Consider the following 288,358-nt stretch of genomic DNA (forward strand, 5'->3'; position numbering starts at 1 on the left):
ATCCATTAAAGAGCTGGTCATAAAGGTGTTAAGAAAACGTTCTTGAAAGTCGAATACATCAAACATAATCTCATTTTCTTTCAGATTTAACAATACAAAATCTGGATCGAAAATAATAAACGTATTGATCTGGAATCCAACCTCACAGCATCAACGTATCTTGTCTGTCATATCTTGGGGTCTGTGTCGCTTTGTCTCTTCACTCGTTTCTCCTAAAAAACGGCTATTGCCATGATACCATTCACAATATCTTCAACCGGAAATACTTCTGTATAGAGAGCAGACAGTAAGGCAGAAGCCATTTCGAGAGCTCTGATACCCTCCGATTCAAATTTCAAATCCGCATTTGGAGCCCTACGCTATGGCTAAGCACCATCGTTTGGATGTCTTGCAAATATTTAAACGAACCGACAGCTGCTGCAATTGCATATGGGTTTGACACGATAATTTATGCATCAGGTGATGGTGAGAACGTCCTCATTTTCGATTTGGGCGGAGGGACTTTCGATGTTGCTGTGCTGAATATTACGAAACTGAAAATCGAGGTGAAGGCAGTTGGAAGGGACACCCATCAGACAAGGGAAGTGAGTCTTCTTCTGTATTCGGTGGTTATGAATGTCAACATTGCAGGTCACGCTCCTTTACTCAACCACTCGTCCCTGCTGCTTCTAAACGAGGGTTTCAACGTAATGGCAGCAAGGTATACGGTGTGGAGAGGCAGCGAAACGGATGCGCAGAGAATCAATGAGACGCAGGACAATCAATGAGACTCAGGACAATCAATGAGACGCGGGACAGAGGCAACGCTCAGGTATTCATGCGCAGAGAATCAATGAGAGGAGTTACGACTATTCTAAGGACTGGCTCTGATACCATGTCAGACCAGGAGTAACTCCAGATTAGGCAAAAATTAGATTCATATATTTCATTAGGTAGCTATTGTTTATATACATGAATGTGACTAATCCTTTCATCTTCTTGATGACTGTTCACATTCCGGGTTCACCCAACCGCTGAGGATTAGGTGTCAACAAACATGTCAATAACAGGTGGATTTGACCACATAAAAAAATTCAAATATTACAAGGAAATAACATAACAAGCAAAAATGAATATGGCTCAACCCACCATCACCATCCCCTTCAATGTCCTTGCCAAAAGAAGGTGGATATGAAGTGTGTTTGTAAATCACCTTCGCCACCCTAATCCCTACAAGTGTACTAGTGGGTAGTGGTGAAACAGATCATGTTCTTTTTAATTAATTTTAATCTTTAATTTTATCAATGCTTTAAAAAAAAAATCAACACGTTTGAAGAGTGGGTTTTAAGTACTACACATAGATTCAAAAACTCATTTATGCATTATTCAAACTATCATATTATATATTATGAATTTACATTTGGGTATCAATGTATCTTTTTATATTCTTAAACATTGCTTCAATATTACAATGCAATATGTAAATAAATTATTTTGTGTGTATATCTATGTTAGGATTTATTTTTATATCTATCTTTGTTGTTTTATTAAATATTAGTAACTACAGTAAATTATATAAGTTAAATTATTGGTAAATACGATAGACATCAATCAATTCATAATAAGCATTAAAATACTTACTTTATCATGCATATCAAGTTGCTAAAATTTAAATAATAATAATAGATAACTAAATTATATTTTTATTTAAAATAATTATACTTTTATTTAAAATAATTGTTATTATTATTAATGATAAAAAGAATTAATATATAAATTAAACATATATATATATATATATAACAAGATTCTTAACAATGGAGATTAGTGTGAAAATTCCTAGATCTAACAATCTCAGGAATCCTACTGCAACCAACTAAATCTACTTCACCTAGAACGTAAAATACATTACAAACTTATTTCAGGTTTCTTCTTGAAACATTGAAGTAAATTACTGAAGCAGCCTACACCAAATTAAATATGATTCTGAAACAAAGAAACTGAGCAAGGAAATAAAAACACATAGGACAATGTTATTTTTGGACAAATGTCCCGAGAAAAACCCAACTTGGGAAAACTGGTGCAACGATGAGGATTTTATTTTATTATGCAGCAGCGAAATTTGAGTACATCTATGGATGCCCAATTAGAAAACCAAACAGCAAGAAAAATTGGCAGAGATATTCCCTAAGCAACCTCGGCACTCGTGTTGTCTGCACTCGCGTTCTTGCTCTCGCGTTCCTTCACTCGCCAGTTCTCGCACTCGCGTGTTCCTGCACCGGGAATAACTCAACCTCTTGCTACTGTCTCTCTGGATCTAGAAATCTTCCTCTGGATCAATATCCCTACCCCTCTACTGCAAAATATTTTTTCGATCAGAATTTCCTCCTGAGAACTTATCACTTCATAAATTCGATCTCTTGATCTCTCGGCGTATTTTCCAAATGACCCTCAAGCCCCTTCTTATATCTTCCTATTGGACAACCAACAGCCTAGATTAACTCCTAATCAAAGGCTCATATCATTTTGACTTGATCTCCGTCTTTATCTAGAAGATTCACCCACAATTAGCTTAATACCCATTAATATTTTAATTTTCCCAAGTTTAGACTTAGGGACTCCATTAAAAATATTAATTATTTTAATATAATCATCTCTGGGTGGAATTTCTCAAAACGGTTTCTAGGTTCTTTGGAATGCATGTGCCCAATCCTCCCTACAAAATTTGAGGCTTAGAGCACATTTGATGTTATCCCAAATCAACACTCCCTCTTAGCGAGGAATGTGCTTTAGCAACATACTATTATTGCATACTTCTTTGACTCTAAAGCATCGTCCTCTGCGTTGTTGATGTCTGACATGTTGTCGACCAACTATTGCGTTGTTGCTACTACTATATTGTTGCCTTTGACACTGCCACTGCCAATTTTATTGTACTACAAGTCCCTCTCAAATGTTGCATCTGCTATTCTGCTAGCACTGCCACTACTAACACTGTGATTCAGTTGCTGAGAGAAGTAATTGAAAACACCCAAAACTGGATAAGTATTCTATGGATACACCTCAATGGTGAAAGCCTCACTGCTGCTAGTCCCACGTTGTCTTCTGAACCCACTGCGTTGTTGAAGCTCTGCATTGTGTCTCCATGCATTGTTGCCTCTCTGCTCCGCGTTGCTCAAGTTTTGGTGTTGCTAACTACTGCATCTTTCGCTCTAACACTCCATGGAACCAACTGAAAACTCCTCCATCCCGCTACTATGGCTCGTGGGCTCCCGTAGCTAGGTGATGATGTGAAAAAATTTGAATCTAACACATCAGAAACCCCTACTGCAATTACTGGTTTACAAACTCCTACTTGTTCTCTACATTAATAGGTTATTTAATTGCATAAACATCGAAGTAAACACTATTGCAGCCTTCACAAATATACAGATCATGCACTGAAATAAATTAAGACAATAACACAAGGGACACTGTTATTTTTGGACAATCATCCTCGAAAAAATCCAATTTGGGAGAATCAGTGCATCATATAGAGGGTTTGTATTATTAAGCAGATTCATTAATACAACTAGGGTGTAAGAAATGGCTCACCCAATAGAGAATATCCTCGGTAGTAGTACCTCTATCCAGAGACAAATATTCCAATAAATCAGCAACTGGATGATCAAACCCCACAGTGACTCTGGTTGTTCCCTATGTTGGACAGTGAAAGCTACTCCAAACACTACTCAGGGACTGCGTCACTCGTCTAGGAGGTATGCCACCCTATCTTGGCTTAGAATTTGTTGATCTTCTCCCAGTCTACCCCACAGAATCTCCCAGTGTTGCCTCTAAAGCCCTCCATGACTTCTGCGTCATCGCCTACGGCTTTTGCATTAGCCTCTACAGCCCTTTGTGTCCTCTGCGCCAGCGCTTCTAAGACCTGCGTTGTCTCTCCCGGCACTTCACTTCCTCTCTGCTATGTATTCTTCAACCTTGGATGGAAATCCCTTACTGAACTACCCCTCACTACAACTGATCACTAACTCGATTTCCTCAGCAAACATCGCCCCAGAAAATCAAATTCTTGATCTCTCTTGGTGTATCTCCAACTAACCTTCAATCCTCCTCTTATACTTTCCCTATTGACGAATCAATAGTCGAGATTAAGTCCCTAATCAACGACTAAGACTAGAACTAGCTTGATCCTCGTCACTTAGATCTTTCTCACCCATATTTTATTAATACACATTAATATTTTTATTTTCCTAAGTTTAGACTTAGGAACCCATTAAAAATATTAATTATTTTAATAACTCCTCATCCGGGTGGAATTGCTCCAAACGATTTGGGTCTTGGAGATCTCATGTGCCTTAGTCTCTCCACCAAATTTTATGGCTAGATCACATCTAATGCTACCCAAAATCAACACTCCCTCTTAACGAGGAATGTGCTCTAGCAATGCTTCACCATAGAAGCATCACACTAATCCTCCGCATTAGTCCTATGTGTTGATGCTTGGCCTGCTGCCCCACATCCACTGCACTGCTTCTTCTTGTACTGTTGTCCATGACACTGCCACTACCATTGCTACATCTATACTGCAGCTCCCTCTCAAATTGATGTCTCATGCTTCCAGTAGCATTGTCACTGCTAACTGTTGCACTGCAACTCAGTTACCAAGAAGTAAGTCACTGAATTCGCCCAATCACTAACAACCTGGTCAGTGTGGAAGCCTCGTGATGCTGAAGCTACCTCAACTGCTATCATGTGCTCCCTCTGTTACCATTGTGCTGCTGCAAACACCTCTGTGCCTCTTACACTATTGCAACCCCCTATTGCGTTGCCTCAAATTTCAACACTCTAGCTCTGCCATAGTTGCTCCATCACACCTTGCTCCACCCAACACCTGTCATCAAACTTTTGTCGTTAAGGGCTCCCATAGCCATATGTAATCCAAGAGTTTGGGCACCTCAAGGATCCTGCCCCCTTTCTGTAGTCCTCTCGACTACAACTCTATGTCTCCCCACCTCTTCTCTAGAGGCGCATGAGCACTCATGGCACAATCGTCATCAGTCTCGACATCCTTCTCTGCCTTTGCTGGAGTAGCCTTTGAATCGAAAGCTTCTCCCTTTGTTTTCTTCCTGGGGCACTGAGAAGCATAATGTCCCAACTCCCCACAGTTGAAGCATTTGACCTTGGAGATGTCTTTCTTCTTCCTCTTATGTACTCCTTGTTGTCCCGCTGATGCGAGAGTTACATCCTCCTCCTCCTCTTTCTTGATTCGAACTCCCTTACCGCTATTCCCCACCTTGGTCAATCTCCTGAGTTCTTCCTGTCAAAGAGTTGCCTACATCTCCTCCCAACTAGGGAGAGTCGCTCTACCCAAAATGCTATGGACAAATGTCTCCCACTCTTCGGACACTGCATTCAGGGCAGTCCTGACCATGAACTATAGATCCTGTGCAGACCCCACGAAAGTAAGCTGGAAGTGAATTCCTTGCAACCTTGAGAAGGAACGGATCTATCTCCTCTCCTTTCTGCATGTGATATGACCTCAGCTGATTCTTCAATAACATTTTTCACTACACGGAAGAGCCCTGGTATAAGGTGCTCAATGTTTGCCACATCTCCCTTGTTGTGTTCTTCTCAGCAATATGTGGTATGACATGATCCTTGACCCCATCTAGGATCATGCATTTCACCTTCGCCTCGGCCTCCTCATACTTCTCATTTGCATTAGGGTCAACTGGGACAGCCACTGTTTTTAAATAATAGTCCTTGATGGCGATGTTTATCCAGGATTGCCAGGACCCTGGCCTTCCAGATGACAAAATTGGAAGCCCCGTTCAATCTGTCATGATCCCTCAATTCGTTCACTTCCATCTCTGCTCCTCTTCTCTAGACTCCCTCTGAGTCCTAATTTCCCTCTCGGAAATCCTACGGCCAACTGTCAAATCACTCCTCTCCAATCCTCCTTTGTCGCTGCAACCTAGATCTAGATTTCTTGGCCATAAATTTGTCGAGGTAGTGCTTCCCTCTATCTTGGTTCAGTCTCCTTAGACATTGTTCTACACTGACAGACACAGCGTCCCACCAGCGCCACAAATAAAAATTCACAGCGCCCTTAGCCCCGACAACTCGAAGAATCTGATCACTTCAGACTCTGCGCAATCTCTACGTGGGCCCAATTTGCTCCTCCCAGCCAAATGCGTCAATACTTCTTGGCCCAGAAAGATGGCGTGGCTCTATGTGAGCCTAATCTTCCCTCCTCTGCCTTTGCACTGGCCCTAATGGTTGACGTAGCTACTGCGTGGGCTCCTCCCCGCTACTGCGTCTTCCTCTCCTGGCTCAAAATGTTGACGCGGGCACTGCGTGAGCCTCTGCGTCACACTCTTTGCACTGTGTCACTCCTCCTCTCGCCTAACAGCGTTGTCTATCGAGACAGTTGCTTCTCTGGTGCAAATTCTCAGATTTTCTTGGATGATGTCTTCAGTCGCCTATGATCTACAATCGCTCTGATACCATGTGAAAATTTCTGATTTAACACATCAGAAACCCCTACTGCAATTACTGGTTTACAATCTCCTACTTGTTCTCTACATGAACAAATTATTTAATTGCATAAACATTGAAGTAAACACTATTGCAGTCTTCACAGATATACAGATCATGCAATGAAATAAATTGAGACAATAATACAAGGGACATCGTTATTTTTGGACAATCGTCCTCGGCAAAACCCAATTCGGGAAAATCGGTGCAGCATATAGAGGGTTTCTATTATTAAGAAGATTCATGAATATAACTAGGGTGACATAAATGGCTCACCCAACAGAGAATATCCTTGACAGTAGTACCTCTATCCAGAGCTAGATATTCCGACAAATCAGAAACCGGATGATCAAACCCCACAGTGACTCCGGTTGTTCCCTAACGAAAGCTACTCCAAGCACTGCTTAGGAACTGTGTCACTCCTCCAAGAGTTGCGTCACCCTATCTCGGCTTAGAATCTGTTGATATACTCCCTGTCTGCCCCACAAAATCTCCCAGTGCTGCCTCTGAAGCCCTCCACAACTCCTACGTCAGCCCCAACAGCTTATGTGTCATCCTCTACGGCCTCTTGCATCCTCTGCGACATCTCCTACAGCCTCTGCATCAGCCCTTCTAGGACCTGCGATGTCTCCCCCAACACTTCACTACCTCTTTGTTATGTATTCTTCAACCTTGGATGGAAATCCTTTGTTGAACTACCCCTCACTGCAACTGATCACTAACTCAATTTCCTTAGCAAACCTCGCCCCAGAATATCGAATTCTTGATCTCTCTTGGTGTATCTCCAACTGACCCTCAAGTCTCCTCTTATATTTTTCCTATTGACGAATCAACAGCCGAGATTAAGTCCCTAATCAATAGCTAAGATTAGAGCTAGCTTGATCCTCGTCACTTAGAACTTTCTCGCCCATATTTTATTAATACACATTAATATTTTTATTTCCCAAGTTTAGACTTAGGAACCCATTAAAAATATTAATTATTTTAATAACCCCTCATCCGGGTGAAATTTCTCCAAATGATTTCTAGGTCTTGGAGATTTCATGTGCCTTAGCCTCGCCACCAAATTTCATGGCTAGATCACATCCGATGCTACCCAAAATCAACAGATGATCCAAGAGGTGGCTAGTGGGCTCCTCAAAGATCTTGACCATCTGTAGCTCTGTCGAACTACAGTTCTATATCATCCCACCTGAGGTATTTTGGCTGTCATGGCGAACTCTTCCCCCTGTTCAATATTTTTGGCTGTAACCTTAGGATCGTGCTTCTCATCCTTGTCCTTTTTCTTCAAGGGACACTGGGATGCACAGTGGCCCATCTCGCCACATTTGAAACACTTCACATTGGAGACGTCCTCCTTTCGTCTTTGTTGCCCCTGCCGCCCCTTCGATGCAAGGGTTGCATTATCCTCCTCCTCTACTTTGGGCTTCGACCCACTTCTGTTGTTGCTTCTGTCAAGTTTGACCTTAACCAGGTCTCTCCTCAGCGCTTCTTGTTTTAGAGTTGCCCACATCTCATCCCAATTAGGCAATGTTGCTTTGCCCATGATAGTTTCAACAAAGACTTGCCACCCATCCGAAAAAGAATTTAGGGCCAATCTCACAAACTCTGAATCCTGAGGTGTATGCCCCGCAGCCGACAACACATCACGGGTCTCCTTCAGCTTTGGGAGGAATGAATCCACATGTTCTCCCTTTTGCATCTGCGCAGATCTCAACTTTTGTTCCAAGTACATCTTTCACTGCTCATAAGATCATTGATACAATGTGGCCAAAGAATCCCACATCTCCTTAGCAGTTGCTCTGCTAGCAACGTGGCACACCACATGATCCTTGACTCCATCTAGGATCATCTGCTTGGCCTTTTCCATTTCAGCTTCGTACTTCTTCAACGAATCTGCATCTGCAAAGACAACTACCACACTATCAACATACGTCTTGAGGGCATGCTCATCTAGAAGGAAGGACATTCTAGCCTTCCAGATGACGTAGTTGGAAGCTTCATCCAACCTGTCATGATCCCTCAAGCCACTGGTTGCCATATCCTCTAAAAACTATCGAACAACTCCATCTGTCTCCTTATTGCGTAGCTTCTAGGCTAGCTTACGTAGTCCCTGATGCAGCTGGTAAGTCTATTGCTCCTTTGTTGCTCCGCAAATGAGAAATATTGATTTCCTCGGCAAGAAATCATTGACGATGTATTCCCCACTATGCGAGTTGCTTCCTTCTTCCGACGGATTTTCTGCCTAGCACTCATCTTGCAGGAAATTGTGTCCCTCTAGCTCTACGTTGATGCTCTGCATGGTTCCCTCTGCCTTGGAAAATTCTCGATCTGGCAGTCTTACCTCTCTGTCAACTCTTTCAGATAGAGACACCCACGAAAACATAGCCCTCCTGGCTAGAACTGTGCAATCCCTCAGGGGATTCAAACTGTTGCTTGTTGCAGCAAGTTGGCCCTTGCTTCAGTGCTAGATATGCTCTCTCTGTTTCATATCAACAACTCTGATACCATGTAAAAATTCCTAGATCTAACAATCTCAAGAATCCTACTGCAACCAACTGGCTCTACTTCACCTAGATCATAAATTACATTACAAACTTATTTCATATTTCTTCTTGAAATATTGAAGTAAATTACTGAAGCAGCATACACCAAATTAAATATGATTCTGAAACATAGAAACTAAGCAAGAAAATACAAACACATAGGACATCATTTTTTTAGACAAATGTCCCCAAAAAAATCCAACTTGGGAAAACTAATGCTGAGGGTTTTATTTTATTATGCAGCAGTGAAATCTGAGTACATCTATGGATACCGAACTAACAATCCAAACAGCAAGAAAATCTGGCAAAGATATTCCCTAAGTAACCTTGACACTCGTGTTGTCCACACTCGTGTTCCTACACGTGTTCTTGCACTTGCACATTCTTGCACTCGCACATTCTTGCACTCGCGAGTTCCTACACTGGGAATAACTCAATCTCTTGCTCCTACCTCTCCGACTATGGAAATCTTCCTCCAGATCACTATGCCTATCCCTCTACTACAAAAGATCTATTCGATCAGAATTTCCTCCTAAAAACTTCTCACTTCAGAAATTCGATCTCTTGATCTCTCAGTATATTTTCCAAATGACCCTCAAGCCACTTCTTATATGTTCCTGTTGGACAACCAACGGCCTAGATTAACTCATAATCAAAGGCTCAAATCATTTTGACTTTATCTCCGTCTTCATCTAGAAGATTCACTCACAATTAGATTAATACCCATTAATATTTTAATTTTCCTAAGTTTAAACTTAGGAACTCCATTAAAAATATTAATTATTTTAATATAATCGTCTCTAAGTGGAATTTCCCAAAACGATTTCTGAATTCTTTGGAATGCATGTACCCAAGGCTCCCTGCAAAATTTTTGGCTTAAAGCACATCCAATGCTATCCCAAATCAACAATTAAACCCTCCTTATCACGGAGATTCTTAATTTGTAAGCTTTGTTACAATACCATGGGTCAATACTATGGTTTGTCAATATCACATCCCCAAAAATAATGACTCATTTCATATGTAGTTGTCTATATGACCCTTTTTTAATTAATGAATTTAATTAAAAGGGAAAAAAATGCATAGTTTCTTTGCAAATATATTTCACCACTGATTTGTGTATGCTACTAAGGATATTCTATGCAAGTCAAATCTCTATAATCCACCTAATAATTAATGAAAATTAAATTGAAATTTTGGAAGGAAACCCCAATCCAAAATAGAAATGTATATCATCATAAAAACAATGTTTCTCTAGCACTATTTTCTCTATTACTTCATATTTGCTAGTGTTTTCTCATTTTTCATCACCTTTTTAATTTATGTGATTCTAATTTTATATTTTAATTTGTTCCATAAATGCAATGGTAGTTCTATTTTTTCAATATGGTTAATAGACGTTGAAGGCTAGTGATTGCTACATCCACAAAATATTTGTACCATGCAAATCCACCCGAAGAGAAAGATCACTTCATGTTAGCTCAACCATAGAGCCTGATCTCGAGGGTGTCGAGAATTGAACCAATGGCCCAACCACAGGACTCAACCCTCCGGGTGATCTCGAGGGTGTCAAGAGAATTGAACCCGTGACCCAACCCTTTGGGTGTTGAGAAAATTGAACTCATGACCTCTCAATAGCAAAAGTGCTTTAACAATGACAGCAAAGATGCTTTAATTATGAGAACTCAGCAAACACTATCAAATTTGTTTTTCCATAAACTTATAATAAAATAATGTAATTATTATAAAAAATTTGTTCACTCCAATAAAATTATAATATTGTTTATTGATGGTTTTTTTCTATTATTTTATTAAAATAGTACGGTCACAATTATTAATAATTGAAATTTTAAATAATGAAAAAAATTATCAATCAAATCAAATTTGAAATATAAATTAATTGGGAGGAAAAAGTTGAAATTGACCGGGTAATAAAAAGTTAAATATATATATATATGAAACATATAATAATAACAACCATTAAACATCATAAGTTGAAATTTAATATCTTTATATAAGTGAATAAAAATTGAATTTTAATATCTATGAATCAAAATTTTATATTATGAGTTTTAATTTATTTTATTTCTAGATTTCTCACGCATCAATGAAAAATAAACTATCGTAAATTTATCAAGCATAAAAAGAAATCAATTTCCTATAATATATATATATATATATATATATATATATATATATATAATTCCATATCCTACATTAATTTCTTCTTATTAAACCTTGTATATTAAAATTATAATTTTATGTGATAAATTGAAATTTAAATAGATCAAAACTGGTTTGATTTTTTCAAATATAGTCACATACCCATGCCTCCTTGAGTTACACCTTTGCTCAAATTCATCTGGTGCAGTTACAAAACAAAAGCGGCTGCGACTAAGAGATAAACAGTAAGCTATTGATGACTTCGCAATTGTTTTGGGAATCCATAACTTGTCTCGCTCTCTATGTTGTAGTATAGCTATTTTGAAAATGTCTATATTCGGGATCGGGATGGAGAGGGCCAGGAAAAAGCAATGCATCTAAACAAATTTGTCATACACAAAACCAAGTCAATGGAAGTGAGCACTGATATGACTAAAGTTTTTCTCATACTAGTTACCAGGTGATCAAGAATATACAGTCAGCGTGGATTAAATTAGTAAAATCTGCCTCTATGGATGAGCATTTGGAGCTAGAAGATATAGAAAGAATTCATATAATGAGCGTGGATTAAATTAGTAAAATCTGCCTATATGGATGAGCACTTGGAGCTAGAAGATATAAAAAAGAACTCAGATAATAAGCGTGGATTAATTTAGCAAAATATGCCTATATAGATGAGCATTATGTAGACTCGACTTAGGCCCGCCATACAGAATTCATATGAACCAAAGGAGCAACGTAAGTCTGAATAGAACTTTGTCAGATAAAGGTTTGTATATTTCCAATTTCAGTACAAGTATATAGAGACAAGATTCCTCAAGTAGAAGGTGAACATCTGTTCATGGGTGCATTATGGCCTAATCTATGTGTTACACCAAGAGTTGAAACAAGGAATTACACTGGAAATGGTGGAAGGAGCTCGATCTATTTCGTCAATATAGATGGTCTGTAAATATACACACAAGGCAATGGCAACTTCAAAATTACATCTAATGTACAGAAAACTAAGATGAATACTTTGTATAACAAACCAATTATATAGAGTAAATACTCTGTCAAGTTCTGAAGTAAAAACGAGTATCTGATCTTCACTTTCAATGTTATTTTTATCAGGCTATGCAAAACAGTGCTCAGTGGCATCTATCTACCTGATAGTTTGCGCGTTTATGTTTCCAAATTCTATAAATAAAAAACAATGAAGAGTTTGTGTTTTCTGCAGTTTTGTCGCTCTTCGACTGGTACTGAATAACTTATCCAATACCTTCCGCGCATGTATTATTGTAGCAATGGTATTTGTAAAAAGAATTACATGGAAAAAACAAAAAACGTCTATGCAAATACGATCCAAGCTGCAAACAATGTGAACAGTGGACCTGAACTTGCTCTGATTAGTAGCCATATGGCAAGCTCAACAGATTCGATGAAATGAACCAGAAACTACTCGTTCGTAGTAGAAGAAATATGGCTCTTATTTAAAATTAGTTAACAATATATCCTGAAAGGTACAATCACAAACTTCTTTGCTTGCTTCAGATTGCAGATAGGACACTTTCCTTTGTTCTTCTGCCAATGGTTTTTAGCACATGCCATACAGATATCCTTATGGCCACAGTCTTCATACAATGCTCTGGCTAACTTGGGACCAAAATCCCTATCGCAGTTCACACAACGTTTAGCCTGAAAAAGAATCAATTAATAGTTAGAAAATAACCTGTCATCTACAGAAAGTGCTGGCATTTTTATAAGATATTGTAGCAAAAGGATTATTAAAACATATAAAAAAGAAAATTAACAGTACAAATTAATTTAAAATAACAAAAACTACCTGTTCAGTCTCTGCTTTAGTGGCATTAGCTAATTTCTCCGTTTCAGCTTTGGCAGTTTCCACTTCTTTCTCAAGCTCTCTTTGTTCCATGAGCTTCTTTTGCAGCATCTCTTGCCGTTCTTTTTGACACTTCTCCTTGAACTAATAACAAAATAGCTGGAGCAAGCTAAGCATATATTTTCCAGTAGACAAACCTTAATTGAATTTACATAACAGATCCTCAACCTTCACAACAATGTCTATAACTAACCTGTAACATTTGCTGATGGTGTTTAGCTTGAAGCTCCAGTTTCTGTTTGTTTAACCTTTCCTCAAGTTCAGCAAACTTCTTCTCCATTTTAGCTGCTAATTCCTTGTCAAGCCTCACCTGTCTCATAGCTATGCTTCCTCTTATTTCAGCTAGTCTCAACCTGACAAAACCAAAGTTGTCAAACTAGTGAAACAAAGGAAAAACAAACAAGAAATACTTATGCTATTAACTAAGTACAAAATTTAAAACAATCACTGATTTAGGCGTACTCCTGTTCTTTCTTCTCTTTCTGGATTCCTTGTTCCAATTCATGTTCAGCCCTCATATATTCTTCAGTTTCCTTCTCAAACTGTTGTTCATTTGCAGAAATCTTAGCTCTGATCTCTGATTCTCTCTGCTGATACTGGTACCACTTAATTTGCTTTTCCATTTCATAATTCCTCTTGTTTTCCTCCATCTGAAATCATCTACATGTTATAAATCATGATTGTGTTCTCATGCTTTTCCCTCTTTTTCATACTACATGATTTCCAGCTATCTCATGCAATGAGAATATCTTAGTTCTATTCCTAAAACACTGGCTTGCTTTCTTCGACATCTAGAAAATCTTATGTCCTTGAATCGAATAAAGTAAAATGTAGAAAAGAACTGATTCCAAACAAAATACCTTGGCTTTATGAACTTGTTTTGCTTCCTCTTCCTGTTGCTTGTAAAGCTGGACTTCGTCATTTTTCTTCTGCAGTTCTTCAGCTACTTGATTAAACTCGAGTTTCTCAACCTCCAATGCTTGTGTCTTTTGTTCTGCTTCTTCCTCAAGCACTTGAATTTCTTTACACACTCTTTCATTTTCCTGTATTCAATTGCGATCAGAGAGAAAATTAGCTCTATGAAAAGAATATAATAAACCAGACAGATCACTGAAAAGAAAGAAGGTTGCACGTTAGCTACATATAACATCTGTACATGAAAAGCTAATGATCACTCTTGGCCACTTGCCCGCTACAATTCAGATGGAAACATGCAATAGCTGCACTAGGCTACCAAAAAGGCCACAACGCACCCAAAGTTCAGATCCAATAGATTACTATTAAGCACCTTTTAGCCACTAGAAAATAGATTTAATAGTGGAATCCCACTAAAATGGAGATGACTGATACAGATTAGAGATCAAGAATGAGTGTCAGAATACCAATATGTTTCATTTGTTGATGTGGACTATTAGACTACAGTTGCAAATAGCGTGATACCCTCCTTTACATTTCACGAGGTTATTCATCTTCAAATAGTGAAATACAAAAGCAACTAAAAGGTATTCAAGTTGTGAAGGGGGTAACTAATAAAGATTATATTCCTTAAATTTGTTTCTATATCCTGATACTCAAAACTGGATCTACTAGGTTTGGGACCCTTTTTCCGCTTCTTTATGGTCTCAATATGATATTATGACCTAGAAGTGACAATGATATTAGTTTCTGCTTCTTGTAGGGATCTCTTCTGGAGTTTTCAAGCCAGTGAATGAACACTTGTTAACCTATGTGTTGCCAGCCTTGGCATTAATTAAATGTCACCCTTTTAGCCCAGGTTTAAGTTTTTAACTCCTTGGCTTTGGTAGGTGAAGACTTAAAACATGCACAAGGAAAATTGAAACTGAACGTGTTAGAGTTACATCAGAGTTCTATCTGGCAGAGTCCAATTGACCATACTGATGCACAAGAAATAAGGATAGAAGGTACAGAGCATGAGAAAAGACCCAAGAGAGAAGCATCTCAGAATTGGGTGTTACCCTCTGCAATTTCCAGTGTTTTGATGCTAAAAAAGTCGTTATCTTATTCAGTTAGGTCCTCTTATTTCCTCCCTCATGCCTACCATGTTGTATTACTGTTCATAGCAGGTTTGCTTTCATAATTTTCCCAAGATTTTTCAGGTTGCCAATTTTTCCAATTCTGATCACTTCCAAAATTTGCTCCAGTATTTTCGAGAAGCTTCTTTCCAGACCTTTGTGATATACACCCAAACAATATTTACAACACTGGTCTGACATCCACTTTTGGTATGCAACACAAAATTGATAAGCTTGGCAGGTGGTGCAGCATGTAGATGGAGTTGTAAGAAATGTTCAAATACATACACAGATCCTATACAGTGGTCACGGCCCACTTTCTGCAAGAATTCAGGCATGGAATCGATGGGTGTAAGAAGACTTGGGATCCTGCCAATAGAAGAGTTTTTGCGGCGGAACAAGGGAAAGATAGTAGAGGCAATGCAAGAAATTGGAGGCAATGGGAATCCAGTCCGTTGCCAAACACAATACGTCACTAACCAAGAATTGTGACCGAAGCAAGAAACAGGCAGAATTTTGGTGGCACCTTAGAAAGGCTATTTGATGCTCATAGACACTCAAGTGGCGTGATGTTTATCTGCAGCATTCAGGAATGTATTTATGTGGGTCATTCACCAAACTTTTTTTCACTTATCCAAGTATTCTCATCTTCAGAGAGATCCTTAAATTTCACCAAAAAATCTATACTGTCCACATGACAGGTCACAATTATCTCAACCTCTTCTTTCTTCTTCTAGAGTAACTACTCTTGCTAATCAACCCCACTCTGCGTCTCCTCTTTAGTGACAGTCAAGAAAGATAACCCCACAAAAACTGAAGAAATCAGTTACACAGGAAAAACAAATTGATCTGCATTGTCATTTAACCTTTTCATTCAAAACAGCCTACTTTGTAATTGTTTCAATGTATTGCATGCACCTATGGAAACCTATCCTTCCTCAAGAACTCCATCACATTATCTTTCACCTTGCAAGCTTTCTAGCTTCTAAAATAATAAAATCTCTCTGTACTTTCATTCAACTTCTCAAGTGTATACATCACATATATGGACATCCCTGGACAATTCAATTCCCTATTGTAACCAATTTGAAAAAGACAACTCATGTGATTTTGCAATGAAACGAATTGGCCGAGGTAAGACCAAACCGCATTGCCTGGGGTGGTCACCATCTTTGCTTGATCGTCCTTTTAGGGGGCCATACCTTGTACTATATGATAAAGCTTGCTCCCCAACTTGCTTCATATAGTTTTCGAAAAGTGTCTTGATATTCCATGGTTTTAGTTTTGGTATCCCTTTGTTGGACCTCAGGGAGTGCGTAACAAACATAGGAATGGATTTCAGAGATCTGTGGTTTGAGCTTTTTGTATTTTTGACCGGAGAATCCACAGTTGAAGAATTTATACACCGACGTTTCGAATCCCAAATGGGATCCATCATCAGGGAATAGAGAAAGATGATCAGAGAAAGATGATAAAAAGAAGAGCCAGATGAAGGAAATAAATACTCATGAGGGATAAGACTGGATTGAGGTTACACCACTAGGAATATGAGCAAGCCATTTTTAATCTATCGAGATTTCAGTTATGACTCTGCACTCTAAGATTCCCTTAATGCTACCAATTGCTCCCCTAAAGTTTAGGTTTCTTTGGATAGGATAATAGAGGGTTATATATAGATTTTAATTTAAGTTCATGATGGCTAAGCTTCAAAAAATGATGCAGTCAGCATTGATATCGTTGGCATGATGACGCTGTCAAGAATGTTGTGTTGAGAAAAGAGATTAAAAAGAAAAACATGTGCACTAAGTCTATTTACAAACTTCAGTTAACATTGGTTGTTAATCTCTATCATACCGCTTTAATGGCCAATTTGTTAACTTTTCCACCAAGAACGTCACAAAATTTACAAATTCCTAAATAAAGTCTTCATAAATGTAACAGCTAGTTCATCCTATGAAGGACAATACTAAAGTTCAATTTCCATGTTTCATACTTTCTCCCAAATTAAGTGGTGAACTTCTATATGTTCTATGTTTAATGAAAAGCGGTGTTTCCCCCAGCTTGAATACTCCAGAATTATCACCAAAAAAAAGGTTGCTCCACTCTACTTAACACCTACATCATCATAAAATCTCCTAAGCCACAATGCTTTGCATGCACCATAGTTTTGTACTCCACCTCTATGAAAGATAAAGCAATCACATCTTACTCCTTGGTAGTCCACAAAATAGCACCTAAACCCAACTTCAATACATATCCTACAGTAAATTCCCCATCATCCAGTGGTCCTGCACAATTTGAAGCCATGAAGCCTATCAAATCAACCCTGTCACTTTAGGCAAACTCCACCGAAATAAAATGTGAAGCGAACAAAGTTCCTTCTACAAATTAATTACTCCAAAAGACTTGGAATGTCAAGATATCCATTTAGGATACAAATATATATTAAATAAAATGAATAAGAATAAGAATGATAATGGTTTACAAATGAGAACGAGAGGCTTGCTTATATACCAAGCGTCTCTTCATGAAGAGTCATGTCCTATAGGCTATTAGACATGCCTCTTCAACCTAATTACTAGCTTAACTAACTATTATTTATGATTATTATCTTTTACATTATATTTATATTATTTATATATTTTATTTGTTACATTGCCTTCTTCCTCAAAAAGCTTTGTCCTCAAAGCTTGTCGATGAAAAAGACTTGATCTCTTTTTCGACTTCGAAAGTCTTTCTGTCTCAGAATAGTCATCCTCGTCGATACAAGTTGATATGATCTTCTTAGTGACAAACAAAATTGTGAGAAGGGATCAGGCCATCCAAGATTAATCTTCTGTATAGTATTCTGATCACTGGAATTTTGTAACGACTTGTTAGCATAAGACTGGATTGAGGTTACATCACTATTATTTGGAACATCAGTTTGTTGTTTCGGTTCTGAATGGTTCAGATATGTAGCATGGTTGATTCGTCTATTCTCATGATTCAGATGCCGATATAAAGTTTTTAGATTTTCTTCTGGCGAAGATGTTGTTGAATTGGTTATGGAACATTCACTTGGGATGTCCATTGTCTGAACTGCAACATCTACGTGTGTCGTTTCTTCAACTGACTTGTCTTTTTGAGTTGTCATATTCACTGGATCGGTATTCGTTCCCTTATTTTCAACTTGAACTGTTGTGACTGGAGATTTCGATACTTCTTCTTGAGTGACTTGTTCCAACTTATCTTTTAATGCTTTCTTATCCTCCTTAAGTTTCTTAGTTTGATTGAGCACTTTGATTATGGTTTCTTAAACGTAAAAAGTTATTTGGTTTTTTATTCATCAACCTTATTTTCAGTGTTTTGAATTTTAAGTTTTTCATCTTTTAGATCTTTGATTTGTTCTAATAAATTTTTATTAAGGTTCTTTAAACGTAAATTTTCCTCTTCTTCTTCTAATAAATGCTACTTGAGTTCTTTCTTTGAGACTTTAGTCTTCTTCACTTGTGCTAGTAATTTTTTGACGTGGTCCTTGAGACAAGAAATTTCTTCGTTCTTTTCCATTATTTCTTTGTAATGTATATCCACAATATTTCTATGTTTGCATTCTAACACTTCCTTGCTTTGTTGAATTTTGGCTATTTTGTCATTCTCTTGATCTTTTAGCTGCATTTTCTCGATACACTAGATAACATCATTTTGTGGAAGTGATGATGGATGTAGAGAATCGAAGAAGGAATCCATTCTCTTTCTCTTCTCAATTTGTCGCTCAAATATTGTAATTAATTGTTCTATATCTCTTGTGAATGATTGTCTTTATTCCTTACTCATAGATTCCATATTTTTTCTTTTTCTTCACTTCTTTTATCTTCCTCTTTTTTTTCAACAATTTATTTTTTTCTTTTTTCTTTTTTTCTTTTTTTTAATATGATATATTCTCTCTCCTTTTTTTTTTACTCTTTTTATATAATTTCTCTTTTTTTTTTCTTTTTTTGTATATATTCTTTTAATCTATAAAATATATTTCCACTTCTCTTATATAAAAATCTAATATATATATATATATATATATATATATATATATATTTTCAAATATTCTCTTCTTCTTCTTCTTTTGTTCACTCTTTTAATAAAAAATTTATAATAAAAAAAAATTAATATATATAATTATAAATTATATATATTATATAATTTTAATTTATATATATTATAAAATTATAATTATATAAAATTTATATATACTTTTTTGAGACCCACTTTTCCTTTTATATGTAACTTATAAGGCTTATATAGTATCCTTTTTTATAATTATAATAATATTTTTTTTTCTCAGAAAATTTGGATGAGACGTGACTCTTGGTACAATGTACAATTGTGGTACGGTCACAATCTTTAGAATTGAACAATTAAAATTATTTAGATCACACCTTTTTTCTCCAATGTTATCAAAATATCTTTTACTTTTAAAATACCATGGGCAATTACCATGGGTTGTTTCTAAAACCTCGGTTAATGTTCTCCACGTAAAATGTAAAACTTACTACTGGTTTCTAAAACCACGGGCTTCTCCACGTAAAAAATTTTAAATATACTTGAAAAGATTCCCGCTTATCTTTATTATGCACTTTTATCAATAATGTAAAACCTTATATATATATATATATATATATATATATATATATATATATACATTTCACTTTTTTTTTTGTTCAAAATATATTATTTCCTTTCCTCTTTTTTTTATATACCCTTCTTCTTTATTCTTTATTTATTTTTTTTAAATTATGGCCAAATACCTAAAAAATGAAGAATCTCCCCCAGCAACGAGGTTGATGATAGGTTGATAGCCAAAGGCCTGGTGATCAGCCAACGTGACTCTGATACCAAATGAAGCAAACAAAGTTCCTTCTACAAATTAATTACTCCAAAAGACTTGGAATGTCAAGATATCCATTTAGGATACAAATATATATTAAATAAAATGAATAAGAATAAGAATGATAATGATTTACAAATGAGAACGAGAGGCTTGCTTATATACCAAGCAAGTGTCTCTTCATAGAGAGTCATGTCCTATTAGACATGCCTCTTCAACCTAATTACTAGCTTAACTAACTATTATTTATGATTATTATCTTTTACATTATATTTATATTATTTATATATTTTATTCGTTACAAAATGTTCTTCATATACCACAAATCACTGTCACATTATCACCAATAGATTTCTTCTCTTGCTCTAGCTTCCAACACTCCTCTCCCATAACTCTCCAGAGTCCAAACCCATGTGAGTCGTGGTTTTCTTCCCTACCATGTCCCCTACATTGAAACTCTCTCTCCACCCTAGCTTGCACCCTCGCTCCTATCGACCGCTTCCATGAAAATTGAATGCACTAACCCTGACTCCATGACCCCATCCTCCTCTCCCCATAGCCATACTACCCCATACCATGTCCACCTCTACCTTGAATCACCTCATTCCCTATGACCTCAACTACTCGCCCTTCATCACATGTTCTTGCGAAGTTGTGATCCCACACCCTACCGGTTTCTTATCCTCCCCAATCATCCTAACCTCCCCACTTCAATTCCTCACTCAATGTCCCTCATCAGAAGCTCACCCACATACACTACAAGTGTAAAACATGGCTAATGATTGTGACTATAATAGGCACAATTGAAACAATAGATACAACACATGGGATGTAAAGCAAACACAAGAAGCACAGTGAAAGTGAATTTTGATGGTGGAACCAGGTAGTAGCAGAATGGCAACACGACATATCAATAAACCCCACACAAACTTGGATTTCAAACTACAAAGGTGTAAAACATGGCTAATGACAATGACTATAATAGGCACAATTGAAACACTAGATACAACACATGGGATGTAAAGCAAACACAAGAAGCACAGTGAAAGCGAATTTTGATGGTGGAACCAGGTAGTAGCAGAATGGCAACATGACATATCATCAATAAACCCCACACAAACTTGGATTTCAAACTACAAAGACTTTTCAAGCATTTGGAGCATCCCAAACTTATAAATTACAAATTGGAAACAAAAGTCCATGTCCTCTTCAACAATATTTCGAAAGTAGTATCCAAAAATATTATCCTCAAACAACTATTCAATGACACTAAAACTCAAGAAAACCTCCAATCTCCGAGTGATTTTCTTCATGTCGAAATCCTATAATCTAAAATGGATCATTATATAATTTTTCATCCATTTTGGTATTTTCTAGGTGGAAAAAATCATAGGAATTAGCTTGCATAGTGTAATATCCTAGGGTAATTTTTTGTCCTAGGGTTTCCAATTCAAGTTAGGGCTCCTAACAGAATAGAAATAGAAATTCATGCATTCATACAATAGCAGATATTTCTATACATATTGCTAGTTAACAATAGATTTGTATGAATGACAGCAATCTGCTATCCTCAATTCCACCACAAAACAGTGCTGACTGTCCAATTACCAGGGCTGTTACAGTCAATACTTTAACACAACACAGTGGCGAGAGTACTAAACCAATTCCAATAGTTCAACTTAATTCAACTAACAGCTTCTTCTACCCTTCTAATCTACACAGAATCTGACAATAATCAGGCTTCCTGTAGCTTAGAAAGCTTTGTAATGGTTCATAGCCCTAGGAGGGCCAAATATAAACCCTGCTTCCAGAACAGACTTCAGGCACAGACTGGAACCTTCATTGCTAGTTTATGACTGTAACGGGCCTCCAATGTATCTCTGCTAACCCTCACATCCACCCTTCATACAACCGCACTTCAAACTTCCAATTCCACTTCAGACCGAGATGTTGGTGCTCAGAACAAGCCCTTTTTCTGCACATATGTCCTGCATCCCTGCAATCTTCAGAAAAAAATTGTTGCTGCTTCAGATCTAAGTCACATGGTTTGGGTTTGGGTTCGGGTTCGGCAATGATTAGGTTTGGTTCAACTTCGAATTTTTTGATGAGGTTCAGATAAGGTTCACCATTAGGTTCGTCCATATACTTTTCTATATATATACATATATTGAATTTAAAACGAAATATAGGATAAAATAGCAAGAAATCAACATCAATAAACATAAAAAAATGCTATCAAGGACATAGAAACTGCAAGGATAGATTAAAAGTTTGAGTTGCGACCTGAGGTTATGAGTTTTGATCTATGGACTTGGTCAATGGCTATGAGTTTCGATGAGGCTCACCAAACCTAAAAAAAAAAATTAAGTTTTGCCAAAATTCGAACCTCAAGGTTGATGTTCGACGAACCTTGTGACATAGCTTCAAATGATTATGGGGCCGAATTCCTTAATTAATTGATTGGAAGGTACCCGCTATTGCTGCACAGATTTTCTGCCTTGAATCCCTTCCCTGTGCAGAGAAAACAAAGGAAATCTGCCTTCAGACCAGACCTAATTAATCCAAGGAATATGCTGCACCAGGACAAGGTATATCCTTGAACCAAATCAGAACTGCTCCAATGACCTGTGCCAGAACAAGAAAAAATGGTGACTAGGTAAGGTGGGATCACCTCCACCAAAACTAGTCCAAGAGAGAAAATGGGGTCTAAAACCCTCAGACTCCAGAGCCTCAGGCTCAACAAAACAGAAAATAAAATGATCTAATCCAAGTGATGATCAAATGAATCCAACCCTCTTGTATTTATAGATTTCCTTGAGGGGGATTTTTCTCCTTAATTAATTGAGTGAGGTTCACACAAAACCCCAACTTTGGTGTCTTTTGCCCCAACTGCCCCAAAACTTGTCCTCTGGTTTTTTGCCCCAGCTGCCCCAAATATACACATTGGGTATTTTGGGGTTTTCCCCTTTATCAAGGACTATATCCTATTGGGATCGATAGGCTACTTCATCCCTTGGGCCAATTAATCTCTTGGGGACATAACAGTCCCCCCTTCCTGACATTGCTTGTCCTCAAGCAATTGCAAATGGGGATGCATGGCCTCTTCAACCTTGGAGACTAAAGTCTCTTCTTGACATATCAATGCTGTCGGGATTCTTGGAACTTTTAAATTGGCAGCTTTCTGTTGTAATATACTGATTACAAGTATTATTAGCATGGTTACCGATAGCTTCTCCTGCAACAGCACCACAAGACAGTTCAGTTCACCACTAGTAACTACATTTTGATATTGACACCATTGAACTTTCTTTTTCAGTGGAACTGCATTTAAAGGAAGCCTTTTTGTAACTTTCCTTGGGAAAGGACATGAGCATGATTAGCTGCCGAGATACCCAACACAAGTTGCTTTGCCTTCTAGTCATTTTCAAATAAGTCAGACCTGAGATTGTAGAAAGCATAGGGAAGCATTATTATAATCATGACCAATATCTAAGACGCCATCCTCCTTATCACAATGAAACAGGCGATGTACTAGTTGGAAACTTGGATATAAGCAGGAAATGCTTGCTGGAGTACAGCACAGCCCCAGATCTGTATGGTCTCAATCTTTTGAAATTTCCACATTGCCGCCATCACAATTTCAGCAATTGTATGCAATTCTCCAATTCCATCAAGAACATTACCTGTGAAATCCCAATATCTATTCCACTTAGCACTGAAAGGTCCCTTTTGGCAGTCTGTTGTCCTGATTGTGCTGCTCTTGAGTCAAACAAGGATTTTATATCCCCACTGTTACAAATAAAATCTGATGAAGATAAGAGATCAAAAGATGAACCTGACGGAACAGCTTCTGTGAACACCTTGAGCATGCAACCGAGTGCATTTGTTCCATAACTTTGAACAGATTCTGAGTTTCTGAAAATCTTCATTGCTCCTACCACTGCCCATAGGGCTGCCCACCAATCATCAACTCTGGCTGATGCTTTCATTTCATCATGTTGCACACCAACTTCCTTATTGTCCTTGTAAGCATTTCGAGCATTCACAGTACCATATCACCCACAACTTCATTGGAAGTAGCATCAACAACCAACGTCAGCCTGCTTATATGGTCAAGCTTGAAACCATTTTCAGAAAATGTCTTGGCCACAGTCCCAAGCACATTGCATCCTTCATTTGCACTACTTCATTTGTTCTGCAAATAGCCATCGCACCAACAACTGCCACAATAGCACCATAATTCACCATGGCTAAAACAATCTTTATTCCAGCACAATGAACAAAATTCCATATAGTGCTTCAAAGCATACCACTGGATTCTCACATCCTGAGGAAACACAAACATTGTTGAGATAAGTGCATATGCACCTCCCTATCTGAATCTTTGGAAGCCGTTATGACCGATTGTGGTCTTTGCACAAAGCACTTGAAGAGTGTTGCATCCTGTCCTGGCTCGTTCAGAACTTGCAAGACCCACTAAATGAAGCTTTGCACATACAAAATCTTCACACCAATCTTCTCAGTACCTGGATCACAACTTAATACCGCATCCCATTTCCACTTATTCACCATATTGATAGTAAAGATAGCATGGGGACGACTGGATTGACTATTTATGTTAGTGCTTCCAATAGCTCGAGACAACGACTATTGAGCTAAAATAGAAGCCATTTCTTCTGGAGTGGTGACATCTATCTCTGATACACTTTAAGAGTTATTCCACAATTAGTTGTTTCCCGAATTTGTATGGGTGCCTTTACATGGAGAGTTGGCTTTCCACCACCAGGACTGTCTAGCTTCGTTGCAGCTGGAGGATTTGGGTCAAGTAGATCATGCACTTCATCTTTATTGGTAATACAGTTACCTTCAGTGCTGATACCCCTAGCTATGGTTTCTTCTTTAGGATCTTCCTCCTCCTAAGATGTTGCAGCCCCTTTCCCCATCCTAAATTTTGCAAAAGCCTTTGTCTTCTGCGCTTTCAGTAGCTGCTTTGTATGTTGTGCCATTATTTCCCTTATCCTTGCATGCTTAAGAATTTTATATGGGGCATTAATTGAACCTGCTGGTGATGATGTTATAAGTGCCTGTGCCCTTGGAGCTATCAGTGGCGTTGCCCTTACTTGAACAGGTCTTGCATTGATGGGCAGACTAGATGTTTTATGTTGAGCCAGAGGACGAGATTCGTTTTCAGACCAATAGGTATTAGAGGCGTGGCCAAGAAATTGCCATACAGATTTGGTGCAGGTTGGGGTGTATTGGCCATAGCATTCTGTTGAGTTGTTGGGGTCCAACAACTGGCATTGGTATGCTATCAAAACCATCAGATTTAAGAGATTGTCTCTTATATCCCCCTTTGGATGATTTAGCTAACCAAAATTGTAAGGTGAAGGCTTGGATCTGTCCACAGGTTCTACGAATTGAGGTTTTTCCTTCCCTTTAGGAAAATACAGCCATTTCCACTTTTCCATGCATGCGTTTATCCTTGATTCAGCTTCTTCTGTACTTTGTTTTTCTGTCTCAGGCTCACCCTTAGTGTCACTCAATTTGTTTTTCTTGCAGCTAGCTCAAAATTTGTTCCATTTCTTTATACCTGCTTTCTGTTGTGTACTCTTATCATCAGGTTCAAGAGATTGATCCTCTTCATTCTCCTTAGATGCTTCAGCTTTTCTGTCCAACTCCTCTAATTTTATAAGAGCAATTCTGTTCCAATATTGCAATCTTTTAATAGTTTCCGCTCGCTACTCTTCCAGCTTACGTCGAGACTCTGTATAGTCCTTGCCAAAAATTGCTTTCAGCGGTTCCATCTTCAAACACCCTCCAAGCTAGCAGGAAAGCCAGCTCTGATACCACTGTAAAATACTAGGGTAATTTTTTTGCTAGGGTTTCCAATTCAAGTTAGGGCCCCTAACAGAATATAAATAGAAATTCATGAATTCATGCAGTAGCAGATATTTCTATACATATTGCTAGTTAACAATAGATCTGTAAGAATGATAGCAATCTGGTATTCTCAATTCCACCACAAAACAGTACTGACTGTCCAATTACCAGGGCTGTTACAGCCAATACTTTAACACAACACAGTGGCAAGAGTACTGAACCAATTCCAACAATTTAACTTAATTCAACTAACAGCTTATTTTACGCTTCTAATCTGCACAGAATCTGACAATAATCAGCATGCCTGTAGCTCAGAAAAGCCTGCAATGATTCATAGCCCTAGGAGGGCCAAATATAAACTCTGCTTCAAGAACAGGCTTCAGACGCAGACTGGAACCTTCGTTGCTAGTTTATGACTGGAACAGGCCTCCACTGTACCTCTGCTAACCCTCAAATCCGCCCTTCAAACAACTGCACTTCAAACTTCCCAATTCCATTTCAGACTGAGATGTTGGTGCTCAGAACAAACCCTTCTTCTGCATAGATGTCATGCGGCTGCTGCTGGGGCCTGGCCCTGCAGTTTTCAAGAAAAAAATCATTATTGCTTCAGCTGATTATGGGACCGAATTCCTTGATTAATTGCTTGGAAGGTACCTGCTATCGCAGCACAGATTTTCTGCCTCAAGCTCAACAAAACAGAGACAAAAGTGATTTAATCCAAGTGATGATCAAATGAATCCAAGCCCCTTGTATTTATAGATTTCCTTGAGGGGGAATTTTTCCTTAATTAATTGAGATTCACACCAAACCCCAACTTTGGGCTTTTTGCCCCAGCTGCCCTAAAACTCGCCCTTCGTTGTCCAAATGGGTCTTTTCAAGTTTTTCCCTTTATCAAGGACTATAGCCTACGAGGATGGATAGGCTACTTTGTTCCTTGGGCCAATTACTCCCTTCGGGCATTACACACAGCCCATTTTAGTGGCAAGTCCCAATGTGGAGATTTGGGGTTCAAAACCTTCTAGAGCCATTTAAGGCATCAAACAACACTTTTTGGGGTCAAAAAGTTGCAAACATAGCTTGTAGCTCCACGACATTAATCTTCACACTGACACCTTTCCAACAAGGTGAAAATCACCCCAATCAAGGTTCGTATACAAAATTCATCACTCCCACAAAATGACCTACCTAGTTGACCACAATGATATCAACTCAATCCCATGTCAACCCCCATTACTCACAAATGTGGGGCTTGTTATTTCTGAATTTTCAAGAAGATTCTAAAAGGTCCAAAACATAACACCAACTGAGGGTTGCGGCTAAAAAACCCTAACCCTAGACGACTATCAGGTTATGTTAAATATTGACCACTAGGAGGAGAGGGAGATCCAATCTTTAGCATTGTACTTGTTCTATAGCTGAGTAGAGGATCTATGAGTGGGATTTGAGAGCATAATAAAGGAGGAAAAATATTTTGTAGCAACCACTCAGGCTACAATGTCATAGGCAATTCCATAGTGAGTGCCCCTCTGTATTGAATTTTGGTAACTAAAGAAATTATTGTGGAGCATAGACCTCACCTTCTAGATTCTCTCATATCGGGTTTCCCAAGATACATCTTGTGTTTATTTGTGCAGATGGTGTGTTCATTTGCATGTTCTTTCATTTTCATTTTTCATTTATTTTTATAAATTTCAGCAATATACTAGTGGTAGTACACTTCAGATCCATGGAAATAAAACTGCAGAGTAAAAGATTTCAAAATATTACAAGGTCTATTGCCATGAAATGTTCCAATGGAATATCCCGACAATTTACAAATCATTTTGGTATTAGATTAGTATTCTTTTGGCTATTTGCGGGAAGTTACAAGATCCAGGAATTGGTTTAGGAAGTCGGTCACAGAACCCTAGCCATGGCAGATTGAGTCCAAGTCCAACTGTTATAACCCTCAAGATGCAACAAAAGGAAGAAGTCTGAGGATGGAAAAGCAAGTCATTGATATCTATTACAACATGGCCCTTTTCATTGTGGTTCTCACAAACAAGTTGGTAGCTCTAACTCAAAAGTTCTACCAAATAAGAAATTGGGAGATAGTGAAGACCAAGAAAAGAAGTCGAAGAAACAGCCCAACAAGAAGCAACCAAGTTCAACCTCTATTTAAAATGAACGTGAAAGTGGACATCAAGCCCTACCAAGGCATTCAAAACCCTCATCAAGTCCTACTTTTACCCTATTGGGTATGTGTTACCACTCAATCTAGCAGGTGTCCTAGGAGGGGTACCTAAGGGACAACTACTAGACCAAATGACAACAATGTCAGTCTTCCCTGCTCTTTACGGACTTTCATCGATGGGAGGAGTTCCAGTATAAGGGAAATCACTTGAATGATGGGATCAAGGGCAAGGTATGATGTGATTTCCAAGGCCCATTCAAAGGAGAGACTCAAATAATGGCTCAATGCTTCAAAAGAAGCTAATGGCTCTCCAAGAAAGGCTTATGAGGAGACCTAGACCTAGGAGGAAAGGTTATTCAATTATAAGGGATACTCCTAGACCTAAGGCTTCCTAAGGAGGCAAGACCTCTCCAAGGGCTTTGTAAGATGATTACCATATAAGGGTTTGACACCAATGGAGAGACCTAGGGGAAAATCCAAGCAAGGCCTAGGACTTGCTATGATTGCAAGAGGATGATCTTCAATGTGATTACTAGGTCAAGCAAGGATGAGAAAGGTCAAAAATGATTAACTTCCTTTGAGTTTTCAAGAGCAAATGACCTTTAGAATGCCACTAACCAAAGAAGTTTAAAGATAGAATCAATGTTGGAACTTGGATCTAGGGCTTGAGATTTTTCTCAAACTAGCCACAAGAATTGCCTCAAATTTGCACGGCTAATAGAGGACATTGTAACGTTGTAGCTTACCAATTCACTCTCCAAAAGACCCTTCCTAAAGCAATTTGCACTGGGCCCTAGTTGACCTTCTAGGCCTAGGGAAAAAATTTGTGAAAGGATGAAAGAAAATGGTTTTAGGTTGATCACCCAAGATTAAGACCAACGCCTTATCAATTGGGAGAAATGGAGTCAATATTTCCTTTGATGAAAAAACTTCGCTCTATCAAGGAGACCTTGCAACATTCCCTCACCCTACAATAAATGTTTATACTTTGTTTGGCAAAGGTTTATGGAGATTCGAAGGTCCAATATGAAAAACGAGCCTCTGGGAACATTCATTCACATTATCTATGAGTAACGCATGCAATACTTCAATAATCTTAGTATTGCCATGAAATTCTCATTAAATTAGGGCACATAAAAGATCATGACAAGATATTCGATACATTAGACATGTAATAATGTAAATATATAGCATCAAATAGCACTTACAAGATAATGTGAGTATATCCATCCATCAAATTTGAAAATAGAAGCTCCAAGACAACATAGCGAAAATCCCAAACATCAAAATGCATCAATAACATCCAATTCCATCCATCAATTGCAGTTCCGAATTCTTTTACAAGAGAAATCCCAATTCAAATGATGATGAGTTACAAGAGGAGGCTCTCTTTAATTTATATGAGCCTCTCATAAGTTCGAATGGTCTAATTAGCCTAATAAAGCTCCTAAAAATATTCTATTGTGCAAATAACAACCCTATTGGTGACAAGCCCACCAAATAGCACGATAAGTGTGAAATAAGCCTTCTAAATGAGGCCAAAATGAGTCCTCAATGTCCCATGACGAAGAGGAGGGCTCCCAAAATGATGAACAAGGGGCTCGCCCTAAGCATAACATCTTATGGTGCTCCCAAGTGGTTGTGGGGTACAATCAATGGTCTCATGGGTCTCCAGTGGCTCAATAACAAGCCGATGCTCCATCAGTGAAAGCTAGAAGATGAAACATGCCCACCCATGTCTCTCTGGAAGAGACGAAACCCTGTTTGGGCCTTGGATCAACTGCCAAGTGTCAAGTGCAAATGTGTGGCCAGCTAGGCAACGTGGTCCAAGTCCTCATTATCATCTCCGTATGACTGGGGCATGAACAAGCAATGTGTGGTGCTGAAGAAGCCCATGGTGTGGCAATCAATGCTCTGTTGTGGTGGAGGCCCATGGCTCTCAATGCTCACCCTACAAGTGCCATTATGACCCTCTAGAGGGCTTGGATCCCGTATAGGGAGACCAAGTCCAAGATGAAGACCCACCTGCAATCTTGTATAAGATCCAATGCCTCTCCTCACCCTTAGTACAACAATTCATTAGTGCAATTGAGTAAATAAGCTTACAAATCAAGGGAAAAAGTGGACACTTCATAGTGGCATGCCCTTCCAAATGGGCTTTAGAGTGTACAGGTGTCACCAAGCTCAACAAGAGAGGTTAATAAAGGACCCTATTAGGTGGTTTCAACCTCTAAGGGAGCAACAGGTCCATGGTACATCCATCAAATGGCGAGTATCATGTGAAATGACGATGGAACGATATGGGGCAATAGGGAAGGCTCCAAGCAACGTGTCATGGTACAAGGGTAGTTATAATGAGGGAAGCCCACACTTGGGTGTATAGATGTAGTAGGGAGAAATCGTGGTACATGAGCTACCTTGGCCTTTGTTTTTCCACCCTTCTTCATATGCCTTTTGCCTTTTATCGATTTTTCGTTCTTTCAACTACTCAGGGCTTGGATCACATATAGGGAGACCAAGTCCAAGATAAAGACCCACCTATAATCTTGAATAAGATCCAATGCCTCTCCTCACCTTTAGTACAACAATTCATTAGTGCAATTGAGTAAATAAACTTACAAATCAGGGGTAAAAATGGACACTTCATAGTGGCATGCCCTTCCAAATGGGCTTTAGAGTGTACAGGTGTCATCAAGCTAAACAAGAGAGGTTAATAAAGGATCCTGTTAGGTGGTTTCAACCTCTAAGGGAGCAACAAGTCCATGGTACATCCATCAAATTGCGGGTATCATGTGAAATGATGATGGAACGGAGTGGGGCAACAAGGAAGGCTCCAAGCCACATGTCAAGGTACAAGGGTAGCTATAATGAGAGAAGCCCACACATTGGGTGTATAGATGTAGGAGGGAGAAATAGTGGTACATGAGCTACCTTGGCCTTTGTTTTTCCACCCTGCTTCATATGCCTTGTGCCTTTTATTGATTTTTCGTTCTTTCAACTACTCGGGGCTTGGATCCCATATAGGGAGACCAAGTCCAAGAAAAAGACCCACCTGCAATCTTGTATAAGATCCAATGCCTCTCCTCACCTTTAGTACAAAAATTCATTAGTGAAATTGAGTAAATAAGCTTGCAAATCAAGGGTAACTATGGACACTTCATAGTGGCATGCCCTTCCAAATGGGATTTAGAGTGTACACGTGTCACCAAGCTCAACAAGAGAGGTTAATAAAGGACCCTATTAGGTGGTTTCAACCTCTAAGAGAGCAACAGGTCCATGGTACATCCATCAAATGGTGGGTATCATGTGAAATGATGATGGAACAGAGTGGGGCAACAGGGAAGGCTCCAAGCCACATGTCATGGTACAAGGGTAACTATAACGAGGGAAGCCCACACATTGGGTGTATAGATGTAAGAGGGACAAATCGTGGTACATGAGCTACCTTAGCCTTTATTTTTCCACCATTCTTCATATGCCCTTTGCCTTTTATTGATTTTTCGTTCTTTCAACTACTCGGGGCTCCAGGGGATGAAAGCATGATGTGTGGGATAAAGAATGATTACCCCCTTAAGGTTGGGTAGTTCATCACCCAACAGGGGTTGGGATAACCATGGGTTCCTAAATGAAGCAAGGGGCAGTCATAGGGGCCCTAGGAACAAGGGTAATGGCCATAATAATAGGGGGTATAGCTCATGTTTGGTTTTTGCCCACACAATAATTTTTTATGTCCTAACCATCTTTTGCATTTTGTGGTACATTTCTTGTTGTAAGTGGCCAAATTATGTTTTTAACTTTCCTTTTAGTTGCAACAACCTCTGGGGCATATTTCTAGGCCCGACCCAAAGTCTGGACAAGGGAAGGGAGAGGCTAACTCCTTATGGACCCAATGGACAAATGTGGACCCAAATGGGAAAACTATTAAAAGGGGTTATAATGAGCGAGGCAATGAGAGGAGATCCCACAAGACTAGTATACAAGATTAACCACCAAGTTGGGACAAGGGAACAAGAGTATAATCGAAGCCCATTCTTTCCACCGAACCCCCCCCCCCACTGTTATGTAAAAAAATTAGTTAATTTTAGGTTTATTATTTAATTTTAGGTTTAGTTAGACAAAAGGGCACAATCATAAGATCTTGCCCTTTCCCAAAGGGTGCCCATGGCGGTATATAAGCGAGGAACCCCACTGTAATCGATCATCATCTGTCTATCCATCTTTTTAATAAAATATTTATATATATAATTCTGTGTATCAGAAGTTTTATGCTTCATTGGTATCAGAGCGGTCGAATCCTCTCGCCTGTACTGGTTCATGCATCCATCCAATGTTGTCACTGTATGTATCACTTCTGTCCGCTGCCATATTCACTACTGACACCCTGTCCGCCCTCTCCGCACACCATCTGCCTTGTCTACCGCCCGCGACTCCACCATCGTGATCCCTACATCTGTTATTCCACTCCACGCATACATTTCCTCTACGGATACGTTAAAAACCCTCCGTCCAGCACTACAAACGCAACCCGCACACTGTGATAGAAACCACTCATGCACATTTCCATAACCTGCTCCGTCTTCCCACCACCCATCCGCTGTCCAACTGTTGTGCAGCCGCCCGGAAGACCTACCACTGCCATCGTGGTAATCTCTGCGGTGATATCCTCTTGAGGTTTGTTTTTCCTTTGAACGGTCAACGGAGGTGACCCCCCACCAGCAAACGTGACGGTCAGCGAAACTATCGAATATATACACAGCGTATAACATTTATTTGTATATATATAACATGAAACATATACATATAATGTTAATTTATATATAATATATAACATATATATATATATATATATATATATATATAATTATATTATATATTATATATAATACATATAATTTAATTAATTAAATTTATTTTAATTAATTAAAAGTTATATATATATATATAATTAAATAAAATAAAAAACAAACAAACAACAACAACAACAACAACTTATGTCATATATATAAAGAAAAAAAAAAATTAAGCTGGCAGATAAATACACGCCCCCGCAAACCCGCTCGATGTCGACAATGACAACGGCAGATTTTCAAAAAAAAATGTTGGATTCGGAGCATAAGATAAATAACAACCATGACGAGGTCAGTGAAAAATTAAATGAATTCCAGATCAAGCTTGGGGAGCAAGCTAACGAAATCAAAAATCTTCACGATACAACAAATCGAATAGAAATAAAGATGGAAAATCAACATGTCCAAACAGAAGTAAACATCAGAGAGGTCTTAACAATGCTGAAACCTCTGTGTAAAAAGATGAATTGTACACCCGAACAACTACTAAAAGAAAATGAAGAGAATCAAGAACACATCTCATCGGACTCAACAAAGTCAACAGACTCTCATGAAAAAGTTGAATCCCCAAGAAAATCAGCGACACCCCACCAAGAAGTGAGTAACACAATCCTTACAAACAAGCAACTCTAGGATACCTTTACCAATCAACACCCCTTTTTCACTCAACCATTAGCAACATACCAGCGAAGGGCAAAGGTCGAGATGCCTAAATTCGATGGAAACGAAAAAAACAATGTTGCATGGATAAATAAAGCAGAAGAATACTTTGAGATATATGACATCAATGACGATGACGAAAAGCTCAGGCATGCATCCATGAAAATGGAAGGAGAAGCATATAACTGGTATATGTGGTGGAAAAAAACAACACACGTCATTAGCTGGAGAAAATTTAAAGATGCTTTCTTTAAAAGATTCCAAGGTGTAAGAGAAGAAGAGTTTTTTTCAAAACTCATCAAGTTACGACAAAAAGGAAGTGTGGACGAATACACTCAAGAATGGGAGACCTTAGTAACACGAGTACCTGGGTTATCAGAATCTCGTCTGATTCAATCATACGTCTCAGGACTCAAAACCCATTTACAAGCAGAACTTGAGATGCATGACATTACATCAATAGAAGTAGCAAGACGGAAAGCAAAAACAGCCGAAAAGAAATTTGAACCAATATTTTGGTCAAAAGCAGAAAAAACATATTCAAGACGAAAGATACCCCAGTATGTGGACTCAAATAATACAAGATATGTTCCACCACATCGTCGTGAAGATGAAAAATCTAATGTGAAAATGAAAAGGATAAAAGAGGGTAAATGTAAACGCTGTGGTGAGAAGTGGGACCCCAAACATAGATGTGCTAAAGGAAAAGAACCAAAGAACCTATATAATTGTGAAGTAACCAATGATTCAAACAGTGAAGGTTCTGACATAGAAGAAATAGAAGATGCCCCATAATTCTCACCAAAATTAGATGACAGAAGATTCCGCAAGTGTCACTATCTGCTATGACAGGTATATCACAACCTCAGACCTTAAAGTTAAAAGGACACATAAAGAAGAACAACATAGTGGTTCTCATCGACTCTAGTAGCACACACAATTTTTTAAATGCAACCGTGGCAAAGAGACTCGATATTTTTTCATTTCCCTTACCAAATATGACAGTAATGGTAGCTAACGGTAAGAAGATTGAAAAGGTAGGGAAATGCCATAAGGTCAATTTGCAGATTCAAGACTTTAATCTAGAGTCTCCGTTCTTCACAGTACCGTTAGGAGGAGTAGATGTAGTCTTAGGTATCCAATGGCTACGAACTTCAGGTACTTATGCCGCCAACCATCAAGTACAATTTATAAAATTCAAATGAGGAGGTCAAAAGTACAAACTACACGGATTCCAAGCACCAGAAAATCAAGTTGTATCATCATCTCAGATGATGAAGTTGAGTCGAAAAGGAGCACCTGCTTATGTAGTACAATGTCACCAATTAGAAATGTTATCTGCAAATATGACCAGAGAAGAGTCACCAGAGATACAAGATCTAATTCGGAATCATGAAAAAGTAATTCAAGACCTACCTATGAAGATGCCACCTAATAGGGAAATTGAGCATACAATAAAAGTCAAGGCAAGATCAGACCCCGTCAACATCAAGCCATACCGATATCCACATCACCAAAAAACGAAAATTGCAAGATTAATCCAAGACCTTTTAAAATGTGGGAGCTTGATCATCTTGGAATATCTGATCAAGTGGAAGGACTTACCGAAGAAGACGCTTCTTGGGAGAATGAAACATTTTGTCAACAACATTCGTCGTTGCGTATGCTTTGAGGACAAAGCATTCTTTCGAGAGGAAGGCAATGTTATGTAACAAAAATTAGTTAATTTTAGGTTTATTATTTAATTTTAGGTTTAGTTAAACAAAAGGGAACGATCATAAGATCATGCCCTTTCGCAAAGGGTGCCCATGGCGGTATATAAGCGAGGAACCCCATTGTAGTCGATCATCATCTGTCTATCCATCTTTTTAATAAAATATTTATATATATAATTCTGCGTATCAGAGGTTTTATGCTTCACCCACTAATCCATGTCCAGATGTGTCCTGTTAGTATAGTTGTCATTGATGTCAATATACTGAAGAAGACAAGGACATCAAGGAAATGAAGCAGGCAAGGATATGATGATGATATGATTAAGGTAATCAATGAAGAAACCAAAACCATGAGGAAGCCCAAAGGCATTCTACAATGCCTCCGATTCTGCACTATTGAATTATTAGTCACGTGAAATAATATTTTTCTCTATCTTAGAAAAGAAATTTAATCATGAGACTTGGGCCATCTGAAAGGGCATAATTTTACCTTTCTAATGAGCTATTGTGTGTCCCGAAATTCCAAATAACAAGAGAGAACAAGAATTTACAAGTTCAAGACAAGTTCTTGCCAGTGAGTCGACCTATGTCTAACTAAACTCATGTAGGCTTAACCAAAAAGACATGACTTTTTGTTTCATGCGAAAATTATATATATATATGAGGTCTTCAACGTCAATATAGCTCAAGATCAATTCGGATTAGAGAAACAGGATCAGTAGTTCACATCTCGTGAACAGCAAGGACACATACCTTTGGATATATGCATTTTTTCTGTGAAGGGTTCCGGTTTAGGGCTCTCTATCAACTCGGAACTTTTTGTGCATCTTCAGACAGGGTGATTCATCTAGGTTGATTAAGGATACATCTGCAGTAAGGATCTCAGGCAACGCTTGTGTTAAACTTCGGACTGTTGGACTGCTACTGCGGACTGCGGATTAGGGCCTGAACTGTGTTCCAATTTGGACTATGGCAGGGTTTTCACCTCGGGTCTATGGCAGGTTCTATACCTCGAATCTATGCCTCTACACTTCAGACTGTGGCTCCTTTTCTCTCAAACTGTGGGCTCTTCACACCTTGATGCTCAGATTATCTACACAGTGCTCGGATTCTCTACACGGTGTTCGAATTGTCTAGACAGAGCTCAGATTGTCTCTACAGAGTTGCTTCATCACCGCAGTGCACAGAACAAGACTATTTCATCACTAACATTGTTACATCGTCTCCTTGGAATTGTAAGGGCTAGACTGTAGTGTCACTCGAACAGTGACATAGTAGACTTGCAACAAAAAAAACATTTGTATAGTTACATTGAAGAACAAAGTGAAGCATAGTAATGAAGAAAACACAGTGAAGCAACATGACCTTGAAATTGAAGTCAACATAGTAATGCAAAGAAATTGAACAGAGAAGTCAACATAAGCAATCTTGGAATTGATTGTATAGTGAAGAAGTATGTCAATGACATCCAAGTAAGTTCCATCTACATTCTTTATTAAAAAGGATTGGTGTCCTTGGAGTTGGTGCTCCTAAACTCAAGGTAGGTGCCTTGGATGAGATAGGGTCGAAGCCCTAGAGGTTGGAGCCTCATCAAAAACCAAGTTGGTGCTTGGGAATAATTACCATACATTGTATTTATTCTTTATACTCAATAAAATTACACTTATACATTTCTCTTATTAAATTGTGAAGAATCTAACTGGTAATAATAACAATTGAAAGAAAATATTGATTCACCCCTCTCGGTATTTCCAACAATTGGTATCAGAGCCAGCTTCTTCATAATTAGCCTAACAGCTAGAAGAAGGATTCTTAGTCACAATGAAAAATCAAGAAGTGTCAGGAAGGCTTCCTTTGTTCGATGGCACAAATTTTGGTTTTTGGAAAAAAAGAATGTCCTACTACTTAATGTCCCTTGGACCTGAAGTTTGGCATTTGGTTTTGAATGGGTACACTACTCCTTCCACTCTTCCAACTGATCAAGACGAAAGGAAAGCTTACATTGCAAATGCAAAAGCCTTAAATTCCATCACTAGTGGAATCACTGATTCTGAATTTACAAAAGTCATGAATTGTGACTCGGCCAAAGAAGTATGGGATAAGTTGGTTAGCTTATACGATGGGGACTCCAAAGTTAAGAAGGCAAAGCTTCAAACTCATAGAAGGCAATTCGAAATTCTGAAAATGGATGATGAAGAAGATATTGCATCATACTTTCTCCGAGTAGCTGAAGTGGTCAACTCTCTTAAAGGATTGGGAGAAGATTTTGAAGAAAGCACTGTTGTTCAAAAGGTCTTAAGATCTCTCCCAGATAGATTTGACTCCAAAGTAAGTGCTATAGAAGAAATGAAGACCCAGATACTCTCAAAATGGATGAACTTCATGGAATCCTCATTGCCTATGAGATGAGAAAAGGAATCCCAAGTTCCAAAGATGTGGCATTCAAGGCCTCAAAATCAAAAAAAGGGAAAGGATGGATACCAGCAGTGATGACTCCAATGTTGAATCCGAATTGGCGCAATTTGTACAAAGACTAAAGAAAGGATCCAAGCTAAAAGGTAAGTACCCTCTTATTTGTTTCAAATGTGGAAGAATAGGTCATTATGCTGCAAAATGTCCTCATAAGCATGATAGTGATGATGAGGACGATTCTAAAAGGATGGTATACAACAAAAAAGGGTTTAATAAGAATAATTTCTTCTCTGAGCAAGATGAATCTGATGAAGATGAATTTGTGGAGGTAATGATGAATCAAAAGAAGAAAATGACTATGCTGGAAGCCAAGAAGTCTTATTCATGGCATTCACAAATGATGATGATTCAGGACTAGAAGGAAATGTAGATGAATTGTTAATGACTACCAATGAAGAAAATGAGAAATTACAAAATAAAATCATTTCTCTCAAGGTAGAAAAGGAGGAAGCAAAAAGAAGTGAAGACCTCTTGAAAAAATAAGCTAAAAGAAAAGGAAGAAATCTGTGAAAATCGTGACACTGAAATAGGATCTTTGGGGAAGGAATTGGAGCAAGTCAAAAAAATTGGGAAAGCTTCAAACGCTTGACAATATCCTAAATGCTCAAAAACCTCAATATGACAAATATGGTATTGGTTTTAAAGGAGAACCATCAAGTACTAAGGATAATGCAAGAAGCTATGCCGACATACTTTCCAGCAATCCAAAAGAAGAAAAATCATCTCATCAAAGGCCCATCTCAAATCCAAAGAATGAAGAAAGAGTAACTCCAAGGAAGAATGTTGATTCAAATCATGGCTATTACAACAGGTACCAAACTATCTTTTTTGGGCATTGTTATTATTGTAAAAATTTTGGTCATCAAGCTAAACATTGCATGGCTCGTAAGAATAAAACACCAAGATTGAAGGATCAAACAAATAAACCACGCGGTCTCAAAGAGCAAGGACAAATCAAGACTTATAACTCCTTTGATCCTTTGACCAAGTTTGATCCAATTTGCTCATTATGTAATGATTATGGACATAACGAACAAAATTGTCCACTCAAAAGAAGAGAAGCTAGAAGGGAGAATCTCAATACAGATAAATGTGGCCTAGCTCTATGTGCTCATAGTGATGAAAACCATTGGTTTGTGGATAGTGGATGCTCAAGACATATGACAGGTGACAAAAAGAAGTTTGTCTCATTGAACAATAAGGATGGCAGTGTATCATTTGGAAGTGGATATGCTAAAATCACTGGTAAAGGGACCATTGTCTTTGTTAATTGAAAAGGAGAGGCTCAAAACGCTTTGCTGGTAGAAGGACTCAAACACAATCTCTTGAGTGTTAGCCAAATTTGTGACCAAGGACATAATGTTGTCTTTAGCACCAAAGATTGTGAAATAAGAAACTCATCCTCAGGAGAACTTGTGGCTAAAGGAGTAAGAACACCAGATAACGTTTACATCCTGAGCAAAATCCACGAAGATAAATGTTACTTGAGTCAAACAGATGAAAGTTGGTTATGGCACAAGCGATTGGGGCATACAAGTTTTGATAACTTGATCAATATTAGCAAAATTAATGTAGTAAGGGACATTCCAAAGATGTTCAAACCAAATCAAGTTGTATGTGGCCCATGTCAACATGGTAAGAAAACTAGAACCAGCAACAAAACTAAGGAGTTCTCAACATCAAAACCTCTAGAGATCATTCATGCATATTTATGTGGGCCAACTAAAACTCCAGTGCTCAAGAGAAAGGTCCTACAAGATGACTATACTAGGAATATTACTATATTATAAACACAAAGATCAAGGGAAAATTTCAAAAAATAAACACGAAGAATGAAGAAAGATCTTATAAATCGAAGCATTGAATGTTTTAAGAATCTTAAATCTTGTAGAAAATGAAAAGGATTCTAAAATTAAATGTCTTAGAACGGATAGAGGGAGAGAATTCACATCAAAAGAATTTGATGATTTTTGTAAAGTACATGGAATCGAAAGAGAACTCTCTACTACTAGAACACCCAAGCAAAATGGGGTAGTTGAAAGAAGAAACCGAATTGTTCAAGAAATGGCAAGTACAATGTTACTAACCGCTGACTTGCAGCCAAAATTTTGGAGAGAAGTAGTCGGGACAGCAATTTATACCTTGAATCAAACTCAACTAAGACCAAATAATGAGAAGACTCCTTATGAATTATCGAAAGGAAGAGCTGCTTCAGTAAAATACTTCAGGATTTTTGGAAGCAAATGCTTCATAAAGATCAATGATGACACACCAGGAAAATTTGATTCTTGAGTTGACGAAGGAATATTCCTTCGATATTCTACTACGAGCAAAGCTTACAAATACTAGCAATAATCAACTACGAAAAATAGTGGAAAGCATTGATGTGATGATCGATGAAGCCCTTCCAGAAAAAGAAATTGAAGATCATGAAGTTGGACCCCTCATTGAAGAAAACGAAGAACCTGAAAAAGAAGAAAAACAAAAAAAACCATCTCCAACTCCTTCAAAAGTGAAATTCCTCCAAAAACATCATTCGGAAGAGCAGATTATAAATAAATGTAGATGAGGGAATACAAAACCGAAGAAGGATGACAAGTACACCAAGGAAAAATGATGTTGCTATCCTATCTATGATAGAACCAGCAACTTTTGCTCAAGCAAGTAAGGATCCTAATTAGGTGGAAACCATGGAAGAAGAAATGTCTCAAATTGAGAAGAATAAGACATGGGAGTTGGTACCTCGTCCAAAGGATAAAAATATAATTGGCACCAAGTGGGTATTCAAAAACAAAATTAATGAAGATGGACAAATCATCAGAAATAAGGCAAGGCTTGTTTGTAAAGGTTATTCACAAATTGAAGGAATCGACTTTGAAGAAACCTTTGCACCAACAGCTCGTATGGAAGCTATAAGGATGTTCTTGGCATTTGCTTACTCAAAAGGATTCAAAATCTATCAAATGGACGTAAAATCAGCATTTATGAATGGGGAACTCAAGGAAGAAGTCTACATGGAGCAACCAGAAGGGTTTGATCTAGCAGATGGAAAAGACTTCGTATGTAATTTGAAGCTATAAGGATGTTCTTGGCATTTGCTTACTCAAAAGGATTCAAAATCTATCAAATGGACGTAAAATCAGCATTTATGAATGGGGAACTCAAGGAAGAAGTCTACATGGAGCAACCAGAAGGGTTTGATCTAGCATATGGAAAAGACTTCGTATGTAATTTGAAAAAGGCATTATATGGGTTGAAACAAACCCCTAGAGCGTGGTACGCAAGATTGGATCACTATCTACAACAACAAAGCTTCAAAAAGGGGATGGCAAGAAGAAATCTCTACATGAAGATGGACGAGGATAAGTTACTAGTCACTCTCGTCTATGTTGATGATCTAATTTTTTGCTAGCAATAGTGATGAGATAAGCCATGAGTTTGCTCAAAATATGTCAAAAGAGTTCAAAATGTCGATGATTGGCGAGTTATCTTACTTCCTTGGACTACAAGTATCTCAAACCACAGCATGCATGTTCATATCTCAAGCAAAATATCTTAAAGACATGCTTAAAAGATATGGGATGGAAGATTGTGCACCCATGAGCACACCTATGACCACAGATTGCAAATTAAGCAAAGATGATGACTCTCCTCCAGTGGATGCAACTCATTACAGGTCAATAATTGGTGCCCTTCTATACTTAACTACTACTAGGCCAGATATTATGCATGCAGTAGGAATGGTGGCAAGATTTCAGTCAACTCCTAAACAATCCCATCTCGCAGCTGTGAAGAGAATTCTAAGATACTTACAAGGAACCCCTGATTTTGGTCTTTGGTACCCTAAGAGCTCAACTCTTACTGTGACTGCATACACCGATGCTGATTGGGCCGGAAGTATCGATGATCGAAAAAGTACTAGTGGAAATGCATTCTTCATGGGAGATTGTCTAGTATCTTGGCTCAACAAAAAACAATCATCCATATCACTCTCTACAACTGAAGCCGAGTATATGGCTACCGCAGATTGTTTCTACTCAAATATTATGGATGGAGGAAACTCTGAAAAATGTCAACATAGAAACTGACCAACCAATCACCATCTATTGTGATAATATAAGTGTTATCAGTCTCAGCAAAAATCTAGTGACGCACTCAAAGACTTTATACCAATCAAGTATCATTTCCTTCGTGAACAAGTGGTTGAACAAAACATCAAGTTGGAATATATCAATACTAAGGAGCAGATCGCTGATATTTTCACAAAACCTCTTCCTCGAGAAGCATTTGAACATCTTCGCCAAAAGATGGGGGTTATTGCTATAACATCACACTAAGATGATTCATAAGATGCTGTGTGACAGGGGGAGCAGTTCGACAGGGGGAGTTCTTGTGCACCATTTTTCCATTGATGTCAAAGGTGGAGAGAAGAAGAATATTGCCATCCAATGACAAAGGGGGAAATTGTTAGTATAGTTTTCATTGATGTCAATATACTGAAGAAGACAAGGACATCAAGGAAATGAAGCAGGCAAGGATATGATGATAATATGATTAAAAATTATCTATGAAGAAACCAAAACCATGAAGAAGCCCAAAGGCATTCTGCCATGCCTCCGGTTCTGCACTATTGAATGAACAGTCACATGAAATAATATTTTTCTCTATCTTAGAAAGGAATTTTGTCATGAGACCTTGACCTTCTGAAAGGGCACAATTTTACCTTTCTAATGACCTATTATGTGTCCCGAAATTCCAGATAACAAGAGAGAACAAGAATTTACAAGTTGAAGACAAGTTCCTGCCAGTGAACCGACCTATGCCTAACTAAACTCATGTAGGCTTAACCAGCAAGACATGACTTTTCGTTTCATGCGAAAATTATATATATATATATAAGGTCTTCAATGTCAATATAGCTCAGATCAATTCGGATTAGAGAAGCAGGATCAGCAGTTCACATCTCGTGAACAACATGGACACATGCCTTTGGATATATACATTTTTTCTGTGAAGGGTTCCGGTTTAGGGCTCTCTATCAACTCGGAACTTTTTGTGCATCTTCAGATAGGGTGATTAAGGATACCTCTGCAGTAAGGATCTCAGGCAACGCTTGTGTTAAACTTCCGACTACTAGACTGCTACTTCGGACTGCGTATTAGGGCCTAAACTGTGTTCCAATTCGGACTGTGGCAAGGTTTGCACCTCGGGTCTGTGGCAGGGTCTGTACCTCGGATCTATTCCTCTACACTTCAAACTGTGGCTCCTATTCTCTCAAACTGAGGGTTCTTCACACCTTGATGCTCGGATTACCTACACAGTGCTCGGATTCTCTACACAGTGTTCGAATTGTCTAGACAGAGCTCAGATTGTCTCTACAGAGTTGCTTCATCACCACAGTGCACAGAGTAAGATTGTTTCATCACTAACATTGTTACATCATCTCCTCGGAATTGTAAGGGTTGGACTGTAGTGTCACTTGGACAGTGACATAGTAGACTTGCCACATAGGAGGAGCTTCGACTGAGCCTTGTGAAAGTCAACAGTGGTACTAGCAGTATTCCAAGCAGAAGGGAGATGATAGTGAGAATGTTGCTCTTGTGAGCAAGGGCAATGTGAAGAAGGGATCTGTAAGGATCCAACTCCAAGGAGGAAAAGAAGGACATGTCGAAGATAAAGTGTTATGGTTGTCACAAGTTTGGCCATCACTGCAGCAATTGGCTGCAAAAGAAGAAAGGTGACAAGAAGTGCGAGAAGCAAATAGAGTCATAGATGAGCTTTCTAGACGGATATAGGATGAGTTTGCACTCATCGCTTGCAGTAACAGTCAAGGAGAGTTGTAACATAGTGGAATGGGCCATAAGGTGACAAGTGTTTCAAATGTGAGCACGAAGCACGATGGTGTACAACGTAGAACACCCCTAAGAGGGAGTGTTGGTTGATGTAGCTCAATCAGGGGTTCTAGCCTCAGGTGGTGTCAAGGAGGCTAGGAGCACAAGGGCGGAAAATATCTCCAAGCCCAAGTTATTATTTTGAATGTAAATGTCTTAATTAAATCAATTAATCAGTTTTAATTATTTTCCTAAGTTTTAACTTAGGGACATAGATGTCGATTATCCTCTAGATAATTCTAGTAAAGTTTCTAAGTGATCTTAGTCATTGATTAGATCATTTCAAATCTAGATATTGGTCGTTGATTTCTCAACGAGAGATTATAAAGGAAATCGATGTGCAACGTTGGAGATCGTAATGATCATTGGGATTTGGCATCAATGAGGGTTTCAATAGTAGTTAAAGCAGTGAACATTTTTCGGGGGTTTTCTATCATCAGTATTCTTCTAGTATCAGAGATCAGAAGGAGGAATTCTCTCGACGATTTTCTACAAACAAGGAGGTTGAGTTATTGAGGTCGTGTGGCTTCGAGCAAGGTCGAGTTTTCTCTGAGAGAGGTCAAGATTCCTTGTGGAGGTTGAGATGGCCAAGAAGCAATACAGATTGTTAGGGGGTCGTACAAGTTGCTAGCATAGTCAAGAGGCTAATTTGGTCCAAGTCGTGAGCATCAGAGGGCTATGCACGTGTGAGGCCATACAGGTCGTATTTTCGAGTGTGCGGTCGTGTCAGATTGTAGAGGTAGGTTGTGAGCCTTCCAGTGGTCAGATCAATTTGTGGAGGTGAAGAAATATTTTTTCGGAGCTTTGTCGAGGTTTGGCAAGCAATATTGTAATATTCATCAATTGCAGAATTTGTTGAAGATTAATAAAACTCTCAGATCTGAAGAACTGGTTTTTCCTTCAGGGTTTTTCTAGGGATGTTTTGTCCAAAAATAATTGTGTCCATTCTATGATTGGTTTTCTACCAGAGTTTCCGCAGTTTATTTTTGGTGAATATTGCAATCGTGTTTTTATTCAGTATTTGCAGTAAAATAATTTTTCTCTAAATTAAAGACATTAGATAATTATCAATTGATTGAAATAAGCTATAATTTTATCGTTTTTCACAACTTAATACTATTGAAAAGGTTGAGTTCTATCCTCTCATAAGGGGTGAGTTTAGTTGGGAGAAAAGGGGTCGAGTTTCATCATTGAAAGAGGGTCAGGTAAAGCGCTGAGTTACTGTGTTTAAGAGGGTTGAGTTTCGTAGTTGTTTGAAGACCGAGAACTTCATTAAAAAGGGCGTTGAGTTCTTCATTATTAAGAGGACCGAGTTTGTCACTTTTAAGGATGAGTTTCCTTTGAACTGTGTGGAGCATTTGTCATCCGTGGGTGCTGAGAATATTAGTGGGAAGAAAGAGGGGGTCATGGCACATATGTAGTAGGTTTATCTTTGCATAAAGGCAAGGTCGAGTTGTCGGTTTAGTGGGTTTATCCGTGGGTTGAAATTCATGTGGAAAGAAGGTTGAACTCACAATTATTTGGGGTTGATATTCCCAAAGACTCTGTTGAGGTTGTATCGTTGAACTAATACCAAGTTCCTCTACTCGATTGGTTCATTGTGTACTCTTGTGCTAAGTAAATAAAATGGTCGTTTATGCTCAAAATTATGGTTATGCATACTTGTGTGGACAATATGTATATTTCTAGGCTTAGTCCAAAGCATATAATATTGTTGTGAAGCATTTGTTTGGCATGTGTTAGTCACTGTATTTATTGATTTGAAATTAACTTCAAGAAAGTGCACCTACAGCCTAGGACACACAAATTGTTTGACGAATTGTTTCAGTGACACACCCATATAAAACCCAGAAACTTAGTGGGAAATCCTAAGATATTCCAAGGGGGTATCCTACATGTTCTTCTAGATTCAGAGGTTGCATAACAACCCTGAGCAGATGAGCCACCAAATCTAGAGGTTGCATTGGCACTTGATTCAAAATGAATTTTTTGTTTCTTGCTTTTCTTTTGTGTAGCCTCCTCTATTTGGATGTATTTTCTTCTTTGTTCCACTGAAACAATAGAGAAAATTGATATCCTTATGGGACCCTTTTTGTCATCATTGTCCAGCACCCCACAAAGATGTCTCCTCACATGGATATATGAACTACATAAGGTTTTCCTCCATGACAATCATGAGGGCACAAAAACTTGTAGCTTCCACAACCTCTTCCCCCCTCAAGTTTTGTCACATAATTCCACAAGGGTGACAATGCAGCTTTTCCCCTTGCATTTCAATGCCCTCTCCAAACCTTTCCTCTTCATCATACATTAGGTCACTCAGTGCGACCACTATCCTGTTCTTCTTCTTCCCTTCTATGCCTACTCCCCACCAACACCATGAAAACCAAAAGTGGAATGATACCCATAATCCAAAAGAACACCATTTTGCAATATAGATGGACAACCTGCAATAAAATGAGCAAGAAGAAAGAATGGGAAAGAGCAGGAGAGGGAGGAGAAAAAATACAAACAAGAATGACAAGAAAATGAGGGATTTTGGGGTTTGCACTTACATGTTTAGCTTTTGTAGATGGCAGCCCTTCTTTACTCCTCCACTCCTCCAAGCTCCTTAAACCTCTCACAAATCTGATCTCAAAAGTTGGGTATCTCCTCTCTTCTCCAAGCTCTCCAAAGATGCATGAATGAGGAAAAGAGGGGGGAAATACCTTTTAACCTCATCCTCTCTTTTCCCTATGTAATGTCCCTTCCGAAATTAAATTGTTACAGGTTTATTTATTCCACAATTCTGACAATTTTGGAGGCCATGGGAGCCATGTGATTTTTGGAAAAGGCTTAGAAGGAAAAAGGGGCTGAAATGTTTTGGTGGCATTGCATGGGGGCCACCCACATGAGGAAATATGCACCACATTAGAGGGAAGTTCGAATGACTAAGTAGGGAAAGTCGTATTGCTAGTTGGAGGGGGCCCACATGGAAAAGAGGCCCGCGAATTATAAATAGAGGAGGCTCAACCTCATTTGGTATCTTTTTGACATATTGAACTCAACCTTAGTTGCTCAAGCTACTTAGCCAGGTCACTGTGTTGTTTACCACACGAGTGTCTCCGAGATGAGATCTCAACCCTTGTTTTGGTGGACTTCGAGTGCCACCCTAGGAAGGCAATTCGTACTACCTTGGAGGCGAGTCGGTGGAGTTTCACAGTCACATCATTCAGCATTTGTCTCAGCCAGTGCGTGTTTCTGGAGGACGCAGAAGGGGAACACATCGGTGTTGCTTGTGGATTCATCCAAGCAGCAACTGTCGTGGGAGTTTGGGCATTAGAGCTACAGTGGAGGATCAACCTCTCAGGAGAGTTTTGGAGCAGAAGGTCGCTGCATTGGAGCAGTGCGATTTACAGTCACCTGGGCCTGCGCAAAGGGCCATCACTGGGCTCACATGGGAGTTGGAGGAAGAAATTGTAGAGCTGGAGTTGGCCAGGAGAAATAGGATATCATTTGGAGGGCCATTTGAGGAGGATTGTTGGAGTTGGGAGAGCAAAGATTGACAGGATCAGTCACAGCAACAGAATTCGAAACTGGAGGAGAGTCAAGCTATGAAGGGCCAATTTTTGAAGGTTGGAACCAAGGGAACCCTTTTCTGGGTTTTTCTGGGTTTTGGGCAAAGATCACACTCATAATTTTTTAGAGTTTTCTGGTCAGATATAAGGTGTCAAACAGGGGTCCCAACTCAACTAGGAGCTAAGGGGAATTTGGGCCAAAATTCCGAGGTCAACATTTGGCCAATTCCTTCGTGGGTTATTCTGGGTATTTGGTGGAGAGGCCGGGGTTAATTTCCCATAATTTTCTAAGCACCGGAGGTGGGGTTTCCAGCAGCATCTTGCAACAGAGAGCATAGTTTCACAAGGGCAACACAAGGCATCATTGCAGCAGTTATTTGTGCCATCTGGGCTTGACATATTACCACCTGGGCTTGATCACGCTTGCCATGGAGGCAAGCCCAAGTGCACCACTTCCACATTATAGTACCTTCCTCATAGATTATAAAAAAAATGGCTCAGTTGTTGGTTATTCCTGGACTTTTTATGGGTGTGCACTAAATGTTTCAATTTTATGGTGTTGTTTTTATTGTTTGCTTTGCATAGCACTATTTTTCCTAGTTTGGAACATTGCAATGGTATCAGAGCATGATCTTGGCCCAGCTATGGGAAATTAGCCAAAAGATCATGGAAGCTTTAGGTATGACTACAAAGGGACGGGTGAAACTGGAGACAAACCCATGGCTCAAGGGAAATCCAGTATGCAGAAATTCTGGGGTAGAATTCATTGGGATGATGAGAGTTTGGCCCAGTTGAGGAGGGTGACAGACCAAACCCATCCTTACCCTTACAACAGAGATGTTAGAGATGAGCAAGTCATGGGGGTGCAGCCATCTACATCATGTGGGGAAAGTCGACCAGATCGGGCACCAGATCTCCTGAAAAAGAGCAGACAGGACAGAGACGGTTAGAGGGTGAGACCAGGGGGCGCTTTTGCTAGTGGAGACATGGCTTTATATATCAGGAGCCTAAGGAGGAGGTTGAGCATGACATTGTGAGCCCACAGGATGGTGAGGAGCACATCGATATACCCAGTGTAGCGCAAGAGTCAAATTTATTAGAGACCTCTTTGATAGCCCCAGTTGACACCTTAGTGAAGAGGATAGAGCCTACTCACATAGAGCCATTTGTTGAGAGGATGCCACCCATGGATGAGATGCCAACAGTTGTTGAGGTATCTGGAGCCATGACAAAGTTTATAGCTTATAGATGCCCACAACAATTCCATCAATATTCCACTATCGAGTTCCAGGAGAGGAGGATATAGTGTACACACGATGGGCAGTCAACCAGAGCTAGAGTGGTGCAGCGACAACATGGTGGCACCCTTCTATGCCTAGCAAAGGACCTAGACATCACAGTACTAGACAGCTCAGCGAACATTAGGGGTCAACCGGTTGCAACAGGGGGAGGTCACTCAGGTCTTCCTTTAGGCCTTAGCGAATCACTGATGGTGTGGGGGACTTCTGGTATTTATACCAGACATGATAGTGAGTGGAGCGAGGGGAGCTTCAGGTGGGACAGGGTGGATTGGGATCTTGTTATTGAGTGATTCCTTCATGTCAAGACAATGTAGGGACCTAGGATGACTTAGCGGCATGTTTGGGACCCCGGTATTACTGATGGTGTGTTGGGATGGGGTCCCCTGGGTTAGTTTGATAACCCAAATTTTGGTACAATTTTGTAAATAATGTGAAGTCTCCGCGATTTGTGGATGCGGAGCGCATAGAGGATTAGGAGTCAAAGGGGCTTAGCCCCTTGTTTTGGATAAGATTTGAGTCAGTTTTTGAGATTCACCCATGGTCTGCTGACCATGGCATTGTATGAAAGAATTCTATAAATAGTGAATCTTAGCAAAAGGAAGAGGTAACTAGAAGTGGATCTGAGATAAGAAATTGGGTTGACTGAAGAAGCTAGGGTAGGAAAGCTCTGCTTCCTATGCTTAGCTAGAGAAGGAAAGGCTCCCCAGCTGAGTGCACGGAAGCCTAAGTAGAGTACGCAGTTGAGTGTACAAACCCCTGCAGTTGTGTGCGCGGGGCAATTTTGACTCTGGAATTTGTGAATTGAGATCAATAAAGACAAGTTTCTGAAGAATTATTGAATATTTTTGTTCATGTCTTTTTATGTTATATGTCATTGATGAATGGCTTGTTTTATGAAATATTGATTGAATGCTACACAATTCTCTTGAATAAGTCTTAATAATGTATGCAATGCATGTTTAAATACTTTCGCGAAGACTCTGGTGACTCCTCTTATGTTTATTAATGACTTAAGTAGATCTGCGAGAACCCCAATCTAGAATTGCTTTCTGATGCACGTAAGTAGGTGAATCGACTATTGAAGGCCAGCAAGGACTGATCGTAGACCTTCGTGAAGGTCTGAAGGTTGTTTTAACAGAGTTGCAATAACGTGTCCTAAGAGTTTATCGATTTGCGCGAAGGTAGATCCAAGGCTCTGGAAGACATCGCACTACTCTTTGGATGCAGAAACTTGGTTCTTGCATCCCCCCATACTGCTTCGAGTGAGACTGTAGCCTACACGAGTTGTTGCCGAAAGGGCCAGCAATGTAGGGTTTTGTTGGTTGGCGCAACTAACTCCGAACCTAGGTCAGGAGTCAGGACCCCCTAAGCCAACAAATGGTTCCGTTGTCGAGACCGGGATCTACTTGAAAGAGATGTGTGATGTCGCATCATTGGAATCCGACCAAGAAAGAAATTGAAAAGTGGTTGGATCGGAAGATTCACGAGTTCGCGGCGCAAGAAAACAAGAATCCGCACTTGTCGAAGGAAGAGTGGTTGAACAGGTATTTGTATATAGAGATACACGAGATCTTCTTTTGCACCTTCCCCATTGAATTGTATGAGTGGTTAGCTAAATTGACAGACAGTCAAGGAAGGTGGAAGCTTGATAGTCCTATAGTGTGGACTCCAGAATTAGTGCGACGACTAGAAGCCTCTGAAAACAAGATTGTGCAGGTTGTCGATCATTGGCTCGATCGAATTCTAGGAGGATTTGTTACAGAATTTGCAGTTGATACCTCAGTTAGCTATAGCGAAGCGGAGCGAAGATCCTTCAAGGGACAGCGAGGTAAGTATTTAAGATCATTGAATACTTGAATTAAGATGTTGTTATTTGAAAAACAGGTGATGCCATTACCTTGATGTTTGGAGCTACGCAAAGTGGACGATTCTTTAGAAATCGCAAAGGATCAGGACCAGAGTATAGTCCCTTGATTGGACCTCATTCAAGTGACAACGAAGGGGCGGGGTAGATTACACTAGACAGCGTTGTTTAGCTAATCACTCAAGGGATTCCTAGAACAAACCATCCATCCACTCCACCACCGCCTCCACCTTCGCCCACACCTTCACCTCCACCGCCACCCTTCAACATGGCAAACGCAATGAAAATGTCGATCTTCAAGGGCATAGGAATTGAAGATCCAGAGCAGTTCTAGTTTGTTGCGAATGTTGTATGGACAGCTCAACAGATCGTCGATGATAATATAAAGAAAGCGCAGTTGGTTATCACTCCGCAGGATCACGCGCTAACCTGGTACATTAAGTATTGTTATGATAATCCTCTTGCAATGCTAGCAGAGACTAAGATGGCTTTCAACAAAGAGTTTAGTAAACCTAAATCTGACTCACAGTCAGTAATTGGATTTAAAGAGATCATGATGAGGGTCGAAGAGACGCCCTGGGAATTTGATTAGAGGTTGAAGTGTCAGATCAAAGAGGCTAACATGCAGATCACAAATAGTCAGCACCGTGAATGGTTTATAGCATCGCTTTTGCCCCATTTGAGAATTGCTTTGTCACAGCAGAAGATAGAAACACAGGCAGAAGCCTTGGAAATCGCGATGAGGCAACATGCATCACCTATTCAGAATACGAACGTAGGAGTACAACAGATCCACTCACACTTAGAGAGCTTACACTTAGAAATACAGAGTTTGAAGAAAGAAAAGGAAATTAAACCAGAAGCACGCGCAGAAGTCCGGTGTTTGAAGTGCAAAAGCCACAAGACGATCAGGATCATTGTCCCGTGTACGCAAATTATATTACAAGAAGAGGGTTGATTCCCATGAAGACAAAGACCCCAGCAGGGTCGAGCATGGGGGTTGCGCCGTGGTGCGCCGTTTGTCAAGTTACTGGGCAACATGCGATGGACAATTGCCATTTACTTCAGAGGTTCGTTCAGACACCCCAGCAGTTGTTCTGTAATTTCTGCAAATTTATGGGCCATGGTGAGCGCTATTGTCGTAGCTACGAGCTGATGATGGAAAGAACACCTACGTATCGAATGCAAGTCGAAACTCGGCCTCTAGATCAAGGCGCCAGAGGAGCGCACGGAGGTTATCAAGATTGAGGACGAGGACGAGGACGAGGAGGACTCGGTAGAGGTCGCTATCAGATTAATGGCTACAACTGCAGACAGTCGGGGCACTATGCACAAGAGTGCCAGAATCCTACACACCCATCATGTCAATACTGTAGACAGTTTGACCATACTATAGAAGAATGCCCAGTATTGATAGCTAAAATGCAAGAGAATAAAACACAGCCTCAACAATGTACACAAAATTTACAGATGATACGTTGTTAATATTGTGCTTAGAAGTGGAATAACGATTGGCGCTGATAAAGGTAAAAAGCCTGAAGAAGGATGGGTCTGCAAAGCGCCAAAGAAAGATGTCGGCTTTGACTTGGACCGTGCTAAGGAAACTTTTATGGAAGCCAAGAGGTTCGCAAAAGCCTCCACCTCAGGAAGCCAAGGCAAGATACAAGAACTCAGTGTGCCTACAAATGTTGATCCTTCTGTACTCACAACATTTTTGGAGACCTGCATGAAACTGTTGCACGACAGCAAGGCTATGGAAGGCCTACAGGAACTAATAAATAAATGTGCCAGCAAAGCCCCTGGTGAACACCGTGCAGTCATAAAGATTGGCAAGCATAAGGCATGAACAGGACAAGAGATGAGGCTAACAGCGCAGATAGGTGATTATGAAATGGATCAAGTCATCTTGGATTTGGGGTCCAATGCAAATGTTTTACAGAAACAGACATGGGAAAGGATGGGGAGACCTGCGTTGCAATTGTCTCTGATTCAACTCAGGATGGCGAACCAGCAGAAAACCATCCCCATGGGACGATTATATGGTGCAACAGTTGATATTGAAGGTGCGAGCGTGGTGGCAAACTTTGAAGTTATAGAAATTGTTGACGATAATAATCCCTACCTTGCACTCCTGGGAATTCACTGGGCTATTGATATGAATGGGGTCATCAATTTGAAGAAAAGGACGATGTCATTTGAAAGAAAGTCGCTTAGGGTTATAGTACCTCTGGACCCTGTAGAAGGGGCGCGCTATAGTGAACCAGTCCGCGATTATAAAGAAAGTGATGATGAAGCGGATCAGATTTACAAGATAACAACGCGAGATCGGGACTAGATCAATCCAACAGCAGATGGACGCATTGCATGGGACAGGGAGAGTTCCTGCACCTCTGATTCAGAGGAGCAGTTAGAGCATTAGCAGAATCACTTGCACGAAGTGTCTACATTACGATGCAATATGATGACGAAGTCGTTGTGTTGTGTTTCGTCGGAGGTAAGAAAATTACCTTATTATGATGGTTTAACTAACGTAGATCTGTTTTTGGATGAATTTGAGCGCGAAGTCCCTAAGGACCACCGCTTCCAAGCATTAGAGTTGGCACTGCGTGCTATGCCTGCACGATGGTGGGGTACGCATAAGGATAGTTTTGTTGGATGGCGAGATTACAGAAGAATGATGAAGCTACGATTTGGGCATGTTAACACCAGAATTACTAAGAAGTATAATGGAAAGGACGATCCGCGCGATCACCTAGCAAAGTGGACTAAAGCATGGGAAACAAAACCACAGCCAAAGTGGGTACACATATTTTGTCATACCTTAGATACAATTCCCATGAACTGGTATCTGGAAACAGAGCTCTGCCATGGCATTGTGGAGTGGAATGTATTGAAGGAAGGGTTTTTATTGACTTTTAGCTTTGAAAATGGCTTTGCAAGCATCGATGAAGCACTAAAAGAAATTAAGGTTGTTATCTTCAGAATGTCGAAGGAACCTACGGAATGGACCCAACCAGACTGGAACACCCAGCTGCGCCACACTGGAGTGCTATAATGTGACCGCTGAAGAGGAAGAAGAAGACCCCAAGAACATCAATATTCTGGAGGCGGAAGGACATCGCGAAGTTGAGGGACCACAAATAGAAAACCCAGACACCTCTGCACCTTTGAAAACAAAGCAAGTAAATATTGGCACTGAGGAAGAATTAAAGATCGCGAAAATTGGAGATTACTGGGATGACACTACAGTCGATAAAGTTGTTGAATTACTCCATGAATACCAGGATCTCTTGCCAACTAAGTTTTCATACCTAAAGGGCATAATCAGTGATTTGGGCATTATGAAGATCACATTGAAACCAGGTGCAAAGCCTATTAAACAAAGGCCTTATCGCCTTCATCCTAAGTATAAGGAAAAAGTTCGCCAGGAGTTGGATAAGATGTTGAAGACAAGCATCAGAGAACCTGTTGAAGAATCTGATTGGGTGAGCCCGATGGTGGTTCAAGAAAAGAAACTGTTAAAATTGGCAACTAGGGCCAAACTCCATGTGGGTCATCTTATTTATGACAGCTGATATTTTTCTTGGATCCCTCTCATCCAGAGGTGTAGGATTGATCTAAAGATCATCCAATTCCGATAAGTATTCATGGAGATATGAATTTATTAATGTTCTAGGACAATTCGTCAAGGTCGGCCAGCAACCAAATAAACCCCACTTTTGCTCAATGTTTTAGTATAAATAAAGGAGGACTTCAAGTCATTTAGACTCATCTCTTGTGATCTCACTCTCCACTTGTTTTGGGTTTTTGGTGGAAGATGAGGTCTAGAGGAGATGTCTTCTACACAGCCCAAAGAAGGGTCATCTAGGAGAGCTCTAGCCGTAGACTTGTAGGAGATCTGGCCGCAGATCTAAGAGGCCCTAATCCGCAGCTAGAAGAGCCCTAATCCACAGCTAAAGGGAGCCCTAATTTGCAGCAAAGGGAAGGCCCTAATCCGCAGCTAGAGGAAGCCCTACGCTGCCCTACCTAAGGGTGGTATGAAGATGCCCTAGCCACAGCAAGAGAGGATCAAGAAGAGGACAGTTTGCTGGGTTGATTTGTGGACTGTCCTAGGACTGTTTGAGGGCTATCAAGACAAGTCTGAGTTGTTGTTCAAGGGCTGAGTTGTTGGGTAGTGAAGGCCGAAGAGCTAGAGGGACAAAACGTTGAAGAAGGTGTGTTTGGGCATGCGTAGGGACTGTCTCATGACAGTGCTAGGCCGCAGGCCTTAGCACACAGAAAGAGCTGCGTAGAGGGCTGTTAAGGTGGACTAGCCCCTCAGAAGGCAGCGTGGACAAAGAGGAGGCTTCACTAGGAATGTTGCAAACCTTTGAGGGTTGGTTTGTGGACTATCATAAGGGTTTAGGGCTGCAGCACGTGCCCTAACCAGGGCTGTCACAAACGCAAACAAATATCAGTTCAACAGTGTTTTGCAGGGGTGTTGGATCATAGTTTACAATCAATACTACAGTTGGTTGCTATCCTAAAAGGTAACCTAGTTGTTGTTGTTGTAGGTAACAGCAAGACCATGTTTGGGTATGATATGTTGGACATATTATGGGACAGAAGCAGTATGTACAGCAGCATGTATAGGTACAACTGTTGCAGTGGAAGCAGTATGTACAGCAACATGTATAGGTACAACTGTTGCATAGTGGAGGCAGTATGTACAGCAGCATGTATAGGTACAACTGTAATGATTGCAGCATAGTGGAGGCAGTATGTACAACAACATGTATGGGTACAACTGTGAGTGGTGCAGCATAGTGCACCGTGATGGGTACAACCATGATTGGTTGCATTTCCGTGACAAGAGCAGCTCAGTGAATGGGTGCAGCATGATGACGAGATGCAGCACGATGGAGAATCAGTTGAAGCAGCTTGTCTTCAACTGATCTCATGTATCATCTTCTTAGAGATGATCTATGCTCTTATCTAGATAAGTCAAAGTGTTGACTTCTGTTGTAAATGTACTCTCTCTCTCTCTCTCTGTTGAACTATTGAAGAACATATAAGAAGAATTGATCAAGGGTTTCCCCACATTGGGGTTTGTCCCTGGCTAGCGCCACACCTTGTGTCCTCTTGTCTTGGCTTGTCTTCTGCGATTTATGTTTATGTTCTATCTGCAGTTTACTTTAATGCTGATGTGATTGCTAATCTGGAAAAGATATTGAGCTAACTATGAAAATTGAAATAAATTGCTCTAAGCATAGAACATACCTAAATTTAACATGGTATCGGAGCTAAGGTGAAGACAATGCCCAAGCAAGAGTGAAAGAGCAATGACCAAAGACAATTAGGAAAGGACACAAGGATCAATGGGTTCCTCATCCCTCTTCAAATTCACCAAGCGTGATATCAAAGCAGAGAATATTATCAGAATGGCGCAACGGAATATGGCCTACCTAAAGATCACTTCATTGGAAGACCGGATCTCAGGGTGGAAGGAAAGGCAGATAACTAGTTCAGCCATTATGCGAAGGAGTGTCCGAATGGCAGGGACACATCACTTGATGATGATAACAATCATTCCAGGGACATCTTCAATGGTCAGAGGAATGACAGGTAATGCAGGTCATCAAGGAAACGACCGACTCTTCAGAGAAAGCAAGGAACCCCAGGTATGAAGAATCAAATGTTGTTTCTGATAAGATAAAGAAGCGTTATCTTGTATTGGCCCTCTCCTTCAAATTCTTTGGGAATCTAGCTTATCGATTATAGTGCTTCAAGGCACTTCATCAGATAGAAGGGTGCTCTCTCTAATTTGGTAGAGATGGAAACAATCATGGGATTATACTTCTCAGTGTTGGTTCTCTCTGGATTCTGCTTTGATATCATGGATGAGCAGGAAGCAGAAGTCGGTTGCTACAAGCACCGCCAAGACCGAATACATAGCTACGAGTATGATCTCGCATAAAGCTGTCTGGTTGTGGAAGCTCATCAATGAGCTGTTTGTACACATGATGAATACCATTGTGATTCTTTGTGACAACCAGGGGGGATTCGATTATTGAGGAATCCCATATTCAATGATTGCTCCAACAGATAGACATCAGATACTACCTTATATGGTATATGGTAAGTCGATGAGCGAGGAGGCTCCATCGCATTGAGACTGATGTACAGGTCGCAGACACTTTGTCAAAGCCTGGGCGAAAGGTCAAATTTGTGATTTTCCGAAACAACTTGGAGTCGTTGAGAGACCTTCGTATAACAGTCCTACACGTTGCATGCACTAAGCTTTGGAAGCTCTGGGGCTTGGGGTACTTACTAGAGAGACATACGACCACAGGGCGACTCACCCTCCCCTAGTGGTGCGCTATGTACAGGGTGACAGGTTCAACCTTTCCCTGTGATGCCTCGTGGCGACTATGGAACAGGATGATTAGTTCTCCTATGGGTCGGGATGATTAGTTCTCCCGTGGCAACTATGGAACAAGATGATTAGTTCTCCTGTGGGTCGGGATGATTAGTTCTCCCATGGCAACTATGGAACAAGATGATTAGTTCTCTTGTGGGTCGGGATGATTAGTTCTCCCATGGCAACTATGGAACAGGATGATTAGTTCTCTTGTGGACGGGATGATTAGTTCTCCTATGGCAATTATGGAACAAGATGATTAGTTCTCTTGTGGGCCGAGATGATTAGTTCTCCCGTGGCGACTGTGGACAGGATGATTAGCTCTCTTGTCGAGGCATCCTACCCATGCAGTCTGGGACTCATGGGAAGTACCTCTCATCTGATCTGAGCAAGGAAATGGGGTTAGGGACCACAGTAGTACTATCGATGGACGCATCATTGTATCTACCGTACTCCCTATGCTAGGATGACCTCCATTGATCCGGGATTAACGAAATTGATCTGGGATCAGTATGAGTGGTTTGAGGCACTCTCTTGTGATATTGATCTGGGATCACTAAAATTGTCTTCGGGTCAGTAAGATGAAACTGACTTCGGGTCAGTAGAGAATGGTATGAGACATTCTCAATCAATTATTCTTCCTCATGGTTAAGCAGAGCAGAGCAGAACTGAGCAGAGCTCAACAGAGCACAGCAGTGCAGGGCACTGATGGCAGAGATAGTACAATCAGACATATGGATCAGTGGATGGAGTTCTCCCTAGTTGAGAGGGAGTGTTAAAATTGGCAACTAGGGCCAAACTCCATGTGGGTCATCTTATTTGTGGCAGCTGATATTTTTCTTGGATCCCTCTCATCGAGAGGTGTAGGATTGATCTAAAGATCATCCGATTCCGATAAGTATTCATGGAGATATGAATTTATTAGTGTTATGGGACAATTCGTCAAGGTCGGCCAGCAACCAAATAAACCCCACTTGTGCTCAACATTTTAGTATAAATAAAGGAGGACTTCAAGTCATTTAGACTCATCTCTTGTGATCTCACTCTCCACTTGTTTTGGGTTTTTGGTGGAAGAGGAGGTCTAGAGGAGATGCCTTCTACGCAGCCCAAAGAAGGGTCATCTAGGAGAGCCCTAGCCGCAGACTTGTAGGAGATCTGGCCACAGATCTAAGAGGCCCTAATCCGCAGCTAAAAGAGCCCTAATCTACAGCTAAAGGGAGCCCTAATCTGCAACAAAGGGAAGGCCCTAATCCGCAGCTAGAGGAAGCCCTACGCTGCCCTACCTAAGGGTGGTATGAAGATGCCCTAGCCGCAGCAAGAGAGGATCAAGAAGAGGACAGTTTGTTGGGTTGATTTGCGGACTGTCCTAGGACTATTTGAGGGCTATCAAGACAAGTCCGAGTTGCTGTTCAAGGGCCGAGTTGCTGGGTAGTGAAGGTCGAAGAGCTAGAGGGACAAAACGTTGAAGAAGAAGGTGTGTTTGGGCATGCGTAGGGACTGTCTCATGACAGTGCTAGGCCGCAGGCCTTAGCACACAGAAAGAGCTATGTAGAGGGTTGTTAAGGTGGACTAGCCCCTCAGAAGGCAGCATGGACAAAGAGGAGGCTTCACTAGGAATGTTGCAAACCTTTGAGGGTTGGTTTGTGGACTGTCATAAGGGTTTAGGGCTGCAACACATGCCCTAACCAGGGCTGTCACAAACACAAACAAATATTAGTTCAACAGTGTTTTGCAGGGGTGTTGGATCCTAGTTTAGGATCAATACTACAGTTGGTTGTTGTCCTGAAAGGTCACCTAGTTGTTGTTGTTGTAGGTGACAGCAGGGCCATGTTTGGGTATGATATGTTGGACATATTATGGGACAGAAGCAGTATGTACAGCAGCATGTATAGGTACAACTGTTGCAGTGGAAGCAGTATGTACAACAGCATGTATAGGTACAATTGTTGCATAGTGGACACAGCGTTTACAGCAGCATGTATAGGTACAATTGTAATGATTGCATCATCGTGGAGGCAGTATGTACAATAGCATATATGGATACAACTGTGAGTGGTGCAGCATAGTGCACTGTGATGGGTACAACCATGACTGGTTGCATTTCCGTGACAAGAGCAGCTCAGTGAATGGGTGCAACATGATGACGAGATGCAACACGATGGAGAATCAGTTGAAGCAGCTTGTCTTCAACTGATCTCATGTATCATCTTCTTAGAGATGATCCATGCTCTTATCTAGATAAGTCAAAGTGTTGACTTCTGTTGTAAATGTACTCTCTCTCTCTCTCTGTTGAACTATTGAAGAACAATAAGAAGAATTGATCAAGGGTTTCCCCACATTGGGGTTTGTCACTGGCTAGCACCACACCTTATGTCCTCTTGTCTTGGCTTGTCTTCTGCGATTTATGTTTATGTTCTATCTGCAGTTTACTTTAATGCTGATGTGATTGCTAATCTGGAAAAGATATTGAGCTAACTATGAAAATTGAAATTAATTGCTCTAAGCATAGAACATACCTAAACTTAACAAAAACAAAAAGGCGAAATAAGGATCTGCGTAGATCTATGGAAGATTAATGATGTGTCCACGATCCATTTCCAACGCCGTTCACAGACGAAGTGCTACACAATGTTGGAGGGCAAGAGGCCTATTCCTTTACTAACGGGTTTTCAAGGTATCATCAAATCAAGATCACGCCAGAAGATAGAAGCAAAACGACTTTCGCAACGAAGTGGGGTTGCTTCCAGTATACTGTGATGTTGTTTGGACTAAAAGAATGTGCCTGCGATATTTTCCCGTGTAGTCATAGCAACATTCAAGGAGTTCATTCATAAGTTTCTGAAGGTATACTTTGATGATTGGATGGTGTTTGGATTAGTAAAGCGCCATGTTGCAAGTTTGCGCCTGATGTTAAATACATGTTGCACATACCAAATCGCGTTGAATTTGAAAAAATGCATATTATGTGTTCATTTTGAGATCTCGCTGGGTCATGTTGTGTGCAAGCAAGGATTGATGGTGGACAGATTGTGGTAATTGTGAACTTGAAGGCCCCTAGGAACATTAAGCAGCTGTGTGCAAGCTGGGACATACGGGATATTATAGAAAATTTATTAAAGCCTATGCTCAAATTATTGTGCCCATGGAGAAATTGCTAAGAAAGCACGCGACATTTTGTTAGGACGAAGAATGTCAGCGCAACTTAGATGTGTTGAAAGAAAAGATGGTCACTGTGTCGATCTTAGCATTTCCCGATTGGAAAAAGGAGTTTCATGTACATGTTGATGCCTCTTGCATTGCGTTGGGTACAGTGCTATTAAAATTGGCAACTAGGGCCAAACTTCATGTGGGTCACCTTATTCATGGTTGATTATATTTTTCTTCGATTCCTCTCGTCGAGAGGTGTAGGATTGATCTAAAGATCATCCGATTCCGATAAGTATTTATGAATATATGAATTTATTTATATTACGGACTAATTGTCAAAGTCAGCCAGCAACTTATGTAGGCTCAGAAGCCCAACAGTCACATCTATTCAACCCCAACGTTTTGCATATAAATACAAAAAGTATTCTCCTCATTTGCACACTTCACTCTCATCGCATCTCTCTCTCTCTCTCTCCTGCGCATAAAAGAGTCTTCTCTCTCCTGCGCAGAAACGACTCTTCTCTCACACGTGTGGAAGGAAGGACGCAAGTTTTAGGGCTGCAACTGTAGATCGGAAGTTTGACCAGCATTGACCATCATTCTCTCTCTCTGCACTGCATAATAGGTGAACCTGACTCTCTTTGGAAGGCTGCATTTTTTGGTGAAGGAATCAAGGTGATCCGACGGTTGGTTTGCAAGATATTGATTGCCCTAGTTTAGGGCTGATCTAGGGTTTGTTGTTGCTAATGTAAATTAGATTTTTGTACTATTTCTCTCTGCTGAATTATTGAAGACAAAAGAAGATTTGATCAAAGGGTTCCCCATATTGGGGTTTGTCCCTGGCTAGCCGCCACATCTTGTGTCTCTTTTCTTGGCTTGTTTTTTGTCGATCGTTTAATGTTCTATCTGCACTTTACTTAATGTACATGTGATTGCTAATCTATGGATAATAATAAGAAAGAAAAGTAAATTGCTCTAAGCATAGAACATACCATAACCTAACATGGTATCAGAACTGAGGTGAAGACAAAGCCCGAGCAAGAGCAAGAGCAATCACCGAAGAGAAGATTGGCAAGGCTATCCTAAAAGAACTATGGGGTCCTCAACACTCTTCCCTGTCAAAGACAAGCTCTGTAAGAATTCTGACTATCACAGATGGAAGATGTCTCTCGAACTGACTTTAGAAGATCAAGGAGTGTTGGACCATGTGAGAGGCAATATTGTTGAGCCTCCATCAAATGCACCCGCTGCTACCAGGAACAAATGGAAATCCAGAGAAGTCAAAACAAAGAAGATCATCCGGGACTCTATCGACAAGCGCTTGGTGGCCTATGTTTCTGAGTTGAACACCTCCAAGGAAATCTACGATAGACTGGTGAGTTTATTTAAAGTTAATGATACAAATCAAGTTCTGTTTCTTATAAATAAGCTGAAGGAAATTAAGAAGGGCAAAGATGAAAATATGAAAGCATATTTCTTAAGAATCACCGAGATTGTTAATTTATGGTATGTTCTATGCTTAGAGCAGTTTACTTCTTTTATTATTATTATCGACAGATTAGCAATCACATGTACATTAAGTAAAGTGCAGATAAAACATTAAACGATTGACAGAAAAACAAGCCAAGACAAGAGACACAAGATGTGGCGGCTAGCCAGGGACAAACCCCAATATGTGGAAACCCTTTGATCAAATCTTCTTTTATCTTCAGTAATTCAGCAGAGAGAAATAGTACATAAATCTGATTTACATCAGCAACAGCAAACCCTAGATCAGCCCTAAATTAGGGCAGACAATATCTTGCAAACCGACCGTCGGAATGCCTTGATTCCTTCACCAAAATGTACGGCCTTCTGAGGAGATTCAAATCCGCCTACAACGCAGTTCTGAGAGAGACTCTGATGGTCAACGCTGGTCAAACTTGTGATCTGCAGTTGCAGCCCTAAATTCTGTCTTCCTTCCACACGTGCGAGAGAAGAGTCTCTTTCTACGCAATAGGAGAAGAGCCTCTTTTCTGCGCAGGAGAGAGAGAGAGAGAGATGATGAGATGAGAGTGTGCAAATGAAGAAAAGACCTCCTGTATTTATACACAAATGTTGATGATGAATAGATCCGTCTGTTGGGCTTCTGAGCCTACATGAGTTGCTAGTCGACTTAATGATTATTCCATAAACAAAATAAATTCATATCTCCATAAATACTTTATCGGAATCAAATGATCTTTAGATCAATCCTACACCTCTCAACGAGAGGGATCTAATAAAAATATTATCAGCCATGAATAAGATGACCCACATGGAGTTTGGCCCTAGTTGTCAATTTTATCACTCCCTCTCAACTAGGGAGAACTCCATCTGCAATTTGTCTGTCGGCCGATACTATTCATCCATCAAATGCACTGCCCTGTTCAACTTGACCCTTGCTCTACTCTGCTCTATTCTACCTGCTCTGCTCTGTTCTGTTCTACCCTGTTCTGATCTGCTCTGCTTTGTCCGAATTATGAAGAAGAGATGATCGAGGATGTATCATACCATCCTCCACTGACTCAAAGTCAGTCTTAGAGTGTGTACCACTGATCCCAGACCAGTCCTCAACCGACCTGAAGTCGGTGTCATAGTGGTTACAACTCCTACCACTGGTCCCAGACCAGTATCATTGATCCTAGATCAATGAAGGTCTTCCTAGAATAGGGAGTACGGTAGATATAGCAATGCGTCCATCAGTACTACTATGGTCCCTATCCTCATTTCCTTGCTCATTGATCAGATGAGAGGTACTTCCCATGAGTCCCGGACTGCATAGGTAGGATGCCTCAATAGGAGAACTAATCAATCCTGTCCATAGGAGAGCGAATCATCTTGTCCCACAAGACAGCGAATCATCTTGTCCACAATCGCCATGGAGAACACATCATGCAGGCCTCACAGGAGAACTAATCATCCCGCTACACAATCGTCATGGAGAACACATCATCCAGACCTCACAGGAGAACTAATCATCCTACTACATAATCGTCATGGAGAACACATCATCTAGACCTCACAGGAGAACTAATCATCCTGCTACATAGTCACCACGGGGTGTCACAAGGGATGGTGAGTCACCATGTGGTCATATGTCGCTTCAAGAAGTACCCCGCGCCCCCCCAGAGCTCCCAAAGCTCAATACATCATACAAGACCCTCATCAGAGGGTCTTTGAATGACACCAAGTCGTTCTCAGAAAGTCAGGAATTTGACCTTCCCTAGGGGCTTTGTCAGAATGTCGGCGACCTGTTCATCTGTACCGATATGTTGGAGCCTTATTGCTCCTCGCTGCACCATATCTCAAATATAATGGTACCTGATATCGATATGCTTGGAGTGATCATGAAATACAGGATTCTCTGACAAACGAATCCCACTCTGGTTGTCACATAGGATCATGGTGGTATCCAATGTAAATCCAAACAACGCACTGAAGAGCTTTCGTAACTAGACTGCCTCACAAGAGGCCATGCTAGCAGCAATATACTCTGCTTCAGCGGTGCTCAAAGCCACCGACTTCTGCTTCCTGCTCATCCACGATATCGAAGCAGATCCCAAGGAGAAACAACACCCGGAAGTGCTCTTATGGTCCACCGCATTGCCAGCCCAATCAGCATCAATCAGCATCAATGTATCCAAGTAGTCTCACATCTCCGGCAATGTATCTTAACCCATAAGTAATTATGCCACGAAGATATCTTAACAGATTCTTGGCACCAATCCAATGTATGTGGTGAGGTTCAAGTGTGGAAAAATTCTGCAAAAAATCGCTCCTAAAAACGCAATTTTTTGAACTAAACGATTTAATCCCCCAACTTTTCAGCGACTTTTTCACAAAGGAAAAAATCGCGAAAAAAATCGCGATTTTTTCCTTATACTCCCGATTTAATCGGGAGTCGACCCAAAAAGTCGGCCTCCCTTCCGAGGCCGCGGATAAAGAGGCCGCAAAGGTGAAAAAACAATAAATTGAAGCTTCCATCCATGCATTTTCAAGTTATTTCATTGTATTGTTTTTCATACTTCTTGCGAGCATAGCAGTCTCATTTGTAATCTGTTAGTTTTGAGGTTAAGATATGTTTTTGTTTTCCAAGGAAAAACAAATCTTTATACTTCATATTTCTAGTTAGAAAGCAAAGTATACATTGGCTAAGCCTCCAGGCTTTCAGTGATCCAGACTCTAACAGCCACTGCCCCTTCAAAAGATTACAGAAGTACCAAAAGGACAGGCATACAACAGTCTTCCGTAGAAAGAACCCCACACCATCAAAAACATTGTTATAGTTGCTGAATGCTTCCAGAAGAAACAACAAAGAGGAGGTAATAAAGATCAAACAGCAACAACCTATCCAAAAAAAACAAAACCAGTGCCTCAAAAAAGAACCCATTTTTCAGACAAGAACAAAGTACCTATGAAATTTTGTGACAGCAAAGATCCTTCCTGCAATGAGAGCACGTTTTGAAAGGGAATCTTCTTTAGTGGTGAACTCCCTGTAAATGTGGGGAAAGGTTATGTATCAGAAGTGGATTTTACCTCCAAGAGTTTTTGAATAATAGATGCCAAGGCTAGGTTAGTAATCTGACATCTACTGTTTTCTCAAAAAATAAGCAGCTTGGAGTCACCAAGCGTTAATTTTCACATCTATTGTGATACTCACTGTTAATTTTCATTGGACCTACCACCTGACACCTTATTACCTTATTACAATCTACTGAATAAATGCATGACTTATTTCTTAATACAATTAGCGGAAACAAAAAGTAAAAGAGGAAGAGGTTCTCAGAGACTGATTACTTGATGACTTTTAGACGACTCATGATATACATTTATTATATTTTTTGCTAATATTTTGACTCTTGAGAGTTGAGACTCACACAGGACTCAAAATTCAGGAGTTGATTCACCATTTTGATATGTGATGTAGAACTAGTCTTCATATACATATTATATATTAGCTTTCTTTACATGTTTATGTGGAAATGCATTTATTTGATGTTGTGGATACTCTAGATGTTAAAAAAAAAAATTAGAAAAATAAATAATTTTGTGTTTTTTTTATTTTGCCGAATTTTTGCCGACTTTTTCAAAAAACTCCCGACTTTGACGAGTTTTTCAACTTTTGGACCCTTGCCGAATTAATCTCGACTTCGACTTTTTCCACATTGGGTTCAACCATATGTTGACTTAATGTGTTGACTGCAAAGCATATATCTGGACAGGAGTTCACTAAGAACATCAATGCTCCGATGAGTTGTCGGTACTCAGTGGCATTTCGTAAAACAGGTCCAACAGCACTACCACTTAACTTTTTGAAGTCATGCTCCATCGGGGTAGTTATGGGCTTGCAATCCACCATACCAAATCTTTCTAGAATCTTCACCACATATTTTCCTTGAGATAGGAAAACTTCCCTTGGCTTCTGCCAGACTTCAAGTCCAGGAAATAGTGCATCAATCCTAGGTCCTTCATTTCAAATTCAGAAGCCAACTCCCTCTCACATTTGTGAATGAGAGGGTCTACACCTGTTAGAAAGAGGTCATCCACATACAGCACCAGTATGAGAGGCTTGTCATCTTCAACCTTAAAGTAAAGGTTAGGATCGGCTTCACTCCTAGTGAATCCCAGCTTCATCAAGTAGCTATCGATCCTCTCATACCATGCTCGAGGTGCTTGCTTCAGCCCATAGAGAGCCTTGTTCAACCTGCATACATGAGATTTTCGATCATAAATCTCAAATCCTTCGGGTTGCTCCATGTAGACCTCTTCTTTGATCGAACCATGCAAGAACGCGGTCTTGACATCCATCTGATGTAGGTTCCATCATTGTGAAGCCGCAAGGGCTATGATCGAGCGGATGGTGGTATATTTGGCAACAGGTGCAAATATCTTGTCATAGTCTATACCTTCCTTCTGGGAGAAACCATGAGCAACAAAGCGAACCTTATACTTTTCCGTACTTCCATCAACTGCATGCTTTATCTTGTAAAGCCATTTAGAAGTGACAACTGTCTTGTCCTGGGGTCTGGGAACTACTTCCTAGACATCATTCTTCATAATAGACTCATATTCTTCGGTCATAGCATCCTTCCATACTTGATGCTTGACGGCATCTGAGAATGATAAAGGCTCATTTTGTATGATTGTGCTCATGATGGTCAGGTATCCCTAATACCTGTTAGGTTTCTTACTTTTACGGAAGGTTCCTCGGGATGCAGTGTGTCCTTCAGCATCATCGAGTAGCCCCCTAAGCGAAGAGGGCCTCTTCCTAGAAGAGGAAGGCTCAGGTAGATCAATAGGATCCATGGGTTCATCCACATCGGGCATTGTTACAACATCCTTTTTTTTTGGTTCCCTGGTGTCAGCTTCTTGAGGGCTCCTTAAAGTAGGAAGATTGTTCACCTTGCTGAAAGCCATATCTTCGTCAAAGGTGACATCATGACTAATCACGACTTCCCCTTGTCCGGCTACATAGATTCTATAGCCCTTAATATTTTCACCATAGCCCACGAAAATTCCTTTCTTTCCAGATGCACCCAATTTATTCCTTTTCTTTTTCGGCACATGAAAATCTACAGGTCTTCCAAAAATTCTAAAATGAGATACGTCAGGTTTCTTACCGGTGAACATTTCTTTAGGAGTATGGGAACCCAATGCTTGATGAGGGCATCGGTTTTGTACATATACGGCGGTGTTTGCAACTTCGGCCCATAGAAACTTCGGAAGTCTTTGATCATGGAGCATGGCACAAACAGCTTCCACAATCGTACGGTTCTTCCTTTCCACCACACCATTCTGTTCAGGAGTATATGGTGTAGTAGTCTCCCTCTTAATGCCAGCCTCTTCACAAAAGTCATGAAACTCGTTAGATTCATATTTAGTCCCATTATCAGTCTTTAAGATCTTGATCTTCTTTTCGATTTGATTCTCGATCAAGGCTTTGAAGTGTCGAAACCAAGAAAACACTTCATCCTTCTTTCTCAAGAAGTATATCCACGTCTTTCGAGAATAGTCATATGTAAAAGTAAGGTAATATGAATATCCTCCCAAGGAGTTCACGGGCATCATACCAGATATGTCTGAGTGAACTAACTGTAGTATATCAAAGGTCTTGCTTTGGCTTGAGGGGAATGGTCCCCTTTTGAGCTTTCCTTCGGCACATCCCAGACATACACCTTCTTTCTCTACTCGGAATTCGGGCATCCCTGTCACCATTTGTCTTACATCGGGTAGAGCTTTATAATGAAGGTGGGCAAACCTCCGATGCCAAAGTTCGGACTGAAGAGATGTGTCACAAGACATGACACCTAGCGGACTTCCACCGACCTGATATAATGAATCAACACGAAACCCAAGAGTAAAGGCATCTTTAACATTGTTTTTCCATACACGTACCTTGCCATTGTTGAAGGTCACCTTGTAGACTTTGTCTTACATTGTCGAGATGGACACCAGGTTCTTTTTGAGGTCAGGTACATATAATGCATCCTGTAAGTGGATCGTATTACCTTGATTCAATTTAAGAGAGACATTGCCTACACCTTTCACGGGATATTTCATATTATCTCCAAGGACAATTTCCAAGTTAGTTTCTTTCTCTATCAAATTATGGAGAAATTCTTTGTAACCAGTGAAGTGCCTTGAGGCACCACTATCAATAAGCCAAATTCCCAGCACGTCCAAAGGAGCAGAGGTAGATAGAGCAACTGGTAGATAATATTCATCCTGCTTATTGTCAACAGTGTTAGATTCATACCTGGAATTTCTAGCCTTCTTGAATGGTTGTCCTCTTCCTTGATTTCCAGCACTCCTTTTACCTTTTCTATAAGATTTGCCATTCCTTTGATTGCCATGAGAGGGATTTTGATCATCGTCCCGGTGTGAGTCCCTTCTATCAGGGCATTCTCTTGCATAGTGACATGCTTTATCGCAAATGTAACATCGTCCTTTTCTTCCACCCTTGGGTCCAGCCTTTCCTTTTGATTTGGTCCCGGACTTATTTCTTTTCTTAGCATGAGAAGAAAAGGCAGCATGAGGACCTTTAGGCATGGGCATTTCTTGCTCTTTTATCCTTGTTTCTTCTTGAATGCATCTTTCCATTAATTCCTCAAATCCAGGAATTATGTTGTTGTTGAGAAGAGTAGTCCTAAACACGTACCATTCGGATGGTAATCCTCCAAGAGTCGTGAGTGCCATTTCCCTATCAGTAATAATCTCCCCAATAGATAGGAGATCATTCTTGATCTCGATGATTCTTAAGAAAATACTCTCATCTTTGCCCTTCTTAATTTTCTTTAGCTTATTTCTAAGAAACAAAACTTGATTTGCATCATTAACTTTAAATAAACTCACCAGTCTATCGTAGATTTCCTTGGAGGTGTTCAAGTCGGATATGTAGGCCACCAAGCGCTTGTCGATAGTCCCGGATGATCTTCTTTGTTTTGACTTCACCAGTGCATTTGATGGAGGCTCAACAATATTGCCTCTCACATGGTCCAACACTCCTTGATCTTCTAAGGTTAGATCGAGAGACATCTTCCATCCATGATAGTCAGACTTTTCACGGAGCTTGTCTTCGGCAGGGAAGAGTGTTGAGGACCCCATAGTTCATTTAGGATAGCCTTGCCAATCTTCTCTTTGGTGATTGCTCTTGCTCTTGCTCAGGCTTTGTCTTCACCTTAGCTCTGATCCCATGTTAATTTATGGTATGTTCTATGCTTAAAGCAGTTTACTTCTTTTCTTATTATTAGCCACAGATTAGCAATCACATGTACATTAAGTGCAGATAGAACATTAAACAATGGACAGAAAAAACAATCCAGGACAAGAGACAAAAGATGTGGCGGCTAGCCAGGGACAAACCCCAATATGCGGAAACCCTTTGATCAAATCTTCTTTTATCTTTAGTAATTCAGCAGAAAGAAATAGTACATAAATCTAATTTACATCAGCAGCAGCAAACCCTAGATCAGCCTTAAACTGGGGCAGAAAATATCTTGCAAACCGACCGTCGGAATGCCTTGATTCCTTCACCAAAATGTACAACCTTCTGAGGAGAGTCAAATCCACCTACAGTGCAGTTCTGAGAGAGAGTCTAATGGTCAACGTTGGTCAAACTTGTGATCTGCAGTTGCAGCCCTAAATTCTGTGTCTTCCTTCCACACGTGTGAGAGAATAGTCTCTTTCTGCGCAGTAGGAGAAGAGCCTCCTTTTGCGCAGGAGAGAAAGAGAAATGATGAGATGAGAGTGTGCAAATGAGGAAAAGACCTCCTATATTTATACACAAATGTTGATGATGAATAGATGCGTCTGTTGGGCTTCTGAGCCTACATGAGTTGTTGATCGGCTTGATAATTATTCCATAATCAAAATAAATTCATATCACCATAAATACTTATCGGAATCGGATGATCTTTAGATCAACCCTACACCTCTCAATGAGAGGAATCTAATTAAAATATTATCAACCATGAATAAGATGACCCACATGGAGTTTGGCCCAAGTTGCCAATTTTAACAGAGATCAAGAACGATCTCTAATCTATTGGGGAAGTAATTCCTGACAGGGAAATGGCACTCACAACTCTTGGAGGACTACCATCTGAATGGTATGTATTCAGGGCTACTCTCATCAACAATAATGTAATTCCTGGATTTGAGAAATTAATGGCAAGACGCATTCAAGAAGAAGCAAGAATGGAAGAACAAGAAATGCCCACACTTAAAGGTCATCCCGCTACCTTTTCATCTCATGCTAAAAGAAGAAGCAATTTCGAAAGGAAGATTGGACCAAAGGGTGGAAAAGGACAATGTTACCATTGCAATAAACCAGGTCATTATGCAAGGGAGTGTCCTGATAAAAGGAACTCACACCCAGATGATGATCAAAATCCCTCTCAAGGCAAACAAAGAAGTGGCAAGTCAAATGGCTGAGGTAAAAGGAGTGTTGGAAATCAAGGAAGAGGATAACCATTCAAGACAGCAAGAAATTCCAGGTATGAATCTAACACTGTTAACAATAAGCAGGATGAATATTATCTACCAGCTGCTCTATCTACCTCTGCTCCTCCAGACTCGCTGGGAAATTGGCTTATTGATAGTGGTGCCTCAAGGCACTTCACTGGTTGCAAAGAAGTTCTCCATAATCTGATAGAGAAAGAAACCAACCTAGAAATTGTCCTTGGAGATAATATGAAATATCCCGTGAAAGGTGTAGGCAATGTCTCTTGTCTCTCTTAAATTGAATCAAAGTAATACAATCCACCTACAAGATGTATTATATGTACCTGATCTCAAAAAGAACCTGGTGTCCATTTCAGCAATGGAAGACAAAGGCTACAAGGTGGCTTTCAGCGATGGCAAGGTACGTGTATTGAAAAACAATATTGAAGATGCCTTCACTCTTGAGTTTCGAGTTGATTCATTATATCAGGTCGGAGGAAGTCCTCTAGGTGTCATGTCTTGTGACACATCTCTTCAGTCCGAACTATGGCATCGGTGGTTTGTTCACCTTCATTATAAAGCTCTACCTGATGTAAGAAAAATGGTGACTGGGATGCCCGAGTTCAGATTAGAGCAAGAAGGTGTATGTCCCGGATGTGCTGAAGGAAAGCTAAAAAGGGGACCATTCCCCTCAAGCCAAAGCAAGACCTCTGATATATTACAATTAGTTCACTCAGACATATCTAGTATGATGCTTGTGAACTCCTTGGGAGGATATTCATATTACCTCACTTTTACAGATGACTATTCTCGCAAGACTTGGATATACTTCTTGAAAAAGAAGGATGAAGTGTTCTCTTGGTTTCGACACTTCAAAGCCTAGATCGAGAATCAAACTGAAAAGAAGATCAAGATCTTAAGGACTAATAATGGGACTGAATATGAATCTAATGAGTTTCATGACTTTTGTAAAGAGGTCGGCATTAAGAGGGAGACTACTACAACGTACACTCCTGAACAAAATGGTGTGGCAAAAGGGAAGAACCGTATGATTGTGGAAGTTGTTCGTGTTATGCTCCATGATCAAAGACTTCCGAAGTTTCTATGGGCCGAAGTTGCAAACACCGGCATATATGTACAAAACCGATGCCTCCATCAAGCATTGGGTTCCAAGACTCCCGAAGAAATGTTCACTAGTAAGAAACCTGATGTATCTCATTTTAGAATTTTTGGAAGCCCTGTATATTTTCATGTGCCGAAAGAGAAACAGAAAAAATTGGGTGCATCTGGAAAGAAAGGAATCTTCGTAGACTATAGTGAAAATACTAAGGGCTATAGAATCTATGTAGCTGGTCAAAGGGAAGTTGTGATTAGTAATGATGTCACCTTTGACGAAGATATGGCTCTCAGCAAGGTGAACAATCTTCCTACTGTGAGGAGCTCTCAAGAAGCTGACACCAAGGAACCGAAAGAAAAAGATGATGAAGCAATGCCCGATGTGGAAGAACCCATGCATCCTATTGATCCTCCTCCACCTAAGCATTCCTCTTCTAGGAAGAGGCCTTCATGGCTTAGGGGGACACTTGATGCTGAAGGACATGCTGCACCCCGAGGAACCTTCTGTGAAAGTAAGAAACTAAATAGGTATCAGGGATACCTAACCATCATGAGCACAATCATTCAAAACGAGCCTTCATCATTCTCAAATGTCGTCAAGCATCAAGTATGGAAGGATGCTATGACCGAAGAATATGAGTCTATTATGAAAAATGATGTCTGGGAAGTGGTTCCCAGACACCTGGATAAGACAATTGTCACTTCTAAATAGCTTTACAAGATAAAGCATGCAACTGATGGAAGTACGGAAAAGTATAAGGCTCATTTTGTCGCTCGTGGCTTCTCCCAAAAGGAAGGTATAGACTATGACGAGATATTTGCACCTGTTGCCAAATATACCACCATCCGCTCGATCATCGCCCTTGCGGCTTCACAAGGATGGAAACCAATGTGGAAAAAGTCGAAGTCGAGATTAATTCGACAAGGGTCCAAAAGTTGAAAAACTCGTTAAAGTCGGGATTAATTCAACAAGGGTCCAAAAGTTGAAAAACTCGTTAAAGTCGGAAGTTCTTTGAAAAAGTCGGCAACATTAAAAAAAACACAAAAATATTCATTTGTTTTTTTTTTTTTAACGTCGAGCATATCCACAACATCAAATAAATGCATTTCCACATAAACATGTAAAGAAAGCTAATATATAATATGTATATGAAGTGTAGTGCTACATCACTATATCAAAATAAAAATACAATCTAATATGAATCATCTAGTCTCACTCTCTCAACATCAATATACTAGAAACTCATCTTGGTCTGAGTCATCTCGAAAATCAAAATAAATCGAGCATATAACAAATAAATCACGATTTTTTCGTTTCTGAAAAAGTCTGCAAAAAATAGGAGGATTAAATCATTTTGTTGGAAAAATCACAATTTTAGGATTTAATCCCGATTTTTTGCAGACTTTTTCCACATTGACGGAAACTACATCAGATGGATGTTAAGATCACTTTCTTGCATGGTTCAACCAAAGGAGAGGTCTACATGGAGCAACCCGAAGGATTTGAGATTTATGATCGAAAATCTCATGTGTGCAGGTTGAAAAAGGCCCTCTATGGGCTGAAGCAAGCACCCCGAGCATGGTATGAGAGGATCGATAGCTACTTGATGAAGCTGGGATTCACTAGGAGTGAAGTTGATCCCAACCTTTACTTTAAGGTTGAAGATGACAAACCTCTCATACTGGTGTTGTATATTGACGACCTCTTTCTAACAGGTGCAGACCCTCTCATTCACAAATGTAAGAGGGAGCTAGCTTCTGAGTTTGAGATGAAAGACCTAGGACTTATGCACTATTTCCTAGGACTCGAAGTCTGGCAGAAGCTAGGGGAAATTTTCCTATCTCAGGGAAAATATGTGGTGAAGATATTGGAAAGATTCGGTATGGTGGACTACAAACCCATAACTACCCCGATGGAGCTTGACTTCAAAAAGTTAAGCGGTAGTGCTGCTGGACCTGTTTTACAAAATGCCACCGAGTATCGTCAACTCATCGGAGCATTAATGTTCTTAGTGAAATCCCGTCTAGACATATGCTTTGCAGTCAACACATTGAGTCAACATATGGTTGAACCTCACCACATACATTGGATTGGTGCCAAGAATCTGTTGAGATACCTTCGTGGCACAATTACTCATGGGTTAAGATACACTGCCGGAGATGTGACACTACTTGGATACACTCATGCTGATTGGGCAGGCAGTGTGGTGGACCGTAAGAGCACTTCTGGGTGTTGTTTCTCCTTGGAATCTGCTTCAATATCCTGGATGAGCAGGAAGAAGAAGTCGATGGTTTTGAGCACCGTCGAGGTAGAGTATATTGCTACTAGCATGGCCTCCTGTGAGGCAGTCTGGTTACGAAAGCTCTTCAATGAGCTATTTGGATTTACATTGGATACCACCGTCATTCTATGTGACAACCAGAGCGGGATTTGTTTATCAGAAAATCCCATATTTCATGATCGCTCCAAGCATAACGATATCAGGTACCACTATATTCGAGATATGGTGTAGCGAGGAGCAATAAGGCTCCAACATATTGGTACAGATGAACAGGTTGCTGACATTCTGACAAAGCCCCTAGGAAATGTCAAATTCCTGACTTTCCGAGAACGACTTGGTGCCGTTTAGAGACCCTCCGATGAGGATCAAGTATGATGTTCTGAGCTCTGGGAGCTCCAGGGGGGGCGCGGGGTACTTCTTGGAGCAACACATGACCACAGGGTGACTCACCATCCCCTGTTGGTGCACTTGATACAGGGTAAAAGGTTCAACCTTCTCCTGTGACACCCCGTGGCGACTATGGAACAAGATGATTAGTTCCCCTGTGGGCCTGAATGATGTGTTCTCCATGGCAATTGTGGACAGGATGATTCGCTCTCCTGTGGACAAGATGATTCGCTCTCTTGTGGGACAGGATGATTCGCTCTCTTGTGGACAGGATGATTCGCTCCTCTGTGGACAAGATGATTCGCTCTCTTGTGGGACAGGATGATTCGCTCTCCTGTGGACAAGATGATTCACTCTCTTGTGGACAAGATGATTCGCTCTCTTGTGGGACAGGATGATTCGCTCTCCTGTGGACAGGATGATTAGTTCTCCTGCCGAGGCATCCTACCCATGCAGTCTGGGACTCATGGGAAGTATCTCTCATCTGATTAATGAGCAGGGAAATGAGGATAGGGACCATAGTAGTACTAATGGACGCATCATTGTATCTACCGTACTCCTTATGCTAGGATGACCTTCATTGATCTGGGATCAATGATACTGGTCTGGGACCAGTGAGAGTGGTACACACTCTGAGACTGACTTCGGGTCAGTGGAGGATGGTATGATACATCCTCGATCATTTCTTCTTCTTCATAATTCGAGCAAAGCAGAGCAGAGCAAGAAGGGTCAAGCCATACAAGACAGTGCATTTGATGGATGGACAACAGTGACGGTCCGACAGATTGCAGATGAAGTTCTCCCTAGTTGAGAGGGAGTGTTAAAATTGGCAACTAGGGCCAAACTTCATGTGGGTCACCTTATTCATGGCTGATTATATTTTTCTTGGATTCCTCTCGTCGAGAGGTGTAGGATTGATCTAAAGATCATCCGATTCCGATAAGTATTTATGGAGATATGAATTTATTTATATTATGGACTAATTGTCAAAGTCGGCCAGCAACTTATGTAGGCTCAGAAGCCCAACAGTCGCATCTATTCAACCCCAACGTTTTGCATATAAATACAAGGAGTATTCTCCTCATTTGCACACTTCACTCTCATCACATCTCTCTCTCTCCTGTGCAGAAAAGAGTCTCTTCTTTCTCCTACACAGAAAGGACTCTTCTCTCACACGTGTGGAAGGAAGGACGCAAATTTTAGGGCTACAACTACAGATCAGAAGTTTGACCGGCATTGACCATCATTCTCTCTCTCTGGGCTGCGCAGTAGGTGAACTTGACTCTCCTTGGAAGGCCGCATTTTTTGGTGAAGGAATCAAGGTGATCCGACAGTTGGCTTGCAAGATATTGACTACCCTAGTTTAGGGCTGATCTAGGGTTTGCTGCCGTTGATGTAAATCAGATTTTTGTACTATTTCTCTCTGCTGAATTATTGAAGACAAAAGAAGATTTGATCAAAGAGTTTCCCCATATTGGGTTTTGTCCCTGGCTAGCTGCGACATCTTGTGTCTCTTGTCTTGGCTTGTTTTTTGTCGATCGTTTAATGTTCTATCTGCACTTTACTTAATGTACATGTGATTGTTAATCTGTGGATAATAATAAGAAAGAAAAGTAAATTGCTTTAAGCATAGAACATACCATAACTTAACAAGTGCGAACACGGGCCAGGGAAGGAAAAATGAACCATCCTATAGCCTTCGCAAGTAGGAAGTTATCGAAGGGTGAGAAAAATTATTCAATAATTGAGCACGAAGGGTTGGCCATGGTGTACGCGCTGCAAAAATTCAGGCATTATCTATTAGGACACTTCAAGATGTACACAGATGATTCTGCTTTGAAGTACCTAGTCAACAAGCCTGTGTTGGGGAGCAGAGGTCTGCAGATGGCTGATATTATTTCAGGAGTATGACTTTGATGACATTGTGAAGCCGAGGAGGTTAAATGTGGGCCCTGACCATCTATCGCGAATCAAAACAGGAGAAGAACCTAACAATTTGGAGTAAGGGTTGTCAGATGCATAGCTCTTTGCAGTGCGCATAGCAGATGACCATTTTGCAAACACTATTCACTTCTTTACTACGGGGATGACATTGAAAGGATATAAAGTCAGTAGAAGAAGGAATTAGTAGTGCATGCGACTGATTTTTCAGCTATTGCGGGACATTTGTATAAAATGGGTGTAGATGAAATATTGCGAAGATATGTGCTAGACTTTGAGAGGGACAGCATTCTCGTTGAAGCTCATGGTGGAGCTGCAGGAGGCCATTATGCAGGAAAAGAAACTGCACAGAAGATTTTGCAAGCAGGTCTACGGTGGCCAACACTGCACAAGGATTCCAAGGCATATTGTAAGGTGTGTGATGCATGTCAAAGAACTAGCAGACCATCGCGAAGGGATAAGTTACCACTACATCCTCAAGTATCTTTGCAACCCTTTGAGAAGTGGGTGATTGATTTTATTGGGTCAATTCAGCCCCCTGGAAAGAAAATGGATGCACGCTATATTATCATTGCGACAGAATATCTAACTAGATAGGCAAAAGCACAGCCCGTTAAGAATTGTACAGGGGCTACGGCAACAAAATTCTTATTTGAGTATGTCTTAACCAGATTTGGATGCCCGAAAGTGTTGATGAGTGACAAGGGTACGCACTTTCTGAACAAAACGATCAGCACGTTGACTAAGGAATTCTAGGTCTACCATCAAAATAGTACACCATATCACCGACAGGTGAACGGAACTATTGAAGCCTTCAACAAGATTTTGGAGAACACGCGAACGAAGATCTGCAGTGCGCGGCAAAATGGCTAGGATGTGTGTGTACCTGCAATACTCTAGGCTTATAGGACTACTTGTAAGACGCTGACAGGGCAAATGTCGTTCAGATTAGTATATGGGGTCGTAGTCGTAATGTCGACGCCAGCAAAGTGACTCGAAGGCGAGTCACGATCTTTGTGTTGGGGGCCCGTTGGGATGGGCTCCCCTGGGTTAGTTAAGGGTTAAGATAACCCAAATTTTGGTACAATTTTGTAAATAATGTAAAGTCTCAGCGATTTGTGGATGCGGCTTAGCCCCTTGTTTTCGATACATTTTGAGTTGGTTTTTGAGATTCACCCATGGTACGTGGACCATGGCATTGTATGAAAGAAGTATATAAATAGTGAGTCTTGGCAAAAAGAAGAGGTAACTAGAAGTGGATCTGAGATAAGAAATTGGGTTGACTGAAGAAGCTAGGGCAGGAAGGCTCTTATTCCTGCGCTTAATAGAGAAGGAAAGGCTCCGCAGCTGAATGCACGGAGGCCTAGGTAGAGTCCGCAACTTAGTGCGCAGACTCCTGCAACTGTATGCGCAGGGCAATTTTGAATCTGTAATTTGTGAATTGAGATCAATAAAGTCAAGTTCCTGAAAATTATTGAATATTTTTGTTCATGTCTATTTATGTTATATGTCATTGATGAATGACTTGTTTTATGAAATATTGATTGAATGTTATGCGATTCTCTTGAATAAGACTTAACAATGTACGCAATGCATGTTTAAATACTTTTGCGAAGACTCTGGGGACTCCTCTTATGTTTATTAACGACTTAACTAGATCTGCGAGAACACCAATCTAGAATTCTTTTCTGATGCACGTAAGTAGGTAAATCGATTGTTGAAGGTCCGCAGGGACTGATCGTAGACCTTCACGAAGGTCTGAAGGTTGTTTAACAGAGTTGCAGTAATGTGCCCTAAGAATTTATCGATCTGCACGAAGGTAGATCCAAGGCTCTGGAAGACATCACACTAATCTCTGGATGCAGAAACTTGGTTCTTGCATCCCCCATACTGCTTCGGTTGAGACTGCAGCTTGCGCTACGCAGGTTATTGCCGAAAGGGCCAATAGTGTAGGGTTTTGTTGGTTGGCGCAACTAACTTCGAACCTGGGTTAGGACCCCCTAAGCCAACATGGTGATAGGGGTGATCAGCAGATAGAGGAGGCGCTTGTTCAGGCATTGTTGGAGGACAAGCGGTTTTTGGTGCATTGGAGGAATTTGCCAGATGAGAATGCCACCTGGGACGGTGAACACATACGTGAGTATCCGGTGTTTAAGTTGCTTGGGAACAAGCAACATTTGGAAGGGGAGGACTGTAATGTCCCTTCCGAAATTAAATTGTTACAGGTTTATTTATTCCACAATTCTGACAATTTTGGAGGCCATGTGACCCATGTGATTTTTGGAAAAGGCTTAGCTAGGAAAAAGGGGCCGAAATGTTTTGTTGGCATAGCGTGGGGGTCGCCACCCACATGAGGAAATGCACACCACATTAGAGGGAAGTTCGAATGACTAAAGAGGGAAAGTCGAATTACTAGTTGGAGGGGGCCCACTTGGAAAAGAGGCCCATGAATTATAAATAGAGGAGGCTCATTTGGTATCTTTTTGACATATTGGACTCAACCTTAGTTGCTCGAGTTGCTTAGCCGAGTTACTGTGTTGTTTAGCACACGAGTGTCTTTGAGCGGAAATCCCAACCCTTGCTTCAGTGGACTTCGAGTGCCACCTCAGGAAGGCAATCTATACTACCTTGGAGGAGAGTCGGTGGAGTTTCACAGTGACATCATTCAAAATTTATCTCAGCGAGAGCGTGTTTCTGGAGGACGCAGAAGGGGAACACGCCAGTGTTGCTTGTGAGTTCATCCAGGTAGCAACTATCAGGGCAGTTTGGGCATTGGAGCTATAGTGGAGGATCAACCTCTCGGGAGAGTTTTGAAGCAAGAGGTTGCTACATTGGAGCAGTTCAATTTACAGTCACCTGGGCCTGCGCAGAGAGCCATCATTGGGCTCACATGGGAGTTGGAGGAAGGAATTGTAGAGCTAGAGCTGGTTGGGAGAAGTAGATCATTTGGAGGGCCATTTGAGGAGGATTGTTTGATTTGGGAGAGCAGAGATTGACAGGATCAATCACAGCAACAAAATTCGAAATTGGACGAGGGCCAAGCTGTGAAGGATCAATTTTTGAAGGTTGGAACCAAGGGAAACCCTTTCTGGGTTTTTCTGGGTTTTGGGCAAAGGATCACACTCCTAATTTTATAGAATTTTCTGAGCAGATTAAGGGGTTAAACAGGGGTCGCAACTCAGCCAACCACTAGAGGAGCTAAGGGGAATTGGGACCAAAATTTTGAGGTCAACATTTGGCCAATTCTTTCGTGGGTTATTCTGGGTATTTGCTAAAGAGGTCGGGGTTAATTTCCCGTAATTTTCTGAGCACCGGAGGTGAGGTTTCCAGTAGCATCTTGCAGCAGATAGCATGGCTTCACAAGGGCAACGCAAGCCATCATTGCAGCAGGTATTTGTGCCATCTGGGCTTGACATATTACCACCTAGGCTTGATCACGCTTATCGTTATTTTTATGGCATGGGTTTCATGCTCGAGGTCAATTTATTTATGCATCAAGCGCACCCATTATGTGCTTCTAGGGTTTTATCATAGAGAAAAAAGTCAAAAGAGACTGTCATATGTAATAGACCCCATTGGCCATCTTGTAACAAGTCAAAAGAATTTATTTGAGTCAAAATTATGTCAAAACTCCCTCTAAGACCAAGTTGGCCTGCAAGAGGATGAAGTTGGCCTCATTAATGGCAATTCAAGCCTCATGGAAAGGTATATATAAGTGCATTCGACCTCATTTGAAGAAGTGCATCCAAGGCAATCCGATCACAAGAAGGAAGAAGCAAGAAGACAAGACAAAAAGGACAAAGAACAAGGAGAAGGAGCGAATAAGTTAGGAGAGAAAAAAATCAAAGTTTTGGGCCTCTCTATCTCACACATGTGAAGGAGAAATTAGGGTTTTTGCAGCATCAAGGACGAAATTTCAGATCTCCAAGGAAGACCGAAATCTATGGTCAAAGAGCAAGACATATCATCCATTTGTCTAAGGAAGAAGAAGCAATCCAAGCGAAGAAGAAAGAAGGTCAAAACTAGCCTCTCTCCCCCACACATGCGAAGCTGCAGCTACTTCAGGAGGGGCCGAAAATTGCAGACCTGCAATGAAGGCCGAAGTTATCGCTGGGGGTCAAAGTTTCTGGAAGGTCAAAGTTTGTTGCTAGAAGTTGTGCGAGGAAAGCTCATCAAGAAGGAAGGTTGACTTGATCTTAGAAGGGTCTTTGCTTTTGAGTCTAAAGGCCTTGGAATTCATCACTTGAAGATTCTATAAGAAGAGAAGAATTCTTGTAGTTTTCCCTCTCTAGGAGGGGTTTTGGCCCTGCCTACCAGCCTATATCCTGTGTCCATTTGTATTATTGATCTTCATAGTTTGGTAGTTGTTTGATGATAAGAACACTATAATAATCAAGAGAAGAAGAAGTTAATTATAAATACCACAACCTGAAGAAAAGAACATCACAAGCAGTTATCAAAGTAAAGAGAAATCACCCTCATCTAGCTGCCATAGATTTCTCAACAACAAGTACAGACCTCTCTTATCTATCATATTAGTTATAACCCTAAAGTAAGCTATGTTTGATGCAACTCAGTGGATGTTCTCTATGCATATAACACGTACATATGTCATAAAACTCATTTATCTAGTCTCCCTACTTGGTATGATTATCAAAACACTATGGACTGCAACAAGTTAAGAGTCTACAGGCAATCTAGCAAACATAATAGTCATAAATACTCCATTTATGTAGGCATAGTGGGGACAAAACCTCTATGTACAACCCATGCTAAAAATAAGAAATAAACAATAAAAGTAGAATGTGCAAATCCTGCAAAAGTGTAGGCCTAGAGGAGGCCTGTACAGTGGGGTTTAAGTGCCATAGGCTGCTCAAAAAAGTAAAATTAAGGACCAGGAGAGATCCAAAAAAAAAGAGAGTTTAGATGAGGGACACAAAATATATAAATGAAAAGTAGCAAGTTCCTTGTCATCCCAATGTCTGAGGGGCACCCTCAAGCAGCAGGGTACCGGGTTTATCTTCAATGAAAAAACTGACTCTGAGGTGTATGGAACTAATGAGGTTAAGACTGAATCTGCAGCAGTATCTGTCATAACAATCAAGTCAACAGAAGGGGGGAAGAGGCTGGTAATGTGCTGGCTGAACCACTTACTGTCAGGTTATGGTCAACTACTACACCCTTCACATCCTAGTCCTACACATGGGGAAAACACAGCCAAAACTTAAAATGTGATAACTTTTTCAAATGACACCCGTTGCATACGTTGGCCCAGAATTTTGATGCCATAAATCACCTACACAAAGCATATATACCGTAACTTGTACAAGTTTGTTCAAATTCTGCAAAATGGAAAGGCAATAGGTATGTGTGCTTCGCATTGACAGAAATAAACTAGATTCAAAAGAAACTAAACTTTACATGCATAGAAGGAATTCAGATTACTATATATTATCTTATTGTCATCATACAATAGCAATCAGATCAGAAAATAATTTCACGGTCAAACCAGTGTACATTGTCTATCATATGCACGTATGGAGCAAGCAGGAAACCATTACTCTACAGCAAACAGAGATCAAAAGTAACAAAGATTGCACACATAGCTTTCAAGTAGAGAAATGTTGAGATTGGGCTTTTCAGTACCTTGTGTCTCCTCTTCATGGGTTCCAAGACCTTTTTCATGTAGCTTTCAATTGACAATTTACTTATGGATGGCTTAATCCGGATCATATCTGATGGTTTGGCAAGGTAGCCATAAATTGTCCGCTTTCCATCATCTTCTACAAGGCCCTTTCTGTTCAATTGTTCCATATCATGCTCATTGACTAGTGAGGATCTTGGTCGCACTCTATCCCAGTCCTCTCTCCCTCTCCCAGCACGTTGCAGACATTGACTGAGAGTATCCGCATTCATGTATCCTGAATCATTTGCTTCAAAAACCACTACGGCAGTACCACAATGACCAAAGCGGTTATATATTGCACTCACTTTCTTATATTCAAGATCCTTTATTAATTTCAAGCAACTCTTGATCTCATTATTCTTAAGGCCATCCCACAGATTCCTAGTCTTGTCAAACCCAGTTCTTATATTTTCAATAATTACAACTGGAGGCCAAACAATAGGATGTTCTTCTGCAGTTGAACTGATCCAGTCTTTAAGAGTTCCACGCATATTTCGAGTTTCATATCCATCTTTGTTGAGATCATTTGCATCTTTTCTTCTAACAACTGAATCATTAAAATTCTGTTTTGTCTCTCTAGGAGTTCCACGCATATTTCTAGTTTCATATCCATCTTTGTTGAGATCATTTGCATCTTTTCTTCTAACAGCAGAATCATTAAAACTTTGTTTTGTCCCGATTTGCTCAGATGACCTACCCTGAGAAAAAGTGAACTCTGCAGTTGCCTCTCTAGCTTTCCTGGGTTTACTTGCGTCTCTTTGAATATGGTCAAGATCATCATACCTCCGTCTTTTCCAGCTTTGATGGGGTTGTACATCCTCTCGCATAATGACATGTTCACTTTTGTTTCTATCTTTGCATAAGATTGCATCTCTTTGACTATGATTTGAATCACCACGTGCTCTTTTAATGTTTTGATGCTGTGGTGCAGCCTCTCTGATATTGGGGGCTGCTGTTTTGTTCCCAGATTTGCTCATATTATATGTATCTTTACTTGTACGATCTCCATAACCAAAGCTTTCTTTCAAGTTTTGCTGTGCTGTTTCACCTCCTTGTATTGTATGATCTATAATATCTTTTCCACCCTTGTTAATATCAATTGCAGTTTTTTGGCCATGATTTGGATCATCTGACCGACATTGCCAACTCTGCTCAACTAGTTCACCTTCTTCTAATTCAATTTGATTGCTGAATCTTTCCTCCATCAGTCAAACCAAATAAAGCATTTATCATCTCACACTAACTGAACATATAGATGAACTGCAAATGAGTAGAATTTATCAGTATTAAAACACAAAATATAACTCCAAAAAAAGAAAAAATCAAATATATTCAAAATAGGCTGGAATCAGAGCATCATGCAACACAAGTGTCTTCATTGCAGAAAGCAACATATTCAAAAAAATTACCACTATAGCTGACATACAACACCCATCACTGGCTGTACAGTTCCATACAGCATCAGCAAGTTTTGACATTTATGGCTGGTTCAGGTATGGAACCAGCCTTTTCTGGTTCAGAACCCTTCCATTGGACTGATACGGCACTACATACTTCGCAATTGTCATCACCATTCCTATTTTCAGTCTAGATACCAACATAGGAGGGTAAGCTTGGGTTATCAGCCTCTAGGAGCAAATACTCCCTCGATTTCTCTTGCTTGCATGAACTCTACATGGACATTAGAAAAAGGAGACTAACTTACCATGGAACATGAAATGAACCCGTCCAAAGTATCAAGAGAAGGTATATATGCTTGGAGTTTTGGTTGGTGACTGTTACACCTCATATTCTATGAGGTTCCACATTTATGGAGTTTGCAGCTGGTACCCTTGGAGCTGTATTGATGGATTGGGGATACACACTATCTTTCTTTGCTTGGAGATACTACTTGGTAGAGTCAGTGTTTTCAATTGGAGAGGACTCACTCTTCTTTGGTGGATGGCTCTGTTAAATGGTCTCCTCATGGTTCTGAATGCTATTTTCATGCCTTTGGATCACTCCCTTGGCATACAGATGCTTGCTATTTCGTGTGTTATCTTCTTGGAAAACCCTACTGACTGTGTATGATGGTGTTATATTGTTTGTATGTCAATAGGAGGGGGTGTTCTACATGGTCCTTCTTCAACTGGGGAGTGGGATGGGCAGGGCAAGGGGAAGGCCATATTTTATGACTGGATGAGTTAGCATGCACTTATGTCTCACTCTCCAATGATGTTGATGTGGTGGTGTGATGCATGTTGCCTTGGCATGATTTTCCTAGGTGATATAACATTGAGATATCACCAAAGGGACTATGTTCGATGATGTTAGACTTTAGTACCCATGTTGATATACTTTTTCCTAAGTTTGTGTTAGATGGAAGGGTACAACATATATACCCTTGATGATTTAGCCTTTTCCTAAGGTCGGATGATGTATTTGAGGTATTAGCCCATTGATGGTGGTGCACCTTAGGTTCAAGCCTAGGTAGCGGTTTTATTTTGTTGTTATCATGTGGAGCCTTGCTAGGAGCTATAAAAAAAATTTATGTGCTACAACACTTTGATGTAGCGAACACCCTTATTAGCACATGTGTTCATCATGATTTAGGCACTCAAGGATTATTAGAGGTGGAATACTTTTATATTAAAGCACTAACCTTTGTGCACACTTGCTACGGTTGATTAACCATTCAATGGTTAATTTAATCATTTGTATCTTGGTGAAGGTTAATTACTTGCGCACGCTAACTCACTAGATTGCTTTTATACATGGATGAGGTTATTTGAAGATCAATGGGGTTTTAAAGGGGTTCTCCCCTCTTTGGCACATATTTCAAGCCATGCAAACAACATTGTATTATTTTGGAGAGAATGCCACACTTCTCTAGATCACATTCATCTTGTGCACATGGTTCTGGGAAAATCAATTGATGGCTTTGGTAAAAACACATGGTTTAGGCACATGCATTGATAAGGATAATCAACATTGGCACAACTCCCTAGGGCACACTCCATATGGAGGATGTTTTATATTTGTTGGTGGGTTGAGGTGGCTCCATTGCAAACTCTTCTAAAGTGCACCTCTACTGAGTCCTAGGTGCTTTTTCATCATTATTACATGGTTGTTTCAGCTACACTTGGCATCATTTCAGCTACCTTGGAGATTGCCCTCCCCTGTTTGACTTGGCATTTATATTATTATATTAGGTGTTTATGGAGGAGCTTTCTTGAGGGACACACATGTGGTTGTTGAATATGTTTAGTTTGTCCTATCTCTATATTTGGACGGTTGTACTTAACAGGTCAAAGCACATTGAGATCAAGTACACTACATCTGAGACATGGTACAGAAGGGAGAAGTGAGCCACGGTGCCACCAATACATTTCTATGGACACGCTGGTTGCTGACATTCTCACAAATCCTCTATCCCATATGAAGTTTATCTTCTTCAGGGATAAGCTTGGAGTGGGTGAGAATGCCTCCCTCGTTGAAAGGGAGTGTTGATGTTGTAGCATCACAGTAGACATTCTCCCTAGGTCAAGGATAATGACTGGGTGCCATGTAATGTGGCTAGGGAGAATGGCCCAAATACCATCAGGGCCTGGAGTGCTCCCCAGTCAAAAGGTTTTGACCATATTGCAAAGGGTTACTTGACTACTAGGTAGAGTGAGTGCCCTAAAGCATCGAGCAAGCACTTTTACCATTCAAGTGCCATGTGATGACATGGGGGAATGGTGAATTGGCCCAAGGTTTCACCATTGTTCAGGAAGAATTGACCTTGTTCGAAGTGATGAATTGGATAGTTGGTGACCCAAGACTAGTTTTATTTTACCCCAGGCAGGGGGTACCTGACCATATCGCCAAAGGGTATTTGGCTAGTGGGTGACTAGATCCTTTGCATGACATTGATGCAGGATGCTTTCCATGTGGTTCTAGAATAAAATATAAGTGGATGGATACATTAACATACTGGGCTCATTTAATCTTTTCTTGGGATGGATAAATTGTTCAACAAGGTGGATGTCTGAGGAAGTCAACATGAATACCGTTGATTTTTCATAGGGTCTTCCATACTGATAATTGCTTATAATGATTTATTTATTTTTCACATTCTTATCCTTTATTCCATCATTAAGCAACTACACAGACGATTTCAACAAAATAATATTTATGACAATATGATCATGAAGAGATAGCTACACAAAGAACACAAGAGTTTACCCTAGGAAAACCCACATGGGGGAAAAACCAAACAACCTTTTCAATAGAGAAATTCTTCTTTTCAACAAGAGATACACTTAGACATCCTAGTCATTACAAGGTCAATCTAACCAACAAAATAAATCAAGTCAAACCTGGTCCACTACCTCCTAGATTAGGTTTGTTACTGCCTCAAAAGATTCGATCTTCTCACAAAGAATATGTTCATGGATCAACATAGCCTTCCTCATATGCAATTCAGTTATCCTCCAAATGATAGCTTTCCTCAAATGTAATTCGGTTAGCCTCAAAATAACTTAAATAAGTCTTACTCAGATGCAATTCAATCAGCCTCAGACTAAAAGTCTCCCTCAAATGCAATTCAGTCAACCTCGGAATAGTCCAACAAGTCACCTCAGATTTGTCCAATGAACTACCACAGATTCGTCTTATTCTTAGCCTCAAATCTGTCTTCTTTCTACCATAGATGATGCGAGTTTCTTTCCCTCAGATGAACTGGAATATTATATATCTATATATAGGATTTGTTGGCTGAATTGGTGCCACATAACTAGGGCCAACTTAACTACGAGTGTCGACCTGGCTTCTTTGAGCCAAAAATTCAAATTTTCTTCTTTTAAAACCAACATGAAGAACATGTCAAATATTTTTCTCTTTTGACAATAGCATGACGAACATGCTTTACAAATACATCAGTGACAAAAATAATAATTATGAAGACCGATCATAGCTACAAAATTCAACACTCCCTTTTAGCTAGGGAGGTATTCATAATGACTATTTAGATGCTCTCATGTTAACAAATTTCTCTAAGGTTATAATAAATCTAAGTACCATATTCAACCCAACAATTGTGACACATGGTAAAACAAGTTACCATAATTGGGTCAACAATTATGGCACATGGTACATCGATAGCATCAACCAATTACCATAATCTGGTCAAACATCTTTAACACATGGTAAATCAACAACATCAACGTGTTACCATAATTTGGGTTGGTACCATAGACCTATGGTATATCCTCACCATAATTCGGGTTGGTATTGTTGACCACACTTTGTCAACAATCCGAGAAAGTGAAGTACAAAGAAGTGGAGAAAAAATTACGAAGATTAAAGTCATCAGTCGCCATCATTCATCATTGTAAACCCAATTTCTGCAAAGTTTATTGTAAATGATGCTAGTATGACCATTCAATTATGTAAAAACACTTAGGTAAGCCTCTAACTTGCGCAAAGGATTTCATCCTAGGAAGTTTTTTAACCTCCCCGAATTATGTGTTTGTAAACACGCATAATCGGAAAAGTTTTTCTTCCAGTTTAAACCCCAAAGCTAGGGTGGAATTTGTTCACAAGGCCTTAGGTGTTGAAATATGTAACTAGGTTTAGTCTTCATAATGACATATGTAATCATGATTTTATGTATTTGATGTAAAGAGAATAAATTTATTACTATTATTCTTGAGGCATGGCTTTCATGCTCAAGGGAAATTTATTTTTAGGTCAGGCTCCCATTGAGAGCTTCTAGGGCTTATCACTGAGTCTACAAGTCTAGAAAGTCAATGTCATGTATGAAAAAGACCCTTCTTGGGCATGTTACATATTGTAAAGAAATTTTATTTGACTCAAAAGAGAGTCAAATGACCCTCCAAGACCTCGTCAAGTGCTAACAAGTAAGTCAGTCAATCCAAAAGGTGAAGTCGTCCTATTTGAGAGCTCAAGATTAGTGTTGCGAACATCTCGATAACAACATGATTTTATCTCGAAATCACAATTTTTTGGCCTACCGATGTTTGCCGATTTTTATTGATATTTTGATGGTATCTTGATTTTGCTGATGTTTGACAATTTTTACAGATATTTTCCCGATTTTTATGATTTTTTGGTTTTTCGGACCCTTGCCGATTTTATCCTGATGCCGATGTTCGCAACATTACCCAAGATAGCCTATATAAAGGAGTACTCGGCCTCATTCAAGACTCACTCACTCAAGCATCAAAAGAAGTTCGATTAAGATAGAGAAAGAAGCCTAATACCGAGCGAAGAAAAGAGAAGGAAGAGAAAAGCACTCTGGATTTGTTTTGGGTCAAAGAAAGTCTCCCTTGCAAGCCGAATTGATAATAAGAAGATTCCATCTCAAGCAAAGGAGAAAGAAGGCAAATTCATCCATATTCTAGCCACATGTGTGATCTAGGTTTTCTGCAAAAGAAATTAATGGAGACCGAAATTGCAAAAGAATCTTCTGAGAAGTCGAAATTGCAAAAGTATCTACTAGGGGGGTCAAAGTTGCATAAGGTGTTGAGGTCGAAGTTGTTGGAAGGAAATCTCATCAAGAGGAAAGGTTTGACTTGGTCTTGGAGGGGCCTTGGTCAAGGGTCATTGGTCTTGGAATTTGTCAATTGAAGTTCTATAAGAAGAGAAGAATTCTCATGGGTTTTCCTCTTAGTTGGAGAGGTTTTGGCACTGGTTGATCGCCTATATCTTGTGTCCTCTTGCCTTATTGTTATTTACGATTTGGGTAGTTGTTTAACGAAAAGAACACATAATGATAACAAGTAAAAGAAAGAAGATAATCAAGTTTATAAAAATACATCACAAGCAGTTATCAAAGTAAGAGAAATCACCTAACTTGTTGTCCCTAGATTTCTCAACATTAGGTGAGTCCTAGTGTTTATCGAGTCTATTGTAAAAGTGTCTTTAGGAATAATTTTAGTGCATGGTCCCTCGTAATCTGAACACCATGGCTAAATTATTTTATCATACGCACACTTGGTTTCATACTAGATCATATTGTGTCGCAAAATTGGGTAATATCTTGAGGGTTTATGTCCAAAGGTGTTTTCCACTTATAAGGATTGATCTTGTAATTATTATGATGTAAAAAGATTTTAGTGCATGGTCCCTTGTTATCAGAAACCATGGCTATAAATATTTAAAGGTGGAAAATTTATTAATCCCCTCTATAGTCAATTAATCAATTTTTCTGGCTAACTTAAAAAAAATCCTAAGCCAGAAAATTAATTAATTTTGAGTCAAAAAATAATTATAGAGATTAATTTCTCTCCAGGTGGAAAATTAACAAAAAATCATGGGTCAAAAAGAAGTCAATTTTTGGAGGTCCTACACCAAGGGAAAAATGGATATTTTAAGAAAATTTGAGCCCTTGGACCTTGGTGGTTAATTCAAAGACAATTTTTTGAGGAAATTTATCCAAAATATTAATTTTTGGATAAATAAAAAATGGTTTTTAAGAGAAATTCGAATTTTTCCCCGAAAAATAAAAATTCAACAGTGGAAATTAAAAGGTGATCAAGTTATTTTTGACGGATGAGATTATTTTGACAAGGATCAAGCCAACTAGCAGTTATTTTCCACTAGGAGGGATTTTCTCTATATAAGGAAGCCATTTAGCTTCTCTTTCCCATCTTTGGATGGCGTAAGTTTGTAACGCATGCACTGAGCTAGTGCCCGCTGGAAACATTTTTCACATAATAAAAAGACTTTGGGATTCAGTTCATGGTGTTCTTCTATCTATTGATCTGTGGTATGTGCTAGTTATGTGTTTATCCTATATTGTGTTGCATCTTTAACTGTTATTTCAATTGTCGGTAATAAGAACATTCTATTTGTATGAGTTACATTAGGCGATCTGTTTTACTATATGATATAACAATTTATCTTGAGATTTAAAAAAGATTTGTAGGTACGCTAGCCCCCTTCGGCTCCAAGTTCACACACTGTGGGGAAGAGTCGACCTTGTTTGGGCTCTAAGCTTTCATTGTGAGAAATTATTTTGCAAATTTTGCAAGAGGGTTCGGGCTTGTCTATCTTTCGAAAATATTCATCCATGCAATTTATTTAAAAAGGATTATGTTGAAATTTGGTACCGGAGGACAGGTGGTTCCCTTAGGCTTTGATAACTTCAGTACCCTAGCCACAACCTTTTTAACCCATTTTTAGTTACCAATAAGGTACAAAGCAGGAACAAAGCTTCTTACCAATTTCAAACAGACAATGGCCACTCACATATCTGATCATATTCATGAGTGGCGACATCATCGCAGAATGGTAAAAACATATGTTCCTGATCAGCTGCTAGCTGAATGGTTTATTAAGTCATTATTACCTTATATCACAGAAGATGTGGCAAAGGGAGGAGTCATCACTGAAGAGCAAGTTATTGCTCGTGCACAATATCTAGACTTGATCTATACTCAGTCTGGCACGCTCTACGATAAAATACCTGATGCTCCTAGACCAGAATTTTTCGTTCCTCCCCCTCCTAAACCAAACAAAGACTCTCATGCTGGCGATGGCATGAGAGGTACAACAAGCACGAAATCGACAAAGGCTACATCTAAGAAAGCCCGTAAGATTTCTGATCCTTTGGCCTAGGGAAAAGTGTCCAAAAGAATTTAATTTTTCTCCTAAAGTGACTTTATAATTTTATAAAGTTAAATTTAATTTAAAAGTGACTTTAAGTGATAAAGTTACTAAGTCTAATTTTAAAGTAACTTTTATAAAGTAAATGAAAAATTAGAAAGGAAAAGTGACTTTGGAAATAAATGACTAAGTGGGTCTTTATTAAAGTGGGGTGAATTAAAAATAGAAAGTGAGATTTAAATGAGCATTTAATCTCAGCCATTGATCTAAATCTATTTCAGCCATTGGATTTAGAGATCACCCAAAAGTCACTTGGATCACCCAAAAGTCACTTGGAGTTATATTAAAGGAGGAAAAGGAGGAAAAGGTCATTCATTCTTTCATGAGCAGATTGGGAGAAGGAGAGCAAGAGAGATTTTTGAGCAGGGAGGAAAAGGAGACAGCAGCTTGGCACACATTCCAAGGCAGCAGTTGAGCAGATTTGTACAGCTGATTCAGCACATAGTGAAAGGCAGATTTTTGCACAAAAATCGAGGAGCAGTTTGCTGATTTTTCTGCACACAAAACGGAGGCCGTACAGCATTTATTGCTGTCCTGTTTGCTGTAATTTCCAGATTGCTGTGAGGCACGGGAAAGGAGATAAGTTGTAAATTTGCTTGCTGATTTTTTGCTGAATAATTCTCACTGTAAAAAGGCAATTTTCAGAAATAAAGAAGAGCTCTCAAACTAGTTTTCCCCCAGAGTTGTAGGGGGTTTTTCCAGGGTCAAGTTGACCAAAAATATCAGTGTTTTAATGTGTTTTAATGGCTGTTTTTGATTGCTGATTTTTAATTCTGCAATTTCCAGCATTTTGAAAAATTTCCAGAATTTGTGTTTTCAGCAATATTTATTTTTTCAGTCTGTTAAATGTATGGTTATGGGAATGGGCATTTAACTACATGGGAGAAATAAGGAGAAACTGAAAACCGGGGTGGGAAAACAGAAATTTCTACAGATTAAAAAAACCCTCAAAATTTTATTTGACCTTGGACTACAAAGAATTAATTTGCTAATGAGAGCCAATAAATTTGTTTTGTAAATATTTGTAAAATGTTCGAACCCTTGTTTTGATTTTGTAGCACTTGGGCTTTTGAAATTTTTGTATATATTTGGGCTTTTGGGAAATTATTTCATTCATTTTTTAAGGTAGATCCTCAAGCCTCAAAGGAAATCGAATTATTTTGTGGAGGATCAAGCCCTAGAGCTAGGGGTTGAAGGGTTTAACTCATCCAAATGTGACGTCTAGCCTAATTGAGCATTTCCACCAGGGTTTTGAGGCAGATCTAGGCCTAGGAAGGCAAGATCTAGCCCTTGGACCATCCCCCCCCAAGCTCAACGGTTAGCCAAGAAGGGAAGACATTGGCCTTCAAGGAAGCAAATTTCGGCATTTTTATGGTAAATTTTTGTGATTGCAGGGTTCTTAAAGAACTTTAAGGTCTCTAAGGCCTAGTTGTCGCCTTTTCTAGCCTAGTCATGGCCTCTTCCTCTGTGTCATCTTTTTCTCCTTGTTTTGGGTAAGTCACAGACCATTTTGGCCTTGTTCCCTTAGGTGATAAGCCTTTAGGGCCTTGATCCTTTGTCGTCAACCCTTATAATGCTCTTGACTGCCCTTTTTAGGGCCTTATCCCTAGTCTCAGGCCTTTCGGAGGCCTATTCTCCTAGCTGCAAGCCATTTTTAGCCTTGTCGTGGCCCTAAGAAGCCCTCTAACCCTCTCGGCCCCCTCCATTGGTCTTCTTCACCTTAGTTCTGGCCTTCTTAGGCCTTATCCCCCTCATCGTTGCCCTTTCTTGGCCTCCTGTAGCCCTTCTTGGCCTATCGTTACCCTTATTCTAGCCTCTTGCCTTCTTCTAACCCTCACCTCACCCATTCTTCAGTCATTGGTTGAGTTTGCATTGGCATTTTGTCTCTAACATCTTGTTTTGCAACGATTTTGGAGCTAACTTGGTGGTTGCAGGTAGTCAAATTCATTGGAAGCCTCTCTAGTCACAAACAAGTCATTAGGCCTAGTGGTTTGCCCTCTAACCCTCTTTGTCTCATCATTGTTTCATTTGAATTCTGAAGAATTTTATGACAGAAATGTATTAAGGGCTGTAATATTCCTAATTAGCCCCAGCTAATTGGAATATTCGATTTTGCCAAATTTTGCCTTCTATAGTTATTTTGTAAATAAAAAAGTGAGAAAGGGGGACATAACTCACTTTTAGAATAAAAGTCACTTCCTAGTAGCACAACGTTGTGACTTAAAGGGAGAGCCAAGGGGGCCAAAAGGGGGACGCAAAAATGGAGCCCACGCAGACACATGGAGGGACTGCGCAAGAGGGGAGGAACACGTGGCAAAAGGGGAATCACGCAGGAGAAGGTGAGCATTGGGATTGAGAGAGGCAGAAGCTATAAAAGAGAGAGGAGCCCCCTCATTTTGATCATTCGGTTATGTGCATTTGTGATGGTCGTTTGGCTTAGAGCACGCTGACTGTTTAGCTAGTCTGCAGCACTGTTTAGTGCATTGAGTGTCTCCGTTCGGAGATCTCACCCTTAACCCTAGGGGACTTCGAGTGCCTGCTCAGGCAAGGTATTTTCGTTGGCATTTCAGTAGCAGTATCTTCAGCATTTCGGCAGTGGTTTTATCAGTCTTCTGGAGGACTGCGCAGCACTAGGAGAGGGACGCAGTTCTTTTTGGGAGCAGTCTGGATTGAGGGTTTGTGGAGGATTTGAGCCGAGGGATTGAGCAAGAGATCAGCTCTTGCATATTGGAGGAGTTTGGCAGAGTTCTGGGCTGAGTTTCGGAGGGTTCTATTCAGTGGCAGCGCAGAGCAGTGAGGAACTGCGCAGAACCCCAAGTGGGTGATTTTCAGGGATCGGCCATTCCAGGAAAGCTTTCTGGGTTTTTTTGGGTTTCTTGAGTAGAGTCCGATTCTAGAGTTTCAGCTTTTTCTAAGGAGGGGAGCAGTCCCAAATCCTTGTTTGATTTCTAGCAACAACGCAGCAGTTTTCCCAACAGCTTGGACGCAGAACAGAGAGGGGTCATTCCTTTGCTATTCTGAGTGTATTTCTTCACTTGCCTTGTGCAAGTAGAGGTGCCATCTTCCTGATCACCTCCTGTACTCATTTTATTACTCAGTATAATAAAATGGCTTAGCAATCTCTCTGCATTTCTTGTGTATCTGTATATGGTTTATTTGATATATATAGTATCATTGTTACTTGTATCTCTGTGAGCATTCTCGGCTATTATACCACTTGTGTGTTTCTATTATACTCTTAGACAGAGTCTGGAAAGGGCCAGGCAGCCTCTGGATCTCGTCCTCTTTTTAGAGGCGACATATCTGGTAAATGCCCTCACAGTCCATCTCTGGTTGGAGTTTGCTTGTGTTTGGGGTATATTCCTAATAAGGGATATTACAGTGGTATCAGAGCATAGATCTGGCTCAGCGTGTGGAGCTAGCAATCTATGACACCGGGGGAGAAACCCTATATCTGTTACAGAGGTCGGAGATACAGAGACGTTGGGCGTAGGTTGGAGAATACCTATGGAGAGAGAGACTGTGTTCCGATGGTGGACGCAGAATAGGAGGAGTCGGTGGTGGACGTAGAGCAGGAAGCTCGAATGGTAGATGATGACAAGAAGAGATTTGCGGATATGCTCCTCAAATCACTTCAGGATTTGTCGAGGCAGATTGAGGTAATGGGGCAGAGATTCACGACAGTAGAGGCCAGACAGCGTGAGATCCCACGGGTTTTCCAGGTTGGTGAGGGATCGGGTGCATCCCACCATTTGCCAGAGCAGCGTGATACTGCGCAGCAGGTGGCCTCACATGCCCCTACACGCTCTACCATGCCCACTTTCTTAGGAGCAGACACGGGGGTCGTAGCCCAACAAGAGGCAGAGCCTGGACACATGGGTGATTATTTTGCAAAGTACCAGGCCTATGGGCAAGAGTTCAGGGAAGCCCTCTCATTCCGTGATTTTGTTCAGCTCCAGCAGGATAGTAGACCCCGCGACCATCACAGAGGGTACCGACATTATCATGATGGTGACACCCACCATGCAGCAAGTAGATTCCACTTGCCTACATTTGATGGCTCATCAAACAGTTCGGCGAAGTCTTGGGTGGAGAAGTTGGACATTTATTTCCAGCTTAACCAGATGTCAAAGACAGAGGCCATCAAGGTGGCGACATTGCATTTGGATGGTGAGGCCCAGGATTGGTGGTTTCATGGGATGGTTACACTAGGACACTCCATGGTGACGACATATGCCGAGTTCACCTGGAGATTGATGGAGCGATTTGATCGGAGGGATCCAGAGCAACATTTTGTTGAGCTGACAAGGCTCAAACAGACGGGGAGCCCAGAGACCTACATTGCAGATTTCTTGAGGGTCTCAGTGATGGCGCCAGATCTATCCACGGCACGGAGGATCTATATGTATGTTGAGGGGTTAGCAGAGCCACTTCAAGGTCTAGTCAGATCCGCTAGACCGACCACCCTTCAAGATGCTATCAGTGGGACCCGGGACCTACAGGATGTCTTACCCAGGACCTGGACACCTTACCCCCAGAGACAGACTTTCCAGTCTAAGGGGAAGGATGTGAGGATTCCACCTCCAAAGGGGAATCCAGGACGAGTGCAGATTGATGATGATGTCAAGAGGGAGCTGAAGAAGAAGCGGTTGTGCGTCACATGTCAGGAGCCATGGGCACCAAGACATAGATGTGCTGCTGGCAAGGCACATTTCATTGAGGTTTTCTCCGAGAGCAGTGGAGAAGAGGATGACGAGGATGGTGTGGAGGTAGGAGATAGCCATGATGGACAAGGACCTTTGCCACCTCCACCGCCAGTAGCAGGTGGTGCATCTTTTGCACCCACCAGAGGGGCCCTTTCCGCATTGCGAGGAGTTCCCAAGTATCTGACGCTACGCGTACGAGGGACGGTACGTGGCCAGCGAGTGTCAGTTTTGGTTGACAGTGGGGCTACACACAACTTCATCGATGCACAGATGGTTGAGTGGAGAGGCATACAGACAAAGAGCTTCGATGGGTTTTCGATCTTGGTCCCAGGAGATCAAACCATGACGTGTGCTCGATATGTTCCAGAGATTTCAGTGACGATGGGCACCTACACAATGACTGACCAGTTTTTCGTAGTCGATATTCCGGACACCAACATGATATTGGGTGTTCAATGGCTCATCACTCTAGGGAAGGTCACGACGGATTGGAAGACCCTAGAGATGGAGTGGGATAATGAGAAGACAGGGAGGCATGAGAAGATACGGGGATAGCATACATATCCGCCTCAGACTATTTCGGCTCATCGGATGGAGGCAGTCTTCCAGAAGGGAGACATAGAGTGGGCAGTAGAGCTACATGCATCGGAAGCAGGGACTACAGGGCAGACAGTGCACCCAGAGATACAGTTCATCCTTGACCGGTATGCCATAGTATTTGGGGAGATTCCGTCGTGTCAACCACCGGACCGGGGGTTTGAGCACACTACTAAGCTTGAGCAGGGCATACAGACAGTGATTACTACCCCCTATAGGCATCCCAAGGCCTATCGGGACGAGATAGAGCGGGCCATTCAGGAGTTGCTGGCTCTTGGGCACATCCGACCGAGCACGAGTCCTTTTGCTTCTTCTATGGTGTTGGTGAAGAAGAAGGACGATACATTGAGGATGTGCATCGACTACAGGGCCCTGAACAAGAGGACACTAAAGAACAGGTACCCCATACCCAGGATCGATGAGTTGAGAGGAGCATGGTTCTTCTCAAAGATTGATTTGAGATCAGGGTACCATCAAATTCGCGTCAGGGAGCAGGACATTCCCAAGACCGCCTTCAGATGTCACTATGAACATTTTGAGTTTTTGGTGATGCCCTTCGGGCTAACCAACACCCCAGCTACATTCCAGTCTTGCATGAATCACATCTTCCATAGTCACTTGAGGAAGTTTGTGTTGGTGTTCTTTGATGATATACTCATTTATAGCAGGACGTGGGAGGAGCATCTCCAGCATATTGAGACAGTACTACGCATCTTGGAGGAGCAGCAGTTCTATGCCAAGCTCTCCAAATGTGAGTTCGAGTTGACGAAGATGTTATACTTGGGACACATCATTGGATGGGACAGAGTAAGGGTCCACGAGGGAGAAGATTAGGGCCATCAGAGATTCGCTGGAGCCGAGAAACGTGACCGAACTTCGAGGATTCATTGGAATTTGTACTTACTCGGAAGTTCGTCAAAGGTTTCTCACAGCTTGTTGCACCCCTGGAAAGATTTGAAGTGGATGGGGGCATTGAGTTGGTCGGATACTGAGCGCAGTGAGCCTTGACAGGCTAAGGTTGTTAATGAGAGCTGCCAATGCTTGCATTGCTAGATTTTACACAGCCATTTGTTTTGGAGTGTGATGCGTCAAGAGAGGGGATCGGCGCAGTATTGATGCAGGGAGGTCACCCTATAGCCTTTGAGAGCCGGAAGCTCCTTCCGCACGAGAGGTTGTATTCTATATATGACAAGGAGATGTTGGCCATCATGCATGCATTGGCTAAGTACCGGCAGTATTTGGTGGGGCATAGGTTCAGGGTGAGGACTGATCACAACAGCCTCAAGTTCTTTTTGGAGCAGAAGCAGTTGCAGGAGAGGCAGCAAAAGTGGATCAGTAAGATCCAAGCATACGACTTTGACATTGAGTATGTCAAGGGTAAGAACAACGTGGTAGCAGATGCCCTTTCACGTAGACCAGCCATGTTGTCTCTTATGAGCTTGGATACAAACTAGAGGGCTCGACTCTTAGTAGAGTACTCCAAGGACAGGTTTGCATGTGAGATTCTGGACGGGCAAGTGGCAGATGACAGGTTCAGGGTGATCGATGAGATCATCTATTACAGGGATCGGATCTTCTTGACTGAAGGGTCTCAGCTCAAGAAGAAGATACTCCAGGCATCACATGATTCACCATTGGCAGGCCATCAGGGGTTTACCAAAACCTACAGGGCCATTAGAGAGAGGTTCTCCTAGAAGGGCCTCAAGGAGGACATACTCTGGCATATCAGGGACTGCGCTGTTTGCCAGCGGAACAAGGGAGAGATGAGCCATCCCGCGGGTTTATTGCAGCCGCTACCCATTCCAGAGGGGAAATGGGAGAGCATTTTGATGGACTTCATCACAGGATTGCCCACTAGCTGAGGTGACAGTGGGCTATTACTCCATTGTTGCCCTTGACCTAGAAGTTGTTCCATAGGATCCCCCTCCTCTTAGGACCCCTGCTAGTTTGAGCGGTAACATGTGACATTGTAATTGAGCTATAATTGACATTATAAATTCATAAACAATCTTGTCATTAAGCACTTTTTTTACTTCAGATCTCATTTGCATTTAGTGGTTTTTGTTTCTCTAAAATTTACCTCCAAGATTAAGCTTGGTTGATAGACATTTAGGAAACTTCCTCAATTGTCATTCAAGTTCCCTAAATTTGAGTTTGGAAAAAAGGTAAAACGCATGACCTCACAGTTCTCTTGTGTGGCTGGGTCCCTTGTAGGAACAAAGGCATGTGAGTTGTATTTGGTCCCTTGTAGGAACAAAGGCATGTGAGTTGTATTGATGTCCTGGGTGGGTATCATAAATGAAGCCTTAGCTTCTTCATCCTAGCCTTCTTGCAACCACCTCGATTCGTTACCAAGTTGAAGGAATTGAGGGGAAGTAACACCTTTGAATAGACAATAATAAATTTTACCAAGACCACTTTTTACATAACACGCACACCTATAACTTTGGTTCACTTTGCATTTAATTGGTTATCATACAATTTCGATTGTGAGCATTTCATTTACTTGCAAGCATTTCACTTAATGTTCTTGTACTTCCTTATTTCATTTACATGCTCATGTTAATTCTCCTTTAACATCATTATATCATATTTGAGCAATCTCTCTATTGAGTACAAGTTCTATTCTCTTGCAAGCTCTATTTCCATTTTGTTGTTTATTTCTTGAAGTTGTATATAATCTTTTGTCTTGATTTACTAGTTAGCTTGTTTTGCATCTTCCCATTTCTTGCAACTTGTTGTAACTTGAAAGTAATATCTCATTGTAAGTTTTGTGATTTTATTTTGAGCATATATTTCATGCAAGTATATTATTGGCACTAGTCTAATCTTAATTTGCCTTGCAAGATATCTTGTTGAATATAATTGATCTATCTACAATGTTCATGATTGTAAGTTCATAATTATTTGAACTTGCTATCAATTTCATTTCAATTTATATTTTAAGTTTGCCTAATTTATTCACTATCATAATCTCCTAAAAATTGTTATCCTTAACAAGTCTTCCTTAGAAACCTTCCTTAGGGTACACCCCCCTTGACTTAGCTAGCAGAGAGTCTAAATAGAGAGAGTCGGGATTAGGTGACAGCGCCTTCTCTGAGCGTTGCCCCAAGAACACACCTTTTGGGTGTTGAGAAATGTAACTAGTATCAATCTTCATAATTGTATTTGAGTCACGATGTAATGTATTTGTCAAAAGAAGGAAAAAGAAAATTATTTAAAGAAAATTTTATTTATAAGCATGGGTTTCATGCTTCATTTATTTTGTTTCTTAAGTCGAAAGCACCCATTGAATCCTCTAGGGTTTATGTCATGAGTACTAGTCTTTGTCATCAAGTAATAGACCCTTCTTAGGCTTTGCATGTCAAGAAAGAAAATCCATTTTGATGTAAATAGGTCATATAATCCTCCTCCACCAAGTCGGCCTCAAGTTCTTCAAGTTTTCCTCAATAGGAGCTTTGAACCACTATAAATAAGCAACTACTCGACCTCATTTGATGGTCCATGAAAGGAAGTTCGATTTGCAGTTGTAAGAGGGGATAAGAAGTGTGAAATCCTAGAGAAAGGTGCAAAGAAGGCTAGCGAAGAAGGAAGAGCCCTAGTGAAGGAGTTAAAGACAATTTTCTCTCTCTTTTAACTCAAAAGTGCGAAGAATCTGAAGTTTCAAGAAGGCCGAAGTTACAAGCGATGCAGTAGGGTCAAAAATTTGACGCAAGAGGGCCGAAATTTGATCTTGATGCAATTTGACTTAAGTTGACTTTGGAATTTGCCTAAAACATCTTGGGAGGCTGACTTGGTGGATGGAGGAAAGTCTTTGTCTTCGTCAAAAGGTCTAGGTTGTCTCATTTGATTTGATTCTAAAGAAGAGAAGAAGAATTTTTGGGTTTTCCCCTAGGAGAGGGGTTTTTCCCTAGCTGAGTGCCTACATCTTGTGCCCTCTTTGGTGTTTGTGACCTTCATTGTTATAATATTTGGAAAAAATAACTAATAAGAAATATCACAGGAAAATGTCAAAGGAGAAATCTAATTAATATAAACCATAAATGTGTTTGTCCTAAGGATTTCTCAACATGGTATCAGAGCTAAGGTCAATGGAACAAGGCAGCTAGAAGATCACTTCCATGTTAAGGAAAAATGGTTTCAAATCTACCTTTGAAGGCCACAAAACCATCTTGAAGGAGAGCTAATCTTATATAGCATATTTTTGGGCTTGATTATAAGTCAATAACTTAGCAAATCAGGTCATGGACTAAGATAGAAGAACAAAGCAATAAAGGGACACATGAAGTATCAATTAGAGATTTGAGGGTCTAGATCATAAGCTCCTTCAAGGCCGAATTCATTGTAAGGTAAAGTGAAGTTCTTACCACAAATTTAAGGTCTAAAATCACCTCTGAAATCCAAAGGATCTATGTCATCTCAAAAAGCTAAAGTGATTATAAGTCCATACCTTAGCAAATCAGGTCATGGGCTAAGATAGAAGAACAAAGCAATAAAGGGACACATGAAGTATCAATTAGAGATTTGAGGGTCTAGATCATAAGCTCCTTCAAGGCCGAATTCTTTGTAAGGTAAAGTGAAGTTCTTACCACAAATTTATGGTCTAAAATCACCTCTGAAATCCAAAGGATTTGTGTCATCTCAAAAAGCTAAAGTGACTGAATTTTGGAGTCAAGGAGGACTAGAGATAGTCCTTGTAATAAGCAAAAGGTTCAAGTATTAAAAGACTAGGACCAAGTTATTTAGAGATGTTGTAGGCATGTTATAAAGCCTCAGTGACTATAATTTTTTTTTAAGGAACCGAGATCCCTTTGAAAAAGAATGAAGATTTGTGCATCTATCTATCTATCTATCTATCTATATATATATATATATATAGAGAGAGAGAGAGAGAGAGATAAGAAGGTCAAGTCTCCACAAAGGATCAAAATCACAGACCTATAGCAAAATTGTGGCATTTTGAAAAAGGAATCATGACTGCATTCTTCAGAAGTGGTAATAGAACTACTTTGCAAATAGATTTTGTGAAAAAGGGCTAAAGATGTCTCAAGGACCTATCATCAAAGAAAAGTATTATATCATCTTGAAAAGGGTTTACTTAGCACCCTAGAAGCTTCTACTACAGTCAAGAGAAAGCAAACCAACTTGAAGTCCTCATCAAATTCAATTAAGTATTGTTATTACTCTTTATGTTTCAGCCATCTAACATTATGCCTTTAGTTTGCAAGAAGAATAACAAGCTCAATGGAACATTAATCTTTCAATCGTAGAAGTCTAAGGTATGTAATCTTGAGGTATGTCTAGCATGTTCATTTGTTAAAATCTAATGTTTTAGGGTTTGCAAGTTCTCATTGCATCTGGGTATTGTAAACCCTAGAAAGTTCATATGAAACCCTATCCCATCATGTCTAGGGTTTATAAGTAGTCTAAGATATATGGCAACCCTTGGCAAAAATGAAATTGTGTGATGTTTAGATTTTGTACTTAAAAGAATAGGAACCTAGGAATTCATTTAATGAAAACCATAGATCATAGTCAAGTACTTGTATACTTTTGAAAAATATTATAGGTACATAAAGCAATGTGGATCTTATGCAAAAGGAAGCCCTTCTCATAAAAGATAGGTATTATATTTTTCTTTCTTTAGCTTTATTACTATTGCTCAAATGTTATCATTTCTCTTGTATTTTTCTTTGAAGGAAAACTTGCAAATATTTTCTAAAGAATAAGAATTCGATTCAAAGGGAGTTTTCAAAAGGAGACTTGTAAGAAGTTTCAAAAGGAGTCCTTCAATAGGAAACCCTAAAAGGTTTGTAAGAGCAATTATTTATCATTTTGTCTTGTATTACTAAGTCTCTCAAATCTAGAGTTGTGTTATAGAATCATTCTTATTTGTTAGAGTGATTGATCAATCCTTGGTGTATTATCTATCCTTTGTTAACTTTGGTAAAACCCTAATCTTTAGGGTTCACTATAAAACCCTAGCCTACTTAGGGTTTGTTGATAAAGTCTAGAACATCTAATGAAATCCTAATCTCTTGATGTTTAAGGTTTGTTGATATGAAACCCTAGCTTTTTAGGGTTTGTTGTTGATGTCTAGGTTATATGATGAAACCCTAGATTTTTAGGGTTTGATGAATCAGGGTTTACATCAAAATCCTTGTAGTAGTTAATGTAAGATCCTAGGAATGAAACCCTAGGTGTATGTGCTTTCGTATGATTGCAACCCAAGCTTGGTCAAATTCGTTGAATCCTTGTAGTAGTTAATGTAATATCCTAGGAATGAAACCCTAGGTGTATGTGCTTTCGTATGATTGCAACCCAAGCTTGGTCAAATTCGTTGAATATATAAAGTTTTGATGTTTGTATATAGGGTTCACGACAAAAACCCTAGTAGAGATTGATATCAGATTCTAGGGCATGATAATGAAACCCAAGATGCAAAATGTTTTTGCTATGATTGAAGTCCTAACTTGATTTGGTTGTTTAGTCTTGATGATGAAATCTACGGTTTGTAACAAAAACCCTAGCAAATTCATTGTAATAGTCTAGGGTATGAAAGATGTAACCCTTGTTGATTATCAACCTAACTAGGCTTCAGTTTTAGATATCTAAAGTTTGATTTCTTATTCAAAGTATTGATAACACTAGATGCTCCCATTGTAATGACATGCTAACCATATATTGATATAGTTAACTACATGCTCTTGTATATTTGTGCTTGGTTGTACTTGTTAAAGATTTGCATGTAAATAGTCTTTAAGACGCTGAAGATGCTTACCTACCTCATACTTGATGATGATAATGAGCATGATGGAAAGAGGGAGTTGGAAGAATCTTGATAGCATTTAAGTATACACTGCTAATTAATATATGACCTTGTGGAGATAAAAGAAATGATGTTCCAAAAGGTCGAAGTTCTCTGATGGTATGATGATGCAAAAGTAAGAGTCAGTGTGGCTAAGTTGGTGTTGGATTTGTTCCCTAAGTAGAGAAGAAGCTTGGATAAAGAAAGTGTATATCTCCCCAGTTAAGAGGGAGGGCATATTGTGACAACTATAGTAAAGACCTTGAAGAAAGAATAAGATCAGAGAAAGGCTAAAGCACTACAAATAGTTATTTGTATTGATGAAGTTGTGAACAATAATTGGATGTTTTGGAAAGTGTTGAGGATGAGTTTGGTGTTGCTGAAGAAGTTGAAGAAGGAAGATTTTGTCGAGATGTGTTTGGATATTGTGATGACCTAAGTAGCATCAGAACAGTTGAAGACCCCAGTGTTTCGTGCTAGCATACAAGGACATATAGATTGGAAGTTTGACACTAGTTGGGGTCGTGAAGCTACAATATGTGCCGACAAATGAGTAAGTAGTTGATGTGTTGACGAAAGCTCTTCTCAACAAGAAGTTTGTTTATTTTAAGGGCATGCTTGGATTGGTGGATATCTCTAGTTTGGTTGAGAGGAAGAGATGGAGTACCATAAAACTGCATGTATGATGGTACTTGGGAGGACATTCTAATATTCCTAATGGAAATATACAATGATAAACAAAGAAAACATAGCCAAAAACACGTAGAAAATTACTCAAGCAGCTTTGTTGAGCCATTTTATTATAATATAAAGAGGGTACAATGAGGTGTTGGAAAGAGTGCACCTGGGCTTGCTAAGCCCAAATGAATAATAAGAAGTCCCCCTCAAATATGCTATTCCTCTATCTCCTGGCTCTACGTTGAATTGCCCAGAAATACATTGTTGGGTGTGAAGATTTGCTGCTAGGGCCTCCTCCGTACTCAGAAAATTCAGGGAAATTTATTTCGTCCTCTCCACCAATAACCCACAAAAACCCACAAAGGAACTGAACAAATGTTGAACTCGGAATTTTCAGCCCAAATTTCCCCTAGCTCCTCTAGCTACTGGCTGAATTGGGACCCCCATTTGACCCCTCAAATCTGCCAAGAAAATTATGCCAAATTATTTCCGAGGTCCTTGTCAAAAACCCAAAAAAAACTAGAAAGGGTTTGTCCTAGTTTTGACACTCCAAAATTGACCCCAAATGCTTGGCCTCCCTCCACAAGCAGAAGATGTAACCTGTAGCAAATGTTGTGTTTTTTGCTTTGCCAAAATGCTGGAAAAGCCCCCACAACACTTCCCCAGACTCCACTTCAAGTTTTAGGTCCAAACTCCCTTCACTCCTCAACTCCCAAGTGTGTCTCCTCCAAGCATTGTGCAGTCCCTGCGTTGCTGCTAGTGTCTCCTCCACACAAACTCGCACTCCCACTGCTGGAACCATCGAAAAAGGGATGGGCTGGCACTCGAAGTCCACCGAAGCAAGGGTTGAGATCTCCGCTCAGAGACACTCATGTGTTAAACAGCACTTGCAGACTTGACTTCCGTTCAAGCGTGCTATGTCAAAGACAAGTTTCTGAATAGATGAATGAATGACCAAAATGAGTGCCTCTTGCTCTATTTATAATTCATGGCTCCTTCTCTTCTTGTGGTCCCCACTCTCTCTCTCCTAATTTGCACCTCTTTCTCTTTCCTCTCTCTCCCAAGAGTGTGAGTTCCCTCCTTGGGTCAAATTTCTCTTTCTTGTGGTCCCCACTTTCGACTAGAACCGCATTATTCTCTTTTCCTCCTAAACTACCGGTGTCAAAATTGTGTCCTCTTCCCAAACTCAACTCTAATGTTGAAAATCAAAATTATGGATATTACAGACATCGTGGCCTGGTTAATATTGAGATCTTAGTTGATGTCTAGATCCTAGAGGGAGTGTGTCGGTTGGAGCTCTGGTTTAGTGTTGATACCTGGATTCCTATAAGGGTTGGTGTTAGGGCATGGAGGCCTAGATGGTATCTACATCATGTTGGATTGATACCAGGGTCGTACACTAATGGTACCTATAGTGGAAAATGCCTAGATGACACCTTAGTCCCTGTTGGGAGGAGACCTTCGCAGTGAGGATGTCCCAAGCATTGTGTATGTTGTTCTACTCTTCTTAAGAATAAATTGAGGACAACCTTGTACCAGTTAAACAATTACGGATACCTCCCTAGTTAAGAGGGAGTATTGAGAAATGTAACTAGTATCAGTCTTCATAATTATATTTGAGTCATGATGTAATGTATTTGTCAAAAGAAAGAAAGAAAGAAAGTGTTTAAAGAAAGAAAAGTTATAAGCATGGGTTTCATGCTTCATTTATTTTGGGTTTCTTGCTTCATTTATTTTATTTCTAAGTCAAAAGCACCCATTGAGTGCTCTAGGGTTTATGTCATGAGTCCTAATCTTTGTCATCATGTAATAGACCCTTCTTGGGCTTTGCATGTCAAGAAAGAAAATTTATTTTGATGTAAATAGGTCATATAATTCTCCTCCACCAAGTTGGCCTCAAGTTCTTCAACTCGGCCTCAAGTTCTTCAAGTCGACCTCAATAGGGTGTGAATATTTCAAATTGAGGACAACCTTGTACCAGTTAAACAATTACGGATACCTCCCTAGTTAAGAGGGAGTATTGAGAAATGTAACTAGTATCAGTCTTCATAATTGTATTTGAGTCATGATGTAATGTATTTGTCAAAAGAAAGAAAGAAAGAAAGTGTTTAAAGAAAGAAAAGTTATAAGCATGGGTTTCATGCTTCATTTATTTTGGGTTTCTTGCTTCATTTATTTTATTTCTAAGTCAAAAGCACCCACTGAGTGCTCTAGGGTTTATGTCATGAGTCCTAATCTTTGTCATCATGTAATAGACCCTTCTTGGGCTTTGCATGTCAAGAAAGAAAATTTATTTTGATGTAAATAGGTCATATAATTCTCCTCCACCAAGTTGGCCTCAAGTTCCTCAACTCGGCCTCAAGTTCTTCAAGTCGACCTCAATAGGGTCTTTTAACCACTATAAATAAGCAACTACTCAACCTCATTTGATGATCCATGGAAGGAAGTCTGATCTGCAGTTGTAAGAGGAGATAAGAAGTGCAAAGTCCTTGAGAAAGGTGCAAAGAAGGCTAGCGAAGAAGGAAGAGACCTAGCGAAGGAGTTAAAGACTATTTTCTCTCTCTTTTGACTCAAAAGTGCAAAGAATTTGAAGTTTCAGGAAAGGCGAAGTTACATGCAATGCAGAAGAGCCGAAAATCCGATACAAGAGGGCTGAAATTTGATCTTGATGCAGTGTTGATGCAGTTTGACTTAAGTCGACTTTGGAATTCAGCTAAATCATCTTTGGAGGCTGACTTGGTGGATGGAGGAAAGTCTTTGTCATGGTCAAAAGGTCTAGGTTGTCTCATCTGATTTGCTTCTAAAGAAGAGAAGAAGAATTTTTGGGTTTTTCCTAAGAGAAGGGTTTTGCCCTGGTTGAATGCTTACATCTTGTGTCCTCTTTGGTGTTTGTGATCTTCATTGTTTGGCATTTGTCTTGATGATAAGAATACAATAATTGGAAAGACGAACAAATAAAAAATATCACAGGAAAGTGTCAAAGGAGAAATCTAATTAATAAAACCCTAACTATGTTGCCCAAAGGATTTCTTAACAGTGCGGTTGAGGATTTTTCCCACATTTCTAGGTGTGCAATTCGCGTGTCAATAGCACCAAAACAAAATTTATAATTGATTGGACTAGATTTGGACAAGGTTGAAAAGGGAAAACCAAGGGCTTCCTTCATGTACAAGGCCAAGCATCTCTAGTCTAGGAAAACAAAAAACATAGATAGAGTGTCTTGGGAATCCCTGAAAAGGCAATAAAATTGTCCTCTAATATTGTAATGGCAAAGTGAGCAAATGTTGTCCCCTTAAATGATGTTGTGGTCAATATTTACCCAAAGATGATGAGAACCATTCCAAAACTGCCCAAGTAGAATTTAGAGAGCATGCTTCCAATGTTTGAGCTTGTAGAGGCAGTCAAAAATAATAAGACCAACTCTTAACTCCAACAAGTACTCTGTGTAGAATGCGATCTTGGGATTTAGTCTACCCAAAGGATCAACCCATGTAACTTGTACAAACTCTCTAAATATGTCCTCTCTAGTTATATTATTCAACTCTTTCTTATTTAGAAAGAGTCAAATGGGGGCATCAAGAGAGTATTTGAATGGGGCGAATCAGTAAATCAAAATACCAGCCAACAAAAAATAGGCAAGAGGCCTCTACAAGCCTACAACAAACTCAACTAAAGATACTAAAGATGACTATAGCCTCCGAAGAGCATTAGGAGTAACATTTATTGCCTACTAAAGCATCTACAAATTGTTGAACTTAGTGCAAGAGGGAAACCAATACTTAGATGGTTTTGATCCTAAAGGTGGAGGTTACAAACTCTTCCTAAACAATGTCCTAAAGAATAGTCCTCTTATATCTAATGATGTCTTGAAGAAGGGAAGATTGAACTCTCTTAATCATGGCCCAATTCAACTCCAACAAACTAGGCCCCCAAGCTTCTAAACCATAAAGAACCAAGGGACAAATGAGACTATCCATGAGGTCCATCTTGGATTGAATATCTTGAAGATAGTTCTAGAAAATACTAACACTCCAGCAGTGATCTCGATCTACACACCCTAAAAATAAAAATGATTCTCTAAAAGAACAATCTTAGTCCCATTGAAGATAATCTTGGTTTTGCCCAAGTTGATTATCAATTGACCAAGATCACAACAGATGGACAAGGCATCAAGTTATCTCTATGATCCCTTCTCTGTGAATGACAAGATAACTAATAGAGGACATTAAGTGAGGCATGTTAATCAACATCGACAGGTTTACACTAGGTACCACTCTATGAAAAGCAGGGAAGTGCCCAAGGGTTTCTTCGTGAGGTTTTTCTTAGAAAAAAGGTTAGTAATGAGATGACCAACGATTGCATGCTAATACGTGACGATCCTCCACTAAATTATTGCAATCAAAATAGCCATTCCTTCAATATTAAAACTTTCATTGAAGATGTATCTATCTCGTTACTCCAATTGCATATGGCCTTCCTAGTTGTAGTTCTAAGGTGATTTCTTTTACATCAAGATATATCAATAAAAGTCAACTTTGTTATGAAATTCTTGTACACCCTTTGGTAACTCTTTAACCAATTTCTTCTATATCTTCAATATATGTTAAGTCTACGCAACTTAGTCTCGCCCTTGATCTAATTACATGTTAATATCACTAGAGAGATACACCAATTCACATATAAAAATTTATTGTGTAAAATAATTATCAACATAATCCTATCAAGGAACATATAAAACATATTGTAGGAGTAAATAATTATCACAATAATCCTACTAAGGAACACATAATTCCAATAGTAACAACATCAAGTTACTTTAAATCATTGGTTTTAACATAAAATAATATAATGGTTACACTATAAATCAAAAAGGAAAAACTGTAATGGAGGCTTGGTGTTATAAACATTGGTCAAATTACATGATCTAATTACATGTTAATATCACTAGAGAGATACACCAATTCACATATAAAACATATTGTAGGTGTAAATAATTATCAAAATAATCCTATTAAGGAACATGTAAAACATATTGTAGGAGTAAATAATTATCACAATAATCCTACTAAGGAACACATAATTCCAATAGTAACAACATCAAGTTACTGTAAATCATTGGTTTTAACATAAAATAATATAATAGTTACACTATAAATCAAAAAGGAAAAATTGTAATGGAGGCTTAGTGTTTTAAACATTGGTCAAACAGGAACCATAACTAGTCAATTCAACTGATTCACACCTTAGAAAACCCTAAACCAAGTTGTGAACTAGTTTGACTAGTTCAACTCGCCTATTCAACCAACTTGGTCGACAAACTAGTTCAACCAATTCCACTAGCCAGTTTGGCCTAATCAACAAATTCAAACCCTCAACTTTTCTTTAGTTTTTTAATTAGAATTTCAATATTTTATGTGTGCTTTAACGAATTGATTCATAAACCAAGTCATTAATCGATTATGATCCAAGTTTGATCTAGCCCTTGGCCAATTATAAGTATATTTCCAACTATCAAAACATTGGATGGAGCAAATCAGGTTTTGAAGCATTAAACACACAATTGCACAATCTAATTAATAGAAAGGGCATGTGGTTAGATCATTAATAATCAAGAATGATGACAAAAGGAAATCACTTTAAGTTTACAGTGACAAAATTGTCTTTATTATGGCCATTTACCATCTTGAAGACAACCATTATACACAAACTTCAAAGTAAAGGAACAAACAATGAGCCAAATGTTAACCAAAAAAAGCAATTAATATGACATAACAACACTTCAAGAAAGAAGCATTTCAAGTACTGCTAGAATGTTACAACCCAATAAGGAAATAAAAATGAATAATGCATAATCAATATAACAAGCACATAGTTTATCACCAACAGTAAGGAGACAAGGCCTATCACCATGTAGCAAACATGTTAGAAAGGCATATGTTAAAATTTGATGGGGCCTCCAAAAGAACCCATGGCCCCCTTATTTTGAACTACCTAATAAAAAACAAGGATGGGAACCTTATTTTTGCCTACCTCAATTAATTGGTAGAAAATCCAACAATCGTGCAAGAACAAGGTTGCTCCTCCAAGGAGTAAAGTTGGCCAAATGTAAAGATCTTCACACATTAAAGGTCAATTGCGATCTCATTTTCCAATCAATCTCATGAAAAAGACAACTTCAAGAAATGAATGCATTGGGAAATCAAGGCTATGATTCAAAGTGTGTAGTAGGTCAAATATGTTAACCTTATATCCTTTAGCCACACCTCCAAATGATTCAATAAAACAAGAGATTATATTGTTAATGTTAGCTTGGACCATATCCTCAAGTATCAACTCATATATCCTAACCAATTACTTAGGTCTAGTTCTAACTTCTAACCCATCGACAAGGTCAAAAGAAAAGTTTGGAGGAAGACAATTCTACTCTTTCCCACTAGAATCCATTGTATTCATGTAGGAAACAAATGTCATCTCAATGATTCAAGATAGCAAATCCTTCACTTGCACCAACATGTGCTAGTGCAAAACTAATCTTTGGAGCTCTTAACATCACCCACCTAACACAGCCTAAGAGAGAAGTCCTCCTTGGTGGTCTTATTTAGACACACAATAGTAACATGAAAGAGAAAGAGATGCAAAGAATGCATTACTTATCAAGGAAAGAGTTATTAATAACGTTATCATAAGTTTCTTCCATGCAACAAGTGATAAGTTATTTACCCACCTCCTCAGTTTCCCTACATTTAATTTAGGTCATTAAAATTTTTTGACCCTCGAACACTAGAAATCCTAACAACATTTTATTGAGTATTACCACTCTAACACCCTCCTCCCCCACCACAACACAACAGTTTTTATTTTACCCCCACTTACTACAACTCCTCCTTTTACTAGTGTGTTTGTGACTTGCAACTATAGCCTGTGGTCTAGGAAAATGTGACCCAAGGGTATCTATGCCATCAAAATCACCTAGGGATTGTGCCTAACCAGGGCCACACCAACCCTCAACATCATTAGACTTTTTTGGTGTCTTATCCTGACTACCGCGATTTTTGAACCTTTCCCACCTTACAAAACAAAACCCTCAAAGATCCAATCGCAATAGCAAGACTTGACCCCAACCCTTAAGAAAAAAAAGTTAAAAATCAAAACTTTGGTTAAAAAACTAAGAACTCCCATAGGTTCTCCATCACATTATTAGTGCCCTGGTAAAAGTGGAATTCTACCAACGGCACTAAATTTCCTAAACAACCATCAACTTTGACCATTCCCTTTATTGCTCCCTTGTTTGGAGAGACACCTAAGCAAAAGCAACCATTCAAAATCAAAAAGAATTGTCAAATTTATCACCCAACATATCATCCTCATCCTTGTAGCATTGTTATTGATTATATTATTCATTTCTTTCACCATTATGTTAACCTTTCTGTTAAGAACTAGTCACTTTCGCTTTAAAATTCCAAACTATGTATCCTATTTTCCACAATGTAGCCTAGTATTTTCTTGCGGACTTTGCCTTAGCAAGAAGGGAATTTTCTTGAGTAATCTCTATTAGAAAATCGAAAAGGCAGAAAGATTTTCTTATATTGATAATTACTTGTGATATTCTTATGTTCTTATTAACTTCTTTATGATATTCTTTTATCTTCTTCTCATCAAGCAATCATCAAAGTAAAAACATGAAGATCAAGGACACCAGATGTAGGCACTCAGCCAGGGCTAAAACCCCTTTATAGTGGAAAACTCAGTCATAACTCTTCCTTCAGTAGATTCAAATTAAGATAAACCAAGACCCTAGACCAAAAGACCTTCCTCCTCCACCAAGTTAGCTCTTCCTTCTGACAAATTATCTCTTCCAAAGTTACCAAGTGCCAGCGTCTCAAATGCGGCTGCAACCCAAAATTTCAACCCCCAGCTTTAGCACTGAAGTTTCTATCTAGCAACTTCAGTAGCCTCAACCTAGCAGCTTCACAGCTTTGACCTTGATCCAGCTTCACAGCTTGAATGCAGCTTCAAAATTTCGTTGCACATGAGAGAGAGAGACCCAAAAACTTAAATTCCAACTTCCTTCTTGCACTTGCACTTTTTCTACTTCCAGCTACTGCAATTCAAACTTGTGAGAGATGTGCTTCCAAATGAGTCGAGTTGCTCCAATATATAGTGAGTTTGTGAGGTCGAATTCCCTTGTTGAGGCTAACTTGTCCTTTCTTGAGGTCAACTTGGTGGAGGAAGCTTAATTGACCTATCTTACAATAAAATAAATGTCTTTCTTGCCAAATAAAGCCTAAGAAGGGTCTTTAACCTTATAACATGGACAAAGACACTTCACATAAACCCTGGAAGTCTTCAATGGAGACTCTGACCTAAAAAAATTGACCCAAGCATAAAACCCATGCTTTAATAAGTCAATTTCTTTATTAATAAACTTCTTTCTTTTGACAAATACATTACATCATGACTCAAATACAATTATGAAGACCAACACAAGTTACATAATTGCTATCAATTCTTCCGTAAAACTTGCCCAAGTGATAAATTGTTTACGAGAGCAAAGCCATTGATACCATACAAACTGATTTGGTTCCAAATACAAAGTTGCAATGCGTACCTTTTGTGTGTTTTGCACATTATTGAGATCGAAAAATTGCTCCATCTGTAATATCCATGTTGCGGGATCCTTGCCATCAAACTTCCTCGTATCAATTTTTGGAATATAGTGCGTCTTCGATCCAACATTAGAGTCTATGAAATCATGATTAACATTTCCTTTGTTTGCATCCTGAGTTTCCTTTACCACCTTTTCACCATTGGTAAGTATTTCTTGTAGAAAATTTGTCAAATCTGTCTTCAAATCTGCCATGCCTGTCTTCAAATCTATCTTCAAGTTGTCCATCTTAGCTTCCATGCCATTCATCTTATAGCTTCCACGCCACTTATCTTAGCTTCTGTTAGCTTTTGTGACAGTGACATTTGTTGCACTTGTTCTTGTAATTTTGATATATCATGTAGTATTTCTTCCTCTTCTTCATGAGTCATGCTAGAGCTTTCAAGTTCCTTACTAGGTGTTTGCATTTTCTTTCCTCGGGGCATCAATTACCGATAATAATGCTCTACTATGCCCTTTGAATTCCTTCAAAATAAATTTTCAAACCAAGCTTAAGCAAAAATTTAAGAAAATCTACACACCTTTCTTTCACTTTGTAGGAGCTCGATATTGCCTCTGATGTATCTCTGTACTTTCCGATCATCTAGTTCTGAATTTATGACCTGCAGTAGCCCTCTGTGTCCTCTTTCCAATGCCACAAGTCTGACCCAAATTGGATTCTCCAAGGAAGAGTTATGTGAAATCTCCCACAGTGACTTGATTATAGACTAGTTCAGTAGAGCGAAATTTTACGACATGCCACGAGTCACTGCTTCGACCTTTGGATCTGAAAATGCATAAAAGAAACTAAAGTCCGTCCTCTTTCTGCAACTTCTTACGAAATTTCAATCCGATGCTCAGAGAGAAAGTTATGATGATTTTCCCCAGGTCACCTATTTGAAATGTAATTCAGGAGTCTGCAAAAAAACCAACTTCCTCAGATCATATCTCCGCAAATATAGCGCGAAAAACTCTGAAATTAGGACCCCAGGTTCAGCGCGATTTCTTCTCAAATGGGTTTTTTTTGCAACTTCTGAAATGTCGCAGAAAAAAAGTTATAGCGAAAATGCCATGATGTCCTGTTTGGAGCAGCGAAACCCTAGAATCCAAAGCTCTGATACCAAATGTTATGAAACCAGCTCAAGAAAAGATAGAAAAGATAGATCAACGCCTTAGAATTCAGCCTCTTCGAGGGGGCAACCTCCTTTACATTACACAAATGAACAATTCTTGGATGATACAAATGAAAAGACCTCCTTTTTATATATAGAAGTCTAAGGGGTCATAACATAATCAGAGCCGACATAACAATAATAATGTAAGGGCACAATAATAACAATAATGGGCTTCTATGGGGCACAATAGTAACAATATGGGCACTACATGGGTACATCAATATAATAAGTGGGTTGTACTAATAAGGGGTTACACTAGTAGTATAGGGGCCTAACAAACCACCCTAACAAAAATCTTTGTGATTCAAAACCCTAGACATAACGGTGTCAGTAACGTGAAGCAAATTTCAAAAGAAGAATGATCGTACGTTTTACATGAAGAAACTTTATAACAAAGCTTATATTCTAAGACATACCTTTGAGTTATTCCTTAACAAACCTTGTAGGACATCAATTCTTGAAGGGCTTCCTTTACAATAGAATGTCTACCATGGTTCAAGTCTATCCTTTGAAGTCTCCTCCATAACCCTTGAGCATTCAACAAGCTTTCCTAACCAAGGAAAATATACAAAGAAAAGTTATTAGTATACAATATAAACAAGTCTTGATGTGAGGAGGAAACCAAACATGAAAAGATGATACAAAGAACAAAATACTTATCTTTTGTAAAATGGTGAAGGCTCTCTTAACCCAATCCTTTTGAGGGATACTTACAACTTATCAAGATAATTCAAAAATGTTCTAATGAGACAAGTTAGACCTACAAACTCTAGAAATCAAAATATAAAGGAAAACAATACAAGACTAAGAAGGATATGTAAGAGAGGACTTAGTAGTATAAGTCCTTAACTTCTGATTCCTCAGTTTTGTTCTTCTTTGGTGGAGCTTCATCAGCAATATTTGCTTGATCTCTGTCTCTCTTCCCATTTCTTGGATTCTTAGGACATTGACTTTTATAACGACCCATTTATGACAATTGTAACATTCAATTTTGGATAAGTCAACTTTCTTCTTTGGCCCTTTGAACTTCTTGAAGGTTCCCTTCTTGTGATGAGTAGAATATGCATTCGAGGTGTTTTCTTCTTCATCCTCTTTCTTGTTGTTTACTAATGATATTCGGGCTTCTTCTTGACTGCATGAATTCCACATTTGTTCAAATGTTGGAGTATCATTCCAACTGTTAATTCCTTACACAGAAGTACTCCAAGATTTTGGTAGTCCTAGAAGCGCAGTAATTACGAGCTCTTTTTCTAGTATGATTTCATCTATTTCTTGGAGTTCATCTTTTATTCTAGAGATTCTTACAAAATATGATGAAATGATATCATCATTCATCATCTTAACAATTCTTAGTTCATTCTTGAGGCTTGCTATTTGACGAATGTTCTTGATGGTGAATAATTTTGAGATAGCCTCATTCATTTCTTGAGCAGAATCTATCTTGTAAATGTATGGAATTAGGTTGTCCTTAACTCCATCCACTATTAGGTTCATGGCCAAGATTTCGGTTTCTCTAAACTTCTCCTTCTCTGCTTCATCTATAGGCTTCTTGACCTTTCCTATAACAAGATCCAAAACTTTGTGCTTAGCAAGGATAAGGTCTATCCTCTTTTTCATGCTCTATAGTTGGATGCTCGTTCTAGCTTGTTCTCTCCCTTCATTAAATTTGTCATATTGATATCTTCTACTGCTTCTGACCTTGAAACTCTTTATTCTCTCTTCCATAGATCTTTCGGTTGCCTTTTTCTTCCTTCTTTACATAAGCTTTGATACCATGTTAGAAAATCAAAAAGGCAGAAATATTTTCTTATATTGATAATTACTTGTGATATTCTTATGTTCTTATTAACTTCTATATGTTATTTCTTTATCTTCTTCTCATCAAGCAATCATCAAAGTAAAAACGTGAAGATCAAGGACACCAAATGTAGGCACTCAGCCCGGGCTAAAACCCGTTTATAGGGGAAAACCTGATCAGAACTCTTCCTTTAGTAGATTCAAATTGAGATAAATGAAGACCCTAGACCAAAGGACCTTCCTCCTCCACCAAGTCAACTCTTCCTTTTGATAGATGATCTCTTCCAAAATTACTATGTGTCAGCTTCTCAAATGCAACTTCAGCCCAGAATTTCAACCACCAGCTTCAGAACTTCGACCCAGCTTTAGGATTGTAGTTTCTATCTAGCAACTTCAATAGCTTCAGCCTAGCATCTTCACAGCTTCGACCTTGATGCAACTTCATAGCTTCAATGCAGCTTCAAAATTTCATTGCACATGAGAGAGAGAGACCCAAAAACTTCGATTCTAGCTTCCTTCTTGAACTTCACACTTTTTCTGCTTCAAGCTATTGCAATTCGAACTTGTGAGAGATGGGCTTCCGAATGAGTCGAGTTGCTCCAATATATAGTGAGTTTGTGAGGTCGAATTCCCTTGTTGAGGCTGACTAGTCCTTTATTGAGGCCAACTTGGTGGAGGAGGCCTAATTGACCTATTTTACAATAAAATAAATTTCTTTCTTGACAAATGAAGCCCAAGAAGGGTCTTCTACATTATGACATGGACAACGACACTTGACATAAACCCTAGAAGTCTTCAGTCGAAACTTTGACCTAAAAACAATTGACCCAAGCATAAAACCCATGCTTTAATAAGTCAATTTCTTTAATAATAAAATTTATTTTTCTTTCTTTTGACAAATAAATTACATCATGACTCAAATACAATTATGAAGACCAACACTAGTTACATTCTTCAACAATCTCCTCTTCACTTCATCTTTTTTCCTATATAATAAGGGTCGATACCATGTTCTTTAGGGATTGTGAAGGCAATTGACTAAATGTGAACGCCACATTGTTATAATTCAGGGGTTAATTGCTTAATAATATTGCTTTAGCATATTCTTCAAAACATTAGGGATCTCAACTTATTTATGTGACTTGACATAGCTACACCACGAGTCATTTTAAACCTTAAAAGTCATTGTCCAAAAAGAACTTAGTATTTAACACTTTTGATACAACTAATCCATTCAACTTGTCCCAAATTTCTTTTAAAAACTCATACAAGTCAAGATGGTGCAACTCAAAGTCAGTTATTCTAAGCCCAATGACGGATATAGCTTTCTCATCCCTATTTTGCTATTACACACTTTTGCCTTTTGTAGGTTTAAGGTCAATTCCACTAACTATTCCCTAGACATTTTAACGTATTAAAAGGAATGAAGACTTAACCTTACAAGGTGTGGAATTTATGACCAGCATAGATCCATCTTAAATACGGATCTAATATGAGCCAAGAGGGATCCAATTTCTTCAAGTGCAAATTTTTTATGAGCCGACATTATTTAAATATTGTGTAGTTATTTATTTTTTTATTTTTAAGCTTTTTAAAAAATTTTAAAATTTATAATTGGGCCTACATGAGCTAAATTGCAACTTTGATGAAGGATGGACAGAGTTACACATCACATTGGACTGTAGAATGAGCCTCTCGGCTCAACCATTAAATTTCCAAGAGGGGTTTCCATCTCAAAATAATATTCCAATTTGTTTGCTAAATCTCTAAAAAATTAAATCACTTAAAACATACCCTGTATTTTGTGAAAAATCTATTTGCAATTAATTATTCTCCTAGCTTTAACTAGATTATTTGTCCCAACAAATTATCTACTGCAAATAATGAATAAAACACAGCTGCGAATTTCACCAATTAAATAAACTGTGGAAACTCTGATGGAAAACTGAGAAAACCAATCACACAATGAACACTATTTATAACAAAACATCCCTAGAAAAATTCTCCAATTGATAAATATTACAACTGCTTGTCAAACCATCGCAAAGCTCCAGCAAAATGTATCTTCACCTCCACAGGTCGATTTGACCACTTTAAGGCTTACAGACTCCCTCTGCAACCTGACACGGCCTTTCCTGCAATTCACACTCCTGCTTGCAACCATTACTCGTGCTTGCAACCTGCTAGGAATTCCTACAATCGGCCTTTTTTGTCTGCAGAATAAGTCTGGGAGAATTCCTCCTTCGGATCTCGAAGGCTGGAAGAATACTAATGAAGATAAACTATTTACTAAATTTGTGAGTATTAGCATGCTAGAAGTAAAAAATATGGACAAAGTGGCTCTGACATAAGGTGAGGACTAGAAGATCTAGCAAAGTAAAAAAAATTTAGCTAAACACTCATAAATTAAGAACTAACGGCAAGCTTCAGTGGTTGGAGGGACACACATGCAAATAGGTATTTACTATATAGAATTTGGTAATGGAGAAGGCCAAAGACGAATGGTAACAATCAATGGTTCAAACACGTTTAGTTCCTTTTCTCATAAAGTTTTAAGTTTTACTATGTTTCATTCACGACGGCGAACATCAGTAATATTTCTCATCAAACTACCAAGATACCAATATTACGAAATATTGTAAATGAATTATTATTTATATCATAATATATAATTTCTACAATTATTTGTCATGATTATTCTCATCAAAATATTCAAATCCAAGATGTCCCAAATGATCTCCTCCTCTTAATGGCCCGACAGATAGATCTCCAATCTTCTAGAAGTATTTTCTTTTATTATTTAATTATTATTCTAGAAGCTCCCCTCTCGACTTCATCTAAGTGACTTTTAATATTATTTTATTTAAGTCACTTTTGACCTTTTTCCTTCAATTAACCATTTTCTCATTTTATTTAATTAAGTGACTAATTAAAATCACTTTTTAAGCTGAGAAAAATGGTAAATTGTGCACCATACTTTCTTTGGCCACTGGAAGTCACTTCTTAGCATCTCATTCTGTAGATTTTCTCGTTCTGGTTCCAACGAGCTATTACACTAAGGTATTCCATCAAATATTCTTCCCAGAATGGCACTTTAAACATAATTAATTAATGTTAGGCTCAATAATAACCTCGTTTTACTAGAATTATCAGAATGCAACGGAACCAGAAGAAATTTATGCAAAACTGACTCTGATGATGGAATATGCCAAGCAAATGTCGTTGGACCCCGTAAATCTCCTCAAAACCCCTTTGGGACCTCTGATGATGTAATCCTGCTCTTGTGACCTGACCATCATGTACTTTGGAAATGCATCTTGGTTGTACTCAATGTCACAGCGTTCGTGGAACTTCAACATTGAAGTTCGAAATTCGACGAACCCCAACAAAATTTGAAAGTTAGATTAAATTCAGCAAAGGTTCATTGAGGTTAGATGAAATCAGCTACTTCCACGTGTTGTTGTGTGATTGAAATAGTCTTTTACGTATTACTACGACTTCCATTTAAAATTTACTGATTAACTTGTAACCGTCAAGGCTTGGTATTCATATTTGCACTGTAGCACCATTTCATTTGTTGCAACAAGCGATTGGCATCTCCATACAATATACTTGTGCAAATGGCCAATGTGTGAAGGTTGCAACTCATTGTTGGCCATGCTCACATTGTCATGACACATAGGTCAACTCTTTGCATCAAGTTCCACTAGAATCGCAACATAATGTGCCCTCCCCTGTACATATTATCAAAGCCAGACGACTTCTTATCATCAAATTGTACCCCTAATAACCTGGAATTCAAATCTACCATCTGACAAACAATTTGACAAGCACAAGGAAGGGCAAAAGGAAGTCAAATTTTTTGTCTATCCATAGTTGACTCGTCACGCAATTGCCAAGTGATCGACAGTCATTTATAATTTCAAATTTTTTGATCTTATAAAATATTTATTGTTTATAACTTATAATAAAAACCATGGCCCACCGTCATTTAAAGTTTTATAATGTTTTTATCTTATCAACTACTTTATATATATATATATATATATATCGATCACTTGGCAATTATGTGACGAGTCAACTATGGATAGACAAAAAATTTGACTTCGTATTAATTTATAACTATATAAAAAGAAATTTTATTAATATTTATTAAGTCCATAATAAATATTAATAAAATTTCTTTTTATATAGTTATAAATTAATACGAAGTCAAATTTTTTGTCTATCCATAGTTGACTCGTCACGTAATTGCCAAGTGATCGACAATCATTTATAATTTCTAATGTTTTGATCTTATAAAATATTTATTGTTACTATAAATTATATTAAAAACCATGCTCCACCGTCATTTATAATTTTATAATGTTTTTATCTTATCAACTACTTTATATATATATATATAAGTCCATAATTGTTAGGCCAAACAGTAACTCCTCAAAACAAATTGATTCGTATATTTCATTCCTTCAGGTTGGTCTTTATTATATACATGAGGGAGAGACTGTTCACTTCATCTCCCGATCACTGTTCATATTACTTATTATTTATTTACATTATATTCACCCAATCCTGATGATTAGGTGTCAACATTCCCCCCATTAATCTGAAGGGATGTTGGTGAGTCCAAGCATCATTCTGAATTGTTCAAGCTTTTCTCTTCCAAGCGCTTTGGTGAAGATGTCTGCAATTTGCTCATTAGTGGAACAATGACAGAGATGGATTGTTTTGGCCTCAACATGATGTCGAATCAGATGATATTTAGTATTGACGTGCTTCGTTCGATCATGGAACTTTGGGTTCTTGGCCAACTTTATTGCAGAGATATTGTCAATCATGAGTGGAGTTGATTGTACTTGTTTTACCTGCAAATCTTCAAGAATTTTCCTGAGCCACAAAATTTCTTTTGTTGCTTCCGCTACTGCCACATATTCTGCTTCTGTAGTGGAATCTGCTGGAACTGATTGTTTGCGTGATCTCCAGGAGAGCTCTTTATCCAAGACTCATAGCATATCCTGAAGTAGATACCCCAGTTTCTTTGTCTCCATCAAAGTCTGAATCAGAGTATCCAATCAAGCTGAAGTCGTCCACCTGTGTATACTTGATTCCAAAGTCTTGAGTTCCCTTCAAGTACCTTAGAACTCTTTTTGCAGCAAACCAATGTCCCTCACAAGGCTTTTGCATAAACCTAGAGAGAATTCCAACAGCAAACGAAATCTCTGGTCTGGTAGTAGTTAGGTAGTTGAGACTTCCTACAAGTTGTCTATACTTTGTTGCATCCTCAAATTCTTTTCCTTCAATAGATGTGAGCTTTAAGTTTTGTTCCATTGAAGTAGTAAGAGGATTGCTAACCATCATGCCAAACCTGTTCAACAAATCTCCAATGTACTTCTTTTGAGAAAGAAATATGGACTTCGGATGTTGGGTTACTTCAATACCAAGATAGTAATGAACATAGCCCAAATCAGTCATTTCAAAACTTTTCCACAATTCCTTCTTTATGGATGCAATGTAGCTTTCATTGTTCCCTGTCATCAAAAGATCATCTACATATACCACAAGATATACAACTGTTTTGCCAACTTTCTTGACAAATAAAGTTGCATCATCAAGATCATAATGTTTGAAATTGAGTTTCAGAGGATGCTCAGTTAATTTTTCATACCAGGCTCGCGATGCTTGTTTGAGGCCATACAAGGACTTCACAAGTTTGCATACTTTATGTTCATGTCCTTTCATAGCAATTCCTTCAAGCTGGAACATAAAAACATTATCTTTTAGATCTCCATTCAAGAAAGCAGTTTTTACATCCATTTGATGGACTTTCCAACCGTTCTGAGCTGCTAGGGCAAAGAGTGTCCGGATGGTAGCCCATTTTGCTATGGGGGCAAAAGTCTCCTCATAATTGACCCCTTCCTTCTGTGCAAAACCTTTTGCCACAAGCCTAGCTTTGTGCTTGTCAAGTGAGCCATCAGCTTTATACTTGTTATTGTAGACCCACTCGCAGCCAATTGGTTTGGTTCCTAATGGAGGATCAACCAGCTTCCAAGTGCCATTCTTTATGAGGGCATCATACTCCTTTTGCATCGCTTCTTTCCATTCATCATGAGAAGCAGCTTCTTTGAAGGAAGTTGGTTCAAAATCTGTAGACAAGTTCAATTCACAATCATAAGAAACATCCATATCAACAGGTGAATTAGAGTCATCTACATCACCTCCATTTTGCCGGTTTGAATTTCTAGTTCCTGTCTTTCCAACCTCATCAGGATGAACACTTTCAAGTGTCTTTGTCAGCCACTTTGGGGGACCTTTCTCAGATGGTCCAGGCTGCTCCGCTGATTGAGTTAGGACTGAATCAAAGTTGAGTCTCCCAATTCTATCAATCACATCACCTAAAGCATCATTCATTGTTGGAGTTTCATGCAGGGGAGAGTGTTCTTCGGAAGAAGATTCCACATGTTGATCTAGTATAGGAATCCCCCCTTCAAGATGTGGAATCTGATTATCAAATTCTTGAAATGATTTTGCTTTTGTGAATCTATCCAAGCGATCAAGTTGTCGTTCAACAACATTGTCAGTTTTGGATGATTCAAGAAAAATTGCATCTCTAGATACAACAAACTTTTTATTTACTTCATCATAGAGACGATATGCTTTGGAGGTGTTTGAATACCCCAAGAAGATACATTTACGACTTCTAGCACCAAGTTTGTTTCTATGTACCTTTGGTATCAAGGCATAACAGGTGGAACCAAAGACCCTGAGATGCTTTACCGAAGGAACATGTCCATCTATTATTTATATATGCAGCACATAGAACAGCATCAGCCCAAAACACTATCTTTACATTTTTGAAGAAGAGCATGGATCGTACCATATTTAAGATTGTCCTATTCATTCTTTCAGCTACACCATTCTGTTGGGGATTATAAGGCACAATTGTTTGATGTTTGATCCCATGTTGGCGAAGATAGTTTTCAAATTCATTTGATGTGTATTCTTTTCCATTATCAGTGCGAATAGACCCAATATGAGATTGTGCATCATTTTCAATCCATTTATGAAAGTTCTTGAATGTTTGAAAAGCATTAGATTTATTCTTCAATAAATAAACCCAACACATTCTGGTGTAGTCATCAATAAATGTCATCATATATTTATTTCCATTTGCAGAAGAAACAGGCATTGGACCACATAAATCTGAATGAATGAGTTCAAGTTTTCTATGTGTTCTTGAATGTGAATCATGAAAAGACTGTTTGCTATGCTTTCCTAGAATGCAAGCATCACATTGCTTAAGTTTCCTAGGAATTGTAGGCAAACCAGCAACACCATTTTTTTTCAACAAACGGAGGTTGTCATAGTTCAAATGTCCAAATCTAGCATGCCATAATAAACTTGATGGAAGTGTACCTTCTTCATAATGAGAATTGTATGAGAAATGTTGTGCACGAGCAGAGGTTCCTTGCAGCTTGAGAAGCCTTTCTTCTTCTATTCCCCTCATGACAAGTGAGTGGTCAGACGCTTTTCTTACCTCAAGCTTGCCATCAAATATATGAATGGAGTGACCTTGCTAGCGGATGTGGACCAAGGACAGCAAGTTTCTCTTGCGTTGTGGGAGGTATAGAACATGATGCAAAAGAAATTCTGGAAGACCAGGCAGTTTAAGCCTAATTGTGCCAAGCCCTGATGGCTTGATTTTTGATTGGTCTGCAAAGTATAATGCTCCATCAACAGTCAGTAAATTCTTCGAAAAAAATCTTTTCTACGAGTCATGTGGCAGGTTGCTCCTGAATCAAGCAACCAATCATTTTTCCAAGAAGCAAGTGAAGCATTAAATAAATCTTCATTTACTCCAATATTACATTGTGCCACAACATAGTGAGCGGATTCAGGTGCTTTACCTTTGTCTGTATCATTAGTTTTACCTTTCTGTTGGTTTCTTTGCTGCTCAATTTTGTCCCATGGTAACTTGCATGTAGAGGCATCATGTGATCCATTTCTTTTGCAGCGTATGCAATGCAAATCTGCCTTTTCTCCTTGAGAGTGTCTGCCCCCTCACCTCTGAAATATCTTCCTCTTCCTCTTTGACCACCTCTTCCTCTTGAAGAATAATGAGCAAGATGCTTTTCTTTATGAGCAAGGCACACAGCCTCTTCAAAAGATTCAGGGGCTATCTTCTTTCCAAAAGCTCTCTCTTTCAGCAATTTTTTTCACAAGAGAGTCAAAGGTAATGTCTTTAAGATTTCCATTTGCTTGCAATGACTCAAGATAATTGGAGTAAGTAAGATAAAGTGCCTTGAGAAAAGCGATAAGAAGAATATCCAAATCAATTTTAGTGGCTTGGATATCATGCATTATAGACTTTACTTCAGACGCAAGAGCAAGAGGATCATTATTTTGCAGTTCAAGAGTGAAGAGTTTAATCATGAGTTGAACAACTTCAAGTGCAGAATGTGAGTCATAGAGTTCTTTCAGCTTTTGTAAGGCTTCGAAAGTAGTTGAAAATGGCGTAATATGGCGACTCACCTCTTCACTTATAGATGCTATGATTAATGCATAAGCTTTGTTGTTCTTGTTTTCCCAAATGGTGAGCTCTTTGTCTGATGTAGGTTGTTCTGGTTGTTTGTCTCCGTCTCCAATGCACACTCCTTTCCACAACTCATTGAAAATGAGGGTGTGTTTTATCATTCGGGACCACTCAAGATAGTTCTCCTTGCCAGTGAGAACTATTCCCACAATGGATATGATTGAATGCATTGTAAAATCTTGTACTATAAAAAAATTTGTGTACTGTAAAAGATACTTCTGCTGGCAAAAATGTGCTTCAGAATAATACAGCGTTATTCTTCCTTCTTGTTTAGGTAAGAATTTTATTTAATATACAAAGAGTAGAATTGTATTCTATATAGAATATCAACTGCTCAAACACCTATCATAACTTGAATTCTGATGTAATTGGAATTTGTCAAAAAAAGGGACGGATGCTTTTCTCAAAAGTGAATGGTATCAAAGCATTCACTTTTCACCGCACGCAGGTGTGCTAATCACCAGCGGCAATGCCAACAGCCGCACCATAAATATACAACTCGTCCTCAAACCCTGAAGCCGAAGCTTGGAAAGCAGTCCGTCAACATCATAGAGGAATTACAAACTTCACATAAAATAATGCATGAAAGATGAGCAACAAACGCGAAGTAGCCATAATTTCGGGTTCGCAATCGAACCCTAAGCCTTCACTCGTCTAGGGTAGGAAAATTTAGTTACATCTTAAAGAAAATCAGTAGAGGTAACCGCTTAAGAGGCAAGAACCCCAAATATAGCCTACACCAAGGCTGTATCATTTTTACAGCGAGGAAATAATAAAACAGAACCCTCAGAGAGCCGAAGCTCTGACCCCAGGCATCCCAAGAGTAATTCCTTAACTACGACACATTAATCCGATGGTAAACCTTACCCGCAATAATGATGCAACCCAAAGGTTGAGTAAGCGGCCTCACTTCGGACTTCGTTCTCAGAGCTCACGTACCATCAACGTAGCAGTGTTTCACACCATCCACGCAGCAACTCTCGCAGCAGCACTCCCTCAAGGCATTCAACGCAACAGCACAGCCTCAAGGCATTCAACGTAGCGATTCAGAAGGTTTTCAGGTCTGAGGCATTGCAAAAATGGCGCAGAATTAATTATGGCAGACAGAGCTCAAAATCACTTATGGCAGACAGAGCGCACAGGGGCAGTGGACGGAGAGCGCAATAGGCAAAAGGGAGTTACAACTATTTTTGGGAGTTGGCTCTGATACCATGTCAGGCCAGGCAGTAACTCCTCAAAACAAATTGATTCGTATATTTCATTCCCTCAAGTTGGTCTTTATTATATACACGAGGGAGAGACTGTTCACTTCATCTCCCAATGACTGTTCATATTACTTATTATTTATTTACATTATATTCACCCAATCCTGATGATTAGGTGTCAACAATAATAAATATTAATAAAAATTATTTTTATATAGTTATAAATTAATACGATAAAGGTTAATAAATTATATATATGCATATTTTTAACAATAACTATTAATGTGTGTGTGTGTGTGTGTCTATATATATATTCGAACCTAATGACGAACCTTATGTTGAGATGTGAGTGTTGTCATTGATGGCCATATGGATTGAATAATAAATATTAATAAAATTTATTTTTATGTAGTTAGAAATTAATATGACAAAGGTTAATAAATTTTATATATATATGTACAATTTTAACAATAAATATTAATGTGTGTGTGTGTATATGGCCATCAATGACAACACTTACATCTCAACATAAGGTTCGTTGTTAGGTTCGAATATACAAAATCCCAAGAAGCATTGGACCCAAGGAGCAAGAGGAGCAGTACCGAAGAGAAGAGCGAGAAGCAGTTCAAAGAGAAGCCATCGGGAGCCACAGGAAAGCCATTGGAAGCCAAGAGGAGGAGCCAAGACAAGCCAAGGAGCAGCAGATCCAAGAGAAGACCGTATATACCCAAAAGAAAGAGCCAAAAGTGAAGAACAGTGATATCAGAGAAATATCATATCGGCGGTTTTTATTGTGTCACCACTCAAAACTCTGATCTCCTCCGATAAGATCTAATCTCCGATATGCGATATGGACCTCCAATCTCCGATGTGAGATGTGGACCTCCGATCTCTGACTTACAATATGCGGACCTGATCGATTTAAGTTAACGAGTTAAATATTAAATCGCATCCGCCACTTTATCTGAACTTTTGAATGGCACCTCCAATAAGACCCTCTGATTGTCGATTACCGATATGGTCACAGACCCAATTGGCTTTATCATAACATGTCTAATATAATATCACATCTGCCTCGTCGAAACTTTCCTATATCGCAAGTTTTGCAGGTTGTGTCATGTTAAAGCTTCTGATAGAAATCCCCAATATCCATGTGGTCCAATTTATGGGACTTAAGTGATGATGTGGCATGTGGGACCTCCCGGCGTCCATTATAATATGGTTTTGCACTATCTAAATGTATTCGTTAAAAGTTATGGCCCCTCCTATCTTGTTATTAAAATATGGTTTCTGTAACAATGAAACTATGTTGTATTTGGTCAATTACTAACAAAGACCCCTTCCCACAGCGATTTAATATATTTCCAATGTGCCACCTCATGCACAAGTCAGCCTCACTTCAAATAGATGTGTCCCTTCAGTTATAAACAAAATCACTATAAATACAAGTCTAAACCTTCATTTCAACTCATCGATCTCGGTCATCCATCACAGAGAGTAAGACACAGTTCACAACTCGTGAACTTTACAGCACCGAGGAAAAGAAGCTAAAGGTCGAGAAGAGGAAGCAAATTTTGATTGGGTTAAAAATTGTTGAAAGCATATCTCGAACCTATGGACAGACTCACGTGGAGGGATTGGACCCGCAAACAAGTGTGTGGAAGCTCGAACTTTGAAAGGTGCGGACCTGTAGCTTAAACCTTTGCGCACCCTTGAATAGTGAAGAACTTGTGGCCTTGAACAGTGAAAATTTTGAAGACTTGAACAGTGATGAATTTGGAGAATTGAATAGTGAAGAACCTGGAGCCTAGAACAATGCTAAACTTTAAGGATTGAACAGTGAAGAACTAGAAGCTTTGGATAGTGAAGAACACTCCTATTCGAATCTTGGACAGTGGACAAATTAAGAGTTTGTGGCAGTCTTGTGGAGCAACTATTGAAGGAAGTCCTAAAGTTTTTGAAAGTAAGTCATTCATATATTATGTTTGTTAAAAATTGGAGGGTTGGTGCCCTAGAGGTCGAAGCCTCTAAAAACAGGGTTGGAGCCTTGAGAAAGATAGGGTTAGAGCCCTAGAGGTTGTAGCCTCACAAAAGTCCAAGTTGGCTCTTGGCAACAGGTTGAACCCTAGAAGATTGAAGGGTTGGTGCCCTCAAACGTCATTGTACTCAAATTTTTGTAAAAGAGGATTGGTGTCCTCACTTGTTTATAATAAAATCCTTATTATTTATTTTTCTGATTATAAGTGTGAAGAATCTTGACTGGTAAACATAACAATTGAAAAGAAATATTGATTCACACCCCTCTTAGTATTTCCAACACCTTATTTTAATTTATCGAGAAATTTGAAGTTGAATTGAACTTCTTCTTTATTGAACTCGAACTCAAACCTGAACCATGTGACATTGGTTGTACTATAGAAGAAACCGAAAATGGGGATATTACAAGTCCTCCTGCCCCAAGATTACTTACCCTCAAGCAATCTGTATATGTCCATAGCAGAGGCATCTGCATACTAATACCAGGAACCCATATGAACCACTAGACTACACCATGCCACTGTGCCACCAAAGTATAAACGGATCCCTCAATACCTGGATCCCAAACATGCCACTGACTCACTCTACCATTAATGGATCCACCTAAATCCCAATGCCACCAGTCCAATCACCATTACCCATGGCTAAGGGCTCCTGTTGTGTTATGCCCTTGGTGAAAAATGTCCTCTAGGCTCTCAAGCATCCCTCCATCAAAAGGCCATCAACTCATAATCTCCCTCCAATCCATCTCGTAGGAAGGATCAAATACCTGAATGCCTGTACATGGAACAAGTCTACCATGTTGATGTTGCTCCATGCTCCACCTATGTTGCTCTACCCAGACAACTAATAGGGGTAACTCTGCCCCTTTCCCTCCAATGTATAAAGGTGAGCTAACAAAATTGCAAGCTCTATTTATGTACCCCTGAAGAGGGCTACTCTGCAACTCTAGAATATACTCCATTGGTTGCCTAGTGAGGAATATTAATTGTTCCACAATGCTAGACAGCTTGGCCCTTGACCTGTCACATGCCACTCGAAGCTCCTTGAGCGCACTAACGTCCTATAAGATAACGCCTCGAGGTGACTGGATCTGCTTCTTCATCATCATAAGGCTTGTCCCGATTCTCTCCATCATCTCCTAGAGACTGTTGTTTGAAAATACTGCAACCCAGTTAGATGCTTATGCGTATGTCTGCTCCTTATCAATGGTTGGCCTCAAAGATGGTTGTTCATCCTCCTCCATCATGGCCATAAAATGAGCCTCTAACTGCCCCTCCACAGATAGTTCATCATTCACAACATCCTCGTCTAGCTCACGTGTGTTCTCCCCATTGGATCATCATTGGTAGTTCTCTCCTCCTCGGTCTTCTTCACATATGGAGACAATTTGTTGCTCATCACACTCATCCATTAAACATGGATGCACATAAGGGTTGTTGTCAACATCTTCATATGATGCTTCATGCCTTCCAAGGTTTTCTTCATGGAAACCAATGGACTCATCTATAGTTGACTCTTGTCTAACCACAGACCCCTCAACTTTCTCCACAATCAATTGACTTGAGTTCCTTGCCATTTCTTGCTTTGCTTCAATATTTGCGATCTCATTTGCTCCTCTATCCCCTTTAACCTTACATTTGTGATCTGGTGCCCATGCTTCTTGACATGTAAAACAGATCTGCTCTGTTCTCAATTGAATTCTACTCTTCCCTAAGAGTTTTAGAGACATTCAAATTCAAGCTTCTGTGATCCATATTTTAGAGACTTCTTTTGCTTTGGCTCCTCATCCTTCCCTAATCTAAGCCCTTTCAAAATTCTCCTAATCAAATTTCTTCTTACAAGAGGTTCAACACAATGGGTTGAGCACTGCCTCACTGACTCATCCATGAGCTAATAAATTTGCAAACTACAAATTCCTCTATTGTACTAGCAACAAACTTGCTCAATAACACATACTCAACACCTTACAGCAGCGATGATGCAAACCTGACAACATACAACTCAGCAAGTGCACTCAAACCCTCTGCTCCTCACACTTAGCTAGACAAGACAAAAGTACCATACTATCAAGATTCAAAACCCCCTCAACTCTAGCAACAATACCTTCAAAGACAACATTCTCTCTCCCTCTCAATGGTACACAACATACAAAGCTAATGACAACTACTAATAATGGATTCTCCTCAATAGCAATAACATGACAACAAAAAGATTATCATGTTATTGCTCATCAATTTTTAGTTGTCATTGATAGCTCGATAGCTCCTCAATAGCAATAACATGATAATTTGTCTCTACCTTAAGCAGTAGATATACAATGCGCAGCAATTACACCTTACTCAACTTATTGCAACAAACAGCATACAAACTCAACAATAATATTTTACTTAACTAGCTTAAATATGGACCCTCCTCGTTTCAAGATATTCCAAGGTTCACCTCATTAGACAACAAGACTTTTACAATGTCTTTACAGGGCTTTAAACTAAATATAGGGCGGATGTTACAACACACATTTCAATGCATTGTGCTAAATCTCTCCAAACAACTATAGGTATAGAAGTATGGACCTAGAGCTAACTTTCAAAAATATATCGCTAGAGATCTTCTGTTACAGGTCCATCGGGATGCAATCTTGAAATAATGAGATTTATTAGTTTTAAAACTTAAGGGTGCCGTCTTATAGTTTGTAACCACACTGTTGTGAGTTTGGTTTTATTTTTGTTTTGCCTCAAGCAAATATGTACAATGCCCAGAATACAAAAATTATACTTGAAGCATTGTAATGTCCACGAATACACCAACTGGAAATTATTCTCCTAACTGAATACAATTTATTCATTTATGGAAAATAGCAAATAACTCACTGATGCATTCTTCACAAATAAAATATGTTGTGGAAGTAAAATAAGGAACTGAGAAATAGATGCACACACATAAAAAAGGACACAGTTATTTTGGACTAAACATCCCGGAAAAACCCTGAAGGGAAAATTGATGCAGCATATGAGGGTTTATTTTATTGTGCAGCAAATATGGAGAATTACAATTGGTATCCTACTTGGCTTAGCTCCAATAATTTTTCTCAACTAGAAAATAATGGGAGAATCCTTTTCCCTCTCAAAAAAATTAATAAAGCTTCTCCTTGGCCACTCGCACTCTCCTTGGCACTTGCACCACTAGTCAAAAATGCGCACTGCAACCTCTGGGACTTTCGCACTGCCCCGAATACTCCTACTGCCAAGTCGTCCCGCCTGACTTTTCCTATGGAAACAATTCGCTAGGCCTCTTGGGACTTGATCACTGAATCAACCCCTCTACCAGCAACTCACACTACAAAAATCAGCCTCCCTGCTGGATAATTTTGCCTTCCTTCCTCCGACGTTGGAAATTGGAAAACCACATGAGGATATCTCTGGAAATTTCCCCTACTGCAACCCCTACTACGCTCCTTGCCTGGCTCGAATTCTTCCCTCACTAAATACTACACATTGGGTAATTTGCACATCCTTACCCCCTTGCTTCACCACTGTGTCTATCTCCATCCCATCAACTTGCTCTTATAATCTCTCGTTGGAGCCAAGATCTAATCGTGATCAATGGCTCAGATCATCTTAGACTTCATCAAGTCACTTTCTAGAAATATCCAAAGAAAAAAGTCGATTTCCTCAATTAATACCTATTAATTGATCAATTTTCCCAAGTTAGACTTACAAACTTTTTAATTATTGACCAATCAATTTTATTGAGAGGTTTCTAAGTGTTTTCTCTCGAAACCTTCTCTGGGTTTTGGAGATCTCGTGTTCCTTAGTCTCTCTAACACCTTACATACTATAACACCTATCTGATGCTACCCCAAATCCAAAAACTAACACTCCCTCCTAGCGAGGAAGGTATTCTCTACTACACTCATATGTTCTCTTAAATAGATGAACTTAGCTCTCCCTAGAGATTTCGTGAGTATATCTGCACTTTGTTGCTCTGTGGGAACATGTTGTTGCTGGACTACTCAGCGATGCACACAATCTTTGATGAAATGGCATCATATGTCCATATGTTTTGACCTATCATGGAACACTGGATTCTCAGAGAGCCTAATGCAACTATGATTATCACAGTAGATATTGGTCACCTCCATCTTCTAACTGAACAAGCTCACTAGCATCTTCCAAAGCTAGATAGCTCTGCATGTGGCCATGGTAGTTGCCATGTACTTTGTTTTTGCAAAGCTCGGTGCTACAGACTTCTGCTTCCTGCTACACCAAGACACAACACCTGATCCAACACTGAAGCAACACCGTCATGTGCTCTTCTTATCCACTCAACTATCTGCCTAATTGGCATCTGTGAAACCACATAACCTGACACCATCACCTCAAGTATACCTCAACCCATACTCGACTATGCCATACAAATACCTCAGTATATGCCTCGTTGTTGTCCAGTGCACTCTCTTAGGTCCCACCATAAACTGATTGAGAGTGTTGACCGCGAAGCAAATATCTGGCCTGGTGTTGACCAGATACATGAGGGAACTGATGAGTTGTCTATACAAGGTTGGGTCAACATCCTCATCCTATGATGCATCAATCTTTCCTCCAATTTGTAATCATAGGCGTAAACATAGGCCTACAGTCCTACGTCCTAAACCTCTTCAGAATCATTGTAGTGTATCTCCCTTGACCAAGGAAGATTTCCCTGTCCCTTTACCATACTTCCAGGCCTAGGAAGTAATGCATCAGTCCCAGATCCTTCATGTCAAACTTTGCTACCAAGTTCCTCTTGCAGTCCTCTATGAGCCCTAATGACCCAGTCAAAAAGAGGTCATCCACATACAACACTAGGATGAGTGGTTCACCCTCTACCATCAAATAGTAAAGGTTGGGATCTGCATCACTCTTGACAAATCCCATTTGCTGCAAGTAGTTGTCAATCCAACCATACCACACCCTCTGAGCTTGTTTGAGCCTATATAATGCTTTCTTCAGTCTACACACATGTGTGCCCCTCATGTATCTCAAAGCCCTCTGGTTGTTCAATGTATACTTCCTCCTCTATCACCTCGTTCAAAAAAGTTGTCTTGACGTCCATCTGGTGAATCTAACATCCCACCTGTGCTGCTAGAGATATAATGTACCGAATGGAAGTATATTTGTCAATTGGGGCGAAGGTCTCCTCATAATCTACGCCTTCCTTCTGCGCGCACCCCTTTGCCATGAACCTAGCCTTGTATTCCTCCATGTTGCCATCTGCAGCGTACTTGATCTTATAGATCCACCAAGAGCCTACAACTGGCCTATCCACAAGCTTCAGCACTACCACCCAAACATTGTTCGTCACGATAGAGCTATACTCCACCATGGCATCTAGCCACACCTAATGTTGTACAGCCTCCTGATAGTTGGAAGGTTCAATAAACTGTGCCACCAATGCTTGGTACTTGTCTAGTTATTTGCGTTCTATCCTACTCGTCCTAGGATCTCCTATGAACTCCTCTGCATCCCTCAACATCTAACGAACTTCTCTGCTAGTTCGACCACTAGTGGTGGGAAGATCGCCCAACTCCTCATCTTGCCTCTGTTGCTTCGTATGTTGTGAACTCATAGGATCTCCTGCACCTGAGGTCGTGCTAGTAATGGAAATTGTACTAGATCCTTGTGACTATCTTTACTGTTGTCCCTGCTCCTGGACAATGGAGGCTCTACTGACTCACTTTGATCACTTGTTAGCATCTCATGAGATCTCTTGAAGGCTCTGTCCTCCATGAACTTCATGTCTTGTCTCACGTTAATCTTCCTGTTGCTAGGAATATAGATCTTGTATACCTTCGAGGTTTCGTTATACCCAACGAAGAACCCTTTCTCTACAGTCTAATCAAACTTAGTGCATTTCTCATCTAGTATATGCCAGTAAGTTATATTGCCAAAGATCCTGAAGTGACTAACTTTTGGCTTCTTCCCTAAGAAGACTTGTTATGGTGTTATCTTCCCCAACGCCCTGTGAGGAACCTTGTTCTGTATATACACCATTGTGTTACATGCCTCCACCTATAAAAACTTGGGCATGTCGTGGTCATACAACATAGTTTTTGCCACCCCAACTATACACCTATTTTCCGCTCTGCTACTCCATTTTGTTGTGAATTGTATGGAGTTGTCCACTACCTCCTAATGCCCTCCTCCACACAAAAGCCCGTGAAGTCATTGTTTGTGTACTCTCCTCCGTTATCAGTTCAAAGTACCTTGATCTTCTTCCTTGTCGTATTCTCTACTAGAGCGTCAAACTCTTGGAAGTGATTGAAGACCTCATCCTTGGTCTTCAAGAAATAGATCCAGGTTTTCCTGGAATAGTCATCGATGAAGGTGACAAAGTACTCGTACCCTCTGAGAGATCTAGAAGACATAGGGCCACAAATATCTGAGCGTATAAGTTGCAACACACCATTTGATCTACTATCAATTCTTGGGAATGTTGCCTTAACATATTTCCAAAGTACGCACCCTCGCTTCTAAGCCTCTGATTTGATTGTCAATGCTTTGATACCATGTAAAATTCCCACGAAGGCACCAACTAGAAATTATTCTCCTAATTGAATACAATTTACTTGTTTATGGCAAATAGCAAATAACTCATTGATGCATTCTATACAAATAAAAATATGTTGTGGAAGTAAAATAAGGAACTAAGAAATAGATGCACAAACATAACAAATTGACACACGAGATGGGCAGAGCTCATGCTAGGCTTTTGCCCACACACTTACTATGTCTCAACCATCTTTTGCATTTTTCTTTTCTTTATTTGTAGCTTCATATGCTTTTATCATTCTTTCAATTGCATCAATCTCTTCAAGCAAATTTTCAAGCCCTGACCCAGAGACAGGGAAAAAAGGAGCTAGTCCCAATGACAAATGACATCACCCTAAAGAATGGATGTGGATAATAAGGAGAATGGGGAATGTGGTAAGCATAGATTATCTTGGGCATACTACTTCAATCAATGCCTCCTATTAGTGCCTCTCACAAAGGAACGACCTTAGGGAAGGTCACATTGGACTTGAGGCAAAGTATAATCTCCCAAGTGAAGCATGGGAACGAGGGACAATCAAAAGCAATGAATTATCCAGCTTAGCTTGTGAACCATATTACTATGCCCCAAAACATAAATGAAAGCACATGATTACAAGAATGGTTAATGTACCTTTCGATAGATGACCTACCTTGCTTCAAGAAGAATGCCAAATGGGAGAGAGAGCACTAACCAAACATAGGTAAAGAGCTCTAATGTAAAGCTACTTGTGGGCCACCATAATGTTGTTGGTTGGTTCACTGACAAATGAGGAGAAAAATTCTCCTACGGGTAACCCACTTCTTGTGGGTAACATCTAGCTCCAACTCAAGGACATGTGCTCACCATAGAAAGCATGATCCATGTGCTCGAATGAGGAGTGCTTTAGAATCCCAACAATCATTGCTACTCATAGACCTGTTACCTATAAAATCACAACTTGTTGATGGGAACTAAGTAGAGTGTTGATTGCCACCATTGCGATATAGGAAAAATATTAATAATAATAATAATAATGTTAGCTAAATAAAGAATAAAATCTAATTAGTATGCAATTAAAATCAGCATGTAAACAACGAAAGAAGGATGCAAAAACAATAATGCAAGGCACACAATCCTACTCTACTACCTACTACTAAATGCATCAGGTTCCATTGAAAAGGGTGAGAAGTGCTTGCCATCCAGTGGTGATGACAAAGGCACTCTGTCAAGATTGGCAATGTTGAAATGATCAACCCCTACCTTTCCATACACCTTATATGGGTAGGGGTCATCATTAACAAGGGCAAGATCCCCAACTTGGCAATCTTCTTCTTGACTCTTAAACCATTGTTTCATCTTGTTTTTGCTTATTTGCCTTTTTGCTTTGGAGAAAAGAAATTGGTTTACTTGACATACATTTCCGCCAAATTCTTTAGCAACCTTTGTTCTCCCAAAAAAGATTCCAGACTCAAAATGCTTCCATGCAATTTGCAGGTTTATGCGCTCAAGATTCTCTTCTTCCTTTGTGGACTCTTTAAGTGTAATAGGGAAGGGGATGGGCTCATCAACGACTGACATCCTCAAATTAGTAAGTTTTCCATCCTCTAATCATCTATCAATACTGAAGGCAAAGTTTGCTTGTTCCGTGATGTCTTCAACATATTCAACAATATGTGGTTCTCTATAAAGGATCAATGATTTTCCGTCTGATGTGGGTATAATAGCATAAATGTTACCAAAAAATCTAGCAAGCCTAGTGCAAAGCCTCCCTAGGCAATCTAGGTCTTATGGCAACAAAGAGATCAACCACCACTATCACCTCGGTGGCCTTTCTCTGGCTATTTGGTGTTGGACATTATCCCCACAAGCAAGGTTTTCCTAAAGAAATCACCAACAAGATATTCAACAAACAAGGGCTCAATAATGATATAAGGCCTGAGGGTCATACAGGAAGGTGTTGGCAAGGCCTTGATGACCATGATAAGAGCTACAATCAATCAAGCACATTTTCCACCAATTCCAATACACAAAAAGAGGGCTACCAAAAACTAGAGTTTATTGATATGAAAATTTACAGCATGCAAAAGCATATAGAAGCCAAGAAATAGCCTCCAAGGAATAGATTCAATAAAGTATCAAGGCAATCAAAATATAAGCCAGGGAAAAGGAAATTTTTGGAACTTTTAATGGTTTAAGATGCATAGCATAGCAAGCTAAGCCTAGATTGTCTATCTTAAGTTTTAACTGGGAGATAAATATGCAATAAATGCTAGCTTTGCCTTTTTTTAATTTATTTGTTGCAATTTTTATCAATAGAAAAATGGCATATAGGCGCAAATTTACCATAACATGCAAAGTTAAACCAAACCATAACCTTAATTACCAAGAATTAAGGAAGAAATTAGAAAATTAAGAATGATCACCACAACTAGACTAGTGACTTCCCTCAATTAGGCAATGGAAAAGTAGGACAACGTATATGAGGGGGCTTGGGACGAAGAGGGTGGAAGACTAATTTTCTTCTCTTCGAAACTTGTCGACTTCTCCATATGGATATTTAAGGTCAAGGGATGCATAAACAAAGTTCCCTTGATGGATTCTTGCAAAACAACTTTTACATACAATGAAGAATCAAGATTTCAAGAAGGATATTTCACTTTTTAACATGGCATAAGTACAAACTCTAATTTCAACAATATAACATGCAAAATGGATGAAAATAATAATAAACTTACACAATTTCCACAAGAATCACTTCATTAATCCTAGACAAGTGTCTCCATACAAAAATCTCCCTTCCAAGATAATTCACTCCACTAAATATACATTGTGTCCAAGAGAAACATACAAGAGGGATAGTGTTCACTTCTTAAGAGAGAGAGAAGTGTGATGGATGTGTGAAGATACAAATGAAAGTGACTTCCCTCTATTTATATGAGGGCAACGAAGTCACTTTCCATAATTTTACAAGTAAAAGCCCTAAAAGTTTGCTCGAGGATTTAACTAGGCCTAAAGGTCACAAGTTGATTGTAAGATAGCTTTAAAACATATATATACATCAAAATATCCCACACGTGGGAATAAATATCTCCATGATGACATCATCATCCTAGAATGGGCCATCTCTATCAAGCAAGTGATAAAGTGGTCCATGAGTGCTCCTCACTCTAAGGAAATCATCAAAGGGCATAGGTGCATCTCCAAATAACATTTCCTCCATATCACATCAAAGAAGGCTCATGTCACCCATTTAAGGCATGTGGGGAAGACGTGGCAAGTTTTGAGGCAAGCATTCACATCTTAGGCATAATGTGCTAGCCCTCCCAAGTCATTTTAGTGATCTTCATCATATGGGTTCTGGAACAACACAACATCTATCAAATAGGGTCAAGGCCAAACTAGGTCCATCTAGGAACATCATTAAATATGCCAACTCCTGTGCTTCTTGGTACAATGTTTCAACATCTAGAGGAGCATCAAAAGGGGTACAACCATGTGGAGGCTTCTCCAAGCCCAACATTTTGTAATATCACAATTAGATTTTTTGCTTCAAAATTTATGTCGTTAATTTCAAAAATAATTTTTGCAAATTGAACCACAAAACCTATGGAAAAATCTGGAAATATATTCTGCAACTGAAGAATAAACAAGACAAATTTGCTCCAATATCGCACTGGGCCTCCAAAACTGAACTGACCAATCAATATGCTGCAACTTGTGAATCTTGAGTGGATTCACCAAGGGAGAGAGCTAGGTTCTCGCCTACTCTCACTGAATCACCTAATGGTTTTCGTCCTGGGGCTACTATAGCAGAGAACTGAATTCTTCGATCTATACCAAAGCCAAAGCTCCAAACCAAGATGTCTCCAAATGACCTCCTCCTCTTTTATAGATCTAATGGATAGATCTCCAAACCCTTAGAAGCATCTTATTTTATTATTTTATTATTATTTAGAAAGGTCCTCCATTAACTTTACCTTAAGTAACTTTTTTATTTTATCTTATTTCATTTCACTTAAGTCAATTTTGGGCATTTTCCTCCAATTAATTACTTTTGCTTTATTAAATGACTAATTAAAGTCAATTTTAATTAAGGAAAATGGTAAACCACCCACCATACTCTCTCCGGCCACTAGAAGTCACTTCTCGAATCTCAGCATCCCATATTGTAGATCTTCTCGTTCTAGTGCCAACGAGCTATTACACTAAGGTGTTCCATCAAATCGTCTTCTTGGAATGCCACCTCGAGCATAATTAATTAAGTTGGCCCCATAATAATATTATTTTTTGAAAGTTGTCGAAATGAAACAAAACGAAAGGCAAGTTGTGCAGATGATGAAATATGCGAAGCAAAATAGCACCGAATCCCATAAAAACTCCTCAAAACTCCCTCGGGACCCCTGATGATGTAATCTTGCTCTTGCGGCCTGGCCATCACATACCCTGGAAACCCATCCTAGCTATACTATAGAGGAAAATAAAAATGGGGACATGACAAATCCTCCCGCCCCAAGATTGCTTGCCCTCAAGCAATCCACACCTGTCCACTGTAGAGGCATCTACAAACTGATACCAGGATCCCATATGAACCACTGGTCCACATCATGCCTCCAAGCAATCCAAACATGACTAGATCCCTCAATACCTGGATCCCAAGCCCATCTTTGACTCATCCTGCTACCAGTAGATCCACCTGGATCCCAATGCCACCATGGCCAATCATCACCCAAATCCCATGGCCCTGATTGTGCTTTGTCTCTAGCCATAGATGCTACTCCACCAGTAGAATACCAGCTCATCACCTCTCTCCAATCCAACCCTTGGCATAGACCAAGGTCAACCCCACTATGTTGATGTTGTGAAGGAATGTTGATGGACGGCCAACCTATGCCCTACTGCCAACTAGGGCATGTAGTGTCCCCTATCTCTAAGGGCCCATGTTGTACCATGCTCCTAACTAAGAATGACACTCCATCAATAGGATACCAACTCATGATCTCCCGCCAATCTACCCCGTGGAAAGAATCGAATGCATGGACACCTATGTAGGGAACAAATCTACTATGTTGTCGTTGGTCCATGCTCAACTCACGTTACTATGTCTGGTCCATCAATAACATTTGTCTAAGAAATCCCGCCCCTCTCCTTATAATGGGCGACAGTGTGCAAGTTGTCCTACAAGCCTTGCCTATGTACTCCTGTAGAGGATTGTTGCCTAAAAATGCTGCAACTTTGTTGGTTGTCGTTGCATCTGTTTGCAACTCATCAATGGGTAGACCCAAAGATGGATGCACCACCATCTCCCTCATTTGACAGGGATCTCCATGCTTCTCTAGTCTACCAACCTCCTACAAAACTATCCTGTCAGACTCCAACACCCCCTAACGACAAGTGCCTGCAAGTACTACAACCCTGCTGGTTGTCTGTGCATTTGCCTGCTCTTCATCAATGCCTGGTGCAAAAGATGGCTGCTCATCCTCCTCTATCATGGGCTCAACATGAACCTCCAACTAGCTCTCCACAAAACGCTCATCATGCATACTATGCATATCATCCACCTTAGCTGACTCATGCTCCACCATATGTTGTTCATGTTGAACCGTCACTGGTGACTCATCACTCTGAATGTCTCCCACAAGGTCCACTGATTGTTCATTATACACACCAGAATATAAATTTGGCCTGCTGACAACAACTCCACATGCGTACTCATGCTCCCCAGGGGCATCCTCGTATTATGACCCCATGGACTCATCCAAAGAAGAATCCTCATCTTGAAAGTCAGAAGGAATCTCCTCCTACTCTACCTCTGCCATCTCCTCCGCATCACTCAAGCATGAGTGGTCAGGTCCCCAAGGTTCCTTGCAGATGAAGCAAAGACCCTTCCTCCTCAACTCATTCTTGCTACATGGTTGGTCACCACAAGTCCACTACAACTCCTTCTGGGTCAGTCATTTCCTAAACAGCCCAATGTTTTGCTCAACCAACCTTTCGACTAGTTCATAAGCAACAAGTGAAACCAACTGTTTCTCCCTCCAAATGGCCAACAATCTAGACTATAACTCCCTACAAATGGCATCATGTCCTCCCATATATGGAGACAAAATGGATTGCATGTGTGTTTTAAAACTTTGACTCTTACTCCGAACCAACCGAGGGTCGACTCCGACTCCAAACTCAGTACCGACTCTACCTAGTTGATTTCAATGACTCAGTCTTTGTAAAAAACATATTAAATATTTATTTTTTATGAAAAAACATAATTTTAAAGATTTTCATTCATGTTTCCAAACTCAAAGCATTAGAATATAGAGAGAAGACAACATATGATCAAAGCATGCTCATGAATATATCTATTATACCAAAATGGCACAAGTGCATTGTCCAATACATGTAATATATAGAGATCAAAACAAAAACACATAACAAAGGAAGATCTAAATGGCCTCTACAACAAAACATCACTAGACACTAGCCACTACTACTAGAGAAGCCAACATCATCTAGCTCAGACTCTAAATCAAAGTCAGTCGGGGAAACCCATGGTTCCTCCTCATCAAGATCTCCAACTGCAACTATAGAAGTAGTAACACTAGCAGACGCACACGCAGCAGTTGCACGTTGTATAGGTGCAGTTATTCTCATGATCAACGTTGCACGAAGCGGGGACGTTTTTTGGAAGCATGGACGCAGAAGCGTCATTTCCCAAAAATCTAGGAAGCGAAGCATCTCAGAAGCGTCTACTATATATATATATATATATATTGCATTTATATTCAAAAAAAACAACCCAAATACCAAATTAGTTGTAGAAGACATGAAAACATGCATATTTTTACATAATCAAGATAGATATGGCATCCATGATTCCATTGTACATCAATGATTACTTATTCGAGCATCAACCATCTAGATTCTAGCAATTACAAACATACATCAAATTTTTAAGCATATTATAAAGCATAAAACATTTAGAAGATAAATCATAAAATCATCAAACATCCAAGTAATTTATCTAGCAAGTGAGCAATTGTCAACATTAGCCATGTCCAAAATTCAAATAATAATATTTACAAATAGGCCACTTGGCCACCACCAAGACTCAAGTACACACTGAACTACGAAGAGTAAGACAAAAAAGTTCAAATTCACAATAGGCCTACAAGTCTAATCTATGACAAAAGTAGTAAATTGTGAATATATCTACTAATCTCTCCTCCTTCCAACACGAACAGTACGTGGCGGTGGGCCTCCACGGGGTGGCAATGAAGAAGATGGTGCATGTGGAAGTTGTGGTACTAAAACTGATGAAGATGAAGCCCCTATTGTTGGTGTGGAAGCATGGAACCTGAGAACCAAGGTATCAAATGAGGATGGCATCTCAACTCGATCATCATCATCCTCGATAAGAGCATCCTCTAATTGCTCTAATCGCAACACTCGATCCTCTGGATTTATGTCCCAAACCTTAAGGTCTTTATTAGTCTTTGCATCCTCACAGTAATGGGACAACAATCACAAGTTGTAGTGAACATAAACCAAGCTCTCTGTCAATTTAAACTCAACATGTTCCTTTTAACACTGTGGTTGAAAGAATAAGAGCTCCAACACCTCTCTGCAAAAGAGGTGTTGACCACTTGTGACAGCACCTGCAATGCCAAATTCTGTAGAAGTGGACTAGCACCTCCATGCACTTTCCACCACTCAAGAGAAGAAAAAGTCTCTTGATCTCTAATTGCATGCATGCTCCCAAATGGACCAGTGCTAAGCATATAGTTGCTCAACTGTTTTTGTACCATGGCAGACTCTTCCTCATCAGGGACTAATTTATCAAATGCTCTCATATAAGCCTCTAGAACCTTTGGATCTAGGTGTGGTTTTCTCCTGCTCCTCCCCCCCCCAAGTGTTGGTGTTGAAAGCCATGGTGGATGATATTATTTAGGTATCAGAACATATGCTAAGGCATGCAATGGAAGGTTTAGCATATCCCATCGGTTTTCTACCTCTACACAAATATAATTGTAGAAGGTGACATCTCTAAGCTCAACAATGTCTTTAATCTGCCCCAACATGCTATCCATTTGCTCATACACCTCCCCAATTATTGGTTGATCTGAATTTGCAAACTCGATCATGTAATAAATTGGTTTGGTGAATTGCAAAACATATTTCATCTGTGACCAAAATAACATGTCAAGAATAGTATCCTTGGCTACATTAGCCCCATCTCTATCATTATTAATTTCCTCCCATGATTCAGAGGTCATCATATTAGTTAAAGCCTATATCACCTTCACTAGTCGCCTAAAGGTGAGGTAATAACTTGCAAATATTGTTTTTGCAAGTTTAAGCAACTGCGACTTTGAGTAAGTGCCATAAAAGTAGTTTACTCTTGTATGCCCTGTGATAATTTTAATGAGTTGCCTCCCTCTCTTGTAAAGCTCATTAATCCATCCACATTCTTTATGCTTCACAATATCATGCATCAAAAGGTTCAATGTGTGCACCAAGCAACCAGAGCAAAAGATGTGTGGATGAGTACACTCAATAACTTTTCTTACTGCCTTACAATTTGTTGCATTATTGGTGATCACTTGAACCACATTATTAGGACCAACATCTCTGATTGATTGCAATAGGAGATCTGCAATATTTTTGGAAGTTGCACTGATGGAGGAGGAGTCATGACATGTAATAAATACTGCACCACTAAAAAAAACACCAAGAACATTTATCAAATGTTGGTTTCTAATATTTGTCCACCCATCTAATACAATGGATACTCCACAATCCACCCACTCATTTCCAAAACGTGTCAAAGCTCTTTGAACCTTCGCTTTTTCTCTTTCTAATAACATTGTTCTAGCTTTCTCATAGTTGGGGCTTTTGTATCCTTTTGGGGCTTCATTGATGGCCTTAACCATATCATGCCAATAGGGAGACCAAAGCACATTGAATGGTACATCCCAAGCACAAAGAAATCAGACTATCTTTCCATCCACATCATCCCTCCTAGCAACATTAAGGAAATACCCTATTGTTCTACCTCCAGAGCTTGCAGAAGTACCATGAGGAGATGGGCTACCAAATCTAGAGATTGCACTTAATTCAAACTGAGTTTTTTGTTTCCTGTTTTTTCGTTGTGCAACCTCCTCTATTTGGATGTACCTTCTCTTCAGTTGATATCCACATGACACCCTTTTACTAAATTTTTAACATTACAATGAAATGACTCAGGATGTTTGAGAGTGGTTTCGCCCTCATTGGATTTCATATGGAGAAAGTAAAATTTTAGATCTCACTCAAAATCCAGCAAACTTATCTGTTTTTCAAAATTTCAGGATTAGGGGGATTGCAATGTTTCCATTGGATTTTATCATGTACTACGGTATGGAACTTGTATTTAATCAAGAGAACCAAGCCCTCTATGCAGGGGAGACTCCCAATAATGAAGAGCATATAGGGTACACGGGTATGAACCTTGTATTTAATCAAGAGCACTAAGGTCGTTCGACTATGTAGGAGGAGACTCCCAATCAAGCACGAGACAAGAAATTAGAAATTTCTCGTGGCTGATTTTGGATATTTCTATTTTATTATGTGATCATTCATGAGTAAATGTGATGTAAATTTAGAGACTTATAGTTTGTGCATTGACAATTGACAATTTTATCATAATGTAATAAATTAGAATGTATCATATATGCTTTATGATTGCACATATTTCTTAAATGTCCTAATATATATATATATATTCGCGTTTCCCCATTTCCAAAATTTGGGGAGGTTGCGTTTCGTATCGGTTCCCGTTTCAGAAACTCGTACCCGTTTCCCCGTTTCGTGCAACCTAGCATAGAAGCCAAAAGAACACTATCTTGGAATATGAATATAGGTGGTGGACAACCTACAATTAAATGAGCAAGAAGAATGAATGGGAAAGAGAAGGAGAGGGAGGAGAAAAATACAAAAAACAATGACAGAAAAATGAGGAGTTTGGCGTTTACACTTCCTCTTTAGCTCTTGTAGATGGAAACTCTTCTTTACTCATCCAAGCTCCTCTTCCTTCTCCTAGCTCCTCCTTCTTCACTCCTCCAAGCTCTCTGCAAGTCTCTCCTCTCTTTCTCCTCTCTTTCTCCTCTCTTTCTCCTCTCTTCTCCAAGCTCTCCAAAAATACAAGAGTGAACAAATGAGAGGAGAAAGAGGTTTTTAATCCCTTCATTCCCTTCCCTAGCCCAGCTTAGACCCAACCCCAACCACAAGTTAACAAGAATAAAAGCAATTTAGTGGGGTCGCACGGCAGAACCGGCTGGCGGCCCATGGAACCGGTCACGATCTGCTCGGAGTCGGTCCCAATCCGCGGTGGATCCACCAGGTGATTCGCCCCCTTGAAACGCGTCCCAAAAATTCTAAAACACGGATCTGGTCGGACGGTTCCCACAGGTTAGGAACCGTCTTTTCCGGCCCGATACGCATTTCGAAATTTCCGGGACGCGTTTCGGGGGAGCGGATCACCCGCAGACCCATACGAGTCACGGTTTCGAGTTTTGATCTTGGGGCGTGTTTCGTACAACACTGCTCATGATGTCACTAAAACAAAACGCAACTAGAAGTCTGACCCCTTCACGAGGTTCCTCCAAGAACTTCTGTTGTTTGAGAGCAAGCATAGTTGGTTTTAGAGCCCAAATCAATTTCTTCCCTTCTAACTGATTCACTTCGAAAATGAGTGCATCCAGTTCATCTAGTTTGAAAAGGACTTTCCCTGTGACCCTCATGTGTTTTAAATTTGTCCCGAATGCAAAGATTTTGTATCCTATTTCCAGCCCCTTCTACATATCCTTGAGTTGCTCTTGTTGAAGAAGGGCATGAACCCCTCTTATTCAATCTTTTCAATTTATTCAGGAGTTTTGTGAAATTCTCCATAGCTTAATGATGACAAGTACATCAAGGAGTACATAATAGTGATTAGTTGACTCAATACATAGACCTCTCACATCAAGGCATACTCATCCCCCATAAGTCACACTCAACAATTACATAGAGGTCTAAATATAATATGAACCAAAGTTGCACTGAAATGGATACAGGAACAGATACGGATACGACAAATTTTCAAAAATTCTGGATACAATACAACAAGGACAACATATATATATATATATATATAGGAAACAAGATACATAAGAATTTTATATTGCCATTCATCTTTTAGTATCTAGATTCTGTATCTAAAAATACATAATCATCATCATGAATTCAACCTAAACAAATCATAATCATAAATTCAGCATAAACATTGTCATCATCATTAGTGATTATTATAGCATTCAACATATTATCATCATCATTAGTAATGTAATCATAGATGCTACAGCCTTTGTGCTTTCAGGTCCAACTCCTTCAAAGAATGTGTCATGCATGGAAGATGTTATCTATCTTCCTTGCATGGCAATTAAAAGGCCCATCGGATCATTAGGATATTCCATCAGGACCTATTTGAACATTTCAATCTTCTCAACGTCGACTTAGTCTCTTGACTATATACAGGCAAAAGATTGGCTAGAGAAGATTTGTTATATTGGAGGGATTTATGAAATCAAGAGCAAAATCAATGACAATTAACAAAACCTTAACCAAACTAAAAATTAATTGCTCAAATAAATCTCTTTACAAAGACATTCATCAAACCCTTATGTTTGCATTTTTGAACATCTATCATTTTCTTAGTAAGAATCCTTGATAAATATATGGAATGATGTTGTTTCTAAAGATTTAGAAGAGACATTATGAGACTCTGTTTATAGTGAGTTTATTTGCAAATCTAATTTCTTCATTTTTATTATTTATTTATGGCCATACAAATTTTCACGTCTTTTAACATTTTAAGGGTGGATTCCGATCACAATTTTTGTGGATTTGTTTCCAGATTTCCAAAAATGGATCCAAAAAAAACTAAAACCCTTGGAAACATATCCAATTCCAAATACGAAGTTTTTGATCTTTTGAAATGGCACAAAAACGTTTTTATGGTGTTTCAGACAAGGATCGTATCCGTTTCCGTTTCGCAAACAGGGATACGTGTTTCCAACAAATTCTTCAGGCGCTTCCGGTAACTTAGATATGAACACCTCATGTAAACTCAACACTCTCTCACTAACTCAGCAAATATTAAATTTTAACAAACAGTTAGCAAGCACCACTTTTTTCAAACACTTTGAGATAAAGTGGAAACACTTGCAACATAAACAGGTATAAGAGGCAAATGCTTGAGAGAATTATAATGCTCAAATGAATTTGATACCACACTATATGCATGCAAAACCCAAGTGAAATGAAGTAGACCCAATTGTTGGAAATGACCCAAACAGGTAGCACGCACTACCCACAAAACACTGTCGTTGCTACTGAACAAGAACTGAAGTTTCTACCCTTAAAACTACTCAGAAAATTCTGAAATTTTAACGTGGAGCTCCTCACACCAAAACCATAAAAACCTAGAAAAATCTTGGGCAAATTTTAGCTGCTCCCAAAAAGCCCCAATTTAGTGTGAGTTTCTCAATCCCAACAAAATTTAAAATTTTCTTTGATGCATTTTGTCAAACAGCTTATGAGCAGACATTTCTTCGAACACTTTGAGAGCCCGAGCTCCAATAAATTCAACTATTGCAAAATAATTTGACCCAACAAGAGAAATTTGGCACTGCAAGATAAACTCAACCTAATAAAATAATTTTGGGCCATCAAGAGAAATTGGGCACAACAAAATAATTTTGGCCCAGCATAATAATCTCAGTCCAGAAAGATAAATCTGGCCCAACAAAATAATTTTGGCTCAGCAAAATAATTTCAACCCGACAATATGAATTCGGCTTCACAAAATAAATTTGGCCCAATAAAATAGACAAATCTAGCTCTGGCAATATGTGTCACTTTCGCACTTGCGAATCACTAGAAATTCACCTGCAATAAATCTGGTCTAGTAATAATTTAAATTTTTTTGACACACCTGCAACAATTCTCCTCTGGCAAATAGATTAAAAATTTAATCCACAAACACAGCTAATTTCTCCAACAAAATATATTTTACTGCAACAAAATCACAACTCCGACAAATAGAAGAATTTAATCTTGCTTCCTCTAGAAATAATTTTCTTTTGGCAACTTCAATATAAACCCTCGAACAATTTGCAATTAATACCACTGTAATATCCCAATTAAAAATTTTTAGAAAACTTGCTTCAAAATTTATGTCGTTAATTTCAAAAACAATTTATACAAATCGAACCACAAAATGTATGGCAAAAACTAGAAATATATTCTGCCACTGAAGAATAAACCAGAAAAATATGCAAAAGAACTCAACCTTATTTTATTAATAAAAGAGCACGTATTAAATTGGTAATGGTTGAGAGAATGGCCACCCAAAAGAAATCAGCTCCAATATTGTACTAGGCCTCCAAAACTGAACTATCCAATTAGTATGTTGCAACCTGTGAATCATGAGTGTATTCACCAAGGAAGAGAGCTAGGTTCTTGCCTATTCTCACTGAATCACTCGAGGGTTTTCGTCCTAGGGCTACTATGCCTCCAAAACTGAACTATCCAATTAATATGCTGCAACTTGTGAATCCTGAGTGTATTCACCAAGGAAGAGAGCTAGGTTCTTGCCTACTCTCACTGAATCACCCGAGGGTTTTCGTCCTAGGCTACTATAGCAAAGCACTGAATTCTCCGATCTATACCAAAGATAAAGCTCCAAACCAAGATGTCTCCAAATGACCTCCTCCTTCTCTTTTATAGATTTGATAGATAGATCTCCAAGCCTCTAGAAGCATCTTATTTTATTACTTTATTATTAATCTAGAAGCTCCTCCATTGACTTTTCTTAAGTGACTTTTTTATTTTATTTTATTTCACTAAAGTCACTTTTAGGCTTTTTCCTCCATTTAATTATTTTTCCTTAATTAAATGACTAATTAAAGTCATTTTTAATTAAGGAAAATGGCAAATCGTCCACTATACTCTCTCTGACCATTGGAAGTCACTTCTCAGCATCCCATCCTACAGGACATCTCGTTTCGGTTCCAACAAGCTATTACACTGAAGTGTTCCATCAAATAATCTTCCCAAAACGCTGCCTCGGTCATAATTATTTAAGTTAGGCCCCATAACAATGCTAATTTTTTAAAGTTGTTGAAATGCAACAAAACGCAAGGCAAATTGTGTGAATGATGGAATATGCCAAGCGAATGCCATCGAATCCCATAAAAACTCCTCAAAACTCCCCCGAGACACCTGATGATGTAATCCTACTCCTACAGTCTGGCCATCACATACCTAAGAAACCCATCCCGGTTGTACTATAGAGGAAAATAAAAATGGGGACATGACACATTCACCTTAAGAGGCCAACACTAAAGGCTCCAAGGTCAAATTTGCTCTCGAGAATCGGCAAAACATTCTCTAAATGGTGTTGGGTAAGTGTCAAGTCATTCTTCAAGGGACCTCTGCAGCATGAGCAATGAACCACCTAAAACATACCCAAAAGATCAAGTGACATCAACATCATCAAGGACAAAACCATTAAAGTGTCATAGTGGATGATATTCAATTTTAGGGGCACAAAAATAGCTCACAGAAACCTTGCCTTCCATGTTTTTCTAGCTTGGAATTTGTAGGCAATTACCACACTTGTGTTAGGCATGATTATGCCTTCAGCGCTATTCGTTGCTTCCAACCCCCAAGGGAAAGGACAATTCACAATTCAAAGGTACACCCATCAATCCATATGTGCATGTGATGATGGTGATGGAGTGTGCAATGCTTCAAAGAAAATGGCCATAGCCATGATACCAGTTGAAGGATGTCCAACATCTCTAGATGTTGTAATGAGAAAAGGAGAAAAGGTAGCAATCGTGGAGGCATGAATTACCCCTTTCCTCAGCTTGCTTTTTCTACCCCTTTGGTGTGCCTTTTACTTCAATGATTTTTCTTTCTTTCTTGCATAGATTACAAGACCCAGCGTGCTTTATGCTTTTTTCGATACCCCTTAAAGATGTAGCAGTTTCTCACTCATCGACATTCAGACATTCAAGAGTTTCGTCATGATAAAGCATGATACGATGAGGAACTACATGATATCTAATAAGGGAGGTAGAGCACATCCAACTTGGCCTATGATCAAAATTAGTATGCCCCAAAACATTAAATGGTTAATGCACCTTCCGATTACAAGAATGGTTAATGTACCTTCCGATAGATGACCCAACTTCCTTCAAGAAGCATCCCAAATAGGGAAGGGCATTGACCAAGCATGGGTGGAGAGCTCTAATGTAAAGATATCTATGGGCCATCATATGGTTGTTGGTTCGCTCACTGACGGATGAGGAGAAAATTCTTCTCTTCTGGGTTACCCACTTTTGGTTAGTACAAGGTATTTCAGCCCATTATAATATAATTATGGATGAAGAACCTAATTGAGGTTAACAAAATAGGGTTTTGGATGTTGTATTAAAATGGTGAAGTTGGTATAATGAGAAGAGGAGTGACTCTAAACATTTGTTGGTTTTCCTAGTCAATGGTTTCCCAGATAAATTTCTAAGTATTATGTGTCAATGCTATTGTTTACTTTTCTACTTTATAGAGAATTTGCGTGTGCATTGCTTTACTGTAAAGGTTTAAAACATACAACAAGATTTGCAACTCTCAAAAGAAGAAATCCAAAGAGACATTCAATCAAGGTCTTACAAATCAAGATGAAACCACCTTCACAAGTGCATGACCATCATAAACCAACCAACGGCTCCTCCATACACCACGTACCTAATATCAAATGGTCCCAAACTCCAAAGGTAAATGCCATCCTCCAAGTGCCCAACACTCCTATGTAGGTACCTCTTCTAGCTAAACAATAAATTCCTCCATCATCTACACCCAATAAGTTAGTCAACAAGCCAACTAGGGTATCAACCTTCCTACGCAAGGGCACCACACCTTCCTAGGAGACATGGCGCTCTCCTAGCAAGGTGAAAACACTTTTGGCGTAACGCCAAAAGCTAAGACAAAGATCCTCGACAAGCTAGAAGCATTGGATATGGTGGGGAGAAGCATTGGAGAATGATAATCATCCTCAAACCAAGCATTCTCAAATCAAGTGTCCATCCTCCAATGTGTATATCACAAGGTCCCAACCTCCTAAGGCTAAGTGCCCTGCTCCAAGTGATTAGCACTCTTCCCAGAAAGATTATGCACCCAATCAAGCAACTAACTCTCCACATTGTGTGCACCCAATAGATTAGTCATCATGCCTAATAAGATAACAACCTCTTAAGGGTGCCATGCTAGCACTTTAACAAAGGTCAAGCATCCACCCAAACCGAGCCATCCATGCCTGAAAACCATTGCAAAGGGACTAGGGTTGGGTGAAAACACTTTTAGAGTAACCCCAAAAGCCAACAAAAAGCATGAAGCCTTTCAATATAGAAAAAAGAATTTAAGGTCAGCTACAGCAAGCAACAATTTAGAATTACCTGTACATTTCAAATGCCTCTCTAACCTCTAACAACTATAAAATAGAATAATGCCATTAAACACAAGCTATATGATAAATTTTTAAACAAGCACATCCAAGTAATTGGAATAATAAAATAAAGGTTAGCCTAATCATGAAATATTCTGTAGAATATAATACTTCATGGATGCTTTTTAAAATCATGCAATATTGTATTGAATATAATACTTCAGGGGCACTTTTTAAAATCTAACTACATTTGGGAGTCAAGGCCAAACTTTAATAAGCAAGACCTCAAACTCGATGTAAACTGGTTAATTAAAGTTCATGTGCATAGAAAGTCCTACCTCACTAAAACTTTATTGCCATCAGTAGCCAGAAACTTTGTGAGCCAGGCTTTATAAAGGAAATGTGGAATGTTCTGTTATAGTAAGCCTTACTATGTAGTAATAAAGAGCTATTTTGTGTGAAGCTGCCCCATCCTTCTATCTTTAATAAAATTTACGGCCTCGGCTAAAGAAAAAAGTCCATCACTAAAATGCTTTGACCTGAAAATCCATAGAAAATATGTAGCTGTTAATAATGAGAATGCATCTGCCTGAATTGTACGGTTGGTCTTCAACTGCTATCATCGATCAATGTTTCCTAGATACCGTCGACAAACAGTGCTACAGTGTCCAACACCAGACCTAGATAAAAGCAAGAGTGCAAACGTTCTAAACATAAGGCATAAATATCAAACAAGGATTTCTTTGCAATAGCAGTTTACGTGCAAAGATGTCTCTGCCTGAAATTTGATAAATTATAACCAATCAATGCTTCCCACGTACCATCGACAAGCAGTGGTAAACTATCCAACATAGAACCTAGGGAAAAGCAATAGCACCCACGTCAAACAAGGATTTCCCTGTAATAGAAATTTACGTGCAGAGATGTCTCTGCCTCAAATTTGATCGGTTATCAACTTATCATCAATCAATGCTTCCTAGGTACAATCGATAAACACTGCTAAACTGTCCAACACCGAACCCAGGGAAAAGCAAGAGTACCTGCAAGTTACAAACCATGTCCCGTGGTCTAACTATTAGACATTTTTTAATTTTTAGTTGATTTGGTTTGAGACTTAGCAAAGATTTTTTGAAATAGTAAATTTGAATTTTTTGAAATAGTAAATTTGAACTTTGTTATCTGCATAATTCGAATACCCACAGATTTTTGAAAACATTAAATTCATTTATGCATTAAAAAAAGAAGAAAGAAGCACAATCTCACATATGCAAAAACATCTTATCGTTAATCTGCTCCAAACCTAATGCATAAAAGTCAAACAACCATTTTTTCACAAAAGAAATCCACGTGCAAAACATACTCAAGGTCGCCGAAAAAGGACGAGAGGACACGGCTTTATAGTAGATTGCAAAGGGCAATACTTTTCACATTTCCATATGCCACTTTCTCACGTGAGCTGACTTCATGTATAATTATTAGAGGCATACAATAAAACGGCGTTGCCTAACGAGGCCACAATTTCGCCTCGCAGTGATTTTTCATTGGAATTCTTTTTATGAAGCAAATGGATTCAGTTAAACCATTGGGCAAAAATTTTGACCAGATTTTCTCAGAATCATGCATAAATTTCTATTATTTTCTGAGAAAAGCATAGTCTAAATAAACTACGCAGAATAAAACTTATTTGGCCTAACGCCCAAATGGACTTCAAGACAATTCCGTAGAGAAATGACACAGACTTCTACCAGAATAAGTTTAGATACGAGCGCTTACCCAACCCAATTTGTCAGTAATATGCCTCAATTCAACCTACCCCTCAAGCACGGCTTCACAGCCAAGCTAAACCGATCGTAAATTAGATCTTGCGATGAAGTCCCTCTCCAGTCAAACAAGGCATAGCTACAAGAAAAAGAAAAAATTAAATGATTCATCAATTGAACAAGAGATGTTCCCAGTAGCCCAAGTGGGTGAAACCGGTTGCTTCCATAAGGCTGAAAGGTTCGAAACTCCCTGGGGACATATACTGAGGCTACATACTCAATGGCATTTCCCCAAAATACACACGATATTAACGGAAGCGACTGTAGACCAACCCCAACTAAATCCCTCCGCTGAACACGAAGCCAAAGGAGCAAAGCCACTGGCGCTCCTTAGTTAATCACTGAGAAACCGATAAAGAAGAGAATTATTATTTATGGGCAGTGGTAGTCTGGAAAGAGACAAGAAAGAACGTCCTTCAAACCCCACAGTGGCAGTGAGCAATCAAGAACAGACCATTGAGCCAACCCACATATATTATTGACCTAAGGTAGCTATTTCTAAAAACCTTAGCCATAAACAGCCAAGAAATGCTTATGTACCCGTATCTTACCATTCCCTTACCATCCTTGCTCGCCTGAGCAGCTTACCCTTTCAGTACCGAAGCTAACCTACAAGCAAGCAACCTTACCTGCCTACCTAGAGGTAGAGGTAGCTTTGGTCGAGCGTGCTTACGTATATTACTTATTTGGTTGGTGTGGGATGCGGACAAGCGACTTCGTACCAATCTTCAGTAAGAAGAAAATCTACTTTTTTATGTTCCTCCATCCCTAAATTATTAACAGGAACGACTCCATGGTTATGTTCCCATCCCTAAATTATTAACCGAGACGATTCCATGGTTTAGATTGAGTGCTGTGAAATATATGCAGGAGGTTACAAGGTCAGGTTCTCATCTTCTTTGCCTTTGGCTTTTCTTGATGTCCCATGTGGAAAAACTGCAGCTATCAATTCCCTAGATGCCATTCTTAAAATGAGGGAAAAGTGCTCGGATGGCTATTCCATAGAATAAAATCCAATGAACTAAGGGACTGTGTCAAGTAGTTGAGTAGTCATGAGTATTGTGCAACCTGCTGCACATATAGATATTATTGAACCTCACTCAAGATCTCATTAAATTAAGTTGCTTAAATCGCAACATGTCAACTTACCCTATCATCTCAAAATAAAAGAAGTATCATCTCAAAATGAAAATAAATAAATAAATTATTAACAAAGTTGGGATTGCCGCATACCTGATATAATATGATACAGGAGCTTATTTCTTAGCATCTGCGTCTGCTTCTGCAGCACCAGACGAACAATGAAGGAAACAGTACGTAAACCAATATTAATCTCATCGATCAATCAATCTCGCAGCCCATCCCTAGGCCTCTGTAAGCATTACAATTCTTGCGGATAATCAGAAAGACCATAAGAACTTCGGCGCGGTGCAGCCGAAAAGAGCAGATACGTGCTGCCGTGCACAATGATCGTCATAAATTCCTTCTGACACACTAGCGGAATGACTCGAAGCCAAATATTATATAATCGTTCATCAAGTTCCGTTTCACCCTTCGCCTACTCAAACCCCAGAAATAATTCATCTCCTTAATTAAATTCGATCCCCATTCCATCTCCCTCCATCTTTAAAATCATCTCTTAAATTAAACTTCTTCCTTTTTTCCCTATATTTTTTATTTTTAACAAAATGGTTTTATTTTCAAAATTCATCTCTTAAATTAAACTTTATTTTTCTTTCTTTCCCTTTTCATGCATTTTTCATTTTTAACCTCATGGAAAATTATGTTAGTTATGAATTTATGAAACATGAAAAGGTATTTAAATTATGAATTTATTAAACATGGAAAATTATTTAGATTATAAATTTATTAAACATGAAATTTCTGGATTATAAATTTATTAAAAGTTATCAACTAATCACAAAAGCTTATCTTAATTATAAATTTATTAAATATAGAAAATTATATTAATATTATTAAACACAGAAATGTGTCTATTGGGAAATAAGGCTCCAATTTGGGAAGCTTGCACAGCGGTTTGTGCTTTGCAAGAATGAGCTGGAAACTGAATCCCATTTTTTAATTAATTGTCTTTTTATGCATTCTATCTAGAATTGGACTAAAACCTATCTGGGTGAGTTGGGGTTTCTACATAGGAAGTATAGTGGGACCAGATTATCCCAAAGCATTTTAGGATCCTTCCCCATGATTTGTTGGAATTTGGACTGCTCAAAACAGAGCAATTTTCAGAGATCAGCGTTTGTCCCTGAGTGTGTGATGGCCAAAAATTTTGTTGAATTTGAGCTCATTCTAGTGGAAAAAGATGTTTAGGTCCAGTAAGTCATTACTGAAGAAGTGATTGATCAATCTCATCCATGGTCATACTTTGATGGGGTTGCTTCTAAGAGTGGGCAGTCCTCTATTTGAATGAAAACCATTATTTTAAGCTTCAAAGTGGTCTAGGGAGGGGTACAAACAATTTTGCAAAACTTCTTAGCCTCAAACTTCGTCTATTGTTTGTCATAGAAAAGGATATTTTATCTAGCATATTTTTGGTGATTTTGTGATCATTATCAACTAGTTTAATGTTATCACACTCACACATTTATCCCCAATCTTAAGGTTTTTATGCTTAAATAACATTTTAATCAGATTACTTGTCGTCATATTTACAGGGAATGCAACAAGGAAGCATATTCTCTTTATAAAGCAAATTGTTCACAGGCTCTAGGAGTCTAGAAAATCAGTGAACAGGTAGATGGCACTTCCATGAGTTTCTATCACACACCTTTCATTGAAGGGCTATAGGTGGATGATCCAAAGACAACTCAAGAATGATAGAATTTCTCCAGTTCTTACAGTTTTGCAGTGCTTTTTACATCTATGTAATATGTAAAAATTGAAGTATGTATTACCTTGTATTTTGGTATATAGCCTCGATGATGTTGGAAGCTAAAAAAAAAAGTGTTTTGGCTCGTATCTCTCGATATTGTCAAAGAGATATAATAGACTCAATGAGATGTAATTTTGTTTCTATTAATGAAATTACAACTTTTTTCTTCAAAAAAAAATTATTAAACACAGAAAATTATTTTATTTATAAATTATTAAACACTAAAAAATATCTCAATTATGAATTCATTAAATACAGAAAAATATCTTGATTATAAATTTATTAAACACCCAAAATTATTTTAATTAAAAATTTATTAAACATAGAAAATTATCTTAATATTATTAAACATGAAATAGTTTAATCAGAAATTTATTTAACACATGAAAAAAATATCATAATTATGAATTATTAAACATCTAAAAATATTTATATATATGATTGAGTCTAATGGTTAACGGCATGTGTTTCATCTTAAGAGGTCACAAGTTCAAAACCAAAGGAGAATAGAGTGTATATATATGATAGTGCCTAATGGTTAAGAACATATGTTTCCTATCCAAAGAAAATCCAAAACATAGAATATTTTTGTAATGTTCCCAAGTAAGGATTTAAGTGATATTCTAAACAAATAAACAGTGCAGCCGCATAAAATTAAAAACATGCATCAAACACCCATAAAAAACACTGTAAATCTCGAACTGTTGAGCCATATATTATAAAATCTGAGAGCATGGGCACAATATAAACGAAGTGGTTCCCCTGAGCTTGTCTCAAGGACAAGCTGGACCAAACCAAGGTGATGGAATGGCTAAGATGATGGATGTTCAATTGTTGCACCACTCTGCACTGTGTTGTCTCAATGAAACTACTGATCTGCTGACTTCAATCTGTTGGAAGGTGCCCAAAAGCCGCACATAAAATTTTGTCCTTTCAACCTTAGACTCCTTGGACAAAACCCAGAAAAACCCATAAGGGAATTTCTCTAATTTTGACTTTGGATTTTCAGCCTCCTTGGAACCCTTCTCCAGCTATTGCTACCAAATTTGATTTGGAGGAAATAGCCTGCAAATCCACCTGAAAACACCCCTCAAATGTTGGTTTCACCTATGATAACTAATTCCTTGTTCCCCGAATGGCTGCTCTTCTAAGCCCCATGAATTTGCTACTAGAGGCCACTGCGCAGTCCCTATGCCGAGAAATGTGTATTGTTGTAATCATTGACTAGCTGGCTGCAAAACTCAAATAAAATGTCATATGCCCACTACCTTTCCTGCTCCTAGAACTCCCATCAAGCTAGGTACCTCCCGGCTGGCTCACTCCTCTTCTGCGTGTTTTTGGCTACCCAGAAAGTACGTAGTCTCCTCCTCTGCGTGGCTGGATGGGATGTTTGTCGATGTCAGAACTCCTACAAAATTAGTGGAACAGCCACCCTAGGGTGGGCACAGATCGTCCCCCGAAGTAGAGGTTGAATCTTCCCTACGGAAGGCTCGTGGTTAAACAGCCGGTAGACTCGCTAAGCAGCAGAGTGTATAAAGGTAAGTTTGTCTGTCAAATGATCACAATGCTGCAAAATGGGAGCTCCTTCCTCTTTTATCACTTTGGGCCCCCTTAGCCTCTTGTGGGCCCCTCCTTCCACTAGTTCGATTTCCCTCCAACGTATCCCTTGGCCAAAATTGTGTAGTTACACCCCGTGACTAAAACATTTGAGAAGGGACATGACAATTTCGACTATATTATATTTTATTAAGTTTTATTTTCAATTATAAATTATACAAACACATTATGCTTTTCTCAATATAAAAATACTAACTGTATTGTTAATAACTTATTTGTCCTTACCCCCCAAAAGAACTGTTTTATGGGCAGAGGGATAAATTCATCATTTCTGGCCCTAATCCCCAACGAAAAAACCCCTACTCTTTTCATAGATTTTGGCCCATCTCCTTGTGCAATGTCTCCTACAAAGTAATATCCAAAACCCTAGTGGACGGGTTAAAGCAACTCATACTTGGGATGATATCTGAAAACCAAGGAAGATTTGTCCTAGGCAGACAAATCTTTGACAATATAATCTTGGTACAAGAGGGCATTTTTTCCAGTAGAGAAAGGGAAGATAAAGGAATGGCCATCAAGTTGGACATGGCAAATGCTTTTGATCATGTCAACCACGGGTTCCTCTTCAAAAGACTGAGCAGGATGGGCTTCAATAGCACTATCATTCAGTGGATTTTACTTTAGATCAACTCTCCATGGGTTGCTCCTCTAATTAATAGTAGGGCTATCGAATTCTTCCAATCTTCTAGGGGACTCCGTCAAGAATGTCCCTTATCTCCCTTCTTGTACATTCTTGTAGCAGATTCGTTCAATAGAAGACTAAAACACAAACGCAACATCGAGTGCCTTCTTGGTCTGTGATACACTCCTTCAACCAAAAGTGCAAACCATGTTCAATTCGTCGACGACACCATTTTGTTGGGTGGAGCCTCGATGACTGTAGCAAGGTGTTTTAAAGCAGCCCTGGACAAATTTCTGGAAGCCACGAGGGGGCTAACCAATTCAGTTAAATCTCAAATTTTTACTTAGAACATATCAGCAGGTTTGTGTCTTCAAATCAAAGCCATTTTTGGTTTCAATGTCATAGAGGGATAGAAAAACTTTAAGTACCCAAGAATTCCTATTTGTTATAAATGTCTCCCCTCTCAAGCTTGGCAGAGAAGATTAAAAAGAAATTAGATTCATGGGGGGACAGATGGCTCACTACTGCGAGACAAATAGTCCTTATTAAACTAGTTTTGCAGTTATCCCTCTTTACCAATTTTCAGACTTGCTTGCTCCTCAATCCATCCTGCAAGCTCTTGGGAAGATCATTCACAAATTTCTCTAGGAAGGGAGTAAAAACACATCCAAAAAGTTTCATTTAATAAATTGGGCGACAATCTGCGCTCCCAAAGATCATGGTGGCTTGGGGATCAAAGACCCGACTCTAATGAGCTAGGTTATGGGCTCGAAGCTAGCTTGGAAAAGTAGAAAAAATACGGAAGCCTGTGGGTCAAAGTCTTTACCAGAAAGTATGAGAAATTTCTCAGAGAAGGACAGGGCATTCCTCCTCGCGTTTGCTCTCCAACTTGGAAGTTGATTCCAGCATCGTCATAACTAATTTGAAATCATCTCAGTTGGAACCCCGAAAATGGATCCTCAATTCCTCTCTAGTCAGATTCTATCCTTAATCACCCCCCCTTCTCAACTTTGAAGATCTACAACCCATTCATCAGTTCCCAATAAAAGAACACGTGTTGGCATCTCAAAGTGGTAGGGTAATGAATCATGGGAAGATTGGCACTTTGAGAATGTCCCTCCAAGTCTCAAGTACCTAGTGGATCTCCTTAAAACTAGGCTATCAAGTTGTGCACCAATTAACTGATTCGAGAATGACAAGTTGGGATGGAAAGCCCAGTCATATACTGTAAAGGTCAATTATGAAGAGTTGTTTTTCTTATCACAAATTTATCAAAGATCCTCCATGTGGAAAAAGATTTAGGCCAACAGTGCCATCCCTAAGGTAAATACATTTTGCTAGATCCTCCTTTATAAAAATATTATGACAACAAAAAATCTCAGGAAAAGAGGGATAAGTGGACCTGTGTGATGCCCTCTCTGCAAACATCATGAAAAGACTATTCCCCATCTCTTCCTTATCTGTCCTTTTTATTCTCAAGTATGAAACTTGGCCTTGGGTCCCTCGTTTCCCCGACTAAAAATGCCCTTTGCAATTTAGGACTACATCAAGGGTTGGCACAAGCAATACTAGAGGTCCTTTGAAGGGAAGTATGGTTTGAAATGGATATGGACCTCACTCCCAAAATTTAATTGTTGGAAAATATGGTTATCAAGAAATAATGATGTAATTTTTAAATATGTTTGCATATTTTCCCAAACCGCAGGGAGAAAAGCGCTCTTTCTGTGTAACACCCTCCTCCCACATTTACCCAACTTAACCAGTTCGTTGGGGTAAACATGTGACGAGAGGCTACTACAATCTAATTCAACCTCCTAGGTCACCTTAAGGAAGTGGAATTGACACAACACAACCAATCTGACCTTCTGCACATACCACAAAACCTACAAGAGCTAACCAACCCTTCCAGGTGATCAACCCTTGCAACAACTTGACACTTCACTTCCCTAGAGCCTCAGTCACTCCCATGTCATGGGAATGCATGCGACTGGGGCCCTCCAATCGCTCTCATAGCATGGGCATGTAAGCAACTGGGGTCTTAGTCAATTATTTCTTAGCCTGCGACCGCGGTTTCTGTGCCACTTTTTCAAGGCCAGGACTCAAGCCACTACCCAAAACTCCATGAAACTTTCAGGAATGAAAAGTAACATTGAAACAATGATACAAATGCAAATACTTGAACAAAGACTTGATTGGACCCCTAATAGCCATGACATGCATTTCGTTAAACATGTCACAAATATGCATTCTACAGGTCATACCAACATATCTAAGCATAGGGGTCCCATACTTATCTGAGAATCGTTAAAAAGCATTGTTGCCTTATCACATTAGTTGCATTATCATCTATTAGGTCATATATTCATTGTACATTCATTTACAAATCAAAACATGATGAGAGACATACATCATCTTGTTGACCTAGGTTGTCATTGATGTCAATATGTCAATATTCTAGATACTAGATGACGATATGAAGCTAAGGGGAAGCAGAGCAGATCCATGAAGAGACAGGAGCAAGGCCATCATGATAGCCAAGCCATAAGAAAGGGTCTGTTAACGGAGGAGTTAGCAAGAGAGGCATATTGCAGAATATCAGAGCTATCGAGCCATCGGAGGAAGCATGCAGATCTATTAGAGAGCATACATGGATGCATTTACACTATTGGGAGCTATCGGAGGGCAAAACCTATATATATATATATATATATATATATATATATCTTTTAACACTATCGGCGGCAAAAACATACATATATAGGCTATATACATTATCGGTGGCTAAAACCTATACATATATGCAAATACACTATCGGAGAGGAAAGGCGAAGTTTATATATGTGTGTAAAGAATACTCTATCGGAGGCGGAAGTGTTAACGCTATCGGGCCCGTAGAACCCATATAGCATCACCCCTGTGTATTTACTTGTTTATCACCGAATGCCTTTTACATAGAGAAATCACGCTAAACACTTAGCGGATTCGGGAAAGTGGACTTGAAATTTTATGCACGGGAGTGTTGAGTCTTATCAGGTCTGGCACATATTATCGCATCGCTATAAGCGAGTGGTCTACGTTAACGTCGAGCCCTGAACCTTTGCGATTTGTGATTGTCGACGTATATCGCATCGGCACTTCGGGAGTGGAAGTCATAAAGTGTTAAGCGGCGCATTGCAATTGCCGATGGCGATTAGCGATATCACATATGACCTCCACTAAGGGCAAGTGCTGATTGCGAAGAATGTTGCGGACCCGATGCAACATTACACTTGACTTAAATGCTATATCGCGTCTGCCATATCGGAAGTGATCATTGCAAGTTATAACAGAATGGCAATATATGTTACGACTGCTGATTGTGATTTCACTATGGACCCGATGTAGGTATAGATGAGGGTGCAATAAATTTTGACGTCCGCCCTTAGCGCTTCGCTTGTTGTTTTTCTCATATGTCCTATGTATTTGAATATTGGCCTTGCGCGCGGTTTGAAGGCTAAAATTCTTTAAGAAATGCTCCCGATAGTTCAGGAAGCTGAACTAAAGCCGATTGCGATTACGATTGGGACGTGGCATGTCCGTTAAACAAAATTGTCTCTGTGTATGCCCATTATCATTAAAAAAAATGGGGCTCTATTACAGTTTGAACAGGCAGCAGTTTTGCTTTATGTGGTTGGTCCTCGCTGTTGAATAAAAGTGTCTCAGGAGTGTTGGTGAGCACGAAGAGACTGAGGAAGCCACAACGACCAAGGAGGGAAGCCGAAGGATCAAGCGATGCAGAGGAAACTACAAAGACCGAGGAGGAAGCCAAAGAGCCAGCGAAAAGAGGAAACCGATAGACAGAGGCATGAGGAATGCATAAAAACAGGAAAAACAGAGAACAGTGTGGCGGTTGAATGTTGTTGAAATAAGCTGGAGGAAACAGAGGCAGTGTGAGGGTCCAGCAGTACAGGAAAGGGCCGAAGGACCAATAGGAAAGGAGGCACTCAAAGGATGAGCATCTCTGTTGATCGTATCACCCTGTGAAAGACTCAAACCTATGATGAATAAATCAGGTATACAATGGAGTGTGAAGAATAACTCTGTGATGTAGTGAATAAAGTTTTGTCTAACATTGTTTGAAGGGAGAAGTAGCCAGCAGAGAAGCAGTCATGCTGAAGCATTCACTATGACATTAGAACAGATGCTTGAATAGAAAGTTGTTCTTTATACAGAGCTTAGTGCAGCTAACAGTAGACTGACTAAAGCTGTGTGAAGACATTATCAGAGAGCACAAAGGCTATTGGAGATTTTGTGTGATAGTATGAAGAGTTGTAAAGACTCCTTCATGAGAAGATTGGTTGTCATTGATGCTATAACATGGAGACTACAGTGAAGTTGTAAATAGAAAAAACTCAATAATGAAGAGTTCTTAGAGCAGGACATCACTATCAAATGTGCCTTGACAAGATTGGGTCGGAACCCTTGAGGCTAGTGCCTTAGAAGTAAGTAGGATTGGAGTCCTTGGGGCTGGTGCCTCAGAAGTAGGAAGGATTGGAGTCCTTTGGATTGGTGCCTTAGAAGTAAGAAGGATTGGTGTCCTTGGGACTGGTGTCTTAGGAACTGGAAGGATTGAAGTCCTTGGGAGTTGGTGCTCCTAAGTCCAAGATTGTTGCCTTGGCGAAATAGAGTTGGAGCTCTGGAGGTTGGAGCCTCACAAAATTCCAAGTTGGTGCTTGGCAACTGATTGCAACCACTTATATATTGTATCTATTTTTCTGCAAAGATTATATTAATAAAAGCATTTATTCTTGTTGTTCATCTTGTGTTCTGAATATAAATGTTTTAACTGGTAAAACAATAGTCGGAACGCAACGAGAGTAAGTACTTCGTGTTTCGAGGCAGAGCGATGGAGGCGAATCTGTCAGTTAGGGTTTCTGAGAAAGCTTGCTGCGCCGTTGCGGCCCTGAAAGGCTTGACTGACCATGGATCGGCTAGTTGCATAGCCGATGAATATATTGGAATCGGTGTCTATCTCAGGTTCTGGGCCGGAGCTGCTGGGGGGAAGCTGCGTTATGTTTTGAATCAGGAGAACCTGCAACTGTTGTGCCATCCCTCTTTCAGGACGCAGGAGGTTTCTCTCAGAGCGGCTCCAGGAATCTTTTGCTTGGAGCGTTTCACGCCAATACAACAGATTTTTACCCAGTATTCTAAAAATACGCACTCCTCAGTGATTGCTATACTTGGGTATGGCAAATCTGAAAACGATCATGGAGGAAAGAGGCATCTGGAAGTTACTATGCCTCAGTTCGAAGCGCTATGGCTTAGATCTGCGGACTTAGGGCGGCTTTTGATTGGAAGAAGAGCAGACGGGAGTAAGGAAAAGCTCATGCGATGTATGAAGTTTTTACTGCCCTTTGCTGTGCCGATCTGGGCCCATTCTCCCCCGACGATGCGTCATAACAGAGGGATCAAAGAGCAGATTATGCAAAAGAGTGACAAGCAAAATAGGAGCCCCGACCCGGCAAATAGCTCTTCAGATCGGGTAAAAACTTGCAGATCCGGGGCGGATCATACTGATTCGGCAAAATCATTAGCAGATCCAGACAAGTTCAAGAAAAATCAATCAAAATCTGGGTCAGATCTGGAGGCATGTTTGCAGCTAGAGCAGGTAAAAATTTCTTGTTTTCAGATCTTGATTAAACCCCCTCAGGGAAAATCTTGTTTAGTTTGGGTTCATGCAGGAAGCACATCACTGCAGTTGAAACAACAGATCTGGGCTGAAATGGGTTATCCAGTTCAGATCCAACATCTGATCACTGGAAGGAGGACTCTCCAGGATATCAGATCGATTGATAGCTATGAGATTGGGCCTGGATCAACCATAACATTAAATTTCAGATTAAGAGGAGGGGCTATGCCTCAGGGACAGCCAAGGGCTCCACCTAAAGGACAGCAAAATGGAGACAAAGGGAAAAAAACTGCATCATACAAAAACATTCTTCAGGGCAGCAGAGACGCAGGGCCATCTTCAGATCCAAGCAGAAACGAACCCAGGCCATACATTGTGGATCAGGCAGAACAAACCCCTGCTTTAAATCTAGATTCTACAGGGCTTGACGATTTCGTTCAAACCTATGAAACACAAGCACTAATCTGTCGATTTAACAGCTATTGGCCCAAACCATTGGATCTATTCCATTGGATTTTTACCAGTTGGACCATGGAATGTGAGATCCACCTATGTTCTAAGGGGTTTTTTATCGTAAAATTTACATCCCAGGAGGTCAGAGATACAATCATCAGTACAGGTCCATGGTTCTGGGGAACTTCGGGGCTGTTCATGACCCCATGGTTCCAGGATTTTGATCCAAACAAAATGACAGTCACCAGAATGCCAGTTTGGGTCAGACTATACAACCTTCCTCTGCACTTCTGGAACGAGCGTGTCTTGGAAGGCATTGGAAACAGTATAGGAAAATACATTAAATCAGATATGGAAAGGATCGATGACAGGATCTATACTTTTGCACGTATTTGTGTGGAAGTAGATTTAAGTAAGGGGCTACCGGACAGTATTAAGCTAATCTACAAACAGCAAAATTGGCAGCAAGTTCTAGATTATGAAAACACGGCATTCAGATGCAGGCTTTGCAGGCAGACCGGACACCTGCAAAACACATGCCCAGAAGCAAAGAAAAACAACAAAAAGCAGAAAGGGAAGCAGAAGAAAGGATGGCAATTCTCACCTCCAGATTCTGAGGAAGAAGAGTCAGAAGCAGAGGAGGAAGTGACCCCTGCAGAGAAAACTGAGATATCACAAGAAATGGAGAATCAGAAGGGAACAAGTCTACATGACAAGACAGAGATGACAAGGGAGGATCCAAGCACGGGAGGAACTAAACGACATCACCACTCTGATACTTCAGACTCAGATAAAGAAACCATCCCACAGAATTCAGAAACTCAGATTGTCATAGTTTCGACCGAGCCCTCTCAAGGAGATTGGCGTAAGGTTGAAAAGAAAAAGGGGAGAAAAACGTGAAGCATGAATCTCATATGCAGCTGAATTTTTGTTTTGTTTCTCTTTTTCTCTCTCTTTCCTCTCTTCACATTTTCTCTCTGTTCTTTTCTTTTGCACGTTAGCCTTCTAACGTGGCGGTGGTGCGAAAGCACGCGGGCCTAAATGGCGTTTGCAAATTTGTAACTTTCATTATTTTTTAATAAAAGTTACTGCTTTTTCCTTTGGAAAAAAAAAACAATAGTCGGAAAAAGAAATATTGATTCACCCCCCCTGCCTTAGTATTTCCAACAATTGGTATCAGAGCAGGAACCTTCATTCAAAGCCTAATAGCTTGAAGGTTGATCTTTAGAACACAAATGGCAAAGTCAAGGAAGAAAGTATCCAATCCTCCCAAGGATGTGTCTCCCTCTACTACTAAGATAGAAGACAATCAATTTGAGGAGGCTCCAAGGTTCAATGGGAACTTTAATATATGGGAAGCAAGAATGAGGAATTTCTTACTGAATCAAGGCATTAAAATCTGGAAATCAGTAATCACTGATAGCAGGATGGATGAAGAATCCAAGGAGTACAATACAAAAGCAATGAAGGTAATCTTGAATCGGCTACCTGATTCTATAAAGAACAATCTAGGAAAATATTCATCAGCAAAGGGTATATGGGACAAACTTCATGACCTTCACTCAAAAGGAGCATTGACCATGACCATCAATCAAGAAGATGATGGAAATCAAGAAGGAAATCCAAAACCCATCATAGAAGATGAAGATGAGAATGATTACATCAAGGCTAAAGTAGACCTAGAAGACGAAGAGATTGAAAAAGATTTTGTAGAAGATCTCCTCACTCAGCTTATGGCTGCCATGGAATAGATTAACAGTTTGAAAAAGGAAACTAAGGAACTTAAGAAGATAGCACTAGCTGGTGACCAAGATCAAACAAGGGATACAGTTGACCTTGTCAAGCTTCAAGTACAAGAAAGGGATGAAGAGCTTGCTAAGCTTAAGGAGGAATTTCATCAAAGCAAAAGAAAGCATCATGAAGAAGTCATATCCATGACAAATCAATTGAATAAAGCAAAGAATGAGGAAGATACCTTGTCAAGTCAACTTGAAGAAAGGCACAAAATCTTGAACAAACTTGAAGAAGAGATTGGTCAGTACAAGGTAGAGGTCTCCTCTCTCAAGTCTCAACTATAAGAAGCAAGGAAACAAGCACAAGGAGCTGAAAAGACCATGGAATCATTAGAAGTCATAGAAGGATAGATTGATGAAGTAGGAAAGGAAAGAAACACCATGATCTGTCAACTGAAAGCAAAGGATGAAGAAATCTTCAAATTAAAATCTAACACCAAGCTTCTCAAGGCTGAAACATGTAAAGCTACAAGGATCAAGGAAGAAATGGAGAGCAGTCAAGAAAAGAATGAAGAAATCTTCAGAGTGAAGTCATATATCATCTCTCTTAAAATGGAAGCAGATGAAGCTACTCGTATGAAGGAAGAAACTAAGAAACAACTTGCTAAGAAGAATAATGAGTGTGAAAGATTGGAAGAAGATATTATCTTCCTCGGAACAAAGGTTGAAGGGATGAACAAAATCTTGAAGAGCTCTCAGGCCTTGGATGACATGCTCAGCTATCACAAATGTCCATTTGATAAATCGGGTCTCAGGTATGCAGGTGAATCCTCAAACAAGAATGATAATGCTTCAAACAAAAGGGATGTGAAGAAGCCAGAAAGAAATGGTGATGCTCCCAGTTCCAGCAAAGGCAAGGAGAAAAATCAAGGCTACAATAGAAGAAATCATTTTCCAAGAAGAAATTATGCTCCAAGAAGAAATCCTACTACAAGAATAAATCCTACTTCAAGAAGAAATCTCGCTCCAAGAAGAAATGTAAATGATGTCAAAGATGCGAGAGGCAATGGTTATCATCAAAGGATCCCAAGGCAGAAAGGCTTCAGAAGTACATCAAGGGAATCTCCATCTCCCAACTACCAAAGTCCATTTTTTGGTTATTGCTATTCTTGTACAAACTTTGGTCACATGGAAAAACACTATAAAGCATATCATAAAGATAGATGTTATGGTCCCCAACCATCTCATAGAGATAGATATTATGGTCCCCAACAATCTCCAAGAAACAATTTTGCTTGAAGAAATCATGAATTCTTATTCATGAACAATGTAGAATGCTTCAAGTGTCATAACATTGGTCATATGGCACGTGATTGTAACTTAACTTGGGCTCTTACACAAGCCAGAACCATGCAAAAGAAGAAGGTTACATAAGTATGGAGAAGGAAGCAAATACAATCTGAAAGTCCCTTGAACTCTCCAGCCAACAGCATATGTCATTGGCCTGAGTTTTGACAATCTAAGCATTTGATAGGAAGACTCTGCCAGAAAGAGATGATGCATACAATCAGGGGGAGCCTGCAATCCTTGATCATTATTGCAGAAGCTATTAGTGAAAAGGTCCCTATGAAATCCTTGTTGAGATATATTGACAATCATTCTTTGATAAAGATCATTTCTCAGGGGTACTTGTTGAGTCTTGAAAATGTCATTCATTTCCATTACACTTTCACTATTATGTCCATTATATCACCTCCATTTCATCTCCATTTCACTACTATGTCACCACATTCATCCCACTTTCATTATCATTGGGCCACCTTTATGTTTTTCCAATCTTTATTATTTCTAAGCCTTTTAAGTGAATTTGTGGTTAAACATTAGAAAATAATGTGCATATGCTTATACCTAACAAATGGGTTGAGATTGTTGACATGTGTAGGTTGAAAGGAGGCTTCTAGAAGACCCTTATGTGGCACTCTAAGGCCAAATTCGAATTTGGTTGGAAAGAATTATGGGATCATGAGGATATGTGTCATATCTCCTAATTGTATTGTAACTCTAAAAAGACATGTGTCTTATCAGTTCCTATTTTGATTAGGACTCTAGAAATAGAGGGAGAGATTCATGGACTATCATTAATGAGATGACTCTCATCTTTTTTGTATAAATAGGAGATCTCTCTCCTTCATTTGTTAGTCTTTTTAGTCCCTAGTTCTTCCTTGATGGCTTTTGAAAGCTTTGGAGAACTTTGTTGTACTTTGTACTTTTGAAGAATTTGAATAAAGCTTTGATGTTCTCAACATGGAAGGAGATGTGAAGTAGATGTCATGGAGCATATTAGAATGTAAGGTAGAGTAGATTTCATTTTGTAAATATTGCTTTGTAGAATGTAAGGTAGATTAGATTTTTCATTCATGCAATTTTAATTCATGCAAGTGTGTTCAATTTTGCTTTGATTTCATGACTAGTGGCATGTGTGATCATCTTGTCTATGTTGCTGACCTTTATTTTTCTGCAGTTTGATTTTCATTAGTATCATTTCTTTAACTTGCACTTTACTTTCTGCTCTTAGATGTCAAGTTGTTCATCTATTGATGGTTCTTTTTCCATAATCAAATAACTTTATTGGAGCCAAAATATCACTTAGTACAGCTTGGTTTAGTTTGCTTTAAGACTCACATTGCTGACTTGTTCATAACTGTTCTCACATGATAAATCTAGCTGAAAGGCAAAAAGGTTAAGAAAAGGTTAAAGTAGTGTGATTTGTCTCCTTTATGCAGTGTCACTTAGATTTCACATTGCTTAGATTAAGTTGAAAAGTTAAAATTGTGTGAGATAGTTGTTCTCACTTTTAATTGAATTTAATATAGATTTCATTTTCATTTTAAATCAGCAGCAGAGATACTGGGCCGATGCCATTAGTCCTTTATTTGATGTCTTTATTTTCCTTTAAGCATTTGATTTCATAGGTGGTAGAGGGCCCCTGCCTTGTATAGTTATCATTTTATTTCACCATGTATATTAGTTGTACATAAATTGCTTTCAAGTTGATTGTAGATTAGTGATGCACATAGCCTTTTAATGAACTAATGACATGATAGAATCATCTTGTCCTTTTGCTGAAGCAGCAAGGATACTGGGTCTCATAGTCATTCTCTCATTATTTGATTATTGCATTTTTTTTCGATTGAACTAGTTGTATATTTACACTTTTGTTTAAATACTAACTCCATCAATAACATGTTTTAAGTTGCATTAAACACTTTAGAAAAGCAACAAGAACAAAACCCCAAAAACAACATAAACTATAAAACGACGAAGTAAGAGAAAGGTTAACTAAGCACATATGGTGCACCACACTTCATCAGTTTACGATACCCGGATTGATAATTTATGTAGAGCAATTTAAGACGTTAAATTGACTAGACATTTTGGCGCCGTTGCCGGGGAAGTGTAATTAGGAGACCTTATTTCTTACATCTGAAAAAGAAAAGTTAATAATTCTTGAAGTATGCTCTCCTCTTGCACTTTGTGTGATCTAGAGGATCAGAAAAAGGATTGTTAAGTAAAAGAAGAAAAATAATAATTCTTGAGTATGCTTTCCTCCTGCACTTTGTGTGATCTGGAGGATCAGAAAAAAGAATTGTTAAAAAAAAAAATAGGAGACAAAATAAACTTCATCACTTCAATTGATTCAAGAAAAAAAAGAAAAGAAAAAAAAAGAAGATGAAGAAAAAAAAAAAAAACTTCATTTCATTTCCATTTTCACTCCATGCCATCCATTTCATCAATAAAAGTTATTTCCCCATGATCATTTCCATTAGGATTGCCTAACTATCTCTATTTAGCTAAGTGGTTGCTGTGCCAAGTTTCCGCAGCTGTAATCAGTTTCCGCAGCCACCACTCTGTTTTTCACATTTACAGTCAAGATGTTAGTGCAATAAAATGAAAATGCAGGTATGACTAAGCAATATAAAAATTCAAAAATTCAGAAAAAAAAAAAAAAAAAAAAATTGCATATAGAAGTGAGTTTATATCATAAGGATGGTTGGTATACATGCAGCAAGATGTGGCACCTGCAGGTTTTTCTTTGGCTCTGCTGTACTTCACAGTCTTAAGTTTTGGTACCTTGATGACAGCAGCCTTAGAATGGAGAGGTATTCCAACCTATGTGTTGGGCCTTGCCCGTGCAGTAAGTGCGATCATTGGATTCAGTGGTGGATTTTGTTGCCATGTGTGGCTTCAATTTGGGTTCAAAAGCAACAACTATCATCTTGGATGTTAATGGGAGGAGTGGCTGCATCTCGCTTGGGACTATGGATGTTTGATCTTGCTGTGGTGCAAGAAATGCAGGATTCTGTCCCTGAATCAGATCGTGGTGTTGTAGGTGGTGTTCAAAACTCTCTTCAATCATGCATGGACTTGCTGGGTTATGTCATGGGAATGATTGTCTAAGACCCTAAGGACTTTGGAGTGTTAATACTTGCCTCCTTCCTATCAGTTTCATGTGCAACGCTTCTCTATTCTCTTCATACATATCGTATATAATTGATGATGATTTTGAGCTTCTTGTAATTTTTGAACCTGTGTAATACACCTGCAGAACAGTAGATCAAACAAGAAAAATGAATGCAGCAATAAAAACATCAATTCAGAAAGAATGCAGAACAGAGAATTGTTAACTCAGGAAAAATGCGTAAACAGCAGAAAAAACGTCAAACTTCAAACGTTCGATTTGACCAAACAAAGACGAATTTAGAAAAACTAAAACATGAGTTTTTTTGCCATGTGGGTTAATTAGATAACCCAGAAACCGTTTGAGGAAATTTGTGGCGGTCTGGGAGAAATCTTCGGTTCTTTGGAGCCTCTTTTTTGCCGCCGCGTGAAGAAATACGGAAATTGAGTTAATTAACAGATAGTTTGAGTGTGTAATTCAATTCCGCGTGCCTGAGGAGGAGAAATCCAAATAGGAATCATCTATGTGCTGTTATTCAAGCCTAATTACAGTCTTATGCTTATTCCGACTGACTGCACTTCCACATATTCGTTGTACTCTTGAGACGTGACCGTAATATCCGCAACCGTTTGTTGAGACGTGTACACAGTCATCCGATCCGAAAGGTTCCAAGATTGAAGACTCAACAAAACATGGCAGTTTTCCAAACAAAGCTTGGCAGAGCTGAACCGTGAATTGCATTAGTTAAGTTAGTTGTCTTGAGGGGGCACTTACACTGTTTCAAAAGATTAGCAGTCAGTAGCATTAATCATGGGAATAGTTTTCCATCTACCATTGTAGTCTCCAGCAATACATAATTGTGTAAATTCCCATTATTTGCAATTGTGTTCTTGCTACAATAGTCTTTTACTGCAATGAGTTTTGAAGCAGAAGAAACATTGCATTTTACAATCTTCACGTGTATGGACTTTGAGTCAAGCACAACATCCTTCAGGTTCACCACTTCTGCAATAAAAAAGGGTGGTTCCTTTGCTATTTCCATGGAAAAGGCTATCATATGGAAGATCAGTTCGTTTACACCTTAACTTTCTTTTGGCTGATGCTATAAACTATTAATGTCACACACAAACAATCTGAATCAGTGTTCAATTGATGAATATCAAAAGGCATGCGATGATATAAAATCCGTCAGCACATGAAACAAAATGCAGCAAAAGAGTAAGTACCTTGGTTTGGTCCATATGCCACTACAATTCACAGAGTTCCTACATGCAAACAATGAAAAAAAAAAATCAAAACTGATGGTTGAATGTTTCAGTTAGCTCAACTTTCCGCAGCCAGCCCAACTTTCCGCAGCTGTTTTGTTAAACTCTAGGTTGCAGGTGTCATCAAGCAAAACAAGTCACATGGGTAGCTGGGGGAATGTTGGTACATGGATGATGTCCTATTCATTTGGTCAAATTTGATGAAAAAGACTCCGGTCAAAAGGAAGTCAAATTGTGTGTTATCACTAAGTCGCCACACTGAGTCACTGCATGTCAAGAAAAAATAATAATTTTGAATCAATGAAATGAATAAGTTATTTGCTCACTTTTCTGAAGGTATTGATTAATTTTGGATTGATGATGAAAGATGAATGGCTAACTTTGTATCCAAGATTTTTAGCTACAGAACTGTGCACATTCCGCAGCTAAAGTCCAATTCCGCAACTGTTCTCCAATTCCGCAGCCAGAAAAAACCTCATTGTTCAAATCAACCTAACTTTTTAATACAAAATCAGATTTTGATGATTTAAGTACCATTGGAAAGATCTCAACAAGATCTACACAATGAGAAATCAATCATTTGAGTTTGAAATGGCAAATAATGAAATAAATTGCTGAAAAAAAGCAACATCAACTTGAGGCACTAATTCCAAATCAGGTATAAATTCTTTTGATTTTTCCTTTGAGAACTTGTTTCATTAATACAAATTCTTAGTTTTGTGTGTAAATATCATAACTAGAGAGATTGGCCATCTCTCTCCTTTGATAATCTTACATTCCATTGCAGAAGAAGTATTAGTTTTTTTTACAGGTTCCAGGAGGAAGGACAAATGACTACAAGAGAATGGTGTCTCTCTAAGAGACCAATTTGTTTCATAAGAGGATGATCAGCAACAAAGAGGAAATATGCTGATGCAAAATCAAATCCAAACAATTGAAAAACTTTCAGATACTATTGTCTCCATCACATCCATCCATCACATCCATACTTCATAATAAACCATTCACCTTATTCCACTCCATACTTTCCACTTACATTCACATACACTTTACATCTCTTTTTGTCCATTCATAACCCACAAATAAAAGCAAGAAGCTCATTCACATGCTTATTGCCCATTGTCATTTCTACCCTCCATTGCCATCTTCCATTTTCATCTTCCATTTCTTGTCATTTTCATTCTGCAAATAAGCCATGCTTCAATGCAAATTATTGAGTCCATAGTCCTTTGAGTCTAAGTTCTTTGTAAAAACACCTTGAGGCTTGCATGCCTTAATGGAAAGTTCTCATGCTGACAAACAATGGGAATACATTAATGTCCCTCGTTTGTTAGATCTTCTAGGTGACTCGACATCAGCAAATTCATTCGTACCTAGCAAGATGTGTTTGGGCATCTTGACTCTTATTGTCATCAATGGTGAGAGTTCTCGTGTTGACTAGTGGCATCCATTAATGGCCACTAAGCCAACAATTTCCTACTATGTTCGACATCAGAAACATCTTTCACATAGTAGGAATTGTGCCAATGATATTTGAAGACATGAAGGCTATTATTTTCAGCATTTTGGAGTAGATTCAGCAAGTTTTAGTAGAAGCAATAAAAAGTCATCTTATCTCTCTATCCATGACTCCTCTTGTTCAGCCACTTGAAGAAGAATAGGATCAGAAATTTTCAGCCACTACACATACAACTCATCCATTCGAAAGGGTAAGTGAAGGTACGACATTTTCTAACTTTTGACCATAGAATTCCATAAAAAGCTAGAATGATAATTGTTGGAAAAACATTTCTCTTCCTCATTTCATAAAATTGCCAATACCATCAGTTGGGGGGGGAATACATTCATATTCATATCTTGCCATGTCCATATCATATTCAGGAGCTCACATACTTCCAACATATATTAATTATTACATTGCTATTATGAGCATACAATGGCTTTTGAAAAAGTTCTTAAAGGATAAATTGGATACAAACAAAATCATGGTTGTCACACAAGAACCAACCATCATGCAATCCAATAAAGATATACTTTGCAACAATAATCAAAATATCATTATGCAAAGTTCAAAGATCAAAATAGAAGAAAAAAAAATGGTTGTAACATGTTATCACAAAACCAGTACTAGGGACTGCAACCAAGCAAGGTCTCATGTAACTGTTTCAGACCATACTTTAGATTAGGAATTAGCCTTCCTAATCAGAGAGGGCTCTCTCACAACTCTTGACAAAATCCTTCAAACACTAGATGGCTAACTCTTTATTTACTTATGAAAGCATAACTGGTTGGAAACACATCAAACTGGCTCTCATTGGGCTATGGAGTCTATAATATCAAGTAAACAAGGAAAAACACAGTGACCTCATAGAAATCAAGGCTCTTAGCATTACATGTCAAACATATTTCACCAAAACATAGCTTGCTGTATACACAGGAAGTCAGAGCATATATTTATGAATTCTGAGTGATTGCATACAACAAAACCATAAAATAACATAAAGTACCACACATCATCACTACATTTGATCATGACAATCCTTCGAGAATCTTGAGAAGAGAATAACTCTGTTTTACTATTACTGTCAAAAAAGGTCTTACAATGGCCCAAAACAACACTGTTTTTCTATTAAGTATCCAACCCCTATTACATCCTAGTTTTCACCATATATAGGAATACATTCCTCCTCTCTAGAATGAGCTCGAATGCCCTATTAACTCCTCCTACATGCTTCTAACTAATGCATTAATTACAAACATGCTGAACTGTAATTACACACAATCCTAATCAAACTAAAATATTAATTCCATTCTCCTCGTATGCTGGATGCTTTCTTGAATGCTTTGACAGCTGTCCTCCTTCGATTAATCTGATATGGCTGAGCTACAGATGCAATGGATGCTGACTTGGGATGCTTGAAAGCGCTGATAGCTCATTTAATGACCAGAAGGTGTGCTCCTATTTATCGGCTTCTGTCTCCCAACATTCTCCTAAAGTATAGCAGCCTGCTCCCAAATGTTTTAATAACCCCAAATATGGAATGATGCCAGGCTTCTGATGTGCTGTAGGTGGTATTTGATAGACAGCTGTTCTTCTTCCTCAACTCCCGCTCACCGTGTCAGACTAGCTGCTCACAGTATCACACTAGCTGCCCTGCGCTTTAAATCATCACCTACAGCAGTTTCGTAGCGCGCTACGAAACTGCTGTGTGATTTAAAAACACAGTCCCCCTCACTGGTTTTCTGCTAACACTGTGCTACATTTATTAATGATCTTCCTCATTCCAACAAATGAACAACAATTTGCAAATAATCCTGTTTAGCTGCCAGGCTTCAATGTCAATAGCTTTTCCTAAAAACAAACTCAAACAGCATGCCCGGATTCCTCTGCTTTCTGGAGATACTTTTAGGCCTGCCGAAAGGTTCTTGTAAAACTTGTGAAATTCCAAGGTATCACCTCCAGCCTTGCGGACTTCAACCATAAAAAGAGAAGGAGCTACTTCAAATACCTCTGTAGCTACATTCAAATGACCCTTTCTTCCAGTCTTTGAACCTTGCATCTTCATCTTGTAATTTCTCTTTTGCACATTGAATCCAAGAGGCTTTGCAGCTTCCTCAATTTTTGATACTATCTCGTTTGCAGGGCGTTTAGATGCAAACCTCGTTTCTCGCTTAACCATACCCATGTCCATTTCAAAGAGATTGCCAAGATTGAGACCCTGGGACATGGAGATAAGTTCAAATGCATTCATCACCTCTGGTTTTGTTTCCTTTTTTTTTCTGTAACAAGATGTTCTTCTGAATCATTGAAAACAGCATCAACATCATCCAGATTTACATCTTCTTCTTCATTAAACTTGGGTGGCTTATAACCTTTCTTGAACCATTCATTGTCTAAAATCTCAGGTACTGTAATTCGTGTCTTAGGGTTTGGGTCCAAAATCCTTGTACTTAATTTCTTTGCACCAGAAGAAAACCATGAAGGGCACGTAAAATCTGCTTTATATATCTTTTTATACAATGTCATAAGGTTTGGATCATCAAAAGGCAAGTAACCTGCCATTAAAACAAATAGGATGACACCACATGACCACAAGTCTGCAGTTGCCCCATCGTAACCTTTATCATTGATGACCTCAAGAGCAACATAATTGGGTGTTCCACAAGTAGTGTGAAGCAAACCGTCATCCCTGACTTGTTGAGACAGTGCACTTAGGCCAAAATCTGATACTTTAAGATTTCCATATGCATCCAGAAGCAAATTTTCTGGCTTCAAGTCCCTATGGTAGACACTCCTACTATGGCAGTAATCAACAGCATTAATAAGCTGCTGGAAGTATCTCCTTGCTTCATCTTGGTAATAAACCTAATGTGCTCGAGGTAGCAGTCTTGCCACGAAACTCTTATTTGTATATTAATTCATCAGCAAGTTTTTTACCCACCGCACTATTGCCAAGGATGACAGCCTTTAACAGAGTTCTTCTACAAGCTGACATGATGAGCTCGAGCTTATGTTAAATGAAGAAGGAGTCGAAAAGATCTAAACTGTTCCATCTATTGATCACTCCTTGCAAATCTTCGAGCAACGAGCATCTTTTCCTGCTCTGATACATGCTCATGCTCTAAAAATCCTCTGCGCCCTTGGAACTGTCTTGTTAGGCAATTCATTTGCAACTCGTATTCAACCTTGTGATCTCTTCCAAGCAGCAAATACTCTACCTGAAGTGACTTCAAACACTTGCGCCCATATCAAGCTATTATAATAGATATCACAGTTTCATTCACCGGTTCATATCACAGCTTGTTGCGTAGCTTCAAATAGATATATAGCGTATATATTTCCAATGAGAGTCTTTATTTCAAGTGAACGAATTCCTGGAAACAGAATTGCCAGATGTCTCATTATAACAACAGTGACTATTGATCACCCCTGCCACCTGTTTGCGTAGAAAAAGAGGTCTTATGAAGCTAGGCCACGATGATAATGAGCTACGTCTGTTTCATCAAACACTTGCGCCCATACATTAAGCTATTCCATGAATTTGCCACGGGACCAAAGACGTGTCTCTTCATAGACTCTAATAATCCCGAAGACAAATCTTCCAAAATTGATTCAACCTTCATATTGATAAAGGTTCTGGCTTTTAGCTTCCTCGACCTTCGACATGAACACTTTCAGAACTGCATTCTTCATATCTGCCTTCGCCTCCTCCATATGGATATTGTCGGACAAAATGATACAAGTAATGCAGCGGCCTTAGCTCTTGGAAATCCCATTGTCCTTCTACAACTTTTCGCTCTGTTTGCCTTTGATAACGCGGGTTCAATCCTCCATAATAGTGTAAGAGGCTCGAAAACATATGATAAGCCAGAAGATTGGCCACTAAACCATAGACACTGTGATCATCTCCATAAACTGGTTTTTTCCACAAAAGGCTTGATAATTCGCTATGCATGGTTTTGAACAAAATCCCTTGCTCCACAAAGTAGTTCAACTCTTAATAGGGGTAATCTCTGTTCACAAGTGCATACCTTGGAGTATGAATGCGAAATTTTTGAAGGCGCTCATATTTAACCAAAACCTGATCAACTTCTTTTGGGTGCTCCCATATATCCTTTTCTGTGCAGCAGTGATAAATTTTTGATAAGATTTTCCTTTGTTAGCGCAATGTTCTTAGCAACAGAACAGGTGCTCAAATGCCGAAGGTCCCCTGCCGCCAGCATGCAGTGCAAAGGCTAAAATGACAGCTATAGGCATGCCAACCACATAGTATGCCCCAAGATTTGCATAGGCACCCAACGTTTGCCATCCACATCCTCTAGCAATACCTGATAGAACACCTTGGATGGCATCCATAAATGTTGAGGGTACAAGCAGTGGCATCATGGTTGAAATGCATTCAACTACCTCTACTTCATTGCTATAAGCATAGCCCCATACATTTCTGATAGAGAATAAAATATATCCTATCATAAGAGCCTCATTGACTGCCATACAAACCCCGACACACACTGATAACTGTGCAGTGCGTGAGCGTCCAGCTCCTAGTTCATTGGAAACTCGTGTACTTACAGCAGCACCCACGCCAAAGGGGATCATATATGCAACTGCATCAGTGCTAAGACAGATGGAGAGAACTGATATCTCAAGTTCAGGCTTAGGCAACAAACCGGAGAAGAGAACAAGCATTTCAAAAGACCAGTATTCCAAGCAACGCATTACTGCAGATAGAATAGTAAGCTTAAGAAAGTTTGTAATGTCATATAAAGCTTCCCTTGAGAAAGATGTCCATGTCTTCTTGCATGCAGGGGAAGATTTAACATAAATTGATAGAAGTGCCACATTTAGCCAATTGGAAATGCTATTTGCAAGCGCAGCCCCTTTATTACCTAATCCAACTTTGAACACCAATACCCAACAAACGGGAACATGAACTTTATCATAAATATTTTTCAAATCTTTCAATCCATTGTGGCGCCCTGCTTTGTGAAAGAAGTTACAGATTGTGAAAAGACAATCCCAAATATCAAACACTCTATGACTTATAAAATTTAATAGATTCTTTGTCTAGAGGATTCAACACAAAATCTCCTGCAAGTCTCCCACATTAGTATGTACATCTTTCACAATCACCCATGAGCCAGAATTCAGAGATAACTCCCTTAATGTATTTGATGGCAATCCTACAATAGCTGCATCATCATAAGGTGTCTCCTTGAACATACTGCCACTGCTCTCATCAACATTCCTGGAGGGAAGAAGAACTCTGTACAATAAGCATGCTAGGATTTGGACCTTCACTGAAAACTCAAACAAATCCCCAGTTTCGTAGCACGCTACGAAACCACTCAAACAGGTAGCGCTGCGAAACTGCTAAAAAGAATTCTGGCGCTGCGAAAATACCCTGACTTTAAGCCAAGCTAAAAAAATTTTTACTACAGCATTTTCAGTGATAACATAACACAAGAACCAACCATGTTGCAATTCAAGTGAAACACTTTGCAGAATTATGAAGTTATCAAATGATATCATGCAAAGTTAAGCCAAAGCTCAAGGATCAAAAGAGTTAATGTAATATATATTGCATGAGGACATGCAATAGCTTCAGTTGGGGGGTATGTTGAGTCTTGAAAATGTCATTCATTTCCATTACACTTTCACTATTATGTCCATTATATCACCTCCATTTCATCTCCATTTCACTAATATGTCACCACATTCATCCCACTTTCATTATCATTGGGCCACCTTTATGTTTTTCCAATCTTTATTATTTCTAAGCCTTTTAAGTGAATTTGTGGTTAAACATTAGAAAATAATGTGCATATGCTTATACCTAACAAATGGGTTGAGATTGTTGACATGTGTAGGTTGAAAGGAGGCTTCCAGAAGACCCTTATGTGACACTCTAAGGCCAAATTCGAATTTGGTTGGAAAGAATCATGGGATCATGAGGATATGTGTCACATCTCCTAATTGTATTGTAACTCTAAAAAGACACGTGTCTTATCAGTTCCTATTTTGATTAGGACTCTAGAGGTAGAGGGAGAGATTCATGGACTATCATTAATGAGATGACTCTCATCTTTTTGTATAAATAGGAGATCTATCTCCTTCATTTGTTAGTCTTTTTAGTCCCTAGTTCTTAAGTTTGTAGTTCTTCCTTGATGGCTTTTGAAAGCTTTGGAGAACTTTGTTGTACTTTGTACTTTTGAAGAATTTGAATAAAGCTTTGATGTTCTCAACATGGAAGGAGATGTGAAGTAGATGTCATGGAGCATATTAGAATGTAAGGTAGAGTAGATTTCATTTTGTAAATATTGCTTTGTAGAATGTAAGGTAGATTAGATTTTTCATTCATGCAATTTTAATTCATACAAGTGTGTTCAATTTTGCTTTGATTTCATGACTAGTGGCATGTGTGATCATCTTGTCTATGTTGCTGACCTTTATTTTTCTGCAGTTTGATTTTCATTAGTATCATTTCTTTAACTTGCACTTTACTTTATGCTCTTAGATATCAAGTTGTTCATCTATTGATGGTTCTTTTTCCATAATCAAATAACTTTATTGGAGCCAAAATATTACTTAGTACAGCTTGGTTTAGTTTGCTTTAAGACTCACATTGCTGACTTGTTCATAACTGTTCTCACATGATAAATCTAGCTGAAAGGCAAAAAGGTTAAGAAAAGGTTAAAGTAGTGTGATTTGTCTCCTTTATGTAGTGTCACTTAGATTTCACATTGCTTAGATTAAGTTGAAGAGTTAAAATTGTGTGAGATAGTTGTTCTCACTTTTAATTGAATTTAATATAGATTTCATTTTCATTTTAAATCAGCAGCAGAGATACTGGGCCGATGCCATTAGTCCTTTATTTGATGTCTTTATTTTCCTTTAAGCATTTGATTTCATAGGTGGTAGAGGGCCCCTGCCTTGTATAGTTATCATTTTATTTCACCATGTATATTAGTTGTACATAAATTGCTTTCAAGTTGATTGTAGATTAGTGATGCACATAGCCTTTTAATGAACTAATGACGTGATAGAATCATCTTGTCCTTTTGCTGAAGCAGCAAGGATACTGGGTCTCATAGTCATTCTCTCATTATTTGATTATTGCATTTTATTTCGATTGAACTAGTTGTATATTTACACTTTTGTTTAAATACTAACTCCATCAATAACATGTTTTAAGTTGCATTAAACACTTTAGAAAAGCAACAAGAACAAAACCCCAAAAACAACATAAACTATAAAATGACGAAGTAAGAGAAAGGTTAACTAAGCACATATGGTGCACCACACTTCATCAGTTTACGATACCCGGATTGATAATTTATGTAGAGCAATTTAAGACGTTAAATTGACTAGACAATACTCCATTGAAGAATATGATTCTGTAACCATTCTTTGGACTGTTGTTAAAGATGCTTTCCACTTAATCACTAAGTAGTATTTAGAGCAACAGAGAAATTCATATAATGCTAGAGAAATAGGGCAAATAACTATGATGCTGATATTACAGATGCTAAATGTCGTGACTCAGGGATTTAATGTGAGAACAGATAAATTATAGACACTAATAGAGGCAATCTTCAAACAAACAGATACATTTGGAATGGAGTTCGAAATAAGAGCCGTTGGAAGCATATAACAAACTGAAGCATTGCAAAAAGATGCAAATCAACAGAATGATTTTAAAAGACAGTCACAGATTGGATATCTAAATTGGCTAGGGAAATAACTTGCTGAGATATTTACAAGAACACAAGGAAAAGATGGCTCATAGAAAGGAGAATGTTGTGCAGTCAAATATAACTTATGCTAAGACTGGTCACTGAGAAAATAGAGCAACAGTAAGGCACAACCTCTTACCACTTCATCCAAATGCAGTAATGATGAATATTGGATGGCGGTGACTTAAGGAGAAGCACAGAGACACAAAGGGACTCAGATCTGAAGAAAGATAACAAGAAATAAAATTTTAGTGGCATGTTTTCTCTTGATTCGGACTATGAAGGCCTCTCAATTCTGACTATGGAGATAACAATCTCGATTGAAGCATAAAAACTTGAACTCGAATACTTGGTGTATGGTTATTTGCAATCTGATTGAAAGCATTGAAATAGAGCGTCTTTAAGCATTGTTGAAGCCATGATAAATTAGTTCTGAGACATGAAGAGGGAAGAATGTGCTAATTGATGATAAAGCATCAATCCTTCTATCTTGAGTAAAAATAAGAAGAGCACTATGACAGGGGGAGTCAAAAACCCATGAAGATCTACCATTCAAGAAGAACAGAAGCAGTTTGATAGGGGGAGTCCCAGAGCACTCCTTTGCCATTGATGTCAAAGGGGGAGAGAAGAAGAATATTGCCATCAATAACAAAAGGGGAGATTGTTGACCTAGGTTGTCATTGATGTCAATATGGCAATATTCTAGATACTAGATGACAATATGAAGCCAAGGGGAAGCAGAGCAGATCCATGAAGAGACAATAGTAAGGCCATCAAGATAGCCAAGCCATAAGCAAGGGTCTGTTAACGTAGGAGTTAGCAAGAGAGGCATATTGGAGAATATCAAAGCTATCGGAGCCATCGAGGAGGCATGCATGCAGAGCTATCGGAGCACTATCGAGAGAGTATCATGGCTTTACATTTACATATCAGAGCTATCAAAGGATATATTATATATATATATATATATATATATATTTATATATATATATATATATAATATATATATATATATATATATATATTATATATAATATTATATATAATATTATTAACACTATATATAAAAACATACATATATATTATACTATTATAACACTATCAGAGGTGGTGGAAGTGTTAATGCTATCGGGCTTGTAGAACCCATATAACATCACCCCTGTGTATTTACTTGTTTATCGCTGAATGCTTTTTACACAGAGAAATCACGCTAAACACTTAGCGGATTCGTGAAAGTGGACTTGAAATATTATGCACGGGAGTGTTGAGTCTTATCGGGTTTGGCACATATTATCGCATCGTTATAAGTAAGTGGTCTACGTTAACGTCGAGCCCTGAACCTTTGTGATTTGCGATTGCTGACGTATATCGCATCGACACTTTGGGAGCAGAAGTCATAAAGTGTTAAGCGGCCCATTGTAATCGCCGATGGCGATTAGCGATATCGCATCGGACCTCCGCCAAGGGCAAGTGTCGATTGCGATGAATGTTGTGGACCCAATGCAACATTACACTTGAATTAAATGCTATATCGCATCAACCATATCGGAAGTGATCATTGTAAGTTATAACGGAATGGTGTGATATGCTGCGACTGCTGATTGCGATTTCACTGCGAACCCGATGTAGTTATAGATGAGGGTGCAATAAATTTTGAAGTCTGCCCTTAGCGCTTCGCTCGTGGTTTTTCTCATATGTCATGTGTATTTTAATATTGGCCTTGCGCGCGGTTTAAAGGCTAAAATGCTTTAAGAAATCCTCCCGATAGTTTAGGAGGCTGAACTAAAGCCGATTGCGATTGCGATTGGGATGTGGCATGTCCGTTAAACAAAACTGTCTCTGTGTATGCCCATTATCATTGAAAAACGGGGCTCTATTATAGTTTGAACAGGCAATAGTTTTGCTATGTGTGGTTGGTCCTCGTCATTGAATCAACGTGTCTCAGGAGTGTTGGTGAGCACGAAGAGATTGAGGAAGCCATAGCGACCAAGGAGGGAAGTTGAAGGATCAAGCGATGTAGAAGAAACTACAGAGACCGAGGAGGAAGCAAAAGAGCCAGTGAAAAGAGGAAACTAATTGACAAAGGCATGAGGAATGCATAAAAACAGGAAAAACAGAAAACAATGTGGCGATTGAACATTGTTGAAATAAGTTGGAGGAAACAGAGGCAGTGTGGGGGTCCAGCAGTACAGGAAAGGGCCGAAGGACCAACAGGAAAGGAGGCACTCAAAGGATGGGAATCTCTGCTGATCGTATCACCCTGTGAAAGACTCAAACCTATGATGAATAAATCAGGCATACAATGGAGTGTGAAGAATAAATCTGTGATGTAGTGAATAAAGTTTTGTTTAACATTATTTGAAGGGAGAAATAGCCAGCAGAGAAGCAGTCATGTTGAAGCATTCGCTATGACATTAGAACAGATGCTTGAACATAAAGTTGTTCTTTATACAGATCTTAGTGCAGCTAACAGTAGATTGACTAAAGTTGTGTGAAGACATTATCAGAGAGCACAAAGGCTATCAGAGACTATGTGTGATAATATGAAGAGTTGTAAAGACTCCTTCATGAGAAGATTGGTTGTCATTGAAGTTGTAGCATGGAGACTACAACGAAGCTGTAAACAGACAGAACTCAATAATGAAGAGTTCTGAAAGCAGGACATCACTATCAAATGTGCCTTGACAAGATTGGGTCGGAACCCTTGAGGCTGGTGCCTCAGAAGTAAGTAGGATTGGAGTTCTTGGGGCTGGTGCCTCAAAAGTAGGAAGGATTGAAGTCCTTTGGATTAGTGCCTTAGAAGTAAGAAGGATTGGTGTCCTTGGGACTAGTGTCTCAGGAACTGGAAGGATTGAAGTCCTTGGGAGTTGGTGCTCCTAAGTCCAAGATTGTTGCCTTGGCGAAATAGAGTTGGAGCTCTGGAGGTTGGAGCCTCCCAAAAGTCTAAGTTGGTGCTTGGCAACTGATTGCAACCACTTATATACTGTATCTATTTTTTCTGCAAAGATTATATTAATAAAATCATTTATTCTTGTTGTTCATCTTGTGTTTTGAATATAAATGTTTTAACTGGTAAAACAATAGTCGAAAAAAGAAATATTGATTCACCCCTCCTCTCAGTATTTCCAACACATCAATGTCATAAAACATGCTCATAACTAACATATAACCAACATAAATATCAAGATTACATCTGCCATAAATGTCTCATATGAACCAGTACATTTGCTCATAAATTACCAAGGAGAAATAGTTCTCATTAATGAATTAAAAAGCCAACCTTGTATGGGACTACCACGTTCCACTTGATCGTAGATTGGCTGAACCATTTATTTCTTTCAACCAATCACCCCCTGCCATATTCCAAGCATGAATGTGGGACTTATAACCAAAATCAACCAGGGCTTCTCAAGGCTACACCACCTCACCCTCAACAATAGAACCAGGCTTTACCGTAATCCCCACTGGATCACTAGGCCATAAATAATAATCATACAATAGCAGGATTTACCACAATCCTCACCGGATCACGAAGCCAAAAACAAGCATGGATGTCATTGGATCTCTCCACCTACACTGTGAGTAATTTGTTCGTCCCAACCTCTCGGCTTTACCGTGTATCTTGTCATTACCAGTCAAGGGATTCCTAGGCCTACGAGGTCTCCACCCTCTGGTATTTACCGTGTATCCCATCTCGAGATTCCTAGGCCCAATCAAGGGTACTCACCACTGAGCTTTACCGTGTATCCCGCCATTACCAATCAAGGGATTCCTAGGCTTAATTGAGGTGTTTCACATTCAGGATTTACCATGTATCCCACCCCAGGATTCCTAGGCCTTGTAATAATCCTAAGACCACCCCACTTAGCTTCGAGTCCATCCAGAAATCTAGCTCAACGACATACAAAAGAATCCACCACACCATGGCTATCCACCACACCATGGCTATCCAGAAATGGCAAGGCTAGGATGAAAAACATTGTCACACCTGGCAAATACCATGCCCATGACAGTAAGAGAACCAAGAACACACATGCATAACCTTGCAGGCTAATTCTAGAAAGGAAATCATACATGAAAATCGATACTTGCAAATAATCTCATTGTAGTTGCTAGATCTTTCTCTTCCTTGTTTGATCTTTGTTTCCTCTTGCCTTCTTTTTCCTTTCTTGATCCAATGTTTAAGTGCTCCAAGAAAACTCTGTCTAAGAGTGAGAGAGAGAGAGAGAGAGAGAGAGAGAGAGAGAGAGAATAAAGAGAGCTCCAAAATTGAACTAATAAAAGGTACCAACTAATCCTGAGAAACCTTTTTATTAATGAGCCCTTTATTTTCTTCTTTTTCCATTATTTTCCTTCATTTTCCTCCCCACATGTAACATGTGACTTTTCACCTTCCTTTTCTCCTAATTTCCTTTATTTTCTTAAATAAAATGTTAATTAATGTCATTTTGTCTTTCCAAAGCCTTTGCCAATTTCCTTAGCCATAATAAACCAAATGAACACCCACACTAGGATGCTTTTGCCCAACATTCAGCTTGGAATAAGTGTCTCATAACTGTGGTTAAATTTTCACCATGGATGATACAGAACCCTCCCCCCTGGGGAACACCGTCCTCGGTGTTCATTGACACCTACAACTAACAAGACTGCTAAAAGAAAAACATATTTCCTATGGAGCTTTATAACTTAGCTCGATGCAGTATTTACAATGATTAACCTGCTGAGAAGTGAACCAACATGACAACATAGCTACATGATAACAATAATGACATGACACCCATACCGCTTATTGGAGCTTTATAACATAGCTCATGGTGGTATTTACATCCATATACATATGTAGATATACATATGTACATATACCAAAAATATCACCAAACATATACCAAAAAAAGTTGCTCAACCAGCAAATAGGGAAGGATACATAGCCTGCATCTTATCCGCCATCTCCCATGTAGCTTCATCGGGCCCAAAGTGCTTCCACTGCACTTTCACCTGCTCGATTGCTCGGTTATGGAGCATAAGCATTTTTCTCTACAATATACGTTGAGGTTCCGGCTCAAATTCTCCATCTAGCTCCACCTGCAATACAAATCATTCAATCACATGATCAACGTCTTTAACATACTTCTTAAGCAATGACACGTGGAGAACATCATGGACTTTCGTTGTTGGAGGCAGTGCAAGTCGATAGGCCACTGGTCTGATCCTTTTAAGTATCTTGAAAGGTCCACAAAACTGAGGTGTCAACTTGGCACACGATCCAATACTCAAGGAAGTTTTCTTTAGCTTGATGTGCAAGTACACATGTTCCCCAACCTAAAACTCCTTAAACAACCTGTTTCGATCTGCATAAATTTTATGTTTTTCCTATGCTGCTTTTAGATTCTTCTTGATTACCATGAGTATTGTACTCGAACTCGACCAACGGAATATACTCCTCCCATATCCTCTATTGATGCATCACATACATCCTCAACATGTCCTCCAATATCTTGTTGACCCTCTCTGTCTGTCCATCTGTTTGCGAATGATAAGTTGTGCTAAAGGCCAACTATGGAGTCTGTACCCAAACATGCAAACAACTCTTTCCAAAATATAGAAGTGAACTTTGCATCCCTGTTAGACACAATCTTATTCGGAACACCATGCAATCTGACGACATATCTAATGAATAATTGTGCTACATCACTGGTTGAATAAGTGGACTTCATTAGAATGAAGTGTGTTGCCTTTTATAGCATGTCCACCACAACCATAATGGAATCATGTTGTCTAGATGTCCCTGGCAAACCTGTAATGAAATCCATGGAAATGACCTCCCATTTCCACTCTGGAATCAGAATCGGTTCTAATATTCCACCTGGATGTTTACACTCTACCTTCACCTGTTGACAGTCAAAGCACCTAGCCACAAACTCTGCCACATCCTTCTTCATATTTAGCCAATAATAGAACTTCTTCACTGCAGTCAATGTCTTCTGATATCCTGGGTGTCCTAAATATGGTTTCGCATGAAACTCCCTCAAGATAATCTTCTTGAGCTCACTATTGTCTGGAACATATATCCTGTCCCTAAATCTAATCAAGCCATCTGCTGAGAGATGATAGTCCACATCCTGTGCACCTGTACCACTACCTATACTTGTACCTGTACTCTATTGTAACTTGTGCCTGAGCTCCATGTACCTGTTATCTTGTTGACCTGCCTGTAAGATCTGATCTTGTAGATCTGTCCCATAAGAACTCATAGTTGCAATGTGATTTACCTGTACCCACCTTCTAAGAGCATCTGCAACCCTGTTCTCCTTTCCCTTGATGTACCCGATCTCAAAGTCAAACTCAGTGATTGTGGCCAACCATCTAGCTTGTCTGGCATTTAGATTCAGTTGGTCAAACAAGTATCTCAATGTAACAGCCCTAGTGAAAATTCATGTAAAAATGTATATAAGGCCACGGATGATGGGACACATATTCCAAGTTGAATGGTGGGGGAAACATCCTAGTGGGCATTTATTCGGGTTTATTATGGCTAAGGAAATTAGCAAAGGCAATGGCTTAGGCTTTGGAAAGGAAAAATGAAATTTTTGGCACATTTACATATGAAAGTAAAGGAAATTAGGAGAAAAGGAAGGTGAAAGGTCACAATTTGCATTTGAGGAGGAAAATGAAGGAAAATAATGGAAAATGAAGAAAATAGAGGCCTCATTGATAAAAAGGCTTCTGAGGATCAATTGGCGGGTTCTTGGTTCAAGCTTGGCCAGTTCAGTTTGAAGCTCTCTCTCTCTCTCATACTTAGATACTTAGATTTTTCTTGGAGCACTCTTGGAGGGTGTGGCATACTTAGATATATATATATATATATATATATATATATGTTGTACTTGTTTGCTTACTACGGCACAAATGTTTCTGTTTTTGAGTTTCGCATGTTTCATAAATTTATATCCAACACATAATTAGCTAATGCATCTGTGTATGTATTCATGTGCCTAGGAATATGATGATATGTAATGTAATCAAAAAAATTCTCTAGTAGACGAATACGTAGATACATTCTCAAGATCTGAGGGTTTCTAAAGGAATATTTCCAGTTGAGTTGAAGAACAACAAGCTGTGAAACAAGGTTGACAACCAATTCCCGGATGCCAAGAGCAATAGCTTCTGATAATAATTCGATGATCGCGCTATACTCAACGATGTTATTAGTTTTTCGACCTAGATAAACACCTTGAAGATCAATCAACTCACCATGGGGGTCATAGATGGCCCATGCCGCAGATGATAGATTATGGGTACTACAGCAAGCACCATCAGTGAAACCGACATGAGGGGACACCGACATCTGCAAAGCAGGCAAAAATATAATAAGCAGAGAAGTTTCTTGCCAAATAACACACCAAACCACACTGTACAAAAATGAATGACACACTATTGTACAAAAGTAACCATGCAAGATGACCTAAGCATAGTACTTTTTGAGAGAGTCCATGCTCGGACTCAGGTAATCAATCAACATAGATGAACACCGGAGTTTTACCATTGACATGATGAGTAAGCATCGACTCGGCCAAATAATAGAGTAGAATTCATATAAGGTTGTGCCCCCATGACCCCTAGGCGAGGGAGGGTTACGAGTCAGATGACAATCCCATTGCAAGAATGGGCAATCGATAAAAACTCGGGGAGGGAGAAAAAACCTAAATCCATGAAGAGATAAAGGTGCCTGCAGTTGAAATATCTTGACAATGTCAGGAGAAACTGACATGTCAATAGGCAGCGGAGAAGAGAACTTCTCAAGATACATAGACATAACCATCGGGCCAGAACTAAGCCATGGGGAATGAGAAGACACATCGAGAGATGAACTCGAAATAGGATGATCAGAGGATACGAAACTTGAGGCCGAAAGAATTTCCACATAATTGATTTCGGCCGGACTTAGTGGCATAACCTTGCCCCATGTTGTTATAGACATTTTTGGGAACTACAACCCCAAGCATGAAATGTCCATAAACCAAGGGCTCCTAAGTCCCTAAAAGTGTTGTTCTAACCCCTAAAGGAACAAGGTCAACTGATTACAGCTTCTCCCATAAGTTCTCCATGAAAAACTAGTCAGAACTGGTCAAAACTGGATCATTTCACTTGCTCCATGGCCAGGGTGCGATGCATCGCACCTTGTACACACGGGAAGCGCGTTGCATTTCAAAAATCCCTTCTATGGGGTGCGATGGACGGAGAAAGACAAGTGGCGGAGACAATTTGCGAGGTGGATGATCATGGAATCTTCCATAAACTTCTCCTCGGACACTTGCCTCTCAGAATCGCCCAAGGATGAGTAAGAGATCAATGAGATCTCCAAGTGGCATCAAGAACTATCAGAGAGAAGACACTAATCAGAAACCCAAAGCTGACTCACACCTCTGCAAATATCTATATATAGATCTCTCATCCTAGAGATCCAGAGGTTGGAGGCTGGAATTTTGCATATTGTAAGGAATTGTTGTTGGTTTCTTGAGACAAACATCAGATTGTTGGGTGATCTAAGCTTTGTATGCGGTGAAGAGGGGCTTCCTTGCTGAGAGGTTGATGCTGGGTCAGAACAACTGGTTGTAACTCCTCTTGGCTCTTTCTTGTTTATCGATAAAAGCTATTCAAGTTTTCCTCCATGCTCTTGTGTCATTGATGTTTGCTACATTTGTATGGTCAATTTACATCTGATCCTAGATTGTTTATGATTATAGATCCATGTCTTTGTATAGTGCTATGCTACTGTGATCTTACAGGTACTTTGTGAAGCTGGACGTGCAAGGGAGCAGGTAGCGAAAGACTATCAAAGAAGAGAAGAATCAAATCAGGAGATTAGCGTAAGACAGAGGTTGGTCTTCTTGTTCTTCTATGTTTATAATTCATAAAGGAAAAATGAAAGTAGCTTTTCTCTGTTTGTTTCTAAGGCAGCTGTCACACCTTAGTGGGATAGAGCAGTTCTATATAGACACTTTTCCCTGTAACAAAATGGCGCCTCCGTTGGGGAGGAATTAGTTTGTTTGTTTATCATTCTTTGTTGTCTGTTTCATAAACTTACAGGTAGTATTCGAACTGCATTTTCCATAACATATGCAAAGTAGATAAATGCTACTTCAATCCATCTACTGGATCTGTTTATGATTTAAACAACTGATTCACAAACTATCTGATTGCCCTTGTGATAGCTCTTAGATCCTCCTTAGATCTACCCCTGATTGTCGCATTACTGATTGCTTTTTGCTCGGCCAAAACCCAAGAACTGAACTGCAAACTGTGACCCGGAACCCAAACAGAATCTCGTTTCTAGCCCAGTGCAGGTACTGTTAGGAGAATCTAAACTTCAGCGCACTTCTCAAGTGGACAAGGTGCGCTGCATTTCAAATTCTCTGTGTTACAGGTGCGCTGATCAGACTAGGCTCTGTGCAGTTTTGGTTTCTGTGATTCATTCTTTCAGTTCTATTCCTGAATTTTGCTACCTGTGATCAGTATATGTCTGTTTGAAACCCCTTTTCCTTGTTGTTCTTCCACCTCCTTTGTACAAAAGAACTGTAGATGTTTTTATGTGTTTGTTGAGTCATTTTCAGTTCTCCTTTGCAAAAGTAGCATAATCGTACTGTCGTCCTTTGATTTGAAACAGTCACAAGTGTCGATTTCGATCATAGGAAAGAGTTTAATTGCTGTTGATGGTCGATTATCCTGTTACTATTGTTTTTGGTCTGAACTTGTAATTTTCTAGTGTCAAGAACAAGTATTCATTTCAAAATCGTAAGGTGTTGTGATCGTCTCCATTTTTTATTTCGAAAAGAAACTTGTTGATATTTGTCACTTGAAAAGAAATTCAGATTTGTGCATCAACTTTCTTTTTAGCATTCATATACTAAGAAAGTCGAAAACAAATACATGCATGTGCATTTGCATATAGACAGTCTGATTGGCTTGATTTAGGAAAGTGCATTTAGAGTGTGCTCTTTGCTCTTTGTGAAAAGATTCTGTCTTTCTTTCCTTAGTAGCTAGGATTTTCATTGCACAAAGAAGATAAAAAGTTTGTTTATCATCTTAGATTGCATTTTAGTATTACATCTACATCTCACGGTGAACCTGAAAGGCAAACTTCATAAACAAGATCAACTATAAAATAAATTCAATGAATCTAACAACGTTTTGGAACTTAACGCACAACATTTAAAGTCTAGGCTAGAGACGTATTCCGGCATCGTAAAGCCTGGTAACTGTTGTTCTCACTGATGGTTGGGTGATTCCTCCACTTTGAGGTGATAAGTGCCAGTACGGACTTGTGCTCCCACGTACCGTCGAGTATATTTTAGGAGACCCCAATAGGCTTAATCCTTTATCCATAGGAAGCCGTGTCTGCCGCCCTATCGATCGCAATGCACTGAACACAACATTCGGGAAGATTGACTGCCATACCGTAAAAAGTATTCTGCAGTTTTGCGATTGGTTTGGTAATCCCTCTACCTAGATTTCCAGAGCAGTCCCTTTCGTTCCTTTTCAGACTCCTTAACAGAAAAGGTCCATCTGAGCACTTGTCACTTCAGGCTCATTAAAAATCGAAGGCGACTAGAGTCATCTTTTGTTTTTTCTCGACTCTTAAAAATTGAAAAAACAAGTTGTGTCAAAGCGTCTAAAATTCATCTAATTCGGAAACATATTTCCCCTTTATTTTGAGTTGATCGAGTAATCCGCAATGGTGGAAGGAAGTCAATCGAAATCGCTAGAAAATCTTTTGGATAGACTAGATATGTCTGAACAACCATCGACATCCAGGACTGTGTCATCCGACTCAGCAGCAGCAGAACCTCCTTCTGCTACTCCAACAATGTTCGCCGGTATACCATCCGTCCCGGCAAGTTATCAACAACAAGCCGGAGTCCAATCAGGGACTGTTTCGACGACATTGTTAGTTCCTATTTCTTCATCCGGATTATCATCTGGTATTTCTTATGTTGAAACTCAACAAATTGATCCAATGAGTCTTCAAAGGCCAATCTACCCTTTAAGTACTGGATTTCCACCATATGGAGAGCAGTATGCCTTTTCATTGTTCCCTCCCGGAGAACAACCATATGGGAGTTTACAACAAAGTTCAGGTCAATCTGGAATTACATCCAGCGGTTGGGTACCAATACTGCCTCAGCAACCAAGGGTTGTATATTCAATGCAACCAGTCCACCCTGTTTCGAATATTCCCACTATACCTGCTATGGTGACTGCATCGCAAGTACAAGCGCTACCTGTTGTATGTCAACCTCAAGTTTCTCAGGTTGCAATACAACAGCCTCTTGTCTCAACGACTCAATCACAACCTCAGGTTAGTGCCTCCTTATCTGGAGCGACTGAGGCTCAAACAAGTACTATGACTCCTCATCTTGGTCAATCATCCAGTATCGGGCAACAACAAATGGTCCAACAACCATGGCTGGTTCAATCTCAACAACCGCAATTTCAACAATCATATCAAGGACCTGAGCAACAAGTCTTTGTAAGTAATGGGCAACCGCATTTCCAAAGCGGTTATCAACGACCATATTATAATGGTTATGCCCATCAACCTTGTCAAAGTTGCCAGCATCAAATACATTATGTTGGTATGCAAAGACCCACTGCTCAGGCGATTCCATCTTATCCTGGGTATGCTTCGCCTGACCTGAATCAACAGTTGCCCTTTGTAGCAACTCTAGAATTACCAGATCTAAACCGGCTGACGAATGATCCAATTGCTTATGCCCCTTGGTGGCCAGCGATTCCGTATAAACTTCCCTCAGATATTCCTAAATCTAATGGAAATTCGGGTGAAGACCCATCGAATCATGTGATGACATTTCACCTGTGGTGTTCATCAAACACCCTAAACGATGATTCAATTAGGCTTCGTCTTTTTCAGAAGACGTTAACCGGTCCAACAGCAAAATGGTATATCGAGTTACCCAGAGCTTCGTTTGACAACTTCAGTACCCTAGCCACAACCTTTTTAACCCATTTTCAGTTACCGATAAGGTACGAAACGGGAACAGAACTTCTTACTAATTTCAAACAAACAATGGCCACTCACATATCTGATCATATTCATGAGTGGCGACGTCGTCGTAGAATGGTAAAAACGTATGTTCCTGATCAACTTTTAGCTGAATGGTTTATTAAGTCTTTGTTACCTTCCGTTACAGAAGATGTGGCAAAAGGGGGAGTCGTCACCGAAGAGCAAGTTATTTCTCGTGCGCAATATTTAGACTTGATCTATACTCAGTCTGGCACGCTCTACGATAAAATACCTGATGCTCCTAGACCGGAATTTTTCGTTCCTCCCCCTCCTAAATCAAACAAAGACTCTCATGCCAGTGATGGCGTGATAGGTACGACAAACACGAAATCGACAAAGGCTACATCTAAGAAAGCCCGTAAGATTTCTGATGAAAATGCAAATGAAAAACTTCTTGCCTCGGAAGTAAATGTCGTGTCGACCGACAAGGGCAAGCAACTGAAGCAACCAGGGGGCAAGAAGAAAAAGAAAGGGAGAAAAAAGAAGCAGGATGAGTCATCTCCTGAAAAACCTTCTCCAAATCCTTCTGGGCAAAGGAAACCCCCTGCGGGGTGTCATATATGCGATGAGGATCATTGGACGAGAGATTGTCCACATAAAGTTGAAGTCAAGAAACTCTTTAAGAGTTTAAAAACCTCAGCAGTATTGACTAATCCGTTTCCAAACCCGGGAACCAAACTGGTTGCTAATCAAAATGCTTCTCGATCCCAAGTGCTTATGTTGTCTATCTCAAAGCAGCAAAATGATGCTTTGACAAGGAATAAATATTACGGGAATCCACAGCTGTCGAATAACAAGGCTAATGAACAACCTAGTAGTTCGACAACAACTTTGACCAAAGTTGTGCCACCCATCATTCCTGAACAAAGAATAAAGTCGCCAAAGGGAGTAGTACACAAATTTACATTTAATCCTCGTGCAAAAATAGCACAGAATTGTCCGCTATGTCGACACTTGAGGTACCGAAAAATTGCCTCTCCCAAGAGCAAGCTTTATTATCAGCAATAGGTGGGATTGACCCAATGGATTCCAATCTTGTGGCCTTTGATCATAAAGGATATGACCCTCAGTTACCAGCTCAACTAGCTTTCAAAGCCCTCAACAAAACTGTTCATCGAACAATTATTGATGAGGGGCCATCCACATGTATTATGTCGATGAGTTGCTGGAAAAATTTAGGCTCACCACCCTTGTTGCGATTGTCAACAACATTAAAAGCATTTGATGGACGATCATACACTCCATATGGGATTTTAAGTAACTTGCAAGTTGAACTGGGGGGTAAAACAATAGAAATTGATGTTGAAGTAATCGACGGAAACCTCGATTACAACATCCTACTGTGAAGGCCCTGGATATATGCCATGGCCGCAGTTGTGTCGACCTACTTCAGGAAGATTGCATTTCCCTTCCAAGGAGGAATTACAATCGTCTACCAACAAACATTTCTCCCCAACAGTTCGCAAGTTACGGGAAGCATTCCAATGATCCATGGAAGCAATCATCCGCTCCAAAATATCGGAGTAGGTCTCCTAAAAGACCCTGCCTTAATGGGTACTTTTGCCCTACCGCCTCCGAGTAATCTGGCGGAAGTGGCCACAGTGGAATATGAAATCTTCTATATCTAATGGATTCAGAAGATTCCTAAACATTTTGTCAGCATGGATCATCGCCATTTTAGAAATATTGTAGCAATCAATTTTCTTGGCCTGGGGGCAAACCCAAATCAACGCTCATCGAGTGTTTGGATAGATAGGTCTAAAGGAATATGGCACCTCTTCAAATCCTTCGTCGCATGTACATTCAACAGACGAAGGAATCATGCATTCAATGATAGGAGAGGCACCATGGGAAGATTACCACCATTGCTCCCGTCTTCCAAATTACCACGAAGATTATTCCAGCAACCTTAATCATCCTTCAGTTTTTGATTCTCTATCAAATACTGTAAATATGGTGGATTCCGAGGACGGTTCTTATCTCGTGTCGACCTCATTAAAAAATGAAACAAGGAGTCATGAGGATAGTTCTTTTACAGTGTCAACCTCATTAAAAAAAGAAACAAATCCCTTCCAAATCTCAAAGGTAAACCTTCATTCCAACCACCGAGTTGAATGCAATGAAGCTTGGGGGGCATGCACCTCGATTTGCGTTATTATGTTGGGGGCATGCAAACTTATCACGAGAAGTGTTACTGCAGGGTTCAAGCTCGTTAAAAAATAAACCCGCCACGAGGAGTGTTACTGCAGGGTTCAAGCTCGTTAAAAAATAAACCCGCATCGAGAAGTTTTAGCACATAGTTCAAGCTCGTTAAATAATAAACATAAGACATGAGCAAATGTTTCCCCCCGCGTTTAAGCTCATTAAAAAATGAACTATTCACCAGTAAATAACCATCATGAATGTAGTACTTCAGCCATTAAAGCCTTGGTCGTGTTTGCACCATCACCTCCGCTTTTACATTGGCCGATCATTCACCTCCATTTGATTGTTTACCCATTTTGAGGAACAACTGCGAAGAGTGATTTCACTAGCCATCCTTGTAACACTGCCGTGATTGGAAAATTCCAAACCTTACCTGGAATCAGTTGCTATCCATTTTATCACTCGTTCCTCAAAAGACGAGTCTCCTTTAAGCTCTTTTCAACTGACTCGTAAAATATGAAAAGATTGCCGAGCCATTGGCCTCTCCAGCTCGTTAAAGGGACCGGAAGTGCTATCTCTCCTCTAAATTTTAATCTTTTTGGACCTGAGAGATTATTACACAAAAAGATCGAGCGCTTGTTTTGTTCGGCTCGTTAAAAAGTATCGAAAATTCATCCCTTCCGTATTGTTTTATACTTTTTCGGACTTAAGGGATTAGATGACGAAAAAGGAATTTTGGAGTTACCTTTACGTTCCTTTTCAGACTCTCTAAAATTGAAAAGGACCGAGTTATCTTTGTCGTTAAACTCGTTAAAAGTTTAATAGCGACAAACTTGTCTATAGATGAGAACGAGTTTCACTATCGCTAGGCTCGTTAAAACATAGCGATGGGTTTGCCTGAAGGGCAAATTATAGAACAAGCATATGTTATCCTCCTCAAGCTTGACAAAAATAAAGAGGTACTGGTCAACAATGACTGGGGAAAAATTGGGAAGAAAACTTGAAGAAACTTTGTTGGTAGCAAGTCGCTCTTGAACATGACACTTTCACTCCGCATCCAAGTCAGGTTGGGTTGTTTCATTCACCGGTCACATCGCCATGGTCCCATCACACCATCCACATTTGGGGTAATGCTACCAATCCATCATGTCAGTGTCGCCGATATGTTCAAGAGAAGTCATTCAGAGATTTCACCTGTGTCTCACCCGCTACAATACATTCATACTCCATTCTTTCATGACCGCCACCCTGAACCGTATGTCATCAGATCGTTTTCACCTCCATTAAAATCATTTGCTCCATTTCGTGTCACTGATGTGGGATTCATTAAGGCCCTCCTGTGACGGATCGCTTCTTGTCGACATCAACTCATTATCCAAGAAGTTGATCTAGGAACACCCCATTCAGTACTTTGAAGCTTGCATGCCTCAATGGCAAGTTTCTCACTTCCGGCGACAGGTTTACATCAATGACCTTCGACTGAAAGATTTTGCGTGGTGTTCGACGCCAAGTCCTTTATTCACACCACGTGAATTGTATTGCAGTACCTTGAGGGTCATTATCATTATCGGTGATTCCTCTCGCGCTTGTTAACAACTTACATCATTGGATGGTAATCAAGCGATGTCTTTCCGTGTTCGACTCCAGAACATCTCTCACATGGATCGACTTGTACTTCGAGTGAAGATCGAACGAGATTGATGACCCCAGATCTAGTTTCATCCATCCGGGCTGCGATATATATTCAGGGAAATAAAGACATCAAATGTACATCATTGCCGCGCAGATAATCATCCAATCAAAGGGATGATGGCTCTACCAGAATCATCAGTCTACACTCAGACGATTGTCTGTCCTATGTACATGAAAATGAATTCATAAAGTTGAACATGGGAATGCCCGCCTCAGCTAGATCATGAAAATATTATGAAGATAATGTATTGTATTGTATCTTATTACAGGTCTCCTCCCAGCTTGAAAGAACTTCGGATCCTCATAATAAAGCATTTCACCCGACATCAAAAGATTAACGACTTCATGCTTTAGGGGGCAACTGTTATAGATATTTTTGGGAACTACAACCCCAAGCATGAAATGTCCATAAACCAAGGGCTCCTAAGTCCCTAAAAGTGTTGTTCTAACCGCTAAAGGAACAAGGTCAACTGATTACAGCTTCTCCCAGAAGTTCTCCATGAAAAAATACTCAGAACTGGTCAAAACTGGATCATTTCACTTGCTCCATGGCCAGGGTGCGATGCATCGCACCTTGTACACATGAGAAGTGCGTTGCATTTCAAAAAGCCCTTCTATGGGGTGCGATGGACGGAGAAAGACAAGTGGAATAGACAGTTTGCGAGGTGGATGATCATGGAATCTTCCAGAAACTTCTCTTGGGACACTTGCCTCTCAGAATCGCCCAAGGATGAGTAAGAGATCAATGAGATCTCCAAGTGGCATCAAGAACTATCAGAGAGAAGACACTAATCAGAAACCCAGAGCTTACTCACACCTCTTCAAATATCTATATATAGATCTCTCATCCAAGAGATCCAGAGGTTGGAGGCTGGAATTTTGCATATTGTAAGGAATTGTTGTTGGTTTCTTGAGACAAACATCAGATTGTTGGGTGATCTAAGCTTTGTATGAGGTGAAGAGGGGCTTCCTTGCTGAGAGGTTGATGCTGGGTCAGAACAACTGGTTGTAACTCCTCTTGGCTCTTTCTTGTTTATCAATAAAAGTTATTCAAGTTTTCCTCCATGCTCTTGTGTCATTGATGTTTGCTGCATTTGTATGGTCAATTTACATCTGATCATAGATTGTTTATGATTATAGATCCATGTCTTTGTATAGTGCTATGCTACTGTGATCTTACAGGTACTTTGTGAAGCTGGGCGTGCAAGGGAGCAGGTAGCGAAAGACTATCAAAGAAGAGAAGAATCAAATCAGGAGATTAGCGCAAGACAGAGGTTGGTCTTCTTGTTCTTCTCTATTTATAATTCATAAAGGAAAAACGAAAGTAGCTTTTCTCTGTTTGTTTCTAAGGCAGCTGCCACACCTTAGTGGGATAGAGCAGTTCTATATAGACACTTTTCCCTGTAACACATGTATCAACAAGATCCGGTGAAGGTATGACCCAAGGATAAGATTTGACTGAGATCATGTTGACAGAGGCAACATGAGGAGGTGGGAGTGGAAAAATTCCCATCAAAGCAGGAGCTTTAAAAAGCCCTACCCCCACACTCTCATAAGGAGCACCGGTGTGCTTGACATACAAAACATTGTCATCTGAGGAGGAAGAGGCAAAGCGAGACAGTTGGTCGACTATGACTATCTTCCCTTGATGGGGAAAATGAATCACACAGAAGAGGGAGGAGGCTACAACATGCATGGAATGGGTCCAACTCCGTCCGAATAGAAGATTATAATTGAGATTAGCGTCAACGATCTCTACTTCAATGTGTATTGTCTTGCCCTCCAAAGTAATAGTAAGATTGGGTAAGACACCGAATGGTCGCGAAATCACACCTGTCGAAAGCTTCCACAGCATTATGGGACTGGTTCAGAGTAGGAGAACCAATTTCCTTCCAACAAGCGACTGACATGATGCAGGCAAAGGCACATCCACCGATGACGGTCCTATGAATGGTTTTCTCATTGATGATTACCCGAATGAGAAAGGAAATTTGATGAGGAAGACGCAGAACATGGTTTTCTAGATCAAAACATATCAGATTTGAATCAGTAGGATCAATACCCCCAATAGCTGACAGTAATGATTTCCGTTGAGATGGGCAGCTTTGTAGTACCTCGAGAGCAGACATAACTGATGGTGCCTGAGCCAAATCCTCAACAATATTATAGTGTTGAGCGGCTCGAGCATTGGGATTGTACGAGGACTTTCATAGCACACCTCGAGAAGGTGGTCGAACGACGGAATCAGGGTTAGGTCGCTCTATATGAAGAGGACTAGAACTTGACCGAGTAGAAGAAGAAGGGGTAGCTTCTTTTTCTTTCCATGTTGTCAGGGCAAGAGTTTGATAATCTTTTGATCTAGTAGCCACATTAATGGGTGTACTCATCATGAACACTTGTGAACCTAAGGAAATAGATGACTGAGGTTGGTCTACCATTTGGGTCTGTTGGGATGGAAACAACTCTTTTAGGACAGTTGGGGTCCCTTTGAGCAAACAACTAACTTCGAATCGTCTAGGACAATCCTTAGTATAGTGATCTTCCTCACAAATGAGGCACGAATACTTAGGCTTCCGTTGAGAAGCATCACCAGTAGAGGACTTAGGAGGACCCTATTTTGGGGCATCGTCTTTACCCTTGCCTTTTCCATTCTTCTTACCTTTCGAGGATTTGTCCGTTGTGGTATACTGAACAACATGGACCTTTGAGGTTTTACCAGGGCCATGCGAATTACAAGAAGACTCATTGGAAGCAGTGTTGGAGACTGACTTCTGTTTGGAAGGAGATTTTACAGGGGTCAGAGTAACTGAACCAATTACTCCATCAACAGGAGGGGTAGCGGGAGACTTAGATGTCATCATGTCAGATGATGGTCTGGGCGCATCGGGTAACACATCATATAATGTGCTAGACTGTGAATAGACAAGGTCTAGATACTGGGCACACGCGATGGCTTGTTCCTCAGTGACACATCCTCCCATAGCTATGTCCTCAGCAATTTTGTTGACGAAGGATTTGGTGAACCATTCGGTCAACAACTGATCAGCAATATCGAACTTAATCAAGCGACATCTACACCTCCATTCATGGATATGATCAGAGATGTGGGTCACAATGTCTTGCTTGAGCGACGTTAACAGATGGGTGTCGGTTTCATAATGAACCAGCAATTGGAAATGTGTGAGAAAGGCCATGGCGAAAGTGTTAAAGTCATGATAGGTATTCTAAGGGAGCTCAATATACCACTTGGCTGCAACTCTTGTAAGAGTTCGTTGGAAAAGACGAAGATGAATGGAATCATCAATGTAGGAATTCGAGGAGCACCAGAGGTGATATGTCATCACGTGGGCTTGAGGGTCCTCTTTTTCTTTTCCTTCAAACTTCGGACAATCAGTTAGAATCTTGGAAGGGACTGGAGGCCAGTATGGTGAATGAAGAATTGGATCATTCATTCGTTGAGACACATCTGACAACCCTAGTGTAGCTAAGAATGACAATTGAGTATTAAAAGGCATTGGAGGTCGATAAGCGGGTCCAACCGAAGGAGCCCATCCCTGCTGGTAAGGATTTTGTCCCCATAGTGGAGGATTTTTTCCATATGGCATTTGATTTTGCCCCCACTATAGGTTACCTTATCTGTAGGGTGGATTTTGACCTTGAAAACCTTGAAACTGTCCAGCCATAGGTTGCTGATAAGCAACATACGGGTTAAAAGTTGTTGAGCCTGTTGACCTTGGACATATGGATGTTGCACTTGTTGTCCTTGGACATACGGGTTCTGAACTTGTTTCCCCTGGACATAAGGATTTAAGACCTGTTGCCCTTGGACAAAAGGATTCTGGACCTATTTCCCTTGGACATTAGGATTTTGGGCTTGCTGCTGCAGGATTTGACCCCGACCTTGTCCTTGTAAGGGTTGACCCTGTTGATATGAGTATAAGGGTTGTTGCTGCAAGGGTTTACCTTGCGGCTACAAAGGTTGTCCCTATGGCTACAGAGGTTGGCCTTGCGAAGACATAGGCTGGGAGGTTTGCTGAACATACTGCATTTGCGACTGCATGGTTTGTTGTAACTGTTGCAAGGGATGACCCTACAGCTGTTGCAGTTGTACTTGTTGCGGCATCAACTTCCCCTCCTGCTTTATGGATGGACCTTGCTGCAACAAAGGTTTCCCTTGCTGTTGCAGAGGTTTTCCTTACTGTTGTAAGGGTACCTGAACAATTCTCGGATTGATACCTTGAAAATTTCCGAACTGTATCTCGCCATAGCCACTAGGAATGGTGGATGGACCAAGCTTAACATACTGTCTAGGGTGAAGGATGTCAGGCGGATTGGCCATTCCTTGGGAACCATATGGAACATAAGGAGTTTGGTATTGAACCTAAGCCTCATAAGGCTGTTGATACTGGAAATTCTTGACCCAGACGGACCAACAGGATTTTGGACCTGTTGGTACTGGACATTGCTTGATCCAACAGGACCAGCAGGGTTTTGAATAGAACCAGAGGAAGGTTGGTACATCCCAACCATGTCAGCTTGTGAGACACTCACGTTAGTTGTGCTTGACACCATAGAAACATTCAGATTCTACCCCTCAGGCGGCACAACATGTCCACTTACTAGAGGGATTGACGAACTGAGAGAGACATGACTCAAGACGTCGGTTGAACTGGACTTGTTACTTGGATGGACGCGACAAGAGGATTCAGAATGGTGGGTTGCACTGGGACTGAAGTAAATGCAGAAATCACTGTCTATTGAGAGGTCAAATTCCGAATGAACGGACCTATGGTAGGCATAGCGCCAAATGCCCAAACATGGTTATGATAAAGCGATGACGCACTAGATGTACCTAAGACCAATTGTGCTAAAATCACATAATTAGGTGGAAAATATCGATAAACATTGATGGGAATGCTTCCCATGTAGGGGAAACCTTCAAGTGGAAAAGGATATTCTTCCTCTTTGACAGTGTGTGGAGTGGAGACCTTCGAGTGACCCAGAGAGGAAACTGGAATTTCGCCTTCAGATTCCATAGATGGAAACAAGCAAAGACGAATGACCGAAGATGTTCGAGGGGATAATTCCAAAGGAATACTTGACTGATCGTACGGACTGTACAGACATTGTGGTGATATCACAATAGGATCGAACAAAGGATTCAGAGGATAAACAACCAGTTCAAGTTGACCTTCAGTAGTCGACGAACTCTCAGGAGTCTAAACTAGATTGTCCGGAGAATTTGTGTCAATATCAGAGGGAGGTGGAGGACGAGATGACAAAGGTTGAATGCTCAGAAAAATTCCAAGTTCAACAACTTGGTCCTCAAGTGACTACGGTAATTCAGGAAATGGCTCCTCAAACAATCTTTCAAACGGAGGAGAGGAAGAGGAACTAGGTGAACCAGATGGTTCAGCCACAATGACTTCGTCTCAAATAATAGGAAAAGAGAGATAAATTTCAAGGCTTTAGAATGTACTTTAAGGAGTACTCACGATTTGGTCTAGAAAAGACTAATAGGGATGTTATGAGATTGTGGGCAACAATTTTTTAAGATGCATAAAAAAACTGGTGCTCTTTCGTGTTTTAAGAATCGAGAAAGAAACAAAGGTGACTCTATCACTTTCGTTTTGAAACGATCGAAAGGACAAGCACTCAGATGATATTTTAAGTTTAATGAGTAAAAAATATCAAATTACTACTTAAGATGATCTAGGTAAAAAGGATTGCTAGGTAACCGTGAACTACAGAATACCTCCCGACAAACCGAGAAGTATGAGGAGACAATCTCCCCGAATGTTGTGTTCGATGTATCGCATTTACAAGGTGGCGGACTCAGCTTCCTATGCATAAAGGATTGTAACCTAATGGGGTCTCCCTTTATATACACGATGGTGTGGGGAGCATAAGCCCATATTAACGCTGTCTAGTGCCGAAGCTAATGACAACTTCTAGGTTTAAAGATTTTGGAACATGTCTCTAGCCTAGACCTTCTAGATGTGATTGTTAGGTTTCAAAGGCGCCTTAGGTTAATTGAGTTCATTTTAAAGTTTATCCTGAATTATGTCTCAGTTTTTCAGGCCTTAGCGATGTGACTTGAAAAATCCTATGTGCAGCTAAATGAGACAAGACGATTTCAATTCGATGAATTGTTTGCACTAGAGAGAATAGAAAACACATTCAAATGCAAACAATCAAGCAACTGAAAGCAAAATGATTTTTTTCACTACTTTAATTTTTGAAAATAAACTAATGAAAAAATCTTTCCAATTCCTATTTTCCTAATAAGCGCACTTCAAGCAGTCCTTTCACAAGTAAAGAGAATTTTTTTTCTTTTAAAATGCAAATGCAACTCTAGTCTTCAATGATGTTAACTAACGTAACATACTGATGCAACAAACTAGAATTATGTACTTTTCATGAAATGACAAAATGGATCTTTCATAAAACACTTCAATGAAAAAGTTTTCGAGGTAATCAATCTCAAGCAAATGAAAAGACACAAAAGAGATTTTCTTCCAAACCAATGATGGAACGACTCTACCAAAAACAAGACAAGCAATGTGATCTATGTTGGAAAAGAGATGCTTAAGCAAATGAAACCTTTCAAACTTGTGTGATGGAGATCAAAGCAAGAATAGGACTACAAATAAAATGCAAGGAGTAAATTCACCAACCACTTGATTCACTGAGTTCACAATCAACTGAATGGACAACAACCTAGATGACCTAGGGCCACCAACCATCCAAGGACTCAAGAAATCAAGTAAAAAGAAGGCAAATCAACAAGAACATAAACCAAACCAAATGAAGCTTTCCAATCAGGGAGAAAATAGTCTAAACAAGCTTAGAGGCAGAAATCAAGAGAGCAAGACACACTGGTCGAGATCTAGGGTAAACCCTAATCTTTACCTACAGGCATCAACATGACTACCTAACTGACAACAAGTGCCAAAAGGGGGTCGACGCGACTGTTTTTTAGCAATTCGCGTTGATCGGCGCGACTGTAAGAAAATAACTGCACTGACCGAGGATGCAAGGAAAAAATAAATTTTTTTCTAAGGCTGAGACCAAACTTGCTACTGTAAATTTCAGACCCAGAGCAGTAAACCAGGCAAAGCAGACAGGACTAAATGGAAATGGTGATACTATAAAAGTTCACACAAAACCATGAAGTTACAAACAATCAAACAGAAGGATTGGGTCCCCAATGGAGTCGCCAGTTTGTGGTGTAGGTAAATTCTAAGTGCGAACACAAACAATTCCTCTAGCTAGAGAGAGAGGGTCTAGCCACAAACAAACAATCTATGGAAGATCTCCTTAAATTAGAATCAAATAAGAGGGCCTACCTCTTAGTACGCTATTCCGCTTGGTGACGATCTCTCTTCCTTGGTCCAACTATCTTTCGTTTCCTTCCTTCGAACACCTGAAACAAGTAAACAACAACAAACAACAAATGTGATAACATACAAATTGCATTCAACCTACTTAATAAGTCAAGAAACATTAAGCCATAAATATGTGAGATGGCATTTCATGTAGGAAATCAATAAATAGTTGCATCTATATTAGTTCAAGAAGAGATTACAACTGATGTCTTGACGTTGTTGTTCTCCTCCAACATATTCGGGTTCCCACACACTTCTGCTAGCATCTCATGGATAGCCCCAACAATGGTAGTCTCAAGGCTATTCTCTTTAGTATTCACACCAAACCAAACTCACAATTCTCCCTTAAACACAAACTAGAGAGCTACAAACTATGGGTAACTTGTTGATTACTCCAAAATCAAAACTCCAACCAAAACTTAATTAGGACTAGCTTGTGCTTGGGAAGAAGAGAGGTTTATATAGCTTGGATGGAGGGGAGATGGTTCCTCTTCTCATGGGAGAAGGCCTTATCTCTTGGATTAGTTCCATCCTAATAGGGGAAAGGAGCCCAAACTGACCTCCTCAACTCCATCCAGCCTAACCATTTACCAGACTTCCGTTATGAAGCTTCTAGAGATGGAAGCTTCGACTCCATATTTAAAAAACTTTCCAAAAGAGGATAGACGTGACTGAGAAAGGGCTTAGTCGATCTGATCAGCGCTAGGGACAATTGTAATCCCTGCATATCGGCGTGAGGACACAGGTCATTAGCGTCAGTCTTGTAAACTGGGATAAACATAAGATTTTTGGGAAATGATGCAAAAGGGAATTGTTCTGCTCATGAAGTGGGACACAATGGGAGTTTCTTCATGATAGGAAAGCATGTCGGGTACACTATAGAGGTCCTCCAGGATCATAGACAGGGAGTACAGGGACAGTGACAAAATGCTGTGTAACACCCTCCCATCCAGTCCGAGCTGTGAACCATGCTCTGATACCACTTTGTAACACCCTCCTCCCACATGTACCAGCCGGGGTAAACATGTGACGAGATGCTACGATGATATGATTATACCTCCTAAGTCATGTTACGGAAGTGGAACTGACAGAAACACACCATACAAACATTCAACATCAGATTCAGGACCCTCAGGAACCAATCCAACACTTTGGATAGCTTGCCCTAGGGTCCCACTGAGCTTTTGGACAACTTAAGCCTTAGTCACTCTCATGCTATAGGCATGACATCGTCTATAAACCCATAGCCGCTCTCACAAGCTTGCCTGCCAGCATCTAGAGACTCATTTAGTTAGTGTTATGTCAACGTCCCCAGAATTTGAGCCACTTTTTTAGGCCCAGAGGTCAGGGCACTACCCAGAATTGAACCATCTCTTCAAAACAATAAAATAACATGGAAATGACAGTACTAAAGCAAATATTTGTTCAATACCTTAATTGGACCCCTACAATCAATGATAGGAATTTTGTCAAACATGTCACAAATATGTAAACTACAGGTGTAAATAACATATTTGAGCATAGGGGTCTCATACTTATATGAGATTCACCATGAGGATTGATGCCTCAACATATTAACTACCATTCCATCCATTAGGTCCTAGATACCTTATTCATTCACTTACAGGTAGAAACATGATGAGAGCCATACATAGCTGATGTCATAAAACATATACATAACCAACATAACAGGGACATAAATATCAATGAAATCACAACCATATAAACCACGTATAATCTAGTATAATACTCATATAAATACAGGGAGAAATAACCTTTCATTAGTGATGCAAAATCCAAACCTAATATGGGACTTCCACGTTCCACCCAACTGTAGAATGGCTGAGCCAAATCTCTCTTCATCCATTCACCCTCGTGCCATATTCCAAGCATGAATGTGGGGTCTCATATAACACATCAATCAAAACTCATCCACGACTTCCAGAGGCCATCCACCTCAACCCATCAAACAGTGATTCCACCTCACGGTCGGATATCACAAAACCATCATCAAATTGGTCTATATCCCAACCATCGAGGGCTCCAAAGCGTTTGTTCCAACCAAGGCTCCAGGACTAGTAACTCAACCCACAGCTGCCGCCAGGCTCCAGAGCGTTTGTCCAACCAAGGCTCCAGGACTAATAACTTAACCCACCAAGGGCTCGAGAGAGTTTGTCCAACCAAGGCTATGAGACTATTAACTCAACCCAAGCTATTACAAGGCTCCAAAGCATTTGTCCAACCAAGGCTCCAGGAACTAGTAACTCAACCCAAGCTAAGGAAACATGAGAACCAACCAAAAACTGAACAATGAAATAAACCCACAATCACCATAGCTATCTAGGAAATGGAAAGGCTACCCAATCCACTATTAATCCCGCCCATCCTCCATGTCAATGACAAATCAAACCAACAAACCACGTGCATATGTCATGCATGCCAAAACTAGTGAAGGAAACATACATGCAAGTCAGTACTTGCAATCAAATATGATGTAGTTGTTGATCTAATGCCTTCTTGAGCTTTCCTGCCCTTCATATATATATATATATATATATATATTATATATATATATATATATATATATATCTTTGTGTGTGTGTGTGCGCTGGAAATGTTTGTCATACATCAAAACCTCAAAAGAAAAAGAAAAAGGTGTGTTCGAAATACATCGGTGGCTCGCAGGCCTCAAAAATATGGAAAGCTAGCTTATGCACTAAACAGAATGATGCTCATGATAACACGTAACTGCTCGGACTACGCAAGTCAGCGTTCGACGAATCTGATTTGACAATCCCATCATATGCCTCTGGTACTAGCGTGGGACATCACCCATCTGAGCATACTCTGGGATCCCATGGGTCAAGCCCTTGAGATTTCATGCAATCTCCTCCTCGTTGTCACTCCCCTCCTGATAAGGAGTGACATCAAACTTTAAAGTGACACGCCTGGCAATTGGCGACATCCCAACAGGGCATTCTGGTGTAACATCTGCATTCATAAAATCGAAGTGTCATGAACACATATTTTTCAAAAACAGTAAAAACATCAAAAAATAAAAGATTGTTTGTTTTTACCTCCCTCATTAAAATCCTCCCCTTCTAGGAGCGGCATATCCGGGTCTCTGCGGAAGTCGGTACTACTGTAAGGCCAATCCTCCACTACTCATCAGTTGTCATTGTAGCCACGAGAAAAAGGCAGGCTTGTAGGACATTTGTTGGCCCCTCGTGACCCTGGGCATCAACTTGCTCCAATGGACCATCCGTGGGTCTCGAGGCATCGGTGGATCTGCCTTAGTCGACTGGTATTGGAACAACGACTCTTGTTCCAAGAAGAAGGTCACTGGCATAGACCTGAAGCAAAACTGCTTCAGGTGTGCCGCCTTAGCTTTTGATAGCTGGCACTTCATGTTGATTTTCATTGCTTCCGCCTAGTTAAAGATGGTGGGCGTCGTGCATTCGATAGTGTACTGAAACTTTGACTTGTTAGTCTCAAGCGATGCTTGGGACCCAACCACTCTGTTGATGGTCAACAGTAGCACTCTCAACACAAGATCCCGAACAGTCATGATCTCGATCTTGCCAATTTTGGATTTGAGAGCTTCTGGGAAATGTTCGGCAAGTAGCATAGTCATGCTTGCGAGAATTGGCCTTGACGCATATACTTTGAATGGTTCCCCTCTCCAGGACCGTCCTGTGATGAAATAAATGTCTGAAGTCCCCAACTTGAGCTCTTGATCACCGATGATGAAAATTTCCCTATTTATGTCCCAGAGACTAATCAGGTACCGTAGCAACTCAGGTTGGGCCCATATACCTGGTGTAAGAAAGAATTTGAGGAGCCCACAGTTCCTCAAAGCCTCCAAGCAATTTGGATCAACTATTGCTTGAGTATCAATATCCTCATGCTCATGTTCTTTCCAATCTAACATTTTTTCACGATTTCTTCCTGCAAAAACCATGTAATCAAGTCAATGATCATCCATGTCCGGAAAAATTTGGGTTCAAACGGCTTAATTAAGCAAGTAAAATGCAATTTTTTTCTCATGGCACCAGCGTGACTGTTTTAAAAACAGTGGCGCCGACGGCATGGTTAGTAGTTTTAACCACCCTCGTTCGACGCAATTTCGTGCCTGGAAATTGCGCCAACCGAGGGTGAATTTTTTTTTGCCAAAAGCTCCCCATGAAACCCAAAAAAATGGATAAAAAACAGGAAAAATAAGTATGAAAATGGAGCTTAAGGTCTCGGCCCTTACCTGCAACTGACGGCTCGACGAATGACCTCCTGGATCTCCTGTAATCTGCTCCAGAAAAATTAGGGCACAAGTGGGTGTAAAATGGTAAATGGTAAAAAATAATTACTTTTGCCCCATTTTATTCATTTTTTCATGAAATATTAGTGGTTTTTTTTTAGTATTTTTAACCTAATTTGCCTCAAAACTTGATAATGCCTTTACCTTTCTTGTGCAGTGACAGGTGTTGAATTGTCAATGATGGTACTGGAGTCGTGTTTCATCTCTTTTCTTGACTCGTAAATCTCAAATGAAAATATCATCAAGTATTTTTCCCTTTTTGACTCGTAAAAGAGAATAAAATGGGGGGTTTGCTTTCAAGCTCTTTTCCCACTCTTTAAACACGAAAATATTGTCGAGCTCTTGTCGTTTTCAACTTGTAAAAGGCTATGAAACATCGTGCACCCAGTGTACGTTTACCCCTTTTTCGGTCTGGGATGCACTATTTACGAAAAAGGTACTCCTTGACTGAAATGGTCAAGCGGTTCTCTCAAGCATCGTTTTCTACCTTTTCGGACTCGAAAGGCACACATGTACAAAAAGGGACCATGTAGAGTTTTCCTTTTTGTGTCTTTTTCAAACTCTCTAAACATGAAAAAGATACCGAGTTACCCCTTTGTCAGACTCGTTAAAACATTAAAACGACATTGGATTCATCGCCTTGATGAACGTGAGCTTCTCCTTTCTAGGGCTCCTTAAACTTACTAGGTCAGATTCGTTCGAACGATGAACTTACAGTGAAAGCATATGCTATCCCCTTCAAGCTTGCGATAAAAAATAATTGGGTACCTATCAGAAATGGTGGAAGAAAATTTGGAAATTCGGTAAGTCATGTCGGCAGCTCACTCTTGAACATGACACTTTGTTAATTTTAGGTATGTTCTATGCTAGAGAAATTTATTTCAATTTCTTTTCCACATTAGCGATCACATCAGCATAAAGTAAACTGTAGATAGAAAGACAAGCCAAGACAAGAGGACACAAGATGTGGCGCTAGCCAGGGACAAGCCCCACAATGTGGGGAAACCCTTGATCAATTCTTCTTTTATGTTTTTCAAAGTTCAGCAGAGAAAGTGAGAGAGATAGTACATTTACAATAGAATTCAATCACTTTGACTTTTGATATCGGCATGAGATCAGTTGAAGACATATTGCTTCAACTGATTCTCTAAGGTGACTCGTTCACCTATCATAGTGCTGCATCTCTTCTATTTGTTGCACATTACCGTGTGACACCTTGCTATACTGCCACATGTGTTGAGCCTTGATGACTGAGCTGCTCTCATCTTCATGCTGCTCATCATGCTGCATCTTCCATGGTCTTATTCATCATCAAGCTGCCTATGCTCATGATCTCATTCATCATTATGCTGCCCATGCTCATATCATCATGCATCATTATGCTGCCCATGCTCATATCATCGTGCTGCTTATTATGCTACCCATGATCTCATACATCATGTTGCCTTCCTTCGGAGACAGATGGTCTTGCTGTTTCGGCAGTTCTTGGTAGTTCCAGCTTTTCCGACAGTTCCAGCATTTTCGGCATTTCCGGATTTTCTGGCTTTTCTAGTATTTCCGGTATTTCCGACGTTTCCAGCTTTTCCGGCAATTCTGGATTTTCCGGCAGTTCCGGCTTTTTTGGCAGTTTTGGCTTTTCCGGCTTTTCCAGATTTTTCGACAGTTCCAGCTTTTTCGTCTTTTCTGGCTTTTCTAACAGTTCCTGCTTTTCCGTATTTTCTGGATTTTCCGGCAGTTCTGGCTTTTCCCGCTTTTCCTTAAGATCTCTCCTCCTACTAAAACCCAAAGACAAGTAGAGAGAGAAAGAGATCCAAGTGTGTGTAGAAATGACTTGAATTCCTTTTCTATTTATACTAAAATGTAGAGGTTGAATAGACATGATTGTTGGGCTTCTAAGCCTACATAAGTTGTTGGCCGACTTAACAATTTGTCCATAACATAAATAAATTCATAACTTCATAAATACTTATCGGAATCGAATGATCTTTGGATCAATCCTACACCTATGAATGAGAAGGATCCAATAAAATATCAGCTGCCATAAATAATATGACCCACATGGAGTTTGGCCCTAGTTGCCAATTTTAAAACTCCCTCTCAACTAGGGAGAACTCCATCCAATGATCCATATGTCCAACTGTACTATCTCTGTTGTCAGTGCCCTGCACTACTCTGCTCAACTCTGTTCAGCTCTGCTCAGCTCTGTTGGCTCTACTAAGCTCTGCTCAGATCTGCTGGCTCTGCTATGCTCAGCTCTGCTCAACTCTACTGGCTCTACTTTGCTCTGCTCAGCTCTTCTCAGCTTTGCTGGCTTTGCTCTGCTCAACTTAGCTTTGCTAAATCATGAAGAAGAAGAATTGATCGAGAGTGTCTACCACTAGTCCCAGACTAGTCCTCAACCGACCCAAAGTAAGTGTCATAGTAGGTACAACTCCTACCATTGGTCCCAGACCAGTACTCTACTGACTCAAAGTTAGTCTCAGAGTATGTACCACTGGTCCCAGTCCAGTCCTCAACCGACCCGAAGTCAGTGTCATAGTGGGTACAACTCCTACCACTGGTCATCTTAGCATAGGGAGTACAGTAGATACAGCGATGTGTCCATCGGTACTACTATGGTCCCTATCCTCATTTCCCTGGTCATTGATCAGATGAGAGGTACTTCCCATGAGTCCCAGACTGCATGGGTAGGATGCCTCGACAGGAGAACTTAATCAATCCTGTCCTCATGGGAGAATTAATCATCCTGCTACACAATCACCATGGAGAACACATCATCCATGCCTCACAGGAGAACTAATCATCCTGCTACACAATCTTCATGGAGAACACATCATCCAAACCTCACAAGAAAACTAATCATCCTGCTACACAATCATCATGGAGAACACATCATCCAGACCTCACAGGAGAATTAATCATCCTGCTACATAGGAGAGCGAATCATCCTGTCCCACAAGAGAGAGAATCATCTTGTCCCACAAGAGAGCGAATCATCTTGTTCATAGGAGAGCGAATCATCCTATCCACAGGAGAGCGAATCATCCTGTCCCACAAGAGAGCGAATCATCTTGTCCCACAAGAGAGCGAATCATCTTGTCCCACAAGAGAGCAAATCATCTTGTCCACAGGAGAGCGAATCATCCTGTCCATAGGAGAGCGAATCATCCTGTCCCACAAGAGAGCGAATCATCTTGTCCCACAAGAGAGCGAATCATATTGTCCACATGAGAGCGAATCATCCTGTCCACAGGAGAGCGAATGATCATATCCCAATGCGCACCACTAGGGGAGGGTGAGTCACCCTGTGGTCGTACGTTGCTCCAGTAAGAACCGCAAGACCCCAGAGCTCCTAGAGCTCAATGTATGCAACATGCAGGACCCTTTTACAAGGGTCTCTTGACGACGCCAAGTCGTTTGGGAAAATCACAAATTTGATCTTTCCCTGGGGTTCTGACAGAGTGTAGCGACCTGTGCATCATCTAAGTGCGATGGAGCCTCCTTGCTCATCGACTTACCATATCCCAAATAAGGCAGTATTTGATGGAGAAATCATTGAATACGGTATTCCTCAATAATCGAATCCCATCTCTGGTTGTCACAGAGAATCACAGTGGTATTCATCATGTGTACTCAATGAAGATTTTCCAAACTAGACGACTTCATACGAGGTCATACTCGTAGTTATGTATCCGGTCTCAACATTACTTATAACAACCAATTTTTGCTTCCTGCTCATCCATGGTATCGAAGTAGAATCCAAAGAGAACCAACACTGAGAAGTGCTCTAGTGATCCTCCACACTGCCTACCCAGTCAACATTCGAATAATCATGCAGTTTTCATATTTCTGGTAGTGTATCTCAATCCATGAGATATTGTGCCCCGAAGATATCTCAGAGGATTCTTGGCACCAATCTAGTGAGGCTCAACCAAATATGAGCTCACCATGCTAACTGCAAAACCTATGTCTGGACGAAAGTTCACCAAGAACATCAACGCGAATGAGTTTATGAAACTCAAAGGCATTTCCCAAATTTGGTCCGACGTCACTACCATATAACTTCTGAAAGTTAATATCCTCGAGGTAGTCACAGGCTTGCAGTTTATCATTCCATATTCGGAATCCAACTCCTTCTTACTTCTGTAAATGAGAGGGTCTGCACCTGTCAGAAATAGGTCGTCCTGATGAGGTGCCAGTATGGGAGGTCTATCATCCACAACCTTCGGGTAATGGTTTGGATCGGTTTCACTCCTAGTGAATCTCAGCTTCATCAAATAGCTATCAATCCTCTCATACTATGCCGGGGTGTTTTACTTCAAGCCATAGAGGGCTTTCTTCCACTTGTATACGTGAGATTCCTGATCATCAATCTCAAACCCCTCAGGTTGTTTCATATCAGTGAACCTGCTACATGAGGGGAATGGTCCCTCCTGTCAAATTTTCCTTCAGTACATCTCAGATATGTACTTTCATGCTCTTTTTGAATTTAGGCATCTCTGTCACCATCTGACTCACAGAACTTCGGTGTTGTGTCAATGGACATGGTCCCCAGTGGATTTCCTGCAACTTGATACAACCCTGTACTCAAAAACATCTTTGAAAAGTCTATTTTCAAACATGTACCTTTCCATCGATGAGTGCCACCCTGAAACCTTTGACTTCCATTTTCGAGATGGACACCAGGTTCTTCTTGCGATCAGGTACATAAAAGAGATTTTGTAAATGAATCGAGTTACCCTCATTCAATTGAGGGTTAACATTCCCTACACCATTTCTGGGATAGGTGGCATCGGCTCCAAGTATAATCCCACAATTGTTTCCATCTTTATCAAATTAGAGAGTGCACCCTTCTATTCGATGAAGTGTTGGGGTTCCTTGCTTTCTTTGAAGAGTCGACCATTTCATTGATGATCTGCATTACCAATCATTCCTTTGAAGATGTCCCTGGAATGATTGTTATCTTCATCAAGATATGTGTCTCTGCCATTCAGACACTCCTTCGCATAATGGCCGAACTTATTGCAACCAAGGCGTCCCCCTTTCCTTCCACCCTTGGATTCAAACTTCCCAATGAAGTGATCTTTAGGTAGGCCATCATAAACTTCTGCTTCACCATTTTGATAATATTCTCTGTTTCAAATTCACCCTTAGTGAATGAGAAGAGGGATGATGATCCCGTTGATCCTTTTGTCCTGTCCCAATTGTCTTTGGTGATTTCTCTTTCACTCTTGCCTCGGCATTGTCTTCACCTCAGCTCCGATACCATGTTAATTTTAGGTATGTTCTATGCTAGAGCAATTTATTTCAATTTATTTTCCACATTAGCAATCACATCAACATAAAGTAAACTGCAGATAGAACACAAATATAAATCGCAGAAGACAAGCCAAGATAAGAGGACACAAGATGTGACGCTAGCTAGGGACAAACCCCACAATGTGGGGAAATCCTTGATCAATTATTCTTTTATGTTCTTCAAAGTTTAGCAGGTAAAGTGAGAGAGATAGTACATTTACAATAGAAGTCAATCACTTTGACTTTTGATATCAGCGTGAGATCAGTTTAAGACATATTGCTTCAACTGATTCTCTAAGGTGACTTGTTCACCTATCATAGTGTTGCATCTCGTCTATTTTCTGCACATTACCGTGTGACACCTTGCTGTACTGTCACATGTGTTGAACCTTGATGACTGAGTTGCTGTCATCTTCATGTTGCTCATCATACTGCATCTTCCATGGTCTTATTCATAATCAAGTTGCCCATGCTCATGATCTCATTCATCATTATGTTGCCCATGCTCATATCATCATGTTTCCTATTATGCTACCCATGATCTCATACATCATGCTGCCTTCCTTCAGAGACAGATGCTCCGGCTATTTCGACAGTTCCTGGTAGTTCCAGCTTTTCTGGCATTTCCGACTTTTCTGGCTTTTTCTGCTTCTCTGGCTTTTCCGGTATTTCCGGCTTTTCCGGTATTTTCGGCTTTTTCGATAGTTCCGACTTTTCTGACAGTTCCGACTTTTCCAGCTTTTTCCGACTTTTTCAGTGTTTCTAGCAGTTCCGGCTTTTCCGTCTTTTCTAGCTTTTTCGGCTGTTCCAGCTTTTCTGGCTTTTCCTTAGGATATCTCCTCCTACTAAAACCCCAGGATAAGTAGAGAGTGGAAGAGATCTAAGTCTGTGTAGAAATGACTTGAAGTCCGCTTCTATTTATACTAAAACGTAGAAGTTGAATAGACATCGTTGTTGGGCTTCTGAGCCTACATAAGTTGCTGGTCAACTTAACAATTTGTCCATAACATAAATAAATTCATAACTTCATAAATAATTATCGGAATCAGATGATATTTAGATCAATCCTACACCTCTCAATGGGAGGGATCCAATAAAAAAATCAGCTGCCATAAATAATATGGCCCACATGGAATTTGGCCCTAGTTGCCAATTTTAGCACACTTTTTGCTTCGTGTCGGGTTGGGATATCCTCCTTTTCATCATTGACCTTCCTGGGTTGGGTTGTTTAGTTTTGCCTTCCATTTGATCTCTCCCACGTCATCATGACCATCGATCCTATGGATCTAAAAGCTGCCCAAATCCGGAATCGTGTCGACGATATGTTCAAGAGTTAGTCCCTCTACAGTTACACTTACTCCTGGTTCTCTGCATCATCTGAAATCATTTGCATCCCTTTGTCTCATGTCAATGGTGTGGGATACATCATGGCCCTCCTTCGACACAATCGCTTCCCGTCGACTTCAGCTCATTATCCGGGACGCTGGACGAGAGACTCCCTTCCAGTACCTTAGAGTTTGCATGCCCTAATGGCAATTTCTTCGCACTCGACGACAATTTCACATCATTGGCTTTCGATCGGGTGATTTCATAGGTGTTCGACATCAATTACTTTATTCACATTCCATGAACTGTGCTGTCAGTACCTTGAGAGCCATTGCCATTATTGGTGGTTTCTCTCGTGCTTGTTAACGGTTCACATTGTTGATTGGTAATCAAGCGACTTCTTAGCATGTTCGACTTCAACACATTCATTCACATGTTAGGATTTGTACTTTGATCGGGTCATTTGGAGCGCAAGACCCTGGACTAAGATTACACAAGTCTAGGTTGCAAGGCGATGTGACATGGTCATGTCAATATACATGTTTCTTTTAGATGGATGGCTGCGATCATACCATGAGTTGTTTTATGTGATCCTTCTCATTATTGGGTGGTTGCGACCATACCTTGGTTTCATTATGATCCTTTATGCTCGATGGATGTGCCCATGACTTGGATCCATTTACATGATCATTCTATGGATGGATGCGTCCATACCACAATTCATGTATTATTATTTAGAGTTTTCAGTGATATATATGTATTTGTACTTGCTTGTATTTTCTCCAACGACAGACTCTAGTTCCCCGCAATTATTCATAAAGCATTTCACCCCTCACTCTAGTTCAACCTTCACACTTTAGGGGGCATCTGTTACACATCATTTTGTCACTATCCCTATACTCCCCGTCTATGATCCTGGAGGACCTCTACAGTGTACTCGACATACTTTCCTATCATGAAGAAACTTGCAATGTGTCCCTCCTCATGAGCAGAACAATTCCCTTTTGCATCATTTCCAAAAAATATTATGTTTATCCCAGTTTACAAGACCGATGCTAATGACCCATGTCCTCTTCGCGGCGATATGCAGGGATTACAACTGTCTCTAGCGCTGATGAGATAAAATGAGCCCTTTCTTAGTCGATTCGATCCTATTTTGGAAAGTTTTTTAAATATGGAGTCGAAGCTTCCAACTCTAGAAGCTTCGTAATGAAATTCTGGTAAATAGTTAGGCCGGATGGAGTCGAGGAGGTCAATTTGGGCTCCTTTCCTCTATCAGGATGGAACTAATCCAAGAGATAAGGCCTTCTCCCATGAGAAGAAGAACCATATCCCCTTCATCCAAGATATATAAATCTCTCTTCTTCCCAAGCACAAGCTAGTCCTAATTAAGTTTTGTTGGAGTTTTGATTTTGGAGTAATCAGCAAGTTACCCATAGTTTGTAGCTCTCTAGTTTGTGTTTAAGGGAGAATTGTGAGTTTTGTTTGGTGTGAATACTAAAGGGAAGAGCCTTGAGACTACTATTATTGGGGCTATCCATGAGATGCTAGCAGAAGTGTGTGGGAACCTGGATATGTCGGAGGATAACAACAACGTCAAGACATCGGTTGTAATCTCTTCTTGAACTAATATAGATGCAACTATCGATTGATTTCCTACATGAAATGTCATCTCACATATTTATGGCTTAATGTTTCTTGACTTATTAAGTAGGTTGAATGCAATTTGTATGTTATCACGTTTGTTGTTTGTTGTTGTTTACTTGTTTCAGGTGTTCGAAGGAAGGAAACGAAAGATAGTTGGAGCAAGGAAGTAAGATCGTCACCAAGCGGAATAACGTACTAAGAGGTAGGCCCTCTTATTTGATTCTAGTTTAAGGAGATCTTCCATAAATTGTTTGTTTGTGGCTAGACCTGCTCTCTCGAGCTAGAGGAATTGTTTATGTTCGCACTTAGAATTTACCTGCACCACAGAGGGGTGTTGGTCATGCATTCATGTTGGTTGCATATGTGTTGTTTATGCTTGTAGTGTAGGTTTTAACCCCGTACAGAAATTACCTGCATACGAATTCTAAAACATAGAATATAAACAATGCGAGAGCATAACACATAAAACACATATAGACAAAGGTTTTCCCCTGGATCCCAAAACTGGGACTACCAGCTTGATTTTTCATTATATTCCTTTCAATGTTACGATACATATTTATACATGCCAAAGCATCCAATACCATGGGCCAAAAACCATCACGTTCAAAACCATGGACCAAAAACCATAGGTAGGTTCGCCTAACCTAATATAGGGTCCAATTTTTTTTTTTTTTTTCCCAAGGCGCTGCCTCCAAACGCCATCCCCAAAAAAACCCATGTTTTATTTTCCCTAATTCGTCTTCATTTGGCCGGATTGTGCAGTTGAAGTTTGAAATTTTTTACTATTTTGCGTTTTTCTGAATTGCTGCATTCGGCTGTAAAATCGATTTCAGAGGGAAATTTTTTTTGTTTTCACAGCGTATGAGTCAGTCAATTTCGGTGAGCTTGTTCCATTATCGAAGTTCTATTTTCATGACGAAGTTCGGATGGCTGCAGTTCCCTACGACCTTCAGAGCCTGGAGTTAGACAACAATAAGTCAAGATTGCAAAGACGTCTCACAAATTCTATCATCTTCGCATCTTCGTTATTATTTCCTAAAACAACTTTGTTTGCCCTATTTAAATGGCTCATGTTCTCTAGAATTTAAACATCACCATTTGCAATTTGGAATTTAGCCGCTGGTGAGATCTCTTCAACATATGAAGGTTGTAGCTGCCAGCGCTCTATCTCGATTTCAAAGTCATGGATTTTGTTTGCGATCAGATCTGGTGATTCAGACTATGTAAGCTTCCCTTACGGCGCCACTTAAAAATGCATATCCCACCATCATTATGATATAAACTAACTTCTAAATGCATTTTTAGTTAACTCCGTAGAACAGTTGAAATGCATTTACTGAACTCCATAGAGTTGTTTGCTGAACAAGTGTGAGACACTGACCAAGGCTTTGTAATTTATTTTAAAAATGAGTTGCGGGTTTTTTTAATTTTTATTTTATTATTTTTTAAATGTTTTTTTTTTTTTTTGCAGGTTTGTTTCAAGGCCAAAGCTTGAACAGGAATGCAAATTTTCTATTGTGCCCACAATGAAAACTAGGATTGGAAATAGCCATTGGTTGTTTCCTCTTTTTTCTCTGAAATTGTGAAATTTTATAAAAAATGATTAATGGTTTTCAATTTCAGGCAACAAAGACTTCAAGGTAAATATGCTAAAAATAGGACTTTGACTGAGGTCTTAAGCTGGTTTTTTATTGATCTGCGCTGGGTGATTAGGATAGGATCCATGTCGGGACGAATCCGGAGATGCCCACGTGGTCGGTTTCTTAACTGGATGCTTGTAACCTGCTAAACCTTGGAAATAGCTGCAGAATTCACAGTTAGCTGCGGAATAGGGCTACATTCCGCAACTAATTTGCAAAATCTTATTAAAACAGGACACAGTGTTTTGAGGGTCACTACAAACCATAACCAGTTAATCTTGGACAACTGAACCTATCAAAGCAGTTGGATTTTTTTTTTTTTTAATCAAATGAAATGATGAAGTTTATTTTGTCCCTTTTTCATTTTTTTCTTTTTAACATAAAAATTATTTTTTTTCTGATCCTCGAGATCACACAAAGTGCAGGAGGTGAGCATACTCAAGAAATTATTATTATTATTATTTTAGATGTAAGAAATAAGGTCTCCTAATTACACTTCCCCGACAACGGCGCCAAAATGTCTAGTCAATTTAGTGTCCTAAATTGCTCTACATAAATTATCAATCTGGGTATCGTAAACTGATGAAATGTGGTGCACTATATGTGCTTAGTTAACATTTCCTTTACTTGTTTAATAGTTTATATTGTTTTTGGGGGTTTTGTTTCTCATGCTTAAGAAAATTAATCTAAGAGAGAAAAGTTATGCTTCTAGATGAAAATTTCTAAATGTTAATGGACAACTAAATCTAATGACTCTTGATGTTAAAATCTAATTTCTAAAGAAAGGAGAAAAGAAAATGGACATTAGATAAAAACAAATCAAAACTTTGAACAATTAGATTAATCTAAGTCGACAAAATATCATGAAATAAAAGCAAAAATGATAACAACTAAATGAAGTGTTTTATCACTCTGCTATACAATTTTGGGAGAACTACTTCCTTGTGATAACATTGTTTGAGAGACTCCATAATTCATTGTTCTAAAACTGAAAATGAAATTTAAATGAAAGACTAATACTGAAAGTGAAATTGCAACTAATTCTACTATAACAACTGAATGAAGTGTTTTATCGCTCTGCTATACAATTTTGGGAGAACTACTTCCTTGTGATAACATTATTTTGAGAGATTCAATACTTCATTGTTCTAAAAAAAAGTAAACATAAAAATGTAGAGAAAGACTCATTCATAAATGAAATAATTCACCACTTAGTGAACCAAGGGCTTTCGGAAATATTCACTTACAACATGAGTTATTAAACTATGGAAAGCAAATACAAAACATGTAAAGAAAAACTAATCCATTGTGTGCTCTAATGCACCAAGCACCAATTGGAAACTACTTTTCTTGGACTATTTTTATAAGCATAGATTACACAGTTAGATAAATCTACAATCAACCGATTGAACACACTTGCATGAATTAAACTTGCATGAATGGAAAATCTAAACTATCAAACTTGAAAGCAATAAACTGACATACTTGAATGAAATCAAAGCAAAACTACAAAATAAAATCTACTCTACCTTACATTCTAATATGATCCATGACATCTACTTCACATCTCCTTCCATGTTGAGAACATCAAAGCTTTATTCAAATTCTTCAAAACTACAAAAGTTGACAAAGCTCTCCAAAGCTTTCCAAAAAACTTTCCAAAACTAAAGAGCTATCAAATGAAAGAGAGATGTCTCCTATTTATACAAAAAGATGAGAAGTCATCTCATTAATGAGAGTCCATGAATCTCTCCTTATACCTCTAGAGTCCTAATCAAAATAGGAAATGATAAGACACATGTCTTCTTAGAGTTTCAATACAAATAGGAAATGTGACACACATCCTCATGATCCCATGATCCTCTCCACTCAAATTTGAATTTGGCCTTAGGGTGCCACATAAAGGTCTTCTAGAAGCCTCCTTTTGACTTACACATGTCAACAATTTCAACCCACTTGTTAGGTATAAGCATATGCACATTATTTTTTAATTTTTAACCATAAATTCACTTGAAAAGGCTAAGAATTAATAAAGTTTGGAAAAACATAAATGTGACCCAATGATAATGAAAGTGAGATGAATGTAGTGACATGGTAGTGAAATGGAGTTGAAATGAAGGTGATATAATGGAAGTAATAGTGAAAGTGTAATGGAAATGAATGACAATTTCAAGACCCAACATACCCCCCAACTGAAGCTATTGCATGTCCTCATGCAATATATATTACATTAATTCTTTTGATCCTTGAGCTTTGGCTTAACTTTGCATGATATCCTTTGATAACTTCATACTTCTGCAAAGTGTTTTATTTGAATTGCAACATGGTTGGTTCTTGTGTTACAACCATATTTTGTTGTTGCATTCTATTTTGATCTTTGAACTTTGTATAATGATATTTTGATTATTGTTACAAAGTATATCTTTATTGGATTGCATGATGGTTGGTTCTTGTGTGACAACCATGATTGTGTTTGTATCCCATTATCCTTTAAGCACTTTTGAAAAGCCATTGTATGCTCATAATAATAATGTAATTGTTAATATATTTTGGAAGTATGTGGGCTTCTGAATATGGTAAGATATGAATATGAATATATTCCCCCCCAACTGATGGTATCGGCAATTTTATGAAATGAGGAAGAAAAATGTTTTTCCAACAATTATCATTCTAGCTTTTTATGGAATTCTATGGTCAAAAGTTAGAAAATGACGTACCTTAACTTACCCTTTGAAATAGATGAGTTGTATGTGTGGTGGCTACAAAATTCTGATCATATTCTTCTTCAAGTGGCTGGACAAAAAGAGTCATGTATAAAAGAGTCAAGATGACTTTTTATTGCTTAGACTAAAACTTGTTGAATCTACTGCTGAATAGTGTTGATCTGTTTTATATCTGCTCCAAAATGCTGAAAATAATAGTCTTCACGTCTTCAAAACTCATTGACACAATTCCTACTATGTGAAGAGATGTTCTGATGTCGAACATAGCAGGAAATTGTTAACTTAGTGGCCATTAATGGATGCCACTAGTCAACACGAGAACTCTCACCATTGATGATAATGAGAGTCAAAATGCCTAAACACATCTTGCTAAGTACAAATAATTTTGCCGATGTCGAGTCACCTAGAAAATTCGATGAACAAGGGACATTGATGTATTCCCATTATTTGTCGGCATGAGGACTTGCCATTAAGGCATGCAAGCCTCAAGGTGTTTTTGCAAGGAATTTAGACTCAAAGGACTATGGACTCAATAATTTGCATTGAAGCAGGGCTTATTTGCGAAATGAAAATGATAGGAAAGGGAAGATGAAAATGGAAGATGGTAATGGAGAGTAGAAATGGTAATGGGCAATAAGCATGTGACTGAGCCTCTTGCTTTTATTTGTGGGTTATGAGTGGACAAAAAGTAATGGAAAGTGTATGTGAATGTAAATGGAAAATATGAAGGGAAATGAGGTGAATGGTTTATTATGAAATATGGATGTGATGGAGACAATAGTATCTGAAAGTTTTGCAAGTGTTTGGATCTGATTTTGCATTAGCATATTTCCTATTTGTTGCTGATCATCCTCTTATGAAACAAATTGGTCTCTTAAGAGAGACACTATTCATTTGTAGTCATTTGTCCTTCCTCCTGGAACCTGCAAAAAGACTAATACTTCTTTTGCAATGGAATGTAAGATTATTAAAGGAGAGAGGTGATCAATCTCTCTAGTTATGATATTTACACACAAAACTAAGAATTTGTATTAATGAAATAAGTTCACAAATGAAAACCAAAAGAATTTATACCTGCTTCAGAATTAGTGCCTCTAGTTAACTATTGTTTCTTTTTAGCAATTTTATTTTATTATTTACTGTTTCAAACTCTGATGATGGATTTCTCATTGTGTATATCTTGTCGATAGCTTTCCAACGACACTTGAATCATCGAAATCTGATTTCGTATGAGAAAGTTAGGCTGATTTGAACAGTGAGGTTTTCAGTTGCGGAATGGCTTTAGCTGCGGAATGACTTTAGCTGCGGAATGTGCACAGTTTCTGTAGCTAAAAATCTTGAATAAAAAGTTAGTCATTCATTTTTCATCATTATTCCAAAATTAATCAACACCTTCAAAAAAGTGAGTAAATAACTTACTTATTTCATTGATTCAATTTTTTTTTTTTTTTAGAAATATGTATTGAATTACTGCAGCAATCCAACTGGAAATTACCCAATGAGATGAAAGATGTAACAATGAAAGCAAAAAATAATCATGGACATCAGACATGGGCACAAGAAAAGATAATAAAGTAGTTCGTAATCATCATCAAATGCTAGAGGAATTTTCAGGCATCCTCCACTTTCGTCAGCAAAGACTGAAAGCCAAATATAACAAAAAGAATTCCACCAAAAATTACAACCATCTTTCAAATATTCGAGCTGCCAAAGAATTCCCTCCAAACACAGCAACAGTCGTACAAAGAGTGTGCCCTATAATGCCCCCAAGAACTACACCAATTGGATTTTCGTCTGCAGCTAGTCCTATTGTAACAAGCTGGCTCTTATCACCCCACTCTCCAAAAAATGTCAGCGAAAATGCCTCTAGGAGAATTGGTGAAAAATACTTCGTAAGGAAAGGTCTCTCTTGTTTTCTTTTTTAATCATCGTCCACCTTAGATTTTATAGTTGCCTTAGTTGAAATTCCATTTTCTTTCTGATCAGCAGACAACTTAGCTTCCACCTCAGCCAACTCTTCTGATTCTCCATCCTCTGTGATTCCTTCCCATAATGGCCACAAACCAAATACAAAGAACAAGACTGTTGTAACAAGATGAGTCCATTTCCGAGATAAAATATTTGGTGCAGTCCAGCTGAAAAATACAGATATCACAGTCATAATATATAGAGCTATAATAGATTCAACTAAATAGACCACGGCATCCACCTTGGCATAACGAAGTACGAGTTAAAAATAGAAGGCGTGAGGCATGGCGGGAGACGTGGTGGAGTGGCATAATGAAGTATGAGTTAAAAAAGGAAGGCATTAAGTCATGAGACGAGGTGGAGTAAGGTTAAATGCCAGCACATAATTGATTCCAAATCAGAACTCCTTTGCCGAATTAAATCATAGTCTGTTCATTAATTCAATTTCCGTTTTTCTCTCTCGCGACATGCAAAAATGGGCTTCAAAGAACTGAAAATTTTTCCCAAACCGCTGCAAATTTCTTAAAATGATTTATGGGTTATATAATTGACCCCGTCCCTGAAAAAACCCATGTTTTATTTTTCCCTAATTTGTCTTAGTTTGGCAGGATCATGTAGTTGAAGTTTGACGTTTTTTACTGTTTTGTGTTTTCCTGAATTGCTGCATTCGGCTGTAAAATCAATTTCAGAGGGAAGGAAAAAAGAAAAGAAAATAAAATAAAAGAAAAATTGTTTTCAAAGTGTATGAGTCAGTCAATTTCGGTGAGCTTGTTCCATTATTGAAGTTCTATTTTCATGAGGAAGTTTGGATGGTTGCAGTTCCCTACAACCTTCACATCTTGGAGTTAGACAACGACAAGTCAAGATTGCAAAGACGTCTCACAAATTCTATCATCTTCGCATCTTCGTTATTCTTTCCTAAAACAACTTTGTTTTCCCTATTTAAATGGCCCATGTTCTCTAGAATTTAAACATCACCATTTGCAATTTGGAATTTAGCCGCTGGCGATATCTCTTTAACATATGAAGGTTGTAGCTCCCAGTGCTCTGTCTTGATTTCAAAGTCATGGATTTTGTTTGGGATCAGATCTGGCGATTCAAACTATGTAAGCTTCCCTTACAGCGCCACTTAAAAATGCATATCCCACCATCATTATGATATAAACTCACTTCTAAATGCATTTTTAGTTAACTCTGTAGAATAGTTGAAATGCATTTACTGAACTCCATAGAGTTGTTTGCTGAAAAAGTGTGAGATATTGACCAGGGCTTTGTAATTTATTTTAAAAATGAGTTGCAGGTTTTTAAATTTTTTTTTGCAGGTTTGTTTCAAGGCCAAAACTTGAACAAGAATGTAGATTTTCCATTGAGGCCACAGTGAAAACTAGGATTGGAGATAGCCATTGGTTGTTTATTCTTTTTTCTCTGAAAGTGTGAAATTTTATAAAAATGATTAATGGTTGTCAATTTCAGGCAGCAAAGACTTCAAGGTAAATATGCTAAAAACAGGACTTTGACTGAGGCCTTAAACTGATTTTTTTATCAATCTGGGCTGGGTGACTAGGATAGTATCCATGTCGGGACGATTCCAGAGATGCCCATGTGGTCAGTTTCTTCATTGGATGCCTGCAACCTGCTAAACCTTGGAAATAGCTGCGGAATTCACTGTTTGTTGCGGAATAGGGCTACATTCCGCAACTAATTTGCAAAATCTTATTAAAATAGGACATTGTGTTTTGAGGGTCACTACAAACCATAACCAATCAATCTTGGATAGCTGAACCTATCAAAGTAGTTGAATTTATTTATTTATTATTATTATTTTGAATCAAGTGAAATGATGAAGTTTATTTTGTCCATTTTTTTCTTTTTTTTTTTTTTTTTAACATAAAAATTCTTTTTTTGATCCTCGAGGTCACACAAAGTAGGAGGAGAACATACTCAAGAAATTATTACATTTTTTTTTTAGATGTAAGAAATAAAGTCTCCTAATTACACTTCCCTAGCAACGGCGCCAAAATGTCTAGTCAATTTAGTGTCTTAAATTGCTCTACATAGATTATCAATCCGGGTATCGTAAACTGATGAAATGTGGTGCACTATATGTGTTTAGTTAACCTTTCTCTTACTTCATTGTTTTATAGTTTATGTTGTTTTTTGGGGTTTTGTTTCTCATGCTTAATAAAATTAATCTAGGAAATAAAAGTTATGCTTATAGATGAAAATCTCTAAATGTTAATGGACAACTAAATCTAATGACTCTTATTGTTAAAATCTAATTTCTAAAGAAAGGGAAAAGGAAATGAACATTAGATAAAAACAAATCAAAACTTTGAACAGTTAGATTAATCTAAGTCGGCAAAATATTTATGAAATGAAAGGAAAAATGATAACAACTAAATGAAGTGTTTTATCACTCTGCTATACAATTTTGGGAGAACTACCTCCTTGTGATAGCATTGTTTGAGAGACTCCATACTTCATTGTTCTAAAACTGAAAATGAAATTTAAATGAAAGACTAAGGTTGAAAGTGAAATTGCAACTAATTCTACTCTAACAATTAAATGAAGTGTTTTATCGCTCTACTATACAATTTTGGGAGAACTACCTCCTTGTGATAACATTCTTTTGAGAGATTCAATACTTCGTTGTTCTAAGAAAAAGTAAACATAAAAATGCAGAGAAAGACTCATTCATAAATGAAATACTTCACCACTTAGTGAACCAAGGGCTTTCGGAAATATTCACTTACAACATGAGTTATTAAACTATGGAAAGCAAATATAAAACATGTAAAGAAAAACTAATCTACTGTGTGCTCTAATGCTCCAAGCACCAATTGGAAAATACTTTTCTTGGACTATTTTGATAAGCATAGATTACACAGTTAGATAAATCTACAATCTACCGGTTGAACACACTTGCATGAATTAAACTTGCATGAATGGAAAATCTAAACTATCAAACTTGAAAGCAATAAAATGACATACTTGAATGAAATCAAAGCAAAAATACAAAACAAAATCTACTCTACCTTACATTCTAATATGCCCCATGACATCTACTTCACATCTCCTTCCATGTTGAGAACATCAAAGCTTTATTCAAATGCTTCAAAATTACAAAAGTTTGCAAAACTCTCCAAAGCTTTCCAAAACTAAAAAGGTACCAAATGAAGGAGAGATGTCTCCTATTTATAAAAAAAGATGAGAAGTCATCTCATTAATGAGAGTCCATGAATCTCTCCCTATACCTCTAGAGTCCTAATCAAAATAGGAAATGATAAGACACATGTCTTCTTGGAGTTTCAATACAAATAGAAAATGTGACACATATTCTCATGATCCCATGACCCTCTCCACTCAAATTCGAATTTGGCCTTAGGGTGCCACATAAAGGTCTTCTAGAAGCCTCCTTTTGACCTACACATGTCAACAATCTCAACCCATTTGTTAGGTATAAGAATATGCACATTATTTTCTAATTTTTAACCACAAATTCACTTAAAAGGCTAAGAATTAATAAAGTCTGGAAAAACATAAATGTGACCCAATGATAATGAAAGTGAGATGAATGTAGTGACATAGTAGTGAAATGGAGGTGATATAATGGACGTAATAGTGAAAGTGTAATGGAAATGAATGACAATTTCAAGACCCAATAGTAGGTTTGCCCCCCCTAGAGGGGGGCTACCCACCCCCCCTGTGCCCCCCCGCTGCATAATCAGCGCAACGAAGGTTGGCTGCGCCCCGCCCGCCCCTCGCCCACTCTAACCCCCAGTTCACTACGTAGGTTATTCTTGGAAAAAATATAACACAACCCAACATGTAGTCCATGTGCTTGTTGCATTTTCATGGTGTTGATAATGGTTATAGCGCTGTTGCCATGTGAAGGTTGAAGGCGTTGTCGTGGATTATGTCTTCGTGTGTGTATGTTGATTATTCATTTGTTATGCATGTCAGTGATCGCATGTTTTTAAGTGCACGTGATGTGGTTGTTGTTGTCATGCACGAGGTCATGGTTTGTGTAGTTGATATGGTCATGCATTGATGACTCGACCGTAGCTATAATGATGTGTATATGGTTTCATACTCATGTGCTATATGTCTATATGCAGTTTTTATGCATGCATGGTCTTGGTTTTAGTTATGCATGAAATGTAGGTAAAACATGCCTTGTGAAGTCATTGTATTTAATTTAGGTCATGATGATGCTAATGTTTTAGCTGAGATAGAGCAGGAGATGTAGATCATCATAATGAGGTTGCAACATTATGCTTTGGGGTAAGAACAGCTTGTCATACAGGTATTGTGTGTTGGGCATGTAGGTAAATAAGTTAAGGATTATTATATGCATTAGGTTTATGTACATGTCTTTTGATGTTATTGTTACATACATGATATATGATAGTTGATTAGTGTATTCATATGCACATGTGTCAGATAGTTAAGAATAATGGTAACCTGTGGTTGTATGCATTGTTATTGTTGTTTTATGATAGTTAAATTGATGATTGGGTTATTACATTAATATCTTGATGTTATATGTATCATGTTAAATTGGATTGGTGTTGGCTAAAGGGGGACTAACCCAGGTTCAGAGTTGTTCACGCCAACCAACAAAACCCTAATTGTTGGCCATTTCGGCAACTACCTGCATAGTGCAGGCTACAGTCTCACCTGAAGCAGTATTGGGGGATGCTAGAAACATGTTTCTGCATCCAAAGACCGTGTGATAAGTGATCTTAAGCTTTTGTAGCTCAGATATACCTTTGCACAGATCAATATCCTTCTATGACCCGCCACTACAACTCCAAGGAAATGGCTTCTAGACCTTCCCGAAGGTCTGCGATCAGAATTTATAAACCCTAAATAAGTAAATTTTTGACTTTCACGCGCTAATTAATAACCCTAGATCTGCCTTCACGCATATCTACCCAATTCAACAGAAATCATAACAGATACAACAATTGTCTTCGCAAAAACAAATAGCTACTTAGTTCATGCATAAATATTAAAGATTCAGTAGGTTCGCGCAGTAATTACACATTATTCCATAGAAAACATATCATAGAGCGATAAAGCATAACATAATAGAAATAAGAATATACTCAAGGGCAAGGTATTTCTCCAAAATCAATGTTTATTAAGTTCAACGTTCAATTACAGACTTCTCCACCCTGTGCACTTAACTGCAGGGGTCCGCGCGCTTAGTTGCGGATTTACCAAGACCTCCTGTGCACTCACCTGCAAGAGCCTTCCCCTTTCCCCTAAGTACAGGAAACAAAACTTTCCTGCCTTAGCACTTCCCCAAAATAATTTCTATCTGACTTCATTACTTCTTAGACTCACTCTGACTCAATTATATATTTTCGATACAATACCATGGTCCGCAGACCATGGGTGAGTCTAAAAAGTCGAGTTATCACTTACCCAAACAAGGGGCTAAAGCCCCTTTGACTCCTACTTAACTGCATGCTCCACATCCACATTTCGCGGAGACTTTACATTCTTTACAAAACTTTTACAAAAAATGGTTAAACTAACCCTAGGGACCTTATCCCAACAAGCCCCCAACACAAATATGGTGACCCGCCATGGAGTCATTCAACTGACACCTCGATCTTGCTACGGAGGCCACCTAACTCGACTTGTAATGCTGCGATATCAGTAGAGCTCCGTACCGCAGCCTGCTGCACTTCTTATACTAGTTTCTTTGTTGTTGATCCTTCCACTGCTAAGCGCATCGTTCTCTGTGTCTGCTGTAGTAATTTTTCTTGAAGTGATAGAGTAAAATGACAGGCTTCCTCTATCCATGGTTGTAGTCTGGCCTTGAGAAGTCCCTCTTTTCTCTATAGTTCTTCCATCTGTGATTGTAGTTGCTTGCCTTCCTGCAAGCGCATGAGGTGTTGGGATGGCGCCAAAGTGGGCGCAGTCGCTCTTACTTCATCATACTTGCGCTGTGTTTCCTAGATATCTATGTTTAGCCTCTGCAAGTTCAGATCCTCCTATAAGTTTGTCCATAACTCCTTGGATGGATCAAACATCATCGCGTAGTCTGTGACTGCTATATCCAATGTACCCATGTTTTCCCTGATCGCTGCTCTGCGTTGCTCCCAAACCTGTAGCAGAGTGGTGGGCTGCAACTTCAGCTACAGCTGTGAGATCTTCATCTGAAAAATGAATGTGACTTTTCCTATCTAATCCTTAGACGCGCGGACTACAACAACTAATTTTCAGATTTTTGTTGTCGCTATGGCATCCTCTGGGATGTTCAACTCTAGAACTGATTTGCATGCTTGATCTATTGTTGTCTCCAGGCTCTGACTACATGCTTGTAGCTCCTTTTCTTTCAGAGCCTGAGCTTTCTCCACGAACATATATTCATTATTTACCTTGCACTCACTGATGACTGCAAGGGCACGCTACTCTCTGATCCTCAGCTTGTTCGAAACCCCCTGATGCAGCGCATGGAGGGTTGGAAGCGCAATGCGGCCAAGTTTACCCCCATATCTTTCACTGTGCCTAATACAACACGACCTTCCTCTGATTCTGGGCGAACAGATCCTTCTGGTAAAAGTATGACTCTAAGGTCTAGAGTCTGTTCCATCTTTGCTATTGTCTTCCTCCCTTGCGCCAGGCTCACTTGCACCCCACTCGCTTGCCCAACGCTCACTTGCATCCTATCAGTCTGGATCTGTAGCTGGCGCAGATCCTTCTAGACGCTCCCTAGCGTCTGCATATATTGTTGTTCAAACTGCTGCCACAACTCTGTTGTGGTGTCTCTGACCTTATCGTTGGTTTCATCAAGATCCCTTCTGTTAAGATCTTCAGGTCTATGCACGTCTACTTATCTGATTTATGCTTCTTATGGGGCCCAACAGTTGTCTCCTTTCTGCTCTTTTTTACTGTGAAGGGAGTGCTCTGCTCATCTCTATCACCTCCTTCTTGCTCTAAGAGTTCCTGCTCATCTATATGCTGGGAAGTCAATTCTTCAACTTCCTTTGTGCCAATGCACTTTGCCTCGACACACTCTTTCGCAGCGTGCTCTTTCTCATCATGCTCTTTTTCAGCATGCTCTTTCTCCGCAACTGCCTTAGCAGCAACTTCTTTCCTCTTCTGCTCAGCTAGAGCTTGTGCTGCCTTTTGTGCTACCTCTTTACGCTTATGCGCAACAGTCGACTGCGCAGTAGTTCTTTTTGCACCTTTATTGGTGCCAACACCAAGCTCCATGGGTTTGTGCCACTCCGTGGGCTAGTTCCCCACAATATCTTGCACGTCCATCTATGATACTAAGTATGGCAGCTTGTCCCATATAATCTTAGGTTCCTTCCGCGCCTTGATTGATACATTGTGGAAATCAACCTTGAACTCCGTGAAGGCCGTTAATTGTTCGTACAAAGTTGGGGACAAACGTGGCCGCTGATTGATGATTGTCCTAAGATCCATCTCCATTAATATCCAGAAAATATTCGACTCCTTGATCCTCTATGGATCCTTTGTTTCCCACAGCGAAGTGAACTTCGCTGTCTCCAGTAAATCTTCCGCCTGCGAAGGAAACTGGTTTTCCTCTGGAAATTTCCATGCTACTAATACAATTGACAACAATAGCCACACATAATGAAACAACTTATTTTTCTCCTGACCTTCGCGACAATTCGTGAGGAACTTCTTACACAAATACTTCGCTTAGTTATATTATACTCCCTTCGCGCACTAGGCGACCAATGATACTACATGCGCCAGAACTTCGTCCGTGCGACATTTCCTCATAATTTTGCCTGCAAGTATTTGGGTGGTGAACTACACCACTTAGTCCTCAATGGAGCTGATAGAATATCCGCACAACGTATTCACAAGACCAAACTCCACCTTCATCTTATCTGCTAACTCCTTTTCTCCACTTTTCCCCCCAAACTCCTTGGTAGGGTCTCCCCCTTTGTAGGGCAACTTTGTAATCTGATGGATGAGCATATATGTAATCGGGATGGGCTCCCCAAGCTATAGGCACCCATCATGCACTAGCGCGAGCAACTGGCACAAAGACACAACGTTAATAACTGATCTATGAAAATGCGATACGTAGAGCATGTGCGCAACCTGGCCTACTCAACACCTCAAACCCATTTCATGGGTTTCAATCGCGTAACCCCAGTTTCTTCGTAATAAATTTTTGTCATGTACTTGTGGGTAGCCAAATGAGGGAATCTATCATGGTTCAAGAGATTCCAATCCTCCATCTTCAGTACCAGAATGCGCGCTAAGGTTGTGTCTTCAAATTCAACACGTTCCAGTAACAGGGGTGTCGAGACTGTAAACTTCCTGGAATCAGGGTTTTTCGTCACTTTAGTATTCCCTTTCCGCTAAGGGATATACTTCGAGAGCCATGTGATAGAATCGACCTCCTCAGCATGCAATTACTCCACTCCTTGGAATTCCTCTTCCTCTAGGTCCACAACTTTCTCCGACTACTTACCCTTCTTCTCCTTCTGCCGAACTTCCAGATTCTTCCTCAGTGACTGTCTCACTGTCCTAGGTTTCTTATGCTTCTCTCTTGCAACCGATTGCTTCGGCCTAGGTGACCTTGGCACCATAGGCACATGGGGCGTAGCTTCCATACTTGATATCTCAGAGGCCACCGCGTCAGAGACGACAACTTCAAAACTCACAGCTTCTGTGGGATTTGTGGCAGTCATTTGCTTGAGAATAGTTCTCTAGTTAATTTTAGGCAACGTTGCGAATATTGGACTGGAAATCAAGTCCTCCCAAACCTTACGATTCATACAACGACAACAAGAGGGCTCAGACACAATTCTCAGAATGAAAAGTGTTCTTCGGCAAACCAACATGCCCAATTTATAATGAGTTTTGAATTCAAATCTGACCATTCCCTCAAATTTTTGATCATAAATGCATCTTTGGTGGCAGATCTCCAAATATTTTCGCCATAAATGGCACCTACTCACTCCTCTTAACGAAATTTTTTCCATCAAATCATGAATAGTAACTCCAACGACTACTTTTGGACCCATTCACGGGGTACCATCCTCCATGGCGTAACTCATCCAGCATAGCTTCACCTGTCGCACTCCTATCTTTCATTGCACATCCCCCCTACTGCGTTTTTCTCCTCGTCAGGCAGCATAGTTATAGTCCCGAAATCCCTTGCAGCTTCTTGGATTACTAAGACTGTCCTGCTACCATATAGTCATTGTACAGGAGCAGGATCACTTGTGTACAACTTTAGCCTACTTCCGTTCACTTTCCTAGGGAATGTTTCCCCATTCAGCTTCGCGAGCTAAACTACGCCACCATCTGTGATCTCCTTAACAACATATGGCCCCAACCAGTCATTTGAAATTTCCCTGGAAACTTGGTGAACTTACTGCCATATGCACAACTTAGTATGCCTATCATGCCATGCTTTCTCACGTTCATTTTGCACTTTCTAGTGAAATCTTGCAAGGAAGAGGTCCTCTTCTAACTCCATGATCTATGCGAGCCGTTCCTCCAAGGTCTCACGATCCGCCATCTCTGTCAACGTTACAATACGTAAACTTGGCACAATATACTCCATGGGCATCACTGCTTCAATTCCATAGACCAACCTAAACGGTGTTCGGTCGGTCAACTTCTTGTTGGTCATTCTATAAGCCCATAACACTGCCAGTATGTTCATATCCTAGTCATTTCTCTGTGCGTTGCACACCTTTGTCAACACATCCTCCAAAATTTTATGAAATGCTTTCACCGTTCCGTTTGCCTGCGGGTGATAGGGTGTGCTCTTCTGATGATACACCTGGAATTCCTCAAGCATCGCGCTAATTGTTTCATTCAAGAAATGTGTACCCCTACCACTCATAAATATCTTAGGGCATCCAAACGACGTTAAGGCATATTCAAACAGAAATTTCGCAGCAGTGGCAGTTGTACAATCCTTTACTGGTTGCACTTCTGCCCATATAGGTAAATACTCTGTTGCAGTAATGATATACTGCATGCCCATCTTCTTACCTAGTGGTTGTATTGGACCTATGAAGTAAATGGCCCATTTATCAAATAACTACAATAAAACTTGAGGATTTAAAGGCAACTCATCCCATCGTGAAGGCTTCCCCTTCCTTTGGCAAGCATCACACACCATGCAGTATGCATTAGAATCCTTGTGTAATGTCGACCACCATAACCTGGGGCACAAAATCTTCTGTGCGTTGCTTTTCCTGTGTAGTGATCTCCTACCACTCTTCCATGTGCTTCTGCTAGGATACTAACATGTTCAAATTCTGGAACATACCTTCGCAGTATCTCATCCATTCCCATCTTATACAAGTGACCCGTAATCACCGAAAAATCTACAACACAGACTACCAACTCCTTTTTCCGGGTAGAATAGCCTTCCGGAGTTGTTCCCTTGGTTAAAAGCTGAATGATATCGAAAAAATGATCATTCGCAATGCGCACCGCAAAGATCTGCGCATCCGACAATCCTTCCTCCAAACTATTTGGTTCTTCGTCGGTTTTGATCCTTGATAGATGGTCTGGTCCTGCATTCGACCATCTAGGCTTCACAATCACTTCAAATTCATATTCTTGAAACAACAGTAACCATTGATATGTCTCCCCCCCCCCCCCCCACCTTATTGGCCAGGTATTTCACCGCGGAGTGTTCTGTATACATTTTAAAGTGTCCACCCAATAAATAATGCATAAACTTTTGTAGCACATAGACCATCGCCAGCCCTTCGTGCTATGTAGTGGAGTAATTATTCTCAGTTTTTGATAACTTTCTGCTCATGAAGGCTATAAGATGATCAATCTCTCCTTCTCCTGCCTGTGTTAATACTGCTCCTAGTGCAATGCAAGAGGCATCTACATGCACATGGAATTCCTTCTTCTAGTTTGGAAATACCAAATTAGGTGCAATCACCAACTTTTCCTTCAAGACATCCAAACTGCGCTGACAGTCTTCATCCCAGCAAAACATCACATCTTTCTTCAATAATTTCTCCATTGACGTGATTATCTAAGCATATGCCTTGATAAACTTCCTGTAATACCCAGTGTGCCCCAATGTCACGCGCAATTGTTTCACATTCCTAGGAGCTTCCAAATTCACAATTACATCGATCTTCGCAAGGTCCACCATCAAGCCCTGCTTACATACAACATGGCCAAGCAAAATCCCACAGGGCACACATAATATGCACTTCTTCAAGTTCGGCACGATGTGATACCTTCGAAATGTATCCAACATAAGACACAAACTCGCAACATGGTGCTTCACTAATCCAAACACAATCTAATCGTCAAAATACACCTCCAAGAATTTATGAATAAACTCTTTGAACGTTATGATCACAACCCGCGAAAAGATTGCAGGCGCATTATTCAATCCGAATGGCATTACTGTATATTGAAAGCAACCCCACTTCGTCACAAAGGTTGTCTTGCTTAGATATTTTGGTGCGATCTTTATTTGATGATATCCCGAAAATCCATCAGTGAATGAATAAGCCTCCTGTCCGCCAACATTCTCTAATACTTCATCAATAAACGATGTTGGGAACGGATCATGCACACATGCATCATTGAGCTTTCGCAGATCTATGCATATTCAAATCTCGCCTTTCTATTTCTTTTCTTGGACCACCATTGGGCTTTCGCAAATATGCACATATTCAAATCTAGCCTTTCTATTTCTTGTCTTGGACCACCATTGGGCTTACCCAATCTGATTCCTTGACTGTCTCAATAATATTAGCATCCATCATCTTATCCAGTTCTTGACGCACCTTCTCCTTATACTTTGGTTTTAGCCGATAAGGCCTCTGCTTAACATGGTTCGCATCTTTCTTCAACGTAATCCTCATAATACCTAAATCTCCGATGATCCCTTTCAAATCGGAAAAACTTCGTTTGGAATAAATCCTGGTACTCGCGCAACAACTCAACTCCCTTATCAACCGTATCTTCGTCCCAATAGTCACCTATCTTCGCGAACTTAGGTTCTGCCTCAAACCTAATGTTTACTTGTCAAGTTTTCAAAGGTTCTGATATGTCTGGGTTCACCACCTTCAGTCCTTTGACTTCGTGTTATCCTTCTATCTTTTGAATGGTAATATTTCGTGGATCTTCTTCTTCTTATTCAGTAGTCACATTGTAACACTCCAGCGCATGGCGCAACTGCGTACTCCAATCCGACTGAGCCCATTCTACTGGTTCCTTCGATGTTCTGAATATAGTTGCTTTTATCTCTTGGAGTGCTTCATTAATGCTCTCAAACCCATCCTCAAAGCTAAAAGTTAATAGAAAACTCTCCCTTAAGATGTCCCATTCAGCTGTCCCATGGCGAAGCTCCATCTGCAGATACCAGTTCATTCAAATTGTATCTAAGGTATGACAGAAAATGTGTACCCATTCTGGTTGTGGTTCTATTCCCTAGGCCTTAGTCCATTGCGACAAATGATCGCGCAATTATCCTTTCCATTGTATTTTTTTGTCATCCAAGTATTAGCATATCCAAACCGCAATTTCATCATCCTTTTGTATTCCTTCCATCCAAAGAAGTTTTCCTTGTGTGTACCCACCAATGGGTAGGCGTATCACGCAGAACCAACTCCAGTGCCTGGAAGCGATGTTATTCTGGTACTTCTCTTTCAATTCATTTAGAAACATATCCACATCAGTCAAACCACCATAATGCGGATTGTTCCTTACCTCAGTCATGACACACCACAACGACTTGGTCATCATATTGCAACAGAGCGTAGATACTTCATGTAACTGTTTCTGCCAGTGTTTAAGCTCTTCATCCCAATCTGAGGTGCATGAGCTATCTTTGTCCCACGCAATTCATCCATCAACCGTAGGATTGATCCCATCTTCATCTCACGTTGTGATCTTGTATGTCTGATCCAGATCATCATCACTTTCCACGAAATCACGCACAGGTTCAGTATAATGGGCTCCTTCTACATGGTCTAGTGGCACCATAACCTTGAGCGACTTCTTTTCAAATGTCATCTTTCGCTTCTTTAAGTTGATTACCCATTCATATCAATAGCCCAGTCAATTCCTAGACACATGGGGTATGAATTATTATCATTCACTATTTCAATGACCTCAAAGTTAGTGAGCACGCTTGCACCCTCAATCTCCATCGTTACACCATATAAGCGCCCCATTGGAATAATCTTCTGTTGATTTGCCATGTGCAGCTGAATAGGAAACCACTGTAGTGCAGGTCTCCCCATCCTTTCCCATGTCTACTTAGGCAGGACATTCGCAATAGACCCCTGATCCAGGATTACCTAGTCCATTTCGTATTCACCTATCTCTGTAGTCAACCTCATCTCGCACCCCGTGCGTTTCTTATGCCTAGCAATTTTCCTCACAGTGCGTTGTTCAACGGGTGTCTTCTCTTTATTTGTGCACTTGTCGATTAACTCTTACAACCCTTCTACCGCTTTCTGATCTCCCAATAACTTCATACAGGTTTTCATAAAAGTAGCTAGTACTGAAGGATCTACCTCTTGTGTCGCACTAGTCTCTAGCATTTTTTCATGACTTCTTGAGGTAGAGGCCTCGGCGAAGTTCTTTGCTTCCATGAAGGTCTCTTTAGCATGATTAAGATCAAAGTCTAATTCCTTCTCAACAGCCTTGCACACCTATCCATCATCCTAAGGCTGCTTACCTTTATCTTCACTAGTCTCCATACCGCTTCTTGTCACTATATTTCTGCTTTGGTCTTCTTCACAGGGCTCAACCCTCATCATTGGAATGTTTTGCGTAGGTTTTTGGGGATGTGCCTTCTTTTCTTGTGTCTTTTCCATAAGGAATGGACATTCCTCTATCACATGGTCAAACTGTCGACAATACTAACATGACGAATGCATGGGATTCATACAGTCTTGCGTGAAGTGCCCTGCTTCGCCATAGTTATAGCAGATTATTTGCCCACGCCCTCAACCTAGTCTGCCGCCTCTTCCTTGTCCTCATCCTCAGCCTTGGAATCCTCCGCATGCAACTCTTACGCCCTGATATTGAGGTTGGTTATGTGCCTACATTCGGTAGGTAGGGGTTCTATCCATATTTAGCTCATAACTTCTACAATGACGTTCATCATGTCCCACATATTTACAGAAATTGAAAAACAACTTCTGAGGGGTCTGTACAAACTTCTATAGTAAATGGAAGTTATCATTGGCATGTTGTCTTGTAACCTGATAGATAGCACACCATAGCGAAACTCCTGCGCTCGTCCCAACTTTATTCTCTAGTTTCAGGGGAGCAAACCCTCCCCACATGATATAGTTTTTATAGATTTGGCAATGGTCCTTATAATGTCCATGGATATTGCACTTCAAACACTGGACCTTAGTGTGCACCTCTGCTAGGCCTCCTTTCCTTTCTTCAGACTCTGAAACTCCAAGTGCAGGCTTTCCAGCGGTGAGTGAATCTGTTGTACTCCTAGGTTCGTATCCTGTATGGGTGAAGCATCCAACCTCATCGCAATTTCCAAAGCTTTAGCTTGCATTACTATATTTTGTTGTGACAAAGGAACTCTCAAGTGCAGCAAGAGAAACGTTATATACCAGTCGCGATGCTGGGAATTTTTAATTATCATATTGGCCTGCCTAATCAAGCATTTCAAACTTTTATCGAAATCCCAAGGTGTCTCATCTACCTTCTGTCGGATTTCCTTAAACTCAATTACTGACTGCGCCTCTGACTTAGGCTTGTTGAACTCCTTATTCAAAGCTTGTTAGGTTTCTTCCAACGTCACATTAGGGAAGTTAGTGCAATACTTGATGTACCATGTTAATGCGAGATCTTGTAAAGCTATAACCAACAGCGCTTTCTTGATGTTATCATCCGTAATCTGCTGTGTTATCCATACAACTCCTACGACAAACCAAAATTGTTTGGGATGTTCGTTGCCTACTCCTTTAAAAATCGACATCTTCATCGTGTTCGCCATGTTTAATGGTGGAAGTGGAGGCGGAGGGGGTGAAGGTGTAGGTGTATGAGGCGGAGGTGGAGGTGGAGTGGATGAGGTATCCTCAGGATACCCTACATAATTAACCTAACTGCACTTCGCGACGTAGTCAACACCGTCCCTTCATTGTCACTTGAAGGGGGTTCAATGAGTGGACTATATTCTGGGCTTGATCCTCTATTTCTTCTAAAGAATCTCCCGCTTTGCGTAGCCCCAATCATCAAGGTAACTGCATAACTCTCTTTTCACACAACAATAGTTTAATCCTAATTCTTAACGATTTCAAATACTTACCTCGCAGTCCTTTAAAGAGCCTTCGTTTCACTTTTCTATAGCTGATATTTCTGTCGATCGCGAAATAAGTCACGAAACTTCCCAACGTGCGATCAATCTAGTGATCCACCACCTGCACGATATTACTTTCTGATGCCTCCAGACGTGGCACCAGTTCAAGAGTCCACGCTATAGGACCGTCAAGCCTCTGCGTCCCTTGACTATCGACCAATTTAGACAACCACTCGTGTAGTTCGTCAGGGAAGAAATAGAAGAACATGTCGGTTTCGTCTATGTACAAAAATCTCTGCAACTGCTGCTCCTTGGATAATTTAGGGCTCCTATTCTCCTAAGCCGTGAACACATGTACATTTCGATCAATCCACTTGTTAATCTCTTTCTTCATAGGAAACCATTTATCACACATCTCTTAGATAGATTCCGGTCCTGGCAACAGAACCATTTATTGGCTTAAGGGGACTTGACTTAGGTTCAGAGTTGTTCACGCCAACCAACAAAACCCTAACTGCTGGCCCTTTTGGCAACAACCTGCATAGCGCAAGCCACAGTCTCGCCCAAAGCAATATTGGGGGATACTAGAACTAGGTTTCTGCATCCAGAGAGGGTGCGATAAGTGATCTTAAGCCTTTGTAGCTTAGATCTACCTTTGTGCAAATTGGTATCCTTCTATGACCCACCATTGCAACTCTAAGGAAATGGCTTCTAGACCTTCGTGAAGGTCCGTGATGAGACTTTATAAACCCTAAAGAACCAAACTGTCCACTTTCACGCACTAATTAATAACCCTAGATCTGCCTTCACATAAATCTACCTAATTCAACAGAAATCATAACAGATTCAACAGTTGTCTTCAAGAAAACATATAGCTACGTAGCTCATGCATAAATATTAAAGATTCAATAGGCTCACGCATCAATTACACATTATTCCATACAAAACATATCATAGAGCGATAAAGCATAACGTGATAGAAATAAGAATATTACTCAAAGGCAAGGTATTTCTCCAAAATCAATCTTTATTAAGTTCAACGTTCAATTTACAAACTTCTCCACCTTGCGCACTTAGTTACGGACTTACCAAGACTTCCTGCGCACTCAGTTGCAGGAGCCTTCCCATTTCGTCTAAGTATAGAAAACAAAACTTTCTTGCCTTAGCACTTGCCCAAAACAATTTTTATCTGACTTCATTACTTTGTAGACTAGCAATGACTCAATTATATATAGCTCTTTCCATACAATACCATGGTCCTCAGACCATGGGTGAGTCTGAAAAACTAACCTATCACTTACCCGAACAAGTGGATAAAGCCCCTTTGACTCCTACTTAACTGCGTGTTCCACATCCACATTTCGTGGAGACTTTACGTTCTTTACAAAACTTTACAAAAAATGGTTAAACTAACCCCAAAACTGACCCTGGGGAAACTATCCAACAATTGGCCTATGCATATGGTTATGGTTACAACATTCAGGTATGAGTCAAATTATTGTGACATTTTGTTGTACTAGTATATACTGATCATACATATGTGATTTCTATGCATGAACGACAAATGTATATAAGCTTATGATGTGAAGATGTTAGTTAGTGACTATTATGGATATCATGATCTTATTTATGTTTGGGTTGATATGTTGTGAAGTTATATCATGCTAACTGGATTGATTGTGTAGACAAGATAGCCTCCCTTGAGATACATTAACATATGAACTCACTTATGTCATCTACCTTGTGCTTGACTATTTAAGTATGATGTCTATTTGGTGTTTGAGTGTTTGGTGTCTATTATGTCGTCTAGTTGATTTATTTAACATGGTATGTTTGTAAGATTGGTTGAATGTTTGATGAATTTCATAATATGAGTAGCGTTCCAATGATCTTGTTTTAAGATGATTATACTAACATGTGTTAAGAGAGTTGATATGTACTTGAATATAGTTGACAATTGTAACATTATGTCTAATGACTATTAGTTGGCTATGGGTTATGACATGATTGTTTGTAAAAGTTGAGTTCAAATTGATAAATATGATTGTCTTGATATTTGGAACATGTGGTTGACATGTGTGAGCAATTGCAGGGAACATGCTTGGTATTATCATGACAAGGTAATAGTTGATGTGTTTATATAACTAACAGTTGGGTGATGTGACAGTACATAGTAAGGAGGAATGATTTGTTATAGAGTTTTAATGAATCCAACGTTTCAGACTACCAAGTGAGTCCATCATCAAGGGATGCGTCAATAGATATTCTTTAGATCTTAATGATGTATCGAGGAGCTAGATTTAGGTTTTATATATATAGGAAATTGAAGAAAAGACGTAAAAAAGAAAAGAAAAAAAAAGGTCGGCTAGATTTTCATTTATTTATTTATTTAATTAATTATTATTCTCTATTTAATTTACTTATTATGATTTTTTTTTAATTAACTAATTAATAGGTTTATAACTTAATTTATTTTATTATTTACTTACTATGTTTATTAATTTTATTTAAATATATGGTTTAATTGATTTATTAATTAATTAATTAATTTGATTGATTAGTTTATTAATTAAGGGTTGATTAATTAATTAAAAGGGTTGATTAATTAATTAATTTTATTAATTGTTCTTTATTAATATGTTTATTAAATTTATTGTATTATTCACTTGTTAGTTTGATTAGTTGATTAATTTTTAGTTTGTTGATTAATTGTTATGTTTATTTCTTTAATGTAAAAATAATTGATTAATTTTTTTTATTAGATTAATTACTTTTATTAATGTTTTTAACTACTAATCAATTTCTCTGATTAATTAAAATTAATTTATTAGTTTTAATTATTTATTATTTGTTAATATGTCTCTAATTTTATGTATTTATTTCGTGTTTAATTATTTATTGATTTTATTTACTTGATAAATTTATTTAATTTTTAATTAATAAGTCCTAAAAGATTTGGTGAGTTAATGCTATAATATTATATATCAATCCTAGATGTAATTTTCATTGTTTAATGTTATCAATTGATTATGGGTGAATTAATCACTACTAATTTATGTTTACGATGATGAGGACAAAGGTCATTAGCGTCGGTCTTGTAAACTGGGAAAAACTGAAGATTTGTGGGAAATGGTGCTAAAGGGAATTGTTCTGCTCATGAAGAGGGACATAATGGGAGTTTCTTCATGAAGGGAAAGCATGTAGGGTTCATTGTAGAGGTCCTCCAGGATCAAGGAACGGGGAGTACAGGGACAGTGACAAAATGTTGTGTAATAGATGCCCCCTAAAGCGTGAAGGCCAAACTAGAGTGAGGGATGAAATGCTTTATGAATCAGTGCGGGGAACCGAAGTCTGTCGTCGGAAAACCTACAAGCAAGTACAGATACATATACATAAATGAAAACTCTATCAAATGATACATGAATCGTGGCATGGATGCAACCATCCAGAGAATGATCATGTAAATAGATCTAGGCATGGGCGCAGCCATCCGATAAAGAGGATCATATCGAAACCAAGGTATGGTCACAACCATCCAATAATGAGAAGGATCACATATGATAACTCATGGTATGGTCGCAACCATCCATCTGAAAGAGACATGCATATCAACACAATCATGTCACACTGCCTTGCAACCTGGACTTTTGTAATCTAAGCCCAGGGTCTTGCTCTCCAACACGACCTGATCAAAGTACAAATTCTAACATGTGAATAGATGTGTTGACGTTGAACATGCTAAAAAATCGTTTAATTACCAGTCAATGATGTAAACTGTTAACAAGCGCGAGATAAACCACCAATAATGACAATGGTCCTCAAGGTACTATCAGGACAATCCATAGAATGTGAAATAGAGGAGCTGAAATCGAACACTCGTAAAATTACCTGTTTGAAAGCCAATGATGTGAACTTGTCATCGAGTGCGAAGAACCTGCCATCAGGGCGTGCAAGCTCTAAGGTACTGGAAGGGAGTCTCTTGGTCAACTTCCCGGATAATGAGCTGAAGTCGACAAGAAGCGACTGTGTCGAAGGAGGGCCATAATATATCCCACATCGTCGACATGAGACAAAGGAATGCAAAATGATTTTAGATGATACAGAGAATCAGGGGTAAGTGTAACTGAAGAAGGAAAACTCTTGAACATATCGACGACACGAATGGAAGTTTGGCAGCTTTTGGATCCATAGGATTGGTGGTCATGATGATGTGGCAGAGATCAAATGGAAGGCAAAAATGAACGGCCCAACCCAGGGAGGTCAACGATACAAAGGAGGATATCCCATTCCGACACGAAGCAGAAAGTGTCATGTTCAAGAGTGAGCTGCCGACACAACTGATCAGATTTCCAAATCCCCCCCCCACCATTTCTAGCAGGTACCCCAATTATTTTTTAATCGCAAGATTGAAGGGGCTAGCATATGCTTGCACTATAAGTTCATCATTCGGACGAATCCGACCTAGTAAGTTTAACGAGCCTTAGGAAGGAGAAGCTCATGTTCGTCATGGTGACGAATCCGATGTCGTTTAATATTTTAACGAGTCTGACAAAGGTGTAACTCGGTATCCTTTCATATTTAGAGAGTTTGAAAAGGACACGGAAAAGAAAACTCCACATGGTCCCTTTTCATACATTTGCATCTCTCAATCCCGAAAAGGTAGAAAACAATACTTGAGAGGACCGCTTGACCATTTCAGTCAAGGAGTACCTTTTTTGTAAATAGTGCATCCTAGCCCGAAAAAGGGGTAAACTTATACTGGGCGCATGATGTTTTGCATCCCTTAACGAGTTCGAAACGACAAGGGCTTGGTTATCTTTTCATTTTTATAGGGTCGGAAAAGAGCTTGAAAGCAGACCCCCAATTTTATTCTCTTTTACGAGTGAAAAGGGAAAAATACTTGGAAATCTTTTCATATGAGTTTTACGAGTCGAGAAAAGAGCTGAAATGTGACTTGGCATCATCGTTGAACATTCATCACCTATTGCTACACAAAAGGGTAAAGCGCATTATCCAATTCTTGAGGCAAAATAGGTAGAAACATTTACAAAACCTAATATCTGATGAAAAAAATGAATAAAAGGGAGGAAAAGTAAATATTTTTTACAATTTACCATTTTACCTTACTATAAAAGACTTTTCACACACTTTTTCCCTAATTTTTTCCGAGCAGATTGCGAGAGATCTGGGAGGTCATTCGCCGAGCCGCCAGTTACAGGTAAGAGCCAAAGCCCTAAGCTCCATTTCCATACCATTTATTCCTGTTTCCATCCATTTTTTGGATTTTTGAGGGAGGTTTTGTAAAAAAAAATTTCCCTCGGTCGGCGCAAGTTCCGGGCACAAAATCACGTTGGCTGAGGGTGATTAAAACATCCTATCGCGCTGTCGGCACAATTGTTTTAAAAACAGGCGTGCCGATGCCGTGAACAAGGAAAAAATCAGTTTCCCTTCAAAACCACCATTGGAATCCAAATTTTATTGGCCAAAAATGATTATTGACTTGAATATATGGTTTTTGCAGGAAAGAATCGTTGAAAATGGTAGAATGGAAAGAATGTGAGCACGAAGATGTGGACACCCAAGCACTGAATGATCCAAATTTCCTGAACTCTTAGAGGAACTGTGGGCCCTTCAAGTTCTTTCTTACACCAGGGATGCAGGCCCAACCTGAGCTGCTTCGATACCTGATTAGTCTCTGGGACATAAATCGGGAAATATTCATCATCGGTGACCAGGAGTTGGAGTTAGAAACTTCAGACATATATTTCATCGCAGGACCGTCCCGGAGAGGGGAACGAGTCAACCTATATGGGTCACGACCAATTGGGGCAAGCATATCCATGCTGCATGCCAAACATTGTCTTGAAGCCCTCAAATCCAAGAGCGACAAGATTGAGATTGCCACCATGCGAGATCTGACACTATGAGTGCTATTGTTGACTATCAACAGAGTGGCGGGGTCCCAAGTAGTGCACGAGACTAACAAGTCGAAATTTCTATATGCCATCGACTGCACAGCAACAACGATCTTCAAATGGGCAGAAGCTAGGAATATCAACATAAAATGCCAGCTGACAAAAGCTAAGGCAGGGAATCTGAAGCAATTTTGCTTCGGATTCATACAAGTGACCTTTTTCTTGGAACAGGTGCCGCTGTTCGAGTACCAACTGACTAAGGTAGATCCTCTGATGCCACGCGACCCACGGATGGCCCGTTGGAGACGTTTGATGGCTAAGATCACTGGGGGCAAACATATGTCTTATAGGCCCACCTTCTTTTTATAGCTATGACGACCACTGATTGTCGTGGAGGATTGGCCATATAGTGGCACCGACTTCCGTGGAGATCCAGACATGCCGCTGCCATATGGAGAGGATTTTAACGACGAAGGTAAAAAATCAAAATTTTTTATTTATTTATTTATTATTTGTTTATTTTATTTTATTTTATTTATTTTTAATTTTATATATATATATATATATTTTTTTTTTTAACATTTCATTTTGCTAATGTAGATGTTGGACCAGAGCATCCTGCTGGGATGTCCCCAATAGCTAGGTGCGTCGCCCGCCAGTTTGATGTCGCTCCTTATCAGGAGGGGAGTGACAATGAGGAGGAGATTGCGAGGAACCTTGAGGGGTTGACTCGTGGTATTCCAGAGTATGCTCGAGTGGAAGACATTCCTCACCAGTACCAGAGGCACACGGTGGGAGTATCGGATCGGATTCGCTGATTGTTGACTCGTGTTGCATGAGCAGTTTCATGCTACCACGATCACCATGCCGATTAGTTCCTAGGTCCAACATTTTACATTTTTGAGGCCTGCATGCCACGGATATATGAGGCCTGCGAGCCGCCGGTGTTATTTTGAAGACACATATTATTTTTTGGGGTTTTGATGTATCAAACATTATCACCATGTATATATATGTTGTATTTTCTTGCTTACTATGGTACAAATTATTTGTTTTGGCTTTTCACATGTTTCGTAAATGTCTATCCAACACATAGTTAGCTAATGCATCTGCCAATGTATTCATGTGTCTAAGAATATGATGATATGTAGTATAATAAAAATGCCTTTCTAGTAGACGAATACGGAGATACATTCTCAATATCTGAGGGTTTCTCATGGAATATTGCCTGTTGAGTTGAAGGACAAGAAGTTGTGAATCCAGGTTGACAACCAACTCTTGAATGTCAAGAGAAATGGCTTCTGACAAAAATTCGATGACTACATTGTATTCAACAATGTTATTAGTTGTGCGATCTAAAAAAATATTTTGAAGATCAATCAACTCACCGTGAGGGTCATAAATAGCCCATGCTGCGGAGGATAGATTCTGGGTACTACGACAAGCACCATCAGTGAAACCAATGTGAGGAGTCACAGACATCTGCAAAGCAGGGAAAACATAGTAAACAGGAAAGCTGTTTGAAAACTAACACACCAAACCACACTGCACAAAAATGAATGACACACTAATGTACACAAGTAACCATGCAAGATGACCTAAGCATAGTACTTTTTGAGAGAGTCCATGCTCGGACTCAGGTAATCAATCAACACAGATGACCACCAAAGTGGTACCGTTGACATGACGAGTAAGCATCGACTCGGCTAAAGAATAGAGTAGAACTCATATAAGGCGTTGCCCCCATGCCCCCTAGGTGAGGGAGGGTTACGAGTCAGATGGCAACCTTGCTGCAATAATGGACAATCGGTAAAAAGTCGGGGAGGGAGAAAAATCCTAATTCCATGAAGGGATAAAGGTGCCCTCAGTTGAAAGATCTTGACCATGTCAGGATAAACTGACACATCAAAAGGCAGCTGAGAAGAGAATGGCTCAAGACACATAGACATGACCGTCGAGCGAGGCAGGAATGAGGAACGATGATGAGTATCATTCGAAGGTGGTTCCTCCAGAGACATTACTTCCATGATACTTTCGTCAGCAAGAAAAGTATCGGCTAAGGGATCAGGAGATTCCAAAGTGGCAAGCCATGGGGATTGAAAATACGTATCAAGAGAAGTCATCGAAACATGAGAATTAGAGGATACAGAACTCGAGGTCGATAAAATATCCATGTAATTGATTTTGGCAGGACTAAGTGGCATAACCTCGCCCCAGGTACCAACAGGATCTGGTGAAGGTATGACCCAAGGATCAGATTTAGTTGAGATCATGTTGACAGAGGAAACATGAAGAGGTGGGAGTGAAAAAATTCCCATCAAGGTAGAATCTTTAAAAATACCTTCCCCCACACTCTCATAAGGAGCACCAATGTGCTTGACATACGAAACATTTCCATCTGAGGAGGAAGAGGCAAAGAAGGATAACTGGTTGATAATGACGATCTTCCCTTGACGGGGAAAAAAATCACGTAGAATAGGGAGGTGGCTACAACATGGATGGCATGGGTCTAGCTCTGACCGAGTAGAATATTATAATTGAGATTAGCGTCAACGATATCTACCTCGACTTGTACTATCTTGCCCTCCAAAGTAATGGAAAGGTTAGGTAAGACACCAAAGGGTTGCGAATCGTGCCCGTCGAAAGCTTCCAAAGTGTTTGAGGATTGGTTCAAAGTAGGAGAACCAATGGCTTTCCAAAAGGCGATCAACATGATGCAGGTGGAAGCACCTTCATCAATGACAGTCCTATGAATGGTTTTCTCATTGATGATTACCTGAATGAGAAAGGAAATCTGATGAGGCAAGCGCGCAACATGGTTCTCTAGATAAAAACATATCAAATTAGAATCGGTACGATCAATACCCCCAATAGCTGACAACAAAGATATCCGTTGAGACGGGCAGCTTTGGAGCACCTCGAGAGCCGACATAGCTGAAATCACCTGAGCCAAATCCTCAACAATATTATAGTGTTGCATGGCTTGAGCATTGGGATTGTACAAGGATTTCCTTAACACACCTCGAGAGGGTGGCCGAGTAGCGGAATTAGGGTTAGGGCGCTCGATAAGAAGAGGGCCAGAACTCGGGGCAGAAGAAGAAGGAGTGGCCTCTTTCTCCTTCCTGGCTGTTGGAGCAGGATTTTGGTAATATTTTGATCTAGTAGCCACATTAATAGGCGTACTCATGATGAACACTTGAGATCCTATGGAAGCAGATGATTGAGGTTGGTCTACCATTTGAGTCTGCTGAGACGGAAATGGCTCTTTCAGGACAATTGGGGTCCCTTTGAGCAAATGACTAACTTTAGACTGTCGGGGACAATCCTTGGTATAGTGATCCTCCTCGCAAATGAGGCACGGATACTTAGGCTTCCGTTGTGAAGAATCACCAGTAGACAACTTAGGAGGACCCTGTTTTGGGGCATCGACTTTACCCTTGACTTTTCCTTTCTTCTTACCTTTCGAGGATTTGTCCGCTGTGGTAGACTGGACAGTATGGACCTCTGTGGTTTTACCCGGGCCAGGTGGATTTTGGGAGGAACTATTGGAAGCAGTGTTTGAGACTTACTTCTGTTTGGAAGAAGATTTAGCAAGGGTCTGGGACATTGAATCGATTCCTCCATCAACAGGAGGTGTAGCTTGCGACTTCAATGTCGTGGGATCGGATTATGGCTGTGGAGCATCGGGTAATAACTCATACAAAGTGCCAGACTGAGAATAAACAAGATCTAAGTACTGGGCATGAGTAATGGCTTGTTCTTTGTTAACACATCCACCCATAGCTATATCGCGAGCGATTGGAGCTACGGATGACTTAGTAAACCATTCGGTGAGAAACTGATCAGCAATCTCGAATTTGATTAGGCGACGTCTACGTCTCCATTCATGGATGTCATTGGAGATGTGTGTCGCAGTATCTTGCTTAAGCGATGTGAGCAAATAGGTGCCAGTTTCATAGCAAATCGACAACTGAAAATGCATGAGGAAAGCCATGGATAAAGTGTTGAAGTCATGGTAAGTGCTTCAAGGAAGCTCGATGTACCATTTGGCAGCAGCACTTGTGAGAGTTCGTTGGAAAATATGGAGATGAATAGAATCGTCAATGTAAGAATTCGAAGAGCACCAGAGGTGATATGTCATCACATGGGCTTGAGGATCTTCTTTTGCTTTCCCATCGAACTTAGGACAATTGCTCGGGATCTTGGATGGAATCGAAGGCCAGTATGGCAAATGAAGAATTGGAACATTCCTAAGGCGAGACACATTTTGCAAATTTAGTGTGGCCAAGAACAACAATTGAGTATTAAAAGGCATTGGAGGTCGATAAGCGGGTCCAACTAGAGGATCCCATCCCTGTTGGTAAGGATTTTGGCCCCATAGTGGGGGATTTTGGCCATACGACATTTTATTCTGCCCCTATTGTGGGTTATCTTGGCCATAGGGAGGATTTTGACCTTGAACACCTTGGAATTGTCTAGTCAGAGGTTGCTGATAAGCAACATACAGGTTAAGAGGCTGTTGAGCCTGTTGACCTTGGACATATGGATATTGTACCTATTGTCCTTGAACATACGAGTTTTGAACCTGTTGTCCCTGAACAAGAGGATTTTGGACTTGCTGTCCTTGGACATAAGGATTGTACACTTGTTGCCCTTGGATGTATGGATTATGTACCTGCTGCCCTTGAGAAAAAGGATTTTGTACCTACTGACCTAGGACATTAGGGTTTTGGACCTACTGTTGCAGGACTTGTCCCTAGCCTTGTCCTTGCAAGGGTTGACCCTGTTGATATGTATATAAGAGTTGCTGCTGCCTGGGTTGGTTCTACTGCTACAATGGTTGACCTTGTGGCTGCAAAAGATGTCCCTGGGGCTGCAGAGGTTGGCCCTATGAAGACATAGGCTGGGAGATTTATGGAGCATACTGCATCTGCTGTTGCATGGTTTTCTGCAACTGTTGTGAGGGTTTCCCCAGCGGTTGTTGTAATTGACCTTGTTGCGGTATCATTTGCCCTTGCTGTTGCGCCGATGATCCTTGTTGCCACAAAGGTTGCCCTTGTTGCTGTAAGGGTTGCCCTTGTTGTTGCAAGGGTACTTGAATAGTGCCCAAAAAGTTTCCGAACTGAATCTGACCATAGCCACCCTGAAAAGTAGATGAGCCAGGCTAAACGTACTGCCCAGACTGAAGGACGTAAGGCGGATTGACCATTCCTTGAGAACTTGTTGTGCTATACAACAACCCCCCATTTCTATAAAAATTTTACACAAAGCTTTCAATAAGAAATTGGTCCCTTTTTAAATAAACTTGGTTAAATTTATAATTGGATAAATAAAAATGGTATTGACCTCTCTACAAGAAAAAATCGCTATTAAAAGGCCCGATGTAAATAAATAATTTTATAAAACCTTTGATAAAAGTGTTCCTTTTAAATATTATAAGAAATTTTACATTGCGATAAAGCGATCGGAGATCGCATATCACAACAACAAAGGAACATTTGCAAACAAAGACCTCATCCAATCCTCTGATCCAATAAATAAATCACAATCGACAATCGGAGAAATCAAATGCCAAAGGTACACACATAAAAGGCCTCATTAAATCTTTCGATCTGATCGCAATCGGCAATCGGCGATATCATACCACAAAGGTACTCACACAAGGCCCCACCAGATACTTCGATCCGATAAAGGAAATCGCAATCGGCATTCGGAGATGTTCGTTAACAAAGGAATAAAAGCTCAAGCCAAATCCCGATTGCGATCGATCAATTGGGCGCACATCTCAAAGAGGGAAACATACGTTAAAACAATTTGCATGCATAATACTCCGCTCCATTATAATATCACTTTTCGGCAATCAGAGATATTCAGTGCCAATGCTAAAACCTCTCCCTTTGAAACTCCTGATTGCAATTTGCGATTTATCGCTGATCGTTGATCAAGGAAATCTGAAACATGCTTGAAATAATCATTCGGTATACTATCGACGAGATGGGTATTTATGGTATTAATTCACCATGATTGGCGGTTCGAGCGGCTATTAAATTTGACGGTTAAGAATAAGTCCTTCAAAAAGATTTTATTCGTGCTAATTCTTAACTGCATTTGATTTATTGTATGACAATCACCGTAGTTCTGTTCATTTTGATATTGGCTTTTAGTGGCAATATCTCTGTGTTACGGTTTGCAATTGTTTGTGCAGAGTCTCTTCGAACCCATAAATCTAGAGAAAATAGGGAAGAAATGAAAGAAGCCCACAACAACTACTGCGACCAAAGAAACAGGACCGAGCAAGAAAGGACTAATATCAGATACAACATGTCTCGGTCTGGGAAATATTAGCTGGGAAAGCATTTATAATTTGATAGAAGCAGAGGAGCCCGAAGAATTATCAGAGGAAGCCACAGCCGATTCAACTAACAAATCAGAGGGAACTCTCAAAGAATTGGCTTGTTCTTATCTTCACAGGATAGCAGCGCGGGCCAAAGTCTTTCCATACACTCATGTGGTTAGATGGTTTGTTGAGAAAATCCCAACTGCAGATAGAACATTTTCCACGGCTGATGGAAAGATATTCGTCTCATTCAAGCCTGAAGATCTCAGGCAAATGTACCATCTACCGGAGCCCGAGAAGCACTACAACAAGGCATTCCTGGAAGCATTTGCAAAGGAAAACGACTTGGAATTGGACCCGATCAAGCAATGGAGGCATTTCCCATAAAAACATAAGCATGATTCATCAAGTAAGTATTATGTCGACTCACTAGCTTCTCCTTATTGATATGCTGGAGCTATGATGTGTGGACTGTGGGGACAACATGACTCTGCCAAATTTTCTATAGAGATGGTCTCGTTAATGGAAGCAGCGATTAATGGTTACGTCATGGATTGGGCAAATATTTTTTCTGATAGGTTTGCCACTGAGATATTAGAGTATAAAAGGCAAGCATATACAACTTTCCAGATCATTCCCCCTTTCTACTACAGTGCATATATTATGGAGATTATTTGTTTTAATTCTGAATTCCCGATACTCGGATGGAAGTGGACTTCCCAAGATCCCAACCCGATTCATATTTATCACAAACAGTTGTGGAAGGCACACTATAAAAATCACCTGTACAAAATTTGCAATGGTTTTGTTTCACATCTATATTATTCTATTTTTAATAAGCCTGCTCCCAGGATATTCCAAGATGCAGCAGTTGATTTGACAGCAGTAGGCAGCTGGTTCGGAGAGGACAAATTTACCTATGTGAGGCTTTTTGGTAGTCTCACTAAACCCCATGTTCTTCCTCTATATGTTCCCGATAAACTGTTAGCCTGAGAATTAGCATATCATATAACAGTTTCAGGAACATCAAGAACCCTTAAGGATTCCAAGAAACAGATGTGGCCTATATTCCCCCTACGATGTGGCATTTTCACTTTACATGACTACAAGCATGCAGAGAAAGAGGCAGAAAAGATTCAGATGCTGAATCTTGCCACTGTTCCAAATAGGCAATATGACCCAAACAAGGTTGCCCATAATGTTACCGCTCAAGCTAAACTTGCCAAATACGATCATGAAGCAGATGTCTTTGATGATTTATTTGCTTAAGCGGAAATATTCTTTCAGGTTAAAGGATTGACTAGGATCAAATATGGAGAAGAAGGGTTAGAAACATTCAATAGGCTCAAAGCCTAGAGGTTGAAAACTGTGCCTTTGGACCTATTGGCTATAGCCCCTACAGTTCAGCCATCAAGTCAAACTGAACAAAAAGCAGTCAACAAGACTCCTATAGTGGAAAAGACCCCCCGAAAAAGAAAATTTGCCAGAGCAAGAGAAAGGACAATGAAAAAGCAATGACCTCTATGATTCAAATATCTATGTTGATCCCAAATTTCTCAAAGAATGGCAACAATTTGATTCTATCATCAGCAATGCTGAAAGTCTACAAGGATTCAACACTCCTGAGGTGACAACTGGTTAGAAATCAACAATCAATACAGTTCCGACTGAAGGAACTAGTGGCCCACCCATAACTCAAAAGGATGTAGAAAAAATCCTCGAGAATCCATCCGATGAAATTGTGTTACATGTAGAAGAAATACCGCCCTTGGATGTCTTCCACAGCCCTAAGCATAGGGCTGTAATCAAGAGACAAAGGAAAAAGAGGAAAATTGATCAATCTCCACTTTTAACTTCACAAATGGAGATAATAAACGTGGTATAAAAAGAGGAAGTCAACCCTTCTGAAGATCTCACTAAACTCTCTCAGTATGCTGGAGCATACACAACAGATACCATGGACAAAGCATCGGAGGTAAGTAACTTGCTAAAGGAAAATGACTATACAATCATTTTACTGGAAGCACAGGTACAACAGAAGCAGTAGAAGCTAGAGCAGTTGGAACAACAGTTAGCAGCCTAGAGACAGTCAAATGATCAATTGAACGAGAAATTGCTCAAAGAAAAACAAAAAATTGATCAACATGCAATTCAGAAGCAATAAGAGCTATCCCAAGCATTGAGCAAGCTGCGATCATTAAATGAATAGTTAAGCAAATCAACAGAAGAACAGATCGCTCAACTATCACTGCAAATAGAAAAATTCAAATGATATCCCCAAGTGGGAGAATTCAAATAAGAAGCTCTCCCAATTACCAAAGCATTGTCTAATCACTTGAGCTTATTATGTCATAATATCTCTCTTGTTCTTCCCCTATGTGAAATTTTGTCATCTATGATTGATAAGTCAATTGATGTGAGACATAAATTGGAGCAAGTAGATGAAAGGTTAACATAGTTTCTCTCTTGGCAAGAAACCATAGAAGGAAAAGTTTCAAATCTACCCCAAATTATGGATCGCATAAAGAAATCCTATTCCTTGAATGGAAATCTCAACTAATGAAAGCAGAAAGGGCAACATCAAGGTGCAGATCGGAAACAAGTAATCTGGTTGAATTGATTAATGATACTCTTTATTTATCAAATATAATTACAGAGTGTACTCCAGGGAAATTTTCATCAGTGAAAGCATTAGAATAGACATGGAAACAAGAGTTGGAACAGAGGGAAAGATTAATCGAAGGCATTCAAACTTTGACATGGGAAACCTTTTGGTTCTTCCTTGTTAAACCACATAGTCAGCGAACAACGATGAAATGCCTCACTGATGCAATCGGTTATATGATTCCTGAAATTACTGATGCCACATACACTGCCCAGTTACATTCGCGCATGAGTCATTCGCCAGAACTGCAACCAATGCTTGCCATTTGCCAGCTCAAGTTACAAGATAGTCAGCCAATACAGTGAACTATCCTGACTGACTGCAACATGCTTATTTTAAGAAGATTGTCACAATTTTTTGTGATTTGGTTATACCAACACATAGCATTTTTATTTCATAGTTTGTTAGTTTAGATAGTATTTATAGACCCTTTCATGTTTTTAGAAAGGGTCCTCCAATTTTTGTATTAATACTTGTATCAAAAGTGGCACTACTGTGCTTCCGATATATTTATTTTTATAAAAACTGGACCTCAATTATGAGTTTTGATGAAGAATACTTTTATGTGATATGCAATATTGCTTCTTGTGAAAGTGTTTCCAAGTTGAAAAGCGGGATCTAAATGCGATTTATATCAGAGGAGACTCAAATGCATATGGTACTATTATCTATGTTTTTGTTTCATGCTTTTATGTGAATCAGCATTTATTTAATTTTGTTATTATTGATATATTTATATGCTCTTACAACAATTCTTTCACTTATCACTATTGAATGTTTAAGAGTTGTTATTTTTCATCTGTATATGTATGAGTAATATATAGAGATTAGTGTGATAACGTTTTAATTATTACTTTGTTCAACTACTTGAACAAAGTAATTATCATATGAATGAATATTTTTGTTTATAAGTAGAGTCATCTATATGCCTACTTGTCAATAAGAACCATAAAAAATTCCACTAAGAGAAAGACTTCTCGGGATAGATTAGTTACTTATATTATTGTATATTAGAATAAATCATCCATCATTCCCATTAGATATTAGAAAATCAATCACTTATCCATCCCATTTATAAATCATTTGGGAAACTGGTCCCATTATATCCAGTCGGAGCCACCACACCAAACGGAAAAGAAGCTGCTTTTAAGATTCAGATCGGGTGGTTTTCCTCGATGTTGATGCAGCGATTTTCGAGGCTTCAAAATTTTTGGCGTGAGAAGGAGGGCATGAACTGTGAATGGCGAGCAAATCGAAATCTCTAATCCATTCTGAGAGTAAATCTACCTCAACCTCACCTCTGACTTCTCCCTTGCATGCTAAAACTCTAGTGTTCAAGCGAGAGGTTGAGGAAACAACAACCACTGATCAACCCCAAAACATCTCAGATAAATCAACCTTAGAATCTCTAGAAGTACAGTCTCTAATCCAAAAACTTCAAGGATTCTCCATATCACCACAGAAATCTGAGACATCTCAATTCAGTGTGACTTCGCAATTCATTCCTTTTCAACCCCTCACTAGATTTCAGCGCGAAAAGCTTGGAATTGAACCTATTGAGTTATCTTTGCCTAAAAGGAAAAGAGAAAGGAAGACTATTGAAGGATCTGATAGTGAAACTTTTTCATCATCATCATCCATTTCATCTTCTCCATTGCAAAGTCAACCATCCACTCCTCCACTCCAGATTGTTGTTCAACAGGGAACTGCAACTTCAACATTTGTTTCCCAGCCATCTCAAACTTCAACATCTGTTTACCAACCATCTGGAACTTCATCTGCGCTATCATCTATTAGTAGCTTGAGAATGGCACAGAACCCATGGAGCAGTCCTGGTGTAGTCACCATGCCTGCACCTTTAAACCCATTGCTAGCTCATCCTGAAAAATGGTTTCCAGAATTCAATCCAGTTGTAGGCATACAAGCAGACGAACACATAAATAACTTTATGTTGTCAGTCAATTTAAAAGGAGTTACTGAGGGAGATGTGGTTGTTAGACTTTTCCCTTATACCCTATAAGGATCAGCTGAGTCTTGGTACTTTTCCCTACCATTAGGATCTTACTAGTTGGAATATTTTTCAAGAACAGTTCTTGACTAAATACGGTGATGACAGATTTGTAGCAACATTAATCATTGATCTTTCATATCTTAGAACAAAATCTAGAGAACCTATTAAAGAGTTTAATTCACGATTTAATAAACTCTTAAATAAGATTCCTACTGCCTCTAAACCTACTGAACAGGTTAGAAGTGAATGGTATATAACAACTTTACCTTAAAACATAACTATCTTTGTAGATAGAGCTGGAAAACCTACCCTAGTAGAAAATCTGAAAGAGGAAATTGCTGTGGAAAAAACGTATAATCGCCTTAGAAAAGAAAGCTGCTCTTGAAGATAGAAAATCTAAAAAAGTCTCATTCAAAGATGATTCAAAGAAGAAAATGGCTAAAGATCCATACAATATGGAAGGTCTCCAAATGCCCTAATGCTATATCCAATGCAGAGTCAGACCCCAAGGATGATGGAGAAGAATATACAGTCTTATCATCTGAAGAAACTGAAGAAGAGGTAGTTGTAGAATGTCATGGGATGTGGGACTTCATTTTGCCTGATTCCGATATTGAAAATGAACAGGAAGCTTTCCCGGTGAGTACTAGGAGTAATGGCACTCCAAAACCTGTCAAGCAACTCAGAAGAAAAAGAACATGGGTACTACTACTAAAGAAAAGGCTCCCACAAAGAAGTCTACAGTGACACCTACTCAAAATCAGCCATCAGCTTCCAATCCACCTTCAACATCTAAAACAATAGTAGTTGCAAACTCTATGGATTACAACATCATTGAAGACATGAAGAAAACAAAAGCAAATATCACTATGTTTGAGCTGAGTAAACTCAAACATCAACAAAAATTGCTGCTCAAGGAATTAGATGCACTACCTTATTCTCCGCTTCCAAATGTTGTATTGTCCAAAGCTGCTAATGATGCAGGTAAACCACCACCTGGTAGAGTAGAAGCTATTGATGCTGTTCTAATCGGAGATAGATCAAATTCCCATACTCCTCATTTTCTCTTGACCTATGAGAATTATAATAGAAATCTGCACAATTTCTTGATAGACTCAGGGGCTTCATCGAATATAATGTCGGCCTCGGTTTGTTCTAAACTAAATATTGAACCCCAAGAGTCTACAGTGCATATTGTCCAGTTGGATAGAAATAAGGTCCAAGTATTAGGAGAAATCAACTCAGTTACCATCAGGTTATCAGTTGATCTTAGAGTGGTTCAGAGAATTGACATATTAATTGCTGATATTCCTGAGTTCTATGGTTTGATTTTAAGTAGAGACTGGTCTGAGAAACTTCATGGCTACATTTCTACCGATTGGTCTCACATGTGGTTGCCCTATAAAGGAAACCTAAATCAGATTAAGATTGATCGGGAAAAGCATATGACTCATACTGTAACAGAGTTTGAACAAGAAAATCAGCCTATAACATTCAATAATAAGATTATGGGTAACTACTCATCTGAATCATTCTTTGGTAATTTTATTGCTCAATCATCACCTTTCTCAGCTAATAATTTCACATCTCAAAGTGAAAACTTTTCCCAAACAGATACATCAAGGTGTGTTAAAATTGCTGATGAAATTGTAAATAAAACTGTAGACAAACCTTTATTTTGGTCATTATATTTTGATGGGTGTAAATCTAATGACGGTGCAGGAGTAGGATGTATTTTAGTTAGTCCCGAGGGAGAAAAGACCATGCTATCATGTATATTAGAATTTGAGTGCACAAACAATACTGCTGAATATGAAGCCTTGATTCAAGGACTTTATAAAGAAATTGGTCTTAAGGTACAATATTTGAAAGTGTTTGGTGATTCAGAAATTGTTATAAAACAAGTTAGAAATACTATACATTGTCTTTCTAGTCACCTTAAACATTATCAATCCTTGGTACAAGACCTTGTATCTCATTTTCTAGCATTTAATATTTCTCCCATTCCTAGATCTCAGAATGCAGCAGCAGATTTACTAGCCAATGTTGCTTCTAAGCTCCTTCCATCTGAAGATTACAGTCCCGATAGATTTTCAGTAGAGTTAATTTTCAGACCATCGATTCCCGATAATGTCACTAACTGGCGAGTATTCAATCATGATGATGACATTTTAAATTTCTTAACTTCTGATAAGTCCTATGATGATCAAATTATTGATGAAAGTGAGCATGATCTTCAAATGAAGGAAAATTTGAAGAAAATTCAATACCTAAACCAGTGGTCAAACTTGAAGATCTTTATGACATCAAAGATAGGTTTAAACAGGTTACTAATTCAAAACTCCAAAGTTTTACTTTGAGATTTGAATTAATAAACCTTGGTACAGAGGACAAGCCACAAAACATCAATTTGGGATTAGGACTTACTTCAGAAGAAAGAATTGCATTTATCAGATTATTGAATAGATATAAAAATGTCTTCACTTGGAATTATGATGATTTGAAAACATATGATACTTCTATCATACAACATACAATTCCAATGATATCTGAAGAAAAACCAGTACAATAGAAATTAAGGAAAATTCATCCCAACCTCGAAAGTCAAATAAAAGCCGAGTTAAACAAACTCTTGAAAGCCAGGATAATTTTTCATGTTAGACATTCAAATTGGGTGTCCAACTTAGTGCCAGTAAGAAAGAAAAATGGTGACATTAGAATTGGTATTGATTTCAAAAATCTTAACAAAGCAAGTCAAAAGAATAACTTCCCTTTACCAACAATGGAGCAAACACTCCATTCAGTAGTTGGTTCTGAGCTAATGTCTTTCTTAGATGGTTTTTTAGGGTATAACCAAATTTTGGTGCACCCCGATGACAGACTTAAGACTACTTTCAGAACTAAGTGGGGAACTTATGCCTATCAAAAAATGCCTTTCGGATTAATCAATGCTGGAGCTACATTCCAAAGAGCGATGGACATAGCATTCAAAGGTATAATCAATAAATTAGTAGTTGTCTATTTGGATGACATTACTGTCTTCTCTAAGAAAAGATCAAGTCATTTACATGATTTGAAACAAATTTTTGAACGCTGCAAAAGGTATGGCATTTCACTCAATCCTAAGAAGTCCTTTTTTTTCTTGACCAAGGTAAACTCTTGGGATTCATTGTTCAAAAGATGGTATTTATATTGATCCAGATAGAATCAAGGAGATTTATGATATTCCATTTCCACACAATAAAAAATCAATGCAATCATTTTTAGGTTAAATTAATTTTGTAAAAAGATTTGTTCTAGATTTTTCGCAGATTGTTTTACCATTACAAACCATGATCAAGAAAAACTCACTGTTTAAATGGGGGCATATAGAAAAAGAGGCTTTTGATACTGTTAGCGCTTGAAATTTCACCTCACGCTGAGAAAGGTAAACCTCAAGGCAACATCAAACCATTTAGCCTCGTAGCTAGCCCTACGGGGCAGGAGAAGGCTCTCTCCGGTCTATCTCGGTAAAATCTTCAATAGGTGAGATGACCAATAAGGTAACACTGATATTAGGCTAGTAAACTGATCAAAGAGTTTGATTTGGGTTTTTTGGGTTTTTTGGTGGCAAATTGAGGAGAGGGCAATTTTGGGTGCGGGGATTGGACACAGTTTCTGCAGGGGGTTCCTTGGGGCGAGGTAGGAGACAATGTTGATGCCTTTGATTTGAGGTGGATGGGCAGGAATGAAAGATGAAAAGCTAAAGAGAACAAACAATAACTTTGAATTCTCTTTAGACAGAAGAAAACATTGAAATTAAACAAACTTAAAAGCAAAGCATGGCAAGCATGAATTCTTACTTTAACACTTCATTTGTTTAATGACAGAAGTAAAAGAAAGGAAATGAATCACACAACAAGCTTACAAGAACATTGAGAAACACACCATCAACACATGAGTCCACAAGAATCCCAAAGAGGACTGCAAAACCCTGGTCTTCCTTAGCCAAAAATTGCAGTGATACAGTGAATAATACAATGATAGATTATCCCTCAAGAGTCCCACCATGAAAATGAGCAAGAAAGTACATAATATAGATGATCTAACCTCTTTCCATGCCTTCATGGGTCGAGCTCACTATCCTAGGAGCTGTTTCAACCACTTCTAAACTAAGCACTACAAACTAGGCAGTCAAAACAACTTGCCTCTATAAACTTGGAAACCAATTCATTCATTTAATATTTACCCTTTTCATGAATGAATGTTCTAGAAGTGTTACATAAGAGTAAAAGTGTCTAAAAAGTACAATAATTACATCAAAGAGAATCACATTTCATCCCAAAAAGTCAAACTAAGTCAAATCTGCGTTTTCTGGGCTGTACAGTGCATTTCTGGACAAAACTGCCTGACAGGTCGCGCGCCCCTGCCTGACGGGTCGCGCGCCTTTGGAGCCATGTTTGGAGCACTTGAAGGTGGCCAAATTGAGCAAAAGTGGGCTTGTTGGAAAGGTCCGTGAGTCTACTTTCCAACCCAACTGGAATTTCTGAATTTGGAGTTCATTTGCTCTGTCAAAACTCAAATCTCCCAAGACTGCTTTCTGCAATTCAAAAAAGTGGCAGAAAGTCAATTTTTACTAGTTTTTTGACTTTCTAGAGGCCCAAAACTTCACCAAATCTCAAGTCCATCCATGAGCATATGTAACTTTGCATGAAAAATCTAGAAATGCTGAGTTTTGGTCAAAAGGAGTTGCCCTGATGAAGGGTCGCACGGGGGGTGAGACCCGTTAATGGGAAAAACCTGCAAATTGCCAAAAAATGCCAAAATTCACCCAAAATTCTCAAAATTTCTTGGGATTTGTGCTGTGGCTAGAATATTTAGTGCCTTGATCCTTGAGTGAAGCCTCAACCAAGATACGGAGGGGATTTGGCCTCTTTCTCCGTTTTAGTGCCTCGGTCAACCGCCTTTGAAACATCTTCATTTTTGCCTTGCACACATGCATCCTTGCCCAGTAGTGGTTCTTCATGTTCCTCAACAGTTTCTTCTCTTGGTTGGCCTTAGCCAACAACCTCTCCAAGTGTGTATTTACCTGGATGAGCATGGACTCTCGGTCAGCGGGCAATGGGTCACCGGGTCTTCTTCGGTTCAAGATTCGGTCACTACGAATCCTCCACAGCTCATCAAGTGCTTTCTCCTCCTCCAAATGTTTGTTGCACTACTCCAGGTATGTGATGGTCCATTGTGCACCCTCTAGTCTCCTCTGCAAGGCATCATTTTCAGCTCTGAGATGCTGAATGACCTCCTTTGCCTCTTGGCTCGGAGAAATGGCCTCAAGATCAACAAACTCAATATCTGGAACTCCTGATGGCCCCTCATCAATCTTGGGCTGCTTGCCCCTCTGTGCTGCCTGTGTTGCTGAAGAGAGCGAGGCCCCTTCCACCTGATGTGGAGATAACACTCGCTGAGCTGATGATGAAGGCAAGACCCCTTCCACCTGCTGTGGAGATAGTACTCGCCTAGCTGCTGCAAATAAGGCCCTCGGGCCTTTCTGATAGGTAACCAGAGGTGAGGAGCTGACATGTCTAGTGACAGGGATGTCATGCTGCTATGATGGTCCTCCCTCCTCATGAATAATCTCAGGATGTGGCGAGGGTGGTGCTGTGAAAAACTCACGAGAGATGAACTCCTCCCATGAGATGCCCTGCTGAGTCAACTGATGCAATACTACTAGCTGAATCAAACCATAATGATAAAGGCTCCTGTACTGCTGTGCCGGGCTCTTCCTCTGTAACATGGGCACCATCCTCTGAATGTTCTGATAGAAGAAAACAGGGATGTTCATCATCCTCACTCGGGTGAAGTGCATCAAGAGGCGAATATGATATGAATACACCTGTGAAAATCTGCCCTCACAGGTAAAATAGTGCATGATGAGCCTCATCATGGGAGCATACTCGCTCCTGAGAAACCTGAATGGAAACACACCTGCCAAATGTCTCATGAATGGTGGCCGGACAAAAGGCTCAAAGTGAACATTATCCAGCACCTTGCGCTTATTCCACACCTCCCCAACATTAGGTATCCCTGTGGCATGTGAGATCACCTCGGGTGTCAATGTAAAGTCCACCCCTGCAAGGTTGACATGTCCATCATGCAAGTGTAAAACAAAAAGGCGAGCCAACTCTCTGTGTTTGAATCCGAGAGATCCTCTCACAGAACTCATAACAAGACATATACTGAAAACATGTGACTGCCATAGGACAAGCCTGTAACTCTGCTAAAGAGGTGGGCTCCTCTCTCTTATGATGTCCACCCTTACCACCCTTATGAGGCCTCCTCTGTACCTCAATCTCTGAAGCTAATGATTGGTCATCACTTTGCTCATAGGTTTCGGTTTCTGACATGTTTAAAAGAGCAAAGTGGACAAAATGTACTACTGCTTCTGCTTTATAAAATGCTGATTTGTATGCTGTTTCAAGGGGACAAGGAACATGAGGGAAATGTTAGGGGAGGGGCATTTTTACAAGGAAAATGGGAATACATGTATATAGCAGGGAATTTTAGGGAAATACACTGTAAGCATTATTGCATATACATCATCAAATTTCATATGTTTATATGGGCATAAGGAGAGATAGGGTTAGGATGTGATTTTTTGTTTTTAAAGGGAAAAGGGGTAGGGTTTATTTTCTTTACAAATTTATAAGGGAAATTGACATGGAAATATAGGGAAAATGAAATGGGAATGAGGAAAATAATTACAAGGGAAAAACCATGAAACGACACTAAACCCTAGCACTCTTTTACAATATAACATACAACCATATGGAGGTCTTGCTCTTGAACATTTTGATCATTAAAAACACATTCATAATATCCATCAACCATAACCAGCAATCATTCCAAGCTTAGAGAACCTACCTCAAGCGATTTGATGGCTTGGAGGGCGTTTGAGCAAATTTGAAATAGGTTTGAAGGGAGACAGCTTGACGGGTCGTGCACCTCGCCCAACGGGTCGCGCCCGTTGAAAATTTACACTGCAGGGAACCCTCTGACGGGTCGCGCGCCTAGCCTGACGGGTCGCGCGCCTGTCACTTCTCTCCCAACTTGCTCTGCTTTCGCTCCTTTCATCAATCTATCACTCACTCAAACTTCTCTTGCAAGTGGTCTTGGATGCACAATGAGAGTGAAAGGAGGGAGATTGAGTTTTTATAAGTTTCATTTGAAAAAATTTCATGTTCAAACCCACTTTCTAATGTTTCTCTTTGACACTTTATAAAATTGACTTTTTGGTTTCCTTTGTCCTGAAATTGACTCATTTAGTGCTTTGAATTGATTCTTTTTGCAGGTAGATCATCTGAGGGATCTTGGCAAGGGGACCAGGGTTGCATACTGTCCACTGAAGTCTTTTGAAATTTCATCACTTTTTACAAACATTTGAAAAATGACCTTGGCTTTAAAAACAGAGTTTTTAAATCCAAGGTGAAAATTAACTGTACAGGATAAAAAAATCTCAAATAAATATCTTTACAATCATCCCTCTGGCTTGCTGAGCACTTATTGACCTTCAAAACATGACCTTGTAGACATTTTTGACCAAAACCCTAGACCTAGGAAATTGACCTCAAGACAAGACAAGACAAGCTTTGAGAGAGCTAAATGACTGAAATGACCTGAGCCAGCAATGCCAAGAGGGGAAAAATATACTAGCTCCTCCATCAGGGTTATGGCATGCCTAATGGGATGCAAAAAATTGACACTGATGAGACCCCTACATATGCAAATGCAAAGAGTTTTGATCGCTGATGGAGGGCTCAAGATCGACTCTAACATTGGCTCCAATGGGGATGGTAGCTCCTTGGAGGTACCAAGAACCTTAGACCTCTGGGAGAGCAGACCAGTGCTTTATTAACATTGGGCAATGGAGTCAACTTTTACACATGTGACCAAATTTGAACAACTTTATTTGACTTGGACAATTGACTAAAATCCTGGACTAACTTTGACACTAACTAACTCACTTTATGCAGAAAATAAACTGACTGAAACAACTTCAGAAACTCACACCAACTAATCACCATTTTCAGAATTATAGCCTTCACCGCGGGCCCCAAACTGAAGATAGGAGATCAGTTCACACTTGCTGCAGAATGAAAGTAAAATGGTAATTACAATGAGAGTGATTAGAGCAGAAAATGCTCAAGCATGATACCTTTTGAGCAGCCGGCCATTCACCGACCCACCAAGACATTCATCACCATTCATTTCTTTGAGAAGAAAAGCATTTGGACCACGGTATGCTGCAATTTTGTAGGGACCTTTCCACAAGTTGTCAAATTTTCCATGTTTCCCTTTGTCTTCATTTCGGGCATCCCATCTCAACACAACATCATCAATCTGAAAATCCTCTGATTTAGCCTTTTTGTCATAGATTTTCTTTATGCGCTCTTGCAATTTAAGGGAATTTTGATGAACCTCCTCTCGTGTCTGCTGTAAATGAATCATTTGACTGATCCGCCGTTGCATAGGATCCTCCTCGCCACCAGCTTCTTGAAACAACTTGGCTACTGGAACACTAAGTGAAGTAGGAAACACTGCATCAACTCCATAAACCAGCTCAAAAGGTGACATACCAATTGACTTCTTTTGACTTACCCGATCAGCCCATAATGCATTTACTAACTTTTTGTGCCAGCTCTTCTTATTTATTTCCAGCAATTTCTTTATGATGTTCACTAGAGATTTGTTCGAAGATTCAGCCAGCCCATTACCTTGCGGATGGTAGGCGGTTGAATGCCCCAAGCTGATGTTATATTTATAGCAAAAATCAACCATTTTCTTCGATTTGAATGCTGCAGCATTATCTGTAATCAACTTATGTGGACAGCCGAAACGTGACAATATATTACTTTCAAGAAAAGAGATAATTACCGAATCCGTGGCCTGCCGGGTGGGAATGGCTTCAATCCACTTCGTGAAGTAATCTGTGGCGGTCAAGATCCATCGATGCTGCCTGGAAGATGCTGGGTGGATTTCGCCAATAAAATCCAAGCCCCATTGCTGAAATGGTGCGCTGATTTCAATGGGCTTGAGAGGCAACGACTGTAACTTTTGCTTTCCTTGAAAAATTTGACATTCATGACAGCTCTTTACCGCTTTATACACATCAGAAAATAAAGAAGGCCAATAGAAACCAGCTCTCAAGATCTTATTAGCCGTGGTCTTCCAAAACAAGTGACCCCCACAGTCACCTTTATGAAAATCTTCTACCGTTGTCTTAGCTTCTTCTTCGACCAAACAGTTCAGCAATATGCCACCGGGATCTTTCCAATAAAGTGCTGATTTGATAATGCAAAATTTGGCAGCCTTTAGCTTCAATGTTCTAGCTTTGTTTCTAGGCATCCCAGGGGGTGAAGACAAATTTTGAAGCACATACACTATATCAGCATACCAAGGAGAAAACATAAAGATATCGGATACCTGTAGAACTGAATTTTCTTCATCTTCATCGGAAAAGGCAGCAATCAAATTAATATCAAGGACGTGAAGATTTGTTTCAGCCATCAACTTAGCAAGACCTTGACCTTTAATCAACTTGGTAGGCTTAATTTCTACATCATACTCTAATAGTGCAGCGATCCACTTACCCCTTCTTCCTTCCGGTTCCGTTTGTACTAAAACATCCTTAACAACTGCATTGGGAACATATGCTAAAATATGAGAATTCAATATGTATACTCGGAAATCTTTCAAGGCTTTGATCATCGCCAATGCTTGCTTCTCAATAATATTATAATTCAGCGCTCCATCCCTTATGATACGATTGAAAAAAGCGATGGGCCTCTCAACCCCATCTCTCTTTTGCATCAGCACAGCTGCCAATGTATGCTCAGAAGCAAATGAAAATAAAATAAAATCCTGTGTATAATCTGGGCTGATCAAAGTTGGGGCTGAAGATAAGATTACCTTTATCAAATTAAAAGACTTTACCGCCTCTTCGGTCCATTTGAGCTCGCTGTCCTTCTTGAGCATGTTGGTTATCTCTCTAAGATGTTCGGCAAGATTGGGGATGAAGCGACGCAGAAAATTCAATTTACCATTGAAGGACTGAATTTCTTTCTTGCTTCGGGGCTGCTCTAATTGTTGAATGCTTCCACCGTGCAGGATCGATACGAATGCCCTCTTTAGAAATGATATGGCCAAGCACTTGCCTTCGCTCATAGCAAAAAGACTCTTCTTTGGATTCAATGAGATGCCATACTTTCTGCACTTTTGAAACACCTTAGTCAAATGAAACAAATGCTCTTCATCTGATTTAGAAAACACGGTCAGATCATCAAGATAAACAACTAAAAAGACATCCTTCTCATTTCAAAGGCCATGTCCATTGCCCGCTGAAATGTGGCACCGCGTTCTTCAATCCAAACGGCATCTTGGCATAATGAAATGTACCCCATGGAGTAGTAAATGCTGTCTTGTCACGGTCATCTTCATGTACCAAAATCTGATTATACCCGGAATAACCATCAAGCAATGACATCCTTGATGCCCCCACTACCCGCTGCAATATATGGTCCATTTTGGGCAGCGGATAATTGTCCTTTAATGACACCTTGTTCAGATTTCTGAAGTCTATGCACAATCGAATCTCGCCGGTCTTCTTTCTCACGGGCACCAAGTTGGAAATCCAATCAGAAAACCGAATTGGCACTATGATTCCAGACTTATACAACCTGTTGACTTCCTTCTCAATCAATGGCAGCAATTTAGGATTAATTCTTCTCAACTTTTGTCGGAAAGGCTTTTGATTTGGCTTTATGGGAATGGTATGCTGAATGATACTTGTGTCATAAGTTTTCAAGTCTGAATAGTCCCATGCAAAAACATTAGAAAAAGAAGACAATAATCTGATATATTCTTTCTTTACCTTTGGCGGCAATGCTTTCGAGAGCTTCACCATCTTTGGATTTTCGGCTGTCCCAAGATTCACATCTTCAACTCCTTCGTCCGTTGGTCTCAAAGTTGGCTTGCGGGCCACATCATCTTGATCGAACAATTCTTCCAAAGGAATTAATCCTTTAGGAATGTAATTGTCCTTGAGCTGCAACACATCCATATGATTAACTCCTTCAGCTTCTGTGTCTATTGAAATGTCTTCGAATTTACCTTCAATTTGCAGAAAATCTTTGATTTCTTCGTCATCTTGAAAAACTTGCCAACACCTTTGATTATCTGGAACTGTAGGACGATGCTTCACATATATCTCAAACTTATTGCTGGAATTCATGGGTATTTTCAGATTACTTGCTGCCTTTGCCAATGCATCCGCAACACCATTTTGAATCCGGGGCACACATGTCAAAGTATGTTCTGAAAACCGTTTTAAGATATCTAGGACAGCATTCCGATATGCTCGCATACGAGGATGTTTGGCCTGAAATTCACCTTTCACTTGCTTGATAACCAACTCGGAGTCGCCATATACCGCTATCTTCTTTGCCTTCAACTTCCGAAGGATTTTCAGACCAGCAATAAGAGCTTCGTATTCCGCCTCATTATTTGAACAATCAAATGCCAATTTATAAGAACATACCCGTACCTTGCTTGGAACTTGGTTTTGGACTGAAAATGGGCTTCGAATCCACACACCTATACCAGCACCATCGCTGCCCACTGCGCCATCAAAATCCATGGTCCAAAGACCATCCTCATCATCTTCTAAATGCTGAAAATCTGATGTTGATGCATGATCTGTTTGCTGTTCACTTGTTTCAGCAATTGGCCTTATGACAGCAGACCTTTCTTCACTTTCCTTTGTCAAAACTTCTCTGAAATTTTCTGAAATGCCTGGTATATCTTCTACTTGCACTAACTGACTATCTACCTCATTGAAATTATCCGCAAACAAAACAAAAGATTCTAAATCTGTTTGTACATAATTTACAGGATGATTGACGGGCTTTTCCTTACTAGTGATCATGTATTTCATCTTTTGTTCCCGATATAACTTCCTCATTTGACCGAAAACTGGAATTGTAGCATAAGAAAAATCAAGCTGAAGTGTACCTTTGAGCTTGGCTCCCCATGATCTCGACAGCAACATGCCAAACCGCGGAGGAATATCCGCCACCACCACATCCATCAAAACATTCTTCGCTGGAATTTGATCTAGACTCACCACCAAGTCTTTGATCAAACCAATACATCTTACCCGGCTGGAATCAAACGAATACAAATCATGATACTTCCTTGTGATGTCAAGTCCCAGCTTCTCCATGATCGTTTTCGGCATCAAATTATGCGAAGCTCCCGAGTCAAACATGGCATTGTGCAACACAAACTCATGCAATCGCAAACTGATATAAAATGGAGGAACATCACTTTCAGGAGACTCACCATTTAAAGCTGGCCCAAAAATCAACTCCGGCTGATCATCTTGTACATTCACCGTGTCTAGCATTGGATCAAAATTCAACATCTTGGAGAGCTGACCTCGGTAGGTGCTATTCTTCATGATTTCTGTCAAAGGAATGGGCACTTTCAACTTTGCAATCTCATTCTCCAAACTGAAAACTGAAACCTTCTCACCTTCTTTAGCCGGATTATCTCTTTTTTCAGCTTTATCTTTTGGTGCATTTGATGGCTGATCCGTCTTAGCTGCTGGTGATGATTGACTTGTTGAAGGACCGACTATATCTTTTCCTTTTGCGTGTGAGGAAGCTGAATCATTCTTTGCTGATGTATCTTTCCTTTTCTGAATGGGATTTATGGGAATAGCTCGGTTTCTCAATTGCCTTTGCTGGCCTTGCTGGGCTGATAACGCATGCAAATACCCTCTTTGATACTCTTCGGATTCTTCTTCAAGTATTGCATCGTTTGACAAAATATAATGCTCATCTTGGGGAATGACGGAATTACTCACCAACTCATCTTCTTCTGTAATATAAGTGGGCATGTCATCAGGAGTGAAGAAGTGATTTTCCTCTCCAACATTATCACCTTCATCATCAGATTCTTGACTAACAAAATTCTGCTGAAAAGGAGGTTTCATTTGCTGCTGAACTGCTGCCTCTTGTGCCTTTGTTTCACGCTGCTTGATCCTATATTGTTGCTGCTGTTGACCTCTGAAATTGGGATTACGAATCTGAGGCTCTGGCTTGTCAATAGTAACCTTTTCAAGTGCCCTCTTTATCTGTTCAACATCACGAAGTAGCTGATTTGAAGTGGATGCTTCCTCTTTGATTGTGACTCGCTTTTCTGCCTTCATCCTTGCTCTTTTGTCATTCAAGTTTGCCTCAACGCTGACAACAATCTTCTGCATATCCTCCAAGGTAGGTGGATCTCTGTCTCTCAATGAGTAGGCCATCTCTGGATCAAAACCATCCGGGAACTTAAGAAGTGCTGATTTTCTTGACGGTCTCAAATCATCGGGAATAGCATTGTAAAATGTATTGAATCTGATTATGTAATCTTGAACTGACTCACCCGGATTGCGCTTGAGGTTGTTGTATTCGGCATTAATCTGAAGTGGATCCTTTCTGATTTCCCATCGATCTAAGAATTGATTCTGAAGTGCTTCCAAGGTGGCAATGCTATTAGCTGTCAACCCTCTGAACCATTTTCTAACTTCTCCTGCAAATGTTTGCACGAACAACCGCATGGTAACATCTTCTTCATCTAACTCATATAGATCAAAGAAAGTGGTCATTTTGTCGATATGTTGCTGAGCAGTAATACTTTGCGGAGTACCATCAAACATGGGAATTTTGCTTTGATAATCAGCTGGCATATCATGAAGATTTGCAGGCAAAGCAAGTGGGGCAAACCGAGCAGCCATTGTTCTTGGAGGGGGAGTAGGATGAGTATGAAGAGGAGGAGCTGTGATAGCAGGGACTATAATAAGAGGAGGCTGTGGAGTCGGGGGAGTCGGAGGGGTAGGAGAAGTAGGAGGAGTATGGGATGTAGAAGGAGAACCGACTGTGGATTCGGGATAGGTGATTATAGGCGAAACTGAAACATAAGGAGGATAAGATTCTTCGTGAGCCGTGATAGTGGATCCAATATGATCAGAGATATTCTCAACAAAATCAGCAAGGGTAGTAGCTTGAATATGTGTCTGGAGATGTCTCAAGATGAAATTTTCGACCAATTTGTTATGTTTCTCAAATTCAATAGCAGCTGCAAAATCAGGGTCAAGGACTAGAGAATCGAGCGCACTTTCAGATTTGGCTTTAAACAGAGACAACTCAAAGCTTTCGTCAAAATCTAAATCTTCAAGATAATCAAAAATAGCTGGGCATGAATGAGATCTGAAAATGGGTTTAGAATCTGTAGCCAGCTTGTTTTTCTCAAAAAGACTAGGAAAGAAAAACCATTCAGCCTGTGAAAACTCTCAACCTATCATCCACGGCTCAGAGTTAACAATTATACTGGGGTAAAGTGTCAATGAAGCGCTACGTTCACAAGCTCACGGAGATTGACTGAAGCAGCGTTTATCTACTAACGCTGATGTAAAACAAGAGCGTTTTCGAAGGCTACCTGGCGTAACTTCAGGCTCCGTCTAAGACTTATGAAATAACACGTCAATGAGCAAACGATTAGTGTGTTCTCCCCAGTATGGTCGCCAGTATGTTAGCGCTTGAAATTTCACCTCAGGCTGAGAAAGGTAAACCTCAAGGCAACATCAAACCATTTAGCCTCGTAGCTAGCCCTACGGGGCAGGAGAAGGCTCTCTCCGGTCTATCTCGGTAAAATCTTCAATAGGTGAGATGACCAATAAGGTAACACTGATATTAGGCTAGTAAACTGATCAAAGAGTTTGATTTGGGGTTTTTTGGGTTTTTTGGTGGCAAATTGAGGAGAGGGCAATTTTGGGTGCGGGGATTGGACACAGTTTCTGCAAGGGGTTCCTTGGGGCGAGGTAGGAGACAGTGTTGATGCCTTTGATTTGAGGTGGATGGGAAGGAATGAAAGATGAAAAGCTAAAGAGAGCAAACAATAACTTTGAATTCTCTTTAGACAGAAGAAAACATTGAAATTAAACAAACTTAAAAGCAGAGCATGGCAAGCATGAATTCTTACTTTAACACTTCATTTGTTTAATGTGCAGAAGTAAAAGAAAGGAAATGAATCACATAAAAAGCTTACAAGAACATTGAGAAACACACCATCAACACATGAGTCCACAAGAATCCCAAAGAGGACTGCAAAACCCTGGTCTTCCTTAGCCAAAAATTGCAGAGATACAGTGAATAATACAATGATAGCTTATCCCTCAAGAGTCCCACCATGAAAATGAGCAAGAAAGTACATAATATAGATGATCTAACCTCTTTCCCTGCCTCCATGGGTCGAGCTCACTATCCTAGGAGCTGTTTCAACCACTTCTAAACTAAGCACTACAAACTAGGCAGTCAAAACAACTTGCCTCTATAAACTTGGAAACCAATTCATTCATTTAATATTTACCTTTTTCATGAATGAATGTTCTAGAAGTGTTACATAAGAGTAAAAGTGTCTAAAAAGTACAATAATTACATCAAAGAGAATCACATTTCATCCCAAAAAGTCAAACTAAGTCAAATCTGCGTTTTCTGGGCTGTACAATGCATTTCTGGACAAAACTGCCTGACAGGTCGCGCGTCCCTGCCTGGCGGGTCGCGCACCTTTGGAGCCATGTTTGGGGCACTTGCAGGTGGCCAAATTGAGCAAAAGTGGGCTTGTTGGAAAGGTCTGTGAGTCTACTTTCCAACCCAACTGGAATTTCTGAATTTGGAGTTCATTTGCCCTGTCAAAACTCAAATCTCCCAAGACTGCTTTCTGCAATTCAAAAAAGTGGCAGAAAGTCAATTTTTGCTAGTTTTTTGACTTTCTGGAGGCCCAAAACTTCACCAAATCTCAAGTCCATCCATGAGCATATGTAACTTTGCATGAAAAATTTGGAAATTCTGAGTTTTGGTCAAAATGAGTTGCCCTGATGAAGGGTCGCACGGGGGGTGAGACCCGTTAATGGGAAAAACCTGCAAATTGCCAAAAAATGCCAAAATTCACCCAAAATTCTCAAAATTTCTTGGGATTTGTGCTGTGGCTAGGCTATTTAGTGCCTTGATCCTTGAGTGAAGCCTCAGCCAAGATACGGAGGGGATTTGGCCTCTTTCTCCGTTTTAGTGCCTCGGTCAACCGCCTTTGAAACATCTTCATTTTTGCCTTGCACACATGCATCCTTGCCCAGTAATGGTTCTTCATGTTCCTTAGCAATTTCTTCTCTTGGTTGGCCTTAGCCAATAGCCTCTCCAAGTGTGTATTTACCTGGATGAGCATGGACTCTTGGTCAGCGGGCAATGGGTCACCGGGTCTTCTTCGGTTCAAGATTCGGTCACTACGAATCCTCCACAGCTCATCAAGTGCTTTCTCCTCCTCCAACTGTTTGTTGCGCTGCTCCAGGTATGTGATGGTCCATTGTGCACCCTCTAGTCTCCTCTGCAAGGCATCATTTTCAGCTCTGAGATGCTGAATGACCTCCTTTGCCTCTTGGCTCGGAGAAATGGCCTCAAGATCAACAAACTCAATATCTGGAACTCCTGATGGCCCCTCATCAATCTTGGGCTGCTTGCCCCTCTGTGCTGCCTGTGCTGCTGAAGAGAGCGAGGCCCCTTCCACCTGATGTGGAGATAACACTCGCTGAGCTGATGATGAAGGCGAGACCCCTTCCACTTGCTGTGGAGATAGTACTCGCCTAGCTGCTGCAAATAAGGCCCTCGGGCCTTTCTGATAGGTAACCAGAGGTGAGGAGCTGACATGTCTAGTGACAGGGATGTCATGCTACTGTGATGGTCCTCCCTCCTCATGAATAATCTCAGGATGTGGCGAGGGTGGTGCTGTGAAAAACTCATGAGAGATGAACTCCTCCCATGAGATGCCCTGCTGAGTCAACTGATGCAATACTACTAGCTGAATCAAACCATAATGATAAAGGCTCCTGTACTGCTGTGCCGGGCTCTTCCTCTGTAACATGGGCACCATCCTCTGAATGTTCTGATAGAAGAAAACAGGGATGTTCATCATCCTCACTCGGGTGAAGTGCATCAAGAGGCGAATATGATATGAATACACCTGTGAAAATCTGCCCTCACAGGTAAAATAGTGCATGATGAGCCTCATCATGGGAGCATACTCGCTCCTGAGAAACCTGAATGGAAACACACCTGCCAAATGTCTCATGAATGGTGGACAGACAAAAGGCTCAAAGTGAACATTATCCAGCACCTTGCGCTTATTCCACACCTCCCCAACATTAGGTATCCCTGTGGCATGTGAGATCACCTCGGGTGTCAATGTAAAGTCCACCCCTGCAAGGTTGACATGTCCATCATGCAAGTGTACAACAAAAAGGCGAGCCAACTCTCTGTGGTGTTGAATCCGAGAGATCCTCTCACAGAACTCATAACAAGACATATACTGAAAACATGTGACTGCCATAGGACAAGCCTGTAACTCTGCTAAAGAGGTGGGCTCCTCTCTCTTATGATGTCCACCCTTACCACCCTTATGAGGCCTCCTCTGTACCTCAATCTCTGAAGCTGATGACTGGTCATCACTTTGCTCATAGGTTTCGGTTTCTGACATGTTTAAAAGAGCAAAGTGGACAAAATGTACTGCTGCTTCTGCTTTATAAAATGCTGATTTGTATGCTGTTTCAAGGGGACAAGGAACATGAGGGAAATGTTAGGGGAGGGGAATTTTTACAAGGAAAATGGGAATACATGTATATAGCAGGGAATTTTAGGGAAATACACTGTAAGCATTATTGCATATACATCATCAAATTTCATATGTTTACATGGGCATAAGGAGAGATAGGGTTAGGATGTGATTTTTTTTTTTTAAAGGGAAAAGGGGTAGGGTTTATTTTCTTTACAAATTTATAAGGGAAATTGACATGGAAATATAGGGAAAATGAAATGGGAATGAGGAAAATAATTACAAGGGAAAAACCATGAAACAACACTAAACCCTAGCACTCTTTTACAATGTAACATACAGCCATATGGAGGTCTTGCTCTTGAACATTTTGATCATTAAAAACACATTCATAATATCCATCAACCATAACCAGCAATCATTCCAAGCTTAGAGAACCTACCTCAAGCGATTTGATGGCTTGGAGGGCGTTTGAGCAAATTTGAAATAGGTTTGAAGGGAGACAGCTTGACGGGTCGCGCACCTCGCCCAACGGGTCGCGCGGGCCTGACGGGTCGCGCCCGTTGAAAATTTACACTGCAGGGAACCCTCTGACGGGTCGCGCGCCTGTCACTCGCCCGAACTTGCTCTGCTTTCTTTCCTTTCACTCTATCACTCACTCAAACTTCTCTTGCAAGTGTCTTGGATGCACAATGAGAGTGAAAGGAGGGAGATTGAGTTTTTATAAGTTTCATTTGAAAAAATTTCATGTTCAAACCCACTTTCTAATGTTTCTCTTTGACACTTTATGAAATTGACTTTTTGGTTTCCTTTGTCCTGAAATTGACTCATTTAGTGCTTTGACTTGATTCTTTTTGCAGGTAGATCATCTGAGGGATCTTGGCAAGGGGACCAGGGTTTCATACTGTCCACTGAAGTCTTTTGAAATTTCATCACTTTTTACAAACATTTGAAAAATGACCTTGGCTTTAAAAACAGAGTTTTTAAATCCAAGGCGAAAATTAACTGTACAGGATAAAAAAATCTCGAATAAATATCTTTACAATCATCCCTCTGGCTTGCTGAGCACTTATTGACCTTCAAAAAATGACCTTGTAGACATTTTTGACCAAAACCCTAGACCTAGGAAATTGACCTCAAGACAAGACAAGACAAGCTTTGAGAGAGCTTAATGACTGAAATGACCTGAGCTAGCAATGCCAAGAGGGGAAAAATATACCAGCTCCTCCATCAGGGTTATGGCATGCCTAATGGGATGCAAAAAATTGACACTGATGAGACACCTACATATGCAAATGCAAAGAGTTTTGATCGCTGATGGAGGGCTCAAGACCGACTCTAACAGATACAATCAAGCAGTCAATCATAAATGCTCCTGCTTTAAACACTCTCAATTTTTTAAGTCATTTCATTTTATATACCCTTGCATCTGATTCATCTTATGCAACAGTGCTAACACAAATCAATGATCAAATCTTGGAAGCACCAATTTCATTTTATAGTTCAAATCTTCAAGGTGCTGAACTTAATTACTCCGAAGTTGAAAAGCAAGCCTTTGCTGTATACAAAGCCATTAAACACTTTCGGCCCTTTCTCTTAAAATCTCACACAAAAGTTATAGTCCCTTTTTCAGTAGTAAGACAATTAATAGTTAAAAGGGAATTGGGAGAAAAAAGGGCCAACTGGGTCACAGCATTACAAGAGTATGATTTAGACATTAGACCAACAAAGATTGTCAAAGGCCATTGTTATTGCAGGTTGTTAGTAGGAGCTCCTAATATTCAGGAACATGAAGGTACAAACAATGTTGAAGAAATCAATGAGATAAGTACCATTAATCCTGAATCCCAATATGAAGATTTCATATTCTATTTGAAAAATGGATATGCTCCTTCTAATATTTCCTATAAAAATAAACGTGCCATAAGACTGAAGGCAAAAAAATTCATGATTGTTGATGATGTGTTGTTTAGACGGAATTATGATTCAATTTTGTTAAGATGCTTAGAAAAACTTGAAGCGCAAAAGGTCTTGCAGGAACTACGTGATCGTCCAGCAAGAGGTCATTTTGGAGCTGATACAACAACACATAAAATTATTCATGCTGGGTATTACTGGCCCACTTTATTTAGAGATACTCATGAGTATGTAAGGAAATGCAGAACGTGGCAAACTACCAGTGGAAGACAAAAGAAGCCAACTTTTCCTTTGCAACCAGTCAATATTGAACAACCCTTTGAACAATGGGGATTGGATATCATTGGAGAAATTATTCCACATTCATCCAAACAACACAGGTATATCCTTACAGCTACTGATTACTTTACTAAGTGGGTAGAAGCAATTCCTTTGAAGATAGTGAACTCTGAGGCTATCACTGAATTCATAGACCAGTTCATCATTACCATGTTTTCTGTCCCAAACGCTCTTATTTTTGATAATGCATCTTATTTCTCTAGTAATTCTATACTTGAATTTGATATCAAAAAAGGATTCAAATTGAAATTTTCTGCAAACTACTACCCTCAGGGTAATGGTTTAGCAGAATCCACCAATAAAATCTTATCAAAATTATTAAGAGAACTATTGATCAGAACCATATGAATTGGCATAAGTCTTTGATATTTGCATTATGGGCAGACCGTATAACACAGAAGGTCTCAATAGGCACTTCTCCATTTAATCTAGTGTATGGAAAAGAGGCTGTCATACCAACAAATTTAGTACTTCCATCACCGGCCTTAGTGCAGTTTATTGAAGAAAATCCCTCATCTATTCAATTAAGACATAATCAAATTCTGAAACTAGAAGAAGAAAGGGAGAAAGTCCGATTTACACATGCCAAGCATCAACAGATTGTTAAGTCTTCTTTTGATATAACTTCAAGCGGCTCAAAACATTTACAAGTTGGTGATCTTGTTTTGAAATGGGGAAAAGTCTACGAGGATAAAGGAAAACACACTAAATTTCAGAAAATGTGGCTCGAACCATTTCAAATCAACGAGAAAATAGGCCCATCAACATTCATATTGCAAGATCTATCAGGAAAGAGAGATTCTCTTCCTGTCAATGGGCTTATTTTGAAAAAATTCTTCAACTGAGGAGGTAACCCATTCTCACTTTGTAAATATTCAATTTTCAACTATATTTGTGTGAATAATTAGTTTATTCTCTTTCTTAGAAAATAAAGTTGTAAATAGCCTTCTATTGGTGTTTACTATTTTGAAAAGGTTACTTAAAAGAAAATAGTTTTAATATTTACTTTCAATAGATGGAAGTCTTGAAGAAAAAGAGAAAGTTCTAAGAAATTAGGTATAATTAAACTCTGAAAACCCTTTTCATTTTTTGTGAAATCTTCTCAAAACTTGAAAATACTGTAAATCATTCTAAAGTTTCAGAAGCCTAAAAAAAAGTTATCAATACAAAGCAAATACTGATCCAATCTTAGCAGCTTCAACTCTCAAAACTGTTATCCATGTTCTCTTAAGGAGAAATTTATTCATCCCATCCATCAAAGTTTATAATTTCTCAGGGTGTAATTCTAAAATATATTTGATATAAAAGATAAGAGGTCTTATCACAAGCCTGCTTACCATGATCATAGGGGACTAGTTCAACTGACATTACCAACACTGCATACCAAAACAAGGTAATGGCTTATAATTATAAGACAAGGGGTCTCATCACGAGCCAACTTGTTTAGTTAAATTACATCCAGTGAATGGCATTGCCAACAGCTGGTCACCAAACTAGGACAATGGCTTTTCATCTTACAAAAAAAAAGAAAAAAAAGAAGGAAAAATGCAATACAAAAAATGTGGAAACATATCTTTTGGATTCATTCTTTTAAATTATACTCTGAAATAGATGGGACAATGAATGATCAAATGGTTAAAAGGTAACCCTCCCGAGACTATGAACGTTTGCTGGCAGCAGTGACTCTACCTGTGGCAAAGGAGTCATTATACAAGCTAAGTTGGAGAAGTCTCTTGTTTTATCATTATCAACTAATTAAGGTTTACTTAAACTTAGAATGAATTTAATTTTGAGATGAGAAAGAGACAACAAAGATAGTTTTCATTATACTCAAAGTTTATGATTACCTAGTTATATTAGATTTTCTCTTTCTATTAAGGTTTTCAGATTAAGAAGGTTAAAATATTATATTATTTTCTCAGAGATAACTGTTTCTTCCAGTGAATCGCCAATTGTTGTGCTGTACAACAACCCCCCATTTCTATAAAATTTTTACACAAAACTTTCAATAAGAAATGGGTCCTTTTTTAAATAAACTTAGTTAAATTTATAATTGGATAAATAAAACTGGTATTGACCTCTTTACAAGAAAAAAATCCCATTTAAAAGGCCCGATGTAAATAAATCATTTTATAAAGCCTTTGATAAAACTGTTCATTTTAAATATTATAAGAAATTTTACATTGCGATAAAGCGATTGAAAATCACATATCGCAACAACAAAGGAACATTCGCAAACAAAGACCTCATCCAATCCTCCGATCCGATAAAGAAATCGCAATCGGCAATCGGAGAAATCAAATGCCAAAGGTACACACACAAAAGGCCTCATTAAATCTTTCGATCCGATCGCAATCGGCAATCGGCGATATCATACCACAAAGATACTCACACAAGGCCCCACCAAATACTCCGATCCGATAAAGGAAATCACAATAGGCATTCGGAGATGTTCGTTAACAAAGGATTAAAATCTCAAGCCAAATCCCGATTACGATCGATCAATTGGGCGCACATCTCAAAGAGGGAAACGTATGTTAAAATAGTTTGCATGCATAATACTCCCCTCCATTATAACATCGCTTTTCGGCAGTCAGAGATATTCATTGCCAATGCTAAAACCTCTCCCTTTGAAACTCCGGATTGTGATTTGCGATTTATTGCCGATCGCTGATCGAGGAAATCCGAAACACGCTTGAAATAATCATTCGGTATACGATCGATGATATGGGTATTTATGGTATTAATTCACCATGATTGGCAGTTCGAGCAGCCATTAAATTTGACAGTTAAGAATAAGTCTTTCAAAAATATTTTATTCGTGCTAATTCTTAACTGCATTTGATTTATCGTATGACAATCACCGTAGTTCTGTTCATTTTCATATTGGCTTTCAGCATCTCTGTGTTACGGTTTGCAATTGTCTGTGCAGAGTCTTTTCGAACCCATAAATCTAGAGAAAATGGGGAAGAAATCAAAGAAGCCCACAACAACTCCTGCAACCAAAGAAACAGGACCGAGCAAGAAAGGACTAATATCAGATACAACATGTCTCAGTGTGGGAAATACTAGCTGGGAAAGCATTTATAATTTGATAGAAGCAGAGGAGCCCGAAGAATTATCAAAGGAAGCCACAACCGATTCAACTAACAAGTCAGAGGGAACTCTCAAAGAATTGGCTTGTTCTTATCTTCACATGATAGCAGCGCGGGCCAAAGTCTTGCCATACACTCATGTGGTTAGATGGGTTGTTGAGAAAATCCCAACTGCAGATAGAACATTTTCCACGGCTGATGGAAAGATATTCTGCTCATTCAAGCCTGAATATCTCAGGCAAATGCACCATTTACTGGAGCCCGAGAAGCACTACAACAAGGCATTCATGGAAGCATTTGCAAAGGAAAACGACTTGGAATCAGACCCGATCAAGCAATGGAGGCATTTCCTGGAAAAAAACATAAGCATGATTCATCGGGTAAGTATTCTGTCGACTCACTAGATTCTCCTTATTGCCATGCTGGAGCTATGATGTGTAGACTGTGGGGACAACATGATTTTTCTAAATTTTCTATAGAGATGGTCCTGTTAATGGAAGCAGCGACTAATGGTTATGTCACGGATTAGGCAAATATTTTGTCTGATAGGCTAGCCACTGAGATATTAGAGTACAGAAGGCAAGCATATACAAATTCCCGGATCATTCCCCCTTTCTACTACAGTGCATATATTATGGACATTATTTGTTTTAATTCTGAATTCCTGATACTCGGATGGAAGAGGACTTCCCAAGATCCCAAACCGATTCGTATAATAAGCCTGCTCCCAGGATATCCCAGGATGCAGCAGTTGATTTGACAACAGTAGGCAGCTGGTTTGGAGAGGAGAAATTTACCTATGTGAGGCTTTTTGGCAGTCTCACTAAACCCCATGTTCTTTGTCTATATGTTCCCGATAAACTGTTAGCCCAAGAATTGGCATATCAGATAACAATTTCAGGAACATCAAGAACCCTTAAGAATTCCAAGAAACAGATGTGGCCTATATTCCCCTTACGATGTGGCATTTTCACTTTACATGACTACAAGCATGTAGAGAAAGCGGTAGAAAAGATTCAGATGCTGAATCTTGCCACTATTCCGAATAGATAATATGACCCAAACAAGGTTGCCCATACTGTTAACGCTCAAGCTAAACTTGCCAAATTCGATCATGAAGCAGATGTCTTTGATGATTTATTTGCTTCAGCCGAAATATTCTTTCAGGTTAAAGGATTGGCTAGGATCAAATATGGAGAAGGAGGGTTAGAAACATTCAATAGGCTCAGAGCCTAGAGGTTGCAAACTCTACCTTTGGACTTATTGGCTATAGCCCCTACAACTCAGCCATTAATTCAAGCTGAACAGAAAGCAGCCGATAAGACTCCTGTAGTGGAAAAGATTCCCGAAAAAGAAAATTTGCCAGAGCAAGAGCAAGGACGAGGAAAAAGCAGTGAATTCATTGATTCAAATATTTATGTTGATCCCAAACTGCTCAAAGAATGGAAACAATTTGACTCTATCATCAGCAATACTGAAAGTCTACAAGGATTCAACACTCCTGAGGTGACAACTGGTCAGAAATCAACAATCAATACAGTTCCGACTGAAGGAACTAGCGGCCCACCCATAACTCAAAAGGATGTAGAAATAATCCCTGAGAATCCATCCGATGAAATTGTGTTACAGGTAGAAGAAATACCACCCTTGGATGTCTTCTACAACCCTAAGCATAGGGCTGTAATCAAGAGACAAAGGAAAAAGAGGAAATTGATCAATCTCCTCTTTTAACTTCACAAATGGAGATAACAAATGTGGTATAGAGAGAGGAAGTCAACCCTTCTGAAGATCTCACTAAACTCTCTCAGTATGCTGGAGCATACACAACAGCTACCATGGACAAAGGATCGGAGGTAAGTAACTTGCTAAAAGAAAAGGACCAAACAATCATTTTACTGGAAGCACAGGTACAAGAGAAGCAACAGAAAATAGAGTAGTTGGAACAACAGTTAGCAGCCAGAGACAGTCAAATGATCAATTGAACGAGAAATTGCTTAAAGAAAAACAAAGAATTGATTAACATGCAATTCATAAGCAACAAGAGCTATCCCAAGCATTGAGCAAGCTACGATCATTAAATGAACAGTTGAGAAATCAAAAGAAGAACAGATCGCTCAACTATCACTGCAAATAGAAAGATTCAAAGGATATTCCCAAGTGGGAGAATTCAAATCAGAAGCTCTCCAAATTACCAAATTATTGTCTAATTAGTTGAGCTTATTATGTCATAATATTTCTCTCGTTCTTCCCCTATGTGAAATTTTGTCATCTATGATTGATAAGTGAATTGATGCGAGCCAGAAATTGGAGCAAGTAGATGAAAGGTTAACAGAGTTTCTCTCTTGGCAAGAAACCAAAGAAGGAAAAGCTACAAATCTACCCCAAATTCTGGAATCACATAAAGAAATCCTATTCCTTGAATGGCAAGCTCAAGTAATGAAAGCAGAAAGGGCAACATCAAGGTGCAGATCGGTAACAAGTAATTTGGTTGAATTGATTAATGATACTCTTTATTTATCAAATTTAATTACAGAGTGTACTCCAGGGAAACTTCCATCGGTGAAAGCATTAGAACAGACATGGAAACAAGAGCTGGAACAGAGGGAAAGATTAATCGAAGGCATTCAAAATTTGACATGGGAAACCTTTTGGTTCTTCCTTGTTAAACCACATAGTCAACGAACAACGATGAAATGCCTCACCGATGCAATTGGTTATATGATTCCCGAAATTACTGATGCCACATACACTACACGGTTACATTTGCGATTGAGTCATCCACCAGAACTGCAACTGATGCTTGCCATTTGCCAGCTCAAGTCACAAGATAGTCAGCCAATACAGTGAACTATCCTGACCGACTGCAGCATGCTTATTTTGAGAAGATTGTCACAATTTTTTGTGATTTGGTTATACCAGCACATAGCATTTTTATTTCATAGTTTATTAGTTTAGATAGTATTTATAGACCTTTTCATGTTTTTAGAAAGGGTCTTCAAATTTTTGTCTTAAGACTTGGATCGGAAGTTGCACTACTGTGCTTCCGATATATTTATTTTTATAAAAAACTGGCCCTGAATTCTGAGTTTTGATGAAGAATACTTTTATGTGATATGCACTATTACTTCTTGTGAAAATGCTTCCAAGTTGAAAAGCGAGATCTGAATGTGATTTATATCGGAGGAGACTCAAATGCATATGGTAGTATTATCTATGTTTTTGTTTTATGCTTTTATGTGAATCAACATTTATTTAATTTTGCTATTATTGATATATGTATATGCTCTTACAACAATTCTTTCACTTATCACTATTGAATGTTTAAGAGTTGTTATTTTTCATATGTATATGTATGAGTAATATATAAAGATTAGTGTGATAACGTTTTAATTATTACTTTGTTCAACTACTTGAACAAAGTAATTTTCATATGAATGAATATTTTTGTTTATAAGTAGAGTTATCTATATGCCTACTTGTCAATAAGAACCATTAAAAATTGCACTAAGAGAAAGACTTCCCGAGATAGATTAGTTACTTATATTATTGCATATTAGAATAAATCATCCATCATTCCCATTAGATATTAGAAAATTAATCACTTATCCATCCCATTTATAAATCATTTGGGAAATTGGTCCCATTATATCCAGTTGGAGCCACCACACCAAACGGAAAAGGAGTTGCTTTTAAGATCCGGACTAGGTGGTTTTCCCTGATGTTGATGTAGCGATTTTCAAGGCTTCAACAGAACCATATCAAATGTAAGGAGTTTGGTACTGAACTTGAGCCTCATAAGGCTGTTGATACTGGAAATTGATTGACCTAGACGGACCAATGGGATTTTGTACCTATTGATACTGGACATTGCTTGATCCAGCAGGACCAGCAGGGTTTTGAATAATTCCAGAAGAAGGCTGGTTCATACCAACCATGTGAGCTTGTGAGCTACTCACATTGGTGGTGCCTGACACCATAGAAAGACTTAGATTCTGCCCCCCAGGCGGTGGCATAACTTGACCACTTACTGGAGGGATTGAAGAACTGACAGTAACATTCTTCGAGACTGCTGATTGAACGAGACGGGTAATTGGGACGAACAATACAAGAGGGTTCGGAACGGTGGGTTTTACCAGGACTGAGGTAACGACCTGTTGAGAGGTCGGGTTCGCATTGAATGGACCTGTAGTAGTTATAGCGCTAGACACCCAAATAGTGTTATGGTAGAGTGATGAGGCACCAAGTGTACCTGAAACCAATCATGCCAAAGACACATAATTAGGTGGCAATTCCTGATACACACTGATGGGAATGCTCCTTGTATAGGGGAAACCTTTAGGAGGAAATGGATCTTCTTCTTCCTCAACAGTGTGTGGAGTAGAAACTTTTGACTCATCTGGATAGGTGACTGGAGCATCGCCCTCAGGTTCCATAGGTGGGAACAAACGATGGCGAATGACTGAAGAGGTATGAGGGGATAATTCCAAAGGAACACCCGATTGATCGTACAGACTGTATGGACAATGCAGTGATATCACAACAGGGTCAAACAAAGGATTCAGAGGATATATAACCAGTCCAAGCTGACCATCAGTAGTCGATGAACTCTCAGGAGTTTGGATGGGATTATATGGAGATTCCGGGCCAAAATCAGTAGGTGACCAGTATTTGAAGTAGGTGGAGGATGAGATGACAAAGGTTGAATGCTCAGAACGATTCCGAGTTCAACACCTTGGTCCTTGAGTGACTTTGGTAATTCAGGAAAAGGCTCCTCAGACAATCTTTTAGACGGAGGAGAAGAACAGGAACTAGGTGAACCAAGTGGTTCAGCCACGATGACCTTGTCTTAGCTAATAGAAAGAGAGAGATATAAACTTTAAGGCTTTAAAATGTTATTTTAGGGAAAACTCACAATTTTTTCTAGAAAATACTAACAAGATGTTATAGGATCATGAGTAATCAACTTTTTAAGACACATAAATAGATTGGTGCTCTTTCATGTTTTAAGAGTCAAGAAAGAAACAAAGATGACTCTATCACTTTCAATTGGAGATGAGCTCGAAACGACAAGCGCTCGAATGATCTTTTAAATTTAATGAGTCAAAAAGATCAAATGACTGCTCTGGTTGATCTAGGTTAAGAGGATTACCAGGCAATCGTGAACTGCATAATACCTCCTAATGAATCGAGAAGTGCATGTAGGCAATCTCCTCGAATGTTGTGTTCGGTATATCATGTTTGCAAGGCGGCTGAATCGGCTTCCTATGGATAAAGGATTGCATCCTATAGGGGTCTCCCGTTATACACTTGACGGTACGGGGAGCACAAATCCGTACTAGCGTTATCCAGTGACGAAGCTAATGACAACTGCGAGGTTTAAAGACGTCGGAACACGTCTCTAGCCTAGACCTTCTAGATGTGATCGTTAGGTTTCAAATGCGCCTTAGGTTAATTGAGTTCATTTTAAAGTTTATCTCGAGTTATGTCTCAGTTTCCAGGCCTTAGCGATGTGACTCGAAAAACCCTAAATGCAGCTAAATGAGACAAGACCCTTTCAATTCGATGAATTGTCTTTACTAGAGAGGGTAGAAAACACACAATCAAATGCAAACATTCAAACAACCGAAAGCAAAATGATTTTTCACTACTTCACTTTTTGAGAAAATAAACTAATGAAAAATACATACCAATTCCTAATTTCATGACAAGTACACTCTAACAGTCCTTTCAAAAGCAAAGAAAAATCTTTTTCATTTCAAATGCCAATGCAATCCTAGTCTTCAACGATGCTAAATATCGTAGCATACTGATGCAACAAACTAGAATTTTATACTTTTCATGAAATGATGAAATGAATTTCTCACAAGACACTTCAATGAAAAAGTTTTCTAGACAATTAATTCCCAAGAAAATGAAAAACACGAAAAGAGAATCTCTTTAAAACTAATGACACGATGACTTTACAAAAAACAAGACAAGCAATGTGATCCATGTCAGAAGAGAAACATTTAGATGAGCAAACAAAAACTTCTCAAACTTGTATAATGGAGGTCAAATCCATAGAAGGACCATAAATGAAATGCAAGGAGTAAATGCACCAACAACTTGAATCTTTGAGTTCACAATCAGCTGAATGGATGACAATCTAGATGGCCTAGTGCCACTAACCATCTGTCGTGGCGGAAAAAGTCGTTTGTGCGGACACAACTGACCTCCCTAGGAGTCTAAACTCTCTAGCGACAAACAAGACAAAATGGAGCGATCTTTCTCTAAATACACCTTTTAAAACATGAAAACTACAAGTGTTTAGGCTTACCTTATTCCAAAACGTTGTTGTTGTAGTCTGTCCTTGCCGATCCGGATGAGCTCCTCCTTCACATCAATTCCTGCAACCACAAACAATCAAACAATTACCAAGCACTTGCATTTCATATAATAAAACATATATTCAACATGCAGACCAAGGAACACATGAAATAACTCATTAACACAAGCTATTGAGAAAAATAAACCAGTTTGTATTAATAACGAAACAAAGAAACTCTTACAACCTGGCCTTGGTGTTGTGCAAGTTCCTCCCAGGGTCCATCAAGGGTTTTCCTCTACTTTGACAAAGCTCACCCACTTCCAAGTAGAATCAAGCAAAGACAATCTCTCCTCACAAGGTTCTAAATGGGAGTCCTAATTCCTGCAACATTTACCCAAAGAAAATGTATAGCTCCAACCTCCCCTCCTTCTGGCCCAATGCCTTTATTTATAGTGCTGTAAAGAGGTTATTCAGGTCCACCATCAATGGGATAATCCCCCTCTTTGGGTGGGATAGCTCCCTTATTGATGGGATAAGTTCCTCCTTAATAGGGATACATGAACCAACTGGAGGCGCATCCATTTCATCAAACCGACCTCTAGAAAGTTCTAGAAGTAACCACAAGTAACTTTTTTAAGATGAAACTTGCGCATTTTGCCTTTTACAGAAGGACGCACATGTCCCTTGACATACAGAGCGTCCAAAGACGTAGACTTTGTGAACATTGTGAGCGTCCCCGCAGCTAAGGCTTGAGAGAACCTGCGACCCCAGAGATAAACACATTTTTTACAAGACTTTCTCTCTTCTTTGAGTTTGAGATGGATAGCAGAGGCATAAGACTTGCCTAAGAGGGTAGCATGACTGTTGATTGAGCCATACTAACTGTAAATAGTCATGGTGACATTTTTTAGTGTAACAGATTGCCCCCTAAAGTGCGAAGCCTGGAATAGATTAGGGTTTTGTAATTCTAGGAAGGGTGAAGCGCTTTATCATTTCAAGGATTGTCTTGTGGATGACCTGGTTGGAACCTGCAATTTTCAAAACAAAATACATGTATAAGATTATATCATCACTGAGGTAGGCATTCCCATACTCAGATTCAAAACTTTAACTAATGGACTAACTACTCTGATACAGGAATGATCTTGCAGTACATCATTTTTATAGACTTTTGTAGACACAGTATGGACGCAGCCATCTGTTTATGATTAGTCTACATAGATAATGAATACAAAACTCCTCGCAGCCTGGATGGTAGAAACTAGATCCAGGGTCTTCACTTCTACTTCCCGAATTGGTACGATTCTAGCCATGTGATTAAATGATTTGATGTCGAACATGGTAGAAACCACTTGATTACCAGTCGATGATGTAAACTGTTAACAAGCGTGAGAGAGACCACCAGTAATGTCAATGGTTCTCAAAGTACCAAGCACAACCGTGAAATGTGAATAGATGTTTTGATGTCGAACACTTCACGGAATCCTTTGATCGAAAGTCAATGATGTAAACTGACGTCAAAGGCGAGAAACCTGCCATTGATGCATGCAGACTTCAAGGTACTGTCGATTCCTAAGTCATCTTTCTAGATAATGTGCTGATGTCGATAGAAAGCGACCCGTTGCAGGCAAGCCCGCAACACGAAATCATTGTTCAAGTTGAAGAAATGTTGCTGTAAGGACTGACTCAGGGATGGTCAAATGGATGACAAGTATTTTGCAGATGAAAGTTTTGCTTGCAGACCTCTTGAACACATAACGACACGACAGATGGCTTGGTGACGAATAACTCAAAGTTAATCCCCGGAACTCGGTTAAAGACTTTCAAAGTGGTTTGATCAACTGTGAGGTAAAGGATTTCCCAACCCAGGTGAATGAAAAGTGTCGTGTTCAAGAGTGGTAATAAAGTTTCTTTTGAGACAATAGGTGACAAATAGGTTCATTCTTCTCTCTTTTCCCCCACCATTTCTGGCAAGTACCTCTTTATTTTTAACAAGCTTGAGGAGGATAACATATGCTTGATTATAAGCTCATCCTTCGAACGAGTCCAACCTAGTTTAAATTCGAACCCTAGGAAGGAGTGGTTCGTTCCTGTTTGTAATTGAACAGGTCCTCTACTGTAAAAGTTTAACGAGCCCAGTATAGGAGAAACTCGGCGTTTTTCAATTTTAGAGAGTCTGAAAAAACTAAAGGAGACTCCACGTTGAACTTTTTTGTACATTTGTGTCCCTCAAGCCCGAAAAAGTATAAAATAATACCTGGGGGAACCGCTTGATCTTGCGACCAAGGAGTACTTTCATAATAGTGTCGTTGACCTGAAAAGTAAAAAGCGATCAAGGACACGTCGTTTTATTTCCTTATCGAGTTTGAAACGACAAAAACCCGGCAATCTTTTCCTGATTTTGCGGTCAGAAAAGAGCTAAAAGGGGACCGTCTTTTAATTTCGTTTTAATGAGTGTAAAAGAAACGCTCGACAATCTTTTCATATTTTAGGAGTCAGAAAAGGGCTTAAAAGATGACTCTGAGGTTTCACTTTTTCGTAAGTTTTAACGAGTTCGAAAAAGGGATAAAAATGTACTCATGGTTTTCACTTTTTCGTAAGTTTTAATGAGTTCGAAAAAGGGATAAAAATGTACTCATATGGCCGACTTTCAATTTAATTTACGAGCAGGAAAAGACGGAAAGAACTCGGCATTTTCATTTTGTTTTACGAGAATGAAAGATAGCAAAATAATCTCGGCATTTTCATGAGTTTAACGAGTCTTGAAAATAACTGAAATTGACTCGAAATAGGTTTCATTTTTACAAAAGCTTGAAACAGATAAAAACTATGCTTCAAAGTAGTTTCATTTTTTCGCAAGCTTGAAACAGAGAGAAAACTGTGCTTGATGCCCCCTAAGCATAACTGCTAGAGCGCATGCCCCCCAGCTTCATTTCATTCAACCAGTTGGATGAAATGAAGGTTGAGTTACGAGATCATCTAAAAGACTCGACCTAAAACTGTAAGAAAATTATGCAAAACACTGAAATAACTAACCTAAATATACAAATTAACATTTACGAGATCTAGTCAATCTCTCGACTCAAGTAGAGGAGGATTTGTTTCATTTTTTAACGAGCTTGACACAGGAAAAGAACTATGCTCGGATTCGGTTTCATGTTTACGCAAGCTTGAAACGAAAAACTATGCTTGTTATAAGTTCGCATGCCCCCAGCATAATGACGCAAATCAAGGTACATGCCCCCCAAGCTTCATTGCATTCAATGAGGTGGATGGAATGAAGCTTTACTTTCAAGATCGTGGAAAGACTTGTGGGAGCTGTTTCATTTTTTAGTGAGGTTGACACAAAACTATCCTCAAACCCTTGTTTCATTTTTTAAACGAGCTTGACACAAGATAAGGAACTATGCTCATAACTACTCTACAATCTACCTAACAAAAAACTTTACTCTAAAAACCTTGATTCATTTTTTAACGAGCTTGACACAAGACAAGGAACTATGCTCTAACATCCTTGATTCATTTTTTAATGAGCTTGACACAAGACAAGGAACTATGCTCATGACTACTATCTAGAATCTACCTACTTAACCTACCCTTGTTTCATTTTTTAACGAGCTTGACACAAGACAAGGAACTATACTCAAAAAGTTCGCATGCCCCCAGCATAATGATGCAAAGCGAGGTACATGCCCCCCAGGCTTCATTGCATTCAACCGGCTGGATGAAGTGAAGGTTTACTTTCAATATGTAACTTGAAAAGGGAGTTGTTTCATTTTTAAGGAGGTTGACACAAGAAAAGAACTATCCTCATACCTGATTCATTTTTTAACGAGGTTGACTCAGTAACAGGAACTATCCTCATACCTGATTCATTTTTTAACGAGGTTGACTCAGTAACAGGAACTGTCCTCGCACCTGATTCATTTTTTAATGAGGTTGACTCAGTAACAGGAACTGTCCTCGCACACACTTACTTTCTACAATCTACCTACATATCCTAAAACCTACCTGATTCATTTTTTAATGAGGTTGACTCAGTAAAAGAACTATCCTCATCAACTGATTCATTTTTTAACGAGGTTGACACAGTAAAAGGAACTTTCCTCGGACACACTGAGCATGGCTTCTAACTGGAAGAAAGACATGTCAATGGACACACCTTGATCATGGCTTCCAAGAGATCTTCATCAGAAGGAAGAACAGTTCTTTGGAAGGAACACATGTCAAGGGACTCAAAAGGGATAAGAACATCGTGTTCAAGTAATCCCATAGAGTTTTCCATGTCAATTACCGGATCTAAATCAACAGTGAGAGGCTCACTTAAATTGGTAACTGAAAACATGGGATCCGTTGCCACATAATTAACCCGTGGCAGGGTAGATACCACTTTAGAATTAGGAACAGTTAGGGGTGTCATATTATTGGTAGTTGAAACAAGACTAGGGAACGAAAGCTGGTCTACAGTCACAATACTGCCATTGTGAGGGAAAGACATCACGCGAAAGAGTGTCGATACGACAGCTTTCATTGCATAAACATAGTCTCGCCCAAGGAGTAAATTGAAATCCAAGGGACCTCGAACTACCACAAGATCAATACAGACAGTTTTACCTTCCAATGTAATGGAAAACTTAGGAAGGATCCCTAAAGGTTCACTAATGGTTCTGTTAAAAGCTTTCAGATTCTGCGTAATAGGTGCAAGCTGAGGGGAACCCAAAGCCTTCCAAACAGTTGAGGATAAAATACTAACAGAAGCACCTTCATCTACCTGAGTACGATGTATGTCCCTACCACCAGCCTTGACAATGATTTGGAAAGGGATGGAGGAAGGAAGACGAGGTTCTATCAGTCTATTCCAATCAAAGGAAAAGACCTCAGTGCTTGGAGGGGGTTCTATAGAAACAGGTGAAATGCCCCCCGGCATAGAAGAATCCGATGTAACAAGAAGAACATCAGCGGTATGAAATTTACTCTCGAAAAGGAGAGTGTGATCGACTGAATGTGAAATTGAATCGACCACTTGATCAACTAATGGATCATCAACCTGAGTGACATGAGTTTCACTCTCCAATGGAAGAGTGTGATTGAGTGTACTTGAAGTTAGATCAATCACTCCGTCAGTTGACGGTAGGTTGGGAGAAAGTTTACGGTAACCAGTTGGAAATTCTTGCTGTGGAACAGTAAGGTTTTCCAACAATGTTGAGGCTTCATCCATGTGAGGGAAAATGTGAGTTTGATGACTCCCTTTGCATAACTTACAAGGAAACCTAACTTTACCCTTTTTCCCAGGAACCTGACTATCACTGGTTGATGGATCAATGGAAAGTTGATGAGATTTTTCTGACCATACTTCCAAGACCTTTGGAATACCAGGACAATTGACAAGGAAGTGGTCACCCTTACAAAGCCTGCAAGGGTATTTGGGTTTACGATGCATGTCGGATTTTCCTCAACACAACTAACACTTACAGCCATGGTTGGTTGGTTGACTTCTTTCTTATCTTGCTTCTTCTTCTTCTTCTTCTTCTTCCTTTTCTTCTTCTTAGCCTCCTGGTTACTAGCATCAAGGCTTTTAC

General features: G+C 39.5%; 1 protein-coding gene and 3 pseudogenes across 3 annotated transcripts; all 4 read right to left on the reverse strand.

Annotated features, from left to right (window-relative positions):
• Positions 1-12,230: 12,230 nt before the first annotated feature.
• On the reverse strand, positions 12,231-152,640 carry LOC149168025 (uncharacterized). Of its 3 annotated transcripts, none has more exons than XM_089433300.1 (8): positions 152,294-152,640; positions 112,960-113,088; positions 81,244-82,543; positions 13,968-14,150; positions 13,570-13,757; positions 13,301-13,460; positions 13,051-13,191; positions 12,231-12,902 (listed from the first exon to the last, which is right to left on the reverse strand). In XM_089433300.1, exons 3-8 carry the CDS (start codon positions 82,486-82,488, stop codon positions 12,708-12,710), a joined length of 2,112 nt encoding a protein of 703 aa, XP_089289426.1. In that variant the 5' UTR covers positions 82,489-82,543; positions 112,960-113,088; positions 152,294-152,640; the 3' UTR covers positions 12,231-12,707. The 3 variants fall into 3 exon arrangements, with proteins under 3 accessions (XP_089289426.1, XP_089289425.1, XP_089289424.1); XM_089433299.1 differs by having other exon boundaries at positions 112,960-113,093; XM_089433298.1 differs by lacking the exon at positions 112,960-113,088.
• Positions 152,641-169,313: 16,673 nt separating this feature from the next.
• LOC149168026 (CBL-interacting protein kinase 32-like) lies at positions 169,314-174,985 on the reverse strand (annotated as a pseudogene).
• A 459-nt stretch (positions 174,986-175,444) lies between these two features.
• Positions 175,445-197,784, reverse strand: LOC149168027 (protein DETOXIFICATION 16 pseudogene; annotated as a pseudogene).
• Positions 197,785-220,873: 23,089 nt separating this feature from the next.
• On the reverse strand, positions 220,874-227,913 carry LOC149168028 (GDT1-like protein 5 pseudogene; annotated as a pseudogene).
• Between the last annotated feature and the right edge of the window lie 60,445 nt (positions 227,914-288,358).

The sequence above is a fragment of the Pinus tabuliformis genome, chromosome 5_1 (assembly GCF_031772625.1).
Source record: "Pinus tabuliformis cultivar Carrire ecotype Pingquan chromosome 5_1, CPIR1, whole genome shotgun sequence".
NCBI lineage: Eukaryota > Viridiplantae > Streptophyta > Pinopsida > Pinales > Pinaceae > Pinus > Pinus tabuliformis.

Coding starts and splice junctions, on each gene's coding strand:
- LOC149168025 (XM_089433298.1), bottom strand. CDS start 82,488: ATGGAGGAAAGATTCAGCAATCAAATTGAATTAGAAGAAGGTGAACTA. Junction 13,461..13,569: donor AAAGAGAAGAAAGAACAGGA/GTACGCCTAAAT, acceptor TGGTTTTGTCAG/GTTGAGACTAGCTGAAATAA. Junction 12,903..13,050: donor CTAAAGCAGAGACTGAACAG/GTAGTTTTTGTT, acceptor ATTCTTTTTCAG/GCTAAACGTTGTGTGAACTG.